This window comes from Stegostoma tigrinum, chromosome 27 (genome assembly GCF_030684315.1).
Source record: "Stegostoma tigrinum isolate sSteTig4 chromosome 27, sSteTig4.hap1, whole genome shotgun sequence".
Taxonomy (NCBI): domain Eukaryota; kingdom Metazoa; phylum Chordata; class Chondrichthyes; order Orectolobiformes; family Stegostomatidae; genus Stegostoma; species Stegostoma tigrinum.
The window spans coordinates 41697903-41986260 of NC_081380.1; the positions used below are offsets into that span (position 1 = coordinate 41697903).

A 288358-nucleotide genomic window follows, 5' to 3' on the forward strand; every position below is an offset into this window, starting at 1 on the left:
CTCATTCCCCTATAACCCCCATACCCCTGAACACTACGGGTAATTTAGCATGGCCAATCCACCTAGCCTGCACATCTTTGGACTGTGGGAGGAAACCAGAGCACCCAGAGGAAACCCACGCAGACACGGGGAGAACGTGCAAACTCCGCACAGACAGTTACCCAAGGCTGGAATCAAACCCGGGCCCCTGGCGCTGTGAGGCTGCAGTGCTAACCACTGAGCCACCGTGCCACCCTATTGATGTGACTCTGTGCTGTGGAGAGCCATTGAGTCATAATTGTTCCCTCTGCTGAGGTGGTAGATTGTTATTTGGGGAGGGAGGACATTATGTTCATCTGGTCTCAACAAGGACACCTCATTGAGGGATGACTGAGGCAAAACTGGGGGACACCCATCCAAGGACTCCTTGTTTAGGTGGGGGGGGCTCTGTGGGTTCAACTGAAGGGTGGTGTGAATGGAACAAGAGACTTTACATGTCTGTACTGGAATTTAAGACAGATTGGTAGATAATTTCATGACTTAAAAGGCCATCAAGGTAAATTTGGATCATTGGTTTCTGAACTCCATCCTGCCATCAATCAGTCATGATCTGTTTGAATGGCAGAGCATGATGGAGGAGCCTGCCTCTTTTCCTGTGTTATTGTTGTGAACTGCAGGTTGATGGGGTTATCTCAACCGTGGATCTCAATTTACACCAGCCATCTTGCTATTGGGTGTTTTTTCAGGTGAATTAACAGACCATCCCTCATGCTAGATCCCAAGTTGTGTAAGCCAGGCTACCTGCAGCCTCCAAGCTGGCACGTTGACTATTCCTTCCAAGCTGGAAAAGCATCCTGATTGCCTTTGGCTCCATCTATGATGGATTTATTTGGAAATGGAAGATGACAGGAAATAAGCAGGGACCTCCAGAGAGATGCTTGCTAACAACCTCACAGCAGATGGCTTGACGTATTGACAATAATTTGATATAAAATCAAATGATTCCTGTTAGAGTGACAGTCACTCAATGAGGTCATACTATCAATTCTGGCAGAAGCAGAAATTTGTTTGGTTTGTAAAACATGTACTTTCACAGTCATTTGACTTTGGTTTCTCCCCAATCTTAAGTCAGTTCAGAACAGTAACAGAAACATCTTCTCCCGACTACCCTATCAAATCCTTTAATCAGTTTAAAGGACCTCTATCAGGTCCATCTGTCAGTCTCCTTGTTTCCGAAGGAAAGCTGGAGTTGAGAAGCTCACTCCATAAATGCCCACTCTATATAAAACACACACAGTGGGTAGATTTCTTTTGAAGAGATTAGGGTCACAGCTCACTATCTCAACTGTTGTACTTCATAAAAAGATGTATTTTTGTCCCTATTTCTGATTTCAAACATCATTTAGCTGTGAACGGTTTGGGATGTTCTGAGGGGGTGAAAATCTTTATACCAATGAAAGTGTGTCTTTGATAAAGCATTTTTTAATATTATACAAACTCCCAGGATGCTTCACAGATCACCAGTGAAAAATGGGCACCAGAAGAATATATTTGACCAGAAGCCTGGCTGACGAGCTGCTTTATAAAGAGAGCCATAAGGGAGGCCACCGGGACACTGAGACCGAGCCATGAGGGAATCGAAGGGTCCAAATGGGACTTGGCCTTCTTGAGCTGCTTAAAGAATTGGTCTGATTACTTTGTGTTTCCATGATGTGGAGATGCCAGTGTTGGACTGGGGTGAACAAAGTCAGAAGTCACACGACATCAGGTTATAGTTCAATAGGTTTATTTGAAATCACAAGCTTTTGGGGTACTGCTCCTTTGTCAGGTGAGGTGAATCACCTGACAAAGGAGCAGCGCACTGAAAGCTTGTGGTTTCAAATAAACCTGTTGGACTATAACTTGGTGTCATGTGACTTCTGACTTTGTTTCTGCAGCTTTTGAGAAATCCTTGTACTCAAATGAAGTGAAGGACTGGGAGAGAGGAACGTTGTCCAGGACTAGTGAATTTCCCACATTATTGAAAAAACACGGGGTGATCCTGTTAGTACATTTGTTAGCCCAAAAGAGATGAGCACAAGTTATACCTATTGTTGTCAACTGTGGTGTAACCTGCAATAAATTTTAAAGTAGAGATAATGGGAACTGCAGATGCTGGAGAATCCAAGATAATAAAGTGTGAAGCTAGATGAACACAGCAGGCCAAGCAGCATCTCAGGAGCACAAAAGCTGACGTTTCGGACCTAGACCCTTCATCAGAGAGGGGGATGGGGTGAGGGTTCTGGAATAAATAGGGAGAGAGGGGGAAGCAGACCGAAGATGGAGAGAAAAGAAGATAGGTGGAGAGGAGAGTATAGGTGGGGAGGTAGGGAGGGGATAGGTCAGTCCAGGGAAGACGGACAGGTCAAGGAGGTGGGATGAGGTTAGTAGGCAGGAAATGGAGGTGCGGCTTGGGGTGGGAGGAAGGGATGGGTGAGAGGAAGAACAGGTTAGGGAGGCAGAGACAGGTTGGACTGGTTTTGGGATGCAGTGGAGGGGGAGGGGAAGAGCTGGGCTGGTTGTGTGATGCAGTGGGGGGAGGGGAGGAACTGGGCTGGTTTTGGGATGTGGTGGGGGGAGGTGACGAACTGGGCTGGTTTTGGGTGCAGTGGGGGAAGGGGAGATTTTGAAGCTGGTGAAATCCACATTGATACCAGAGATAATGGGAACTGCAGATGCTGGAGAATTCCAAGATAATAAAATGCGAGGCTGGATGAACACAGCAGGCCAAGCAGCATCTCAGGAGCACAAAAGCTGACGTTTCGGGCCTAGACCCTTCATCAGAGAGGGGGATGGGGTGAGGGTTCTGGAAAAAATAGGGAGAGAGGGGGAGGCGGACCGAAGATGGAGAGAAAAGAAAATAGGTGGAGAGAGTATAGGTGGGGAGGTAGGGAGGGGATAGGTCAGTCCAGGGAAGACGGACAGGTCAAGGAGGTGGGATGAGGTTAGTAGGTAGCTGGGGGTGCGGCTTGGGGTGGGAGGAAGGGATGGGTGAGAGGAAGAACCGGTTAGGGAGGCAGAGACAGGTTGGACTGGTTTTGGGATGCCGTGGGTGGGGGGGAAGAGCTGGGCTGGTTGTGTGGTGCAGTGGGGGGAGGGGATGAAATGGGCTGGTTTAGGGATGCAGTAGGGGAAGGGGAGATTTTGAAACTGGTGAAGTCCACATTGATACCATTAGGCTGCAGGGTTCCCAGGCGGAATATGAGTTGCTGTTCCTGCAACCTTCGGGTGGCATCATTGTGGCACTGCAGGAGGCCCATGATGGACATGTCATCTACAGAATGGGAGGGGGAGTGGAAATGGTTTGCGACTGGGAGGTGCAGTTGTTTGTTGCGAACTGAGCGGAGGTGTTCTGCAAAGCGGTCTCCAAGCCTCCACCACCCAAGACATTTTTCCATCCCCTCCCCTGTCTGCTTTCCGGAGAGACCACTCTCTCCGTGACTCCCTTGTTCGCTCCACACTGCCCTCCAACCCCACCACACCCGGCACCTTCCCCTGCAACCGCAGGAAATGCTACACTTGTCCCCACACCTCCTCCCTCACCCCCATCCCAGGCCCCAAGATGACATTCCACATTAAGCAGAGGTTCACCTGCACATCTGCCAATGTGGTATACTGCATCCACTGTACCCGGTGCGGCTTCCTCTACATTGGGGAAACCAAGCGGAGGCTTGGGGACCGCTTTGCAGAACACCTCCGCTCAGTTCGCAACAAACAACTGCACCTCCCAGTCGCAAACCATTTCCACTCCCCCTCCCATTCTCTTGATGACATGTCCATCATGGGCCTCCTGCACTGCCACAATGATGCCACCCGAAGGTTGCAGGAACAGCAACTCATATTCCGCCTGGGAACCCTGCAGCCATATGGTATCAATGTGGACTTCACCAGTTTCAAAATCTCCCCTTCCCCCACTGCATCCCTAAACCAGCCCAGTTCATCCCCTCCCCCCACTGCACCACACAACCAGCCCAGCTCTTCCCCCCCACCCACTGCATCCCAAAACCAGTCCAACCTGTCTCTGCCTCCCTAACCGGTTCTTCCTCTCACCCATCCCTTCCTCCCACCCCAAGCCGCACCCCCAGCTACCTACTAACCTCATCCCACCTCCTTGACCTGTCCGTCTTCCCTGGACTGACCTATCCCCTCCCTACCTCCCCACCTACACCCTCTCCACCTATCTTCTTTACTCTCCATCTTCGGTCCGCCTCCCCCTCTCTCCCTATTTATTCCAGTTCCCGCCCCCCATCCCCCTCTCTGATGAAGGGTCTAGGCCCGAAATGTCAGCTTTTGTGCTCCTGAGATGCTGCTTGGCCTGCTGTGTTCATCCAGCCTCACATTTTATTACCTCCAAGCCTCCGCTTGGTTTCCCCAATGTAGTGGTAGCCACACCGGGTACAGTGGATGCAGTATACCACATTGGCAGATGTGCAGGTGAATCTCTGCTTAATGTGGAATGTCATCTTGGGGCCTGGGATAGGGGTGAGGGACGAGGTGTGGGGGCAAGTGTAGCATTTCCTGCGGTTGCAGGGGAAGGTGCCGGGTGTGGTGGGGTTGGAGGGCAGTGTGGAGCGAACAAGGGAGTCACGGAGAGAGTGGTCTCTCCGGAAAGCAGACAGGGGTGGGGATGGAAAAATGTCTTGGGTGTTGGGGTCGGATTGTAAATGGCGGAAGTGTCGGAGGATGATGCGTTGTATCCGGAGGTTGTTAGGGTGGTGTGTGAGAACGAGGGGGATCCTCTTTGGGCGGTTGTGGGGGGGTGCGGGGTGTGAGGGATGTGTTGCGGAAAATACGGGAGTCGCAGTCAAGGGTGTTCTCGATCACTGTGGGGAGGAAGTTGCGGTCCTTGAAGAACTTGGACATCTGGGATGTGCGGGTGTGGAATGTCTTATCGTGGGAGTAGATGCGGCGGAGGAATTGGGAATAGGGGATGGAATTTTTGCAGGATGTTGGGTGGGAGGAGGTGTATTCTAGGTAGCTGTGGGAGTCGGTGGGCTTGAAATGGACATCAGTTACAAGCTGGTTGCCTGAGATGGAGACTGAGAGGTCCAGGAAGGTGAGGGATGTGCTGGAGATGGCCCAGGTGAACTGAAGGTTGGGGTGGAAGGTGTTGGTGAAGTGGATGAACTGTTCGAGCTCCTCTGGGGAGCAAGAGGCGGCGCCGATACAGTTATCAATGTACCGGAGGAAGAAGTGGGGTGTGGGGCCTGTGTAGGTGCGGAAGAGGGACTGTTCCACGTAACCTACAAAGAGGCAGGCATAGCTGGGGCCCATGCGGGTGCCCATGGCCACCCCCTTAGTCTGTAGCAAGTGGGAGGAGTCAAAAGAGAAGTCGTTGAGGGTGAGGACGAGTTCAGCTAGGCGGATGAGGGTGTCGGTGGAGGGGGACTGGTTGGGCCTGCGGGACAGGAAGAAGCGGAGGGCCTTGAGGCCATCTGCATGCGGAATACAGGTGTTTAGGGACTGGACGTCCATGGTGAAGATGAGGTGTTGGGGGCCAGGGAATTGGAAGTCCTGGAGGAGGTGGAGGGCGTGGGTGGTGTCACGGACGTGGGTGGGGAGTTCCTGGACCAAAGGGGAGAAATTGGAGTCCAGATAGGTGGAGATGAATTCGGTGGGGCAGGAGCAGGCTGAGACGATGGGTCGACCAGGGCAGGCAGGTTTGTGGATTTTGGGAAGGAGATAGAAACGGGCGGTGCGGGGTTGGGGAACAATGAGGTTGGAGGCTGTGGGTGGGAGGTCCCCTGAGGTGATGAGGTCATGAATGGTGTTGGAGATGATGGTTTGGTGCTCGGGTGTGGGGTCATGATCGAGGGGGCGGTAGGAGGTGGTGTCGGAGAGTTGGCGTCTGGCCTCGGCGATGTAGAGGTCAGTGCGCCATACTACCACTGCGCCACCCTTGTCTGCGGGTTTGATGGTGAGGTGGGGGTTGGAGCGGAGAGAGCGGAGGGCTGCCCGTACGGCGGGGGAGAGGTTGGAGTGGGTGAGAGGGGTGGAGAGGTTGAGGCGGTTAATGTCTCGACGGCAGTTGGAGATAAAGAGGTCGAGGGAGGGTAGGAGGCCTGGGGGTGGTGTCCAGGAGGAGGACTTGGGTTTGAAGCGGGTGAAGGGGTCAGTGGAGGGAGGGTTAGGTTCCCGGTTGAAGAAGTAGGCATGGAGGCGAAGACGGCGGAAAAACTGCTCTATGTCCAACCGGTTCTTCCTCTCACCCATCCCTTCCTCCCACCCCAAGCCGCACCCCCATCTACCTACTAACCTCATCCCACCTCCTTGACCTGTCCGTCTTCCCTGGACTGACCTATCCCCTCCCTACCTCCCCACCTATACTCTCTCCACCTATCTTCTTTTCTCTCCATCTTCGGTCCGCCTCCCCCTCTCTCCCTATTTATTCCAGTTCCCTCTCCCCATCCCCCTCTCTGATGAAGGGTCTAGGCCCGAAACGTCAGCTTTTGTGCTCCTGAGATGCTGCTTGGCCTGCTGTGTTCATCCAGCCTCACATTTTATTGTCCACATTGATACCATTGGGCTGCAGGGTTCCCAAGCGGAATATGAGTTGCTGTTCCTGCAACCTTCGGGTGGCATCATTGTGGCACTGCAGGAGACCCATGATGGACATGTCATCTAGAGAATGGGAGGGGGAGTGGAAATGGTTCGCGACTGGGAGGTGCAGTTGTTTATTGCGAACCGACTTATCTTCTTTTCTCTCCATCTTCGGTCCGCCTCCCCCTCTCTCCCTATTTATTCCAGAACCCTCACCCCATCCCCCTCCCTGGTCTAGGCCCGAAACGTCAGCTTTTGTGCTCCTGAGATGCTGCTTGGCCTGCTGTGTTCATCCAGCTCCACACTTTATTATCATAAATTTTGAAGTATATTTTCTCAAGTGTGGGTAGGATCGAACTGGTCACTTCTTCTGATACTGCTGGTACCTGTTGCACAGGCAAAACATGGTCAAATTGTTGTTTTATTGCAGTCACTTATTATCATAGAATCCCTAAGGTATGGAAGCAGGCCCTTCAGCCCAACAAGTCCACACCGAACCTTAGAGCATCCCTCCCAGACCCATTCCCCTCTGACCCACCTTATATACCCCCTCTACCTCCCTGAACACTAAGGGAATTTAGTATGGCCAATTCACCTAACCTGCAAATCTTTGGACTGAGAGAGGAAACTGGGGGACCCAGAGGAAACCCACACAAACAGCCGCCCGACGCTGGAATTGAACCCGGGTCCCTGGCGCTGTAAGGCAGCAGTACTAACCCCTGTGCCTCCGTGCAGTCTTTTTATTTCCCATTCAGCCTTCTGTCAAAACCTTCTAGAATACAAGAGGGGAAAATGGCCAACTTACTCCACACCTTCCGGTTTGACCCTGTTACCAATGCTAGGAGCTGTACACAGGAGTCCAGTATTATTTTGACGCCTCATTCTGTTCATCCATCCATCCTTCCATTCAATGCATTTTAGTTTGGAGCACTTGATACTTTGGCCAAGATTAGGACACTCCATGTTTTTGACTGGTTGCTGGAATAGTGCCTCCTACTTATTCCAGGACTGCCTCAAACCAGATGCAACATGAATCCAATGTTACAACATGGCTCAGTAGTTAGTGCTCTTGTTAATATTACTGTTCCTTCACTGTCACTGGGTCAAAATCCTGAATACCCTTTCAAACAGCACTACAGGTGTAACTACACCACATGGACTGCAGTGATTTAAGACGGTTCACAACCATGTTCTTGAGCTCAGTTAGATGTGTGCAAAACCTTTGGCCTTATCAATGAAACTCTCACCCTGTAAAATAAAAAAAATTAAAGAAACATCCAGTTGCAGGGCAGTACTTATTATTTATAACAGTGGGATCTCAATGATGAGGCCCTGTCTACCATTTCAGGTTTATCCCACAACTAACAGCATGAAGACAGGTTATGTGGATGCCTACCTCATTGCCATTTGTGAGGACTTGCTCTGGGCTGATTATCCATTTCCTGCCATTACAACAGTGACTACACTTGTAAACATAGTTTCCTGTGGGCACGAAAGGTTCCACACAGATGAAAGTTCATTCTTGTTGCGTATATTTTGGTGCATTGTCAAATACTGCAATGTTTCTTTCCTGAGGGGCAAACCTCAGTGGCCTGGTGAGGCACATGTGTCGAAGCCTTGGTGTTCCTTATCAAACTCTGCCTGAGTGACACTCCGGGCATAAACTCGCACAATGTGGAAGCAATGTTTCTGGTTTATCACTCCCCACATTGGGGAGATTCCCAACTGGGCAGGAGTGAACATTGCAGAGACATTTCAGTTTTAGGTGCCACACGTCAGACATTTGGCAGAGAGCCAGTAGGCTGATTTCGGAACTGGGTGGAAATTTGCATTTGTCTCTCATTGAACCCAGAGATGCTGCGCTGTAACGGATGGTAAATCCTCTGGAGTTACACGGGAAAAAACAACATGTTTTATTGCAATAGAAAACAATCCTCCTGTTAGTCATCTTCCTCCACCATCAGCACCTGTCATCTGCGGCTTGTGGCTGTAAAAGCAGCTGCTTTTTGTGTGAGATCAGCGACTGAACATTCGTCGCTGAATGTTAAAATAATCATCCTGTGAATCCGGTTGTAAAATAAATTGATGCAGAACCTGAACTGCTAACTTTGGCAGAATATGAGATGTAATTAATTCTAAATTAAATCCGGTCACAGAATGAGCATGTCACGCATGTTTGGGGATATTTTGCTCAGATGCAATTACGTGTTAAATTTTGCAAACATTACTTGGCAGAAGCCTGGAGGGGAGAATTGGATGCACTGATGCATAATCTACTCTTACAGTCCTTCTCCTGATAATTCAAAGTTGTTCTACCAATGGAAACCTGAACTAAATTTCCCCAAAAGTTCATTGGAGCTGCTAAAATAAAAGCAGTATATTAACTAGAAAACGTTTTAATTATCAGATAATACTAATTAAGCATCTACAAATTAGAGAGAGAGCAGGCTTTAAATAAATTCAACATGGTACGATGAAATGCTGACTGTCGTCTCCTCTTGCATCGCTAGTGTACTCATTGTCAGAGGATTGCTAATTTATGGCATTTGCCATGATTTCACTATGGGTAAGGCAAGGGGGAAGCTCCCAGAACTAGCACAGAACTAGTACAGGATATGAATGTGGTCTCCTGATGTTATTCTGTACTAAATTTTAATCAACCAAATTAATCAGCCCTGTAGCTGTCCCCCAGTACAAGGAGCAAAAAAAAAGTTTAAAAATAGAAATTGCCTAAAAGTTTTTTACTTCCCTTCTGCCTGTAAACCCTCCCTATCTCTCACTGTTTGGCCCCAACTCGATACTTGAACTACAGTTTTCCTGCTGTTTATACGATACATAGAACAAGTGATTAGTACTATTTCCTCTTCAGTCAGGAGATTTTGGACTTAAGTCGCACTTTAGTGCAAATTCTGGACTGATCGTTCAGCACTGATGTTGGACCTGCATTCGGGTGAAATGTTAAACCAATGCCTTGTTTTCCCCCTCAAGTGGATATTAAAGACCTTGTGTCACTATCTGAAGCTGAAGGGTATTTTGTCCAGCGTTCATCCTTCAATCAGTGTCACACAAAACAGATTAATTGGTCATTAGCAAATTCTGTTGGCAGGACCTTGCTGTGTGCAAATTGCATGCTACCTTTACTCTATTGCAATGATAATTGCATTTCCTTTGGCTGTCATTGGGATTGTCCAGAGGTCATTAGAAGTACATTGTCATGTGAATGCAAGCTTTTCTCTCCTTTACAGATCCATTGGATTCATACACAGACTGCTCTTATTCCAGCACAAAGTGCAATTCATTGCTGCAGCACTCGAACTTGTGCTGCCCTCCCGTTTGCCTCAGCACTGTGAGCTGCTGTGTAGCTTATCTTACCTAGAGAAGGGTGCAAACACCTGGCAATTGGTATGAAAATCCTTTGGGGTAACTGATTATGTGAGAGTTCTCCTCGTAATGTGAGTGTTTATATTAGTACGCCCTTAGTTCCTCTGTTGCTGGAAACTAAGTACTGTCTTTTGTCCAAAATCTCCAATTAGACTTTTGATGCTCTGCAGTGAGTTAGTAAATAATGATCTCCCAATCACAAATATAATGGTGTTTTAACATTGCAAAAGATCTCAGCTGTGAACAAGTTCTTGGAGCATGAGAGGAGCTGTCTGTACGTGTTCATTGTTACTCTGCTCCCATATTTCATTCATTAGTCACCTACTAACCGGGTAACAGATGTTCTGAATGGACTGTTCTCTCCAGTGATCAGGAATGGGCAGTATTTTGTCATCCAGGGGATGACATTAAAATGGAGTGCAGCCGCTGTCCTATCTATGGTACTGCTGGAGCATGACTTCAACCTGTTCCTTTTGACACACGCTGTTGCCAGGCAACTGCTTCAAAGCAGTTCAGCTGAAAGCACTTCTGTCACAAAAGCAATGCCCAAATATTTGACTTGCTGTCTGTTGAGGAGGGGATGAAAGTGTGTCCTTCACCCTTCCAGGGTTTTTACTGGGCAAGGGAGGGAGTTAAAAATCTTGCAATAAATGCACAATTCTATGATTTTTGTTTTTGTCCACCTTCATTAATCTACAAACCCCAAGTCCATAGCCAGACTTGCACCTAGTCTTGTTCACTCATCAGCCACTGTACTCAGTTGACGTGGATTGGCTCCTGTTTCAGGAATGCCTCAGTTTTAAAATTACTCAACCTGTGATTGAATGATGTTGCCCATTCCTTGTCTCTGTAATCTTCACCATCTCAATAACCCTCCAAAGATCTCTGGGCACTTCCAACACTTGCCTCATGCTTTCCCAAATTCATCTGTTTCAGCCTCAGCTCTGGAATTACTCCCTAAATCTCTGTACCTCTCCTTTAAGAAATTATTAAAAACCCAGCCTGTTTGTACTTACCACTTTGTGGATTGGCATCAAAGTTTGTTCCATAATTGCTTTTGGAAAACATCTTGAGATATGTTATATTAAGGGTGCTTTTTTAAAATTCAAATTATTGATGCTGCTTTGCCACATAATGAACTGATTGCGTTCCTTCTGAGTGGAATGAGTGATCTGGTGCTTGAAGCCTCTCTGTGTGTCATTGAATTGTTACTGTGCAGAATTAGGTCATTTGGCCCGTAATACATGCAATAGCTCTCCAGGGAGCAGTGTACCTTGTGCGGTTTCCCCCATCTTTTTCTCTGTAACCCAGCATAATTGTCCTTTACAGATATGAGTCTAATTTCCTTTCATTGAATCTGCCTCTTCCACGCAGTACGTTTCAGACCGTAACAACTGGCTGCATGGAAAAGGTTTTTTCATTAGTTCCGTTAACAGCTCCTTCTGATCTACTTTGAAAACTATCTCAACTTCCACCATCTTATGTACTTGCCCCTCCAAGGAAGAGTTTCTGCTCACTCTGTGAGGGAGGTGAGTACTGGGGAATGAAGCATTTTCTGCTTTAGACATCATATGGTAACGTAAACACACCGATTCATGTAGAGAACGCTCAAGTAAAGGCAAAATACTGTGAATACAGGTCCGAAGAAGAGTTTTATATTGGATTAAAAAACTTTAACTCTGTTTCTCTCTTTACTGATGCTGCGGACTTGCTGAATTTTCCTAGCAGTTTCTTTTTTTTATTTCAAGTAGATACGTTTGACACCGCATAAAGTTACTGAAATTCTGTGCTAACAGTGTGCATTGGGCCCAACTTCTGACTATGCAGTATTGGAGCAATGTAGTAATTATTACACTTTCTCACATCAATCATGCCATTCCGATCTGAGTGCTTCAAGTTAATGGCAGACTTGTAGCTGCAAACTCACCAGGAACCAGATTAACGAACACATTAAACACCGACATAAATGAGACTTCCATCCCAGCTTTTTGAACCCTGCCTGGAGCAGGAATGTGAATGTTCCGCTTACACTGGGAAAGGAAGTGAGTTTGGAAACACCTTTGAATGTGGGAAGAAAAGTGAGTTCAGTGGAAGAGTAGCTGAATGCTGCACCGTTACTACAATGGGTGGACTGATTGGAACTAAATTAGATGCTCAAGGAAACATGTTATTTACAATATTTACCAGTGACTTGGGTAAGGGAAGTGAATGTTCTGTAGCCAAGTTTATAGATGACACAAACGTATGTGGGTAGGCAAGTTATGAGGATGAAACTAAAAGTCTGCAGAGGGATATAAACAGGTTAAGTGAGTGGGTAAAATCTTGGCAGATGGAGTATAACATAGGAAAATGTGAAGTTATTAGGTTAGCAGGAAGAATAGAAGAGCTTATTGTCATTTAAGTGGAAAAATACTGTAGGAAGCTAGGGAGGGGAGAGAGAGATGTGGGAGTTCTTGTACATTAGTCACAGAAAGCCAGCATATAAATTCACCGGGTAATAGGGAAGGCAAATGGAATATGGACCTTTATTTTAAAGGAAATGGAATATAAAAATAGAGAAGTTTTGCTAAAATTACACAAGGCAGTAGTCAGAACATGGCTTGAATACTGTTAACAGTTCTGGTCTCCTTACCCAAGGAGAAATATACTGACTGGAAGCGGTCCAGACAAGGTTCACTTGATTGATCCCAGGCTGGAGAGGTTTTCTTATGAGAAGTTGCCTAGGTTAGCCCTGGACTCATTGTTGTTGAGAGGAAGGGATAGATGATTTTATTGAAACATAAGATTCTTGGGAGGCTTGACAGAGTTGATGCTGAAAGATAATTTTGCTTTCTGGGGGAATCTAGGACCAGAGGACATAATCTCAGTAAGGAGTTACCTGTTTAAGACAGAATATGGAAGAATTTCTTCACTTTGAGGCTAGTGAATCTGTGAAATTCTTTATTGGGTTGTTAAGGATAGTCAAAGCTGAGACAGGTTTTTAATTGGTTAGGGTTGTGTGGAAAAGGCAGGAAAGTGGAGTTGAGGATCATTGGATCAGTCATTGAACAACAGAGCAGACTTGGCCCAAAAAGCCTACTATTGCTCCTATGTCTCATGGTGTTATTGCTGGGTTGATGGGTGAAAGAACGTGTAAGGAAAAAGGTGGAACAAATGAAGAGATTTGAAAATCAGAAACCCAAAACTGTGGAATAAATGGGGAGAGTCGAGTAATGTAAGGGATTTTGATGAGACACAGGCCTTGAAGATCTGGATCAGTTATAGATTATGTGGATTTATTAGAACAAGTACTGGAAGGTTCAGGGTTAATGTGATGAACCCATCAATATTGTATTCCATGATGTGGGAATTGAGATTAGTGACTGAATCACTGGTGGATGGAGATTGTCTTGATGATGGGCATGTTATATTTGATTCCTACCTCAGAGTCCGAACGTTGTGGAGCTGAAATCCCACTTGAAACGTTTGAGCAGAAAATCCAAACTGATGCCTGTTCAGTTTTGAGACCGTGGTGCATTAATAGAGGCTTTCTTGTAGATGAGATATCAAAATGACATCCCACCTGCCTTCTGAGCTGAACACAAAACGTCCACTTTGAAGAAGAGCTGGGCTTTATCCCACAACCACTTTCACTAAATCAGATTATCTTATCAGATCAAGCCATCGTCAATTACTGTCAAACCGGAGAACAACCCTGGTTCAATGAAGAGTGCAGGAGGAAATGTTAGGAGCTGCACCTGCCATACCTAAAAAAAGGTGTCAGTCTGGCGAAGCTACCATATGGCCACTTGCATGTTAAACACCATAAACAGCAAGTGATCAATTCAGCAAAGCTATCCCATAAACAACAGATCCAATCCAAGCTCTGCAGTCCTGCCACATCCAGTAGCAAGTGGTGGTAGACAATTAAACAATTCACTGGGGGAGGGGAGGCTTCACAAATATCTCCATCCTCAATAATAGAAGAGCTGAGCACATCAGTGTAAAAGATAAAGCTGAAGCATTCGCAGCAGTCTTCAGCCAGAAGTGCCGAGTGGATGATCCATCTCCACCTCCTCCAGTGGTTCCCAGCATCACAGATACCGGTCTTCAGTGTATTCTGTCCACACCATGTGATATCAAGAAACAGTGGAAGTTCTGGATACTATCTATGGGTCCCTACAACATTCTGGCAATAGGACTGTGCCCCAGAACGTGTTGCGCCCCTAGCCAAGCTGTTCCAGTACAGCTGCAACACTGGCCTGTACCCAGCAATGTGATTCACCTCCTGATTCCCAAAGTCTGTCCACCATCTATAGGGCACTAGTCAGGAGTGTGTTGGAATACTCCCCAATTGTGTGGATGAGTGCAACTTCAAGAACACTCAAGAAGCTTGACACCATCCAGGTCAAAGCAGCTTGATTGACATCCTATCCACAAACATCCACTCTTGCCATCGCCAACGGTCAGGAGCAGTACTAGGTACTACCTACAAGATGCACTGCAGAAGTTCATCAAAGATCTTTAGCACCTTCCAAACCCACAACAACTTCCATCTAGAGGTCAAGGGCAGCAGATATTTGGGAACAGTGCCACCTGCCAGGTTCTCTCGAAGCCACTCTCCATCTTCACTTTGAAATATATCGCTATTCCTTCACTGTTTGCTGGGTCAAAATTCTGGAATTCCCTCCCTAACAACATTGTGGGTCTACCTGAAGCACATGAAATGCAGCGGTTCAAGAAGGCAGCTCGCCACCATCTTCTCAAGGTAACTGGGATAGGCGTAAATGCTGTCCCAGCTGGTGATGTCCATGTATCACAAGTGAAATTTTTAAAAATGTAGTTTGTGGGATCTTGCTGTAACAGCTCCCTGCATTATAAGTGACAACACTAAACATTTTCTATTGGTTGACAGGACTTTGGGATGTTGTGAAATTGTGAAAGGCACAACATAAACGTAAGTTTATCCTTTTCTTGTATGCATTCTGAAACTCCTCAACCAGTTCTGATGGTTTCAGTCCAAACAAGTAGCTGAAGAGGGAAATAGAATCAGCATCTAAGACATGATGTTTTACTGTAATTTTATTACCTTTCCATTAATATTTCCAAAGGCCGGACTGCTTTGTGTGATAATTTGCAATATTTTATACTAATTAACCTGAACATTGTATCTGAATTAATTAGAAAAAGCCTGTGTAAAAGTATAATTCAGATAATCTACTTTTATACATAAGTTGTCATGTATGTATACAAATGATTTGAAATAAATTAAGCTAATTAGACTCTATTAAAATTTTCCATATCCACTGCTTCTAAATTATTTGACTGATTGTCCAACATTAGATGAGCAGAATTTCTTCCAGCTCAATATTGTATTGGAAGGATCAAACCCATCTGTTCAGTTCCTTTTGCAAAATCTATGCTCGAGCCATATCATTCATCTTCCTGGCTGCTCTGTGAAACCGAACAAGAATGTTCACAATGATAATGGGAACTGCAGTTGCTGGAGAATCCAAGATAACAGTGTGGAGCTGGATGAACACAGCAGGCCAAGCAGCATCTCAATTTTCCTGTCCCCCAGGCCCGACCAATCCCCCTCCACCGACACCCTCATCCGTCTAGCTGAACTCGTCCTCACCCTCAACAACTTCTCTTTCGATTCCTCCCACTTCCTACAGACAAAGGGGGTGGCCACGGGTACCCGCATGGGCCCAAGCTATGCCTGCCTCTTTGTAGGTTACGTGGAACAGTCCCTCTTCCGCACCTACACAGGCCCCAAACACCACCTCTTCCTCCGTTACATTGATGAGTGTATCGGCACCGCCTCTTGCTCCCCAGAGGAGCTCGAACAGTTCACCCACTTTACCAACACCTTCCACCCCAACCTCAAGTTCACCTGGGCCATCTCCAACACATCCCTCACCTTCCTGGACCTCTCAGTCTCCATCTCAGGTAACCAGCTAGAAACTGATGTCCATTTCAAGCCCACTGACTCCCACAGCTACCTAGAATACACCTCCTCCCACGCACCCTCCTGCAAAAATTCCATCCCCTATCCCCAATTCCTCCACCTCCGCCGCATCTGCTCCCAGGATGAGGCATTCCACTCCCGCACGTTCCAGATGTCCACGTTCTTCGAGGACTGCAACTTTCCCCCTGCAGTGGTCGAGAACGCCCTTGACCGCATTTCCCACAACACATCCCTCACACCCCGCCCCTGCCACAACTGCCCCCAGAGGATCTCCCTCGTTCTCACATACCACCCCACCAACCTCTGGATACAACGTATCATCCTCCGACACTTCCGCCATCTGCAATCCGACCCCACCACCCAAGCTATTTTTCCATCCCCATCCTTGTCTGCCTTCCGGAGAGACCACTCTCTCTGTGACTCCCTTGTCCGCTCCACACTCCCCTCCAACCCCACCACACCCGGCACCTTCCCCTGCAACCGCAGGAAGTGCTACACTTGCCTCCACACCTCCTCCCTCACCCCCATCCCAGGCCCCAAGATGACTTTCCATGTCAAGCAGATGTTCACCTGCACATCTGCCAATGTGGTATATTGTATCCATTGTACCCGGTGTGGCTCCCTCTACATTGGGGAAACCAAGCGGAGGCTTGGGGACCGCTTTGCAGAACACCTCCGCTCGGTTCGCAACAAACAACTGCACCTCCCAGTCACGAACCATTTCAACTCCACCTCCCATTCCTCAGACGACATGTCGATCATGGGCCTCCTGCAGTGCCACAATGATGCCACCCGAAGGTTGCAGGAACAGCAACTCATATTCCGCTTGGGAACCCTGCAGCCCAATGGTATCAATGTGGACTTCACAAGCTTCAAAATCTCCCCTTCCCCCACTGCACCCAAAACCAGCCCAGTTCTTCCCGTCCCCCCACTGCATCCCAAAACCAGCCCAGCTCGTTCCCTCCCCCCACTGCATCCCGAAACCAGCCCAGCCTGACTCTGCTTCCCTAACCTGTTCTTCCTCTCACCCATCCCTTCCTCCCACCTCAAGCCCCACCTCCATTTCCTACCTACCACCTCATCCCACCTCCTTGACCTGCCCATCTTCCCTGGACTGACCTATCGCCTCCCTACCTCCTCACCTATACTCTCCTCTCTACCTATCTTGTTTCTCCATCTTTGGTCCGCCTCCCCCTTTCTCCCTATTTATTCCAGTTCCCTCTCCCCATCCCCCTCTCTGATGAAAGGTCTAGGCCCGAAATGTCAGCTTTTGTGCTCCTGAGATGCTGCTTGGCCTGCTGTGTTCATCCAGCTCCACACTTTGTTATCTCAGAATGTTCACAATCTTGGGTATCAGATTTGGTCTCCCGGGTAAGATTGCTATCGCATATCCTGCCATCACTGCGACGGTCATTTAAACTGCCTCCCACAGTTTCTAAATAGCTGAATTCCTCAGTTGTGCCTTTACTAGTAGACTTAACATAGAACATTACAGCACAGTACAGGCCCTTTGGCCCTCGATGTTGTGCCGACCTGTCATACCGATCTCAAGCCCATCTAACCTACACTATTCCAAGTATGTCCACATGCTTATCCAATGACGACTTAAATGTACCTGAAGTTGGCGAATCTACTACCGTTACAGGCAAAGTGTTCCATTCCCCTACTACTCTCTGAGTAAAGAAACCACCTCTGACATCTGTCCTATATCTTTCACCCCTCAATTTAAAGCTATGCCCCCTCGTGCTCGCCGTCACCATCCTAGGAAAAAGGCTCTCTCTATCCACCCTATCTAACCCTCTGATTATTTTATATGTTTCAATTAAGTCACCTCTCAACTTCCTCTCTAACAAACGTGACTGTTCCAACACACTCCTGGCTAGCCTCTCAACTTCCATAAACGTAAGGCTAATTGAAATTCTGCTGGCTGCATCCCATTTACCCATCACCCCAATGTTGATTTGTTGGTTCCCAGTTAAGCAACACCTCAATTTTAAATTTTCATTATGTGATCAAATCCTTCTGTGGCTTCTCCCTCCCTCGTACTTGCAGTTTTTGAAATATCTGTTCTCCAATTCTGCCCTCTTGTGTATCATGGAATGTTTTCTTCTTCGTTTAAGATGTACCTTAAAGTCTTTGTCTTTGTTCAAGCTTTTACTGATATGCCCTAATATCTCCTGAAGTGGCAGTTGTGAAGCTGTTTGAAAACACTCCTCTGTTGTGCTCTGCAGATGTTATACTATTTTAAAGAAGTGTATAAATGTAACTTGTTGTTTACTGCGCTTTTGACCTCATAAACAGGAGAAAGAATTTTACTCAAGCCCTGAAATCAGGAAATGCCAATGTCAGCAAATGCCACAGCCATTGTTGAACACGGAGTGATCCTGATTAACAACAGTGAAATTAATGATTGGCAAAGTAGTTTCTGCTACTATTTATTGAGGGATGCTTAAACAGAAAAGTTTGCCATCAAACTGCACTTTGTTTAGTGTATCTAATTGGTTAGATAGAGCCTTAATTTAATATCTCATCAAAACTATAATCTCTTACAATAATGAGACAGTGTTTCAGTTCACACTGTCATCTGTGGATCAGGTGAGAGGAGACCACGGTGATTTCACAGTACCAGTAATCCAGAGGTGCAATCTAATGCTCATTTAAATTCACTTAAGAAATACATCTGGGATAGTGAAATAGTTTCAGTGATGTTGACCATGATGACCATCAGTTGAGATAAAAACCGCTTTTGTTTCACTAACTTCCTTCTGTCTTTACCTGTTCTGGTCTACAAGTGACTTCAGAATCACAGCAATGTAGTTGACTCTTAAATCCCTTCTGAAATGGAACTGCAAGCCATTCAATTCAAAGACAGTTATGGATGAGGCAACAAAAACTGGCCATGTCAGTGACACTCACTTCCATCAAAGAATAGAGAAAAATTAAATTGGTACCACCCTCACCCATGTGGATTAATTTCCCTTTCTGGAGACCCTGAGCATAATTGACACTTCATTCCTGAGGGAATGTTGCATTGTCAGAGGTACTCCATTTTAGAGATGTTGGCAAACCCAGGGACTGCAGGCTCCCCTTAGATGCGAAACATCCCATGTTGTTTTTTGAAGAAAAAGTTATTTCTGTGCTCCTGAGCCAATAAGCATCTATGAACTGACATCACTGAAATGAATTCTCCAGCGGTGAGCCTGTTGCTGTTTATGGAGCTTGCTGCATTTCCTACATTATGAGTACATTTCAAAATTACTTAATTGGATGTGAAGAAATTTGGAATTCTGGAGATTGTAAAGAATGTTTCATCCTTTCTCAGAGTCAGAGATGTACAGCACAGAAACAGGCCCTTCGGCCCAACTTGTCCATGCCGACCAGATATCCTAGATAAATCTCGTCCCATTTGCCAGCTTTTGGCCAATATCCCTCTAAACCCTTCATATTCATATACCCATCCAGATGTCTTTCAAATGTTGTAATCATACTAGCCTCCACTACGTCCTCTGTCAGCACATTCTGTAGTAGAATGTCATGGTAGGCTATATGCTTGAGTCCTGGAATCTAATTTGAGATTAGAGCCAAGAGTTCTATCAATAAGAGTCCTAAGCTATGCTGAGACTAGGAAGAATCTAAGGAATTTAAAGAAAAAAAATCCTGAACTTGAACTAAAACTAAAACCAAAACGAAAATACCATTAATGTGAAAGTCTGAAATAAAATCAAACTGCAAAAGAAACTGAGCAGGTCTGGCAGCATCTGTGCAGAGAGAAACAGAATTGATGTTTCAAGTTGAACATGACCTCTCTCTTGAGCTCTTTGACCTTTGTGGAATGAAATCCTGTTTTTTTTAAAATGTGCTTGATCTATTTTGTCTTTTTCAAAGAATCTTGTAATGGGGAAGCGATGGCCGAGTGGTATTGTCACCGGACTTCAATCCAGAGACCCAGATAGTGTTCTGGCGACCTGGTTTTGAATCCTGCCGTGGCAGATGGTGGAATTGGAATTCCATAAACATCTGGAATTAAGAGTCTAATGATGACTGTGAGTCCATTGCCAATTGTCAGAAAAAACCCATCTGGTTCACTAATGTCCTTTAGGGAAGGAAACTGCCAACCTTACCTGGCCTGGCCTATATGTGACTCCAAACCCACAGCAATGTGGCTGACTCTTAACTGCCCTCTGGGCAATTAGGGATGGGCAATAAATGCTGCTCAGCCAGTGAGACCCTCATCCTGTGAATGAATAAAGAAAAAAAAGGGTGATTTATTTCTTCTAAACAATAGAATGGTAACCACAGCATGTTATATTTCTGAAATGAATGATAATGCAAAATTTGTTCCTAGAGTTAATGGTTATAGGGATGGGGCTAAAGAATGGACCTGGGGAGTTGAAGCCATAATTAGATCACTCATGATGTTATTGAATGGCAGAGCAGGGTTGAGAGGCTGACAGGCCTACTGCTGTTTCTTATTCAGATGTTCTAATAGAAAAGCAAGATACCATGATACTGGACATCTGAAATTTAAAGAAAAATTGTTAGAAATACTCATCAGATCTGGCAGCATTGTAGAGAGTTGGAAAAATCTGATGGAAGGTTAACCCTGAGATAATGGGAACTGCAGATGCTGGAGATTCCAAGATAATAAAATGTGAGGCTGGATGAACACAGCAGGCCAAGCAGCATCTCAGGAGCACTTTTTCCCTCCCCCCATCCCCCTCTCTGATGAAGGGTCTAGGCCCGAAACGTCAGCTTTTGTGCTCCTGAGATGCTGCTTGGCCTGCTGTGTTCATCCAGCCTCACATTTTATTATCTTGGAAGGTTAACCCTGTTTCCTTCTGCACAAAAACTGCCTGACCCATCCAGTATTTCCATGTTTTATTCCACATTGCCAAATGGCTGTGTTCGAGCTAAATGAGTAATTTTAGCTAATAATTCAAACAGATTAACTACATATAAGTAGAAGCACACAACAAGAAATTAGAAGTTCAACAGTAGATTTAATGCATAAATATTTTCAAAACAATAGAAGTCAGTTCCAATAACTTTGAAATCAAGTCTCTGATGGGAAGTGTTGTGGATGATTCACTCTGCAGAGGCTCTCGGGGAAACAGGCAGGTTAATAGGAAATTTAATGCTGAAACCCACTCCTCCTGCAATTTATTGGTATTACAAAATATGTACAATTCTTCTGGGCTGACAGAGGGCAGATTTCCACTGAAGTTCAGCTTTTATTTTTAAATGTCTTTTGAAGGTCAGGAAATTATAATATAAGTAATTTATGGCGCTTAACTAGGTAAAAGTGTGAACACCAATCTCTGGCTGCAACAGCAATCACTTTCATTCAACAAGTTCGCAAGTTCACCTTTGTTCACAGTTAAAACTTAAACAATAAACTTGATCGGAATAGTTTCTGATCAGGCCTTAACACCAAACCATTGTTAGAGTTAGATTTTATCAAGCACAGGAATATAGGAGTACAGTGGAAAGTTTACAAAGTTGCTATCTTAAAATACAAAAGCAGAATTTTTTTTAAAAAGCGAAAGAATAAAAGAAAAGGAAAACATCCAGATCTTAAAAGTGTTATCTTCCTGTACCTAGCCCTGGCCTGGCCTGGAGACTGTGTCAACCTCCTGTGGAGACATGGTAGACAAACTGGAAGAAAGAAGAACGCAGTAAGCCAGGCAGTATTTGGAGGAAAGCAGCAGTTGACGTTTCAGGTATTACTCTTGAGGTAAGGGTAATACCCGAAACATTGACTGTGCCTTTCCTGTAGATGCTGCCCTGCTTACTGTGTTCTTCCAGCCTCCTGTCTGTCTGCCTTGCATTCCAGCATCTGCAGTTTTTCTTGTCTCCTCCGGAAACATGCTCCACCGATCAGCTTTGTTGCAGCTGCTGCTGCCACCGATCACCAGGAGAAGCCACTGGCATATACGTGTCAAGATTTTTGACTAACTCTAGTTCAATGGACTTTTATGCCCTGCACACGTTTTATATCTCGGCCACCGCAACCTGAAGTAAATTTTGGATTGATCTGAATGATTTATAAACTACAATTTTTTTTGTCACATAAATGATTGAAGAAGCCTGCATTTACAAGGTACCTTCCATTCCCCAGATCATTCTGAATGTAATGAAACAATAGAATCATAAAATTACCTAGTGTGGAAACAGGCCCTGTGGCTCAACAAGTCCACACCAACCCGCAGAGCCTCCCATCCTGACCCACACCCCTATAACCCACCTAATCTACACATCCCTGAATTTTGCCTGGCCAGTCTAACTACTCTACACATCTTTGGACAGTGGAAGGAAACTGGAGCACCTAGAGGAAACCCATGCAGACACTGGGAGAATGTGCAAACTCCACACAGACAGTTACTCGAGGGTGGAGTTGAACCCTGGTCACTGGTGCTGTGAGGCAGCAGTGTTAACCACTGAGCCACCATGCCGCCCATAGTAGGCCTCAGAGATAGGGAGAAGTTGGCCAGGATAGGCCTTGGAACATCGGAGAATGACAGGTGATCTTATCAAGATATATAAAATCATGAGGGGCACAGATAGGATGAATGCATGTAGTCTCTTTCCCAGGGATGAGGAATTGAAAACTGGAGAGCATAGGTTTAAGGTGAGAGAGGAAAAGATTTGAGAAGGACCTGAGGGGCAGAGAGTGGTGTGTATATGGAATGGGCTGACAGAGAAAGTTGTTGAGGCAGGTCATTTAAAAGGTTGGTGTTTTCGGGAAAGTTTAAGTGAGGATTTTTCAGCTTTTAAAATCTTTCCATTGTCTGCCATTTGATTCATTCTTATCCTAAAGGCACTGATTCATGCACACAGGTACCTGCACACCTCTGGTATCTCACCTGACTGACAATTATGACACAAAAGAGAAATAGGCAATGATGATTGTAGAGCCTGTTTCCAGAACAGCTCATGCTCACAGGGCTTGAATTTGGCCTGCCCAGTCTATAGGACGCAGAAATACACGACAAGTACCGCCAAATGCCTTTGTCGCTTGGATTTGTGATCTGTTTTAACCTTCTGTCAGGAGATTTACTACAGTGATTGTGGTTCTAAGCGTATTCATCAACAGGCTCTGAAAAACTCAGGTGTGCCAAGGTATATGCAGCATCCTCGTCGTAATGTTCTGTAATGAATCTCCGCATTAATTGCTGTTGGCAACTGAACACTGGTTACAAGCAAAATACGGCGGATGCTGGCGATCTGAAATAAAAACGAAAAACGCCAATCTCAGCAGGTCTGAAAGTATTTGTGGTGAGAAAAAAAGGGAGGTAACGTTTCCAGCCCGATATTGACTACATCGGAACGCTTATTCTGAAACTACTTATTCATAGAATGAATTAAAACTATTTAAGATTTCCAGCATCCGCCAGTACCTTGTTTTTATTATAACGTAATGAAATGGATTTACAACCGGACATGAAAAAAATACTGGAGAAACTCAGCAGCATCTGTGGAAAAGGAGAGACAAAACATTTGGCTTTTAAGTATGACTCTCTGGGAGGAAAAAGGAAAACACATCACCCTCTTCGTAAGCTTAAGGAAATGTAAATCCTCCTTTTAAATTAAGTCTTTGTGAAATTTAGTTCCTGTAACAAAGCGGATTGAGTCTCAGTATCAGAGATAATGGGAACTGCAGATGCTGGAGAATTCCAAGATAATAAAATGTGAGGCTGGATGAACACAGCAGGCCAAGCAGCATCTCAGGAGCCCTCTCTGATGAAGGGTCCAGGCCCGAAACGTCAGCTTTTGTGCTCCTGAGATGCTGCTTGGCCTGCTGTGTTCATCCAGCCTCACATTTTATTATCTTGGAATTCTCCAGCATCTGCAGTTCCCATTATCTCTGGTATCAATGTGGATTTCACCAGTTTCAAAATCTCCCCTTCCCCCACTGCACCCAAAACCAGCCCAGTTCGTCACCTCCCCCCACTGCATCACACAACCAGCCCAGCTCTTCCCCTCTCCCTCCACTGCATCCCAAAACCAGTCCAACCTGTCTCTGCCTCCCTAACCTGTTCTTCCTCTCACCCATCCCTTCCTCCCACCCCAAGCCGCACCTCCATTTCCTGCCTACTAACCTCATCCCACCTCCTTGACCTGTCCGTCTTCCCTGGACTGACCTATCCCCTCCCTACCTCCCCACCTACACCCTCTCCACCTATCTTCTTTACTCTCCATCTTCGGTCCGCCTCCCCCTCTCTCCCTATTTATTCCAGTTCCCTCTCCCCATCCCCCTCTCTGATGAAGGGTCTAGGCCCGAAACGTCAGCTTTTGTGCTCCTGAGATGCTGCTTGGCCTGCTGTGTTCACCCAGCCTCACATTTTATTATCTTGAGTCTCAGTATAACTTTCACCAGCTGGGCTGCACGCGCTTCGTCGTTAGGGACTGTATTCCTTCCCGTCCGCTAGTAGCCTTGGACACATCAATTGTCGTAGCTATGGGAAACGGCCTAAAATTATCGCGATAGCTCCTCTGGCCTGGAAGGACGGGGAGAGGATGCGTTCTAAACAGCAACACGTTGTGATTGGTCAACTCGAAAAAGCGGGCCTGATGGCTGATTGGGCCGTGTCCCCCGCAGCGCCCCACACGTTGTAACCGGAAGTGGGCGTGACCACACTGTGGTGGGGGGGCGGGATTCGAGCTGCCCGCTTCCCGATTGGTTGCCTCGTCTCCCGGGTGACCAAACGGTCGCCTGCCGATTTGAAGAGGCGCGGAGTTGGGGGAGGGGGATGGAAAAAAAAACATGAGGCGCAAAAGAAACAAAACAGCGATCGGTGAATGAATAATCTAGTCTAGCGTGAAGAAGAAAATAATGTGACAGAGATGCAGAGGAAAAATAAACAGCAAAAAAATTGAAAAGTGGTGAGGGGCGACAGTCAGGAGCGACCGGATCTGCCGTCAGATGTACCGCAGCCGGTCAGTGGTTTCACTGTGCACCCACTGTAGGCCGCAGATCGACAAACACAGAGGCCTGCATACATCCCCCTACACTCATACACAGGCCTTACGGATAACATTACTCTTCGCAGGAGCAGGAAGAGCCGCAGTGACGCCGACCAGGGGCCAGCAGCATCGTTATTGCGTTTTACCCTGAATGGGACGACTGCCTGTGAGTTCAACTGTATGTTTAATTGTTTTCTATAATTGTCGAATAGCCGAGGAATGTGGAATTCCATTTCTTTTTATTTCCAGTGTAAACCGGTTTCAGTGTTAGTAATCAATTTTCATTGCATTGTTCTTTCCTGCTCAGGAAGGATTGTGTTGCCAAAACAGAAACAAGAGCATTCAGTTGTGCTTTGTACCTACCCAGCCCGTACTGTCTGCACTCAGCCTTGCATTAATTCGGGAATTAGTGATGAATCCACTAGTGCACCCAGTGTGCCTGGGAAATGGGTTGTCTGCAAATACGTGAGTAAGCATAGAAATGTACAGAGATAGTAGGAACTGCAGATGCTGGAGAATCTGAGATAACAAGTTGTAGAGCTGGATGAACACAGCAGGACAAGCAGCATCAGAGAAGCAGCAAGGCTGATGTTTTGGGCCTAGACCTTTCTTCAGAAATGGGGGAGGGGGTTCTGAAATAAATAGGGAGAGGCAGATAGAAGATGAATGGAGAGAAAACAGGTCAAAGAGGTGGGGATGGAGCCAGTAAAGGTGAGTGTAGGTGGCGAGTAGATGTGTCAGCCCAGGGAGAACAGCCAGGTCGAGGGGGTGGGATGAGGTTAATAGGTAGGAGATGGGGCTTGAGAGGCGGGGACAAGCTGGGCTGGTTTTTGGATGCGGTAGGGGGACCCATTGTCTCCACCTGCTCCTGCCCCACCGAACACATCTCCACCCATCTCGACTCCATTTTCTCCCCTTGGTCCAGGAACTCCCTACCTATGCCCGTGACACCACCCACGTCCTCCAGAACTTCCAATTCCCTGGCCCCCAACACCTCATCTTTAATATGGACGTCCAGACCCTTTACACCTGCATGCCCCATATAGATAGCCTAAAGGACCTCCGCTTCTTCCTGTCCCGTGGGCCCGACCAGTCGCCCTCCATTAACGCCCTCATCTGCTTCGCCGAACTTGTCCTCACCTTCAACGACTTCAATTCCTCCCACTTCCTACAGACAAAGGGTGTGGCCATGGTTACCCACTGGGCCCAAGCTATGCCTGCCTCTTGGTAGATTACGTGGAACAAACCCTCTTCCATATCTAAGATAACAAAGTGTGGATCTGGATGAACACAGCAGGCCAAGCAGCATCTTAGGAGCACAAAAGCTGATGTTTCAGGCCTAGACCCTTCATCGGACAGATCTACACTGGCGCTAAACCCCACCTCTTCCTCTGTTACATTGATGACTGTATTGGTGCCGCCTTGTGCTCCCACCAGAAGCTCAAACAGTTCATCCACTTTGCTGTCACCTGCCACCCCAACCTTAAATTCACCTGGGCAATCTCTAATACCTCTCTCCTTCCTGGACCTCTCTGTCTCCATCTCTGGCAACCACCGAGAAACTGATATCTGTTTCAAGCCCACTGACTCTCACAGCTGCCTAGAATACACCTCCTCCCACCCACCTTCCTGCAAAAATGCCATCCCTATTCCCAATTCCTTTGCCTCCACCGCATCTGCTCCCAGGGTGAGGCGTTCCACTCCCATACATCTCAGATGTCCTTGTTTTTCAAGGACTGCTATTTTTCCCCCCCTTCAGTGGTTGAGAACGCCCTTGACCATGCCTCCCGCATTTCCCGCAACTCATCTCTCACACCCCGTCGCTGCAATAACAACCAAACCAGAATCCCCCTTGTCCTCACGTACCACTCCACCAACCTCTGGATCCAACGCATCATCCTCTGACATTTCCGCTATCTGCAATCTGACCCCACCACCAGACATTTTTCCCTCCCCACCCTTTTCTACTTTTAGGAGGGACAATTCTCTCCATGACTCCCTTGTCTGCTCCACACTCCCCTCCAGCCCCATTACACCTGACACTTTTCCGTGCAACCGCAGGAAGTGCTATACCTTCCCCACCCCCACCCCAGGCCCCAAGAAGACCTTCCACATCAAGCAGATGTTCACCTGCACATCTGCTAATGTGCTATACTGCATCCGCTGTTCCCGTTGTGGCCTCCTCTACATCGGGGAAACCAAGCAGAGGCTTGGGGACCACTTTGCAGAACACCTATGCTCAGTTCGCAATAAAGAACTGCACCTCCCAGTCGTGAACCATTTCAACTCCCCCTCCCATTCCTCAGACGACATGTCTATCCTGGGCCTCCTGCAGTGCCACAACATTGCTACCCGAAGGTTGCAGGAACAGCACCTCATATTCTGCTTGGGAACCCTGCAGCCCAATGTTATCAATGTGGACTTCACAAGCTTCAAAATCTCCCCTCTCTCCACTGCATCCCAAAACCAGCCCAGCTCATCCCCACCTCCCTAACCTGTCCCTCCCCCCCCATCCCCTCCTCCCACATCAAGCCCCACCCCCATCTCCTACCTACTAACCTCATCCCGCCCCCTTGACCTGCCCGTCCTCCCTGGACTGACCTATCTCCTCCCTACCTCCCCACCTACACTCACCTTTACTGGCACCATCCCCGCCTCTTTGACCTGTCTGTGTCCTCTCCACCTATCTTCTCTTCTGTCCATCTTCTGTCCGCCTCCCCCTCTCTCCCTATTTATTTCAGAAACCCCTTCCCCTCTCCCATTTCTGAAGAAGGGTCTCGGTTCGAAATGTTAGCCTTCCTGCTCCTCTGATGCCGCTTGGCCTGCTGTGTTCATCCAGCTGTACACATAGAATTGTACAGTATGTTTTTGCCAGCTCTCTGAAAGTAGCTCCAGTTAGTCTCTGCCTGCTTTTTTATAACAGCTCTGTAATTCTCCTTTTTGAGTATATAAACCATTTCCTTTGGAAAGCTGTAATTGAATTTCCTGATACCATTCATTCCAGCATTGAATTTCATATTAGTTTAATGTGTCTCTTTTCATCTTCTTTGACCAGTTATCTTCAGCCTGACTTCCAGTACTGTAAATAAAGAGAAACTGTTAATGCTTCTTGAAGTTTTGAAAACTTCCATCAAATCTCCCCTTAACCTCGGTTCTAATATTGACAACAGCTTTTCCAGACTCTATGTAATTGAAGTCTTATTGTTGGTACTATTCTAATAAATCTTTGTATTTTATCCAAGACCTTGGCATCCTACCTGTGGGTGTGCAGTTCAGAATCAGAGAATTTTAGCTGAAATGTAACTTGTGAATTATAAAATTTTACTGTTTTTATCATTTTATAATCTTGTTGCCAAAGGTAGCATTTATTGCTCATCCTTAATTATCCTGGAGAAGATGGTAGTGATTTGCATTCTTGAAACACTGCAGTTCTTGGGATGGAGACACACCTACTGTGGAAAGGGAGTTTCAGGATATTGACTCCGAAACAACAGTTTAAAAAAAACCTATGTGCTTGCGGTTCAGGATAGTGTAGACTTGAAATGGTGGTTTTCCCATGCATCTGTTGCATTCGTCCTTGTTTTAGGCAGAACAGGTCATGGATTTGGAAGGTGCTGTCAGCAGAACCCTAGTGGGCTAATACTATGCATCTTGTTAAACACTGCTGTCACTGTATGTCTGTGACAGGGAGGACTGAATGTTTGAGGTGCTGGTTGGGGTGCCAGTCAAGTGGGTTGCTTTTTCCAGGATGGTGTCAAGGTTTTTGTGTTGTTGGAATTGTACCCCTCTAGGCAAGTAAAGAAGTATCCATCACACTTTTTTCGATTTGTGTGTTTTGAGGGTTTAGCTGAATTATTACTTGAATTCTTAACTTTTCTTTGCTGTCGTAGCCACTGTATTTATATGGCTGGTCCAGTGCAGTTTCAGGTCCAGGGCAGCACGCCAGGGTGTTGATACTTGTGGATTTTGAGATTGTAATGCCATTGAACCCGTAGGGGTGATGATTAGGTTCTCTTTTGCTGGATGTGACCATTGCTTGGTACTTATCATCCCAAACCTGGATGTTTTCACATCTTTTTGTACATGGACGTGGACTGCTTTAGTATTTGAGCAGTTGAAAATGGTGCTGACCGTTGTGCAGTTATCAATGAACATCCCCACCTTGTGGTGGAGGAAGGTCTTAGAAGAAGCAAAGGGTGGTTGTGCTTAGGACCCTACCCTGAAAACTTGTGTGGTGATAATCTAGGACTGAGATGATTGACTCCAACACCCATAGCCATCTTCCATTGTGCTAAGTATAACTCCAAGCAGTGAAGTGTTTTCCTCTTGATTCCCACTCACACCAGTCAAATGTTATCTTGATGTCCAGGGCAGTAGCTCTCACCCCATCATCTGTTTGTTTTCATTTCAGATTTCTATTCCTGTCAAGATATGTGTCCTGTGCACATTTTAACAGCCTTTGCCACTTCTTCACATCTTCAAAGCTCTGTGTGTGTGAGCCTGCAGGTTTCTCTGTTCTTGAACCTTTTTTAAAAAAAAGTATAATTTTGTTTATATTTCCTCCCTTCATTCATGCTTGTACAACACGAATCTTCACACTATGCTGCATTTATATTGCACCTGCTTTTTATTTTGCAGTTTCACCAGTCTACATCCTGCTATGGTTTGTACCCTCCTTTCTTTACTACATTTTCTTGTTGTTCCTACAAATTTTGAAATATTGCCACCATAAGAAATAGAAACAGAAACAGATCATTTGGCTCCTCGAGCCTGCTCTGTTATTGTGGAATTCATTGCCGCAGAGTGCAGTGGAGGCCAGGACGTTGGATGCCTTCAAGGCAGAGATCGACAAATTCTTGATCTCAGAAGGGATCAAGGGCTACGGGGAGAGTGCAGGGAAGTGGTGTTGAAATGCCCATCAGCCATGATTTAAATGGCGGAGTGGACTTGATGTCTTATGGTCTTATGGTTATTCACTAGGATCATAGCTAATCTGACACTCCTCGTCCACTTTTCTGTCTTTTCCCCATAATGCTTGATTTCCCTTGTAGATCAAGAATTCATCTACCTCAGCCATAAACATACACACACATACTGCCCTCTAGCTTTCTGTCACAAGGAGTTCCAAAGACACTCCACACTCTGAGAGAAGAAATTCCTGTACAAATCAGTCTTAAATTGGCACCTCTTTATTTTGACAGTATGTCTTCTTGTTCAAGATTCTGCCCTAAGTAAGAGGGCCAGAACTGTTTGAAGTACTTCAGACATGGTCTTGTCAGCACTTTGCATAGTTTCAGTAAGACTTCTTTCATCTTATACTTCAACCCCTTGAAATAAGTGTCAACATTCCATAAAGCTTTTTGAATACTTGCTGCACCTATGTGCTAGTTTTATGTTTTGTGAACAGGTGCCCTCAATATCCTAAAAACCCCAAAACAAAAGCAAATTTCTACAAATATTGGAAATTTTCAGTACATACCAAAAGTTGCTGGAAAATTTAACATGTCTGGCAGAATCTGTGGAGAGAGAAACAGGTAACATTGAGCACAGTAGGATTCTATATCAGATCCCCATCCTAAAATCCCATCTGATTTGACTTTTGCCCTTTAGGGAAGGAAGTCTGCTTTCCTTACTCAGTTGAGCATGGCACAAACAAGGTGATCCTAACAAGCCACTTTGTTGTATGAAACCAACTACAAAAAGTCTAATTACTGTGTGGATGTATTGGGTGTGTATACTGCAACAAGGGGTCTGGTGGCACACTCCAATGTCCCTACCTCTGAGCTGGAAGGTCTGGGTTCAAGTTCGATCCGTGGAAGCGTTGTCAAAACATTGCTGAACAGTTAGTTTTGAAAAGATACACACTGCAGTGACTGCAGTGGTTGAAGATGATATTCCCAGCATCACGTTATTGAGGAAAATTAGGAATGAGCAACAGGCAACCATGTGTGACGAATTAATACAAGGAAACTCGCTGCATTTAAAAATAAATCTCTGTTTGTATACTTTTGCCAGTTATCTTAAGCTTGTATTCTTTGATTATTGCCTTACTCATTAGGGGCTAGTTTAATTTATCTATAATGACTCCTTCTGAACATTTAAAACTTTCCTAAACATTTCTGCTAAGAAGAATCCCAACCCCTCTAGTCTCTCTATGTAACTGAAGTTTCCAGTTCCCTCATACTATTTTAGTCAGTATTAGTATCATCTTTTCTAAAGTGTAGTGCTCGTTGGCCAAAATCCTAAATTAAACTAATCCATTGCAGGTAATTGTGAACTTTGCAGTTTTGTTTCTTGAACAAACCAAAAACAAAAAAAGCCTTAACCAGGAGGGCACCACTTCTCCAATTTCAGCTGAAGGTGCTGAATGTAATTTAGGAATTTACACTATTTGCTTTTCAGTCAGTTCAGTAACATTTAATGTCTTGTACAGTTGATGAGCACCCAGAATCTAATACTGTCATATAAACTTCAGTTTGTTGCCATACACTTTTGCCAATTTTTATAAATGAAATTAATTTCCTTTTGTTCTACATTTTCCTGTAAAAGTTGCTCTGTTTCTTGCACCAAGGTTGAACTGAAAGGTGAATGCTTTTCATAGTGCTCTGTGAAGTGGCCACGGTGACCTGAGTTGACTGTATGTCTAGTATTGCCCATTCCATATGGGGTAGTACCTGGACTCTACTACGTGTGTATGCATGGCAAGATCAGCGGTTTCTGGTGTAGTGAAATCTGAGCCAACTCTTCTGTCCAGGAAGTATGGATCTCTTTGTCATCTGGCACAAACAATTTGTTTCCAGCAATCTGATTGGTCTGTGAGAGCTTTGTCTGTTGACATGTAGTTAATTATAGCGTTATCCCTGACCAAGACTTGTGCGAGTGTTCCTGCGACGATACTAGGTACTGATGAGACCACATCTTGAGTACTGTGAGTGATTCTGGTCCCCTTATTTAAGAAAAAAAATATAATTTCATTGGAAGCAGTTCAGAGAAGATTCACTTTGGATTGTCTTATACGCAAAGGCTAAACAGGTTGAAACTCTACTCCACTGGAATTTGGAAGGTGAGGTGATTTTGTTGAAACATGTAGGATTCTTAAAGGACATGACAGGGTAAATACTGAGAGGGTGTTTCCCCACATGAGAGAGTCTAAGATAAGAGGGCATTGTCTCAGAATAAAAGGGTACCAATTTAAGACTGACATGAGGAGGAATTTCTTCTTTGAGGTTTGTCTCTTTGGAACTTCTTGCCACAGAGGGTTATGGGCTTCTTGCCACAGAGGGTTATGGGAATCGATCTCTATATATTTGAAGCTGGGATTGATTTCAGAAGTTCGGAATCAAGGGTTACGGGGAAAGGGCAGAAAAATGGACATTAGGAATGTCGAATCAGTGTGATCCTGTTAAATGGCAGAGCAGGCTTAAAGGACCGAACAGCTTACTCTTGTTCCTATTTGTTTGGTGTTATGGTGTCCTACCCAGACTTACTTTGTGGTCTTTCCCAAGTCCTGAAATTTATTGCTCCCATTTCATAGTTATGCCATGCAGATTTACTTTGGATGCAAGCTAAACCACCAAACAGTATCATAATTTTGCATAGTTATGCTGCGCATTGTACAATTGACACTGTACACATTTTGTGAGAATGGCTCTCGTATCGTCTTAAAGTAACGTGGTCAGACAAATGTAAAAGTGTCAATTTGTGACCCTTTTGTACATGTCATTTAGAATAATGAAGATGTGCAAGTACCCCCCAGTCGACAGTGTGATTTCTCTTACAAATTTCTGGCAACTTTTTAAGAGTTGATGACCTGTAACTATTGGATGCAGGCAATCCTTTCTTCAGTTGCTAAGCAGATTCAGTTTAATTGCTTTCACTTTTATAGAGTAGGACTTCATTGTTATTTTGACTCTCAGTGAAACATAAGCCAATGGGAACAATTGGAACAAGAGCCTCAAAGAAAAAAAGTGTTAGCCAGGGAATTCTCCGTTTTAATGTTGCCACTAAACGTGAAACATGTGGATTTAGCTCTGTCATTCTTGCTGGAGAACTTCAGACTTCAATTTGAATATTACAGGATTTGCAACCAAATCCAGCACGTATGATTTTAGCAGCCTTCATATTCAGTAAATACAAGCATGCAGCCTAAGGACACAACATGTCAAATGACAAACCCATAGCGAATGTAGTTGATGTAAAGTTGTCCATACAACATGATTCAGTCTGAGGTTCATAATACCCTTTTGATACTCCTGATTTACCCCTGTACCTGGTACATTCTTAGTTAGGTACTGAGAGGGGTATTACACTGCCTGTCCCTGGTACACACCTGAGAGGCATTAGGAAGTGAGCTTTTTCCCCATTGTGTCTGTACAGTGGCTGCCCGAAACCTTCTTTCACCCCTTGGCACGTAGTCTGGAGTTTTGCAGTTGACACTCAGCCAAACACAACTCTGTGCTTTGGAATACCAGAAGTTTTGAGCAGACCAAAGAGCATCTTTCACTGAGTTGATGATCTTCCAGATGATGTTTGCCTGTGCATTCCAGGGAACGGGACATACAGCAGAAAACTGCATCATGGAGCTGCTCAGGATGAACCTCATCCAAAACTACTGCATCTCTCTCTAGATCTTCTTTGCAAAGGCATATTCCACATGGAGGTCGAGAACAGTCTGTTCCACACTACATTTACTTTGAGAGAGCCTTATTCCAGGTGCAAAGGGGCAGATACTTCAGTTTTGTGGAAGGACTTGACAGGAAGGGCCTTTCACATCTTCAATCAAGCTACATCTTGACACTTGTTTGAAAGCTCTGGCAATGAGGCGTTCTGCCAAGTTACTTTAATAGTCCATTCAGGGAAACATCCAACAGGACCTAACAAATCCTATTGTACTGCCAAGGCCTTGAGTATGTTGTATGATGACCACTGTCTGATGGACTTCTGGTCAGAGGTGATTTTCTGCATAGACCTATTCATGATGGATAGATAATATGGCGTGTTCCAAGTTCTTGGAGTGTGTTGCGGCAAAATGGCCAGTCCCATCTTTTGCAATACTGGGGAGCGGTAGAACCTCAGCATGTAGGGACATCAGATGTTTGCATGCTGATGTTCAATGCTCAACTAGGTGCAGCTGTATGAGAAAGTGACCATTAGGATCAGGGTGATGTTGGATACTTTTGTTTAAATCTTCCTGTTATCTAGAAGTTTGTACATTGTGTCTTTAAGCACGAGGCCCATTATTTACTTCCAGCTTGGGGTGAGGCAGTGACCTAGTGGTATTATCACTGGACTATTAATCCAGAGACCCAAATAATATTTTGGGAACCTGGGTTAAAATCCTGCCATAGCAGATGGTGGAATTTGAATTCAGCTTTAAAAAAACAATAATTCCTCCGCCTCCGCCGCATCTGCTCCCATGATGAGGCATTCCACTCCCGCACATCCCAGATGTCCAAGTTCTTCAAGGACCACAACTTTCCCCCCACAGTGGTCGAGAACGCCCTTGACTGTGTCTCCCGCATTTCCTGCAACACATCCCTCACACCCCGCCCCTGCCACAACCGCCCAAAGAGGATCCCCCTCGTTCTCACCCACCACCCCACCAACCTCCGGATACAACGCATCATCCTCCGACACTTCCGCCATCTACAATCCGACTCCACCACCCAAGACATTTTTCCATCCCCACCCTTGTCTGCTTTCCGGAGAGACCACTCTCTCCGTGACTCCCCTGTTCGCGCCACACTGCCCTCCAACCCCACCACACCCGGCAGCTTGCCCTACAACCGCAGGAAATGCTACACTTGCCCCCACACCTCCTCCCTCACCCCTATCCCAGGCCCCAAGATGACTTTCCATATTAAGCAGAGGCTCACCTGCATGTCTGCCAATGCGGTATACTGTATCCATTGTACCTGGTGTGGCCTCCTCACATTGGGGAAACCAAGCGGAGGCTTGGGGACCGCTTTGCAGAACACCTCTGCTCGGTTCGCAATAAACAACTGCACCTCCCAGTTGCGAATCATTTCAACTCCCCTCCCATTCTTTAGATGACATGTTCATCATGGGCCTCCTGCAGTGCCACAATGATGCCACTCGAAGGTTGCAGGAACAGCAACTCCTATTCCGCTTGGGAACCCTGCAGCCCAATGGTATCAATGTGGACTTCACCAGCTTCAAAATCTCCCCTTCCCCCACCACATCCCAAAACCAACCCAGTTCGTCCCCTCCCCCCACTGCACCACACAACCAGCCCAGCTCTTCCCCTCCACCCACTGCATCCCAAAACCAGTCCAACCTGTCTCTGCCTCCCTAACCTGTTCTTCCTCTCACCCATCCCTTCCTCCCACCCCAAGGCGCACCTCCCCCTTCCTACCTACTAACCTCACCCCACCTCCTTGACCTGTCCGTCTTCCCTGGACTGACCTATTCCCTCCGTACCTCCCCACCTATACTCTCTTCTCCACCTATCTTCTTTTCTCTCCATCTTCGGTCTGCCTCCCCCTCTCTCCCTATTTATTCCAGAACCCACACCCCATCCCCCTCTCTGAAGGGTCTAGGCCTGAAACGTCAGCTTTTGTGCTCCTGAGATGTTGCTGTGCCTGCTGTGTTCATCCAGCCTCACATTTTATTATCTTGGAATTAAGAGTCTACTGATGGCCATGAATCCACTGTCAATTGTCAGAAAAACCCATCTGATTCACTAATATCCTTCAAGGAAGAAAACTGCCATCCTTACCTGGTCTGGCCTACATGTAACACCAGGCCCACAGCAATGTGGTTGACTTTTAACTGCCCTCTGGGCAATTGGGGATGGGCAATAAATTCTTTCTAGCCAGTGATGCCCTCATCCTGGAAATGAATAAAGGAGATAAAAGGACACGTTTTGTACATTCTAAACAAAACGCCTTTTGAGCTGGTATCATTTTCTTTTTCCATCTGGCAACAACAGAATTGCTGTTTAAGTTACCACAATTTTAAAATGATGAGTACAAGGTAATGTAGGTCTCACAGGATGACAGCTCTACTTTTGACACTGTAGCCTTCTCACCTTGTAATACTGCAGTGAGTGGCACCACTGAGGAAGTGCCATACCTGCGCATAATTTGAGTAAAGGCCATTTTGTTGTTAAAAAGCTGATGTGTCTCTCAGCTTTTTACAGCTGTGCAGTACTGTCTTAATCAATGAGAGAAATTTAGTCCCTCCCTTCCCCACTCTGAGAATTCATGATAATTTCATTGTAAGCATTTTGCATTTCAAGCATTTCAATAACAAGTAGCCTTTGTTGAAATTCATGATGTGTCCTTTTATTATTCCAGATTCAATTATAGTTTTTTAAAAATAGTTAATGTTTTGGATTGTTCTTTGGAGCAAATGCTTTCTGTTGTCAAGAGGTTATAAGTTCACAGTACAGTATTTAGTATATAGCTCAAATGTAATCAAAGAGAGTATTGTGCTTGTGATAATTACTTAAAATGCAGAACTTAATGGTGGACCTTTGCAATAGCTATGTGATTGAGCACAAATTTGTAGGAGAATGCATTGCTCTAGCTACCCATGGCAGTATACTCTAAAGAGAATGTGGACTATTTTGACTTCCAGGTGTGGGAGGTTTACTAAAATGTAATCTTGCGATTAAAACTACAGAGGAGTTACTGCATAATTTTCTTCGAGTTTATTTTTAAGACAGTTTGTTTCCTTATTCCTTTGGCTCAATCTCTTTCTGTGCTGTCTAGAAATGGTTTCAGCCTATAGCTGATGAAGGATGTAGCTTGGTCCACTGTGAAGAAAACTGCTTTTCCAGCCAAGGACCAAGCATGTAACCTACATATAATTAAAACTGTTGCTTTTGACCAACAGGAAGTGGAATCGCGTTGTGTGATGACCACAAATCTCTGGAGAACTGATTTTTGTCCTTTTTCAGTTGTGCAGCACAAACAGATTGATTTTTCGTTGGTCCCGGGATATACCTACAAGGTCTTTCGAACTCTGCACAGAGTGAAAATGGATGAGCAAAGTGTTGAAGTAAGGAACATGTTTTGTAATTCCTATATGTGACTAAAGTGACTGGGTAATATGGCTACCAAACTGCTGCTTTAAACTGAGATCACTAAGGCTGCCTTTCTTTTTTCTGCCCCTCTGTAACATCAGCAATCTCTCCTCATCTGCTGAAGAAATCCTCATCCTTGCCTTTGTCACCTCTAAGCTTTTACTATTCTGACCTCCTGGCAGACCTCCAGTTGTATGTATTGTATAAACGTAAGGCCTTCCAAAACTTCTGTTTGTGCCTTTTACGTGCATTGCTCACTTCATTCATCAACCTTGTACATACTGAACTACACTAGTTTTCAGTTTGCTTTGAAAGTTCTCCATTTTTACTTTGAAAGTCCCTTCGTGGTCTCATCCCTCTCTATCTATTTAATCTCCTATTTCACCACAACCTTCTGAGGTATCTACTCTGTTTTCATTCTAGTCTTTGTACGTTGTTAATTTTAATCAGTTTACCATAGATGGTCATTCCCTTTTAATTGCCTAAACCCTCATCTCCATAGTACCATTCTTGAAACTATCTGTAACCCTTCTACTCTTCTCCTTCAAGACGTCCCTTTTCTACCTACCTTTTTTACCTGTCTTTTTTAACTAAACAGTTAGTCACCTTCTAGAATATTGCCATTTGTGGGTGTTTTTTTTTCTTTTTCGAGGTTCTGAAGCACTTTGGAAGTGCTAATTAAATATCACCAATTTTCTGTTTCTTTTGTGCCTTTGGCTCTTATCAATCATCTTTTCAATCAGCAGAATGAACTGTACTTTTTTTTTTGCAGTTACATTGCCAATTTGTGTTCAGCTAAATGCACTCATGTTGAAGAAAACTGATGTCTTGACCTCATCTGATTTCAGTTCTTTGACTACACGTTACTAAAAATTGAAAATATCTAGGCTGTGCCTGACAATGATACTCTTGGATGCTATATTTATTGATTGAAAGTCCATTGATTGGAAGCATTGCCCATAATTTAGCAACATGTGGTGTGGCAGTAAGTCACACAGGTTAGATCACAGATTCAAATTCTGATCAGTTCATAGTTAACTGAAACAAAATCAGAAATTGCTGAAAAAAACTCAATAGGTCTAGCAGCGTCTGTAGAGAGAAAGCAGAAGCATCACTGGACCCAAAACGTTAACTCTGCTTTCTCTCCACAGATGCTGCTAGACCTGCTGAGTTTCTCAGCAATTCAGATTTTGTTTCTAATTTGCAGCATCTGCAGGTCACTAGCTTTTATTTTGGGTTTCTTTTTCTTCTAATCAACCTGCCCAGAGATGCCTTTATAAAGTTTTTGTTTTAGGCCGTACACTACTACTGCACCCAAGAGGGTTCAGCAGTAATGCTTATACTTTTCCCCAAATTTTGTTCATAGTTAACTGACATCACTGGAAACAGCTATTGAACTATTCTAGTTGGTCCTAATGTATCAGAATTTAGACAACAAAGGAACAATCTGCTGTAACTCTTGTTTTTGATCACTGGTCCTTATACCTCCTTGAAATCACAGTTTTTCAGATGAAATGCAGACTCTGTATGAGATAAGACAGTCTGTATGTCAATGAACAGTAATATGTATGCTCTAAAAAACTTGGGAGTCGTAAAAAAGAATCAGAAAGTTTGAAGTTTTCTCAGGTACACAAGTTTTCTGTTTTATAATTGCAACAGCATGAATAGGGGAAAATCACATTATGAAGGGTAAGTTGAAGAGGTTTCTTCATATCTGATTACCTGAGCTGAACTCTGACCTGAAATTGATGTATCATAGTAACACAAACTGTTTCTGTTTAATACACAACAAGCGATGCTGCCAAAGTTCTGCATCTTGCAATTATCAGGACACAATTGCAAGAATACCAGATATCAAATGGAACAACCCTCTATACTGCGTGGAAAGACCATGCTGATATTTAGAGACATTGCTGTGGAAAGTGCACCAAGGGACATTTAACACTCAAGCTTATGTTTGAACTCACACAAGGCAGGACAGCTCTGGTCTTGACATTGCCATAAGGAATACACTAGGGAATAGCTCTCTTCCAAGCTTTTGACGACTTGAAAATGGCACAATGTGTGCCACATTCTGTTTATCAAGGGCATAGCCTGAGTATGACTATGCGGCTTCCAGCACACACAAATGAGCCGCACTGCAAGCCCAATTCTTCTCAACTTGGCTGTTAGTGGAATTCTTAGCACAACTGGCATTGTTAGGCAAGTATTGTCAAATCGTGGAATCACATCTAATGTTTTATAAGCTCGAAGTTTTGTTAGCTCAGGCTGGTTGGTATGGTCAATGCTGTATTTGTTGAGCCAAAGGGGCATGCTATTTGACCTGTTGTGATATATAACCTATATATCTAGCATTATTCTGGGACAGAAATCCCTTTGCCTCATTCCTCATTTTAAGTAGGCAGAGATTTTTTTTGGCTTGCATTTCCTGATCAACTAGATTTGCTTGCTTTAAATTTAAAGACTGCAAGTTAACTGTTTCTGAGAAACCTGTCCCACTCAGGGTCTGCTTGTGAACAGATCAACACCTCACCTTGTGTAGCACAAATTGTTGTTTGCTTTCAGATTTGATGTTCTTGCGACAGTGTCCTGATTAGTGCAAGGCAAAAACCTTTGACAGCATTTTTCTTAACAATACTCAAATCTTGTTGTAAGGAAAAATATATTTTATCAGAACTTTGCAAATCTGGATTCTGACTTGCATTGTCAAGTGTTAGTAAAGCTTACTAAAACCATAAAAGTCAGTTTGGGAAATAAAAAGTGACATTGAAATAATACAGTTTATGTTGTATCAGAATTGATTGATTGTTTAAAGAAAACTAAATATTCATATACTTTTGGTACTTGTCTGCTGATTGCAGCCATAGGTTGATATTTAAAGCTATTTGAATTGCGTTAGGTTGTTGACTTGTTTGGTGAGCAAGTCAACAACCTCACCCACAACCTGAGCTACAAATCTTTGTAAAAACTTTAAATTTGATTTGCATATTTGTTTTCTTCAAGTTTTTCATAATCCTTCATAGTGTCAACATGTAGTGAAGATAAAATGTGTCAGATTACATTGGCACTTTATCCTGGATGCCCTGTGCCAGGAAGAGTAGTTACATTTAAAAGGCCTGAATTAGACAAGCAGCTTAGAGTGTGGTGTAATGTGGATAATGCTGCTGAGTATGGCAATTTTGAACCGGGTAGGCAGAAGTTGTTCGTCATTCAGCCGTTTAAACTGTTCTGCTGTGTTTGCAGAAATTCGCTGTTGATTATTTGTTTAAATGACCTAATGCTAGTCCGTTGCCAGTGCAACAGGTTGAAGAAACTTTGAGCATTTCAGTGATGGGACACAACCTCTTACAATAAAAAAAATTTGTGTGATTGCATGGAGTTTGAAGAATCATGGAATAAGTCTGTGTTTTGAAGTTTAAATTGTCTAGTGAAAAGTTACAGTTTACAAATCTATTTAATTTCATTCCTTTAACTGTACACTAATAATTGACGACATCACTGTAGTCAGATGGACATCTAACAGCAATGAGTCAAAATACAGAGGGGAGATAGACGGCTTGGTGATGTGTGTCAACATTGGCAAAACTAAAGAACTGATCATTGATTTCAGAAAGAAAGGAGAAAATGCCTCCACCTACACCAACAGAACTGAGGTTGAGAAAATGAAGAGCAACAAGTTCCTCATGATGATAACACCCGACCCGTCCTGGACTTCTCGCAAAAATGCGACAGTCAGGAAAGCACACCGATACCTCTCTTTCCTTGGGTAGCTGAGCAAATTTGATATGCCCATAAGGTCCTTCACCTACAGATGCACCATTGAAAGCATTCTGTCTGGGCCCATAATGGCCTGTTTTGGCAACTGCTCTGCCCAGGTCCATAAGAAACTACACATGGTGGTGTGCACAGCCCACACCATCACAGAAGCCAACCTTCCATCCATGGACCCTATTTACATGGCTCGCTGCCACGATAGGCGGCCAGCGTCATCAAAGACCCATTTAACCCTGGTAATGACCTCCTACAACCTTTTCCGTCAGGCAAAAGATCCAAATTCCTGAACACCCATGAGCAAGTTAAAGAACAGCTTCTTTACTGCCGTTTTCAGACTGTTGAATGGATGCTGGCCTTGCAATGTAATCTGTATGCCTCTAAGTCTTTTTGATCTGCACGTCCTTTGCTCGCTGTGATCTCCCTGTACTGCTTATAAACAAAGCTTTTTCCCTGTATATTGGTACATGTGACAATAAATCAATCAATTTCTCCTGTCCAGCTCTGTTTTATTGCTGCAAAATTAACACACAGTTGCTGTGAACCTTCTTCCAACTATGCTGCTTTGATGCACCAAAAACTCTGACAAGGAACTTTAGAAAAGGTTACTGCAGGCAGAAGGTTTTGATCTGAGCAGTCACAAATGCATATTTTTTAGGCCACACAATATACAATTAAGTAATCCTTTTCTCATTATGTTTTCCCAGAGTATTGCAGAGGTGTTCAGGTGCTTTATTTGTATGGAGAAGTTGCGTGATGCCCGGCTGTGTCCACATTGTTCAAAGCTTTGTTGCTTCAGTTGCATAAGGGTAAGTTCCTATTGTATTTCGAATTTGGATATTGCTGTCAACTTCAAGCAATAAAGGAGGGAAATGACTAGCTGCTCCATTACACCTGGCCCAGCTGGATGCACTGATTTGATCTGCAAATACTTGATTTCACAGTGCACACCTTTTTTGAGCAGCCTATGTTTATATAATTTCCTGGGGAAAACGTCTTCCAGAGATTGAAAGCTTGAGAGGTGTTCTGTAGAACACTTTGACAATTCCAAGTGATCAGCCTGCATGCTTTTGTCAAATAAAACCATCTGCCTGACGTACTTGTCGGTTCCCTGTGTTGCAGGAGCCCAGATAGTCTGGAAGAAAACTTGAATTGAGAGCGAGAAAGGTGATTTGAAGAGGAAGCTTCATCTTGACCCCATTGGCTGCATGCAGTTGTAGTTTCTAGATCATTGCTTTTAATCCAGCCAGTTTCCGAATTTCATTGCCATGATGTGTGCAGCCAGTTGTTACTGTTTTAACCTGTTTTAACATACATTGGAGTTTTTGAGCCTTGACCTATGCAGTGAAAGGCTAGAGAGTTGTTATTAGGAAAAGAAGAATTTAATTTACTGAATGAAAAGCAGCTGCTGTTCTAAATGTTGCTGGGAATCTTCTTTTGTTACTGTGCTATTGATATTCTATGTGCATTTTCTGTAGTTCAACATGACAGTACCATAATGCGTTTTGGAACAATTGTGAAAATTCTAAGAGGATGGGAATGTGCTGGAAAGATCTGTATCTAATCTGAACAAACTCTTTCTTTTTAGGAGGACTGGCTGATGTGAAGACTTCAGCTGATTTTGTGTTTTTAAATAGTCTGTTTGTGCTGAGTTGTGATGCTATAATCTATGCTCAGCAGAACAGTTACATTTACCGTTGTGTATGGTAGTGCTTGCACTGCCTTTATTGTGGAGATGTATTTGCTTGCTTGCTGTTAAAAGCATTTTGAACATTGCATATGTAAAAGTGCAGTTTTTAAAAGAAAAAATTAATAATTACTTCAAACTGTACTAGGAAGCTTATTAGTCATCATTTTGATCCATCTTTTAAATTCATCAACCTGCCCAATCTTGGAGTCCCACGTCACAACATGTTGAGGTCCTGAATCATTGGATTCCAATTGTTTACTTTCACATTATCTGGGGGTATCTTGAAACGTAAAATGGAGACCTGGAAATGGTCAAATAATGTGCTTTCATGCTTTTAAGTGACAGAATGTCAGCACAATTTTTTTAAAAAGATCTTCTTGTCTCCACAGCGCTGGTTAACAGAGCAGAGAGCCCAGTGTCCACATTGCAGGTATGGGCACACCTATAGCAAGTCTTGATCAGGGTTTGTCCGAATCTGGAAATTATTTTGATTTTTCACCAAATTGCAATTTAAAAAATAGTTGCCTCATGTGAATCTGTCTAATTCCAGTCCTAATTAGTAGGTTTGAATAATGTAGAAAAGAAAATTTGCAGACATAAGGAACAATGGTTGATAACATTAATAGGTTAACATTGATCTGTGTTATTTGGAATTACAAATTTTGATTTTTCCTTTTACCTCTGCCATACACTGTAACAGCAATACTCCTAGTTTCAAGATTTACTTCAAATGTTTTTTTCTTTAAATTTAAAAATACCTGTTAAAACTGTTGTGCATTTAAAGCTGACGTTAACTGTTTTGAACAGTTTCAAGGCATGGATGTTTTAATTGTGGCACAGCCAGTCGGATATATATTTATTATTTACCTCTGTATTTCCTCCTTTATCTCTGTCTTTAATCAGCTTCACTTTCCCATTGCGTCCCAAATTAATTTGACACAATATTAGAATTAAAACTGAAAAAACTGCGAATGCTGGAAACAGAAACCGAAGTAGAAATTGCTGGAAAAAACTCAGCAGGTCTGGCAGCATCTGTGGAAAGAAAGCAAAGTTAATGTTTCGCATCCAGTGACCCTTCCACAGAAAGAGTTTTCCCAGAAATTTCTGTTTTTCTTTGTGACAATATTAGAATTATTTTTTTAGTTAGCAGAGAGTTTCTACAGAAAAATTATCAAGTCACTTAATACAGATATGAATGTTTTGTCTGATTTATTAAGTCACACTTTTTTTTCAAATGAGTGAGGTTGATCTGGAACCTTCAAAGTAGCACTTGATTTATTTTGGACAAAAACCTCAGAATACAGCATGAATATGCACTCATGTTTTTAATTAGTGAAGAAAAGGGAGTTTTAAGAAAAAACTTCATTATCAACAGAGTCACAATTTTAGTCCTAGACTAGTGAACCATTTATTATTATACATTGCTTGAGATGTGTGACCAATACTGGAAACGTTCTAGTTGTTATTTGCTTATTCTGTTATTGTTTGAACATCTTAGCATTTAAAGCCTGAAGTAAGTGCTAGCCTTCAAAAACAGGATCCTGTGTAGGTACAGGATACAAACAGTAGCTGAAGAAAATTTTCTTTAAACTTCATTATTTATTATTTCCAAGCAGGCTACAGATATTATATAGGTTTGTCTGGGCAAATGAAAATATTCGTGAGTTTTAACAGAATTAACATCTCTGGTGTGCAATGATAAACCATTTATTTTCATCTCTAATTAAATCTATCTCTTTTTCAAATCATTGCTTTTAATAATGACCTTTTAAATTTGAATCTTGCTTAGGCAAATTAAGTAAACCCATAACTGTTGAGATACCATATTAAATGATTCTGAATCTTTTGAACCTCAGTAGATGAGAGTTCCATCTAGTCATGCACAACCTGTTCTCTGAATATGTTGTGCTGACATGAAACGTAATAGCCTGACTCCTGTTTAAAAACGTCGTCCAAATGAAAAATATATCAAAATGTTTGTTACCTGGATGAGTATAAGATTCAAAATACTACAGATGCTGGAAATCTTTGTTTAAGTATTAGTGGAGCTGAAGTTTCAATGTCTGATTTGTTGTAGGGCACCTCTTCAGTTACGAGAGCTTGTGAACTGTCGCTGGGCAGAGGAAGTCACGCAACAACTGGACACACTTCAACTATGTAATCTCAGTAAGCATGAGGAGAATGACAAAGACAAGTCAGTATGTTATTACTACATAAAGATTTGTAATATTGGTGCAAGTACTAAACTGTTAAATATCCAGTTTTTTTAAAAATTCAAACTTTCAGCTATTCCTGGAACTTATTTTTGCTCTTGATATGAGCAGAAAAGTATTCACTTGCAGTTGCACTCTAGTTCATGACTGTTTGCCATGCAACCAATAATGATCATCCCCAATTTAAATAGTCATGGAGCTGCACAGCATGAAAACAGACCCTTTTGGTCCAACTTATCCATGCCAACCAGATATCCTAAATGAATCTATTCCAATTTGCCAGTATTTGGCCTGTATTCCTCTCAACCCTTCCTATTCTTATATCTAGCCAGATGCCTTTTAAATGTTGTAATTGTACCTGCTTCCACCACATCCTCTGGCAGCTCTTCCATTCATTCAATATCCTCTGCATGAAAAGGTTGCCCCTTAGATCCCTCTTAAATCTTTCCCCCCTTCACCTTAAACCGAGTTTTGCACTCCCCCAGCACGAGGAAAAGACAGTGTTTATTCACCCTATCCATGCCCCCATGATTTTATAAACCTCTATGAGATCACCCCTCCAGCCTCTAACGCTCCAGGGAAAGTCAAAACAACCTATTCAGCACCTCCCTATAGCTCAAACTCTCCAACCTTGGCAACATCCTTGTAGATCTTTTCCCAACCCTTTCAAGTTTCACAACATCCTTCCTATGACAGGGAGACCTGAATTGAATGCAGTATTCCAAAGTTGGCCTAACCAATGTCCTGTGCGGCTGCAACGTTACCTTCCCACCCTTATACTTAATGCACTGACCAATAAAGCAAGCACAACAAACATCATCTTCATTATCCGATCTACCTGTGACTTCAATTTCAAGGAGCTATGAACCTGCAGTCCAAGGTTCCTTTATTCAGCAACACTGCACAGAACCTTCCCATTGAGCATATAAACCCTGCCCTGATCTGCCTTTCCAAAATGCAGCACCTCACATTTATCTAAATTAAACTGCCATCCCTTGGTCTATTGGCTCATCCGATCAAGGCCCCTGTTGTTCTCTGAAGTAACCACCTTTAGTGTCCACTACACTTACAATTTTGATGTCATCTGCAAACTTACTAACCATACCTTCTATGTTCACATCCAAATCATGACAGAAAGCAGTGGACCCAGCTTGTGGCTCACCACTGGTCATAGGCCTCCAGTCTGAAAAGCAACCCTCCATCACCACCCTGTCTTTTACCTTAGAGCTAATTCTGTAACCAAAACGCTAGTTCTTCCGGTATTCTATGTGCTCTAACCTTGCTAACCAATCTACCCTGAGGTATCTTGTCCAATGCCTTACTGAAGTCCACATAGATGACATCCACCGCTGTGCTTTCATCAATCCTCTTTGTTACTTCTTCAAAAAACTCAATCAAGTTAGTGGGACATCTCATTTTTGAAGTTCTAATATTTGGCTTCTAGATGACTGAACAGCCTCTAAAGCTGTAGGCCCGAAATGTCAGCTTTCCTGCTCCTCTGATGCTGCTTGGCCAACTATGTTCACCTAGCTGTACACCTTGTTATCTCAGCCTTCAAAGTAAGATCCATTGATACAGCTGAAGACTAACTTGAGAAACTTCACCCTAGATGAACAACAAGGAGGCCTAACATAATGTTGAACTTGTTTGTTTAACTCTGGAATCCAATCAGGTCCTGTCAGAAGGTCTACAGCAATATTAGTAATGACCCTGTGGATATATGATTGGATTACAACTGTACTGTTAACTGTTTACCAATGATGTGAATTCAATGCGAGCAGAATTATTCTTGCAGCGCACCTGCAAGAAACTTACCCCGTTTCCCAACTTGCCAGGTGTTTGTGTTGATGATGAATGACTGTGATGACCCAATGCTTCTTTGTAGAAACTCCTGCAAACAGCGAGAGAGAACCTCAGTCCTATTAGTCTAGCTTTCATTAATATAAAAGCAAATTTTTAAAACTAGAATTCAACTTACAAGTTGATGGTGTTAGAGCGAGGTGGTTATTTTCAAATGTCATACAATAATGTATTTAAATTACTTCCAAATATTTATTTAAAAATTAAACAAAGATATATTTCAGGTGTGACAGTCACCATGAGAAGCTGAGTGTATTCTGTTGGACATGTAAGAAGTGCATCTGCCACCAATGTGCACTTTGGGGTGGAATGGTATGTAGAACAGAGACTCTTCATTGATACATTTGTTGGATCTGCATGTGTAAAGAATGGACAATGTACCTGTAACATGGTATGGAATAATAAAGAGCTGTGAGCTGCCCCAAAACACACTTTTTTTTTGTCTATGGGAAAACCTGCAAATATTGTTAAACTCCTTAGAATTGTCACTGTAATTTTCAATGGATTGTGTCAACTGCTACAAGACAGCTTTTTTAAAAATTATTGTGCATCATTAAAAATAAATTGCTAATTATAGAAATCTGATACCCTTTTAAAAACCTGCATTGAATGCCCATCATACATGCCCATATCTTCCTGTGGAAACATTTTTGAGGGAAGCTACAATGGCATGTTTATTGGACTGTCAACTATGAATGGTTAGATTCATACTTGTAATATGATTCTGCACTTTGGTAGTTGAATTATGAAACAATATGAATAGAATAGGTTTTCAAGCATATTAGTCCATTTTGACGTAATATAATAAGGGTACCAGCCACAATTTCTCAGTTGTTACTTACTTGCTGACGGAGCACAAACATATCAGTATATCAGTTTTTGCCCAGCGTGCAAGCCTAGTGACACTGAGACAGCATTTATAAGCCCCTCCTAAATTCCTATTTTCTCTACCTTTGGCTGATATGCAACCAAGATCATATATTCACTGAAATATAAGATTCATTGGTTTTGTCCTGAAGTGCTTTGCATTTTCATTGCAGCATGGGGGCCACACATTCAAACCTTTGGCTGAGATTTATGAACAGCACGTTACAAAAGTTAATGATGAGGTGGCAAAACTGCGTCGTCGATTGATGGAACTAATCAGTTTGGTGCAAGAAGTGGTAAGGTCATAGGGATGTAAACATTGGGACGTGATAGAGTTGATGGTATATCCTACAACAGTATATACTAGTCCCTTACTTTCTAGTTTCTATCTGGTTGATCTGGCTGTTTTCAGATGAGAGTACTTCAGTCCTTTTTCAAGATATTCAGTCTTGGGCTGACTTATAGATTGTATGTAGTTTTTAAGTTGTATGTTTTTAAGCTCATAAAAGTCATCCATGATTATATGGTAAAATGTTTATTTTTACTTCCTTTCTCTACATAATACTACTTGTGGAAATTGTGATTTGTAATGGAAAGTAACTTAAAATCTTTGTCTTTAATCTCGAATGTAGTGTAGCTCTATTCTTTCTCACTGCTGTACCTCTCCTGCCACACAGACCCCAGCCTCATTTTCACCCCACAGTTGGTAATTTGTTCCCAAACACTCAAATCTCACTCTCTGGCATTCCTTTTCTAAGCCCCTTTTTATATTCCTACTTATCCTTTAATGACTCTCTTTTTGACTAAACTTTTAATTGTCTCTTCTAAGCACCTTTTTCCTCTTGTCTTAATGCCTGTTTTCCTTGTTCATCTTTCAGTTACCTGGGGATTTTAAAGGTGGTGTATAAATGCAAGTTAATTATCATTCTTGTTCAGATCTCTTTGAAATCAGCTTGGTTAACTTCACTTGAAATGCAAGTATACAATTTACTTCGACGCAATTCCAGAATATGGTCTACAGGAATACAATCTGTATTTGACTGCGAATAATTCAATCGTGAGCTGCCTTTGTGACCCAATACATCATCAAGCCTTCAGTAGTTCTCTGGGCCAGAGATCTTCTAAAACCTTAGGGAAAAACCTCCAAATCATCAAACCAAAGAGGGAAGCATAGTATTAATTCTTGCAAGCAGTGCATTTTTCGTTTTGTATGAACAGGCAGGTGGGTGTTCTCTTGGTTTTTGAAGACTTTGTATCTTTGGTGAACAAGGATATGGATAAAGGACTAGGATTTGGTTTGAATATTTTTATATAATCATGCAGCATGCCACTTTAGACGCATGGAGTTGGGGTCTGAAAATAAAAGGCTGCAAAGAAAGGAAAAGCAACTTTATCTTTCATAGAACATATAGAACATTACAGCACAGTGCAGACCCTTTGGCCCTCAATGTTGCGCTGACCTGTGAAACCAATCTGAAGCCCATCTAACCTACACTATTCCATTATCATCCATATGTTTATACAATGACCATTTAAATGCCCTTAAAGTTGGCAGTACAGTTGCAGACAGGGCATTCCACACCCTTACTACTCTCTGAGTAAAGAAACTACACTGAGGAACTCCTGCAGAGATGTCTGAATGACTGACCTCCAACCATCACAACCGTTTTCTGAAATACCAGGTATGACTCCAAACAACGGAGTGTTTGCCCCCTGATAACCACTGATTTCAATTTTGCGAGGGCTTCTTGATGCCACCGTTGGCCAAATGCAGCCTTGATGACAAGGGCTGTCACTCTCACCTCACCTCTGGAATTCAGCTCTTTTGTCCATGCTTGAACCAAGGCTGTAATGAGGTGAGGAGCTGAGTGGCCCTGGTGGAACCCAAACTGGGTGACACTGAGCAGGTTATTGCTAAACAGGTGCTGCTTGAAAGCTCTGTTGATGTCACCTTCCATCACTTTACTGATGACTGAGAATAGACAATGAGTGGGAACTGGCCACGTTAGATTTGCCCAGCTTTTTGGAAACAGGACATCCTTGGGCAATATTGAGCATTGTTGGTAGATGCCAGGAACTGTACAGGAACAAGGTAACAAAATGTGGGCCTGGATGAACACAGCAGGCCAGGCAGCATCTTAGGAGCCCAAAAGCTGACGTTTTGGGATGCTGCTTGGCCTGCTGTGTTCATCCTGCCCCACACTTTGTTATCATGGATTCTCCAGCATCTGCAGTTCCCATTATCTCTGATCACAGTACTGGGACAGCTTGGTTAGGGGAGCAGCAGGTTCTGGAGCAGTTCTTCAATACTATTACTGGAAGGTTGTCAGGGCCTGTTGCCTTTGTGGCATCTAGTGTCTCCAACCGTTTCATGATATCACGAGGTGAGAATTGGATTGGCGGAATATGGACTGACCCAAAGAAATTCATAACCAAGGGTATACTTTGGACATGTAGAATAATACAGTAGCCAGTTTGTGCACAAAGTCTCTCAAACTGTTATCAGATGTGTAAGCAGTCAAATCGTGTTTGGTGTGTTGATTCAGAATTGCATATTTCCCATAACACGGTAAGAACTCTCAACTCTTCTTTGAAAAAAGTCCTGGAATCTTTTATGACTGAGGGGGGAAAACAGGGACCCTGTTTAAAGCTGCATTCTAGAACTGTGTCAAAATAAATTGACTCCTTAAATTTCAAGTGAAGCTGGACCTATAACCTTTGGTGAGGCTATTATCATGAAGCCAAGGTTAGATCGCTGCATGATGAGTTTGGCTGAGAATAGCCAAATTAATTTCACACAGAACCTTTTCTACAGACAAGTTTATTTCTGCCATCAGTGTCAGCTGGACTCAAACCCAAACAAACGTGGCTGTGTGTTTAATTTTGGCACTTTTGAGGTTTTAAATTTTTAATTTAAAAACGTGATAACAAGAGTTCTTATAGACCTGAGGTGTGCAACATTTGCTCATTTCTGAAGTCAGTGCTAAGTGGAAGTGTGGTGCTTTCCTGGTTTAGAACTAGAACCTCACCTATCCCTGCAAATGACGAGTTGCAGAGTAGTATTGGAAAATCTGGGAGCATATCCCTTAATTCTTGACTGTGTTACAAAATTAAGAAAGCTGAAGAGAAGAAAGTGGATAGGGCTTTTGTTTAATTCTGCTCTTTATATAAAGAGAAACACACTTTCATCTGTAAGGATATTGAGGTTGATTCCTCTTCTCTCACTTTTCTTTTAAGAATTAAACTACCACTTGTAGGACCACAGAAAAACGTATATACCAATTAATTTAGTTGCACACTGTTAAGACTGCTGTGCACTGTCAGATTAAAGTTGGTACAGAAACTGGTATCGTTGGTTGTTTCCAAAATGTAGCTTTTACTTAAAATTGATTTAAAGTTGAGCACATGATTACTAATTTCCTTAGTTTCACTTATTTTATGTTATTGAGAAGGACAAAATTAATCATTCAAGTTCATATACTTTCCGAAATGCTTGTAAAATGAGAAGTCAGGAGTTATACAGATACAGTGCAGAATGTAAGTGATAATTATTGAACGTTTTCGTAATTTGTTTTTAAATTAGCTTATGATTCTTCTGAATATTTTTTTGTAACCAGGAAAGAAATGTGGAAGCCGTACGCAGTGCAAAGGACGAACGTGTCAGAGAGATTAGGAATGCTGTGGAAATGATGATTGCGAGACTGGACACACATCTAAAAAATAAACTTATAACTTTAATGGGTACAGTATACATCTTTATAGATATGCTAATAATTCAAAACTTAATGTTTTTAAGATATGTTTTCTTGGTGCAGTGCAACACCTACAACTTCTTAACTGCATTCCAGAAGTGGGAGATCTGCTTGTTACAGCAACAAATGAGTTATGTACAAAACAGCCAGCATTCCCAGGAGGTGAATGGTGCCTTCCAATGGGCGAGCTTTGGACCCACCCATTACCCTACAAATAGACCAAGTGACTACCTGCCATCTAGGCACCCTACACACTATCTTTAGATATTTGAAATGTCTTGATGTTATTCCTTTTGCCAGATAGAGATGATTTATGCTGAGAGCAGAGCCCTCCTCACTCTACCAGATGAGTCAACCTCATTGCATTGTAGCTGTCTCTTAAGGAAATGTGCATTGCAGGATTAACTCTCTCAAAGTATGACTTGATAAAATCTGTAAATTTCTGTGTCTCTCTCTCTCTCTCTCTCTCTCTCTTTCTCTTTCTCTGTAGGTCAGAAAACATCGTTGACTCAGGAAACCGAGCTACTTGAGTCACTGCTACAGGAAGTAGAACATCAGGTAACCAAAGCAGCTGCAGAAAAAAGAATTATGTGGCTCTTGGGTTCATAATTACTGAACATGGCGTTTTTTCTAATACTTGCGATAGATTGACCTTTTGGTAATATAATGGGACTAAAACTAATTATTACAAAGCCAGCTGCTAAGTTTACCAAAGAACAAGGTATTGAATGGCATGGATTATGAATGTGATCCTGGCACGAGTTACCTGTGTTAGTATTGGTGGTGCTACAGCTGGCTATGGCAGCTATTAAACTTAAGAAATATATGAAGACAGAACTGTGTTCAGCTGTTATTGCCAGTGTGATAGTTTAACTTACTGGTACATGCTGGATTTCACCTCTAGAATGCTCACTTGAGTGAGGTACCAAAGGGACTGGTTGCACAAAGTGAACAGAGCTTCTGACACAAATGAGAAGGCAGAGACCACAGAGAGATCGCGGCTAAACCTCTTAAGTTTTCTTATTTTAAGTTGCTATTTAAAAATCTAATGTTAAAATGAAGTCTGGCAGATGTTTTTGTTTCCCTGCAGCTGCGATCCTGCAGTAAAAGTGAGTTAATTCTGAAAAGTCAAGAAATCCTGCTGATGTTCCAACAAGTCCATCGTAAACCCATGGCTTCATTTGTCACAACACCTGTCCCACCAGACTTCACCAGGTATTATAAGAGAAAAACGCGGAATCTAGAAATCTGATGCAAACAATACAAAATAAGTCACTGGGCAGCTTGAGCATAAAAAGACAGGGTGTAAAACCTTGAGTTTAGCAGTGCATTGTTCAACAATACACAGCAGATGTAATTTTGTTTCTGTCCCACAGTTAGCAGGTAATTTGATCTTCTCCCTCTGTATTTATGATTCATCATTTGACTTCTCTCTTTCCCCCACCCCCACCCAACTTTATTTAAATGCACACTTACTTTCATTGCTCAGTCCTTTTGCATATTAGAGTTGGCATGTTATGTTGAGGTTGTACTGTGCATTGGTGAGACCTCTTCTGCAATACTGTGTCCAGTTCTGGTTGCCCAGTTATAGGAAGGGTGTTATCAAGCTGGAGAGTGTTCAGAAGACACCAGGATGTTGCTGGATATGGAAGGTTTGAGTTATAAAGAAAGATTGGGACCTTTTTCACTGGAGCATAGGAGGTTGAGAGGTAACATGATAGAAGTTTGTAGAATAATGAGAGGAATAGATAGAGTTGATGGTAGTTACCTTTTCCCTCATGAGGAAATTCAAGATTAGGAGACACATTTTTAAGGTGAGAGGAAAGAGATTTAAAAAAGACAAGGCAAATCTTTTACACAGAGGGTGGTTTGCATGTGGAATGAACTTCCCAAGGAAGTTGTGGATGCAGCTACAATTTCAATGTTTAGAATTCATTTGGATGGATATATGAAAAGGAAACTTTGGAGGGATATGAGCCAGGAGCAGGCAGGTGGAACTAGTTTAGTTTGGATTTATGTTTGGCATGGACTGGTTGGACCGAAGGGTTTGTTTCCCTGCTTTATGATGCTGACTCAGCTATGATTCTGCCAGTTTTCAGTTCTGGTATAAGGTGGACAGGTTCTGACTAAAGTGTATTTTCAGCAGATTAGCTTTGAGTTTCGCAAAGGTTTGTGTTTAATCTTGGCTGATAGCATGGTTGGGTTCGGTATTTCTTGTTGATTTAGTGGGGAACTCGTAAGAATGATAAATTTATGAGCTTGAAGCACCATGATGGCAACAAATATTAAAAAATTGACCTTACTCTGTAACTTTAAGAGGTTGCTATTCCAATCTGCTCTGTATAATTTGTTTCTACCAGCCCTACTAATTGTGTGATTCTGTAGAATGACTCACTGGTGATGCACTGATTATGATGAGATGCTGAGCTCTTTTGATCTCTGTTGTCAGATGCAAAGTGGAGGGCAGCTACTATTCCTCAATGGCATTAGTAGATTTGGATGGACTAGTGCCCCATCTTGTTTAGTTCAAGAAACATAAGAATACAGGTAGCCACGTTTGGGATTATTCATTTGCAAATGCTTCTTCCCTGCTGTTATCAGACTTTTTGAACGGACCTCTTCAGTGTTAATATTGATCACTGTCTTCACCTTCTCGGCAGCTGTAACATTGTACTGTGCACTAAGTTCTGTTGCCCAATTTCACTTGTACAGTACGATCTGCCTCTTAAGCATGTAAGACAACACTTCTCACTGTACCTTGGTACACTTGACTGTAATTAATCATCCTGTTCGGAGATGTCATAACAAACCTTTGGAGCAGGTGGGTCTTGAATTCAGACCACCTGGCCTAGAAGTAGGGGCACAACTACTGCACCACAAAAAAAACCTTGCATTTCACTTCATAACATTTACAGTTTCCTTTGGATAATTAATAAATAAAATTGCTACTTTAAAAGGCAAGTGCTGTGTTTTAAAAAATAATTTAGGCCTATGATGCCCTTGATGCATTTTGCAATCTTTGGCTGACAAAGGCTCCTATATCTTTTGAGACTTTCTGAAGTCTGTCGCCGTACGTTATCTCACTTCTGCTGTTAGTGTGATCCCTGTCTAAATCCAAATCTGCATTTGGAGCTATGCTTATAAATCAATTTCATTTGATAGGATAGGGTACAGGAAAGAAAGTTAGCACACAAGCAACCCATTTTAATTTGAGATATAAGTGGATTTTATTCTCACCATTTAGGTCTAAATGATGCCAATATTGGAAAGAGTTTATTGTTTTGCTAGCCTTTTAGTCAGCAAATGTTTCAAACAAGTGAAAATGCATTTCTGCTTTATAAATAAGTTCTTTTATTTAATTATCATAGGACTTGCAAAAATTGTTTTTCAGCATGTTTACAGTGCAATGCTAATAATATTATTGCTTCATGTCAGAATGTCTGAGTCACAATTTTTTTTCAACCTCTATATTTATATTTATCTCTAATATCTGAGGCAAAAGGAAGCAATGGCCTGGTGGTATTTATTGCTAGACTATGATTATAGAGACCCAGGCAATGGCCTGGAAACATGGGTTAAAATCCTGCCATGGTAGATGGAATTTGAATGCAATAAAAGTCTGGAATTAAGAGCCTATATGGTGATCTTGACACTGTTGGAAAAACCTGTCTGATCCACTAGGGAAGGAAACTGTCATCCTTACCCAGTCTGCCATATATGTGAGAGCAGATATGGCAATTAGTCATGGGCAATAAATGCTGGCCTAGCCAGTCACACCTGCATTAATTAATTTAAAAATGTACGGTGAATAGATCATTGATGTACACATAAAGGACTGTTAGAATAGTGTAGGAGTTCTATTTTTAGTTACTTTCAATGCAACCAAGTGCAGGTGAAATTTTTAAATCCTACTGTCAACTCAGCAAACTGGCTAACAGCAATTTCACTTATAAACTGCATTTTTCTTTTCCTTCTAGTGAGCTGGTTCCTGCTTATGATTTCAGTACATTTGTCCTGTCAAATTTCAGGTAATTGTACATTTGTTATTTAAAAATAGTTTGCAGTGATTTGACACCATAGAACATTACAGCGCAGTACAGGCCCTTCAGCCCTCGATGTTGCGTCAACCTGTGAAACCAATCTGAAGCCCATCTAACTGCACTATACCATTATTATCCATATGTTTATCCATTGACCATTTAAATGCCCTTCAAGTTGGCGAGTCTACTGCTGTTGCAGGCAGGGCATTCCAAGCCCTTACAACTCTGAGTAAAGCACCTACCTCTGACATCTGTTCTGGATCTATCACCCCTCAATTTAAAGCTATGTCTCCTCGTGCTAGCCATCACCATCCGAGGAAAAAGGCTCTCACTGCCCACCCAATCTAATCTGCTGATCATCTTGTATGTCTCTATTAAGTCACCTCTTAACCTTCTACTTTCTAATGAAAACAGCCTCAAGTCCCTCAGCCTTTCCTCATAAGACCTTCCCTCCATATCAGGCAACATCCTGGTAAATCCCCTCTGCACCCTTTCCAATGCTTCCACATCCTTCCTACAATGTGGCGACCAGAACTGTACGCAATACTCCAAGTGCAGCCGCACCACAGTTTTGTACAGCTGCAACATGACCTCATGGCTCTGAAACTCAATCCCTCTACCAACAAAACCTAACACACCATACACCTTTCTGACTACCCTATCAACCTGGGTGGCAACTTTCAGGGATCTGTGTACATGGACACCAAAATCTCTCTGCTCATCCACACTACCAAGAATCTTACCATTAGCCCAGTACTTTGTATTCCTGTTACTCCTTCCAAAGTGAATCACCTCACACTTGTCTGCATTAAACTCCATTTGCCACCTCTCAGCCTAGCTCTGCAGCTTATCTGTGCCCCTCTGTAACCTGCAACATCCTTCCACACTATTCACAACTCCACCAACTTTAGTGTCATCCGCAAATTTACTCATGCCCTCACCCAGGTCATTTTTGAAAATGACAAACAGCAGTGGCCCCAAAACATATCCTTGCGGTACACCGCTAGTAACTGAACTCCAGGATGAACATTTCCCATCAACCACCACCCTCTGTCTTCTTACATCTAGCTAATTTCTGATCCAAACTGCTAAATCACCCTCAATCCCATGCCTCAGTATTTTCTGCTATAGCCTACTGTGGGGAGCCTTATCAAAAACGGAAATCCATATTTACTGCATCGACCGCTTTACCCTCATCCGCCTGTTTGGTCACCTTCTCAAAGAATTCAATAAGGTTTGTGAGGCACAACTTACCCTTCACAAAAACTATCCCTAATCAAATTATTCCTTTCTAGATGATTATAAATCCTTTCTCTTATAATTGTTTCCAACACTTTACCCACAACCGAAGTAAGACTCACTGGCCTGTAATTACCAGGATTGTCTCAACTCCCCTTCTTGAACAAGGGGTCAACATTTGCTATCCTCCAGTTTTCTGGCACTATTCCTGTAGACAATGATGACATAAAGATCAAAGCCAAATGCTCTGCAATCTCCTCCCTAGCTTCCCAGAGAATCCTAGGATACATCCCATCCGGCCCAGGGGATTTGTCTATTTTCACATTTTCCAGACCTCCTCCCTTATGAACCTCAATCCCGTCTAGTCTAATAGCCTGTATCTCAGTATTCTCCTCAACAACCTTGTCTTTTTCCTTTGTGAATACTAACAAAAAATTCCATTTAGCGCCTCTCCTATCTTTTCGGACTCCACGCACTGCTTCCCACTACTGTCCTTGACAGGCCCTAATCTTACTCTAGTCATTCTTTTATTCCTGACATACCTATAGAACGCTTTAGGGTTTTCCTTGATCCTACCTGCAAAAGACATCTCGTGACCCCTCCTGGCTCCTCTTAGCTCTCTCTTTAGGTCCTTCCTGGCTAACTTGTAACTCTCAAGCACCCTAACTGAGCCTTCACGCCTCATCTTTACATAAGCTGCCTCCTTCCTCTTGACAAGAGATTCACCTTCTTTAGTAAACCGCAGTTCCCTCGCTCGACCACTTCCTCGCTGCCTGACAGGTACATACATATCAAGGACACGCAGTAGCTGTTCCTTGAACAAACCCCACATTTTTGTTTTCTGAAAATCCAAACATGCAATATACACAACACTACCCTCATCCGCTGTTTGAGTCACCATGCAATAGAACACAGTTAAATTTGTCAGACATGACTCCCCTTGACAAAGCAATGTTGTCTGTCTAGTATTAGCTTTTATTTTCCTAAGTGCATAATTACCATATCCAGTATTATGACCACCATCAGTTTTCGCATTGTTGGTGTCAAGTTGACAGGTCTTAGTTTCCTACTTGTTCATGTGTAGTTGAACTATATTTAAACTTACTGTTGAAGTATATTTTGCATTTTAATTGGCAATTTTTCCTGTCCAGCATAGATCTTTATAATAAGCAATTTCTTTTCAATCTCCATTAAACTTCAGTATGCTGTCTGCAGTTACTGAGATGAGACACTGGATGGTGCTGAGAAATGTGGTGTGAAACTCTGAAAACAACATGTTGGTCCAAATTTTATGGAAATAAGCCCTGGTTAAATTTATGAAAAATAATTTTATCATAAGACGGTCATCAGTGTTTTAAGCTCCTTTGAAACCAGACTTCTCATATTGTTATATTTATTTCCATTTTGTAAAATAACAGTCACATTGGGCGTCATTTTAAGCTTTTGTTAATAGTGCACTTTGCCTATAATTGTGGCACCTGCATCCTATCTTTCTTACCGCATGATATGTGAGCATTAATGATTGAATTGGCTTAGTCCCTGATGCTAAATGCTGCTAAGAATTCATAGAATATGTTTAAAACTGAAAGACCTCGTCAACTATTTATTGAATTAAGCACCAAATAGGACAGAAAAACACAGCAAAGAATGATCCAGTCGCACAACATCTTTTTAAAGCAGCTGGATATTACTTTGCAGGATACTGCATATTGCAGTTTCTAGATCTGACAGCTGATTAGTACCTCAACTTGCAGGAAGTTGCATCTTTACGGACCCAGAGGAAAACTACACGTACCCATTGTCCCTCAGCTGTCTTGCTGGCTGTGCTTAAGGAAGTCAAATTAGAGGTAGAAAAATTAAAGAGCGAGCATTGGCAGATGGATATTAACCATCCTGCTTCACCATTCAATGAGATTATGCTGATCTATGCCCTATCTCCATATATCTGCCTTTAGCTCATATCCATTTAATATCTTGCTTAACATTAATTTTGCATAACAAAAAACTCATCTATCTTAGATTTAGTATTACAATTAATTGAGCATCCATGGGTGTTTGTGGGGAAAAATGTTCCAAACATTTCCCATGCTTTGTGTGTCCAAGTGCGTCCTAACAACTCCCCTGTATGGTTTAGCTCCAATTTTTAGGGTATAGCCCCCTACTTGTCGAATTCTCATCCAATGGAAATAGTTTGTCTTTGTCTTTACCATTTTCCCCTGTTAATATCTTGAAGTGATATTCTCATTGTTCTTAAATGTTTAGAATTGGAAATTATACAAACTGTGTAGCTATAAAAATTCAACGTATACTGTTGTGTTCCCCACTTAATATGGAGTACAAATATTCCTGTTTAAAACCTCTTCAAATTGCATGCTTTCATTTGGGTGTCGTGTATAAGTTAGGGAACTTGCTCAAAAAGTGTTGCCTTTTTTTTGTGTTAGTGTAATTAGTACACATCCATCCAGAATATTTTGTAACTGCACTTGCTGAGTCTGTTTTACTTTGAAATAATTCCTACCACTTTTGTCTTTCCCTTTCCTTGCTTCCTCATTACTTGCTCACTGTTTCTTGTTTGCCACCTCATTTTCTGCCCCTCTCCTGTAACCTCGCTGTGTGTGAGGGCTCAGGAAAGAGCTAAGAAGGTGGGAATGTGAGGGATGGCAAGCAGGAATGAGTATAGAAAGTTGAACAGAGCGTGGATTTGAGGAGTGGTTCGATTCAAGGCAGTTAATGTAATTCTTAACATTATTCAAAAATATAACCCAGCCTTATTGTGAAGTTTCTTATGCAAGTGATTTTTGTTGAACACGTTTTGATTTATGAAGTAAAAAGACAGCATAGATTATTAAGATGTTAAGTGAGGAATAGCTGTATTTAAAATGGTTTTAATCATGAATCAGTGTTGCAACTTTTATAATTTTAAGTTGTGTTGTTCATTCCGTTTAAAATTGATTTGAACTTTATTTAGCCTTTTGAAGGAAATTTTGAAGTTTTCTGAACTTTGTGTGTTTTACAACCTGGTTGCAAAATAATTACATTATAGGTTTTTTAAAATCTATTTCAATAGCACTTTGCGTCAGCGTGCAGACCCAGTGTACAGTCCGCCTCTGCAAGTATCTGGGCTTTGCTGGAGACTGAAGGTTTACCCGGTGAGTTGGAAGGCTGGGGTCTGTGTCTATATCAGGGATGGCAGGAGAAGGACCAGGAGATTTTGTTACAGTGACCTTTGAGCCAAAGCTTTAAGAATTTTTAAGGTACAAATTTACAGTAATGATAGCAGAGAACTCTCATGTATCACAAAGAAATGTACTTTGAATTGAATGTTAGGGAAGGGAAAGAACAGTGGTTGTGTTGAAGCCAAAATGATTTGAAAATTTAATCGGACTGAAAATAAACAGGATAAGGAAAATCCACATAATAGTGACAAATTTTCAAGTAGATACTGAAGTGGTACTTGTTGCCAAAACTAGAAAGTGGAACAGAGTATAGCTATTGGAATCCACTGTATTCCCTAACTGAGAATGTCTGTCATTCTTTGTGTGCATACCTGCAGATTTAATAAATCTTTCACTCCCACATCTGTTATCCCTCTCTGGCAGATCCAAAACAATACATGCTCAACCAGTGGGATTAGTAGTCTTAGAATTTTCTCCTTCCTGGCTGGAGGCATTGAGACCTCTTAGAATCACCTTATTCTGTACCTGCTGTGGGATTGTATCATGGATGTAGACCATATGGCTGCCTTGCTGTTAAAGAGCTGAGCTACTGAGTGAATAATAGTTCTTAAAATTATTGTTACATCTCTATAGGTTTGTTTATGAATAAATAAGCAACAAGGTAGTTAAATTTGGCATAAGGAAGGGTTTCTCCAACTTCATTTATAAGTTGTTTCTTTGAAATACTTGTGTTGTAACAAAATGGAGGTCAGCCCTAATATTTGGGTGGACTTGAAATGATTTTGTCTATTTATTTTAAAATATTAATGCAATTTAGAATGGAGTGATTTTAATCAGTGTGTCTTTCTTGAGTTTGTATCGTGAATGAGGATGAAAGAGATAATAATACCTGAATACATACATTGAAATCTGCAAACATTTAAATTTTGTATTCTGTCCTAGGATGGAAATGGAGTTGTGCGAGGAAATTACCTGTCAGTGTTTCTGGAACTCTCTGCAGGACTCCCTGAAACATCAAAGTATGCAGAATCAAAAATTATTTTTTGTGTGTGAAATTGATTTCCCTCTCTTTTTCATATTGTTCAACTCCAGCATTACTTCTGATTTTTTTTTTAAGTGAGTTATTCTTTAATTAAAGTTTTGGCAAAGATCTGTAGCTCGGTTTGTTGGTGAGGTTGTTGACTTGCTCGCTGAGCTGGCTAGTTTTTGTTCAGATATTTCGTCACGATGCTAGGTGACGTCATCAGTGCAGCCTCCGCTGAAGTGATGTTGTTCTACTCCACTTGGAATTTATACTGTCCAGTCTGCTAGGGGGAGTACTGTCATTTCCAGTTTTGATCTGTATGGCCTTGTATATGGGGTCTAATTCTATATCTTTGTTGATTTGATGTATGGGTGGAGAACCATGCCTCTAGGGATAATGGTGCGTGTCTATGTTTGGCTTGGGCTACTATGGTTACTTTGTCCAGTTAAATTGATGGCCTTCATTGTCTGAATATATCAATATTAAGGAGAGTTCGCCGTGCCTTTTTTTTTGCTGCTAGATGATGTTAACGTATTCTGATGGCTGGTTTCCTTCCTGTCTGTCCGATTGTAATTTGACCATTAAAGACAAACAACAAGAGGACACAGTACGACCTAAGACACGAGCCTCACTGCCCTACATCAAGAACTTATAGGAACTGACAAGACTCCTAAGACCACTAGGAATCATGGTGGCCCACAAGCCCTACGACAAACATTTACAAAAATTAACGACCCCATTCCCACTACATGCAGAATGAACGTGGTTTACAAAATACGATGCAATGACTGCCACAAACGTTACATCGGACAGAAAAGAAGGAATCTAGCCATCAGAATACACAAACATCAGCTAGCAGCAAAACAGCACGATGAATTCTCCTTAATATCTGTACATTCATACAATGAAGGCCATCGGTTTAACTGGGACAAAGTAACCACAGTAGCCCAAGTCAAACATAGACAAGCATGGGAATTCCTCAAGGCATGGTTCTCCGCCCATACTTCAATCAACAAACATATAGAATTGGGGCCCACATACAGACCCATACAGATCAAAACTGGGAATGAAAAACATTAGCCACAACAGACTGGACAGTATAAATTCCAAGTGGAGCAGAATAACACCACTTCATTGGAAGCCCCACTGACGATGTCCGCTGGTATGGTGACGAGACGTCTGAAAAAAACAAACCAGCTCAGCGAGCAAGTCAACAACACCAATCTTTATTTATTTTCTCTCATCTTCAACTGTAGTGTTTTAAAGCAAGTTGTTGGGTTTACTTGGAATTTGTATAGTTCTTCTCTTCCTTTTTCTCTTTCTCTGCCACCACATCTAATCCACCCACTTTGCTGGAAGTGGTGACTGCTGCTAGGGTTCAGTTCTACAGGTGATTGCGGCCTCTGTTCTTTCCAAAGTGGCTCCTTCTTCTGTGAACCTACTCAGCAGAGTCAGCCAACACTTGAACATTCAACTGTCCAAATCTGACGTCTCCAAGCACATGTACTAGCAAAGGGACCATTGGTTTGTGATTGTGAGCTTAATCCTGCCTGTGTTTTTCTCATTTCTGTTCTTGCAGTAAACCTCAGCTAATGTACCTTTCCCAGAGGGTTTTTGGAAGTTGTGGTAGGAATCAGATAAAAATTTAAAACATATACTGTTTATATGTGGATGAACCAGCAGAGTAGGATTTGTTTTGTGTTGCTCAAGCAGAGATGCATGATGAACATGATAGTGCCCACATGGTGGCATCCTGTGCTGTAACTTAATCATGGTGCTAACCAAAAATACAATATTCCGATCTGTTTGATTACAACATCATGCTGACCAAGTAACTGGAGCGTTACCATTGCATTTATAAGCAGTTTTCAGAAAATTGTCTACTGATCTCAACCTTTCTCATTCTCAAATTTGTAGCAAGGTGGAAGACTCTGCCCATGTGTGATTTATTTGAAATTTCACTGTCTCTGCAAGGAAGGTGGTTACAAGAGTCATAAATTGTATGTTACCCTCCACTAACTCCCTGAAGGCTGTCAAGGAAGACTGCCATCTGAGATAAATAGGAAAGACTAAATGCTGAAAATCTTGAAAGTAAAGTAGATCTTGGATACTGACTAACTTGCTGTAAGTTTTTGTTTTGATTTTATTTTGTGCTGTAACCAAAGTTGTCTGGGATCAGGCGTTCCATTAAATAAAATCACCTGAACTGTTCCTTTTTGCAATTTTGAGATTAAAAGTCATTTCTGATTCTTCTTATTCCCAAGATATGTCCAGTTTTGTTCATGCAGGCTGAATCTAGGTCTAGTTTATCAACTCTTTCAGCACTTGCTTTTCACTGTCTATTTGTAGGTTATGGTTACAGCTTTAAATTTTCTGGTTTTCACGCTGTCTTCCAAAGAATCAAATTTAAAAGAAGACCTGACTTTACATGTCACTTAGCTGGAGATTCCTCCTCAAATGCATTAGAAACCTCACAGTTCTTCTAACCACTGATGTGTGCCTTTGCATACTTGTGTCTCTCTCTATATGAAGTGACAAGTAGTGAAACTCTACTATAATCTAAACTGAATATAGGACTGTTAGTATTCTTCCATAGGAAGTGATAAAGCCAGTATTTGTTGTTGATCCCCAATTTCTCTTGAATTGAATAGTTTGCTAGACAATTTCACATATAGACCAGACCAGGTAAGGCTGACAGATTTCCTTGCTGGAAAGATATTTGTAACATTTAGATGGAATTTTACAACAATTAATCATAATTTCTTGGTCACTATTACTGAGACTAGCATACCATAATGCTCCGGCAGACCTTACACAAATAAGATTGAGTTTTGTCTTGATAGCCATCAGATAAGCCATATAGAAATCTATAATCTGACACATGGGATTTAAAATGTTAACATTTTTACCTTAAAATGGTGAACCTGAGATTAGCATTCTCATCCATGGCCTGTGTGCCTCACAACTTCGGGAACTGGAAGTCAATGAGTCAATGGCATGCAGAGATTTATTTAGTCTTGGAGGTAGGGCAAATGGCTGAATTATTAAGTGGATGCTTTGCATCTGTCTTCACCATTGAGGTCAGTGTTTCTTAGGCCATGGCAACAGGAGGAAACGGTTACTAGTAGGGTTCAAAATGAATAAGGAGATGGCATTGGATAGACTGCTGGTGTGTAAAGTTGACAAGGTAAAAATAATATTGGCTGAGTGATCAGAAACAGAGTAACAATAGTCCATAGGCATTTTTTCGGCTAGAGGCTGGTTTATTGTGGGCTTCTTCAGGGATTGGTGTTGGGGCATTTGCTTATTTTGATTGTATGTTAATTATTTCAGATTATGACGTACAGGAAGATATTCGTATTTGTGGATGATCTGAAACTTGGAACATTGTAAACTGTGAGGAGAATAGTGTAGAACTTCAAAGGGCAAATAGGTGTCAGATGATGCTCAACACAGAGATATGTGAGGTGATGTACTTTGCTAGGAAAAGCATAGTCAGACAATGTAAAATAGAAGGTACAGCTGTAAAATGAATTAAGCAGAGTGGTTTTTGTGTAAATTTGCACAGATTATTTGAAGATTGCATGACCGGTAGAGAGAGCAAATGGTATTCTGGGCTTTATTAATAGGAACGCAGAGAACACAAGCAAGGAGATGATCCTGACCTTATGTTGAAACTTTGTTAGACCTCAACTTGGCATGTTGCATACAGTTGTGGCCGCCACATTATAGGAAGGTTGTCAACACGTTGGACAGAGTGCAGAATAGTTTTTTTACAAGAATGGCTCTGTGCAAGAAATTTCAGACTTGAGGATTGATTAAAGAAGCTGGGACTATTTTCCTTGGAGGAGAAGACTAAGACAAGATTCGATAGCAGTTTTGAAAATCTCAGAGGAGTTGATGGAGTAGATGGGTAGAAGCTGTTCCTGCTCATAAGAGTCATAACTGTGATGGCAGAAATATGAAGGTGATCTTGAAAAAGAAGTAAATATTGCTGTGAGTTCAAAAACCTTTTTCATAAATGGTTTGGGTACAAAGTGTGTTGCCTGTTGTGGTGGAGGCAGGTTAAATTTATGCATTCAGGAGGGCAGAAGATAATTATTTAAACAAAAACAATGTGCACAGGTATGGGGGGGAAAATCAGAATGGCACTGAATTATGATGCATATTTGAAGAGCCAGTACGCAAACAATTGGCTAAATAGCCTGCTGTGCAACAGCTCATCTGTGTTTCTCAATTCTACCTGCTATAATTCAGAGGTAATATCAAATGCTGATAGTCCTGTCCTAACTTTGCCAATTGCCCATGTACTACTTCGGTTCCATTGTGATCTGGTTCAACAGTGCTTTAATTTTAACTTGTACTTTTTGAAATCCCAAAGGTCTCCACCTCACCTGCCACCACCACCATCTCCTGTAATCCCCAATAGCTGTACAACCCTCGAAATATCCTTGCTGGAATAAATGTGGCCTCTTGAGCACCCCTGATGTCAGTTTCTTCACATTTAGTTGTTTCTTCACTCGCCTGGGTCCTAAACTCTGGAATACGCTCCTGTAATGACTGTAACAAGGTCAGCCAGGTGGGCGTCATAGAATATGAGTTTCTTAATTGAGAATGTTAATCTGGCAAAATCAGGGAGTCCTCGCTGACAGATAACAGCAGAATATCAGACATCCTGTCCACTCGAGAGCTTGCACTGAGGAAGCTGGATCGGTGTCAGGGATTCTTCATGTATGAATCAAGGGTGTCTTGGCAGCCGGATACTGTCTGTGTGGAGTTAATTCAACGGCAAAGAGAGAAAAGCTCGCTCACGAAGAAATCCGCTCACAACAGTTGTCTTTGGGATGGAGTAAGCATTTGTGGCATCGTGCCATTATTTGGGAAGCTTGAATTGTTTGATCTTCCCAGCATGTGAGATGAAAGTGCCCATTAAATTGCAAAATTTTTGTGTTCCATGCAAACTTAAGTGCTCTTTGTGGTCTGTTCGCTCTCTTTGTAGGTATGAGTACCGCGTAGAGATGGTTCATCAAGCCTCTAATGATCCAACAAAAAACATTATTCGAGAGTTTGCTTCTGATTTTGAGGTTGGAGAATGCTGGGGTTACAATCGTTTCTTTCGATTGGACCTTCTTGCCAGTGAGGGCTACCTGAATATGCAGAGTGATACGTTGGTGCTCAGGTAATCAATGTCTTGTGTATTTTGTTTTCTTCACTTCCTCAATACTTTTCACCTTTATTACAAATTGAACTGATCAGCATATTGCATTCTTGAATAAATCCAACCTCTGGAGGAATTCATTTTTGATTTGTTTGCAATCCCTGATCAAAGCAAGAGCTGTCAACTAGTGGGCCAGACTTCTCATAACACTTGGATGTTTACAGCACAGATGGAAGTAATTTGTGGACCAGCACAAACACTATAAGCCAAAGACCTGATTTGTGCCAATCCTATTTTTTTTCCAGCTTTTGGGCTAGACCCCCAGAAACAATGGCAATACAAGTGAATATCTAAATTTTGCTTAACGTTACTCGAGCTTCTGAGTCGACAGCCCTTCCAGGCAGTGAGTACTAGACTTCCACCACACCCTGACTGAAAACATTTCTTCTCAATCTTTCCCTTAATTTTCTATCTTTTTTTCCCCTTTAAAACCATGGCCCCAATTGTTGTTCCTTCAACAAACGGGGGGATAAAAACAACCTTCCCATCCACCCTATCTGTGCCCATCATAATCTTGTATCCTTCTGAGGTCTCCACTCAACCTTCTCTGAGCTAAGGAAAACAACTCCAGCCTATCCAAACTTTTCTTATTGCTTAGACCCTCTAGGCCAGTCAGCATCCTGGTAAATCTCCTCTGCACCCCCTCTAGTGTACTGATGTCTTTGCTTTAATGTGGTAACCACAAAGTACTCGACATGTGATCTAACAAGCACTTTATGAAGTTTCAGCATAATTTCTTTGTTCTTGTTTTCTGTGCTTTGCCTGATAAAGGCAAGAATCCCAACTGCCCTCTTAACCACTGTGTACCTATTTGACTACCCTCAGTGGCCTGTGGATGTGCACACCAAGGTCCGTCTCCTCATCAGTATTTTCCAAGCTCCTACCATTTAGGGATGGAAATGGCCTTAACAATTGACTATTAATTCAGAAACCCAGCTAATATTGTGGGAATTGGGTTCTAATCCCACCATCATAGATGATGAAATTTGAATTTGATAAAAATCTGGAATCAAGAGTCTAACAACGACCTGAACTACTGTTGATTGTGAGAAAACCCATCAGGTTCACCCCTGTGCTTTAAAGAAGGAAACTGCTGTCCTCACCTGGTCTGGCCTACATGTGATTCCAAGCCCACAACAACGTAGTTGATGCTTGACTGCAGTCTCGGCAACTAGGGATCATAGCTAGCACAATCCACATCTGGTAAATTTTCTTCTTAAGTTTATAGTGTAATCCCTTGTCTTTTTAGCTCTCTCAAAACATGTTATGACTGTTACAGTCCTTCAATACAAAGCCTTTAGCTTTGTCTTTTTGTCCCCTTTTGTAATATTCAGTCTTGACTGTTGGTGTACTCTTGGGTTTATATCTCTGTTCCTTCTTGTCATTCACTGACCTTTTTTAATTCACATTACTAAATATGCTCATTTGTCTTGACTCTGCTCCTTGTTACTACTTAAACCCTAGCTTGCTTCATCCTCCTACACCACATCACAAATCTTTAGTTTAAACTGTCTGTGTTTTACTAGCTAGTGCTCAATAGAACACCAGACCCAGTGAAGGTCAGATGCAGATGATCCCAAAAATAAAGATCCCATTTTCAGAGCTAATGTACCTGTATTCCATGAACCAGAACCCACTTTTCCTACCTGTCTTTCGGTCATGTATTAATTTCTCCAGTCTTATTTGCCCTATGTCAATTTGGTTGTTACTCAGGTAGTAATGCAGAAATTGTTAACCTTTTGCAGTTATGCCTTCTAATTTAGTGCCTAGCTTCTCATACTCGGCAGTTCTTCCATAGTTCTACCTGACACACAATGTCAACATTGTCAAAGCTAGTCTGCTCGCAGTGCTGAAGGGAAACAACTAGTTTTTTTTTTCATATTTTCGATCATTTCCAGACTTTTCTTTGAGTCACTGCTTTTCTTTGTGTTCCACTGTTACCTGTATTCAACTGAAGATGGCAGTATTTACTTAGATTTGTCTCGTTCTGTCTTAAAACTGATTTTTAAGTAGTTGCTTTTCGTAATGCTGTTCTGACTTGAACCAAGTGACAAATCCTGTCTTTTTGTGAATAAACACATATTTCCTGGAACTTCAAATCCAACTGTTATTTTAGTGCAGAAACTAAGCTACAAAATCTGAAGTTGATGCCAGTATTTGGTGCAAAAGAACTAGACAGTTCCTCAGTAAAGGTCATTGCAATAAATTTGTTTAAAACCTCATCAAAAGTGCATTTCAAATGACACTTACCATTAGGATGAGAATGTAAGTATGATCCTGTGGTCTCCCTGATGCAGTTGAACTGCTGCATGAATTTGAGATATGGAGCTTGAAATTGTTGTTCAATTTCACTAGTAAAGTATGTTGTTACTTCCCTCCCTTATTGAAATCAACAATCATGGCTCTATTGGAGGAGTGAGAAATGGAGATTCGGAGACTCAGGACAGAACTGAATTGGTCCCTTAGCTCACTAGGGGTGGAGCTTAAAGTTACCTTAGTATCGTTCCGAATGCTCAATCCTGTCATGTTTACAACTTTGCAGAGTGCAGGTGAATCGCAGAGCTGCCCACCTGCCTTTATTCCTGCCCCAGTTGAGTGCCTTTACATGGCCAAATAAGGGTCATCCCCCTCCACCTTCAATTTTGAGCAATTAGGGCAAAGGCTGACAGGTTACCAACATGGGGTGTGAAAGATTAGGGGGAGCTGTGTCTGGTTGTGCCTTTTAAAAAAGCAGAGAGATGTGGGCTAGGCATTTCACACCTCTAGGTGCATGTCTGCATTATTCTGTGGACTGCATTAGTTACGTTTAGAATTCTTTGTTCATTCTGCATTCTATTGATTCTGTTAAAATCTCTAAGTACAAAACTTCACTAAAACTGAAGTGACCAGTTTCATATTTCTAAAGTGGAAATGAACACCTGTTAGGTATCTAATATAATTCCCCTATTGTGATTACCCAGTATCTCATTACTGAATGAGGTGTTGGACAATGCATCTTTCTGCCTGTTCAGCTGGATATGAAATATCCAGTGGTATGACTGAATGCAAAGAAAAAGTCTCGATTTCAGGCCTACATTTATCTCCGCTGAAGCTATCAAAATGGGATTATCTGGTTGTTAACCTCATTGTCACTTGTGGGATTTTGGTGTATGCAGATTGTTGTATTTACCTACATAACAAATGACTACACATGTGACTGTCACCTAAGTCACTCTAGAACATTCCAAGAATGTAAATGGTGACATACAAATGCAAGTTATTTACCTTTTTTTATGACAATGTGGCTCGTATTTCACAATCATTTACTCTAGAGAAATTGCTACAAGCATCACTGAATCTTTGAAATGATTCAAGTTCCTGCTGGTCTGGCATTATTACCTTGCTACTAATTTTTGCACTAAACCATGAATAATTGCCTCAATCTTAGTGAAACTATGAATATCGATTTGAATTATGATTTCATTTGATAGTCTGACGTCAGTTGTGGGTAAATTGTTGGAGATAATTATAAAAGGGAGGATTTGTAGACATTAGAGAGGCAAAAATAGCTTAGGGATAGCTGGCATGGTTTTGTGCGAGGAAACTCGTCTCACAAACTTGATTTGAGTTTTTTGAGGAAGTTAACAAAGTGCTTGTTGATGGCAGAGTAGTAGATGTTGTTTATTTAGATTTTAGTAAAGCTTTTGACAAGGTTCCACATGGTAGACTAGTTAGTAAAGTTAGGTCATATGGGATTCAGGGTGAGCTTGCCAATTGGATACATAATTGACTTAATGGCAGGAGACAGAGTCTAATGGTGGAGGGTTGCCTTTTCAGACTGGAGGCCCGTGACCAGCAGTGTTTCACCAGGATCGCTTCTGGGTTCGCGTTTGTTTGCCATTTATGTAAATGGATGCGAATATAGAAAGCATCTTTAGTAAGTTTGCAAATGACGCCAAATTTGGTGGCATAGTAGACAGCAAAGAAGATTTTCTCAGGTTACAAAGGAATCTTGATCAAATGGGTCAATGGGCGGAAAAAATGGCAGATGGGATTCAATCTGGATAAATATGAGGTATGCATTTTGGTACAACAAACAAGGGTAGGGCTCATACAGTTAATGTAGGGCCTTGAGTAGTGTTGCAGAATGGAGGGACCTAAGGGTGCAGGTACATAATTCTTTGAAGTTTGTGTCACACATAGATAGGGTGATTAAAAAGGCATTTGGAATGCTTGCCTTCATTGCTCAGATCTTTGGGTATAGGCGTTGGGAAGGACATTGGTGAGGCCTCTTCTGCAATACTGTATCCAGTTCTGATCACCCAGTTATAGGGAGGATATTATCAAACTGGGGAGGTTTCAGAAGATATTTACCAAGATGTTGATGGTTACGGAAGGTTTGAGTTATAAAGAAAGGCTGGAGAGGTTGGGAATTTTTTCATTGAAGAGTGGGAGTTTGAGAGGCAACCTGATAGAAGTTTTTAAAATAACAAGAGGTAAAGATACAGTTAATGATAGTTGTTATTTCCCCAGAATGGGGAATTTCACGACCAGAGGAACATTTTTAAGATGAGAGGGGAGAGATTTTAAAAAAAACATGAGGCTTTATTTTTTTGCACAGAGGGTTGTTTGCATGTGGAATGAATGTCCTGAGGAATAAGTGGATGCGGATACAATTTCAACCTTTGAAAGACATTTGGATAGGTACACAAATAGGAAAGTGTTGGATGGACATGGGACAGGAGCAGGCAAGTGGAACTAGTTAAGTTTGGGTTTATGTTCAGCTGGGCTGGTTGGACCAAAGGACCTGTTTCCATGATGTATGATTCTATTTAACATTTTGTATTGACCTCATATCTCTGATTTCTCCAGATGTCTGAAATCCATTCCTGTTGATCAATATTTTATCTGGGTAGCACACCAATTTTAGAAATGCTAGTCTCTATTAATCACTCTTGTCTGTCTCAACGTTGCAGGTACCAGGTACGTGCTCCTACATTCTTCCAGAAGTGTCGTGACCAAAATTGGTACATCAGCCAACTTGAGGTGGCTCAGACAGGGTACATTCAGCAAGTCAACAATCTTAAAGAGGTCAGTGCCTATAATCCATTTTTATACTTCAGTCAAATACTAATTTAAACAGCACAGATTTACATTTTGATTATATCAAACCTTGATGACTCACTTTTTAAAAATTCCTGTATATATTGTACACCTCCTGATTTAGCCACTTTCAAGGCCCTCAGAAGCGTTCAACTCGAGAGAGAGAGAGAGAGAGAGAGAGAGAGAGAGAGAGAGAGAGTAGGGCCTCTTAAAGATCAATGAGGCCATCTTTGTGTTGAACTTCAGGAGATGGGAGAAATATTAAATAAATATTAATGCATCAGCTTTTACTGTGGAGAAAGAAATGAAGGCTGGAGAACTCAGGAAATTAAATATCAATGTTTTGAAACAATTCACATTACAAAAGAGGAAGCGCTGGAAGTCTTAGAAAACATAAAGGTGGATAAATTTCCAGGACCTGATCAATTGTGACCCAGGGTACTTGAGAAGTTAGGGAGAAAATAGTGGGGGCTATAGCAGAAATATTTGAATCCTATATAACTATGGGTGAGGTGCTGTACGACTGGAGGGTGTCTGATGTTGTGCCTTTATTTAAGAAAGGCTGTAAGGACAACCCTGGGAGCTATACACCTGTGGTTCTCACATTAGCAGTGTGGGAAGTTGTTGGAGCTGATTCTGAAAGATAGAATTTACATGCATTTGGAGAGGCAAAGAATGATTAAGGTTAGTCACCATGGTTTTGTGCGAGGGGAAAACTAGTCTGACAAACTTGCTTGAGTTTTTTTGAGGAAGTAACCAAAATGATTGAGGACAGAGTTGTAGATGTTGTTTACTTGGACTTTATTAAAGCCTTTGATAAGGTTCCACATTGTCAACTAATTAGTAAAGTTAGATCACATGGGTTTCATGGTGAATTTGCCAGGTGGATACAAAATTAGCTTTAGGTAGCAAACAGAAGGTGGTGGAGAGTTGTTTTTCAGTCTGGAGGCCCATGAGCAGCAGTGTTCCACAGGGATTGGTACTGGCTTCACCTTTGTCATTTATATTAATGATCTGGATGAGAATATAGGAGGCTTTGTTAGTAAGTTCGGGGACGACAGCAAAATTGGTGATATAGTCAACAGTGAAGAAAGTTGTCTAAGATTACAAAGAGATCCTGATTAATTAGGTCAATGGGCTGAGGAGTAGCAGTGGAATTTAAATTGGATAAATGTAAGGTATTGCATTTTGGTAAAACAAAGAAAGGCAGCACTTAATTGTATTAATGCTAGGGCCCTGGGTAGTGTTGTAGAGCAGAGACATCAGGGTTCAGGTGCGTAAATTTTTGAAATTTGCATCACAGGTAAACAGGCAGAAGTGGTGGATGCAGATCCAATCTTTAAAAGACATTTGGACAAATACATGAATGGGAAATATTTGACTGGGAACACTATAGTTTGAGTACTATAGATGGGTCAGTTTTTATCCAGAGTGTGCTGGAGGGCTTCCTGACACAGTATGTAGATAGGCCAACAAGGGGCGAAGCCACATTAGAATTGGTACTGGGTAATGAGCCCGGCCAGGTGTTAGATTTGGAAGTAGGTGAGCACTTTGGTGATAGCGATCACAATTCTGTTATGTTTACTTTAGTGATGGAAAGGGATAGGTGTATACCACTGGGCAAGAGTTATAGCTGGGGGAAAGGCAATTACGATGAGATTAGGCAAGATTTAGGGAGCATAGAATGGGGAAGGAAACTGCAGGGGATGGGCACATTAAAAATGTGGAGCTTATTCAAGGAAAAGCTCCTGTGTGTCCTAGATAAATATGTACCTGTCAGGCAGGGAGGAAGCTGTAGAGTGCGGGAGCCGTGGTTTACGAAGGAGGTAGAATCTCTGGTCAAGAGGAAGAAGAAGGCTTATGTTAGGATGAGATGTGAAGGCTCAGTTAGGGCACTTGAGGGCTACGAGGTAGCCAGGAAAGACCTAAAGAGAAAGCTCAGAAGAGCCAGGAGGAGACATGAGAAGTTGTTGGCGGATAGGATCAGGGTAAACCCTAAGGCTTTCAATAGGTATTTAAGAAATAAAAGAATGACGGAAGTAAGATTAGGCCCAATCAAGGATAGTAGTGGTAAGTTGTGTGTGGAGTCAGATGAGATAGGGCAAGCGCTAAATGAATATTTTTCAACAGTATTCACTCTAGAAAACGACAATGTTGTCGAGGAGAATACTGAGATACAGGCTACTAGACTAGGTGGGATTGAGGTTCACAAGGAATAGGTATTAGAAATCCTTCAGAAGGTGAAGATAGATGAGTCCTCTGGGCCGGATGGGATTTATCCTCGGATCCTCTGGGAAGCCAGGGAGGAGATTGCCAAGCCTTCGGCATTGATCTTTAACTCATCATTGTCTACAGGAATAGTGCCAGATGACTGGAGGATAGCAAATGTGGTTCCCCTGTTCAAGAAGGGGAGTAGAGACAACCCTGGTAATTATAGACCAGTGAGCCTTACCTCAGTTGTTGGTAAATTGTTGGAAAAGGTTATAAGGGATAGGATTTATAATCATCTAGAAAAGAATAAATTGATTAGGGATAGTCAGCATGGTTTTGTGAAGGGAAGGTCGTGCCTCACAAACCTTATTGAGTTCTTTGAGAAGGTGACCAAACAGGTAGATGAGAGTAAACCGGTTGATGTGGTGTATATGGATTTCAGCAAGGCGTTTGATAAGGTTCCCCACAATAGGCTATTGTACAGAATGCGGAGGAATGGAACTGTGGGAGATATAGCAGTTTGGATTGGAAATTGGCTTGCTGAAAGAAGACAGAGGGTGGTAGTTGATGGAAAATGTTCATCCTGGAGACCAGTTACTAGTGGTGTACCGCAAGGGTCGGTATTGGGTCCACTGCTGTTTGTCATTTTTATAAATGACCTGGATGAGGGCGTAGAAGGATGGGTTAGTAAATTTGCAGACAACACTAAGGTCGGTGGAGTTGTGGACAGTGATGAAGGATGCTGTAGGTTGCAGAGAGACATGGATAAGCTGCAGAGCTGGGCTGAGAGGTAGCAAATGGAGTTTAATGCAGACAAGTGTGAGGTGATGCACTTTGGTAGGAGTAACCGGAAGGCAAAGTACAGGGCTAATGGTAAGATTCTTGGCAGTGTAGATGAGCAGAGAGATCTCGGTGTCCATGTACACAGATCCTTGAAAGTTGCCACCCAGGTTGACAGGGCTGTTAAGAAGGCATACAGTGTATTAGCTTTTATTAATAGAGGGATCGAGTTCCGGAACCAAGAGGTTATGGTGAAGCTGTACAAAACTCTGGTGTGGCCGCACTTGCAGAATTGCGTACAGTTCTGTTCACCGCATTATAAGAAGGATGTGGAAGCTTTGGAAAGGGTGCAGAGGAGACTTACTAGGACGTTGCCTGGTATGGAGGGAAGTTCTTATGAGGAAAGGCTGAGGGACTTGAGGCTGTTTTCATTTGAGAGAAGAAGGTTGAGAGGTGACTTAATTGAAACATATAAAATAATCAGTGGGTTAGATAGGGTGAATAGGGAGAGCCTTTTTCCTAGGTTGGTGATGGCGAGCACGAGGGGGCATAGCTTTAAATTGAGGGGTGAAAGATATAGGACAGATGTCAGAGGTAGTTTCTTTCTTCAGAGAGTAGTAAGGGAATGGAACGCTTTGCCTGCAATGGTAGTAGATTCGCCAACTTTAGGTACATTTAAGTCGTCATTGGACAAGCATACGGACGTACATGGAATAGTGTAGGTTAGATGGGCTTGAGATCGGTATGACAGGTCGGCACAACATCGAGCGCCAAAGGGCCTGTACTGTGCTGTAATGTTCTATGTTCTATGTTCTAATAGCCAGCTGCCTGAGTCAATGATGGTAGCACAGAATAACTATCATTATATTGGTAGCAGTGCTTTCTCATCTGTCCTTTTCTGTGCTTTGTTTCTTTTGACATTGTAGTAATTTTTTTTTGAAAAGTTACTGAAGATTTAATGTAATAGCCTTGTTTAAAAAAAATTGAGTTCAAAAGTGGTTTTATGAGGATTTTAAATGACACTTGTGTTATTCGTAGTGTGTTTTGCTTTATATTTCAATTTCTTTTGACATTTTGCACCAGCTGTGTTTTTTTTTCCAACCTGGAGGAAATAAAGCTGTTAGTTAATTTTTTTTCTGGATGGAAGTGATGGGCCATAATTTGCTGTAGGAGGCAATATATAATGGTATCTGCCATTAGTTAGATTTGGTCTTGCATTCTTGGATTTTAAAATAATTCAACCTGACATGTTGCTGGATAGCGAGTTTTGTGAAGATTTGTAGCTCAGGTTGAGGTTCTGGATGTGAGTTTGCTCGCTGAGCTGGAAGGTTAGTTTTCAGACGTTTCGTCACCATTCTAGGTAACACCATCAGTGAGCCTCCGGCGAAGCGCTGGTGTTATGTCCCGCTTTCTATTTATCTGGTTAGGTTTCCTAATAACCAGATAAATAGAAAGCGGGACATAACACCAGCGCTTCGTCGGAGGCTCACTGGTGATGTTACCTAGAATGGTGACGAAACGTCTGAAAACTAACCTTCCAGCTCAGTGAGCAAACTCACATCCATGTTGCTGGATGTATGAGCTAATAATGGTACAGTGAGACAAATAGTGACTCTGACACCAGAGTGAACAGGACAAGCAGCTGTACATCATAACCAATCTGATTTAAAGAAATATGGAATTAACAGTTGAGGAATGAGAAGGAACTATAACTCTGAGTTGGTAAAGTTGACATGAACTTGGGTACAGAAAGAGAAATGGAAAGAGGGAAAGAACAATTTGATAAGCTGGAAGAAAAGTAGAGGAAAAAAAATGCCAGCAGTTCCGTCTTAAAGGTGTGTCTGTATTCCTCAAAATCACAACTGTGACTCTATAGGAACACGTGTCATTTGATATTGACTCATGAGTTAAGTTCCATAGAACCTTCCTTATTGGGGAAAAAAAACTGAAACATTATGCCCTGTAAATTGAAGTACTTCCCATTGTTAAATTTCTACATTAGTCCATAAAATAATTTGTTTTTTGGTTTTTAGTTTGATTTTATTGTACAAGAAAAATGTTGTTTACCTCCTACCACCTGCACATTCCACTTTCCTTTCCTCGACCCTTTTCACCCCTTTCCTGAGCCTTAGAATGTAGCCTATGTCAATGCTACCAGAGTCTGCACCTTGAAGACTTTATTCCTCAGGTTCCAGACTACCTGTTTAAGCTGTGTTGTAGCTGCTGCCTGACAACATCTTTTTGAGGGGCTACAGCATCCTTTGCTGGCTGCCACTATCCAAAATGTTGCTTTGAATTATAAGGTAACTCCAAACAGCAAAGAATTTAACCCCTGATTTTGCACCACATTATACTGGTATAGTTAACAGACCATTTAGAAACTCCGGTCTCCATGATTTATAGTGGAAGCATGAAACCATTTTAAAGTCAACAAGCTAGTGCCTCAGCTGGTAGTGAGAAAATTTTAGGTGACTTGCATGTTTCTATCCTAATTTCTCAGATTACAATGTTAGGTTTTTAATAAATTTGACAGCGTAACCAGAAACCCTTTTTATCAGTGCAAGAGAGATATCAATTGATCCATCGAATAGTGAGAATTGAAGTTGTCCTCTTTCTACCCTCCATTCTCCCACCATTCCTGTCCTCATCTCCTTTCCGATCTTCACCAAATCCACTGATCTTTTCTGCCCTCTTATGTTTCGCTGCTGTTTAGTTTGGACAAAACGATCACTTATACAAGTGAACAGTTTGGACAGTACCATGCCAATCAAAATAACTAGTTTGTTTCACTTTTTCACTGGCTTCAATCTTTAATCCCTCTACTCTGTGTTGAGGGAGGTGGTGAGGTGTGGTGGAACCTGAAGCATCTAGCCTATGCTTAAGTTCCTTCTGTTGTTTTGTAACTGGTTGCAAGGAAATGAAGAATGGTTTGTCCATATTATGCTATGTTTTCCTACCTATCAATAAGTGCCTAATCTGCAGTTTCATATCTACTAGTTAGAATAATTGAGATCAGGAATGCTTCAAGGTATTTGTTGCTGTGAACTTATATTTGCCTTTCTGTGGTACTGCTTTGTGACCCATCAGACTTTGGGAATCTTTGAGCTACAGTATACCATTATTTCTGCAGCTTATTTTTGATAGTATCCTCTTACCATTGAATTTTATTTTCCCACTTTTTAGTCTTAGTTAATCTATTGTATCATTCAGTTTCTGAAGTGCTGTTGCTTCTTGCTGTATCTTAAAGCTTGTACCTCTAATGTACCCTGACTGGTTGCTTTGGTACATATAGGATTTTTACATTTTTTCATGGGATTAATATGTTGCTGGCCAGCATTATTTTTTTGCCTGTTCCAGGTTGTCTCTAAGAAGGTGGTGGCAAGCTGCCTTCTTGAATCACTGCACTCTCTATGCAGGTATAGCTATAATGCCATTATAGAAAACCTTACAGGATTTTGACCCAGGAACAGTAAAGGGGCAATAATGTTGTTCCAAGCAAGGATGATGTGTGATTTAGACGGGAACTTGCAGGCAGGCACTTTTTCTAGGTGTAGGTCCTGGGTTTGGAAGGTGCTATTAAAAGTTTGTGCTGCAGTAGAGCTTGTAGATGGTGTACACTGCATCAGTCTGGGAGGGATTGAAACTTGTAGCTATTAGATGAGCTGCTTTGTGCTCGTTGCTGTTGAGTGTCTTGAGTGTTGGGCTTCAGTGGTTAAGGCAAGTGGAGAAAATTCTATCACACTTCTGACTTGGGCATGATGGAGAATAGAGATTCAAGTGAATTAGTCACTGCAGGGTTCCTAACCCATGACCAGCTCTTATAGCCGAAGTATTTATGTGGCTAGTCTAATTTAATTTCTGATCAATGGGAAACCCCAAGATGTTAATAGTGGTGGAATCAATGATGACAATTAAAAGTCAAGAGGAGTGATTGTATTCTCTCTTACTGGCAATTATCATTGCCTGGCACTTGTGAGGTGTGATCAACCCCAGCCTGGATTTTGTCCTGGTCTTGCTGTATTTTGAATATGAATTGCTACAGTATCTAAGGAGCATCTAATGCTAAACATTTCATAATCATAAGCGGACATCCCCAATTGTGAGGTAGAGTAGGTCATTGAAGCAGCTGAAGATGGTTTGGTGTAAGATACTACGCTGAGGAACTCATGCGATGTCCTGTGGCTTTCACAGATATGAGCATCGCTGTCAAGACCGTGCCCATCATTCATTACTTTGAGAAGGTGGAGGTGAGCTGTTGTCTTTAACTGCCATCGTCCATTTGATGTAGGTATTCACACTGTACTGTCAGAGAGGACCTTCCAGGATTATGACCCAGCCACAGTGAAGGAATGGTAATACAGGTCCAATTTAGAATTGGTGTCTGAACACATCTGAATGATCTAATATGTCAGACCTTTTTAGGACTTCGCTATGCCACTGAAAATGGAGGAAAATTATGCAGGATATCTGAATACAGTTCTTATCGTATTTGAGTCTGCCCTGTTAACTGTGGAGGATACTGGCACTGGTCTGTAGGAGATTATCTAATCATGGAGGAAGGTATAGATGGTCTGATTAGCAAGTTTGCAGATGACACTAAGATTGGAGTGGCAGGTGGTGAAGGGGAGTGTCGGAGAATGCAGCAGAATACAGATAAATTGGAGAGTTGGGTGGAGAAATGGCAGGCGGAGTTCAATCCAGGCAAATGCAAAGTGATGCATTTTGGAAGATCCAATCCAAGAGCAATGGTATACGGTAAATGGAAAAGCCCTGGCGAAAATTGATGCACAGTTAGATCTGGGTGTTCAGGTCCATTGTACCCTGAGAGTGGCAACGCAGGTCGATAGAGTGGTCAAGAAGGCCTACGGGATGCTTTCATTCATCGGATGGGGTATTGAGTACAAGAGTTGGCAGGTCATATTACAGTTGTATCGGACTTTGGTTTGACCACATTTGGAATACTACATACAGTTCTGGTTGCCACGTTACCAAAAGGATGTGGATACTTTGGAGAGGGTGCAGAGGAGGTTCACCAGGTTGTTGCCTGGTATTGAGGGCACTAGCTATGAAGAGAGGTTGAGTAGATTAGGATTATTTACATTAGAAACAGCATCTGAAAATGGCAAGAAAGAAAGTGTTGCAGTTTTGGCAGTGTGTGAGCAACCCTTGCCTCTGGATTATGTTGAAAATTTTGGCATTGCCCATTTTACACTGCAAAAACAGGAAGTTATTGTGGCCTATCTTGTAGACTTGAAATGATTGATTAAACTCCAGCCGTTTTCTACATGAAGCTTTTCTCAGATTAAGTCATTTCTGCCGATCTATGCTGGATGAAGGGAGCCAACTCCACTACATGCCAGATTTAAGTACTTTCTTGCCCTGTTTTGGTTTAGTGTTCGGTGTGTTGTAAAGAAAATCTTACATAAGATGAAATTGCCCTTCTTAAAAAATCAAAATATGTTGTGTGTAAGTTTTTGAGTGTGTTTAAACACAGCAATACTTGATAATTTTGACCTCAATTATTGCTGGTATTCAAAAGAACATCAATGATAAAAAGACTTTATTGTTAAATGCTTGGTATTTTCTCCTGGGCTGCAGAGGACAGTTTCTTACTACAAACTTTGTACTAGCTTTGAGAGAACCCATTTTCCATCATGATATTTAATCGAATTTGATCATAGATTAGCATCCGTTAGGTAGGAGCCCCTTATTGATCTTCTTAATAAAAGTAATAAAACACTTGGATTGATAGAATCCAGGTGTGTTTGAATATCAAATCTGCTTTTTATGGAGATTAAAGTAATAACCTTTGTTTTATGATGGTGATATAAGTGACCTAGTTCCTCAACAGATATCGTTGAGGAGTGAATGACATGACTTCATTATCTTCATTAGAATTCAAGCTTTCTATACAAGTACGATAACAGAAGTTGCTGGAAAAACTCAGCAAGCCTGCAGCATCTGTCATCTCCAGAGTTCTGAAAAACGGTCACCGGACGTGAAACATTAACTGAGCTTTCTTTCCACAGATTTTGCCAGAACCAGCACAGGGATGGCATGGTGGCTCAGTGGTTAGCACTTCTGCTTCATAACTCCAGGGTTCAGTTCCACCCTCTGGTGACTGTGTGCAAACTCCACAAACACATTCCTTGCATGTCTGCGTGGGTTTCCTCTGGGTGTTCCAGTTTTCTCCCATGGTCCAAAGATGTGCAACTGGTGTGGACTAGCCTTGTTAAATTGCTCATAGTGTCCAGGGATGTGTGGGCTAGGTGGATAGACGTGGGAAATGCAGGGTGTTAGAATTGGGGTGGGGGGTTCCAGCAGTTTCTGTTTTGTTTGTTTTTCACCACCCACAGTTCTTTGTTTTTGTTTTCTAAGTATATGAATTGTCATGTTCCTTTTAATGTTCTTTTGGTATATCTATTTGTGAAATAAAAATGTTAATAAATAATATTTGAAAAAAACCATCCCCTAAATGAACACAGCAGGCCAAGCAGCATCTTCGGAGCAAAAAGCTGACGTTTTGGGCCTAGACCCTAAAGGCTAACCCTTGTTATCTCACATTCTCCAGCATCTGCAGTTCCTCTTATCCCTAGATGACATTTGTGTATTTAATTGAGAAAGGAAAGTGCCGGTTAATTTACTCTTTGCTTTGGAAAATTTTGGTCTTTAAAAACATGTCTTCTGTCTGTCTTTTTCCCCATCCATACCCTAAACTCTTTAGCGATTGGCCATTGAACTTTCACGTAACAGGACAGCACAAAGTTTGTCGCCACCTGATACACGCTTGAGTCCACAAACCAGTGATTGCTCAGACACAAGGACAAAAAAGCTTGTTCATAATGAAGATCTACCAGCAGAGGGAGCATGTTCAGTATTGGCTATCAACCAGGCGAAAGAGGAGGATGAAGAGGACAAGACAGTGCAGGATGATTCCAATGTAATTGGTTTTATTACAAGTACAGCCTTGTTCTACTTTTCTTTTATGTTTTAAAAACCCTTTTATGTATAATCTTTCAATCTTTTATGTTTTGTAAAACTTTGAACAGAACTTCAAAAAAGCGTATTGTGATCTCTTCAAAATCCTAAAAATCTCAAATATTACCTGCCATTAGCTTCCACATGAATAAGTGTGATTGGCTCAGTCATTTGTGCTGCATCTATTACATAACTTGCCAATTCTACATTTCTGCACATTTTTAGGACATTGGGATATGGCCCATATATTTTCCTACTGTTTTTTAAATTGTATGGCAAATAATCATTTATATTATTTTTAAATAGATGAAATGTGCACAGCTGAGGTAGCTCTTTTTAGGCAGAGCGTTGGTTGGATAGTGACATACTTCTACTCTGGTGCATTAAATTTGGAGATGATTGACTGAATCCATTTCATGACCTGCAGGCTCTGCCACATGTGGGGCAAATGTTGCTTGGATGGTTGGATCGGCAGGTCTTTTAGTGCTTCATTTTACCTTGCAGACACCTCAACTATGCCTGTGTGTTGTTCTTGAAATCTTTTCTTTGATACTTTCCTGAATTAACCCCCTAATTCAATAGCCCCAAACTTGTTGTTATTGATGGGGATGTTTGACCTCTTTTAGAGCTACTTTAAGGACATCACTGAATCATTTGCCCTGTGTTTTTGCCATGATAGAATTCACACTAGAACAGTTACTTTGGGGTTTTGGTCTTGGAAATGTGAACGTCATATCCCACCTGCATGTTGGTTTGGAGAGCATACTGCTGTTGGACTGCCTTTCTTGCCACTGGAATTTGGGAGGGGGAGGTTTGTGATGGTGCTGCTGGTGGTACTTCTGCAAAGCCTTGAGGGTCCCATTTGTAAGTTGTCCAAGTCTCAAGGCATGAAGGAACACGATGTCATTGCTGCCAGTAAACCAGGACCTTAGTCTTAGGTTTGAGATTGTGGTCTTCAAATATCCTATTTCTCATTTGGCTGAAGTGGACTTGCCAACTTGGAGGTGATGATGAATTTTGGTTCTGTGACTGTCTTCCAAGACATGGAAGGTGGTCCATGTTTCCCAGGACTTTGTCATAGATCCAGATTGACGGAAGGAGGGATTGTATGGGGGAATTGGCTGGAAGAAAACTGAGTGTTAACTGTTTTTAGTGAGAGGGGGCTTTTGGTATGTGATGGGATATTTGGTTAAAATGATTATAACAGAACATGAGTAGATTTACTTTCGAGGCGCTTTACCCTTCAAAATAATGAAAACCCCTTGAGTTTGAAGTGTCAAGTGGATCAAAACATTGTAGTAGTTCAGTTAATCATGTGTAACAGTCACGTCTGTTCTCAAATTCTTTAAGCTTTGCTTTTACTTCTGCTTAAAAAAACCCACTTAGTTCCACACCTTGTGATTGTGGGTGATCAGGGACTGACTACCAAAGGGGTTATTTTAGGAGAATGTCTTGCACAGACACCTCACCTCAATGGAATTCATCTATGTATACTGCATGCCGCAAGACACTTTTTCTGATGAAAGATTGTGAATATCCTTTTCATTACTGTGCACATTTAAAAATGTAAGTTGTGCCCCTACAGTTAGTGAAACATTTGGTAGTTGAAATGTTAATTTCTTTTCTGAGTGCTTTTATTTAATGTAATGTTTCTCTTTGTTTAGCATGATCTTTCCGATGGTGATTTGGACATAGAATGCCTCACTGTGGACGATGAATTGATCCAACTTGACGGCAGCAGCTCATCTGCTAGTTCCACAGCAACCAGTAATACAGAGGAAAATGACATTGATGAGGAGACTATGTTAGTATTGTAACACAATCTCTCACTGGTCTGTTTTCTATCTATCAACGCTATTTATGCTCAATGTACATTTTTTAAAAAAAAATCATAGTTTAAGTAAAGGACACTTTGATTCTACAGGTATCATTAGCTGTAACACACAGAAATTCTATTGGTTCCTTTCCACTGCGCTCTCCTTTGTATTCCTGCAATTTTTTTCTCCCTCGGAATTTATTCAATTCCTTTTCAAAGTTTGCTATTGAGCCAGTTTCCAACATCCTATTGGTGCATTCCAATTCCTAACCAGTCATTGCGTAAATGAAAGGTTTTTACCCCTCATTTCAAAATGTAAGTTGTGCCCCTACAGTTAGTGAAACATTTGGTAGTTGAAATGTTAATTTCTTTTCTCAGTGCTTTTATTTAATGTAACATTTCTCTTTTGTTTAGCATGATCTTTCTGATGGTGATTTGGACATAGAATGCCTCACTGTGGGCGATGAATTGATTCAACTTGATGGCAGCAGCTCATCTGCTAGTTCCTCATGTTGCCTTTGTGCTCTTTTACCCGATGGTTGTGGTTATTGACTCTTCAGCCATGGAAATATTTTCTCCTTATTTGCAATGTAAACCTGCACGATGTTTTTTTCAAATTTACTCACAGGATGTTGGCTTCGCTGTCTGTAGTGGCATCTATTGCCTATCCCTAGTTGCCCATGAGAAAGTGGTGGTGAACTGCTACAATGTTAATAGAGATGGAGCTTCTGGATTTTGACCCAGTAACTCCAAAGGAGCAGTGCACTATTTCCACGTCTGGGTTAGTGGCTCAGACGGGAACTTGCAAGTGGCATTGTTCCCATGTATTTGCTGTCCTTTGTCTTTTTAAATGATCGTGAGTTTAGAAGGTGATGCCTAAGGAGCTTTGGCATCTTGTTGATCGGACAAACCACTGCTACTGAGCATTGATGTTGGAGGGAGAGGATGTGGTGTCAAGCAAGTGGGCTGCTTTGTCCTGGATGGCATCAAAATTCTTGTGTGTTATCAGAGTTGCACTCATTCAGGTAACTGGAGAGTATTCCATCTCACTCCTAACTTATGCCTTGTAGATGGCAGACAGGTTTTGGGAGGCAGGAGATGGGCTTCTTGCTGCATGATTCCTAGACTCTGACCTACTTTTCTAGCCACAATGACTATATGATTTGTGTCATCAGTTAAATTCAGTTTCTGCTCAGTGGTAGTGCCTAGTATGGTAGTGGAGGAATCTGATTCTAATGCCATTGAATGTCATGAGATGATAGTTATATGCTTTCTTGTTAGAGATGGTCATTGCCTGCCACTTGTGTGATGCGAATGTTACTTGCCACTTGTCAGCCCAAGTCTAGATATTTTCCAGGTTTTGCTGCATGTAGACATGAATGCTTCAGTATCTGAGGAGTCGTGAATGGTGCAGAATATTGTGCCATCATTGGCACAATGATCTTTATAATGGAAGAAAGGTCCTTGATGAAGCAGCTGAAATTGGTTGGGCCTGGGACACTGCACTGAAGAACTCCTGCAGAGATGTCCTGAAGCTGTGATGACTGACTTCCAACTGCCACAGTCTTTGTGCCAAGAATGACTCCAACCAGCAGAGAGTTCTCCTGTTGATTCCCATAGATTGCAGTTTTGCTAGAGCCCCCGATTCCGTGCTCAGTCAAATGTGGCATAATCACTTATCAGACTTTCCCTTTGCTCTCATGAGAGCAGCTTTGGCAGCATCCACATATAAGTAGTTCTGCTATAACGTGTGCTTTGTTAACGTAAATTGGCTGTAATGCAATTGCTAAATAGTGGACGCTGTTTGGGTAACGCAAATTTTCTGCTGTACAAGTATGGTGTTTTTGTATAGCATGAGGTCCAACAAGAATGCAACTATTGTGTTATGGGAGAACAACCTGTAACTATAAATTCTTTCTTCCTGGAACCATTCTAGTAAATCTCCTTGTTATCCTCTTGAATTTGTTTCTGAGTGTAATACCTAGAATTAGGTACCGTGTTCTAACTGGGAATGAACTAATGTGTTGCACAAGTTCATTCTAACTTGCTTTTGACCAGAGTTTGTGCTCCTAATTTAAAATGCACTGGCACTAATGGAGAGATTTGGACCCTTCGATGCCATTTGTCCCCTACAAAGACACACCTTTTGTGGCACTTGGACAAAATGCTTGACGGCCACCATGGCTCACGAGTTTGCAGTCTGCTTGAAACAGTCTGTTTGAGCAGGCTTGAGAGAATTTTCCACTAGGACATCAAAGAGTGATTCCACGCTACATTCTTGATCTCTGATGTGCTACTGTTGAGTTACTTCAAAGGGAAATGAATGATGGGAAACTTTGCTCAAACACTCTATGCATTCTGGTGACCAGTTTATTGTAGCAGGAGGTGGCCAGATAAGTCTTCCTCCTTGGCAAGAATAAATTTTTCTAAAATCACTTTAGTTTTGTTTGATCTAAGAGCTAGGGAGAAGATTCCAAACATAGCCACTGTCAAAATGCTGACATTACATAAATAATTGGTTCACATGATGCTTACTAATGTAAACATTTCTTAAGAACGTGAACTTGAAATTTTGCAAAGATGACTTCTGAGGAAATTTTTACACACTTTGGCCCCAGCTGTGTCTTGGTCCCCTTCCAGTTTTTGAAGTGTAGGGAGTTGAGATTAGAATTAGGAGCCACTACATAAGACTAAGAGGTCTCACTTTTAAGATGGAGATGAAGAGAAATTTTCTTTCTGATGGTCATAGCTTGTGGAATTCTCTTGCCCCGTAAACAAAGAAGACTGAGTTATTGAATTTGTTCAAAGCTGGTTGGACAGATTTTTGGTAGACTGGCGAGACTAGGGTTTTGGACGTTGGGGCCAGACAAGAAAGTGGAGCTTACATTATAACCACATCACCTGTTTTTTTTTTATATTGAAGGGTGGAATGGGCATGATTGTTAAATGGCCTGTTCCCGTTTTTAAGTTCTGTGTTCCTGTCTTGAATTAAGCTCAAGTAAAAGCAAAAATGTTTCCAATATTTATCACAGCTGAATTAACTTTTTAAGCTGTACTTTTTCAGGTCTGGAGAGAACGATGTTGAATACAGCAACAATATGGACCTGGAGGAAGGAGAGTTGGACGATTCAGCTGGAGCTTCTGGTAAGACTATAATTGAGGATATGTGAAATATCTCGCATCTTGGTTGGAGATGGGGCGCAATTTTTTTCTTGCCATTTTTGATTCATTATCATTCCCCATGCTCATATTTTAAAGTTCTTGTCCAGATGAAAAATAATCAGTCAGGAATGAAACATCAATTATTTTTCATCAAGATTTATATTTGAGATGAATTAGTTGCACATTTCACAGGAACAGAGTGAACCATTCAGCTATTGAACTTGTTCAGCAATTTGGTTAAATCATGCCTGAAGTTATTTGTCTGCCTAGGTTCTTTTGGCCTTGATACCCTTCTTTGTGGAAAATGTTATCAATCTCCGGTACTGAACTTCTCTGTTGACCCCCTCTTAATCGTAACTGTTATTTTGCAGGGGAGAGCAAAATTACCCATTTGGGAGGAGAGGTGTTTCTTGACATCACCCTTGAATGGGCTAGCTCAAATTTTATGTTTATTCCCACTTTGTTCTGAAATTCCCTATCAAAAAAAAATTTCCAGTGACCCAGGAATTTTATCCTCCTCCTTCTCATCTTCCTCTATTGGGAAGAGTAAGCACAAAGTACTCATTTAACACACTGCAGTTGTCTTCTCTTGCAGTTGGGAAATTAGATCCCCATTCTGTATCTCTGTATGATTGATTCTCAAAACGGTTAAGCCTGGGTTAAATCTGTGTCGGATTGACAGCTCCTTCATTTTCTCCTTCTGTGGGAGCATCCAATTTGCTGAGTTTAAACGCTGTGACTTGGCCTCTTCCATACGCTTCAGTTGAATTCTGAAAGGATGAGAGCCAAAAAAGACAGAACTCCTGAATAAGAAGGAAGTCTTCTTGCTAAAAACCTCTTACTTGTGTCCATATTTATCATTTTGACCTTTTTAGCATTCCTACAAATTTTAGCTGGCTATGCAAATACGACTTGCCATGCAGTGATTCTTTTTTGTTTAATTTGGCTATCCGTGCCACTGTTGTAGTTATTGGTGATACTTTAGGCAGAGACTTGTACAATTTTCCGCAACATAGCGTTGGAGGTAACAGTCCATCATTGAATGTCTTGTCAGAGATAAATAAAAAATGATCCAAAGGAAATTTGTCTCTTCAAAAAAATGCTACTGGTAACCTTAGTCAGTCCACCAGTGGTATAATGACATCATCGTTGCTATTCTTGGAATAGAGACGAAAGATCTACGCAAGTTGAAAATGCTGAAATAAAAGGTAAAAATGGTGCAAATGCAAAGCAAGTTCATCAGCTTCGGTCAGAAGCTTGGACTTTGGGTGCTGGTCCTTTTCAGAAAAGGGGCTTGGAAATGACTGAGCTCTTTAGTACAGAAACGGGTAAGAAAGGAATACAAGTGGGAATGTCCAAATATGAATTTTGTCCCAACAACCATATTCCTGTTCTAAAGACTTTATCGTCAGTCTATTTACATGTAGCTATTCATTTTAATGTCGTGAAGCGTTATACATGTAACAAATTCTTGGTGTTGTGGATAAATTATCATATTGCTTGGATAGCTTTGACAGCTTGAATTTATCCTGTTTGCTGGAAGTTAGAAGCAGTAACTAATGCTATTATGGTTTCCTTTCAGAAGGTTACATTTGTTTTTTACCGAGCAGATCCTTTTGGACTATTTTTCTCAATAGATTCTCTTCATTTTGTTCCTTGCATATTTTTGTCATATTTATACTTCTTGATTTCCTTTGCCACAGGAGGGCTGAGCAACCGGAGTAGGTCCTCAAGACGGGGCATGGGCAGTCTGTCATCTGCAGCCAGCAGCAGTCTGCTTGACATTGACCCAGTCATTCTCATACAGCTGTTGGACCTGAAAGACCGGAGCTGCATGGAAAACTTGTGGGGCCTTCAACCACGCCCACCAGCTTCCCTCCTGCACTCTGCAGGTATCATGCACAGTCTATAATTGTAATGTAATGCAATCTATGCAATATTTAAGACATCTTGGCTAAAACTCCAAAATTAGGAGCCATAAATACAAGATAGTCAACAATAAATCCAGTTGGGAAATTTAGGAGGTCCTTCTTTCCGTCAGAATTTGGAGCAGCAATTCATATGGATAAATTCATACAGGAGAAAGAAATGGAACTTGTTGCTGATGGGATGGTGAGAAGTTGGGAGGGAGAAGGTTTGTATGTAGTATTAACATAGAATGCACTTGTTGAACCATCTGTGTCTGTGCTGTAAATTCAGAGTAATTTTTCGTAATTCCAAAACATGGTCCCACCTCAAGCCCATAACTGAGGAGATCAGCTACTTAAACTTCATGGAGAACTTCTCCTCAACACCCTCAGAAGGTTTATTTTAAAAAAAACTTGCTGCTGTGGTATTGGTTGACTGCTGCAGTATTTAGCACAAAGCCAAATCTTCCAAAGTTCTTGACATCTAACGTAGCAGTTGAGAAATGGAGTCTCAGTTATTGTATAAAAAATGCATCATTGATGCAATTTAAATTTCCTGAAGGTTTGGCAATGTTGGTAAAATCTGGTCGTTCTTACAGGGCCTTTGTCTTTGAAGTACATGTATTGCTTTGTACTTGGGAGATTACATGGCAACTTGGAACATGGAATTGTAAACTGTAGGTTAGTGCATGCTGTTCTTCCAGTAGCTCTTCTGTACCAACCGTTCCCTCTCTGATTTGAGCATAGTATTCCATCTGGCTGCATGGAGTCCATGGTGCTGATGGTACAATATTCTTTCATGAGTGTTAGCATCTCTTTGGATCTCCCTTCATCAATGGGGCCAGGCAAAGAGAATATTTTAGGACCAAAATCGGAAGTTGTTGGAAAATTTCAACAAATCTGGCAGCATCTATAATTTAAAATCACAGCTAACCTCAGAGTTCTGAGGAAGGGTCACTGGGCCCCAAAACATTAATTCTGATTTTTCTTCACAGATGCTGCCAGACCTGCTGAGCTTTTCCACCGACCACGTGTTTTTGTTCCTGATTTGCAACATCCACAGTTCTTTTGCTTTTTAAAGAGAATATTTCGCCCATGCTCCTGAAATAGGTTGGACTCTCTATGGTAAGAAGCATTACAGGTAGTCCCTTGGATACAAACGGGTTCTGTTCTGGAGTCCATTCGCAAGGCGATTTGTGCGCAAGTCAAAACATAATGCAGGACAATTTAAAGCGGCTGCTCGTAAATGCAGGAGATGTTTGTATGCCAGGTCTTTAAAATTACACCTCACTATGAATTTAAAATTCATAAATCGGATGTTCATAAATCAGGGACCTGTTGTTTGTGAAATGTTGCAGCACAGTAAGAGGCTGTTCAACATAACTGGTCACACCTCACAATGTTTATTCCTCTATTCCTTTCTTTCTCATGTACTTGCCTATCTTTCCCTAACATGCATCTTTGCTATTCATTTCAACTATTCTTTGAAGGAGTAAGTTTCACATTTCAGACTCTCCCAAATTCCCTATTGGCTAAATTAAGGATTATCTTATATTTATGAACTCTGTTTTACACCCCTTCCGTAAGTGAAAACGCTTCTACTATCAAATTCATTCAAAATCTCAAAGACATTCATTTGGTAAAACCTCTTCTAAAAGGACCCATTGCCTTGACAAGCATTCCTCACAGTTATGTATGCGTGGATTATAAACTCCATATCAGAGAGTTCTCCTTTGATACTTTGGATTCTAACTTTCTCTGAACCAACACTGGGACAATGAGCTGAAGATTGCCAATTAGAGTATTCAAACTGACCATTTTCTAATCTCCCTTCATCATTTCTAAAAACACTTTTATATTGTCATGAGTTGATCCAACAAGTTTCTGAACCATATTGCCCAGTAGTGTGACAGGAGGTGCACCTTTTAGATCAAGGATAGAAAAAAAAAGGTAACTTGAATGTCATCTTAGCTGAAAGGATTCTAATGGAAGTAGCATGCTTCAATACAGTGGGTCTCCATTTCTGCTTTAGTTGGAGGACTCTTTTTTGGAAATGAATTAATCACCACCAACTCCCAAATTAACTTCAGAACATTTTTCATTTTGTTTATTTATTTCAGGGAATGTCAATGATGTTGGCTAGGTTGAAGTTTTGTTGCCCATTCCTAATTGTCTTTGAGAGATGGCGCTGATGAGTGCCACTTTAATCTGCTGCAGTCCATGTAGTGTAGGCACAGTGCTGTATCGAAGTTCCAGGATTTTGAGAGCAGAAATAGAAACAGATGTAGGTTGTTCAGCTCCACAGGCCTGCTCCATCATTCAGTAGGATCATGACTGATCCGACTTCCTCGTGTCCACTTCCCTGCATTTTCCCCATAACCCTTGATTAGCCTACTGATCAAAAACCTAACTATCTTGGTCTTAAATGTACACAAGAACCCTGCTCCCATAGCTCTCTGTGACAAAGATTCTAAAGATGCTCAACCCTTTGAGAAGAAATTACTGCTCATCTCTGTCCTAAGTTGGCATCCCTTTTATTCTGAGACTATGTCCTCTAGTCCTAGACTTGCCCATGAGGGAAAACATCCTTTTAGCATTTACCCTGTTTAGCCCTGTAAAAATCCTACATGTTTCAATGAGATCACCTCTCATTCTTCTAAACTCTTGTGAGAAGAGTCCCTGTTTAACCTATGTTCATGAGACAATCCCTCCATACTGGCGACCATCCTAGTGAACCTTCTCTGAACTGCCTCCAATGAAATATCTTTGCCTTAGATAAAGGGACCAGAACTGCACTCAGTACTCCAGATGTGGTCTCACCAGCACCATGTACAGTTGCAGTAAAACTTCCCTATTTTTAATACTCCAAACCCCTTGAAATAAGGGCCAGCATTCCATTCTGATTTGATTTCATAGGATCCTTCGTGATTTCCAGCTGCATTGAAGAACATAGAACATAGAACATTACCGCACAGTACAGGCCCTGCGGCCTTTTGACGTTGTGCCAACCTGTCATACCAATCTGAAGCCCATCTAACCTAAACTATTCCATGTACGTCCATATGCTTGTCCAATGAAGACTTAAGTGTACTTAAAGTTGGCGAATCTACTACCGTTGCAGGCAAAGCGTTCCATTCCCTTACTACTCTCTGAGTAAAGAAACTACCTCTGACATCTGTCCTATATCTTTCACCCCTCAATTTAAAGCTATGCCCCCTCGTGCTCGCCATCACCATCCTAGGAAATAGGCTCTCCCTATCTAACCCTCTGAATATCTTATATGTCTCAATTAAGTCACCTCTCAACCTTCTAAGGAAAACAGCCTCAAGTCCCTCAGCCTTTCCTCGTAAGACCTTCCCTCCATACCAGGCAACATCCTAGTAAATCTCCTCTGCACCCTTTCCAAAGCTTCCACATCCTTCGCATAATGCGGTGACCAGAACTGTACACAATACTCCGAGTGCGGCCGCACCAGAGTTTTGCACAGCTGCAGCATAACCTCTTGGTTCCGGAACTCGATCCCTCTATTAATAAAAGTTAAAACACTGTATGCCTTCTTAACAGCCCTGTCAACCTGGGTGGCAACTTTCAGGGATCTGTGTACATGGACACCGAGATCTCTCTGCTCATCTACACTACCAAGAATCTTACCATTAGCCCAGTACTTTTCATTCTGGTTACTCCTACCAAAATGCATCACCTCACACTTGTCTGCATTAAACCCCATTTGCGACCTCTCAGCCCAGCTCTGCAGCTTATCTATGTCTCTCTGTAACCTACAACATCCTTCTTCACTGTCCACAACTCCACCGACCTTAGTGTCGTCTGCAAATTTACTAACCCATCCTTCTACGCCCTCATCCGGGTCATTTATAAAAATGACAAACAGCAGTGGACCCAACACCGACCCTTGCGGTACACCACCAGTAACTGGTCTCCAGGATGAACGTTTCCCATCAACCACCACCCTCTGTCTTCTTTCAGCAAGCCAATTTCTGATCCAAACTGCTATATCTCCCACAATCCCATTCCTCCGCATTTTGTACAATAGCCTACTGTGGGGAACCTTATCGAACGCCTTGCTGAAATCCATGTACGCCACATCAACCGGTTTACTCTCATCTACCTGTTTGGTCACCTCAAAGAACTCAATAAGGTTTGTGAGGCACGACCTACCCTTCACAAAACTGTGCTGACTATCCCTAATCAATTTATTCTTTTCTAGATGATTATAAATCCTATCTCTCATAATCTTTTTCAACACTTTACCAACAACTGCGTGTTAGTCTTTTGTGCTGCAGCTTTCTACAGATTTTCTCTATTTAAGCATACATTTTAAATAAAACAGTGAAGAAACGGCGATTATAGTTACAAGTAAACGTGAGTGTGACTTGGACAGGAACCCGCAAGTGATGGTGTTCCAAGGCACCTGCTTCCCTGGCCTTTCTGGTGGTAAATGTCACAGCTTTGGACCCCAAAACCAACTACTGTTTTATTCGCATACAGTTGAACAGTTACATTAATACATCCAAAAGATATTTACAAAACACCATTCCCCCCACCCACCTACCCAATTTATTTTAAAAAAAATTTCACTCCCTCTTTTACATACTAGCTCAATGTCGGAAAGATCGTGAGCAGCGGAGACAGCAGACTGTGCGCCGATCGCCTCCTAATTCCGGTGTTCTGAAGAGATTGAAGGCCCAAATGGCTGAGGTCAGGAGCAAAATGTCTGAAGTCAAAAGCCAGATGTCTGAGGCAAGAAGTAACACGGTATCGTGTGCTGATTTGGGGGTGAACTGCACCACTCATGCAGGAGACCAAGGGCCATCAGTGACATGTGGAATTGACAACATCCGTAGAAATGAATCTGGACTGGATCTCCTTTCCAATTACATAACATTTGGTGAGTTATAAACAGGGGATTGACATTTACATGTAATCAATATGAACAATTTAAAATACCTGGTTTTTGCACATGTTACTAAAATTAATTTTGCGTTTATTCAGGAAAATGGGTTTGAATCTGAAAACTGTATGTTTGCCAGAAATATCTTCAGTGGGTGATATTGAAGCAATTCTCAAAACCATTTTTAGTTTCAAGAGAAATCCTCATCAATGTTGATACCACTCGAAGGTTTGTGTACTGAAATAATGTAAAAAGTATAACCTCACCAGGTCAGAATTTAAGGGGAGGTTGTGACACAGCAGTAGTGACACTGCACAGATCCCTGCTTTAGAACTCTGGCCCATGTTTTTCAATCCCACCATGGTAGATGGCGAAACTTAAGTCTAATGGTGATCATGTAATCATTGAGAATTGTCATAAATATCCATCTGGTTCACTCATATCCTTTCAGGGAAGGAAATCTGTCATTCTTACCTGGTGACTTCAGACCCATTGCAATGTGTTTGACTCTTAACTGCCCTCTGAAATAGCCTCTCAAGCCACTTAGCTCAAGGGCAGATAGGGATAGGCAACAAATGCTGTCCTTTTCATCCCAAGAAGAAATAAAGGAAAAAAAGTGTGTAAGGTGTTGCCAGATGTGCTAACTAACATTAAGTCGCTGCCTCGTGAAGAGAAATCTTGGTGGAATTGTAGAAATTTCCGTTGCATATTTGCACTATGGCGTAGTGCAGCTACAATCAGCTGTGAACTTCAAGCAGTGGATGAAAAATGTCACCATCACAAATGGAAACAGTTACAATGAAGTCTAGAATTGCAGTTTAAAATTGAATTGTTATTGTTTAAAAAAATGTTAACCATTTCTGCAGGGTCTGTTTGTTGCCCTGTGCGGTGAACTGTGATTTGCTAAGGATTTAATAGGTGAAATTTGAGAATGACTGCGCGCACGTGCACACATTACTCTCCTGAGAGAGTACCAGAATCAGAAGATGCTTTGGTTTAGTTAAGTGCCTGTTCTGTTTTATTTTGTCCTACGACTGATGCTGGCCCATAAGCAAGTTACAACTGCTCATTAGACTGCCTTGCCAAGTTGACCACTTTTGACAGTCTGTCTCAGCTGGTTAACACTGTGTGTATGTTACACACTTGTTATGCATAACTGTTATCCTGTTGGGGTTTGAAGTGATAATCTGTGTCATGTCCAGTATGGTCTATGTAATCCTGTCCAGTGATATAGACATATCTTGGTATCATTTCTGTGGAGCCATCCTCAACTGGATTATACATTTCAACTTTGCTGGTTATAACAGCTTAAAAACTTAAATCTTGGTTAAATGCAAGATTGATGACTACCAGTTTGCAGTACAAATACTAGTCTTTCAGGGGTGTAACATGCTTCTATGCATATATACAGTTTAGATTTATTTCAAATGGGAATAATAATGTAACCATAGAAACCTTGCTGGATTTTTTGGCTAGCAGAAACCCAGTGATATCTGTTTCCTATTTGGGTCACTGCAATTCACGGTTCAGCTAAGTCTAGCATTAGTAAAGAACTCTGCCTTGTCTTTTTTCTTTACAAACTGCACTTGGAGGGACCCGGGCTCAGTTCCATTCGTGTGTGTGTGTTTGTGTGTGTGTGTTTGTGTGTGTGTGTGTTTGTGTGTGTGTGTTTGTTTGTGTGTGTGTGTGTGTGTGTGTGTGTGTGTGTGTGTGTGTGTGTGTGGAGTTTGCATATTCTTCATGTATCTGAATGGGTTTCCTCTCACTGTCAAAAGATGTACAGGTTAGGTGGATTAGCTATACTGAATTGCCTACAGTGTCCAGGGATGGGCAGGCTAGGTGGATTAGCATGAGAAATGCAGGGTTATGGGGATGAGGAGCATTGGTGTTGACTCGATGGGCCAAAATGACCTGTTTCTGTACTGTAGGGATTCACCATTCTATGATTTGAGTCATTGAGTATTACAAGAACATTGTGCATTTTTTCCCAGTACATAGTGTTCCTTTACCCTATAATCAGATAACAGGGATGCAAGCAATAAATGTTTGGATGCTGTGTTTCACTGAATCCAGTTCTGGACTAACTAATACCCAAGTAAAGATCACCTTAACAAAAACTGAAAATTGAAATCAATACGATGAATCTGCTGTCTGCTTACAGCAGTTTCCCTTTTCCTGCAATGGTAAAAATAGATTAATTGCTGAGGCGAAGACTTCACCTTCAACATTCTGACAACAGGTTTTCACCTGGAATAGTAGCTTATTTTTAATAGCCGCTGAATGACTGAAAAAACAAAGCCAGCAATCTTTTGTATTTACTAGTCATGGCCTGTTAGGGAGTAAGGTTATTAAGTACTGTCAAAAGTATGCCAATCATAGTTTTCACACTTTTGTTACTTCTCTCTTCAGCAAGCATTATGGTAACTGGACTCAATAGGGGTGGATACAATCTGGTAAACTAGTCAAACCCAACAGCAGCTGCTTGTTAACATTTGCTGGTCCTGAGAAGTGATTCATTTCAAGATCCATTTGAAAGGCTTGATTGAAATCTGTGCTTGTAAGGATTTGCTGAGCCATGTTTGGAATGTAGGGCAAACATGCCACCATCTATCCTTGAAATCTCTTCAAAATATTACAACCAAGTAATAGAAGTGGCACCATTCAACAACCTGATCCATTGCAAAGCTAATTTAGAAACCTACCAACAATCCTTATAGAAATTACTTAATGCTAAGGCTGGTAAACTGATACAGGTGTGAATTGGAAAATCCACTGCTATTTCCAGTTATCTCTATCTCAGTAGAATGAGGAGAAAATAAGATATAATACTTTTCTTTGATTTTTCTCCCATTCTTTCTTGTTTTGGCAGACTGGCTGTTGACACGTCATGAATGTCGTGTAAAGTGACTTTTCCAATTGTGTGTGTGAGTCATGAGGAGGCATCGTAGCTCAGCCCTCAAACAATAGCTGTATGTGCACTTCCAGCAGAGGGCACTGTGTTCCACTGAATCCAGTTCTAGGCTAACTAATACTTTAGTTAATGCATCAGTTTAACAAAATATGCTGAAAATCTATGTATTTAAAAAAAACTAATAGATCTGTTTTCCATTTCCAGCAGAAACTGTATTTATACCTTTGTTAACCCACAAACACTGGAGCTCCACAAGTGGCACCAGTCAGGCATCAAGCCTATGAACATTTGTTGCTCATTGTGACTAGTCCAATTTGGAATTGACTACACTTGTTTAAAAATTAAATTCAGACTGAACAGAATTTGTTGTACCTTTTTGTAGAACGATGTGTTAGTGAAGCGCTTTTCATCGAGTGCCCGACTGAAAATTTCCTCCTACCCTTCCTCAAAAAAAATCCGCTTTTATGTGCTGCAGGCAGTCAAAGATACTGAGAAAATAAAGCACTAAATACTTAGTGAAATGTTCCTAAATGCTGGAATTTATTGCTGAGCGATCAGATTGGAGTTGCCTTGGAAACAAGACTGATTCGCTTGAGAGTACATTTTGGTCACCCTGAGCCTGTGCCTAATGACGTAGCTGTAAATGCCCTGTGACCATGAATTCAATTTAAGCACATTGTGAAAAGGGTGTTTTTTAAAGGAAAAACAGAAAAAAGTACTCAAGTAAGCAGATTGTGTGTCTGTGGGAAGAATCACTAAAAAGTTTGAACAATGAGGTAAATTGATCTCAATAAAGAGATCTCTCTGCTTCTCTAAAGAAAAGAGGAATTGGAAACACTCCCACAATTTTTTGCCCTGTCTTTTACTCATGGACTTGTTTGTACGTGGACTTTGAATTCAGCAACTTTAATTTTTACTATCAAGAATTGATTATTTGTCAAGGAACAACTCTGCTTCTTCACTTCAATCTATCTTAATTTTTTTCCTTTTTAAAAAGCAGAAGCAGGATTGTCAAGTATTGCCCATTGGGTTTGTAGGGTACAGCAAAGCAAATGAGCTGTGAACTTGTAAATTCACTAACTTCAATTTTACTTTTCAGCATCTACAAAGAAGTGTGGATCTCCAAAGCATAGTCGCCCAGGTTCAGGGACCAGTTTCTCTCTCCGTAGAGCTCTGGAATGCGGGGATAAAGATCTCCACTGCCAAGAGAATTGTCAACCCAGCACAATAGGTAACTATCGTACTTTGTTTTGGTTGTTTTTGTTTATTTTAATGCTATATTACGTAAAGTTGAATATATTCATAAAGTGAAGCTTCACAATAATTGAAGCAGATGATTTTGCATAGCTATCATAAATTCCACTTTTAAAATGTAGAGCATGATTTGTTGTTTGAAAAACACAACTTTTGCAACAGATATTCTCTACGTCTGACTATCTGAGTAATGATAAATGATTTGACACAACAAAAAGCTTGTCCTACCCATGATCTGGCCATGCTGCTGCTGCTTCCAAGCCTTGTAGCTATGCTTGTTCAGATGTCTACAAGTATGATCCAACTTGACGTTATATATTCTCTGATGCATTCCACTTCTGGTTCCCATTGCTGTCCTTCTAATGTTGTCTGCTAAGTGTATGTGTACATAGAAACATAATATATTGTATTGAACTTTTTTTTGCATAAAAAAATTCAAGTATTTCACAGCAATTAATAAGATATAGTCAACAAAATCTACTCCTGAACTTGAATAAAAACCAAGAGAACTGCGGATGCTGTAAATCAGGAACAAAAACAAAGTTGCTGGAAAAGCTCAACAGGTCTGACAGCATCTGTGGAGGAGAAAACAGAGTTAATGTTTCGGGTCCGGTGACTCTTCCTCAGTCACCAGACCTGAAGCGTTAACTCTGTTTTCTCCTCCACAGATGCTGCCAGACCTGTTGAGCTTTTCCAGCAACTTGGTTTTTGTTCTTCTCCTGAACTTACCTGAAGGGTACAAACAAGAGAATAATATAGATCCTAGCAAATCATTTGGGATTTCCTTCTAAATTTCCAATGTTTTAATTTTTTTTAAATGTAGGACTATCAAAGCCAAGCAGTAGACAAGGATCACCACATTGTGTAAACAAGACAAATGACTCGGAAGTCCCGTCAACCTGTAAGGCTGAGGACAGAGCTTTTATCGTTACTGCATCTGACCAATTTTGTAACACTGCACTGAATGGATTGGCAGCACTTGAAATGACACGTAAAGTTGCCACTTTAGGGTGAGAATGCATCAAATGTGGATTTAAATATTTATCTTGTGTTGAATTGCAACCAGCCTCCTCTTTGTGCCACTGTTCAGCTATCTGTTTTATAATTCTTTCCAAACTGAGGGAAATAATTGGGCAACCTGTATTCTCAAGTTTAAAATGCTCCCAAATGGGATAAAATACCACAAGACCCTGGAGAACAAATGCCATACCTTATGAAAAGGCATAATTTGAATTTATGACTATTCATTATAATTCCAAATTACTTTTGAAATGTAGCTCCTGTTGTCACTTAAACAAACAACAGCCAATAAAAACCCAAAAATCCTGAAAGCAGCAAGTGAGACAAATAAAAGTGAAATGCTGGAATCTGAAAGACTCACAGATGATCTTGGATAAACTCAGCAAGTCTGTCAGCATCTGGAGAAAGAAACAGAAGTAACCTTTCAAGTCCAGTATATGACTGTTCAGGACAAATGAAACAAGTAGAGATTTTAGTTCCTTTTTCATGGTAATTTTAGAAAGAATTGCTGGTCAGGACATTAGAAGAACTTCCTGCTCTTTGAACTGTATCGTTTGGCTTTTAATATTCGTACAAACTACTTGTGTAGAACAGAGATACAAAGGGGTCTGGATGTTCTGGTGCATGAATCATTGTTAGTATGCAGTTACAGTAAGTGATTAGGAAAGCAAATGGTTTATTGTTCATTAAGAAGCACACAATATGTAAGTAGAGATGCTTTACTTGAGTTGTACAGTGTTGGTGAAACAATTCATGAAATGCTGTACAGTTTTGTACTCCTTATTTAAGAAAGGATATAAATGCATTCACAGTTCAGAGAAGATCTAATCATCTGATACCTGGGATGAAGGGGTTACTTTCTGAGGATAGGTTGGAACAGTTAGGCCTGTATCCATAGAAGTTCAGAAGAATGTGAGGTGATCTTCTTGAAATGTTAAAGATCCTGCGGTTACTTGACTATATGGATGCTGAAAGGATTTTCCTCCTCTTTGAAGTACTGGGATGGGGGGTGCACAGTTTAAAAATAAGGAGAGTCAAATTTATTTGAGATTTTTTTTGCCAGAAGGTTGAGGTTTTAAAACTTTCTTCGTCCAGAGAACAGTAGATTCAGGATCATTGAATACTTTTAAGGCATAGGTAGCTAGATTGTTGATTAACAAGGGAGTTATTGAGGTAAAAAACAGAAGTTGCTGGAAAAGCTCAGGTCTGGCAGCATCTGTGAAGAAAAAGTCCAGTGACCCTTCCTCAACTGATGCTGTCAGACGTGCTAAGCTTTTCCAGCAACTTCTGTTTTTGTTCCTGATTTACAGCATCCACAATTCTTTCAGTTTTTATTGAGTTATTGGGGTACGTGGGAATGTTGAGTTGTGGCCGCAACCAAATCAGCCATGATCCTACTGAATGGCAGATCAGGCTTGGTGAAATGAGTAGTTTACTCCTGTTCCTAATTTGTTTGTACAGTATTTCGCTTAATGATTCATTTTAAGTGCTACCTGCTGACAATGCAACACATCTCCAGAACTGTACGCCTCGATTACTTGCTCAGGTCCTACCGTAGAGTTTAAACTCTTACCTTTTTATACCAAGAGGCAAGAATGCTACTAACTGAGGCAGGCTGATAGTTTGGTTCCACTGTGTTTTGCTATTCTTTGACTTTTTTCCCCACTTACTAGTGCTGTTTATGGTTGCAGACAGATTTGGTTTATTGTCTGCAGTATGATAGTCGCATCTTGCCATCCGAAAAAAAAGTTCCTTTTGAAAGGAAGCATTAATGATGTAGTTTGATGTTCAGATTAAAATAAAAATTAAATGTACTCATGATATTGCTTTTAGAGTCAATGGAGTAGTTGAACTATCAGAGATTCAATTCCAAGTGTGCACCATCAAGCTGAAGAAGTACCTTTATTTAATAGGTTGGCAGTCAAATAATGGTTTTAGACAAATTGAGTTGACAAGAATAGCATCCGAGTGGAATTGTTTGTTTGTAATTTGAACCTCTCACATTCACTCTCCTATTCTCTTTGCTTTCAGGTCAGTACCCCAGTGCTGTTTAACAGATAACCAACGTTCTGATTCAGATAATGCAAGCACTGCAGGAACACGTGCGTCACCTCTTGAGGGTATGTCGGGTAGGCCAGAAGAAGGTAAAATCTCATCTCATGACACGTTTTAAATTTGTTGCATTGCTGGGAAGATGTCAAAGCAAATGCTTATGTATTGCCATGCCTCAATGAGCTTCTAATGCCAGATGCTGTGGAAATGAACGGTTTAGTTTTGCCAGAGAGCAATGAGCATTTTTTTAAAAGAAAATGGCAGGAGGTTTAGAGGGCACTCAAAGAAAAGTTTTAAAAAATAACCCAGGGGGCAGTGGAGTTCTGGAATGCTCTACTTGAGGCAAGAAATGTCATAACCTTTTTAAAAGAAAACATGGATGAGCACTTGAAGTGACATAACATTGAAGATTATATGGGCCCAGTGTGGGGGAAGTGGAACTAGTGTATTTTTGGTGGTACAGACTTGATAGGCTGAACATAGAACATAGAACAATACAGCGCAGTCCAGGCCCTTCGGCCCACGATGTTGTGCCGAACTTTTACCCTAAACCTAAGATCTATCAAACCTCCACCCCTAGCTTATGCTATCATCCATATGTCTATCTAGTAGCCACTTAAATGCCCCTAATGAGGCTGACTCCACTACCCTCTCCGGCAATGCATTTCACGCCCCAACCACTCTGAGTAAAGAACCCACCTGTGATGTCTCACCTATGTCTACCTCCACTCGCTTTAAAAATATGCCCCCTCGTAACAGCTACCTCCACCCAAGGAAAAAGCCTCTGGCTGTCCACTCTATCTACATCTCTGATCATTTTCTACACCTCTATCAAGTCACCTCTCACATGAAGGACCTCATTTTTGTATTGCACTATGAATGTAACTTCACTACACAACTTGATAAGAAATATGCACAAGCTTAGTGAGGTGCTAACCACTGTTCAAGTTCAGAGCATCTTTGTTTGTAGGTATGCCTTTCCCTAGGCCTGTTGTTGACTTCAAAACCTCTTGGCTCCATTTTGCTTGTGTATACTTGCCATTTAGTAAGTGTGATGGTAAAACATATTTTGATGTTGGTAAAACTCACTTGCTTTGGCATATTCCCAGCAATAGTCCAATGTAGAAGCACCAGCTTTAGCTATGCCAAATACATCGATCAGCTCCAATAAAAAGAGTTTTGGCAAAACGTAGCAGGCCAGACAGTGTCTGCAGAGAGACAGAGTTAATGTTTTGAGTCTGATTTGACTCTATTTCAAAATTGGGCAGAGCTCTGAAGAAGTCCAATTAGGCTTGATGTTACCTCTGTCTCTCTCTCTCCACAGATGCCTCCATCCCTGCTGAGTTTCTCCAGTGATTCCTGTTTTATTTTGGATTTTCAGCATTCGCTGTATTTTGCTTTTATTTGGGAAAGCTGCAAGTTGGATATCCAAAAATGAAGACATCAGCCATCATGTCTGCATTTCATGTGCACTGGTTTTTTTCTGCCCTTCATGCTAATGAATAGTAGATATAACATTCGTAGAGCTACACGTAGCCATGTTGTAATTTCTATGATGTTATTTGACCCCCTCTCAACATATCTAGTGTCTACCCCCCAAATGAGCAATGGCACTGACTTTCTTGTCCCAGTTCCCACATCCCTTGTTCTCCAATCACCAATTCTAAATTATTGATGTTGAAGTTGCTGATTTAAACATTTGTTTCACAACTTAACTGCTTGAAGAATGGTTTCTCCTGTCTTCTTGTCCTAAGTCTGTCATCTTTACACCTTTGGGACTCCTCAATTACTGGAAATAATCTGTTTTTTTTATCTTCCCATTTCTCCTCAATTTAAGATTCTGAAAAGGCTTGACAAGGAAGATACTGAAAAATTGTTTCCACTGGCTGAGGAAATGTCTTGGGGCACAGTCTGAGGATTTGTTTAAGACTGGGATGAGGTGAAATACCTTTGCTCAAAGGATTGTGAATCTTTGAATCCTGTACTCAAGAAGTAAAGGTCCTTTTCATTGAATGTATTTAAGACAGATATGGAGATGTTTGCAAATGAGGGATCAGCCTAGAAAGTGGAGTTGGAGCTCCAGCTCAGTTATAATCCTGTTGAATGGCTAAACAGGCTCAAAGGGCCGTAAGGTGTTCTGCTGTTCCAACAAATATAACCCTACTTTTATAAAGCTTGTCTTCATATTTGCAATTCTTCACATGAGGCAGTGCCATTGTGAATCCCTATTCTCTCTTTTTGGTTGCTTCAGCATAATACAACATGGAGCCCAGAGCTAATCATAGATTTCGTACAGTGGCCATGATATGGATTCATAAACATTTAATATTAAATTAGGACCCTCCATCTGAGTAATTACTTACTTTTAAGGTCTTGGAATTATGCACTCTGAATGCTTGTGTTCTCTTGCATCATCCACCTTGTTTTCTTTCTCCTTTCAAAATTCTCAACTTAATCTTGCTCTTTTTGCAGTTGCATTGCTTCAGAAAAAGGCCCTTCATTTGCTGCCCGGTATGAGCAGTGACAGTGAGAGTGAATGTGAAACTGAGATTGAGGAGCAAGAAGGGAACATGTCCACAGAGCTTGCGACTCATAACCTCACTATGCAGAGTTCTGGAGAAGGTACGATTCTACATATGCATTATTGAGTGCGTTCTAGCAATAAATTTTGTCTTCAAATTGTCTATGGTTGGTAAGCATGTTTTAAACTTTGACGTAATTGAAAACCATTTGGATGCTTTGCATAAAAATGCAAAGGAATTTGGATTAATTCTGATTTAAAAAGTACATTGAAAGTGTCCAATTTGTCAAATGGTTGAAAAGAGACAGCAAATTACGGCATTTTTTTGCGTGTATCATTTCATTATAATTAATTTTGATGTAGGATCCAAATTCAACAATTTGTAGTGGTGAACCTGACCCAGGGTCTTTATTTACATTTGCCTTTCCTGTCAGTAGGTTTGTCTGTTGTTTGAACTTTTTGTGACCCTGGAGGTTTGGAAAAGCCTTGCCTTCAATGGTATTTACATCATCAAGTAAATCCTAAAGTACAATTCAAACCTGGTGCAAATAAATTATTTGGACATTGCTTTGAAATGTGAAATTATGACGAAAAGGTTTGCAGTCTATAAAAATAGGTTTGAGTATCCTTGTTGCTAGAGAAGAATGGATTGACTTACATAAATTCTCACCACTTGTATGTTTCTATATGTTTAGTAATGTTGTTTCAATGGTCCACCACACTGTTGTAGACAACTTTTTTAAAATATATTTCCTTTGTTCCACTTTTTTTTATTCAAACTGTCATTCCTAATCACATCTCCTGAAAACATTAACCCCCAACTGCATAAATTACATCATGTTCTCAAATTTCAGTTATTTTTACGATATCTGAGCACCATTGGTTCTATTTAAATGCATCGTCAACAATATTTCTTGGTCACTTCATCCAGTGAAATTGCAGCGCAGAGATCATAGAGGTCAGCTATTTGATCTTGGCTCATACGGTTTGATCATTTCAGTTAGGAAGGAAAGGGGCCATCAATAACGGATTCTGCTAGGTGGCCTTGATACTCTAGACCTAGATTTAAGCTCCAGGGTATTCATCTACTAGTCTCTAGAAGTGTGAGTAAATACTGAGTAAGGACAGAATTTCGCTAATTTTATAATACATACCACACCTTGCACTCAAATAGCTTGTCAGTGTTCACTGTAAAGCTTCACAGTTGATTAACAGCCATTTGTTCAAGTTAAAAAGACACTTGATACCTGTAGAATCATGAACACTGAATGCTTTCATGGATTGAAAGAGGAAAATAAAACTTGAAAGGGTGATAATGAAAGGACGGTTTTTAAAATTTCTGCAGCAGTCTGCTGGGTGATCGTATCTGATGCATTTTACTCTGGAGAGCTAGAAGGGAGGAGGGAAAATCCAAGTTAACCCAGCCTACATTGGTGGGGGACAACTGCTGTGGAAAGCTTGTAGACACACTGGTAGTAGTAGAAGTATAGCTTACTTAAAACAAGAAGACTGAGAGAGGAAATTTCTCATTTTATCCTCACCTTTTTGCAAATTAAACATGTGCTCTTGTAAGGGCTAACAGTTCTTTTATTTTTATCAATTGAGTAACAAAGAGTTTTTGACAATGACCTTGGAATTCTACAGATCTCATACCAGTCAACTTAACAGTTTTGCAAGCTTTGGAAACCACAGGAGAGTTTATGACCCATTTCCCACACTGCCAGCCTGATCAATTTTCCTCCTTTGAACATGTTAAATTTACGAGATAACAAGGTGTGGAGCTGGATGAACACAGCGGGCCAAGCAGCACCAGAGGAGCAGGAAGGCTGACGTTTTGAGCCAGACCCCCCTCCAGAAATGGGAGAGGGGAAGGGGGTTCTGAAATAAATAGGGAGAGAGAGAAGGAGGTGGATAGAAGATGGATAAAGGAGAAGATAGGTGGAGAGGAGTCAGACAGGTCAAAGAGGCGGGGCTGGAGCCGGTAAAGGTGAGTGTAGGTGGGGAGGTAGGGTGGAGATAGGTCAGTCCAGGGAGGACGGACAAGTCAAGGGGGCAAGATTAGGTTAGTAGCTAGGAGATGGGGGTGGGGCTTGAGTGGAAGGAAGGGATAGGTGGGAGGAAGGACCAGTTAGGGAGGCGGGGACGAGCTTAGCTGGTTTTGGGATGCAGTAAGAGGAGGGGATATTTTGAAGTTTGTGAAGTTCACATTGATACCATTGGGCTGCAGGGTTTCCAAGTGGAATATGAGTTGCTGTTTTTGCAACCTTGGGGTAACATTGTTGCGGCACTGCAGGAGGCTCAGGATGGACATGTCAAATGAGGAATGGGAGGAGAGTTGAAATGGTTCACGACTGGGAGGTGCAGTTGTTCATTGCGAACCAAGCGTAGGTGTTCTGCAAAGCAGTCCCCAAGCCTCCGTTTGTTTTTCCCCTGTGTAGAGGAGGCCACAATGGGAACAGTGGATGCAGTATACCACATTAGCCGATGTGCAGGTGAACATCTGCTTGATGTGGAAAGTCTTCTTGGGGCCTGGGATGTGGGGGACGCTGGAGGTTAAGGGGCAGGTGTAGCACTTCTTGCGGTTGCAGGGTAAAGTGCCAGGTGTGGTAGGGCTGAAGGGGAGTGTGGAGCGGACAAGGGAGTCCTGGAGAGAGTGGTCCCTCTGGAAAGCAGATAAGGGTGGGGAGGGAAAAAAGTCTTTAGTGGTGGGGTCGGATTGCAGATGGCGGAAGTGTCGGAGGATAATGCTTTGGACCTGGAGGTTGGTGGGGTGGTACGTGAAGACGAAGGGAATTTTTTTTTATTGTTATTGTGGGGATGGGATGAGGGATGAGTTGCGGGAAATGCGGGAGACATGGTAAAGGGCGTTCTCGACCACCAAGCTGGGGGCAGGGGAGTTGCAGTCCTTGAAAAATGAAGACATCTGAGATGTGCGTGAGTTGAATGTCTCATCCTGTGAGCAGATGCGGCGGAGACAGAGGAATTGGGAATAGGGGATGGCATTTTTGCAGGAAGCTGGGTGGTATTCTAAGTAGCTGTGAGAGTCGGTGGGCTTGAAATGGATATCGGTTTCTAGGTGGTTGCCGGAGACAGAGGTCCAGGAAGGAGAGAGAGGTATTAGAGATGGTCCAGGTGAACTTAAGGTTGGGTTGGAAGGTGTTGGTGAAATGAATCAACTATTCTAGCTCCTTGTGGGAGCACGGGGCGGCGTCAATACAGTCATCAATATAACAGAGGAACAGGTGGGGTTTAGGGCCAGTGTAGGTGCGGAAGAGAGATTGTTCCACGTACCCTCCAAAGAGGCAGGCATAGCTTGGGCCCATGTGGGTACCCAAGCCACCCCATTTGTCTGTAGGAAGTGGGAGGAATTGAAAGAGAAGTTGTTGAGGGTGAGGACGAGTTTGACTAAGCAGATGAGGGTGTCAGTGGAGGGGGACTGGTTGGGCCTGCGGGACAGGAAAAAGTGGAGGACCTTTAGGCCATCTGTATGGGGAATGACTGGATGTCCATGGTAAAGATGAGGTGTTGGGGACTGGGGAATTGGAAGTTCTGGAGGATGTGGGTGGTGTCACGGGCGTAGCTCGGGAGTTCCTGGACCAAAGGGGAGAAAATGGAGTCGAGATAGGTGGAGGTAGGTTTGGTGGGGCAGGAGCAGGTGGAGACAGTGGGTCGACCAGGGCAGTCAGGTTTGTGGATTTTGGGAAGAAGATAGAAGCGGTTGGTGCGGGTTTGGGGAATGATGAGGAAGTGATTTTATGATTTGAGATCTATACAATGTGTATTTTCTTTTCAAGCAGGTGATTTGAGCAATTCTGGAAACACCAATTTTGTCAATGGAGATGCAAAAGAGTAGTAAGTGAACAGAAGCTTTTTGTGTTCATTTTGAGCTCAATGTATTGCATCTAGTAGAATTCAGTGCACTAGATCAAAAGACCAGCATTGGCATTGTTATGATGCTTTAATGTGAAAAACCCCACTCAGCTCCCCTGCCACCTACAGCAACATCCCTCAAACTCCCAGCTGTCTGGCCTGTACTCAGCACGAAATCTAGCCTTCGAGCACCATTCGCCAGAATATTTCTACTCAATCTCACCCACACCTCCACTTTTCATGCCTTGTCACTAGAAAACCTTTCATTTATCACCTGTGGTCATTTGAGTTGATGGGAGGGACACAAAATTGATATGCAGTTGTATCACAGCATAATTTGACTAGACCATCCAAACATTGTTGGGTTCTGCTTTACCAAAATTACCAAAGCTGCTAATTACTTGCTACACCTCGATCATCCTGGAATGTTAAAAAAATTAACCCTCACCCCCTTTCTCCCAATCAACAATCTCCCCTGTATTTGCATCTCCTGCAGAGCTCATGGATGCTTTGTCACTAATTTTGAGACTCTATAGCTCTTACACCCTTGCTGCTAAAACATTGACCACTCGTTATCTTCCTGCCCCACCATGCTAGCTGCTGCTGTAAACTCTGTTTCTGGTTCTGTACACAATCATCCTTTTTTTAACAAAAGCCTTTGAGCCTACTGTCCTTGTAAACTGCTGCCCATTTTGAACCTCCATTTCATCCAAAGGCCTTGTGTGCAATTACCCCCCAAATTGTCCCTGGTTTGAATCCCCCACCATGTGGATTCTGAAATGGTCCTATTTAAAGCAACAATGACCCCCTCCATGTTCTTCATTGTCAATTTGTCGAAAATCTTTACACTGTTGATGACACCATTTTCCACTACTTGGACCAGGCACTCATTCCGTCAGGACTTGGCATTGCTGTCCTGCTCATCTCTAATCGTTCACGTCCAAACTTCTGGTACTTGTATCTTAATTCGTATGAAGTTCTATTCTTGTCTGTTCAGTCAGTAAATCTGTAATGTCATCACTTCCCATCTCTACTGTTATGTCTGGAGTTCCTGAGGGTCTGCCCTTCGTCCCCCCTCGTTTCTCAACTATGCGCTATCCTACACCAATCTCATTCAGGAATACATCAAACTATAGATGTGCACTGATGACGTGTAACCTGTATGCCTCCTTAGTCTTTTTGATCTGTACATCCTTAGCTGTGATCTGCCTGTACTGCTCACAAACAAAGCTTTTCACTGTATTTTGGTACACATGACAATAAAATCAATCAATGAATCATTGCCTTTCTCAACTTGACTAACTTTGTATTGTCAGACTTGCCCAACATCCAGCCCTGGATGAGCTGAAATTTCTTCCAGTTAAACAATAGGAAAACAAAAGTCTGTGTCACAAATTTCCAGCACTAATCTCTGATTCCCCTGTCTCAGACTGAACCAGACTGTTCACAACCTTTGGTTTCCTATTTGACCACGAACAGAGCTTCCACTCCAGACCCCCTCCCTTACCAACCACAGACTTGACCTTCAGTCTTAACACTATCTTCTCTTGTGCCTTTATTCTATCTGAATCCTCATTAGCTGTTGGTCTTTTAGTTGGCCTCCCATCTTCCACAGTTTGAGCTCATTCAGAGTTTGTTGGCTGCATCCTTCTTTGCACTAAAGTATGTCCGCCCTTCGTACTGTGCTTGCTGACCATTTGCTCCTGGTCCAGCAGCATTCCCATTTTTAAAGTTTTTGTCATTGCTTTCAAATGTTTCGCCTTTCCCCAGCCCTGCAACCAGTAAACCCTGCGTTCCTTCAGTTCTGATCTATTGTGCACTCCACCCTGCCATTGGCAGTATAGTACTTGTACAGTGCATTGAAGTGTCATCCCACACTCTACTGTACGTTCGAGTGGGATGTAATCTACAACCTTCTGATTTGGGCTACTAGGAGAGCATTGACCCTTGAATACAAATTAGCACTGACACTTCAGAAAACAAGTTTAGTGGTTAGATAGAATAGATAGAACATTACAGCACAGTACAGGCCCTTCGGCCCTCGATGTTGTGCCGACCTGTCATACCGATCTCAAGCCCATCTAACCTACACTATTCCATGTACATCCATATGCTTATCCAATGACGACTTAAATGTATTTAAAGTTGGCGAATCTACAACCGTTGCAGGCAAAGCGTTCCATTCCCTTACTACTCTCTGAGTAAAGAAACTACCTCTGACATCTGTCCTGTATCTTTCACCCCTCAATTTAAAGCTATGCCCCCTCGTGCTCGCCGTCGCCAACCTAGGAAAAAGGCTCTCTCTATCCACCCTATCTAACCCTCTGATTATTTTATATGTTTCAATTAAGTCACCTCTCAAACTTCTTCTCTCGAACGAAAACAGCCTCAAGTCCCTCAGCCTTTCCTCGTTGTTTGTTGATTGAAGATTTTTTTTTCCACCACACTCCACCCAAACCTCTCCCTCAGAGGTCAACTGGAGCACCCCTATTCCTTTTCAAAATGATGTGGAGGTGCCGGTGTTGGACTGGGGGGGTTGGACAAGGTCGAAATCTTACAACACCCGGGACACAGTCGGACAGGTTTATTTGAAAACACAAGCTTTCATAGCCTCACTCCTTCAGGTGTTTGTGAGTGAGGTGGCATCAATCACAGAATTTATAAGTAAAAAGATCAAAAAGTCACACAACTGATGAGGATGTATTAAACGGGCCTAAGATGCTATTTCCTCATCAGTTGTGTAACCCTTTGATCTTTTTACTTATAAATTCTGTGCTGATACCACCTCTCTCTCTAACACCTGAAGGAGCAAGGCTCAGAAAGCTTGCGTTTTCAAGTAAACCTGTTGGACTATAACCTGGTGTCTTGTGATTTCTAACCGTTTCGAAATAGCTGTCTCTATGTTCATGAATGGTTGAAAGCAGAGGAGGTTACAGAGATAACGAAAGGTAAAATTATAGAATTTAAACTTTGACTTGTTGCCTGGCAAGAATGTATTTGCGTCACTGGGCTAGTAATCCAGACACCAAGGCCATTGATCAAGTGATATGGGTTCAAATCTCAACTTGGCTGTTATTAAGTCTAGAATTTGAAAAGCTGGACTTAGTAATGATGGCTGGGGAACCTGTTGTAAAAATCCAACAGGTTTATTAATGTCCTTTTAGGGAAGGAAATCTGCCATCCTTATTCACTATGGCCTACCAATGACTCCAGACAATGTGATTGACTCTTAAGACCATTAGACATAGGAGTGGAAGTAAGGCCATTCGGCCCATCAAGTCCACTCCGCCATTTAAATCATGGCAGATGGGCATTTCAACTACTCTTCCCTGCACTCTCCTCGTAGCCCTTGATTCCTTCTGAGATCAAGAATTTGTCGATCTTTGCCTTGAAGGCATCCAATGTCCTGGCCTCCACTGCACTCCGTGGCAATGAATTCCACAAGCCCACCACTCTCTGGCTGAAGAAATGTCGTCTCATTTCAGTTTTAAATTTACCCCCTCTAATTTTAAGGCTGTGCCCACGTGTCCTAGTCTCCCTGCCTAACGGAAACAACTTCCTAGCGTCCACCCCTTCTAAACCATGCATTATCTTGTAAGTTTCTATTAGATCTCCCCTCAACCTTCTAAACTCTAATGAGTACAATCCCAGGATCCTTAGCCGTTCATCATATGTTAAACCTACCATTCCAGGGATCATCCGTGTGAATCTCCGCTGGACACACTCCAGGGCTAGTATGTACTTCCTGAGGTGTGGGCCCCAAAATTGGACACAGTATTCTAAATGGGGCCTAACTAGAGCTTTATAAAGCCTCAGAAGCACATTGCTGCTTTTCTATGCCCTCTGAAATTAAACCATTCAATACATAAGAAATTAGCAATAGACAACTGATTGCACACATTTGGGGAGAATCTAAAATTATTTAGTACGTCCTTTGCAATGATGTGTGGGTATCTCCTGAGCATGGGATTGTGGCTCTGTAGCATGTCATAATTGGGGAGTCTAGTTAATTCTTTGCAGAAGTGTTGAGGAAATTGCAAGTTAAGTAGTAGCAGTTAGATGATAACTGTGTGGAACTACTTCAACTGAACAGAATAAGGAGAGGATTCTGAGCAACTAAACGTTTTGATTCTTTTTCTCCACAGATCACAAGGACCTTGTCCATGGAAGGCATTTTTATCCAAATTTCGATGAAAGTGTGAAAATGATTGCTAAAGGAATATGTCCATCTTTAATTAGGATAAAGGAAATAACCTGTAACATCCCATGTGAAGCTAACGCTTGCCTGTTACTCATGCACTACACCAGCTGCATGTTGCAGCAAGATCCCAGTAAACCTTTGCACTTATGGATTTGTCTTTTCTGTCTTACCATCAGTGAGTTGGAATTAGTTACACAACCATTCAGTAGGCATTCAAAATTCTTGTTGAATGGTGCCTTCAGAGCTGGTGCGGACTGTTCTAGACTGCACTTCTTATTCACAAGCCTGCATGTAACATTCTTTCCAGAATGTATTTCAGGATTTAGACTGCATCTTCGGGGGGTGGGGGGAAAAGTTGACTATTAAACAATGAGAGTGCGTTGGAATGATTTGCTTGTAAGTACAGTTGCCAAGTGAAGTGGGAGGTGGTGAGGTTCTTTTAACGGAAGCTATTTTACAAGCAGCAACCAGCTGCTGGTTAGGTGCGTCTTAAACTGAACTGTCATTTTTGGAGCAGCCCAGCAGGTGAATAGAGCTATTAATATCCTGTGCACTGGGTTATTGGTGTCTCACTGCCGTGGGCTCTCACCTAGCTGAGCTTGTGAGCAGCCCATTCTAAGTATTCATCTTAAGCAAGTCAGAACAACCTTTCTCAAGTGATCTGCTTAGTAACTTTCATAAAATTGATGTTTCTTCAACTCTTTCTAGATGAGAGGGTCGGTGTTTCTTGCCGAACAATTTCTTTCTGCCCCTAATTCCCATTATTTAGCCAGAACAACGGGCAGGCAACTGTCTGCTGGACCTTTTGTCTCATTATTGGCAGAAAATGAGCTCTACTCCCCGGGACACATCTGGCCTTTCCTCAGCAGAGTGCATGGCTGAAGGGGGAAGGTGCAGTGCTGAAACCCTCGGGTGCCTTTGGGGAGTGTCTCTTTTAAGTAGTCAGACCACAGTCTGTCAACTGATAGTTATAAGATTGTAAAATATCCCACTCAGACCAAAAATTAATAAACTAATTGAATAAAACAATAGGTAGGCATTACTGGCTGATATAAAGTGACTCTGTCTGCATGCTGTGATTCAAAGACCATATTAGATTCATTATGAGAGACGTTCACAGCGAAGTGTTGCATTTTCCCTGTCTCTGATGCAGTGAACACAGAATAGAATGATACATTACACAACAACTACTTTGCTCAACACTTGTAAATTTGATCCGTTCATGTCTTTATACTTGCTTTTACCGCAAAATTACCTGAATGTTGTGTCTTTGCTGTGATTAATTACTGTTAAGTGCCTGTGTTCTAACTGGCCATATTTAACTGCTAGCCCATTGCTCCTCTACATAATAACATCACATTGTAGCTCCGATTGCTGTAGGCTGCAGTTACTTGTTCCATTATCTTCATTGTTGACGCAGTTAGGATTGTAGATTTCTAACCCTGCTGCATGGTGTCCAACATATTTGTGATCAAAAGTTCTCCTCCAGTTTGGCAGCATTGTACCCTGGTTCGGATTGCTGAACACGTCCAAATTTTGTTGAAGGAAATTCTGGAGAATCGTTCAGTGGTCTGCTGGTTATAAGTGTTACATGACCAATGAACTCCAGATTTCTTCAGAACTAAAATTTAACAAACTGTATCAAAGTTGGGAATGCTTTAGTCACTTTGCAAGATTATTTGTGTCTGACTATTGATTATAATTTCTAGGTCAAGGATAAAACTAAGATTCCAACAATTGCTTTCAAATGAATTTATTTCCCAACTAAGCACCATGTTGTTTATTTATTTCTATCTCCTGCTTTGGCGCAGCAATTCTGTATGATTGCAATTTGCTTTTCTTATAGTAGGCCCAACAGGCAATCATTTTGTAGATTTCCTTTTTGTTATGTAGATGTACCTCAGTAGTGCAAATCACTGTCTTCCTCTGGGAATTCTCAAAGCTGCTGGTTAAAGAGCTGGTGCCTTTCTGTTGAGAGAACCCTTTACATAAATTCTGAGATGTTATATGTGTGTTAAATGTCTCCTCTACCGCCATCTTTTATTCATAATAGCAGCACTTAGGAATTGTATCATTGGTTTGTTCTGTCAGTGTGAGGAGCACCTGTTGTATATTTCCCCCAGTGTCACTGCCCTCCCCTTTAATTGTACCAAAATTAAACATTCCATGTTGCTGAAAATGAAATAATGGTTGCTGAATAAATAGGTATTTCTGGTATTTTTACTGGCTCCGTTGACATGTATGACTCCGCTTCCCTTTTCACTGACCTGCTGAAATGTGGAGAGATTTTATTTTTAAATTTGCTTCTGCTGCTTGGAGTTTTTCTCTTGGATGGCAATAAGTTGCATGTCTAATGACTGAGACAATGTGCTGTGAATCCAGGTCTCTCTCCTGTAATTCTGCTTACACCGCTGCAGCCAGTTGTCGCCGCCACCACTTCCAACCCCTCCCCCGCTCTCCAAAAGAAAAAACAGTTCCATTCTGCCAATAGTATATTTAACTCTGAACATTTCATTTTTTTTTAAAAGATGCATTTTGGGGCCTTAGTTTCTGTGCATTATTTTTGTGCTGTGTTTTTTGGGGAGGTTCCTACTGAGGGAACTCAGTTTGAGCAACAGCTCCTTTGTAAAGCATTGCTAGTGGCCTAACCTGTGTAGTAGGAAGCTGATTGCTGATGTACAGTCCTGAATACTGTTTCTGAGATGCATGGTGAAATCCAGAATGTGATGTGTCTTGTACTGTGAAATACTGTTTAGAAAATCCACGGTTTTTCTGTAATGTATATTGTGTTTGCTTTTTAAATACTGTCTCCATTGTGTTTACATGATCACATTTCAGCACTTTTTAGTTAATAAAACTGAAAGATATTAATTCTTTGTTGGGGTTTGCTTCCTGTGAACAGGGAGAGGTGGACGGTTTAGTGACGGTCACTTTCCAGCCAGGACCATCTTTCTTCAGGGATGCGAAAACAATAGGATTTTGACAGTTGACTTTACAGTCTGACAGAAATTGGGCAACTGGTATGAATCCTTTTTAGCAGAGGAATTTTTGCTATAATATAATGCCTTTTCTCTTGAGAACTTCTCAGCGTGCTTAATGTAATGCATTCTACATCTTGAGTACATTTGCAAATTAAATTGCTGAATTGCACAGGGAGATTCCACAATACCAATGAAGTGAGTGAGTAGTATTGGTCATGGAAGTGATATTGGCCCAGCCCATGACTCTTGGAGTGATGCTGTAGATTTTTAACATCCATCTGGACAGGCAGTCAGAGCTTTAATTAAATGTTTTAACTGGAAGATGCACTATGTGCTGTGAGCAGTTGAGTTATAAGCAGAATTCTAAATGAAATAAAGAATGGCAGATGCTGAAGATCTAAAACAAAAACAGAATTTGCTAGAGAAACTCAGCAGGTCTGGCAGCGTATGTGGAAAGAAAGAAAGCAGAGTTAAACCTTTCAAGTCCAATGACTCTTCGTCTGGTAGTTCTGAAGGAGGGTCACTGGATTTGAAAGGTTTAACTCTGCTTTCTCCCCACAGATGCTGCCAGACCTGAGTTTCTCTAGCAATTTCTGATTTTGTAATATACCCCATCTGGCCTCTCAGGTGGACTAAAAAGATTACTTGGTGTTATTTTAACAATAACCAAAATAATTCTCCCTGTTGTTCAGATCCACTATCGATCCCTTGCATCACTAAGATATAAATTTATCTGGTATTTACCTCATGCTGCTTGTGGATGTTTGCCACATACAGTTTGTTTGCCAGATTTTCCACATTATAACGGTATGCTTCAAAAAGACTTTGTTGAAAAGTGTTTTGAGACATGCTAAGTTGGTGAACAGTAAGTACCTGTTCTTTCCTTTAATATTGACTTTGTCTTTGAGCCATGATACTTTACAGAATACTTTCATAGTATTACAGATGTGAATCCATTTTTGACGATGTGAAATGTGGAGAATCATGTATTACAGACACCGTTGTTTATTGGGGAATCAAACTGCTACTCGTTTCTCTAAGCTGTCACATCAATGCTCCTGACGAGAGTTTTTTTTCCTGATAACCAAGAATTAATCGTTTGGCTATTGGCAGTTCTTTTTTATAAAGAAAATGGGACGTGGGAGAGGGAAACATGATACTTACACTCACATTACAGATTGAGCCTGTAGAATGTCCAAATCTCTGCAAGTAACCCAGTTTAGCTTCTCTCTCTTTTCCAGAATTTTTCTGGAGATACACAGACTCACACATATCACAGATACACAGAGGTTTACAGCATGGAAATAGGCCCTTTGGCCCAACTCATCCATGCCAAGCCTGAATTGAACTTGTCCAATTTGTTTGCATTTGACCTATATCCCTGGAAAGCTTTCCTATCCATGTACCTGTCCAAAGGTCTTTTAAGTGTAGTAATTGTACCCACTTCTTCTGGCAGCTCATTCCTCATACTCACCACCCACTGTGAAAACATTGTCCCTAAAGTCCCTTTTTAAATCTTTTCTCTCTCAACTCAGACCTATGCCCTCTCGTTTTGGAATCTCCTACCCTGGGGAAAAGACCTTGGCTATTCACTTTCAGTATGCCCCTCGTCATGTTTATAAACCTCAATAAAGTTAGCCCTCAGCCCCTTGCATTCTAGAGAAAAAATTCCAGCCTCCCCTTATAACATGGTGCAGAAGAAATAAATTTGTATTTTTTTTTTCATTCTTTGGATGAGGGTGTCACTGACTAACCAGCATCTATTGCCCATTCTTATTGGGCAGTTTAGTGTCATATGTTGGTTAAACAGTCAAAAGTCAGCAGATTTCCTTCCCTGAAAGACATTGCCAAACAACAACTAACACCACTAAGCAAACTTTATATTCCAGATTTATTTTAATATTGAATTCAAAATTCATTATCTGACATGCAATAACCTGGGTGTTCTAGATTACTGGTGACGTTACTACAACACCCCCTTCTTTCACACCATCTTAAAACTTTTTTGAACTGACTTCACCTGTTTTGCTTTTCTTTGGGCCATCGTTGTTGTTATCCAATATCTCAAACTGCTAATCTGAAACAATCAATTGTTGCTTGCTGGGAACTAATGAAATGTTCTTCTTTTTAAAACTTGTTTCTGTATAACTTTCTAGTGATGGGTTTTTTTTGCTACCTTTCTATGTCTCTTGGTCTCTAAGTCTGAGTTCTAGCTCTGTCTGCCTCTTGTTCACTGGTTTCTTTGACTCTGTCTCCATTTCTTTCTCCTGTCCTGCCTGTTTATTTCTAACTAACCAAGGCAGACCCTTCAGCTTTCTACACACACACACACACACACACACCTCTATTATTGTTAACTTTTGTTATTCATTCATTGGATGTGGGCATTGCTATCTTGGTCATCATTTATTCCCCAGAGGGTTGTTAAGAGTCAACCACATTGCTGTGGCCCTGGAGTCACCTAATCCAGACCAGGTAAATCAGATGAGGTTTTGACTATCTACACTAATTTTGTGGTCATCATTAGACTCTTAATTCCAGACTTTCTCTTAAAAAAATTGAATTCAAATTCCACCGTGTGTCAGGGTAGGTCCCCATAACGTTACCTGGATCTCTGGATTAATAAGTCCCGCGTTAATATCACTAGGCCATTACCTCCAGTATCATTCTTATCGCCCTCCTAGACATAAGGCACAATGATGCAAAAAGATTGAATATTACTAAATCTGTTTGATAAATAGTGGATAAAGACTGAAAAACCTCTCACTCTCCGATATCATTTCCACTATGTGAATGAATCATTAAACTCTGGGTTTCCACTGTGGGCTCTGAGCAGTGTGAACATATTTGTATGAAATTCCTTCATGACTCTTAAAATTCATGCCTTTGATAAAACAGATGAAAGCATTTCCCCGATGATAAATATGAATCCATATGAGTTCATTCAGACTGTGCCTGAAGAATGGGATTCATGGGATTCCTACTGCCTTTCTTTTGTTGTTTGCCCAGTGATCCTGATGGGAGGGTGACTGTCCTTTGCAGTGTTAGCAACTGCTGCCAATCTTCAACTCCTTTACTGAAAGAAATCATTCCAAGGAATGGGTACCAGCTGTACATTCTTTTAAAAAATATATCTAATGCTTCAGTCTAGAATCTGCCTGCAAAGCTTGGTGTGAGTCACCCAACTGCGATGACTCACAGATATTCAAAGCAGAAGTGCTATTGAATGTCATTATATATAATTTAATGGGGAGAAATTATATACCACAGATCTTGCTGTCTGACAGTTAAGATTGAAAGTAACCATGTACAGGACAGATAGATTCCATTAAAAAGTCATTGAAAGTTACCTGCAATCATTACCTTTCTGCTCTTCAAAGTTCTTTTTGTTCATGGATTTTCAATTGTTCGTGATCACATTGGGGAACAGATGGCCCAGCTGATTCAGTCTCAAACCTCCCTGACGTTTTAATTTTCACTGGGGGAGGTGAATTGTGCACAGTTCCAGAGAGAAGGGAGAAGCTAAACAACAGAAACGGTCTTCATCACATTTCCTGTGAGCTCCAGAAGCCAGTGGGTTTTTGCAAGTCTTTTCCAAACAGAAAATGTTTAATTTACGAAGAAAATGTGAGCATCAATGCGACAATCAATTAGAAACTGTACTGTAGCACTGAAATCATTCAAAGCGATTTTTTTTGGGTGGGGAGTGGGTGGTTTAGACTCAGATGAAGACCTGGACACCCTGATCAGACTGAAAATATTCCCCACAGATGCTGCTTGACCTGCTAAGTTTCTCCAGCAATTTTTTTAAATTCTAGATTTCCCGTGTTTATAGCTTTTTTTTTTAAAAAACAGCAAGCCACTATCTCTGAACAAGTTTTTTTTTTTAACTTGAACCCGTGCCGCTTGGCTCAGAGGTAGGGTTTGACCGCAAGAGCCTTTCACGTTGCTTTTATTTTTGGTTTTTGGTGATAAACATATTTCAGCTCTATTAATAACTGTATCCATTCATCACTCTCAAATGTATTATTTTGATGGAAAGCAGGGAAGTATTTAATTAACTGGGCCTTAGTTCAGATTCTTGAAGTGCTGTTAGCTCTCGTTGGGGTAGGCCTTTGGGGGCTTGGGTTGCAGATAGCTCAGACCTTTGAATACAAGAGTTGGGATGTCATGTTGAGGTTGTGCAAAACATTGAGGCATCTGCTGGAGGTACTGTGTGCAGTTCCAGTCACCCTGTTATTGGAAGGATATTATTAAACTGGAAAGGGTTCAGAAAAGATTTACCAGGAGGTTGCCCGGAATAGAGGATTTGAGATATAAAAATAGACTGGAAAAGCTGGGACTTCTTACAGTGGAGGGGTGACCTTTTACAGAGGTTTATAAAATCATGAAGGCATAGATAAGGTGAATGACAAGGGTCTTTTCCTCAGGGTAGGGAATTCAAAATTAGGGGGCATATTTTCAAGGAGAGTAGAGAAAGATTTTAACCAGTGTGGTTCCCGTGCGGCATGAGAGAAAAACAGTGGATGCAGGTACAGTTACAATGTTTAAAAGACATTTGAATAAGTACATGAATAAGAAAGGTTAGGGGCTGTTTCCTTGCTGTATGACTTGATGACTCGACAATTGGCCAAATTTCTTCTTTAATGACAGATTTACAACCAGGGAGTTTATTTTAGTGGAATCTGCCTGATCAGTGCAATTTCAATTTTGGGTAAAATTTCCCGATTCTAGCCCCAAGAGTTTTTAAACCCAACATCATACGTTAACTAATCAGACAATGCAGCATGTTGCAAATAGCCTTTTGTAAGAGGAAATCCCTAAAAATAATTTTAAGTCTATCAAAAGGCTGCAGTAAAACATTCTATGCTACACCTTGCTTTTTTCAAGGTTAAATGCTGGTCACATTTATAGATATTTTGTATAAAACTTGAACCAAGGTCTCCTGGCTCAGAGATACGAACATTAAAGAGCCCTAACCCTCTGTCACATCGCTATGCTGTGAGATTGATACAAACCCAAAGTTGGCCTCCCATGATGCCAAGGACAGTGTGATGCATCAGCCCCCACAGCATATTGGATTTCTGAGAATCTCTTGTGGTCAATAATCACTTTGCTCTCCAGAAAATGGTAGCTTCAGCACCCTGTCTGCACTGAAGCCAAGTGCTGCTTAAGATTCATTCTTGACAATGTGGTCTTTCACTGGCAGTTCCACTAGCGATAGCCCCTTGAGATGAGGCCCTGTCTGGAATTGCTGTCGTCACTTATGCAGCGAAGAGGCTCGCACATTGCTATCAGCACAGGAGTTACAGACCTAGCACCCACTGATTGAATGGGCTCTACATCTGTTACTGTACTGGCCTAACTTCGAATGAAATACACCTCAAGGGCATTTTAAAAAAAACCAACACTGGTAGGCAAGATTAAGGGGAAAGAACAACCAGAGAAAACGTAGGATCCATTGTCCCCTTGGTCTCTACTCTGTGTGAATCCAGAAGACACTGGCAGTATTAAATGGATACTTCATATCTGTCTTTGGTCAGTAGGAGGATGCAAGTAGAGAATTTGAGAAGGTGGGCTGTGAAATTCCTAATAGACTGATGTAGAGAGTGAGGAAATATCGGAGGGTTTGGCAAGCTTAAAAGTGGTCAAATCCCCAACTCCAGATGAATTGTTTCCTTACCTGCTGCTGTGGGAGATGAGGGAGGAGTTTTTAATCCTTCTCTGGCCACACGCAAGATGCCAGAGGACTGGAAAGCAGCTAATGTGGTTCCACTTTACAAGAGGTATGGTGGAGATAAACCAGTAACTTACAGACCGGTTGCTCTTATGGCAGTAGTAGGAAAACTATTGGAGAAAACTCTGAAGAAGTAATTTCCATTTGGAGATGCAAGGTTTGACTGGGGACAGTAAGTGTGGCTTTAACAGCCAGAGGTCATAGTGAAAGATTCTAGTGGAAGTATTTTTGAGAGGACCAGGTGTGTAGATGAGGGTAGTGCAGTCAATGTAGTTTATATGGATTTCAGCAAAGCTTTTGACAAGGTCTGGCATGGGAGACTTGTAAAGAAGGTAAAATGGAAACTTGGTTTACTGGCAGGAGACAAGAGGGTAGCGGTAGAAAGCTGTTGGTAGAAGCCAATGTGCAGTGGTGTAACACACAGATCAGTAGGGGACACAGATATTCTAAGTAAGCTTGCAGTTGACAAAGAGTGGCCGGGTAGTTAATGGTGAGGAAGGTCTTGGGCTCCAGGAGAATACAGGAAGATTGGTTGGATGGAAATTAACCATAATGTACGTGAGGTGATGCACTTTGGACGAAGTATTAAAGGAGTACTCAATGAATGGTAGGGCATGCTCAGAGGGATCTTTGGTTGCTTGTTACAGATTCCTGAAGGTGACAATACAGGTTAATGTGCTCCCTCCCCAAAACCAACACTCAGTAGTAGCAGTGTGTACTATTTACAAGATGCACTGCAGAAATTCACCGAAGATCTTGAATAGCACCTTCCAAACCCACAACCATGTCCCTGTAAGCCATGGTCAGCAAATTCATGGGAACACCACTACCTTCAAGCCACATATTATCCTGATTTGGAAATACATCACCAATCCTTCACTGTCACTGAGTTAAAATCCTGGAATTCCCTCCCTAATGGCTTTGTGGGTCAACCCACAGCACGTGGACTGTAGCAGTTCAAGAAGGCAACTCAGCACCATCACAAGGGCAGCTAGGGTCAGGCCATAAATGCTAACTAACCAGCAATGTCCACATCCTATAAATGGATTCTTAAAAAGAAGTTAAGATGGCACATTGAGGCAAGCTTCCTATCAGCCTTGGCATAGATTTAAGAGCAGAGGTCTGTACAGAATAATGATTAGGCCACAACTGAAGTACTGTGTACCATTCTGGTCACCATACTATAGGAAAGAAATGATTATACTGGAGGGGTGTGGAGGAGATTCACCAAGACTTTGTCTGGGATGAAGCAGTTTAGTGATGAGAGGTTGGATAAGGATTATTTTCTTTGGAGCAGAGACCGTTGAGCAGGATTGAGGGGCAGCGTGAAAAGTAAGCAGCTGAAGGGTCTATTAGAAGGGGGTGCACTTTTAAACTGAAAGGCAGCAGGTTTACAAAGGGTCAGAGGAAAATTTCTTTCACTCAGTGCACTCCAGATTCTACCACCCTCTAACTAGTTTAAAAAGTACTTCGATGAGCAAACAAAATGTAACAACATTCAAGACTATGGGTCTAGTGCAGGAAAATGGGACAAATGTAGATTTAGCATAAAATTGGTGGTACAGACTTAACGTGTTGAAGAGCATCTTCTGTCCTCTGATTCTATGAAGATGTCATGTCAGAGGAAATCTGCCTCCTCTGTCCAACAACCTACTAGTCCAGCAAGTAAATAAGGGCTCATCAAACTGGCGAAGTCCCTTTAATCATTAATTAAAGGCTTTGCTTTTAATAGTACAAAGTGCTCCACCATTTCCAATACGAGATATTACATTAGAACACAAAATGTACACAGACTAAACAGCATTAAAACAGATTATAATTACAATAGTTTTGTCACCATTTTGGTGTTCAAGTTTTTAAGACCATATATATATAATTTTTACATTATAATCACCAGAAATACCATCATTAGAAATTACAAGATACTGAACATGTAAATACAGGTACTGGTTGTGGGGGGAGGGGGGCAGGGAGTTTATTATTTAAACAAACAAGAAGCAAATAAGGGCACAGAAATTCAAACCAGGTTAAGGACTATTTGCTACCACCAGCTGCAATCAGTTAAATACTACGTGTCACAAAGCCAGGATTGTTTTAATGTGTGGAAGCAGTACAGTCAAACTGCTTCAACTGTAGACAGTACCTATACAATTACAGGCATTGGTACAAGTATACAGGCAAAGTGCTACAGTTGTAGTCAGCACCTAGAAAACTACAGGCACCAGTACATGTGTAGTTAAACTGCTTCAACTGTAGACAGTACCTACACAGGCACCAGTACAGGTGTATGGACAAATTGCTACAATTGCAGGTAGCACCTATACAACCACAGGCACCAGTATTCAAATTGCTTCAATTGCAGACAGTACCTGTACAACTACAGGTATCAGTACAAGTGTACAATCAAACTGCTCCAGTTGTAGTCAGTACCAATACAACTATAGGCACCAGTACAGGTGTACAGTCAGATGTTATTTTCAAACTGAAGATGTACAGTTGATATCTGCGCAGGCAGACTACTAGAGGTACCCACTTGGATGCACAGTCAGAACAGTAATGTCAGACCATCACAGGTACCTATACAGGTACCAATACAAAATGGGTTACACTAAAACCAGAACGCCAAAGAGACTACAATTAAAACTATGACTAGCATAGGTAATTGGCTGGATTGCTACCTGTACAGGTGAAGTGATACAGTCAGACCCACTATAAGCAGTGGTACAGGTTCTAGTGCAGCATACAGGAGACCAGCACAGTTTCATAGTCAGACTTTCACAGTTACCAGTGCAGATATATTATCAGACCAAAAACTACTAATGCATCATACATGTCTTACAGAATTACCTTGAGTTTCTTCAGAAGGAGATACTTTCTAAAGTTTAACTAGCTACCAGTAACTCATGACTGTTACTGTCTGTATTTGGTCAGGAGTGCCCTGATGAGTGTACTAATATATACGATTTTTTAAAATACAAGCCAGGACACCTGTTCAATGTATAATGATTATAAGAGCCTTTAGCTTATTTTAAAAAAGCCATTATAGGTGTTGGAATCATCAATTTGAGAGCCTTAGCCTCATAGGTTTGATTCGCTATGAGTAAATAACCACAGCCAGAGACAAACAAATACTTTTAACTATTAGTTATCAGAGAAATCACTATTACTGCAGTTTAATATGTTCTGTAAACTGAGATGTTCACTTTCACACACACACACATTCTTCCCACTTCCCCTATCCAATTGGAAATGAAACCCTTCTTTTGGATTAGGTTTCAGTCGAGCCCAGCTCTAAATTTTTCCACTTTCTGACTGAGGTAAATCCGAGACCAGGTCAGACATCTCCTCAGCAAGGGGGTTTTGCAAATCTTGCTGGGCTGCCAATATTTCTGTGCACCATTCAGTCCTGGGAAGGAGGAAGGTGGAGTGAGGCAGGGAGGTGCATGGACAGTGAAGGAAGTGGCTGTGACAATCATCCACCAGACTGGCTGGGGACAAACTGCAACACAAGACCCCAACCATGGAGAGGGCTGGAATGGAGTGTGGGTGGCAGGTTAGCCCGAGTATTGTCTAAAAGGTCTGCTGGTGTAACATTTATGTTTGAAGAGTTAGAACCCGAGATGAATACATTGAGAAAGTCTGTACAGTTAGAGAATTTGAGTTCGCTTCAGGAAATGAAAGGAGTAAATGTGCCCACAAGACTTTGGATTATCCTAAATGCAGAAGTGGTCCATAATGTCCTTCAGGGACAGAAATATGCCTCCACTATTGGTCTGGGCTTGTGACTCCAGTCCAACTCCAATGAAGTTGGCTCTCAGCTGTTCTCTGAAATGGCTGAGCAAAACATTCAGTTGCTTTCAACCAGTTCTCCTCTCCCCCTGACTGGCAATAAACAACTGGCACTGCCAGTGATGCTGTTGAAATTGGTTTTTAAAAAAATAGATGCACTCTTACTGGGTAAAAAGGAAGCTGCTTGAGTACAAAGGCAGGTCAGAAATTGCAGCACATGTCTATGTCACCTGTGGAACTTGGCGACTAAAGGAATCAAAAGGTATAGGGAAAAGTGGGAACAGCGCTGTATTATCAGCTTTGATCCGATGGAATGGCAGAGCAAGCTTGAAGGGGTGAATTGCTGACTCCTGCTCCTATCTTCTACGTGTCAGACAAGTAGATCGGCATATGACACAAATTCTTTCTCCCTCGCTCCTCTCCACCACCCATGCCCCACTCCTGGCAGCTGACTATCGGGTCACCAAAAGTTTTGGGAAGAGTGGGGGAGTGGCATCATTAGAGGTAAAATGCCACAGTGACGCTGCTCAGTCTACAGAAACCAGTTAAGATATAATCTTCCCTGGGCAGCATGGCTTATTGTTATGGGCTTCAGCTACTATGCCTGGGCCGGGAATACAAGATAACGTGAAGATTACGAGTTGATTTATAAGTTAGCTAGAGTGAGGTGAGGATTGTCTAGGAACAGAGAAGTAAACAACTCCAGTCTAGTGATGGGCAGGTAGGGAAGGAGGGGGTAGAGTGTGACAGCTTTACTGTTGAAGTAGACATGAGCTACTTGACCTGGCTGGCACCGCTCCATGCCAGCTGTCACGAGTCACTGCCCCGGAGCCGCGGTCTCTGCCCGGTTTTCCCCGCCGCGGTGCCCGGTGTACTGAGCCGTTGTGATTCCTCGCGGTTTTGCTGCTGGCCCGCCGACTGAGGCACAGCGCGGACCGCTCTCCTCGCTGCCCGGCCGCCAGGGCCCCGGGGAAGCAGGGAGCCGGCCTCTCCGCCCGGCGCTGCCTCCTCGAGCGCCCCGCGGGCCGGGTCTTCCGGTGTCGGACGGCGGCCGACGCAAAGTCCCTGCGTTTCCGCAAGCTTGGCCCCCTGCAGGGCTGCTCGGGCCTGGACCGCACCGCAGGCCTTTCCTTGGCACCGGTTTCCATCGGGAGGACGCTAATCGGGGGGCCTAGAGTCAGGCTAGTTCTGTCGGTCAGCGAGTCCTCCCTCGTGTCCTGCGTCAGTTCTGAGGCAGCGCCATATTGGTGGTGGGCTCGCGAACCCTGGTAGTCGCCGCGGTTCTCCTTATCATCACCGCCGTCTCCCTGCGCGCCGTCGAACGAGTTCCCGGTCCATTTGGAGTGACCGTTGGCCCCGCCCTCTTCATCCGCCGGCGCGCTCAGGTCGCGTAGGAACACCACGATGACCGTTATGTTGTCGCTCGAGCCCGCGTCCCGCGCTGACGCCACGAGCTTGTGAGCGACCATGCTGCTGTCGCCGTTGTTCTCCTTGAGGTGGTCGGACACCACCCTGACCGCCTCCTCGGGCTCCATGGTGTCGTAGAACCCATCGCAGGCGAGGATGAGGTAGTCTTCGGTGCCGTCCAGCACGGTGGAGTCGCTGTCCGCCTCGCCGCAGATGTACGGCTTGTGCTCGGCATCGCCTGGGGATGAGGAGGTGGGCGAAAGTTTAAAAAAATATATAGTTAGACACAAACCCAAGTTTAAAAAAAATATAGTTAGACACAAGCCCTGAGAGAGAGGGAGAGAAAGGCTTGTATTTGGGACGCCTCCCCCTCAGGTTGACAGAAAAATGGACAGAACATCAGAAATAGGACCAGAAAACCATCAGGGGATCTCCTCAGCCCTCCTGTCTGCACCGCTCAATCAGATCTTGGCTGATCATCCACCTGAATTCCAGATTTCCACAGTAGCCTTCACATCCAGCACCGGAGGAGCGGGAATTCAGTGTTGGGAAGACTGAAGCTATTGTTTCCAGCCCCTCTGCCCCAGCTTGTCCAAACTCAGTTCCCTAATTGCCAACTCCATTCCTCTTCCAGGCACCAGGCTCATTTGAAAGAGTACAAACTGTGAAGATGGATGAACACAGCAGGCCATGCAGCATCTCAGGAGCACAAAAGCTGACGTTTTGGGCCTAGACCCTTCATCATTTGAAAGAGTTCCTATTTTCTTCTCCCTCACCCACCCCACCCCCCAATCTCCAGTCATCTGCGGCTGAAACCTTCACTCATGTCTTGGTTGCCCCTCAACTTTCACTATGTAAATGTCCTCCTGACTGGTCTTCCATGCTCCACTCTTCATAGACGCCAAATCATCCAGAATTCGCAGCAAGACCTTAACCATATGCTTACTGATCAACATTGGCTCTTTGTCAAGCAGTTGCTTGTTTTAAAATTTTTATTCTGTTTTACGAATACTTCCAAGGCCTCTACCTTTCTCACCACTGTAATCCTCCAACCACCTCAACCATCTGAGGTATCTGCCTCTTGAGCATCCCCAAATTTAATTGCTGTTCCATTGGTGGCTGTGCCTTTTCGTTGTACTTGAGTTCTGGGATTCTTTCCCTCTACCTCTCTCCCTCTAGGCCTCGATGTTCTGCTTTGATGCCCTCTTACTTCTTTGCCCAAGTTTTGGGTCCTCTATGCTAAATCCCAGTGGAGGGATTGTCTTATGAGCCAAAGGTCAAAATGGTTGGGACTCTACTCATTGGAGTTTAGCAGAATGAGAGGTGATTTCATTGAAGCGTTTGGGATTCTTGAAGGTAAATGACAGAGTAAATGCTAAGAGGATGCTCTCACCTTGTGGGAGAGTCTAGGACCAGAGAGCATAGTCTCAGAATAAAGGAGCACCAATTTAAGACAAGCAAGAATTTCTTCTTTCAAGAGGGTTGTCAGTTTTGCCATGATCCTGTTGAATGTCAGAGCAGGCTTGAGGGGCTAAATGGCCCACCTTTTTCATGGATGTGAGTTTGCTCGCTGAGCAAATTTTTCATATTTCTTATGGTCTTAGACCTCCTGCTGAGGAACATTGTGTTTTATAATACTCCTGTGAAATGCCTTGGGAGACCTTCTGTTAAAACCACTTTTTAAATATGATTCTCTCAAACCAAAATTCAGATTTAAATTTACTCAGTGACTGAACATTACAACCCTCTATGGTAGAGCATTTCTCAGTTTCACAATCCTATAAGTGAGTGAATTTCTCCTCAGCCCAGTCCTAAATAACATAGCCCTTATTTTGCTGCCCAGTTCTTGACTGTCCTGCAGGTAGAATCAACTTTTCACCCTTTGACCTGTTGAGGCCTCCCAGAGCATTCTAGATTTTCGAAGAGTTCACTTCTCATTCTTCCAAACTGCAGAGGACATCATTCTGCTCAACAAGATGCAGCAGGAGTAGTGACCACAGTGTCTGAAGTGCAAAGGGTCCCATGTGTACACACAGACAGCTTTCATGACACTTGATGCCCTAAAGTGCCTCACAGCCAATGAAGCACTTCTTTGAAACTATTTGCAGTAAAGCAGTGCATAGCAAACTCCCACAAAGAGCACTGTGACTTCCTTAGGTGCAGTCTAATATTTTATCTTTGTTTAATGTCTTGTTTGGGAAAAATAGCACCTCCAACAATGCAGCAGTCTCTCAGCTTGGCACTGAGAATGTTGGCCTGAATATTGGACTCAAAACCACATACTTTCTGGCTCAGTGCTATGGCTGGCACCACGTTAATAGATCACAAACAGATTGAAAAGCAAACTGAGTTTAGGTTTCAGTTGCTGTCTTGTGATAATCCACAAGGTCTGGATACAAAACACTCACAATCATGTAACATGTGTGTTCACCCCTTGTCTATCTTATCTAGATCAGATTTGGGAACTTAAGACAGGCAGGCTGGCAAAGTTTCCTGCATTAAGTTAAAATCTAGGAATCCCAAGTGGACCATGTATACGAACTGAATATTCCTGACCACTACTGGACAGAGCCAGAGTGAATGACTGGATTACGGGAAGCACTGGAAGCACTTCTGATTTCTATATTTTTAAGAAGGATATAGAGGTACTGCAGGAAGAGACCAAAAGTTTTGAGGATGATCCAAAAGGTTATGCTATCAGGAAAGATTGAAAAGGCGCCTTCCTCTCGAATGATCTAAGAGAGGTATTTAAAATGTAAGGGGTTAAAGAGAATATTTGATACAAGAGACCTAGAGAAGATGCTTCCACTTCTGGGGGAGACTATCATTCAGGGATGGGAGAGAAACATGAATAAATTCAGTGGAGAATAATGGAGTGACTTCTTTAACAAGAGAGTGAAGAGAATATAGAACTTGCATCCACAGGGTTACGTATTAAGAGAAATTTGGAAAACTCACAAGTTTGAAGGGAGCGGAATGCTAAGCTGATGGATGAAAGCGATATGTGTGGAGCATATAGACTGAGATGGACTAGTCGGGTCGATTAGTCTGTATTCTCTAAGGAATAAGAGTCTAGCCACGGTGTCTCGGTGATGTGTCGAGACAGGCAACAGGGATGAGGCTGAAAATATAATCAGAGCCAGTTTCCTGATTTAAAAACCTCACCGATGGCTCTGGAGACAGAAAGGCTTCCATTAACTCGCCAAGCCCCGAACCACACCACACAGCCTCCGAGCGCTTCAATTCGCTGCTTTTCATCCTGAGGGAGCAAAAGGGAAGAACAAGTCGGAAAAAAATACACACATCAACTCAACTGAGATATTTGGTATAGCCTAATCTTGTGATAGACCATCCATCATTGGGTCCACACTCGGTTCTAAAATGCACGTTGAGACATGCACTCAGAAGGAAGGCACCTCATTGTATGTGTATGGAGGATGAAAATTCCACTTCACTAGAGCAAATAGACAAACTATTTTAAAACAAGATTTCTAATGTCCAATTTTTAACCTCAAAGAATTATTACAGTCAGTAGAAGGTCATTCAGCCTACTGTCTCTGTGCTGGCTGTACTTGGGATAGTTCACGTCATGCCATCTCCTGTACACTTTTCCTTTTCACATATTGGTCTTATTCCCTTTTGAATACATTAATTGACCCCACCTCTATCACACTATTGGACAGCATGTTCCAGACCCTAACCACCTCACTGTGTGCAAAAGTTTTTTTTCTTACCTTGTCTTTGCTTCTTTTGCAAACCACTTTAAATATGTGACATCTTGTATAACAAAGAACAGCACAGCACAGGAATAGGCCCTTCAGCCCTCCAAATCTGCGCCAACTCATTTTGCCCTTCCATATTAAAACTGTCTTCACTCACAGGATCCATATCCCTCTATTCCCATCCTATTCATGTATTCGTCCAACTGCTGCTTGATTGTTGCTATTGTGTCTGCTTCCACCACCTTCTCTGTCAGCACATCCAGGCATTCACTACCTTTTGTGTGAAAAATGTGCCTCGCACAGCTCTTTTAAACTCTTCCCCCCCCCCCACCAACTTTGCACCTTGAACCTGTGTCCCCGAGTAATTGACCCCTCCACTCTGGGCAAAAGCCTCATACATTCCTCTCTATCCATGCCATGCACAATCTTACAAACTTATATCAGGTTGCCTCTCATTCTCCTGTGTTCCAGCGAAAACAAACTCAGTCTGTCCAACCTTTCTTCATAGGTAAAATCCCCCATACCATGCAACATCCTGATAAACCCTTTCAGTACCCACTCCAAAGTAGTCATATCCTTGTTGCTATTGGTGTGGTGACCAGAACTGTTCATACTATTCCAAATGTGGCCTAACTGCAGTTCTGTAAAGCTACAGCATAATTTGTATATCTTTATACTTAGTGCCCCTTCCAATGAAAGCAAACATGCCATAGGCTTTTTTTACTACTTTATCTGCCTGCGCTGCCACCTTCAGAGATCTATGGACCTGGAAACCCAGATGCCTCTGCATATCAAATACTCCTAAGGGTTCTGCCATTCACTGTATAATTAACCCTGTACTTGTCTTTCCAAAGTACAACACAACAGTCCAGATTAAACTCCATCTGCCATTTTTCTGCCCATGCCTCCAACCAATCCATATCCTGATGTGTTCTCTGACAATCCTCTTCACTGTCCGCAAACCAACCAACAGTTGTATCATCTGCAAACTTAGTAATTAGACCAGCTGTGTTTTCTTCCATTTACTTAGATCATGAACAGCAGAATACCTTGCACTGGTCCCTTTGGAACAACACTCGTCACAGCCCTCCATTCCAAAAAGAATCCTTCCACCGCCAGCCTCTGTCTCCTGTGAATAAGCCAGTTCTGTATCCATCTTGAGCTCACTCCTGGTACCATGTTACTTCACTTTTTGTACCAGTCTGCCATAAGGGAACTCATCAAAAGCTTTACTGAAGTCCATGTAGACAATATCAACCATTTTCCCTCATCTGTCATCTTTGTCACCTCCTCAAAAAAACTTGCTTGACCAAGTTTGTGAGGCACACCCTCTCCCATACAAAACAATGCTATTATCATTGATCAGTCCATTTGTTTCTAAATGCTTATAGATCTTGTCCCTGAGAATATTTTCCAATAATTCCCTTCCCACTGAAGTGAGGCTGACAGGCCTGTATGTTCCTGAATTATCCCTGTTACCCCTTTTAAACAAGGGGACAACATTAGCTATTTTCCAGTCTGCTAGGACCTCACCTGTGGCCAAAGAGGATACAAAGATGTCTGTCAGTGCTCCAACAATTTGTTCTCTTGCCTCCCTCAATATTCTGGGAGTAGATCCCATCAGGACCTGGGGACTTATCTATCATAATACTTTTCAATTTGCACAACACTTCATCCTTTTAAATGGAACTTGGCTTAGAAATTCAACACCCCCTTGAAATCATCCTCTGCCAAGTCCTTCTCTTTGCTGAATACTGATACACAATACTTTTTTAAGACCTCACCTATCTCTCTGGTTCCACACGTACATTCTCTCCTTTATCCTTGAGTGGGTCAACCGCCTTCTCTGACTACCCTCTTGCTTTTTATGTATATATAAAAAAACCTTGGGATTCTCCTTAATCTTTTTTGCTAACGACTTTTCATAGTCCCTTTTAGCCCATCTAATTCCTCGCTTAAATTCTTTCCTACTTTCCTGATATACTTTAAGGGCTTTGTCAGTTCCCATCCTACTAGACTTAATGTTGATTAGGTTTTGGTCTTTTTATGAGTAGGAACAGTTTCTCCATATCTGTTCAGTCCAGTCCCTCGTGAAGTTGAAAACTTCTGTCAAGTTTCCTCTTAGCCTTCTCTTCTCCAAGGAAAATAATCCCAACTTCTCCAAACTATCCTCAGAATTGATGCTTCTTATCCCTGGAACCATTCTGATCAACCTGTTCTGCACTCTCTCCAATGCATTCATGTACTTCCTAAAGCTACTGCTGAACTTGTGTCTAATAAAAATCCCAAATACCTTCCTTGATCTTCTAATTTCTGCCCTGGGGTCTTGTATGATTTATGAACTGCACTTTCCACCTCTCCTGATACCGTCAATTACTTATTCATCCAGGTCTGTCTATTTTGCAATCCCTTTAGCCTTTACTTTGTCTCTCCATATTCTTTTAATCAAGACCTTTCCTTGATTCACAAGGCCTAAATAAATCTTCATGGACCATGTACATCCTAAACACAAACAATTCTTCATGCTGTAAATCCGTATCACCCATTATAATGGGAACTGTCAGACATTGCAGTACAACCACTGACAGGAGGATCTAATTAAGAAGGAATTAAGTACCATCACCGTCATTAAAGAAGTAGCATTAGACAAACTAATGTGGCTAAAGGCTAAACAGATAGGGACTCTATGGACTGGAATTTAGAAGAGTGAGAGGTGATCTCACTGAAACATACAGGATTTTTGATGGCCTTGACAGCATAAATGCTGAGAAGATGTTTACCCTCATGGGAGAGCCTCGGACCAGCGGGCATAGTTTCAGAATAAAGGTACACCAATTTAAGACTGAGATGAAGAGGAATTCCTTCTTCAGAGGGTTGCAAATCTTTGGAACTCCTTGCTACAGAGAACTGTGGGGGCGGAGTCTTTGTGTGTATTTAAAGCTGAGATAGATTCTTGGTCAATCAGGGAATCAAGAGTTATGGGGGAGGGGCAGAAAAGTGGACATGAGGAGTGTCAGATCAGCCATGATCCTATTGAATGGCAGAACCGGCTTAATGGACTGAATGGTCTACTCCTGTTCCTATTTCTTATGATCTAATTACAGTGTGATAAGTTTACACAGGGGATGACCATTTATAAATGGGCTAATCAGAATTTATAACAGATATAAAAACAAGATTTATGACATCAAATAAGGCATGAATTAAATATATGTCTTCTGACTGAATTCTCTTTCCATTAACCCACTCCAAACCAAGACTTCACTTGGTCTTGACACCCCTCGTTCTGGAAACATCTAGGGCTAAATCTGAACTGTGAATTTGGAAACCTGAACAACTCAAGTTGGTATCAATGGTTTAATTATAAACATGTTAGCATCTTCAGCCAGAGTAAAGTAAGTTAGATGTCTGTGGCAACTCTGCAGAGCCTTAATGGGACATCTGCTTTAGAAACAGTTCAGGTAAGGATTGAAAAACTCCTGGAATGAAGGAATTGTCTTATGAGGAAAGATTGAGTGGGTTGGCCCTATACTCAAGAGTTTAGAAGAGGATTTTAAAGGTGAAGTTTGACAAGGTGGATGCTGAAAGAATGCTTTTGTCTCCCTGGGGCATCTAGAACTAGAGGTTATTGCTTAATGATGAGGGATCTCCCATTTAAGAGTTGAGGAGGAATTTGGCTTTTCAAAGAGTTGGTAGTGTTTGGAATTCACTTCCCCAGACAATAGTGGAGACTGGGTCATTGAATGATTCAAGACCGAGTTGGATAGATTATTGATTATGAAGGGAGCTGAGGGTAATGGGAGACAGGCAAGAAAGTGGAGTTAGAGCCACAATCAGATCAAAAATGGCCTTATTGGATGGCAGAGTGGGCTCGACAGAACGAATGGCCTGCCCCAATTCATATGATCCGCTGTGGCAGATGTTCCTGCCAGTGCTGCCCTCCCTGTGTTTACTGTATAATTAGCAAGTCAGTATTTCTCAATAGAGCATCAACCCTAAGGGCATCGATACTGTTAGTCTTAGCTTGCTCAAGCAATAAAAATAACTGTAATATCAGCTGAACAGGACAGTGGTGATAATCCACTCCCATCTGAGAGGTCAAACAGGGTTAACATCTGGTCTGAGAAATGGCTACTGTATGTATTCCCTCAGTACTCTAGACTCTGAGGCAAATCGTAACCTCAACATCTCCTTCGTCAGGCACTGTCCAAGGAGAGCACGTAGCCCCTGTGCCCAAAACAAATGACAACACTTTGATATCACTAACCAATTACCTCTCTGTCAGGTTTGTGAGGTTTCATCAGTTCCACTGCCTGGCCCTTTCGCACCAACATCACCTGGGAGTCACCCAGCCAGGCTACATGCAGCATGTTCCCTCGCATAAAGGTCACCACACCAGTCGTTCCACATCGTAGGTTCTAAAAGCAATAGAATGAGAAGAACATATCTTTGTGTTTGTGCTTTATTTATACCCTGGACCAGATCCTCATGTGTTTGTGTTTCTCTCTCCATCTATGTGGTGGGATTGGGGGGAGCTTCCAGACAAAGAGCTTTCTTCAGGCAAACTTTCCCTTTACTGTCCTAAAAAATGTATCATCGTGTTCTGTATAGAATAATACAGCACGGAAGGAGCCCATTCTGTTGCTGTCACCTCTTTGGAAAGTAAAGTAGCCACAGACTTAGCCAGGCTTTTGGATTGCTGTCTCATTAGAGAGAGGGTGATGCTTTAATCTGAGGGTCACCGTGCCTCACACAAGGGAGGTGAGGTTGGGAAGGAGAATCCTTCATGGTAACAAGCCGATCCAGGAATTGAACCCACACTGCTGGTATTGACTCTATGTTACAATCTGGCTGGCTTGCCAACTGAGTTAAACATCCCTGTCTGGGAGAGCAGAATAGTTATTCTCCTACTCTTCCCTCCTTCAACCTGTTGCTTTGCCAGTGGCAATGAGCAGAAGTACTGCAGCTGAGGGAAAATTCAGACGAGCTCGGAGAGAAAGAGACGGTATGGAGGTGTTTGCTCCTTTATGAATGGAAACCAACAGTGAATGTAAACAGCTCCATTTCTTACCTGCATCTGCCTTTAAGTGAAATAGTGGTCAGTGCAAATTGTACGGGACTTAAGTTTTTTTTATAGTGGAGAGTTGGGGATAATTCTCCATTAAGAAGGACAAGGGCAGCAGATACATGGGAACCATCACCTGCAAGTTCCCCTCTAAGCCATTCATCATCCTGACTTGGAAATGTATCATTATTTCTTCACTCTTGCTGGGTCAAAATACTGGAACTCCCTTGTCACCTGCATCATAGGGGTCCCTACACCCCAAGGACTGCAGTGGTTTGAGAAGACAGCTCACTACCACCTTCTCAAGGAGCAATTAGGGAGACAGCCAATAATTGCAGGCCCAGCCAGTGGCACCCACATCCAGTAAATAAGTTTCAAAAAGAAGCAGAGAAGGTCATAGGGAAATCTAATAAGTCAGTCAAAATGATGAAGGGTTTCAATGAAGAACTAAGCAGTGGTTAAAGATTTAAAACAATCAGAGAAACGGCAAGGTTAGTGGATGGAGAATTTTCTTCACAGAATTGTTAAGATTCCAATTCTATCACCTGAAAAGATGACTGAATCAGATTCCACAGTAAATTTCAAGAGGCAATGTACGATGGAAGAGGATTCATTTGTCTGGTAATGGGTGGGAGAGAAGCTGGTGTTGTGGGATTAAATCTCTTCCAAAGAGCTAGTGGAAGTCTTGAGGGATAATGTACTTGTCTCTCAGCCAGATGTGCTGGATTCAAGTCTTAATCCAGGGATGAACAGGCAAGGAAGGTAACATGAAGAGGCTCAATAGGCAGGTGCTATTTTCCCTGGAGCATTGGAGGCTGAGGGGTGACCTAGTATAGGGGCATGGAGGCAAATAGAGAAGGTCCTTTCTTCAGAGTAGGGAAGCCCAAAACAAGAGAGCATAGGTTTAGGGTGAGAGGAGAAAGATTCAGAAGGGACCTAAGGGGCAGTGTTTTCACGCAGAGGGCCATGTGTATATGGAATGAACTGCCAGAACAAGTGGTACAACACGTCAAAGGTATCTGCATGTGTATATGAATCGTCCAAATGCAGGCAAATAGGACTAGATTAATTCAGGATATCTGGTCAGCATGAACGAGTTAGACTGAAGGGTCTGTTTTCCGAGCTGTACGTTTCTGTGAACAAGTAGGTTGAGCATCGACATTAAAATAATTCTGACAGGCTAATGGCAAGAAGTTCGAGCAAAATTGTCTCCTGGTTAGACATAGTTCAATGTAGAATTCTTGTACATCTTATGATGGGCTTACAGCCTTTCCCATAAATAACAGCTACAGAAACTGATGTAAATACATGTCTTGCCTGTTTCACAGTTCAGTAGGCATAGTGTTTCAAAGAGTCAGTATAGATAGGGCAGGGCAAGTGGCCTCATTTGGTGCTGCAAAATTTTCTTTAGCCCAGGGAGTGTTGTGTAGAATTTTCCAGTTGACCCCGAGTGGGTGGGAGATATCACTCACCTCCCGGGCAGCCTTTTGAACGAACCGCTCATCCGTGAGGCGAAAGGCTCGACACAGGGCCTCAGCTGGGTCATGCTGGAAGATCTCCTGTCTGACAAGGTTCACGTGGAGGTGGATGGAGGCATAGATTGCAGCATCCACCCCTCCATGTCCATCAAATACCGCGAAAAATGACTGCTCCTCCTGGTCCTGGTGAGAGAAGAAAAGGAAGTGCCAGAAAGGGGGAGAAGGAGCTGGCATTTCAGTAGCACTTAACCTGCTGCCAGGACCCTGCCAAACAATTGACAGCCAATAAAGCACTTTCTCTCTTTTGAATTCTGTCAAGTAGGAAACAATCTGAGCACTGCAAGATCCCATAAACAGCAATGTGATTGATAAGCCGAGGTCATAATGAAGACTTAAAGGAGCTGTTTATTCATTGAGACAGCAGTTTAGTTCTGAATGGGAGTAGAATCATGGACATCGAGGTCTACAGCCCTCAAGAAGACTCTTCGGCTCATCAAATCTTCACCAGTCCAAAACAACCACCTAACTATTTCAAGACAACAAAGTGTGGAGCTGGAGGAACACAGCAAGCCTGGCAGCATCACAGCAGCAAGAAAGCTGACATTTTCAGTCAGGACTTATTCAGAAATTATGAAGGGTCCCAACCTGAAACGTCAACTTTCCTGCTCCTCTGGTACTACCTGCGTTTCCGGCTTGCTGCGTTTCTCCAGCTCCACACTGTATTGTATCTGACTCCAGCATCTCTGTTTCTTGCTATCTCTGCCTAACTATTCTAATCCGATTTTCCCGCACTTGGCCTGTAGCCTTGGCATTTGCAAATATATACCAAATTCAAACAAATGGCAATTAACTATATGATCAAAGAAGAAAAATTTGCAATGTTAATCTCAACAACTAGATAGCTCAAATCAGTTTACATCAATGCTGTACCTTCCCAAAGGGAGCATGAGCCAATTAGAAATACAGATTAGCAATGAAAGATAGACATAGATTTGGACTAGAGGGAGAGGGTTGCAGAGTAATGGAGGCTGTGAGGTGTCTTGACAGAGGGTATACTGAGGGAGGAGTCAGTAGAGCTGATTCTCAGTCCCCGTCACCAAGACTGTGAGATTTTGAAGAAATGTCAGAAATGCAAGAGGTACCAGGTGTGACTGCCACTGCACACAGCCCAACATGATCTCTGACCAACAGACTGTTCCTCCTTCCTTCCCTCACTCCGCCCCACCTTTCTCTCAGCTTCCTTCTGTCCTATCTCCACCACATTTATCATTCTCCTCAACTCAGTTCTTCCCACTCCCTAACATTTCTTCTTTCCTTCAACTCATGTCTCTTCCTGCCTTCTGTCTTGTCATTCTGCCTCCTCCTCACCACCACCTGGGCCCATAGACAGCTTGGCTGGGGCCTACAGTGTTCATTCAGGCTCATAGCTGTGATTTACCTCTAGATTGAAGAGAGTATTGAAGTCTGGCAGACAGACATGTTTGTCCTCCATCTTTCTGCGCATGTTTTTGATGGCGTGAATGGACGTTTCAAAATAGGGATGAGTTCTTCGTGTCAATGGCAAGTCTTTCACCCAGCTGCAGCAGATCTCATGGAGTTTGGTGAACACCATTCGGGACAGCCTTGTTGAGTCAAACTCTGGAAATGTATAAGATCAATCCCTTCAACCCACAAGACAGCAGAGGAAAAATCAAATCAAAGGAAATTACTGCAGTGGCTAGAAATCTGAAAATAAAAACATTGCTGGAGAAACTCAACAAGTTTGACAGCATTTGTAGAGAGAGAAACAGAGTTTATGCTTCAAGTCAAAATAATTCTTCAAACTGCAAAAGCAAATGTTTGAATTGTGATGTCCCTGAACAAATCAATTGGAAGAACTAGACCACTTGGCCCTTTGAGCCTGTTCGACCTTTGGATAAGATCGTGGCTCATTTGATTATGGCTCAGGCATTGAGTACATTAGCTTTATGTATGTTAGAAAACTGAAGGGATGTGATCTGATTTATCACCACAAAAAACCCAGGGAGAAAAGGTGAAAAAAAAACAAAAATCTGCAACCCCTGGCAGGTGAAAAATCTAAGCATCATGTGTTTTGGATTTGAGATTGGAGTTTGAGGGAAATAGTTCCTCATTAATAATACACTGATGACTTCTTTAAAGATTGCAAAAATTGTACCAACCAGACGACAAGGTTGACATTGATGCTTTCTTTGGATATTTTAAAGATTTTTATGGGTTTTTAATTTTGTCTTATATCATTAATAAATTGTGTAGTTTTAAGACTGTTTTACTGCTAAGTTTTCTCTTAATATTTTTAGTCAATAAAGTCGTGGCTGATTGTGGCCTAAAATCCAGATTTCTGCCTCTTCCTACCTCTCCCTGATAACCTTTGTCTCCTTTGTTAGTCAAGACTTGGTAACAGTTGAACATTGAGGCAATTGCAGACTGCTTGAAGATATCACAAGAGTCAATTGGATGGAGAGGCCCATTCAGAGTTTCTTAATTCAAATATGTAGAGGGTCCTTACTATTACTTCCTAAACAATTCCATTAGTCTACCTAGACACCTGTTCCAAGTGTTGGTCATTCTGTGTGTGTAACAATCAAATTGACACAGTACAGGAGGAAGGCATTCAGCTCATTCGGCATATTCCAGCTCTTTCAGAGAGTTCCCACTCAACTGCTATTTCTGCATCATGATCTTGTCCAAGTATTTGTCCAGGGATAACAAGGTGTAGAGCTGAATGAACACAGCAGGCCAAGCAGCATCAGAGGAGCATGAAAGCTGACATTTTGGGTCCAGACCCTTCTACAGAATTGGGGGAGAGGAAGGGGATTCTTATTTCAGAATGCCCTTCCTGTCCCCCATTTCTGAAGAAGACCCTAGACCCAAAACGTCAGCTTTCATGGTCCTCTGATGCTGCTTGGCCTGCTGTGTTCATCCAGCTCTACACCTTGTTATCTCAGATTCTCCAGCACCAGCAGTTCCCACTATCTGTGTTACAAATATTTCTTCAGTTCCTTTTTCAAAGGTCATTATTGACTCTGAATTGGTAATGTTATATTTTGCTGGTTTGTATCTTTAAATGGTTTTCAGCCTTCATGAAAAGAGATGGCAGATTGTTGTGGTACAGAGGAGTCTGGGTATCCTCGTTCATGAAGACCGTAGGATATAGGAGCAGAATTAGGCTATTCGATCATGGCTAATATGTTTCTTGACCCCATTCTCCTTCTCTCTCCCCTTGATCTCCTAACTAATCAAGAACTTATTTATCTCTGTCTTAAAGACAACAAATGACTTGATCTCCTCGGCCTTCTGCAGCAATGAATTCGACAGATTCTCCATCCTCTGGCTGAAGAAATCCTACTTCATCTCAATCACGAAAGGTTGCGGCAGATGTAGCAAGTAATGAGGAAGGTGGTTACAGAGGGACATGGATAAGCTGCAGAGCTGGGCTGAGAGGTGGCAAATGGAGTTTAATGTTGAAAAGTGTGAGCTGATTCACTTTGGAAGGAGTAACAGGAATACAGGGTACTGGGCTGATGGTAAGATTCTAGGTAGTGTGGATAAGCAGAGGGATCTTGGTGTCCATGTGCATAGATCCCTGAAAGTTGCGACCCAGGTTGACAGGCTTGTCAGAAAGGCGTACAGTGTGTTAGGTTTTATCGGTAGAGGGATTGAGTTTCAGAGCCATGAGGTCATGTTGCAGCTGTACAGAACTCTGGTGTGGCTGCACTTGGGAGTATTGTGTACAGTTCTGGTTGCCACATTGTAGGAAGGATGTGGAAGCATTGGAAAGGGTGCAGAGGAGATTTACCAGGATATTGCCTGGTATGGAGGGAAAGTCTTATGAGGAAAGGTTGAGGGACTTGAGGCTGTTTTCGTTAGAAAGTAGAAGGTTAAGAGATGACCTAATAGAGACATACAAGATGATCAGCAGATTAGATAGGGTGGACAGTGAGAGCCTTTTTCCTCGGATGGTGATGGCTAGCATGAGGAGACATAGCTTTAAATTGAGGGGTGATAGATATAGGACAGATGTCAGAGGTAGGTTCTTTACTCAGAGTGTAGTAAGGGCATGGAACGCCCTGCCTGCAACTGTAGTAGACTCGCCAACCTGAAGGGCATTTAAATGGTCATTGGATAAACATATGGATGATAATGGAATAGTGTTGGTTAAATGGGCTTCAGATTGGTTTCACAGTTCGGTGCAACATCAAGGGCCGAAGGGCCTGTACTGTGCTGTAATGTTCTATGTTGACCTTTATTGAGAGAAAAAAACAGAAGCCTTGCTATGACTGTACAGGACATTGGTGAGACTGCATACAGAGTACTGTGCAATTAAACATGCATTATCCAGGAGAAAAATCACTAAGTCATTAAAGACTGTGTTTTAGCACGTTCTTTGAGCGCTTCATTATTGTATGTATAAGAGCATTGGACATGTAGATGTAAAGATCGTTTGAGTGACAGTCAAGGATCATCCAATCTGGTGATGATGAGTCTGTTTTACTTTCACATTGACCAGTTGTCATGCAGATGTAAACAATGGGCAGCCAATGGCAGGTGGGCAGGGGTTTGTGGCAGGAGGTCATCTGACAATATTCCTGAGAAAGGAAAGAAAACAGTAAATCACGCGAATGACACAAGCTGGCCTGGACCACCTTGTTATATATTCTCCAAAATGGAGCTCCAGTATGACACCTACATTCAGTGGCAATCGGACTGGAAAATGGGACTAGCTGAGTAGTTCTTTCAGGAGCCAGCATAGACATAATGGACCGATTCTACCTCTAAGTGTTATTGCTTTTTCACACTGGGCCTCCAGGAATTGTGCAACCAGATTTAGAATTGTGAGCAAAGTCAGAGTCAGGCTGAGCTGTAAGGACTGTCACAGTTGAACAGCTGTGAGTGAGCACTTTGGTTAGGTGCATGTTTGTCACGTAAATGAGTGAGTGAGTAATTGTGAATAAGTGATTGAGTAGTGAGTGAGTGAGAAAGAGGAGATGGGAGAGTGCACACTAGAATTGGCTGTGACTCTGAAAGAGGGAAATGGCTGGGAATGTTGACAGGAGATCATTAAAACCCCTTTGTCTGTAAACAGCTGTCAAACTTCTCAAAGCAGCATCACAGAGCTCACTTCTCTGAGTCAGCTGTCAATGATAATCAAAAGCTGCCCTTCGCAGGATTTCCCGACACACAGTTAAAAAACAGATACTTACACATTGTCACTGCAGTTACTGGGGACAGCATGAGGAAAGGGAAAGGGTGATGGAAGGTTGCTTTTCAGACTGGATGCCTGTGACTAACGATGTGCCACAAGGATCAATGCTGGGTTCACTGCTTTTTCTTATTTATAGAAATGATTTGGATGTGAACGTGGAAGGTATGGTTACTAAATTGGTAGGTGACACCAAAATTGGAGATGTAGTGGACAGCAAAGGTTACCTCAGAGTACAACAGGATCTTCGGCCAATGGGCCGAGGATTGGCAGACGGAGGTTAATTTAGATAAATGTGAGGTGCTGCATTTTGGAAAGGCAAATCAGGGCAGGACTTAAACACTTGATGGTAAGGTCCTGGGGCGTGTTGATGAACAAAGAAACCTAGGAGTGCATGTTCATACTTCCTTTAAAGTGGCGTCACAGGTAGAAAGGATAGTGAAGAGGGTGTGTGGTATGCTTGCCTTTATTGATCAGTGCATTGAGTATAGGAGTTGGAAGATCATATTGTGGTCATACAGGACATTGGTTAGGCCCCTTCTGGAATACTGCATGCAACTCTGGTGTCCCTGCTATAGGAAGAATGTTGTGAAACTTGAAAGGGTTCAGAAAGGGCTTACAAGGATATTGTCAGGGTAGGGTTTGAGCTAAAGGAACAGGCTGAATAGGCTGGGGCTATTTTCCCTGGAGCTGAGTGACCTTATAGAGGTTTATAAAATCGTGGGAGGCATGTGTAGGGTAAATAGACAAGGTCTTTTTGTCAAAGTGGGAAAATCCAAACCTAGAGGGCATAGGTTTGAAGTGAGAGGGGAAATATTTTAAAGGGACCTAAGGGGCAACCTTTTCATGCAGAGGGTGGTACATGTATGGAAGGAGCTGCCAGAGGAAGTGGTAGAGGCTGGTACAATTACAACATTTAAAAAGCGTCTGGATGGTTATATGAATAAGACTGGTTTTGAGAGATATGGGCCAAATGCTGGGAGTAGATTTATTTAAAATATCTTGTTGGACTAGAGGGTCTGTTACCATGCTGTATGTCTGTATGACTGGAGATCAACATGTACTCTCCAATAATTACCTCCTCCCCATGTTCCGTTTCTCTCACACAGCCTAGTATTTACTGAGGAATAGCTCACTTTCCAAAACCAATCAACAGAGAGTCACCAGGACATGAAACTTATCTGTGTGTACCTGTGCGTGTGTATGTACATGTGTGTTTGTATCTGTGTGTCTGTATGTGTCTGTGCAAGTATGTGTGTATGCCTGTCTTGAGTATATGTTTATGTGAGTATATCTGTGCAAGTATATGTTTACATGTGTATGTGTCTGTATATCTGTGTCTGTGTATGTTATATGTATGTCTGCCTGTACCTGTGTGAGACAGACGCCCGACTGATAGTATCCATTACTTGATACCAGATTAGAGGACAGGGCAGGGGACAGAAAATCAGTAAAATTGCAGTGAAAAGGGGATCAAGTAATCATTTATCTCTCCCATAGTTTTAGGGACAATTAGACAGGAACAGAAATCCTGAGCTGGAAATTCTCATCGTGCTGCTCAAAGTCTAAGTGTCAGTCATGGCTCAATGGGTAGTGCTCTCACCTCTGATTCAGGAGGGTAAGACACTGAGTCCCCATGCTCAGACCACAGCACAAGATCCAGGCTGAAGCTTCAATGTTTTACTGCAGGAGTGCTACACTGCCGAAGGAGACAATAAACTGAGGACCTGTCTGTTGAACCCGCTTGGGGTGGTAAAAGAAAAGACAGCATGATTTTAAAGAAGGACAGTTTTCAGCACCCTGGTCAATCTTAATCCCTCAATCAACAGTACAAATTATCTGGTCACAATCTCTTTACTGCTTATGGGATTTTGCTGTGCACAAACTGGTTGCCACACATCTATTATAAGAGTGATGGCTGTACTTCAGAAGGGCATTTCATTAGCTGTTAGCTGGTTTGGACCATCCTAAGCTTGTGAAAAGCTTTAAATAAAAGGCCAATCTCTTTTGTTTAACACTAGCGTACCGGATAGTGGCAATAAGGGTTACTGGGCTGGAACTTAAACTGGAGTACTGAGCATTTGCTACCCTCCCCCAACAGGTGCTCAGTAAAATTTCCACACAACATAAATAATTACTTGAGGGCCGTGTGGAAAACATCCCTCTGTCTCGGCCAGGCTGCAGTGCGCAGTATTACTCATCAATCATTCACAGTGGGGTAGGGGGCCTGAGAACACACAGCTGACTCAGCAAGCAGTAAGAAGCAATCATGCAGAAACCTATCCCTCCCTCTCAGCAGCAGGCTGCGAGATATCAGTGACTCAGTACAGTATGTATCATGTATCTCTCCTAGTGGCAAGTAAACTCAGTCCAAGTTCCCTTATTCTGTGCAGTCAACGTTAAACACTTCACTTCTCAGCTGATTGTCATGAACGTATTACTGTTTGCAAAGGGTTTTCAAGCCAATACCTGAAGTATCAGTTCAACTTTTCATTTTAAACTTGTTTTGTCAGCACATTGTCAAGCTCAAGGCACATGTCAGGAGTGTGATGGAATACTTCCCACTTGCTTAGATGGGTGTACCTCCAACAACACTCAAGAAACTTTACACCATCCAGGACAAAGCAGCCTGCTGGATTGGCACCAAATCCACAAGCATCCACTCCCTTCATCAGCAATGCTCAGTAGCAGCAGTGTGTACTATCTGCAAGATGCACTGCAGAAATTCATCAAAGATCCTGAGACAGCACCTTCCAAACCCACAACTACTTACGTCTAGAAGGACAAGACCAGCAGTTACACGGGAACACCACCACCTGCAAGTGCCCCTCCAAGCCATTCACCATCCTGAGCTGGAAATATCTCATTGTTCCTTAAGTGTCACGGGGTCAAAACCCTGGAACTTCCTCCTTAATAGCATTGAGGGTCCACTTATTGTATGTGGACAGCAGCAGTTCAATAAGGCAGTTTTGGACCAGCTTCTCAAGGATCAATCAGAGATGGTTACTAAATGTTGATCTGGCCAACAATGGTTACATCTCACAAACTAATATTTAAAACTTAATTCCAAGCTGACTGAGCTGAACAAACCTTAAGATACAGAGTTTTGCTGGTTGGGTGGAATGGTGGCTCATTCGTTAGTTCTGTAGCCTTATAGTGCCAGGGCTCAGGTTCAGTTCCACCCTTGGGCGACTGTTTGTGTGGAGTATGCATGTTCTCCCTATATCTGTGTGGGCTTCTGCCAGGTGCTCCAGTTTCCTCCCACATACCAAAGTTGTGCAAGTTAGGTGGATCGGCCATGCTAAATTGTCCCTAATGTTCAAGGATGTGTAAGGTTAGGTGCATTAGCCATGGGAAATGCAGGGTTATACGAATAGGGTAAGGGGTTGGGCCTGGGTAAGATGCAGTTCGGAGGGTCAGTGTGGATGTGTTGGGCTGAATGGCCTGTTTCCACACTGTAGGGATTCTATGGAGAGAAGAAACCTTCTGTTATAAGACACTGAGTCCAGTGGTGCTGAATGGATAGCTCTTCCTGAATTCTCTCTTGCTCTGCTCCGACTCTGTGAAAGCAAATTCTGAGTATTCTTGATCGTAAACTGACCTTTCTTCTATTCGGCCCACATTACCCAGTATTTCCAACTGAAGTGTTCTCAGAAGGTGAAACACCTATCAATCTGTGAGTATTTTTGAGTTTTGAGCATTTTACATCAGTCTGGATACAAGCCAGTCATTGAGACAGAAGTCAAGACACCTTAATTTGTGGACAGAGTTTATTGACTACTCAGTCTTACAGCTCTTTCCACCACACTGGTGCTACAACTGCTCCTTATATATGGTACTTTTTAAGTCACGAGTAAGCTTGTCGATAATATCTAATCATACTGTTCGAAGATGTTATTACACACCTCAGGAGCTGGTGGGATTTGAACTCAGGCCTCCTGGCTCAGAGATAGGGACACTAACACTGCTCCACAATAGCCTTCCCAGCTCCTACACAATATATTGGCAACACTTTTTTCATGTTAACCTTAAATAAAGACATTAACAATATTAACAATGTGACTAACTAGACATTGGCATCTTGCTGTTGGCGTGTTATACATCACTAAGATGGAGTGCAGTGATAGTGTCCCTACCTCTAATCCAGGAGGCCCAGGTTCAAGTCCCACCTGCTGTAGTGGTGTGCCAGTAATAGGTAGATCAGAAAATACCAGCATTACTCAGGAAGTTCCACTTTGTCTGGAAACCTGCTGTTTTCCTGAGTTGTGAATAGTGATGGTTGCAGCTCAAATTGTTTTTCCGTCACACAGTTGACCAGGAATTTCTCCCACTCTCACCATCTGCCATTGGCATGTATTTGAAGAGTTTACAGACAGCCAGGTTGGCCCTGTTACGAATACACTTTCCTTAGGCATTGAGGCAGGCGACAGACAGCACCACAAAACTTCCTCTGGATATTTTTCCTTCCCTTTAAATTGTTTGGACCAGGAAGTCAATTCTGGGCTCATTATTTCAACCTGTCCCTTCATTTCGTATGTTCTGTTGTGAAGGTTAAGAAAGCTCCGGCTTCAGATTTGTCAAAAGGCTGTAAATGAGACTGATTGCCATTTCATGTCTCCTCATGATAACCCAGCAGCACATGCACAGATGTATTATAAAATGTTCAGAGAGTGCAGCAAGGCTCATACAGGTGTGTAACATGATCTACCACATTTGTATAACATGGTGTGTACAGGCATGTAATGTGGTTTGAACATATGTATAACATGGTCTGCACAGGTGTGTAACATGACTTGTTCATGTGTGTAACACAATCTATATAGGTGTATAACACAATGTGTACAGTGTATAACATGGTCAGTACATGTGAGTAACATGGTCTCTGTAACATAGTTTGAGCTGTGACTCCACAAAATGCATACACACTATGTAGCAATGTTTGAATTTTTGACTTAACAAAAAGGGTTCTGTGGAAAGAAGGGGTTGTTATACTGCGGGGTTTGAGAAGGCATCTGCACACCTCCCTCTGTGAGAGACACTGCTGCCCTTGAAGGAGTGCAGTGAAGGCTCACTCAGCTGGTCCTGGGCAGAAAGGATTGCCCATTGGGGAGAGATTTGGATCAGCGCTGTCTGGAGTCTCCAGTAATGAGAGGACATCTCATCAAAGTTCTTCACAGGACGGATTGCCTCAATGGCTGGGGCATCTGGAAAATGGGATCACAGGTTCAGAATAGCAGGGTTAGCCATTGAGAAGAGAAATTTCTTCACTCAAAGAATTAGTCATCTTTGGAATTCTCTAGGGTATTCAGTGTACAGAGATGGATAAGTTTATCTGGAAATAAAGGAGTGAAATAATATGACACTAGTGAGGGAAGTGATGTTGAAATCAAAAATCAGCTACGATCTTGTTGAATGATAGCAGATGCAAGTGGCTGAATGGCCTACTCTAGCTCCTATTTGTTAAGCTGACATGAAGAAGATTTTCCTGCTGTACAGTGTAGGTGCAGAGTGAGGGGCTCTCCCCACCAGATGGGGGCTCCTTGGCCAACCCCATCACTTCAGAGCAGTCACCCCAGGATACCTCAGTATCCAACCAACTAACAGTGGATATCTAAGGCCATGAGAAATAGGAACAGGAGGAGGAAATGGAAGATCAGAGAATCAGCCCCTGAAGCCTGCTCTACCGTTCAATAGGGTCACGGTTGATCCGACAATCCTCACGTTCACTTTCCTGTATTTTCCTCGTAACCCTTGATCCCCAACTGATTTATTTATTTATTCATTTAATCTGTTTATCTCAGCCTTAAATATGCACAAGCACTGTGCCCCCACAACTCTTCATGGCAAGGAGTTCCAAAGACACTCAACCCTCTGAGAGAAGAAATTTTTTCTCATCTCAGTCTTAAATTGGCCCCTTTTATTTAAATCTATACCCTGTGGTCCTAGACTATCCCATGAAGGGAAACATCCTCTCAGCATTTACCCTGTCAAGCCCTGAAAGAATCCTATATGTTTCAATGAAGCCGACTCACATTCTTTTAAGCTCTAGTGAGTAGTGTCTCAACCAGTTTAACCCTTGTTCATAAGACAAGCCCTCCATACCAGAGGTCATCCTCGTAAAATTTTCTGAACTGCCTCAAATGAAGTGACATCTTTCCTTAAATAAGAGGTTCAAAACTGTGCCAGTACTCCAGATGTGGTCTCCCCAGCACCTTGTGCAGTTGAAATAAGATTTCCCTACTCTTATACTCCAACCCCCTTCAAATCAGAGCCAAAATTCCATCAACCTTCCTAATAACTTGCTGTACCTGTAAGTTTGCACATTCTCCCCGTGTCTGCGTGGGTTTCCTCCAGGTGCTCCAGTTTCCTCCCACAGTCCAAAGATGTGCAGGCTAGCTGGATTGGCCATGCTAAATTGCCCATAGTGTTCAGGGGTGTGCGGGTTATAGGGGGATGGGTCTGGGTGGGATGCTTCGAGGGGAGGTGTGGACTTGTTGGGCCGAAGGGCCTGTTTTCACACCGTAAGGAATCTAATTACCTTAATGTTAGCTTTCTGTATTTTCTGCATTAAGTACCTCTCAAGTACCTTCGTGTTGCAGCTTTCTGTAGTTTTTCTGCATTTAAATAATGCATCTTAAACAGTAAATGGAACTGCACAAAAAGAAGTTTTTAGAGCATCTCTACCCTGAAATGAGGACACACTGGTACGGCATTAGATTTGCAGTCACGGAGACTGACCTCAGTAGAAATAGTCATCTGTCACTGTCTTGCGCTCCAGTCGCCCCCAGACTCAAACTGTCTGTGATAAAGGACATCCTCTATACTGCAGCATTTCATTTCAATCTTGCCTCTTTTCAAATCTCTCTCTCTCTCCATTTTAACCTCATTTATAACAAGCACTGAGGAATTCACTGTGTTCATGCAATTCTCAAAGCATGGCTTTGCCCTTGAGAAGATCACACAATTGGCATTAACATCACAAGGAGCATTTCTCATCTCATCCCACACAATCAGCAAAAGCCAACTGATGAGCAGTTGCCAGGCAACGCAGCTTCAAACTGTTTGACCTGTCCTTGAGATTGTTCTCTGTGCTCTGTGACCCCCACCCCTCAGCTATGGGTTCAGTCACACCTTGCCCTTGGGCTGGGAGAGCTCAGTGTGTACTGTCCAGTACAGGGGACAGCAAGCACTGCATCTCATAACACTGAGAAAATATGGGTCTGACTAGTAGTAAATACAGGTACACATTTCCACAGCAGCGTATCTCCTCTTGTCATGTTTAAGGATGGTTAAGACAAAATTGCAGTCTACAATCACACAAATCCCTAGTTTACAGAATCACAGAAGTATCACGGAGCTGAAGGAAGCCATTCAGCCCCTCGTGCCTGCACCAGCTCCATTATCTAGAGCCACACTCTTGCCTTTTACATACATGCAGAATCCTGGATGGATATGGCACAGAAACACACCCTGGGAAGAGTTACTAGGGAAGGAAGAGGGGGACATAGAACATTACAATGCAGTACAGGCCCTTCGGCCCTCGATGTTGCGCCGACCTGTGGAACCAATCTGAAGCCCATCTAACCAACACTATTACATTATCATCCATATGTTTATCCAATGACCAAAAGGGCAACTGCAGGAAACGGAAGATCAGAGAATCAGCCACACGCTTTCCACAGTTCCTTGGAGACAGAAAGTGGAATGATAGTAATGTCACTGAACTAGGAATTCCTGCAAGTCCAGGCTAATGCTCTGCAGAGATGGGTTCAAATCCCACTACAGCAGCACCCAGTGGGATCTGAATTCAGCTTAATTAAATGTGGAATATGAAGCTACTCTGCAATGGTGACCATGACAACTGTCACTCAGTTGTTCCATCTGGTTTGCTAATGTGCTTTAAGGAAGAAAATCTGCCATCATCACCTGGTGAGGCCTATGTCTGACCCCATACTCACAGCAATGGGTGTTGGCTCTGAACTGCGTGGTTCACGGGCAAATAAGAAATGTACAAAATTCTTTGAGCTGCTAGTGTCACCCACATTCCATGTAAAGAATTGTTTAATGTAACATGAGTGATGACTCCCTGTTCCCCTCACCATCTTACACCTTCACCCAACGTCAATCTCCCCCCACTTCGCGCTCCACACCCACACCCCCAACCCCATTCCCCAGTAAAGGGGAAGGAAGCCAAAGAACACGAACCATGTCCGTCACTTACCATTGTGACAATTTGCAGGGGTCATGTAAAGGGCATGTATCACTGATGAACAGTTTACTGCTGTTGTTGGAGGTGATCAATGTTTAATTAAATAAATTGAGTGGGCAGATTGATAAAGGATCAGTGGAAGTGTGTTGTCCATTCGATACAGCATTACTGTGGGAGCTGTGGGCTGGCTGGGAGAACTGGGGCAGTGGGCTGCAGCGGGAGAATATTGAGGGGGCGTTGAGGGGATTAGGCATGCTGCTAATCTAACAGTAAAAATCCATCAGGATCCGATATGGCCCCCATTTCACCATAGGCAATCTGCCCAGTTTTAGCCTTTCTCATCATTCAGCAGTGATACACAGGGCCAGTGATAAATGAGTGGGTTTGTGCTTCCGATTCACTCTCTATTTAGATAAATGACAAACTGGTAGATAACTCCATGTACACGAGGTAAATAAATACCTCTACTCCAAGCTGAAAGAGACCTGGTATTGTAGCTCCTGGTGACTCATTTCTGCTATAAGTGTGCAGCTTCTTCCATAGCAGTGGGGGCTGATGGAGGGGGACTGTCAGAGTCAGACCCTTGTGAAGTCATTTCTGGTTGCACAAAATGCCGCTGGGCCCTCCCAGTACAGATCTGAGAGAGTACTGCACTGCCAGCAGTGCCGTCTCTTGGACCAGGTAAGAGGTCACACTGTCCTCTCAGTTGAGTGAAGGAGTTCTCTTGGCCACTACTTTGAAGAAACACAGGGGACATTCCTCCATCTCTCTCGCCCTCCCCTTCTAGTGGCCTGGCCAACATTTAACCGATGCCACTAGAGAAGAATACTTTATTTCTCATGGCTGGTTCCAGGATCTTGCACCAACTTTCTGAAATACCATATTACCCCCATCAAGCTTTTAACCTAAGACCTTCAGGTTTGATGATGATCAATTAATCACTCCCAAAACCGCCCAGGGAGTTCACTTGTCTTCGTTGCTGATTTTTTTCACAAACCGTGATTGACAGCTATTCCAGGAGAATCCCAAACTGAAGCTCACTAAACCCTACGAAGGACACGGGGGTAAATTCATTGCAAATCACCCCAGCTGTGGATCTGGCACTAAGTCAACAGCAATTGTACAGTGAATCACAGCTCACTCAGTCTCAGGGACAGAGAGAGATGGAGAGGGAGCAGAGTGATACTGGGTCGCTGCTATACTTGGTGATTGGAAACCATGGGCTGAATTTTAGCTTCAAGGCCCTGATCCCAACACAGGACTGTATTCCATGAGCAGCTCCTAAAAGGGACGTGTCGAGACATTTATAAAGATTAGGAGGAGGAGTAGGCCATTCGGCTCTGCTCTGCTTTTTGATAAGATCATGGCTGGCCCAACTATGAATTCAATGCCACTGCCCAACTACCCACAATTCCCCTGTCAGTGAAGAATCTTCCAAGCACTGCCTGAAGAATATTCATGACCTAGCCTCCATCACTCTCTTGGAGAATTCCAGAGTCTGATGAAGCCTGAAAAAGAAACTATTTCTCGTTATCTCCGCCTTAAACAGGAAACCCATTATTTATATAAATTGTGCTTCCTGGTTCCCGTTTCTCTCACAGGGACAGAAACTGCGCTATCAGGCTACTTCAGGATCATATCTGTTTCAAAGAGTTCACCTCTCATTCTTCTAAACTCCAACACCCAATCTTACCAACCATTGGACAAAAGGATGAAAGGACTTCAGAATGGAAGGAACTGAAGAAGGGTCACTGGACCCAAAGAGTTAACTCTTCTTTCTCTCCACAGATGCTGCCAGACCTGCTGAGATTTTGCATGAATTTCAGTTTCATTTCTGGATAATTGGCTTCCCTTCAAACACCTTCAAAATTCACTTCCTCCACCACCAAAACTCAGTACCAGGAGTATGTACCATCTACAACATGCACTGTAGAAGTTCAAGGTTCCTCAAACAGCTCCTTTCAAACATGACCACAATCTAGAAACACAAGGGCAGTAAACACATGGGAACACCATCACCTACAATTTCCTTCCAGCCGCTCACTCTCTTGGAAATTTATCACTGTTCCTTCATTGTCACTGGCTCAGAATCATGGAACTCCCTCCCCAACAGCATTCTGGGTGTCCCACAGCAGGTAGACTGCAGTGGTTCAAGAAGACAGATCTCCACCACCTTCTCAAGGGGCAACTAGGGATGGGCAATAAACACAGGCTCAGACAATGAAACCCATGTGCCAGTGGTGAATTAAGAAATACTCACGTGTGACCCCGTCAGTCCCATCCAGAAGTTTCGGCACATAATGGAGAGCAGAAAGGTCACTCTGAAGAATTTCATTTGTCGTTGCCCTTGCCAATGCAGCAGCCAATGAGAAAGGGGCATTACTGAAAAGGAAAAAGACAGATGATTGGATGAAAAATTGTCACTTTCCTCGAGGGGGGATCTCTTGCCTGTTCCATAATAGTCCTGGAGCCAAGATTGATCTGATGGGATGAGCTGGTGAATTGACTTAGTGAACAAACACAAACACTACTTAACAGAAGTTTTAAAATAAATTAAGTTCTGGAGGAACTCAGCAGGTCTGGCAGCATCTATGGAAACAGAGATACAAAGTTAGTGTTTCACTACCAATATGACTCATCTTTGGAATTCAAGACTCTCTCTCTCTCTCTCTCTCCCCCCCTCCAACCACCGCCGCTCCCCCCCACCCCACAACCCTGCATGGATGCCGTCAGATCTGCTGAGTTTCTCCAGCACTTTCTGATTTTATTTCAGATTTTCAGCATCAGCAGTAGTTTGCTCTAATCTTACAGAAGTAACCTTTGAAGGCCAAATGAATATATTCAATTTTGCAGTGAACATACCTCAAAGGGAATGTGATCATGCAGGCTTGGTTTTGAGTACCGAAGGTGATTGAAGAGAATTCACCCAGATCTTACCCCCTCGTTTTTGGTCCCTGGGTTTTTTTGTCCTGTGCTAGGAGATTACACAGTCTTTGGAGAGAGTCATAAGTGCCTAATCATGTCGCTCCAGACAATGTCAGGCAGGTTTGATGGAACAACCCGTCTTTTCCTGTCTTTCATTAGCTTATGTAACTGAGTAAAGTGGATTAGATACCAAGATAATCTTCAGGCTCACCACACTAAGAAGGATTTTGTTTGAGACTTTTCATTATCTGGTTCTGTTTGCATATAATCCACACACCAACCAGAATCCAGTATGGTTCTGAAGAAGGGTCACTGGACCTGAAACATTAACTGTTTCTCTCCATAGATGCTGCATTTCTGCAGCAATTTCTGATCCTGTTCCCTAATATTTCCTCTCAGTTGGGACTTCTGATCCTTTAAACTTGCATGGTCTTGGGACCTTTGACGCAGGAAACTACAAAGTCTTTCTATAGCCAATGAAATACTTTCTCGAGTGTGGTGACTTCTGTAAGTAGCAGCCAATTTGCACACAGCAAGCTATTAAAAGGCCAGGCTGTCTGGTTTTGGCAATGTTGCCCAAGGGATGAATATTACCCAGGTCTCCAGGGACAACCTGCCTAAGCATCTTCAGCTGAGAGGATGATTGATGTCTCAGTTTAGCATAGCCTAACAGGGCTGCACTCTCTCAGTACTTTCATTCTGTGAAGGTTTTATCCTGGGATTTACTGATGTTTAAGTGAATAAACATTTTATTTTCTTCCCATCTGGCATCCAACACCTTCCCAAAGATTCCCAAAAGAACTGCAGATGCTGTAAATCAGGAACAAGGTGTTCCTGTTTTGGGTGTTCGGAGGAAAGGTCACCGGACCCAAAACGTTAACTCAGTTTTCTCCTTCACAGATGCTGCCAGACCTGCTGAGCTTTTCCAACAACTTTGTTTTTGTTCCAAAGATTCCCAGATGCAATGAGACAATGGAGCTCCTGGCACAGGACAATGACTGGCACTGTACTAGTCTAACTGAGCCAATGTAATTGTAGAGAGAGTGGGACATCCCTGTATCATCTTGAACTGGCCTCCTCTGCATAACAGCAGAGCTGGGGAGTTGTAACTGACTGGTTTTGCTTTATACAGAACATGAGTAACAGCAATACATTCTTAACTTGCTGCAGTCTTCAAGGGCACAGGATAATTCAGGGATAGGAATAGGAATAACAAGTTAATCTAGGACAAACGGTTCAACAGATCAACTTCTCCTTTTATCTGCTCCTGGGGCTTTGTACTATTTTTAATCAACATTATAAACAGCAACATCCCAAATAGCAGATTAATGTACCACCGGCTCATTCCACAATGGACCATCCATCATTCCAGCGGTAACATTCCGATTCTCACCCCCCACCCCAAACCATCCCCTCATCCCAACTCCCCCCTTCACCCCAAATCTCCCCCTCACCCCAAATCTCACCTCACTCCAACTCTCCCTCTTACCCCAACTCTCCCACTCACCCCAACTCCCCACTCACCCCAACTCTCCTTCTCACCCCAACTCTCCCCTTCACCCCAACTCTTCCCCTCACCCTAAAACCTCGTCACCCCAATTCTCTCCATCACCCCAACTTCCCCCCCTTACCCCAACCCTCCCCCTCACCCTAACTCTCCTCTCACCCTAACTCTCCCCTCACCCCGAATCTCACCTCACTCCAACCCTCCCCTTCACCCAACTCTCCCACTCACTCCAACTCCCCACTCATCCAACTCACCCCTCACCCCAACTCTCCCTCTCACCCCAACTCTCCCCTTCACCCAACTCTTCCCCTCACCCCAAAACCCCGTCACCCCAATTCTCTCCATCACCCCAACTTCCCCCCTTACCCCAACCCTCACCCTCACCCGAACTCTCCTCTCACGCTAACTCTCCCCTCACCCCAAATCTCACCTCACTCCAACCCTCCCCTTCACCCAACTCTCCCTCTCACCCCAATTCCCCCCTCATCCAACTCGCCCCTTACCCCAATTCCCCCTTCCCCCAGTTGTCCCCCTCACTGTCACTCCCTGTTCACTCCAACTCTCCCCTTCACCCAACTCTCTCCCCCTTCCCAACTATCCCCTCACTCTAAAACCCCCTCACTTCAACTCTCCTCCTCACCCCAACTCTCCCCTCATCTCAACTACCCTGTCATGCCAACAGTCCCCTCACCCCAGCACCCCTTCTTCTTACCTCTTTCCCCACTGCAATTCTTCCCTCACCTCAACTCTCCCCCTTCACCCCAACTCTGCCCCTCATCCAATCTTCCCCTTCACTTTATCTCTTGCCTTCCTTCCCCAACTCTTCTCTTTCTCCCCCAGACTCTCCCCGTTCTCCCAACTCTCCCCCTTTCCAACTCTCCCATTTCCTCCAACTCTCCCCAATTCACCCCCTTCTGCCCCAACTCTTTCCTTTCTGCCCCAAGTCTCCCTCCACCCCAACACTCTCCCCCTCATTTTAGCTGTGTGCTCGATCTCTCTCACCCAACCATACAAATGCATAGACACCCACATTCCCTACTCACACACACCCACAAACAGATACACACAGACATATCAACTACTCAAGGGTCCAATATCAGGGCTGCCAGTACAACCGCAGCAGCACAAATAGTCCACTCTCTGCACAAAATGCCAATATGGAACTTCCATTCATCATCGGACCCCTGTTGCCATTTTAAAGAGTCTGCTCCAAGTGGCCAGCAACAGGCATGAGGTCACAGCATTGGGAGCAACGACAGTGTGACTATTGACACCATTTTAGAAAGTCAGCCATCTTGCCTTCTGTACATTCAGTCGAGGATGAAACAGGAAGTGAGATGTCCACCCGTGTTCATAGTTCCCAGTGAAAAGGGGCTCAGGATTTGAGATTGGTAAAAATCAAGCATTCCTGAACATCCTCACCCTCAGCTGTTCACACAATTATGGTTACATTCCACCCATCATTAATCACTGAGGATTGCGCTCAGCATTTTCTGTAATGGCCCAACCATTCACAGGTATCTGGGACCTCATTAGCACTTCATTAGTTAAATTACATTTCCCACTGCATTCTTACAGGTTTCCTCATTATATCTCCTCTCTCTCTCTGTCTCAGAACTTTCCCTCCTGGTCAGAAAACTCCAATCTCTCCTCAATATTTCCCTATGACTGCTGTTAGAAGCTCCATACAAACACTGTTCCTTGGCTGACACATTATATTGAATTTCTTGAGGCAGTAAAATCCCACTTTCCATACGCAAATTCATCACTTCCCTGTCAGATGTAGATTAAATCCCTACAGCACTGACCGTGAGCTGAGTCAGACATCAAATCTTCACCAGTCATTGAGACAATGACAGACTGAGAGACACTGCATTAAAAAGGGGAATCTCAATCGCTGTCTAAAGGTTCCTCTGTCAATGCCTTTTATTAATCTTCAAACAGAATTAGACTGGAGAGAAAGAATTGCATTACTGTCTTTGTACCTTGTCGTCAAAGTCTTTGAAGTAAGGGTTGGATGATGATTTGCACTGAGTCGATAAAATATAGTCAGTCAGCAGCAAAGCTTGAAACTTGGGTGAAAAACATCCCATTCATTTCCCCTGTTGGCTCATCACGATGTGAGATTGCTAAAGGTCGTTCAGTCTAGGGCTGGGTTAGGACCTAGCCAGTTTTCAGATGGGTCACATGAATGAGGCTATCTCCACTTTATTGCTTTCTGCCCAGTAACAAGGCACATCAGCAGTTTGGAGGCAGAAAGCAGGGTTGTCAATTGTCAAGGATACCTCTAATCAGGCTGGGTTGGAGGGAGTGGGGGGTATGTTTCTGGAAGAGGGAATGAGTAGGGGCTGTTGGAGTTGGAGGGATGGTAAGATAGAGGATTGGGGAATTGTGGTGGAGGAAGAGTGAAGTTGGGGCTGGAGTTTGAATTCTGGAAGGGAACAGGGTCGAGGAGGTGGGGGAAGATAGGATTCTGATGCCAACGATTTGGGGAGGAGGAAGGAAGTTTGGGTTTGGGGTTGAGGAAATAAAGAGTTTCCTTATTCATGTCGTGTTTCTATACTGTAGTGGTTATCACATTTGTCTCACACATGAAAGGTCCCCGATTTGAAGCCAAGCAGAAACAGAGGTGCTGCTTCATGGTGGTCCGATGGATAGCAATCCTACCTCACAGCACCAGGGACCCAGGATCAATCCCACCCTCAGGCAACTGTCTGTGCAGAGTTTGCATGTTATCCCTATGTCTGTGTGGGTTTCCTCTGCACATCAGTGAGACAGGATCAGCAGGATATGTTGATAGAGTGAGATGGTGCAGGAAAGAGGGGAGAGACGCTGAGCGGAGAATTGTATGAGATTTGACCAGAGGGGTCAAATGATCAGTTTTTCTGCTTTGAGTACTATTTTATTCCAAAGTAAAAGTTCCCACAATTATGTTCTCACTAATGTAAAGCATCAGTGTGATAATCCGTGCACCAGCTACCATAAACAGCTGTCTCTGGACCCCCAGCCACTTTGTGCACAGCAGGATCGCACAGCTAGGAACCGAAAGACCTTCCTACTGCTCTCCTTCCCACTTTGCCAGGGATGGGTCACCTCTACCACGGCAGAGTTTGGTTTAACAATACCCTTGTAAATTTCTGACAGAGACACAGTGAAGAAGCGGCCTCAGGCAAGCACTGAGCACCATAATGTCCTTTGAATTATATCCTCTTAGCTAGCACTGCTGGTGGGCATTGGGTGGATGTTAGAGTTCCTCCCTACTCAAACCCAAACCTTACTGATGCTTTCTTTATTTTTGTAGAGTAGGATGTGCACTTTACAATTTGAAGAGGATGGTGTCAACCCTAATAGACAAAGAATGCTGGTGAGAAATGAAAAGCTATCAATCTGAGGCACTTTCACTGCTACAGGAACTCCATGCTGTAAATACATAGGAGCTTCTGAAAGTACATTTGTATCTTAGGAGCATTGTTGTTGCCATGGTGCTGGAGATGTACAAAGACATGTCTCTCTCTCTCCTCTTCCTCCCACTCCATTCTCTGTCTGAATACTCATTACACATGGGCAGCTCCTGCAAGATTCCCATGGGAACCCTAATCTTAATCATTTTGGCTGGCACAAAGCTGAAGCCAGAATCTGGTCTGGTGATGGTGCCAGAGCTCAGTGCCAGTGTCTGTTACTGAGCTTGATTCATCATCTCGCACCATGCATTTGTGTAGCAACTTTCCCAACCCCAGGACATCTCAATACATTTTAGTCAATGTTGAGATAGGAAACATGGTGGCTAATTTTCACACAGCAAGATCCCACAAACAGAACAGCGATGAGTGACAGGTTTTGATAAGGGGATGAATGTTGGCCTGGGACACCGGGGCTAACTCCCCTCTTTGGTTCCCAGGCCAAAGGCAGATCTAACTCATAGCGCAAATCTCTAGAGCACAAGCCTTTAGTACTATTGCCAAGCTCCAAACTCCAGTCTGTGTGTGAGGGCACACATTCAGGAAAACACTGTACACAGTAAGAGGTGAAGTAGCAACTCCAACATCAGTGGCACAGGATTTTCAATACAGCTTTATTAAAAATGTGACTCTTTTTGGTACAGTAATTATTTAACTGTGACTAGGAACTCACCACTTGGGGAATTGAGAGGTGCAAACTCATTTCCTAACACTCTGCTCTTCAGCACAGTAATTACAAAGAGACCTGGCTCCACCACAGTGAAGTGTTTCATTAACCTCTCAGTAGCTCTGCTCCACCGTTCCAAAAAGTATTCTCAAAGCTGCAATGTTTATAAATCATCAAGTCTTTCCACACTTCCATTAACCACCTACATTCATTATCCGTAAGGAGTTGTGCAGCAGATTGGTGACCATCAGGAATTCTAGCCATGGGCCTACACAACAGGAGGAATCAAGCTTCACTTGCCAATGGGCAAAAGAACTTAAACTTCAGACCTGAGTGAGTGATTGAGTTGGGGCTTAGAGTTTAAAGGAACCAGCAAGGGTCAGGGAATGGACCAGGTTCACCAGCAAAAGAGAATGTTTAGCACAGAGGGGACAACAAGAGTCATCTCCATGTACAGGAAAACAAAGCTTCAGATGCAGAAGGTTACTAGAGGCTAGGAGATGCTACACAAACACAGTAGCTACAACATAAAGTCAAAAGCTAACAGTCGTACTATAGGTAATTCACTTCCTGGCTCACCATTGATGTACAAGTCAGGAGTGAGATGGAATACTCCCCACTCGCCTGGATGAGTGCAGCCCCAACAACACTCCAGAAGCTTAACACCATCCAGGACAAAGCAACCCACTTAATTGGCATCACATTCATAAGTGTCCAGACCCTACACCACCGACGTTCAGTAGCAGCAGTGTGTACCAGCTACAACATGCACTGCAATGACTCACCAACACTCCTTAGAAAGTACCTTCCGAAGCCAGGTGGCCTAGTGGTGTTATCTCTTGACAATTAATCCAGCAACCCAGGTATAGTTCTAGAGACATGGGTTCAAATGGCAGATGGTGAAATTTGAATTCTATAAAGATCTGGAATTAAGAGCCTAATGATGTCTAACTATGAAACCCTTGCTAATTTTTTGAAAGCCCATCTGGTTCACTAATGTCCTTTAAGGAAGGAAACTGCCATCCTTACCTGGTTTGGCTGATATGCAACTCTAGACACACAGCAGTGTGGTTGACTCTCAACTGCCCTCTGAATTTGCCTAGCAAAGTAGTCAGTTCAAAGGTCATTAGCAATAAACAACTGCACCTCCCAGTCGTGAACCATTTCAACTCCCCCTCCCATTCCTTAACGACATGTCCATCCTGGGCCTCCTGCAGTGCCACAACGATGCCACCCAAAATTTGCAGGAACAGCAACTCATATTCCGCTTGGGAACCCTGCAGCCCAATGGTACCAATGTGGATTTCACAAGCTTCAAAATCTCCCCGCCCCCCCCACTGCATCCCAAAACCAGCCCAGCTCGTCCCTGCCTCCCTAACCTGTCCTTCCTCTCACCAATCCCCTCCTCCGACCTCAAGCCGCACCTCCATTTCCTACCTACTAACCTCATCCCACCTCCTTGACCTGTCCATTCTCCCCGGACTGACCTACCCCTCCCTACCTCCCCACCTATACTCATCTTTACTCGCTCCATCCCCGCCCCTTTAACTTGTCTGTCTCCTCTCCACCTAACTTCTCCTCTATACATCTTCAATCCGCCTTCCCCTCTCTCCCTATTTATTTCAGAACCCTCTCCCCCTACCCCTTTTCTGATGAAGGGTCTTGGCTCGAAACGTCAGCTTTTGTGCTCCTAAGATGCTGCTGGGCCTGCTGTGTTCATCCAGCTCCACTCTTTGTTATCAAAGGTCATTAGGGATGTGCAGCAAATACTGGCCTTGCCAGTGAGGCCCACATCCCAGCATTAATGGAAGATAAATAACCAGTTCCATCTAGAAGAACAAGGGCAACAGATATATGGGAACATCAGCCCCTGAAAATTCTTCTCCAAACCACTCACCGTCCTGCCATTCCTTCATTGTTATTGGGTCAAAATCCTGGAATTCCTTCCCTGAGGGCACTGTGGGTCAACCTACAGCACATGGACTGCAGCAGTTCAAGAAGGCAGCTCACCCCCACCTGCAATGAAGGTCGGGTAAAATTGCTGGTGACATGCATGTCTCACTCACGAATTTTCAAAAAGGGGTCAGTTAAGGGTGGGCTTGACCTTGTGTATCGAACAGAGAGATCGGTGATTGGAGGGAAGCTCTCTCAATCTCTGGGAAATGAGTTGCTGCATTCTGAGAGTTGCCCGGTGTGCTCACTAATTGAAGAGTTAAGTATAAGGTTCACGTTGTGTGTCAGCGAGTGTGATGGTGACACATCAGGTTTGTCACAGAATGCCTCAATCAGAGGCTGTGCCACCCACACAGCGACCTTTGCAATATGCACTGTGTATGCTAATGAGCATCTGAGAACAGCCCAGAACAAAGCCTCTGGTCCCCTCCCCGATTGTAAGTAGCAAACAATCAACTGATGCCAAAAATTAATATCTCATAGTGGGTGGAGAGAAAGACAATATGTAACGTTGTTTCTGGAAGATGGAGAATGTGATCATTAAAGAAATACAGATTGCTAGAAGCAAGGGCATTTCATTTCTCAGAGACTATTCCTTCAGCACCTCTTATTTCACAGGACGGACTAATACTTTCATTCAGGCACAGTACCCAGACAAACAAGCTTTCTCACAAAGGGATAGAGTCGGGGGTTCAGCGTGGGTCTGAGGATAATGATTAAGTCTGTGATAAGTTGAGACGAGGGGCTTGAAGTGGGTTTGGGTTCGGAGTTAGGCTCAAGGTTGGGCTTTGAGTGTTTTATATTCATTAACAGCGTGAGTGTCACCAGCAATAGCAACTTTTATCAGCCACCCAGAATCACCCTGCAACCGGGCTGCACGTAAAGGCTGGTGGGGGGGCACAAATTGGGACAGGGGGACAGCATGGGGGGAAGAGGGATACAGACTGGGGGGAGGGGGGACAGGCTGGGGGAAGGAGGGATACAGCCTGGGGGAGGGGGGACAGGCTGAGACCAGGGTGTACAGGTTAGGGAAGGGGACAGGCTGGAGGAAGGAGGGATACAGACTGGGGGAGTGGGTACAGGCTGGGAGAGTGCAGTACAGGCTGGGGAAGGGGACAGGCTGGGGGAAGGAGGGATACAGACCGGGGGAGGGGGTACAGCCTGGGAGAGGAGCATATTAGCTGGGGAAGGAGGTACAGGCTGGGACAAGGGGGCAGATTGGGGAAGAGGGGGTACATACTGAGGGAGGAGGGACATATTGGTGAAGGGGGTACAGCTTGGGAGAGTGGGGGACAGAGGGGATGGGGGTACAGACTGGGTGAGGAAGACAGACTTGGGTAGGGAGAACAGGTTGGGGAAAGGGTTACAAGCTGGGGGAAGGGGGAATACAGACTGGGGGAGGGGGCAGGCTGGGGGAAGAGGGGACACAGACTTGAGGAGGGGTTACAAGCTGGGACAGGAGTGTACAGGCTGAGGAAGGGGACAGGCTAGGGGGGAAGGGGGTTACAGACTGGGGGAAGTGGGGGATATAGAATGGGAGGGGGGGAAACATGCTGAGTGAGGGTGTTACAGTCTGGGGAAGGAGGTATAGGCTGGGAGAGGGGATGCAGACTGGGGAATGGGGTACAGCCTGGGAGAGGGGGGACAGACTGGGGAAGGAGGTACAGACTGGGGGAGTGGGTGCAGACAGGGAGAGGGGGACAGACTGGGGAAGGAGATACAGAGTGGGGGAGGGGTACAGACTGGGGAAGTGGGGACAGATAGGGAGAGGAGGTACACACTTGGAAAGGGAGGTACAGGCTAGGAGAGGCAGACAAGCTGGGAGAAGAGGGTGCAGATTGGGGGATGGGGGGACAGGCTGGGCGGTAGAGAGGTACAGACTGGGGTGACAGGCTGGGGGTGAAAGGGGTAGTCTGGAGGAAGGAGTCAGTTTTTGGGAGGACAGCAGGGGTACAGCTTAGGGAGGGGGGACAGCCTGGGGGAGGGGGGACAGTTTGCGTGGTAGATGCTGGTTTCAGAGTAGGGTGGGGTCTCAGGGAAGTGGTGCAATTTGAGGGCCGGAGCTTAGGCTGAAGGACAGTGGGCAGGTTGGGAGATGAGGGTGGCAGTTCAGGTTGGAGTCAGGATTTGAAGGTAGTTTCTGTGCGATGGGGAGTTGGGTTTGGAGCTGGTACATGTGTGGCTTTCATCATTTTATAACCAAGGTCACATGAATTGTGATATTGTGGTATTGAGCATCAGCTTGTTTGGTTGTGTGTGAGGTTGGGGATACTCCCTGGAAGACAGGGACTTTTATACTAATCACATGCACTGCTCAAGGAAAGCTTTTGTCTAGTGAGCCGGACCCCATCACTGTTTCACATTCCAGCCAATATACCCCACTCATCAGCTCTGACACCCCCCTGTGCAGCACTGACCTCACCCAGCACACACGCACACACTTACTCACTCACACACACACACAGTCAATCTCACACACATTCATTCAATCACGCACACTCACACACTCAATCATACAAACATACATTCAATCACACACACACACACACACACACACACAGAGTCACACAAACATACATGCAATCATGCACAAGCACACACATACCCACACAGGCACACTCAATCACACACACAGTCTCTCTGTCTCACACACACACTCACACAGTCTCTCTGTCTCTCTCTCTTCCACACACAAACACACTCACACATTCAATCACACACTCACTTTCATACAGACATATTTACACACAAACAGGAAGTCTCTCTCACACACACTCTCACACAAGTCTCTCTGTCTCTCTCACACACACGCAGTCTCTCTCTCTCACACACAGTCTCTCACACACAGTCTCTCTCTCACACACAAACACACACACACATACACACTCTCACACAGTCTCTCTCCCTCTCACACACACACACTCTCTTTCACACAGCCTCTATCACACACACACACACACACACACACACACATTCTCTCTCACACAGCCTCTCTCTATCACACACACACACACACACACACACACTCTCACAGTCTCTCTCTCTCTCTCACGCTCACACACTCTCTCTTTCACACAGCCTCTCTCTATCACACACACACACTCATACACACACACACTCTCACGCAGTCTCTCTCTCTCACACTCACACACTCACTCTTTCACACAGCCTCTCTCTATCACACACACACACTCACACTCACACACACACATACACATGCATACAACACACACACACACTCTCACATAGTCTCTCTCTCTCTTTCTTGCACACTCACACACTCTCTCTTTCACACAGCCTCTCTCTATCACACACACACACATACACACGCATACACACACACACACACACACACACTCTCATATAGTCTCTCTCTCTCTCACACTCACACACTCTCTCTTTCACACAGCCTCTCTCTATCACACACACACACACACACACACACACACACACACACACACACAATAGTAGCAGAGCTACCTTGCCCCTTGCAACATCCTTCATAAGGCTTGACTATTTTCTTCCCACATCTAAAGCTGCCATCATTCAGCACCAGCCTCTGCTCAGTTGGTAACATTCTTGCCTCTCAATCAAGGTCATTGCTTCAAGTCCCAGCATAGAGGCTTGAAGGGCCCCACCAGTTTTCTTTTACACCCTCCTGAGAACGCAGGCTGGCCCTTAGTCTAACACCTCCCCTGAACGATGGCGTGGTCCACAGCCAGTGCCCTCTTGGAGCTGCAGTGAAAGTGCCAGGTTGAAATCTCTGGGAGTGGAGAGTTGTGAACTCACACCCTGCGTCTAAGAATCAAGAGTGTGACCCACTGAGCCACAGCTGATGCCCAGAGCTAGGAATTCACAAGGAAGTGAAGTTGGCTTGCGATTGATTTTCTCTTTCGACTTGTGCCCAAGTCAAGGAGTTACAGAGACAGTGCAGCACTGAAATATCAGCCTGGATTGTAAGCTCCCACCTTGGTACTGAGGTTCAAACCACTGCCTCATGAGAGAAAGCTACCTGAGTGTGGGAGAGGTCAGGGAATTGGGTTAAGAAAGGGTGTGTCAGTGTTTTGATATGGAGAATCTCTGCAGTACAGCAGAGTTTACTCTACATCTCTACATTGTTGCAAGAAATTCTCAATGCTGACATAGGATATAAACTGTAGGCATTCTGTCAGGGAAACGGAAATTCTTCACTGCGTAACAATGTTTTTTAAAGCCATGTCAGCATTTCTTAATTTATCTGAACTTAGCAGAACATGAGGTGAGGAGTTTTTTGTTTGTTTAATTCCAAAAGGCAGTTTCCACTGGCTGCAGATTTGAGAACAAGGGGAGACAGGCACTCAAACCATAGGAACGGGAGTGGCCCGTTCCTTTGCATCGCTCCACTTTACTGTCTGCCCAAACAAACCCCCTCACCCACCCCACCTGACTCCCTCTCTCATCAAAAATCTGTCTTAACTCAGCTGTGACTGAACTCAATCTCCTAGTCATCACTAGTTTCTGGGGATGGAGATTGCACAGATTAACAATTCTCTGAGGCGAATTGCTTTACTGATCTCCACCTTAAAATTGAGACCTATTATTCGTCCTCTACTTTTCGCCTCTCCTCCAAGAGGGAACATCCTCTCAGTATCCCACCCCCATCGGATCTTATATATTTCAGTAAGATCACTGCTCCTGCTACTAAACCCCAACCTCAATCTATTCAAGTTCTCCATAAGTTCTCCATTCCTTCATCCAAGGAATGAGTTGAACGAACCTCCTCTGAACTGTTTCGGACACAATTCTATCCTTTTTCAGATAAGGAGACCAAAACCTTTCAAAGCATGGTGTTACTGAGACCCTGCAGAGTTACTTTGTAACTGAGAAGGGAATAGGTTTCTTCTCTGAGAGAGTTGTGGATGTTTAGTCATTGATGCAATATTGTAAACTTCCAGACTTTTATAACTATTCATGGACTGAAAAAAGCAGCAATAACTTTGCCTGGAATAAACTGATAAGGACAAACTGGGATCAAAAACAATTAGCCATGCCTTAGAAAAGGAGTGACAGCTATAGAAAGAAAACTGTCTTGATATCTGCTCAATAATTGGCTTCCTTATGCCAAAAAGACAAATGAGTGCCCTACAAAAGAATTTAAGGAGTCAATCGCAGCAAAGTTGTGTCTTCAAACAGATAGGCAGTGCCAAATGTGACAAGGAACAGGTTCATAGCCAAGTTGAACTGTGAGGCTTTCCTTGCTTACTTGAGGGGTCTTATTTTGTTTGCTCCGATGCCTTAATGTTTAAATAATTGTTTCATGATTTGATTGTCTGTGAGAGCAGCAGAATTACAGGTAGTTTGTATTCATTAAGACACATCATTGAGTGTATTAAAGAGTGAAACAGATTTGTTGATGCTGGGAGAATCAGACATGGGAAAGGAAAATCTGAAGTAGAAGGTCAGCCATGATGGTCAGGAGCAGAGTTGAGGGACTGAGTGGCCAACTCATTCTTCAGTTATAATCAAGCTAGAAAATGAGAATCTGTTTCCAGTTGCAGGAGGATTAATAACCAGACTGGGGAGAAAAGTCAAAGAGGACATGGTGAGAACTGTTTGATGCAGCAGTCTGGATAGTGAAAGGGCTGTCGAGACAGATTCAACAGGAAGTTTCTGGAGATTGGATAAATCCGGATGGGAATAAAACTGTGAGTTCACTGGGAAAACAGTAGGAAGACAAACTGTAAATCTTCTTCAGCTTGCTTCCAGAAAACTGATGCTATATCTCCCTACCTTTCAACATGTATTAACTCGAGATTTGAAAGCTAGTCTCAGTCAGGCCTACATATGACTCCAGATCAACAGCAAAGTGGTTAACTCTGAAACAGGCAAGGAAAGTAACTCCATTCAAGGGCGATTAGGGACAGGCAATAAACATTGGCCTTGCCAATGAAGCCCACACCCATCAGAAAAAAACAGTGACTGTACTTCAAATGTTTTCTATCAGTCATTGTTTGTAAAGCACCTTGGGACATCCTGATAGGTACTGTATAAAGAGAGGCCTCTCCACTTTCAAAGAACTAGCACAAGCACCATGGGCCAAATGGACTCATTCAGTGTGATATAATTTTTAAATTTCTGTGTAACTTGTCCTTACAACTTTGCTATTCTTCCTGGCCCTGTGTTATGGACTCGCCTTCATCCCTATTTCCAAATAACAAGTACACCCAGGGGTCAAGAGCACCTGCAGGAATTATTTCTGATAGAATACTCTCCACTTGCCAAGATGGGTATAGCTCCAATAATGAGGAAAAGCTCAACACCACCCAGGACAATTCATCTGCGTACTGTCCACCCCATCAAAATCTACTTCCTCCAACACCATCACTCAGGAGCAGCAGCTTGTACCAACCACAAGACGCACCACAGAAGTTCACCAACAATCCTTACACAGCACCTTCCAAACTCATGACCCAGTTCCATCTGGAAGGGCAAGGACAGCAGTTACAAGGGACCACCACCACCTGCAGATTCCCCTTCGAGCCCAGTCACCATACTGACTTGGAAATATGTCACTGTTCCTTCACAGTTGCTGGGTCAAATTCCTGGCCATTTTGGGTCTACACGGACTGCAGAGGTTCAAGAAGACAGCTCACCACCTGCTGAAGGGCATCTAGGGATGGGCAATAAATGCTGACCCAGCCAGTAACACTCATACTCAGTGAAAAAACAAGTATGGAAATGATCCATAGAGCGAAACAGTGTCAGCTGACTGGGGAGTCTAAGATAAAGGGGCATAAAGTAAATCTTACAGAACAGAATCAGAGCCTGGGACAGACTGCAGCGTCCGAGCCCAATAACCTGGTTGAGGATTCTCAGGGGCTGCAGTGCCCTGGTTTGTGAGAGAGGGCCGCTGGACTTTGGTTGGTGGTGCAAGTGGAGTGCTCTCATTGGGTTGCTGTTTCATTTGGCTATTGTACCAAAGCAGATCGTTTGGCCCGTTGTCTCTGTGTTGACTTCTCTGCAAGAGCCTCACAGCTAGACCCCCTCTCCCGCCTTGTCCTCAGCATCCAGCAAACCTACTCGTGTCAGATCATCATCCAATTCATTTTCAAGGTATTGGCCAAATTGGCTCCGTTGTTGCATGTTCCAGATCCTGATGCAATACTTCCCAAACTCTGTGACCTCATTTCAAGGCTTGAAACTTGTGGTGACCACTTAGCGAGAACCGCGAAGATGTTTGGGGTGGCAGGGGGAGGAAATCTGGGACTTGAGAGTGGGGGCCTGTTAGAGCGGTGATGTAGAGCGAAGCCTGGAGCACCATAATGGCTATTCTGCCTCAGAGCCCATGACTCCACTTGGGGTTCTGACCACCTGCCCCCAATGCCCACCCCACCCCCAACAACCAGGAAATGCAGTCCTAACCACTCGTTGCAGTAAAAACAGGTTTTGCTCACATTATCCTCGGTGGATTTGCCGTTGGAACGAGACCCTTCTGGAAAGAATTCAGGAAATACCTCTACACGCCAGAATCTGAAACTCTCTTCCACAAACATCAATTGATACAAGATTGATTATTAATACTTTAAATCTTGAAATTTGAAATAAGTCTTTGTTATTAGTTATTAAGGGATGTAGAACTAAGTTGGGTAAATGGACGTCAACAGCAGGTTAGCCATGAAATCCCTGAATAGCAATAACAGCTAAATCGCCTCCTCCAAATAACAAGTACATCCAGGGGTCAAGACCACCTGCAGGAATTCCAACATTCCATGATAAATCACAGAAAGGGGGAAAAAGGTTGGATGACAATGGGCTAAAGGGAATGGGAAATGACATAGGTAAAAATAAAATAACCCACACAGCAAGGAGTGGCTAAAGATGGTGCCTGATGGTGGTTGACAAACATGCGAGAGGACCAAGTGCCAATGTCTGAGCTGAAAAGAACATGGAATCTTCTAGAAGGAGGAGGTGGGCAGAGATTGACTTCTAACAGAGCCAGCAATTTCATTTCCTTTTTTTAAAAGAAGAGAATCCTGATATCTAGCCATTAGTGTCAAAACCCCCACAAGCTGCGACTTGGTTTGGTTTCAAGAAGAATTTGACAAATAAATCTATTCTCCTTCTCATGAGCTTACGTTTCAGAGAGAGGAGCTAAAAAAACATAATGCGCCTGTGTAGCAATTATTAGCTCTTTGGGTTCAACTGACTAATACATGTAGTGACGCTCAGTGTTTGCGAAAACGTAATTAGCATTCCCTCCAACAGTCTTTTGTTTTCTTTCAAATGCTTTTAATTATTTAGTCCCATTCTGTGTGGTCTTTCGAAACACAGTGTGAGTAGTGGGTTGAATGTCTCAGTGACAGCTCCACATCGGCCCAGTTGCTGGAGGGAACCAAAGAGGGTGTCAGTGTTCACCATTTCAGCAGCTGGGGATCTGGCTCAGATCAACACACAGCAGGGTCGGTCCAGTGTCAGAGTTAACAGCACAGATCCCCTTAAAGCTCCCAACAGAACAGCTCCAGTGAGCTGACTGAGAGAAGGTGACGCTCACTGGACTTTTTATCCATGAGCAATGGGTCTACATTTAGTTCCCTCCTCCCCTCCTTACCTTTCCTTTTGAACATAGAACATAGAACATAGAACAGTACAGCACAGAACAGGCCCTTCAGCCCACAATGTTGTGCCGACCATTGATCCTCATTGATCTTTTGCTGATACATTGGCTGATGGACAGTGTTTGTAAATTTTTCCATTAATTAGAAACATGGTGAATTGCTGCTGGAGGGAAATGCATTCAGAGGCGTGTACAAGGTGCTGGGTTCACACAGTATATCATATCATAGAATCCCTACAGTGTGGAAACAGGCCCTTCGACCCAGCAAGTCCATTCCAACACTCAGAGCATCCCACCCAGACCCATCCTCCCATAAACCCACCTAATCTACACATCCCTGGGCACTATGCACAATTTAGCTCTCTGAGGGGGAGCACATGATATCCAACGGCCCCCTCAAAGCCTTTAGAGAGGGAGGTGGGCACCAGGGGAGTGGGGAGCATTATTTCCCCTTCTCCCTTCAACTCTATTTTCATTTAATTTTACCACTCTCTTCCCACCATGCTACAGCTGCTACAACACATCGGTGAAGCCACATTTGGAATGCCGCATACAATTCTGATTTCCCAGATATAAGGAAGGGTGTTATTAAACTGGAAAGAGTGCAATAAAGATTTACAAGCATGTTACTGAGATCGAAGCGTTTGAGTTACAAGGAGAGGCTGGATAGGCTGGGGTTATTCTTCCCAGAGCATAGGAGGCTTAGAGAGGTATGTAGAGGTGTATAAAATCTTGCGGGGCAGAGATAAGGTGAATAGACAAGGTCTTTTGCCTGAAATGGGGGTGTCCAAACCTAGATGTCATTGGTTTTAGGTGACAGGAGAAAGGTTTAAAAGGGACCTGAGGGGCAACTTTTCGCCACAGAGGGTAGTGCATGTATGGAACAAGCAGCCGGAGGAAGTGGTGGAGTTAGATACAATTACACATTTAAAAGATATTTACATGGATAGGAAAGGTTCAGGGGGATATGGGCTAAACGCAGGCAAATGGGACTAGATCAGTTTAGGAAACCTGGTTGGCGTGGATGGGTTGGGCTCAAGGGTTTGTTTCGATGATGTACGACTCTAACCTCCTCTGTACTTATTGTTGCAGAGCCCCAGTGGGCTTCTGTACAGGGGTAGGGTCCAGAAGAGCAAGGTGGAAACTGACGTTTGTGTGAAAGTATTCATCTACAATTAAAGCCCTTGTAAAACTCTGAAAGCCTTTGCTGTCCTATTCCAACACAGGGATATTGGTCTGTTAATCCTGAATGAGGCAGTAGTTTTCCAACACCACAACCTGGTCCCATTCCAGAGTATGGAAGCTCACAGAGTGCTCAATGGAATCCTGCTTTACATCTACATTTCCCTTTTCCCCAAACAAGAAATAGGATAGGAGCAGGCCATTTGGCCCCTCGAGCCTACTCCGCCATTCTTTAGGATTATGGCTGACACAGAGAAACCACTTTCCTCCTTCATGGGGTGTCCAATGATAGGACTTTCTCCTCAGAAGCTTGTGGGTTCAAGCCCTACTTGCTCCAGAGACTTCAGGAGGTGACGCAGGCTTGCATCCTTAGTGCAGGTACAGGGTGGCTGGCAATATTCTGAGGAGCCGTCTCTCCAGTGAATCATCAAACCAAGACTCCTACTTGGCCCCAGGGTTCTCTCAAGCCTGTGTGGGTATCTCAGGCATACCTATTGTCATGTCGCTGCATGAGCGCCCCCTTCCAGAAGCTGCTGCTGTGTACAGAGCTTAGACACTCTCTCAGGGAGAAGAGGGAACATTACTCTCGGGTGGATGTGACACTTGATCTAATACATTTGGGAAGTGGGGGAGGGGGAGGCATTAAGATTCTGGATTTGAACTTGAACCCATCACTTCCCTCAACTGTCAAACTGAGGCTCCACATAAGTATTTCAGAAGCACTTTGGGGGCCATTGTGAAAGGTGCTGTTTGAGTTAAGGTTTTCTTTTTCTTTTAGCTTAGGGATGATTTAGTTCAAGCTACGGATAAAATGTAACCAAGGATCTTCTATTTCCTCTCAAGGTGTGGGCAAGACAAGATTTTTCCTCATCCCTATCTCCCAGAGGGTGTTAAATCAACCATATTGGGTGGGACAGGAGTCACATGTAGGGCAGGGGATGGGGTCATTAAGGTTATTACGACAAATCATTGCCATACGATCTATCAAAATTAACTCCCAATTTACACACAGTGGGATCTGAACTCCCGACTGCTTGAAAATATGTTCAGTACCACTCGCTGAACTCTTCTTTAACATTACCATCACCTTGCAGATTAGTTCCGACACTCACTGACATCTGATGGGAGTGATCTTTCATTATTGAAGTGCCTTGGTCCTTTGATATTTTTAGTGAAAGTAACATTGGAAGTAATATTTAGAGTTTGCCTGGCATAAACTTTTATTATTGTATTTATTATCTTCCTCCTGCTCAACTGCCTTCTCCTCTGGCTGTAGAGATGGAATAAAAATAAAACCTTTGTAACTCATCTCGCTTAAATCTAGAATTAGTCTTATCTTGACCCATAAGATCATAAGAGATGGGAGCAGAAGCAGGCCATTCAGCCCATTGAGTCTACTCCGCCATCCATCTCTCTGTCTTTTCCTCACAACACTCAATTCCCTTACTGATTAAAAAACTCTCAGCCTGGAATATATTTACTAACTCTGCTGCGACAGCCCTCTGAGGCAAAGAATTCCATAGATTCACACCCTCATTCCTCCTCATTTGTCTTAAAAATGCAACCCTTTAATTTGAGATATGCCCTCTGATCCTAGACTTACCCACAAGAGAAAACAACTTTTGCACATCTACCCTGTCAAGTTGTCTAAAAATCCTGTACATTCTGAAAAGTTAACCTGTTATACTCCTTTATTCCAATGAGTGTAGTGAGTACAAGTATAGCAACTCTTGTGGACCAGGGCAAAACACATAATGTTAAGTGAGATCTCACCAGAATTTTGTGCAAGTTTTGGCTAACAGTCAAATGAAATGCTGCAAAATTCTAAAGATGTTGTAAATCTGAAAAGGAGACAGAGAATGCTGCAGAAGTTCAGCAGGTTTGTGAAGAGTGAAAGCAGAGCTGATGTCTCAAGTCCAAAGACTCTTCAATTCTTCTGAAGTAGAGTCATCCCAAACTTGAAATGTTAACTCTGTTTTCTCTCTCCATGGATACTGCTAGATCTGCTGAGTTTCTCCAGCACTCACTGTTTTTACTGTATCCAACCCTCTGCCTGTGCACCTTCCAGTGACCTCTACTTTAAATCACCACACTATCTATTATGACAAGTTCACTCAGATCCTCAGATCTTTTCTCTGAGTCACTCTGCCTTAATGTGATTCTATTCTCTTTGCACTTATGTGTGTCATTAGATTTTGTGAAAGAAGATTTCTATTAAACAGATGCGCGGACTGAAATTGCCTATGCCATTGTGTGTGATTTTCTAACTCCTCTCTGAGTCATCTCGAGTGGCATTTGGATTAAAAATATATATTCTTCTCTTTAAATAAACAGATTGTTAGTCAGAGAAAACAGATGACTTTTCAATGTTCTGGGAGATGATTTTTCCAGGGCACAAGATTGACAAGTTGAGAGTTTAGCAAGTAAGGAACATTAAAAGCTTCCAAGCTGATTTGTACAGTGACAGACTATATTGCCTTTGATTTCTTTCAGTGAGGTGTGGGCATCACTGGTGAAGGTCTCAGCAGAGGGCAGGAGTCACATAGAACTGTACAATGCAGGAACCGGCCATTCAGCCCATTATGCTGTACTGAACATGATGGCAAATTAAACTAATCCCTTTTGCCGGCCCTCGATTCCTATCCCTCCATTCCTTGCATATTCAGTGCTTATCTAAAAGTCCCTTAAACCGCCCCTAACCTATCTGCCTCCACTGACAGCATGTTTCAGACTCATCTATGTAAAAATCTTGCCCCCCACGCCCAACGTCTCCTTTGGACTTTCATCCTCTCATTTTAAATGCATGCCCCCTAGTATTAGACATTTCAACTCTGGGAAAAAAGATTCTGACTGTTGACACAATCTACACATCTCATAACTTTACAGTTTTCTATCAAATTTCTCCTCAGCCTCTGCCGCTCCAGAGAAAACAATCCGAGTTTTTCTAGCCTATCCTTATAACTCAAACCCTCCAACCCAGGAGCATCCTGACAAATTACTCCTGGACCATCTCTGAAGCCTCCACATCGTCCCTGTAATATGGCAACCAGAGCTGAATGCGGTGCTCTGGACCAAGTAAGGCCAGGAGGTTTCTCTCCCTCTAAAGGGCAGTAATTAAACGATTTGGGGTTTACAACAATCTGATGGCTTCATGATCACAAGCGCTCATGCCAACTTTTAATTTCTAGATTCTGTCCACATCAAATCCAAACTCTCAGACTTTGTTCTGGTTCCACTAGATTACTGACCCAGCAACATAACCGATACACTGTGTGACAAATAGCCAGATGGGAAATGTGATTTCAGCTTGTATCCAGTGATGGGCAGCTGGATTAAGATCGCCTGATCTATATTACAACCGTGAGTACATTTTCAAAGGGCTTCAGTGACTGCACTGATATAACTGGAAAGATCAGAGAGTTCCTCACTGGTAGAGGGAGTTATCGAATGCACTAACTGACTTCCCCCCTCCCTCGGGAGCATCTCTGTCACCATCAGCAGACAGAATGTCTTGCCACCTGAGACCAGACCAATGGATTGAGAGGTAAGGGTGCCTGGAGACGCATACATAAGGTCAGCAAGATCCTGAACCAGCCACAACCCTGACTAAGGCGCTCCAACACAGCTACAACACTGTATCTACCAATACTGCGTCCCCAGATTAAAACCCTTCAGGTTACCATTGACCCAAAACTTATTTGGACCACCCATAGACATAGTGGGGCTACAAGAGGCTGGGGCTCTGCAGTGAGTAAATCACCCTCTGAAAAACCCATGCCTGTCCCACCATCAGTGAGGTATGAGAGTGTGATGGAATACTCCCCACTTGTCTGCTTCAACAAAACTAACAATCTCCTTAAGCAATGCTCCCTCAGCCACTGATGCTTAGGAGCAGCAGTCTATGCCAAGGTTCCTCAGACAGCACTTTCCAAACACATGCCCTCTGCCATGCAGAAGGACAAAGGCAGTAGATACAACACCATCTCCTGCAAGCTCTCATCCAAACTACTCACCACCCTGACTCAGAACTGTACTGCTATCTCTTCACAGCTGCTGGGTCAAAATCCTTTTATGCCATTCCTAAAAGCCCTGTGAGCGTCCATCTACAGCACAGACAGCAGTGGCTCAGGAGCTGACTCACCGCCACCTTCTCAAGGAAAACTAAGGGTGGACAACAAATGGTGGCCAAGCAGAGAAGTTTATATCTCAAGGGCGGATGAGAAACATGACCTTCAAAATGCCATCAAAACTAGCTTTGCAATTATTCCACGGGATCTATACGCTGGGACAGCACATGGACAGAGCGCTGGGGCAGCACATGGACAGAGCGCTGGAGCAGCACATGGACAGAGCGCTGGAGCAGCACATGGACAGAGCCCTGAGGTAGCAAATGGACAGAGCTCTGGGGCAGCACATGGACAGAGCGCTGGGGCAGCACATGGACAGAGCGCTGGAGCAGCACATGGACAGAGCCCTGGGGCAGCACATGGACAGAGCCCCGGGGCAGCACATGGACAGAGCCCTGGGGTAGCACATGGACAGAGCCCTGGGGCAGCACATGGACAGAGCCCTGAAGTAGCACATGGACAGAGCCCTGGGGCAGCACATGGACAGAGCCCTGGGGCAGCACGCAGGCAGCAAGCGTGAGCTGTTGCTGCAAGTGGCAGCAGGCAGCTTGAGGTGGCGATGGAGGATCTGCATCCCCAGAGCGATGGAGAGGCTGAGTCCCTGCAGTGACGGGTGGTGTGGGGGGAGGTGTGGTGCTGAGTCCCTGGAGTGATGAAGGGGCTGAGGTATGAATCCCAGTACAGCATGACTTACCTTGTTGCTGCTGAGTGCCGGTGAGGAGTGGACTAGAGGCTGCAGCAATGCAGGACAATTGCTGGACTTGTACCCAGCACTATGTGCTGAGCTGCTGGTATCGAACTGAAATTTAAAGCCTTTTCACAATGTGGTAACTACCTCTGTAAGTCATGCGTACGCTTTTTAATCGTGTTTGCATAAGAGCACTATATTTATTTTACTCAGTAAGATTTGTACCAAGGTACTTGTATCTACGATGGTGCCATTGAAAGGCAGCCATTGTAAAATCTTTTCGCTTTACTCCTGCACTTCTGCACTGTAGTATAAGTGACCAAAAAGGATAATCCAGACAAGTGGAGGAACAGGTAGTACTAAGGACACAGGGAGGCTGCAAAAGCACATGGACAGGCAAGGAGAGTGAGCAATGAAGTGGCAGACAGAATACAATGTGGAAAACTGTCAGGTTACGCACTTTGGGAGGAAGAATACAGGTGTAGACTACTTTTGAAACGGGGAGCATCTTCAGAAATCTAAAGCACACAGAGACTTGGGAGTCCTAGTTGAGGATTCTCTTAAGGTTAAAATGCAGATTCAGTTGGCAGTCAGGAAGGCAAATGCAATGTTAACATTTGTTTCAAGAGGGCTGGAGTCCAAGAGACGAGATGAACTGCTGAGGCTGTATCAGGATATGGGCAGACCACATTTGAAATTTTGTGAGCAGTTTGGGCCCTGTATAGAACATACAACATAGAACAATACAGCGCAGAACAGGCCCTTCGGCCCTCGATGTTGTGCCGACCTGTGAACTAATCTAAGCCCATCCCCCTACAATATCCCATCATTATCCAAATGCTTATCCAAGGACTGTTTAAATGCCCCTAATGTGGCTGAGTTAACTACATTGGCAGGCAGGGCGTTCCACAGCCTCACTACTCTCTGAGTAAAGAAGCTGCCTCTGACATCTGTCTTCAATCTATCACCTGTCAATTTGTAGCTATGCCCCTTTGTATAAGCTGAAGTCATCAGCCTCGGAAAAAGACTCTCACTGTCCACCCTATCTAATCCTCTGATCATCTTGTATGTCTCTATTAAATCCCCTCTTAGCCTCCTTCTCTCCAATGAGAACAGGCCCAAGTCCCTCAGCCTTTCTTCATAGGGCCTGCGCTCCAGACCAGGCAATGTCCTGGTAAATCTCCTCTGCACCTTTTCCAATGCTTCCACGTCCTTCCAGTAATGGGGCGACCAGAACTACACGCAATATTCCAAATGAGGCTGCACTCGCGTTTTGTACAGTTGCAGCATGACATCATGGCTCCGGAACTCAATCCCTCTACCAATAAAACCTAACACACCGTAAGCCTTCTTAACAGCACTATCAACCTGGGTGGCAGCTTTCAGGGATCTATGTACATGGACACCAAGATCCCTCTGCACATCCACACTACCAAGAATCTTTCCACTGGCCCAGTATTCTGCCTTCCTATTATTCCTCCCAAAGTGAATCACCTCACATTTATCCACATTGAACTCCATTTGCCACCTTTCAGCCCAATTCTGCAGTTTATCCAAGTCTCCCTGCAACCAGCAACATTCTTCCACACTGTCCACTACTCCACCGACTTTAGTATCATCTGCAAACTTACTAACCCATCCACCTATGCCTGTGTCCAAGTCATTTATAAAAATGACAAACAGCAAAACAGATCCTTGAGGCACACAACTAGTAACTGGGCTCCAGGCTGAATATTTTCCATCAACCACCACTCATTGCCTTCTTGCAGAAAGCCAGTTTCTAATCCAAACTGCTAAATCTCCCTCAATTCCGTGCCTCTGTATTTTCTCCAATAGCCTACAATGTGGAACCTTATCAAAGGCTTTACTGAAGTCCATGTACACCGCATCAACTGCCCTTCCCTCATCCACATGCTTAGTCACCTTCTCAAAAAACCCAATGAGGTTTGTGAGACACGACCTGCCCTTGACGAATCCATGCTGACTATCTCCAACCAAACTGTTGTTTGCTAGATGACTATAAATCCTATCTCTTATAATACTTTCCAATACTTTTCCTATAAGGCTCACAGGTCTATAATTAACTGGGTCATCCCTACTGTCCTTCTTGAACAAGGGCACAACATCTGCAATCCTCCAGTCCTCTGGTACTATACTTGTAGACAATGAGGACTCAAAGATCAAGGCCAAAAGCTCCGCCACCTCCTCCCTAGCTTCCCAGAGAATCCTCGAAAAAATCCCATCCAGCCCAGGGGATTTATCTACCTTCACACCTTCTAGAATTGACAACATCTCCTCCTTATTAACGTCAATCCTTTCAATTCTAATAACGCGTAACTCAGTCTTCGCCTCTACAATATTCTCTTTTTCTAAGGAAAGTTGTGCTGGTCTTGTAGGGAGCCCAGAAGAGGTTTACAAGAATGATCCCAGGAATGAAGGACTTGTCAAATGAGGAGCAATTGAGGACTCTGGGTCTGAACAAAGCAATTTAGAGGGATGAGGAGGACATAAAGAAAGATGGTCTTGCTCTTAAGGGAGTGCAGCGAAGGTTTACCAGGCTGATTCTGGGGTTGGAGGGTCTGATGTATGAGAAGACGTTGACTAGGTTGGGATTGTATTTACTTGAGTTCAGACGAATGAAGGGGATCTCATAGAGACTTATAAAATTCTAACAGGACTGGACAGGATAGATGCAGGGAGGACATTCCCAATGGTGGATGTGTCCAGAACCAGGGGTCACAGTCTCAGGATTCAGGGTCGACCATTTAAGGCGGAGATGAGGAGACATTTCTTTACCCAAAAAGTGGTGAGCCTGTGGAACTCATTACCGTAGGAAGTAGTTGATGCCAAAACATGGAGGCATCTAGATACAGCACTTGGGGCAAATGGGATCAAAGGTCAGGGGAGAAAGCCTGATTAGGCTATTGAGTTGGACAATCAGCCATGATTGTGAAGAATGGTGGAGCAGGCTCAAAGGGGTGAATGGCCTCCTCCTGCCCCTGTCTTCTGTGTTTCTATCTGACTGAAACTCACAGATTATTGAGAGTGCTTGATAGAGTGGATGTGGAGAAGATGTTTCCACAGGTAGGAGAGACTAAGACCTGGGGGCACAGTCTCAGAGTGAAGGGACGACCCCTTAGAACTGAGATGAGGAGGAGTTTCTTCAGCCTGAGGGTGGGGAATCCGTGGAATGCATTGCTACAGAAGGCTTTGGAGGCCAAGCCATTTAAGACAGAGGTAGATAGGTTCTTGATTAGTAAGGGGGTCAAGGGTTACAGGGAGAAGGCAGAACGGAGTTGAGAAATATATCAGCCATGATCAAAGGGCAATTCAGGTGCAATGGGCCGAATGGGTTTTTAACGAGAATCGATGGTCACCATTAGCAAGACTAGCTTGAACTTTCGGACTTAATTAACTGAATTTAAACTCGAATAGGCTACTGTCAGATATCCCCGGGCCTTTGGCCCCAAAGTGATAGTCTGGGCCCCATGATGGCCAGTTGTGTGTGACACCACCACTCCACCACCATCAAGGACCTGTACTACCTTCCTGTTAATCAATAACCCCATGTGGTCCAGAGTGATGCCTGGCCATTCCTCCATCATTAAGGAACATCCCATAACAACCAGAGGGAATCTAAATCAGGAAAACTTTCCTTCCTTATCACAGGACACACTGACTGAAAGGGCGACAGAAAAACAATCAATTGGAATTGAATTGGACCAATATTTGGAAAGCACAACATTCTCAAGGGAAGAGTTGGGGGGGCAAGGGTTAAGTATTGAGGTGCTTTGGGGTGAGTACCTGGGACTTCGATGTGGTGGCCATTTCGGAGACATGGGTAGAGCAGGGACAGGAAGGGTTGTTGCAGGTTCCAGGATTTAGATGTTCCAGTAAGAACAGAGAAGATGGTAAAAGTGGGGGGGAGGTGTGGCATTGTTGGTCAAGGACAGTATTACAGTTGCAGAAAGGATGTTTGGGGACTCGTCAAACGAGGTAGTATGGGCTGAGGTTAGAAACAGGAAAGGAGAGGTCACCCTGTTGGGAGTTTTCTATAGGCCTCCAAGTAGTTCCAGAGATGTAGAGGAAAGGATAGCAAAGATGATTCTCGATAGGAGTGAGAGAGACAGGGTGGTTGTCATGGGGGACTTCAACTTTCCAAATATTGACTGGGAGCACTATAGTTCAAGTACTATAGATGGGTCAGTTTTTGTCCAGTGTATGCAGGAGGGCTTCCTGACACAATATGTAGATAGGCCAACAAGGGGCAAAGCCACATTAGATTTGGTACTGGGTAATGAGCCCAGCCAGGTGTTAGATTTGGAAGTAGGTGAGCACTTTGGTGATAGCGATCACAATTCTGATATGTTTACTTTAGTGATGGAAAGGGATAGGTGTATACCACTGGGCAAGAGTTATAGCTGGGGGAAAGGCAATTACGATGAGATTAGGTAAGATTTAGGGAGCATAGGATGGGGAAGGAAACTGCAAGGGATGGGCACATTAGAAATGTGGAGCTTATTCAAGGAAAAGCTCCTGTGTGCCCTGGATAAGTATGTACCTGTCAGGCAGGGAGGAAGCTGTAGAATGCGGGAGCTGTGGGTTACAAAGGAGGTGGAATCTCTGGTCAAGAGGAAGAGGATAGGATTCTTGGCAGCGTGGAGGAACAGAGGGATCTTGGTGTGCAGATACATAGATCCCTTAAAATGGCCACCCAAGTGGACAGGGTTGTTAAGAAAGCATATGGTGTTTTGGCTTTCATTAACAGGGGGATTGAGTTTAAGAGTCGTGAGATCTTGTTGCATCTCTATAAAACTTTGTTTAGACCGCACTTGGAATACTGCGTCCAGTTCTGGGCGCCCTATTATAGGAAAGATGTGGATGCTTTGGAGAGGGTTCAGAAGAGGTTTACCAGGATGCTGCCTGGACTGGAGGGCTTATCTTATGAAGAGAGGTTGACTGAGCTCGGTCTCTTTTCATTGGAGAAAAGGAGGAGGAGAGGGGACCTAATTGAGGTATACAAGATAATGAGAGGCATAGATAGAGTTGATAGCCAGAGACTATTTCCCAGGGCAGAAATGGCTAACACGAGGGGTCATAGTTTTAAGCTGGTTGGTGGAAAGTATAGAGGGGATGTCAGAGGCAGGTTCTTTACGCAGAGAGTTGTGAGAGCATGGAATGCGTTGCCAGCAGCAGTTGTGGAAGCAAGGTCATTGGGGTCATTTAAGAGACTGCTGGACATGTATATGGTCACAGAAATTTGAGGGTGCATACATGAGGATCAATGGTCGGCACAACATTGTGGGCTGAAGGGCCTGTTCTGTGCTGTACTGTTCTATGTTCTATGTTCTATGTTCTAAGGCAACTTATGTTAGGATGAGATGTGAAGGCTCAGTTAGGGCACTTGAGGGCTATGACGTAGCCAGGAAAGACCTAAAGAGAGAGCTCGGAAGAGCCAGGAGGAGACATGAGAAGTTGTTGGTGGATAGGATCAGGGTAAACCCTAAGGCTTTCTATAGGTATTTAAGGAATAAAAGAATGACGAAAGTAAGATTAGGCCCAATCAAGGATAGTAGTGGTAAGTTGTGTGTGGAGTCAGATGAGATAGGGGAAGCGCTAAATGAATACTTTTCAACAGTATTCACTCTAGAAAACGACAATGTTGTCGAGGAGAATACTGAGACACAGGCTATTAGACTAAGTGGGATTGAGGTTCACAAGGAAGAGGTATTAGAAATCCTACAGAGGGTGAAGATAGATAAGTCCCCTGGGCCAGATGGGATTTATCCTAGGATCCTCTGGGAAGCCAGGGAGGAGATTGCCGAGCCTTTGGCATTGATCTTTAACTCGTCATTGTCTACAGGAATAGTGCCAGATGACTGGAGGATAGCAAATGTGGATCCCCTGTTCAAGAAGGGGAGTAGAGACAACCCTGGTAATTATAGACCAGTGAGCCTTACCTCAGTTGTTGGTAAAGTGTTGGAAAAGGTTATAAGGGATAGGATTTATAATCATTTAGAAAAGAATAAATTGATTAGGGATAGTCAGCACGGTTTTGTGAAGGGAAGGTCGTGCCTCACAAACCTTATTGAGTTCTTTGAGAAGGTGAGTAGATGAGAGTAAACCGGTTGATGTGGTGTATATGGATTTCAGCAAGGCGTTCGATAAGGTTCCCCACAGTAGGCTATTGTACAAAATGCGGAGGAATGGAATTGTGGGAGATATAGCTGTTTGGATCAGAAATTGGCTTGCTGAAAGAAGACAGAGGGTGGTAGTTGATGGGAAATGTTCATCCTGGAGATCAGTTACTAGTGGTGTACCGCAAGGGTCGATGTTGGGTCCACTGCTGTTTATCATTTTTATAAATGACCTGGATGAGGGCGTAGAAGGATGGGTTAGTAAATTTTCAGACGACGCTAAGGTCGGTGGAGTTGTGGATAGTGATGAAAGATGCTGTAGGTTGCAGAGAGACATAGATAAACTGCGGAGCTGGGCTGAGAGGTGGCAAATGGAGTTTAAGGCAGGGCCGAAGGGCCTGTACTGTGCTGTAATGTTCTATGTTCTATGTTCTAAGTTCTAAGTGTGAGGTGATGCACTTTGGTAAGAGTAACCGGAATGCAAAGTACTGGGCTAATGGTAAGATTCTTAGTAGTGTAGATGAGCAGAGAGATCTCGGTGTCCATGTACACAGATCCCTGAAAGTTGCCACCCAGGTTGACAGGGCTGTTAAGAAGGCATACAGTGTTTTAGCTTTTATTAATAGAGGGATCGAGTTCCAGAACCAAGAGGTTATGGTGAAGCTGTACAAAACTCTGGTGCAGCCGCACTTGGAGTATTGTGTACAGTTCTGGTCACAGCATTATAAGAAGGATGTGGAAGCTTTGGAAAGGGTGCAGAGGAGATTTACTAGGATGTTGCCTGGTATGGAGGGAAGGTCTTACGAGGAAAGGCTGAGGGACTTGAGGCTGTTTTCATTAGAGAGAAGGTTGAGAGGTGACTTAATTGAAACATATAAAATAATCAGAGGGTTAGATAGGGTGGATAGGAAGAACCTTTTTCCTAGGATGGTGATGGTGAGCACAAGGGGGCATAGCTTTAAATTGAGGGGTGAAAGATATAGGACAGATGTCAGAGGTGGTTTCTTTACTCAGTGAGTAGTAAGGGAATGGAACGCTTTGCCTGCAACGGTAGTAGATTCGTCAACTTTAGGTACATTTCAGTCGTCATTGGATAAGCTTATGGATGTACATGGAATAGTGTAGGTTAGATGGGCTTGAGATCGGTATGACAGGTCGGCACAACATCGAGGGCCGCAGGGCCTGTAGTGTGTTGTAATGTTCTATGTTATGCTTGAAAGTGCTGGCACAGAGCCAATGGGCTGAAGGGCTTCCTGTCACACAACGGAATCCGTAAGGTTGATGTCAGAATCTCTCAGAAACCCCCCACTTGCTGCCGCCTCCCATCCACGATACAGAGCTGAGCTCGGGAAATGATGGGGTGGGAAGAGGTTCGAGATCCAGCTTACTTTCTGCTCCCCCCGACATCGAGCGGTACAATCAGGAACTGAATAATTCATCAGAAAACATTTGCAGCCATGGAAACCCAGGGAACAGCCGCTAAACAGCACAGTAATTGCAGAGCATCGAACTATCCATTAAGAGGTGACGTCTGTAGCATTTAATCACAGTGGTTAGAACCTCTCTATTCATTTTTTAAAAACTATATATAATAAAACATGTGTAAATATAGATCATTACCTCGTTCCCATCTGCAACACTCCATCTGTGAGTGGGCAGATATCATCAGAGCATGCATTTGTATAGCGCCTTTTCACAGCCATGGGACATCCCAAAGCACCTTAAGGAATTCTTTTGAACAGTAGCTGCGAAGTAGGATAGAGAGCAGCCAATGTGTGCACAGCAAGCTCCCAGAAAGAGTGCCAGATCATCTGTTTCAGTGAATATCGGTCAGACAGTCAGGATGGGGATGGGAGAGACCAGGGGATTAGGGAGGACTCACCCTGCTGTTCTCTGTGATAATGCACGAGGTCGTGTTATCCACCACGAAGGGCAAATGGAACTTCAAATTAACTCCTCAGTCCAAAGGCGGAACTCCCAGGGTACAGCAATCCCTCAGTACTAAAATGGAAATGTCAGCATCTCCCGGAGGATCCCACTATCCTGGTTCATGTCCACTAAGCTGATTCCAGGCTGACAGAGATATCGGCTCAGTGCTAGGTTTAGGACTGGTACCCCAGCCTCATCCTTTGGAGTTCATTTTCAACGCCTCCAACCAGGAGAAAGGGGACAGACCTCACTTCTGCAGGAGCACAGAAACAGGCCATTCAACCTTTGATAATACAGGGCAACTTTCATAACCTAACACCCCAAAGTGCTCTGTAGCCGTTTCAGCATCACCACAGCCATCACAAATACAGCAGTCAATTTGCACACAGCAAGGTCTCCCAGCCAGCAATGTGATCCTGATCAGATAATTGCATGCTGGTGACATTAATTGAGGGATAAGTATTGGCCCTAATATTAGGAAGAGTGCCTTGAGTTCTTTGTCGAAATTTTGCAGGAATCCAGGCACCCGAAACACGGCACCCACAACTGTGCAGCACCTCCTCAGAGCTGGATCACAGAAAGAGGCTATTTGGCCCGTTGTGTCAGATCTGGCTCTTTGAGGAAGTAATTTACTTAGAGTAGTTCCCAGCCTTCTCCACGTCACCCTACACACTCTTCAGCTGTAGCCGACTGTCTAACTCCTGTTGAAAGCCGTGGTGGGCTCTGCTGCCACCATCAGGCAGTGCGCTCCATGGAGACCATTACCACTTGGCAGCGGGAAGATGTTTCTCCTCCACTGGCTTGCAATGGGAGGTCAGGCTGGAGCCTGAGTTCAAGCCTGCAGCTTGGGGCTTCAAACCCAGAACCTCCTGGCTCAGAATTCACAGGGCGTTAGAGACTTTTAAGCAATTCTTGGACGGGCATGCACAGGATAGTAATATGCAGGGTAGACTGATTTTAGTAGGATAATAGGCCGGCACAACATGGTGGGCTGAAGGGTTTGTACTGTTCTATGTTCTATGATACACATCCTTGCTGGATAGGGTGTATGTTGAGAAGATGATTCCACTTGTTTGGAGAGATAAGGACACAAAGTAAGGTCTAATCACAGCTTTGCTTTACTCATCAGTCTTCCGTGGAATGAGGTATTTCTGGCAAAGCCAGCATTTTGAGGCCATCCTCAATTGCCCTTGAACTGAGTGCTTGTTCAGCCACTTCGGGGGCAGTTAGGAACCACATTGCTGTGACTCTAGACTCACATAGGGGCTTGACTGAGTCCAGTGGGCAGTGAGATGATGGTCTCGTAGAAATGTCACTAGGCTAGTAATCTAAAATCCAAAGGCTACCATGCTTATCTGGTCCGGCCTACACCTGACTCCAGGCTTCAGCAAAGGCCACGGGCCCTGACAACATTCCAGCAATACTGTTGAAGACTTGTGCTCCAGAGCTTGCTGCTGTCCTAGCCAAGCTCTTCCATTACAGTTACAACACTAGCATCTGCCCAACATTGTGGAAAATTGGCCAGGTGTGTCCTGTACACAACAAGCAGAACAAATTCAACCCAGTCCCTATCCAATTAGTCTGCTCTCAGCAGTGATCAGTAAGATGATAAAAGGTGTCATCAGCAGTGTTTTCAAGCAGCACCTGCTCAATGATGCCCACGTTGGGTTTCACCAGAACCACTCAGTTCAGGCTTGAGCTGGAAAGTGGCGAGTAAATTGTTGTGCCACACAAGTGCCAGGCAATTACCATCTCTGATAAGAAACAATCTACCATTGACATTCAATGCTGTTACCATCAGTGAATTCCCCCCACTATCAATATCTTGGGGGTTACCATCGATTAGAAGCTTAGTGATAACCGGAACTGCAGATGCTGGAGAATCCAAGATAATAAAGTGTGAAGCTGGATGAACACAGCAGGCCAAACAGCATCTCAGGAGCACAAAAGCTGACGTTTCGGGCCTAGACTCTTCATCAGAGAGGGGGATGGGGAGAGGGTTCTGAAATAAATATGGAGAGAGGGGGAGGCGGACCAAAGATGGAGAGAAAAGAAGATAGGTGGAGAGGAGAGTATAGGTGAGGAGTTGGGGAGGGGATAGGTCAGTCAGGGAAGACAGACAGGACAAGGAGGCGGGATGAGGTGGTAGGTAGGAATTGGAGGTGCGGCTTGAGGTAGGAGGAAGGGATAGGTGAGAGGAAGAACAGGTTAGGGAGGCAGAGACAGGCTGGGCTGGTTTTGGATGCAGTGGGGGAAGGGGAGATTTTGAAGCTTGTGAAGTCCACATTGATAGCATTGGGCTGCAGGGTTCCCAAGCAGAATATGAGTTGCTGTTCCTTCAACCTTCGGGTGGCATCATTGTGGCACTGCAGGAGGCCCATGGTGGACATGTCATCTGAGGAATGGGAGGGGGAGTTGAAATGGTTCGCGACTGGGAGGTGTAGTTGTTTGGTGCGAACCGAGTGGAGGTGTTCTGCAAAGCGGTCCCCAAGCCTCCGCTTGGTTTCCCCAATGTAGAGGAAGCCACACCGGGTACAATGGATACAATATACCACATTGGCAGATGTGCAGGTCAACATCTGCTTGATATGGAAGGTCATCTTGGGGCCTGGGATAGGGGTGAGGGAGGAGGTGTGGGGGCAAGTGTAGCACCTCCTGCGGTGGCAGGGGAAGGTGCCGGGTGTGGTGGGGTTGGAGGGGAGTGTGGAGCGGACAAGGAAGTCGCGGAGAGAGTGGTATCTCTGGAAGGCAGACAAGGGTGGGGATGGAAAAATAGCTTGGGTGGTGGGGTCGGATTGTAGATGGCGGAAGTGTCGGAGGATGATGCATTGTATCCGGAGGTTGGTGGGGTGGTATGTGAGAACGAGGGGGATCCTCTGGGGGCGGTTGTGGCGGGGACAGGGTGTGAGGGATGTGTTGCGGGAAATGCGGGAGACGTGGTCAAGGGCATTCTCGACCATTGCGGGGGGAAAGTTGCGGTCCTTGAAGAACGTGGACATCTGGGATGTGCGGGAGTGGAATGCCTCATCCTGGGAGCAGATGTGGCGGAGGCAGAGGAATTGGGAACAGGGGATGGAATTTTTGCAGGAGGGTGGGTGGGAGGAGGTGTATTCTAGGTAGCTGTGGGAGTCAGGGGCTTGAAATGGACATCAGTTTCTAGCTGGTTACCTGAGATGGAGACTGAGAGGTCTAGGAAGGTGAGGGATGTGTTGGAGATGGCCCAGGTGAGCTTGAGGTTGGGGTGGAAGGTGTTGGTGAAGTAGATGAACTGTTCGAGCTCCTCTGGGGAGCAAGAGGCGGCGCCGATACAGTCATCAATGTAACGGAGGAAGAGGTGGGGTTTGGGGCCTGTGTAGGTGCAGAAGAGGGAATGTCCACGTAACCTACAAAGAGGCAGGCATAGCTTGGGCCCATGCGGGTACCTATGGCCATCCCCTTTATCTGTAGGAAGTGGGAGGAATCGAAAGAGAAGTTGTTGAGGGTGAGGAGAAGCTAACTGGGTTAACCATATAAACATAGTGGCTGCTAAAGCAAGTAAAAGGCCAGGAATCCTGTTGTGTGTAACTTCCAAAGTTGACTCCTGACTCCCCAAAGCCTGTCTGCCATCCACAAGGCACAAGTCTGGAGTGTGATGGAATACTCCCAACTTTGCCAGATGCATGCAGCTCCAACAACACTCAAAAAGCTTAACACCATCCAGGACAAAGCAGCCCATTTGACTGGCACCTCATCCTCTCCCCAACACCATGGACACTCAATAGCAATAGTGTGTACTATCTACAACATGCGCTGCAGGAATTCATTGAGGCCCCCACAGACAGCAGCTTTCAAACCCATGACCAATCAAGAGATAACAAGGCGTAGAGCTGGATGAACACAGCAGGCCGAGCAGCATCGGAGGAGCAGGAAAGCTGAAATTTCGGGCCTAGACCCTTCTTCAGAAAAACCCTTTTCCTGAAGAAGGATCTCAACCTGAAACGTCAGCTTTCCTGCTCCTTCAATGCTGCTTGGCCTGCTGTGTTCATCACCTTGTTATCTCAGAATCTCCAGCACCGGCAGTTCCTACTGTCTCTGCACTAATAAAGAGAATATACTTTGTTATGGTTTTGAGTCTGATGACCAGCATCTGCAATTCTATGTTTTACCTTATATTGTTGATCTTGACCTTGGCATATTGAATAATGCTGAAAGAATCTGTATAATGTAGCCGAGTTGAATTAGATTATTGTTCAGAACTGTCAATGCAACGTGATAATGTGGTTTTGTGAACACTTTCAGGCAATATTGGCTTATTGGATTGCTGCAATTATTTACTCGCTTGTTCATATTCATGCACTCACTGCAGTGTCTTGACTGACACTTCACTCCACTGAGAGGTCAAAATGCCACTGTACCACACTCTGTTACTCACAACAACTCAAAGAATTTTCCAATCTTCACAAGTGACCTGCTGAACATTGTATGTTTGACTGTACTTTCCCAGAAGCTTTTCAATATCATGTATAATTGAGACTGCTTCCAAGCATCATCTATTCCAAGATCTTAAGTGAATAACACAGCACTGTGTTACTGACAGATTTCATTTTCAACACCACTACTATTCCATGTCCCTTTCCAAGCAAAGACGCTCTGAAAGATGTAAACATCACCGTCTTCTGTAAACCAAGGTTAAATTAGCACTAAAGGAGCTTGTGGAGACCCCGCTGCAAGCAGTCAGTTTCCAAGTTCCTGCAAGGATCACCTTGCAAACAAGTTCAGAATCTAGTTCAGAAACGGTAAGAACTGCCGATGCTGGAGTCAGAGATAACACAGTGTGGAGCTGGAGGAACACAGCAGGCCAGGCAGCATCAGAGGAGCAGGGAAGTTGACATTTTGGGTCGGAAGCCTTCTTCCAAAAAAAGGGCCAAATGCAGACAAGTGGGATAGTCTGGTTTGAGAACAAGGTCAACGTGGACTGGTTGGACCAAATGGTCTCTTTCCATGCCCTATGGCTAGTTGGAACTTGATGTACAAAATCAACATTTCTTTTATACTGAAACAACTCTACTTGTGTTTACCATCAATGGTTGATAATGTGATTCGTGCCATTCACCTGGCACTCTTTCTGTTTGACAAAGTTAATGCACTCCACAAACTTAAAAGTATAATTCTCGCAACAGCTCTCAGTAATTGCTGTACATTTTGCCACGTGATCGAAATGTCTTGCATGGAAAACATGAATGCATTCACGTTTACTTCAATCAGAGTTTTCACCAGATCAGGACTGGTCTTTTTTGTGCTTTGTACACTCCAGCCTTGTCTCATCATCTCCTGGTGTTTTAGTAAGCATTCATAACATTCCATTTTTGTTGTAGTTTCATTAATTAATAGCGGAATCTGTGTGGATTTTTTTGGTTCAAATGCCTCTTCATGTAGTCCACTCTTTTTGCAAGCCTGAGCTCACTTTTTGCTCTTGAAATAACAATGATAAGGCAATAAAATAAGGCGAAGAACTGCAGATGGTGGAGGTCAGGAACAGGGATAATGGTTGCTGGCAAAGTTCATTTGGACTGGCAGCATTTGTGTGAAGAAAGCAAAATTAATGCTTTGAGTCCAGCAACTCTTCATCAGAAATGTTAGTAGTGAGAAGCCAGTGGCATTTATGCAGAAACCAAAGTAGGGAAGGGGTTGGGGGGAAGTGAAAGGGGAGAGTTGGAGCCCAGAGAGAGGGGTTTGAAAGGGGACGGTGAACATTGGCTCTGCTTTCTTCCCACAGATGCTGCCAGAACTGCTGAGTTTTTCCAGTGATTCCTGTTTTTGTTTCAGATCTCCAGCATCAGCAGCTCTTCATTTTATTGCAGTGTCTAACTCATTGTCACACCTCTTCCAGCTACGCCCACTTTGAAGAACATAGAACATAGAACAATACAGTGCAGAACAGGTCCTTCGGCCCTCAATGTTGGTCCGACCTGTGAACTAATCTAAGCCCCTCCCCCATACTATCCCATCATTATCTGTATGCTTATAGAAGAAGTTCTGCTCCTCTCTCCAACAGGATTTCCAACCTAACCTTTCATCTTGTTCTCCATTGTTACTTCTGTCTTCTCTCCTAGTATTTGACCAAGTCTTTACCAAAACCCTCTTCCATGGTCACATTCCTCAGTGACTGCCTCTGGCTCAGACTTGCTCCACGTGGATTTCCACTGACGTTTCATGTTTCAAATCCACTTCGGAACACAGATTATCTCCATGGTGAGCAATGCTCCTCAGACGGCCATTCTCACTGCCTCCTGAGTTCCACGCTCAGTGCTATATTCCAACAAATGAACCTCTGACTCCTTTAGCATGACCGTAAACTGTCGCAGAACTATCCAGCCTCCCAGTTTCATTCTCCACTCATTTGATGTGGCAACAAGAAACTTTTTCCCTTCCTTTCAGGCATTAAGAGACACAAGCTGGAATAACTCAGAGTTATCCACACCCCTCTGGTACATTGCTCCCATCCCTTTCCCACCAACTCCATCCTTTCCCTTGATCCACTACTTGTTGGGTATTTACTGTCCTTTCTGACCTTCCACTCTCTGTTGCTGAATGTTCTGCACTCAGCATAGATCGGCATTTTATACCTCTGTGCCCCCACCTCAATGAATTTCAGGCATGGCATGACATTGAACTCCTCTTCCATTGCCTCCGTGCCCATTCCTTTGGGAGAGGACTTCTGTCCAACCTCCCAGACGCCTTCACTCATCTCCAACACTCTCCCTCCAACAGGACCCCTTCCTTTGGTATTTTACTTGCATCTGGCCTGTTGACATGACATTGGTCACCTCACTTTCTCTGTTTCTGAAGATTGGGTGGCCTTCGATACACACTGCAAACTAATCAATTCCCACTGTTCCCTCAACTACACATCCTCACATTGTGTTTCCTACAAAGATTCTTTTCCATTCTCCCAGCTTATCCATTGCAGTGAAGATTATCTAAGGTTACAAAGAAATCTTGATCAATTGAGTCAATGGGCTGAGGAGGGGCAGATGGAGTTTAATTTGGATAAATGTGAGGTTTACACTTTGGTAAAACAAACAAGAACAGGGCTTATACAATTAATGGTAGGGCCCTGAGTAGTGCTACAGAACAGAAAGGCCCAGGGGTTCAGGTAAAAAGTTATTTGAACTTTGTTTCATGTGTAGACAAGGTGGTTCAGAAGCATTTAGCCATCATTGCTCAGGCCTTCAAGTATAGGAGTTGGGACATCATGTTGAGGTTGTACAGGACATTAGTGAGGCCTCTTCTGGAATACTGTGTGTAGTTCTGGTCATTCTGCCAAAGGAAGGATATTATTAAACTGAGGAGGGTTCAGAACAGATTTATCAAGATGTTGCTGTGAATGGATAGTTTGAGTTATAAAGGTCGGCTGGGATGTTTTTCACTGGAGTGAGGTTGAGGTTGTAGAGGTTTATAAAATCATGAGGGGCGTAGTTTAGCTTAATAGCATGAGTGTGTGCCTAGGGTGGGGGAGTTCAAGATTATGGGCATTTTTTTTAAGGTGAGATGAGAAAGATTTAAAAAGGACATGAGGGGCAACTTGTTCTATACAGAAAGCAGTTTGTGTGTGGAATGAGCTGCCAGAAGGAGCAGGTACATTTACAACACTTAAAAAACATTTGGTTAAGTACATGAATAGGTAGGTTTTGGAGGGATATGGGACAAACGCAGGCAAGTGGAATAGTTTGGTTTGGGAACAAGGTCAGCGTGGGCTAGTTGGGCCGAAGGGTCTGTTTCTGTGCTCTATGACTCCGTGACTCTATGGCATCTAGAAGGGCAAGGGCAGCAGAAACATAAGATTCCTAACAGCTGGAAGTTCCCCTCCAAGCTTCCCACCATCCTGACTTGGAAATATATTGCCGTTCTTTCACTGTTGCTGGGTCAAATTCCCAGGACTCCCTCCCTCCGACAGCACTGTGGACGTGCAAACAGAACGAGGAGTGCATACACTCATGGGAGGCAGCTCACCACCGTCTTCTCAAAGGCAACTAGGGATGGGCCCAGCCAGCGATGGCCACATCCCAATAGCAATGTGATGAAACGGGCTCGAGAGGCAATCAGTTCAGAGGCAACAAAGGGAATGGGAAACAAATATTGGCTTTGCAAGTGATGGCCACGTCCCACTAAAGGGTAAAAATGAAGCAGATTTCCTTCTTGACAGGCTTGTACAATAATTGATGATAGCTTCACAGTCATCACTACTGTTTTCAATTCTAGATTGTAAAATTTGAACTTAAATTCCACCAGATGGGATCTGAGCCAGCAAATGTGAAGCGTCGGCAATGGGCAGCTGGTTTGTGTATCCAGTGACAGCACCAACTCACTACCATCTGTTCAATGCTGAGCATCCAAACATTGTAGGTCTCACAAGTTTGCAATTTTTCCTTCCCCTTGTTAATTAATTCCTGATTCCCTTCCCCCATTTCCCTGCGTTCCTGAGCATATTGATGCACACTGCTATAGTAACAACTTCTGTCCATGCTTCTCCACATAAGCTAATTCAGTCAGCTGAAATTTTCCAAACTGATAACGTTGGTGTTACAGAAAGAAGTCAAAATGGAGGAGCAGTACAAACCATCTTCTATCAGGGTGAATGGCGGAACAGGCTTTAAGGGCCTAGGGTACTGTGTCAGCCAGGCCTAGGTGGATAGCACACTCACCCGTGTTCGAAGGTCCTGGGTTCAACTCGCACTCCCGAGGCTCGAGCACAGAAATCCAGGCGGATACAGAGATAGGATACAGAGATTGAGGGAATACTGCAGCTTCGGAGGTGCTGTCCCTTGGGAGCATTAAACACGGATCCCATCTGCCCTCTCAGAGAGAGGCTCCTCCCAGCCCTGGCCAGTTTGAACCCCCAACTCACAGCAAGTGCTCTTTGTGGGATCTTGCTGTGCACAACTTGGCTGTTGTATTTTCCTATACACTGCGGCAGAGACTACACCTCAAACATATTGAGATTACCTGCAGTTGGCTGCATCTGCCCCATTCCATTCTAGACTGGGAGTCAAGTCAAGCAGGGCTTGACTTCAGGCCATGTAAAGGGCAAATTTTCGTTTGCTTTAATTTATTCGCTGTTAAAGATGCTGTCAATCCAGCACTGCCCCCCTTCCCCATTCTCCAAGGACATCTTTATTCAGTTACCCTGGAGATATCCAGCACTGCTCTGCGAATCGAGATTATCTGAAGGCGCTGGTAGGAAGGGAGCAGCCAACACTGGCATATTGCACATTTGCATAAAATATGAATGCTGGCGAGCTCCTTGATTATTCATGCATGTCATGTGAATATATTAGTACATCTGGAAGTGCTGAGCTACGTACAGGGAACATCCCTTGGGATTCTCCTGTAAAGTTGCCCGGTCCGTGGGGACTCTGCAGAAATTTGCGCTCTGCAAGGCCTTTCTTAAGTTACGAGGACAGACCCCATTCCAATCTTTGAAACTGCAGGTTCTTCCAGGCTTCGCTCAGGACAATGAGATGCCCGTCCTTTCTGGGACATTGAAGGGTCATCAGAACTAACTCAATGGTGAAGATAAAGGGAGGAGACCTCAGGTGCCAGTTCTCTTGACCATGCCCTGTCGTCTCTGGGAATCGACTGGTTTAATCTCCTGGGGCAAAAATCATAGGCACGTGGCCAAAATAATTCTGTTAGGAAGATCGGGAGAGGTGTTTGACTGAGTGGGTGTCAAACTCTCTGGGGAACTATCCCAGCACAGGTGGCAGGCCAGCAGCAACTGTGGGAGACAGCGAGAGATAGAGAAACAGTCGAGATTTCAGTGCCACTGCCTTTTCATCAGAACAGCGTGAGGGGTAAAGTGGGGACAGCAACTCTGTTTCTCTCTGTCACCTTCAAGTTCTGACCCAAAACCCTATTCTCTTTCACTCTACCTCCATCGTCAAAGAGGTGCACTGCATGTTTGCCTTCATAGGTCGATGCACTGAGTACAAAAACTAGCGAGTTATGGTTGCAGCTGTGTGAAACTTCAGTGAGGCCACATTTGGAGTACTGTGTGCAGCTCTAGCCACCACACCATAGGAAGGATGTGGAGACTGTGTAAAAGAGGTTTACCACCATGTTGATAACATGGCTTGGAGCTGGATGAACATAGCAGGCCACGCAGCAGCAGGTCCAGACCTGAAACGTCGGCTTTCCTGCTCCTCTGATGCTGCCTGGCCTGCTGTGTTTATCCAGCTTGTTTTCTCAGACTGCAGCATTGGCAGTTCCTACTGTCCCTGAGTGAGCTTTACCAGGGCGTTGCCTGGATTGGAGTGTATTAGCTATCAGGAGAGGTTGGACAAACTTGGATTGTTTCTGCTAGAGCTTCAGAGGCTGAGGGGCAGCCTGACAGAAGAGTATAAAATTATGAGAGGCATGGATAGGGTGGGTCGTTGGAGCCTGTTATCCCAGGGTAGAAATATCAAATACCAGGGGACATAGGTTTAAGATGAGAGGGGTAAAGTTTAAAGGAGATGAGCAAGTCAAGTTTTTTTTTAACACAGAGAGTGGTAGGTGCTTGGGACGTACTGTCAGGGAGGTGATATAAGCAGATACAAAACAATGTTTAACAGACATTTATACAGAAACATGAGTAGGCACAGAATAGAGGGAAATGGATCAAATGCCCTGCCTGCAACAGCAGTAGACTCACCAACTTTAAGGGCATTTAAGTGGTCACTGGATAAACATATGGATGATAGGGTTAGATGGGCTTCAGATTGGTTTCACAGGTCAGCGCAACATCAAGGGCCGAAGGGCCTGTACTATGCTGTAATGTTCTATGTTCTATATGCAGGCAGATGGGATTAGTTTAGAATACCATCGTGGTCAGCACAGATATGGTGGGCTGAAGGGCCTGTTCAATGTTCTATGACACTGTCAGATCTGGCTGAGGAGTTCCTGCATTTTCCACCAATGTTCCCATGGTCCAGGGTGCCCTGTTCACACCAAACCGTGACATCGCACTATCACATCTCTTGGGTCTGCATAGTGGGGGTTATAGAACATAGAACATAGAACAGTACAGCACAGAACAGGCCCTTCAGCCCACAATGTTGTGCCGACCATTGATCCTCATGTATGCACCCTCAAATTTCTGTGACCATATGCATGTCCAGCAGTCTCTTAAATGACCCCAATGACCTTGCTTTCACAACTGCTGCTGGCAATGCATTCCATGCTCTCACAGCTCTCTGTGTAAAGAACCCGCCTCTGACATCCCCTCTATACTTTCCACCAACCAGCTTAAAACTATGACCCCTCATGCTAGCCATTTCTGCCCTGGGAAATAGTCTCTGGCTATCAACTCTATCTATGCCTCTCATTATCTTGTATACCTCAATTAGGTCCCCTCTCCTCCTCCTTTTCTCCAATGAAAAGAGACCGAGCTCAGTCAACCTCTCTTCATAAGATAAGCCCTCCAGTCCAGGCAGCATCCTGGTAAACCTCCTCTGAACCCTCTCCAAAGCATCCACATCTTTCCTATAATAGGGCGCCCAGAACTGGACGCAGTATTCCAAGTGCGGTCTAACCAAAGTTTTATAGAGCTGCAACAAGATCTCACGACTCTTAAACTCAATCCCCCTGTTAATGAAAGCCAAAACACCATATGCTTTCTTAACAACCCTGTCCACTTGGGTGGCCATTTTAAGGGATCTATGTATCTGCACACCAAGATCCCTCTGTTCCTCCACACTGCCAAGAATCCTATCCTTAATCCTGTACTCAGCTTTCAAATTCGATCTTCCAAAATGCATCACCTCGCATTTATCCAGGTTGAACTCCATCTGCCACCTCTCAGCCCATCTCTGCATCCTGTCAATGTCCCGCTACAGCCTACAACAGCCCTCTATACTGTCAACGACACCTCCGACCTTTGTGTCGTCTGCAAACTTGCTGACCCATCCTTCAATCCCCTCATCCAAGTCATTAATAAAAATTACAAACAGTAGAGGCCCAAGGACAGAGCCCTGTGGAACCCCACTCACCACTGACTTCCAGGCAGAATATTTTCCTTCTACTACCACTCGCTGCCTTCTGTTGGCCAGCCAATTCTGTATCCAAGCAGCTAAGTTCCCCTGTATCCCATTCCTCCTGACCTTCTGAATGAGCCTACCATGGAGAACCTTATCAAATGCCTTACTGAAGTCCATATACACCACATCCACAGCTCAACCCTCATCAACTTTTCTCGTCACATCCTGAAAAAACTCGATAAGGTTTGTGAGGCATGACCTACCCCTCACAAAGCTGTGTTGACTGTATTTGATCAAGCCATGCTCTTCCAGATGGTCATAAATCCTATCCCTCAGAATCCTTTCTAACACCTTGCAGACGACAGACGTGAGACTTACTGGTCTGTAATTGCCGGGGATTTCCCTATTTCCTTTCTTGAAGAGAGGAATTACATTTGCCTCTCTCCAGTCCTCAGGTACGACTCCAGTGGAGAGCGAGGATGCAAATATTTTCGCAAGTGGCGAAGCAATTGCATTTCTCGCTTCCCAAAGCAGCCGAGGACAAATCTGGTCTGGGCCTGGCGACTTGTCAATCTTAATGTTTGACAAAATTTTCAGCACTTCAGCTTCCTCTATCTCTATCCATTCCAGCATGCACACCTGCTCTTCAAAGGTTTCATGGTGGAGAAAATACCCCTCCAGCTGTCAGGAAGGAGGGGGTAGCAGGAGGGGTTTGGCGGAGGGGCAATGAGGGCCAGTGAGGGAGGTGAGGACAATGGCTCCACTGTTTTAGGGCTGCCAGGGTGTGAGGTTACCCAGGACTGCACCTGTCTGTTCAGGGTCTTACAAAAGATCCATGACAACATTCTGAAGAAGAGCTTGAGGTTTCCTTTAGAATGTTTATCTCTCAATCAATACCACAAAATTGTGGCTGTGTTTATAACTACAAATTTTACTGTGATTATTCTATTGCTGTTTGTGGGATCTTGCTGTGCACAAATTAGCTGCCACATATTTTACATTGTCACTGTGAGAATGCTTCAAGAATAATTGGCATTAAAGAGCTGACACTGCCCAGTAATTGAGAAAAGCAACATCAACACTGTGAGTCTTTCTTTATTTAATCAAATCGCCTCTCAGCACTTCTGAGGAAGGGTCACTGGATCTGAAGAGTTAACTCTGCTTTCTCTCCCCACATATGCAGCCAGTCCTGCTGAGTTTCTCTAGTTTTCTTAATATTTTGTTGACTAAGGAGAGAAATAAAACTGTCGATAACGAGAGAAAGGGTTAAATTTTACAGGACTGAAGTCGTGAGTAATATACCCTTGGGAACAGTGAGCTGTCCTCCAGTTAGTAGACTGTCTCAGTGTGACTCCATCACAGGGGCTTCCTAATGTTGCTGAGTAGCATTTTAAGTCTAAATCAATAGGCTCTCTCTTTTGTTTGTTTCGCTACAATTTTCTAAATTGTGCTGCACATAGCGAAGAATTCACTCTGAAAGTGGCAGGGGAAAGCAGGTTTCTATCGGATGTGGGCAGACTGGTGCTTGATTTAGGCCTTTCCCCCCAGGACCTGACATCGACCATGAGCAGCTGCCTCACTGACGTCACTCCACTCAGTCTGGGATAAAATTAGCCTGAGCCATGGGTCTGTTCAGCCAGGACCTAATGCAGGATTTACAGGAAAGCAGGAACATTTAAGACCAACAGACAAACGCTGAAACCTGAGCAGAGATACACTGCAGTCTCACAGACAGACACATACACACAGACATGCACACATACAGACAAACACATACACATACACACACAAACATACAGACACACATATACAGACACACACACATACGCAGATGCATACACACACACATACATACAGACACAGGCACACACAGGCATGCACACACACATACAGGCACACACAGACACACGCACACGCATACACAAAGACACACACTCATACACGCATACGTGCACACACACACACACATACAGACACACACACACATATACAGACACACACGTATACAGACACACATATACAGACACATACACATACACAGATGCATACACACACATACATACAGACACAGGCACACACGGGCGTGCACACACACATACAGGTACACACAGAGACACGCACATGCATACACAAAGACACACACTCATACATACATACGCGCGCACACACACACACGCATATGCACACATACAGACACACACACATATACAGACACACACACGTATACAGACACACACAGACATACACACACACAAACACAGACACACAGACACATACACAAATGCATACACACACACAAACGTACAGGCACACACACACACACACACCAAGGTCCAAACTGAATCACATATAACCTCCATTAGAGAAATCAAAAACTGCAGTGTGGTAGGGGTGGAGGTGGAGGGACGGGGGGGTGGGGAGTGAATGGTGGAGAATGGGGACAGAGTGAGTGGCGGGGGTTGGTGGGGGCCTTGTAGGAGGAGAGAGATAAACCAGCTCCAATTGGCAAGGACACTTCAAACGTCTAAAAATAGGAAGTACGCCTCGGGTGGTTAATGCATCACTGTCAGAGCTTTCAAAACACTTACACACCCAGACATTCTCTGACCGATCACAACGATGTATTTTGCCGATGCGGTTTGATGGAAAGTTCAGGGGGGAATGTAGAATTGAAGATGACACCTCTTGGGTGTCACTGCGGTGGTGTCTCCCTCTTCAAACTGTCAGGTTGTGGAAAATCCTGCGACTTTCATCACAGGAAGGGCTGCTGTGCACGGCTGAGCTGTCTTTCTTTCCATCACCAGTATTTAGTTCCAATTAAAGAGTTGACTAAGAAGAAATACATGGTTTTAATTATTTTTAGACATTTGCTCAAGGGTGCTTCCAGCTCAGCTTAGCATTTATTGACCATTCCTTATTGGCCCTGGTGGAGGTGCCACCCGTGGGTGTAAGGGCAGCGTCAGTGTAGTGAGTCCCATCCCCTTGCCAGGATCCCAGCTAACACACCCGTCCCTGAATCATATCATAGAATCACAGAATCCCTACAGTGTGGAAAAAGGCCGTACGGCCCAACTAGTCAACACTCCCTTTCTGAAGAGCATCCCACCCCGACTCATTCCCCTCCCCATGTGTTTCACCATGTCAAACCCGCCAAACCTAACCATTCCTGGGCACTGCGGGCAATTTAGCATGGCCAATCCACCTAACCTGCACATCCTTGGACTGTGGGAGGAAACCAGAGCACCCGGAGGAAACCCACACAGACACGGGGAGAATGTGCAAACTCCGCACAGACAGTCAGCTGAGGCTGCGGGGCATAGTCTGTGGGGATCAGGTTTTGCTGATTCTAGCATTAAAACAATCCCGACTGCAGTACTGAGCTGCAGCGTCGGAGGTGCGACCGTCTGAGTGAACAGGCCTCCTAGATGCCTCTCCTCAATATTTAACTCCTCGGCAAACAACGCTTAAGTAAAGATTGGGTGGTCGAGATCACGTTGCTGGTTTTGGGGGTTGGCTGAGTACAAACCGATTGCTGCGTTTCCAGAATCACAATGATGACTGCAACTCAGAAGGCATTTCACTGGCTGTTCTGTGTCATCCTGAGGTTGCAAAAGGCACTATATAAATGCAAGTCTTCATTTGGTTTCTTTTTTCCTCAATGGCCTCTGCCTGTCCTCTTCAGGCACTGCAGAGCCTGAAAAAACGGCTCAGGGCTTAATTAGCACGAACCTCAATCACTCTCAGTGAAAATGGAAGTGGGCTGCAATGTTGCTGTTTCTTAAATAAATGGCCCAAATACAGAACACAGAACATTACAGCACAGGACAGGCCCTTCAGCCCTCGATGTTGTGCTGACCTGTGAAAACAATCTGAAGCCCATCTAACGGACACTATTCCATTATCATCCATATGTTTACCCAATGACCATTTAAATGCCCTTAAAGTTGGCGAGTCTACTACTGTTGCAGTCAGGGCATTCCACGCCCTTACTACACTCTGAGTAAAGAACCTACCTCTGACATCTGTCCTATATCTATCACCTCTCAATTTAAAGCTATGTCTCCTCGTGCTAGCCATCTCAATCTGAGGAAAAAGGCTCTCACTGTCCACCCTATCTGATCCTCTTGTGCATTAAATTTCTATCGTTCTCTGGCAGAGCCAATTAAGAATGTTAGGACAGCATCGCAATGATCTAGAATACATTGTCTGAAAGAGAGCACTGGGGAGTGTGTCTAATTGCATAGGGCAGAGAGATTGTTTCCCTTTCTGGGAGACTCTCACGCCAAAGAGCATAATCTCAGGGTAAGGGGGGTCACCTGGTTAGGACAGGGATGAGGAGGAATTTCTTGTCTCAGAGGGATGTGAATCTGTGGAATGATTTACCGCAGAGTTTGGGTCATTAAGAAAATTCAAAGCTGAGACAGACAGATTTTGGATCGGGGAATCGAATGGCAGAGCAGATTCTTTGGGGTGAATGATCTTCTTCTGTACTACATCATCCTCTGATAGTATCACCTTAAAGTTAGAGCCATGTCTTCCAGGAGTGAAACTGGGAGGAAGGTCTTTTCTCCTGAAGGCAATGGATCCTGAGGAACAAGCTTTCGAAACTAAGAACTCGGGATATTGGAGATGGATAAATAGGGGCAGGAAAATTATCCTTTGATCAAACTATATAATGGAACAGAATAAGTGCCTCATCTTATCTGTACGCTGCTCGTTGGAGGGCAGTCACATGTCGCACTGTCTTGGGTGAGAAAAATGGGCCTCTCATTAAGGATGAGAGTGAGGAGAATTTATTTTTCTCTCAGAGGGTCATGAGATGTTGGAACTATCTTCCCCAGGGTGCGAGGAAGTGTTTTTTTAGGCGGTGATACACGTGACTGACTATCGAGAGGGTCAAAAGATGTCGAGAGTGGACGGGAAAGTGGGTTTGAGACCAGAACCAGAGCAGTTTATTGAATGGTGCAACAGTTTTGAGGGGCTGAATGGCCTTTTTACTGTCTCCTGATTTGTATGTGTTCATGTGGACAGTGCTGCACATCACTGAAAGCTTTCTGGGGACTGTCACTACCCAGTGGAACAGGATTAGAGAACTAACCATCGCCATTCAGACACTGAGGGGGAGAAAACGGACGAATCCATGGAAGAAGAAATCTATGAGTGGACAAAGAGCAAGGAACAGAGTCTTGGGACAGACAGAGACACTGCAGAGTGATGACTGATGCTCTCCCACCATCAACTCTCACGTTGCCTGGGGCCTAGGCAAGATCTTTGCTTTAGCTCTGCTGTAAAAACCAGGCTTTATGAATATCAGGAAAATAGGTTAGAGGCCAAACCGGTGAACAGAAAGAGAGATAGAAATCTTCAATTTCTGGAGTCTCCTTAGACAATATTGCAACGCTGACCTTTTTTATATTCACTTGTGGGATGTGGAGATCGCTGGCTGGACGGCACTTATTGCCTGTTCCTAGCTGCCTTCTTGAACCGCTATAGGTGTACCTCCAATCCGTTAGGGAGAGAATTCCAGGATCTTGATCGGAGAACAGTGAAGGAATGGTGGTATGTTTCCAAGTCAGATGGTGAATAGCTTGGAAGATAGTGGTGTTCCCATGTATCTGCTGCCCTTGTCTTTCCAGATGGAAGTGGTCACAGCTTTGGAATGTGACCGGACCTCAGTTCCAATCAATAAACCCAAACAAGTTTGCGCTTTATGGCAGAGGCCTCCTGTGGTACAGTGGTAGTGTCCCTACCTCTGGGTCAGGAGGCCCAGGTTCAAATCCACCTGCTCCAGAGATATGGAATAACATCTCTGAACAGGTTGATTCAGCGATATCCCTTCCTTGAAGGCACACAGCCAACACTGGCTTTGTAATCCCAAGGCCTAGACTAATGATCCGAGAGATGTCAGTTCAAATCTCATCACTGCAACAGGGGAAATTATATTCAGTTAATTAAACAGATCTGGAATAAAAAGCTTGTGATGACAAAATTATCTGAAAGCCCCACTTGATTCACTAAACTCCCTTGGGGAAGGTAAGCTGCTATTTTGTACATTGCAACAACATACTTTATTCATAAAAAAAATATATATATATACATACATTGGGACTAAAGCTGTTCTGTACAGTCTGAATGACGCAGCCTCTCGTGTTCCTGCAGCAGGGTTTTTTTTTCCTATTCATTTTGTGGGATGTGGGCATCACTGGCTGAGCCCAGCATTTCTTGTCCATCCCCAGTTGCCCTTGAGAAGGTGGTAGTGAGCTGCCTTCTTGAACCGCTGCAGTCAATCTGCTGTGGGTTTTCCTACAATGCCCTTAGGGAGGAAATTCCAGGATTTTGACCCAGTGACAGTGAAGGAATGGTGACATATTTCCAGGTTAAGATGGTGAGTGACTTGGAGAGGAAGGTGTTCCCATGTATTTGCTGCCCTTGTAGATGGAAGTGGTTGTGGGTTTGGAAGGTGCTTTCTGAGGATCTTTGGTGAATTTCTGCAGTGCATCTTGTAGATAGTACACACTGCTGCTACTGAGCATTGGTCATGGATAGGGTAAATGGTTGTGGATGTAGTGCCAATCAAGCGGCTGCTTTGTGCTGGATGGTGTCAAGCTTCTTGGGTGTTGTTGGGGCTGTACCCATCCAGGCAAGTGGGGAGTATTCCATCACACTCCTGACTTGCGCCCTGTAGGTGGTGGACAGGCTTTAGGGTGTTAAGAGGTGAGTTACTCGCTGCAGTATTCCCAGCTTCTGGCCTGCTCTTGTAGCCACTGTGTTTATGTGGTGAGTCCAGTTGAGTTTCTGGTCAATGGTAATCCCCAGGATGTTGATAGTGGGGGATTCAGTGATGGTAACACCATTGAATGTCAAGGGATGGTGGTTAGACTGTCTCTTATGAGTGATGGTCATAGCCTGGCATTTGTATGGTGTGAGTATTACTTGCCACTTGTCAGCCCAAGCCTGAATATTGTCCAGATCTTTGAACATGCACTGCTTCAGTATCTGAGGAGACATGAATGGTACTGAACATTGTGCAATCATCAGCGAGCATCCCCACTTCTGACCTTATGATGAAGGGAAGGTCATTGATGAAGCAGCTAAAGATGGTTGGGTCAAGGACATTACCCTGAGGAACTCCTGCAGAAATGTCCTGGAGCTGAGATGATTGACCTTCAACAACCACGACCATCTTCCTATGTGTCAGGCATGACTTCAACCACTGGAGCATTTGCCCCCGAAACCCACTGATTCCAGTTTTGCTGAGGCTCGTTAATGTCACATTCAGTCAAATGCAGCCTTGATATCAAGGACTGTCACTCTCACCTCACCTCTGGAATTCAGCTTTTTTGTACATATTTGAACCAAGGCTGTAATGATGTCAGGAGCTGAGTGGCCCTGGTGGAACCCAAACTGGGCGTCACTGAGCAGGTTATTGCTGAGCAGGTGCTGTTTGATAGCTCTGTTACTGACACCTTCCATCACTTTACTGATGATCGAGTTGACTGGTGGGGCAGTCATTGGCTGTGTTGGATTTGTCATGCTTTTTGTGTACAGGACCTACTTGGGCAATTTTCCACATTTTCAGGTAGATACCAGTGTTGTAGCTGTGCTGGAACAGCTTGGCTAAGGGAGCAGATTCTGGAGCACAAGTCTTCAGTATCATTGCTGGAATGTTGTCAGGGTCAATAGTTTTTGCAGTTTTCAGTGTCTCCAACTGTTTCTTGATATCACATGGAGTGAATTGAATTGGCTGAAGACTGGTATGTATAATGCTAGGTAAACTGAAGGGTCCAGCCCCAAAACGTCAGCCTTCCTGCTCCTCTGATGCTGCTTGGCCTGCTGTGTTCATCCAGCTCTACACCTTGTTATCTCAGGTTCTCCAGCATCAGCTGTTCCTCCTATCTCTGCTTTTAATTTGTTAGTTACAGTAAAAGTCTTAAAACTTGATACCTTGTTGTTTCTCATTTGGAACGGAAGTATCTTTTTCAACAAAGTTACTGATCCCTAATAAACCAACAACCTCTGTGTCAGCCTGCCTGTAGGGATTTGAGTGAATCTTTCATTAACACACACCATTCGCAGTCAAACATAATTTGTGAAGAATTAGTGGAGGGTCATAGATAGAGACACACCTAACTGCACCACAAGATTTCCCAACGCAGTAACAAGGTGGGGCTGTATTAAAATCCAGCGAAGCAACATTATCTCCTGTGTGCATTTGATCTAAACAGTAATCATCCCTTGTGAAGTACATTTTCACTGCGGGCAGGCATTAGGAATAGGGCCAAGCTGCAGGGCAAGAATCCTTTCTGCTCCTCGTGCAAAGTAATGAATGAGGAGTCGAAGGGCACCGAAGGCTGTTCGACTCAACTGAGGCTAAGGTATCAACTGTGATGGTTTGTTGTACTCCCAGCTCCCCCAGCACCCAGCACCAGGGGGATGCTAACCAACAACATAACGAGCTGCTTTTAAGGGAAGCAGTCACACTGAAGAATGGTCATATTCATAAATTAATTTCAATAGGCTGGAGTTACACAGGAAGAATGAAGGGTTCAGGTTGCATCATTGAATCAGCAGGTAGCTATCTGGCCTGCTGAGTCTATGCTAGCCCTCTGCACACTCTTTTTAAAATAATGTGAAATTGGTTGGGGAAGCGAAGCAATCCCACAACCAACAGATCAGCTCTGAGCTCTGCAGTTCTGCCACATTCAGTTATGTTTGGTGGTGGGCAATTAAATCCGTAGCGGGCCCTGATAACCTTCCAGCAATAGTCCCCGAAATCTGTGCTCCAGAACTGACCATGCCCCTACCAAGCCGTTCCAGCACAACTACAAAACTGACATCCAACTGGCAATGTGCAAAAATGTCCAGGTATTTCCTGTCCCTAGAAAGCAAATTAAAACCAAACTGGTGAAATACTGCCATCAGTCTGTCAGCAGAAAAGGAATGGAAGGTCATTCACAGTGCGATTAAGTGACACTTGTAAATGATGAGCCTGCTCAGTGATGCCCAGGTTGGGTTCTGCCAGGGCCACTCAGCTCCCGACCTCATGGCAGCCTTGGTTCAAACATGGGCAGAAGAGCTTAACTGAAGAGGTAAGGACGTGGAGTCTGCCTTTGACATCAGGGCCAAACTTGATTGAGTGAGGCATGAAGTATCTCTAGCAAAATCAATGGGAATATAACCTGCTGGTTAGAGTAACACCTGGCACAGGGGCAGATGGTTGTGATTGTTAGAAGTCATTCCTCTCAGCTCCAGGGCATTTCTGCAGGAGTTCCTTGAACTGACTTCACTCGTGTCCTTTAGGGAAGGAAAATGCCATCCTTACCTGGTCTGGTTTACAAGTGACTCCGGACCCACAGCACTGTGGTTAACTCTTAACCGTCCTCTGGGTAATTAGTGATTGTGAAGACATGCTAACCGAGCCAGAGAGACCCTCATCCCGTAAACTAAATAAAAACTGAATGTTTTGCTAGGGCCATTTTTATTTGATTTGGTTTATTATTGTCACATGTACCTAGGTACAGTGAAAAGTTTTATTTTGCATGCAGTACACGCAGATCATCACATACAAAGATCATATGGTTACTGAACAGAACGAGGAATAGAAAGTTATGGCTACAGAGAACGTGTACAGTAAACAAGATCAACTTTAGATTTAAGAGCGACCCAAACTGCTCTGGGTTCGGAGTCACATGTAGGCCAGACCAGGTGAAGGTGACAAATTCGCTTCCCTGAAGGACATTAGTGAACCAGACGGGGTTTGATGACTGGCGATACTTGTTTCAGGGTCACTATTACTGATTTCAATTCCAGATTTTTATCTTTTTTAAAGAATCCCTAGAGCGTGGAAACAGGCCCTTCGGTCCAACAAGTCCACACTGACCTCAGAACATGATTCCACCAGTTGCTGTGGTGGGATTTGAACCCACCCCCCAACCCCCGGCCCTTGGGATAACCAGCCAGTGACCTAAACACTGTATCACTACTTCTCCCGCCCCAGGGAGCAGAGGGGTCAGCAAATGTGAAAGCACCTGGCCTCCCTTCCAGGGGCGAGATGGCATTATCCGATCCGGTCGTTTCATCGTCTGGGTTTGGGGAGGTTGGGGGGGTGGGTGGTGGTGAAGATTTTACTTCCTCGTGTTGCCAAGCGGGCCCTTGTTTGCTCCTTTTAGGGAAATAATGAGCACACTCTGCATTTCGGGTTGTGACTGAACTTACAGTTAGAGGAGATAACAAAGTGTGGAGCTGGATGAACACAGCAGGCCAAGCAGCATCTCAGGAGCACAAAAGCTGACGTTTCGGGCTGCGACCCTTCATCAGAAAACCTTCCCACTGATTCTACAGTGTCGCTGATAACTCAGAAATCCTCCCTCAAGGTAATTCAACACCACCTTCACTTGATTGACACTAACTACACAGTAGCACAGCAATGGATGGAGAGTGCACGGCACTCTCAGGGCTGCCCGCTTTCAACTGATAGCTCAGACCTGGGGACTTGCCTGCCTACCTACTTACACAGCTACCCCCAACCGAGACCACTGTTTCAAAAGAGGGGCGAGATCTCTTGCTGCCTGTGCATCCCTCACCCAGCAACAAGTGAAAACCATCTGCTTGTGGGATCTTGCTGAATGTCAATCAGGTTGCCATGTTTCTCTACGTTGCCAATAGCGTAAGGAAAGCCGATTGGCCACAAAGCCCTTTGGGATGTCGTGCAACTGTGGGATAAACACATGCGGGGTTTTGTCTCCAGGCCCCCAATGCCACCAGCACTTCCTCTGTGCAAACCGAGTCTCCTCCGTCCCTCCCCTAACGCATCTGATGTGAGCCATTGGCGATCAGTCTGATGTTTCAATGCAGTCTTGGCCCCTTCACACTGCCATCCCCCATACTCCCAGCTGAGGCTTCGAAAGACTCATACCAGTGAGGGCTAGCAGCTATTCACGGTCATATTGGGATCTGGACCGGTGGAGGTCGACCCTATGCTTTCCTGGAGGCCACCTGCACTTGCAGAAACGGTCACTGGGTGGCAGTCACGAGCTGGGCAGCCCAGGCGAGATTTCTCCATCCCTGACTCAAGGGTCACAGGAATTTGAGAACAGGACCTTGTGTCTGTGCAGCCAGGAGAATGGTGAAGGGGATCGCTGCTGACCGATTGGTGGGCTGGTTGCTGGGATGAGAGAAGGAGTCCATGTGACCTGTCAAGCCTGTTCCACCAAAGGGAGCCTTTGTCTTTTTACTCTGAGCACCCTCACAATCTGTTCCACTCACTCCTCCTCCGCCCTCCGTCCACACCATTAAAAACCACCACTTTCCAGCTCCTTTCAGATCCATTGAAGGGTCACTGGACTTGAAACGTTAACTCTGTTCTTCTCACCACAGATGCTGCCAGACCTGCTGAGTTTCTCCAGCACTTTCGGCTTTTACTTCATTTTCCAGCATCTGCAGGGTTTTGCTTAAAGTTGAGGGCCTAGCGTTTCTATGCTCTAACTGACCTGAAGGAGCTTAATGGAGTCGACGCTGGGAGAATGTTGCTCTTGGTGGGGTTTGGGGGTCCAGAATACTAGATCAGTGTCAGGCTAAGGGCGTGGCCATTTTGCACTGGGATGAGACGAGTTTTCAGTCATGGGTTGTGGACTTCTGGAATTCTTGACAGGGATTTTTTTAAGATAAGAACTAAGGGAGATGAGAATGGGATGGGAAAGTGAAATTGAAGATGAGCCTTGATCTTGTTAGCTGGCAGGGCTGACTCAAAGGCCTAAATGGCCTCGCCCTGCTCCTGGCCCTTGTGCTTTGTTCGAAACAGTCCTCAGGGCCCAAACTCTACGTTCAGGCCTACTTGCCGAAACTATTTCAATGTCTTTGTGGATTTGGTCAGGCACGAAAGATCTTTGGTTTGATCTTCTTCTGACAAGTCTACCCAATGTACGCTTTACCCCTGAAAACTAGAGGATGTCGCACATGTGATGAGTCCACAGTATGTGGCTGCTGTTGGAAGATTTTGTTTGAAGGTAGAAGCTGTTGTTGAAGACAGTCCACTCATGAGCCCTCACCATGATGGTTCACCATCCAATGTCCCTTCTTTAATTCTTTCATTGAGTGTAGGCGTCACTTAACGGGCCAGCATTTATTGCCCATTCCTAGTTGCCCCTCAGAAGGCAATGGTGAACTGCCTTCTTGAGCCATTGCACATCCTATTTGATGTAAGTAGACCCTTAGTGCCATTAGGGAGGGAATTCTAAGCTATTGAGTCAGCACCAGTGAAGGAACGGTGATATATTTCCAAGCATGCCTTGGAATGGGAACTTGCAGGTGGTGGCACTCCCTTGTCCTTGGCAGAGGTCATGGGCTTGGAAAGTGTGGCCAATCAGGGTATCGGAGAGTTGCCACATCTTGTAGGTAGCACACACTGCTGCGGCCGTGCGTCGGTGATAGGGGGGAGTGGACGTTTAAGGTGCAATTAGGTTGCCAGTCAGGGTGGATGCTTTGAAGACACTTAGTGACCATTGGAGCTCTCCCTGGTGTTCAGGTTAACATTTATCCACACCAAATGTCAGCGAAACAGATAATTTTGTCATTTATCTCACTGTTGTTTGTAGAAGCTTGCTGTGTGAAGGGGTGTTTCTTACTTTCCAACAGTTCCTAAGCTTCACAAAGTATTGCATTTATTACAAAGGACCCTGGGACGCCCTGACATCATAGAAAAGCTAAAAATGAACAACAGCTTCTAATTATGTTGCATCTTGAGTAAGCTGAAACACGGTGTTTCACGGGGGTACTACCATTTACTGATAACTGAGGCATTTTGTTAAAACATTTTGCCTTGAATTCACTGGCTGCCAATCAATCAGACTTTCTCTCTGTCTGGTAGCAATTGCTGTTCCCTTGGAAATGTGGCATTCTTGCAATTCTGTCCTGATTGGTGTAGAATGGAAAGTATGTCAATGTTGAAGAGAATTCCTCTTTCACACTGCAGGACTCACTAATGAGCAACTAAGTGTTGTCTAACAAAATCTGACACCGGGTCACTGGGGAAAAGCAAAAGAGCTTTATCAAAGAGCTCAGTTTTAAGGCAAGTCTGGAAGGATGAGGAGAGAGGAATTGCAAGGAAATTCCAAAGGCTTTGTGGGTCTTCCAATGTAGAGCCGACCTCAGCTGTGTGTTACAGACTGGCACATTCCAAGACTACATGCTGAAGGATGCACAGAAGTGTGGGGCAGCTGCTGCTGGAGTGCAGTATCTGTGGTATTCTGCCAAAGTGCAATGAGATCCCCTTGTTGTCTTAATTTAAATGTAAACAGTTTCTTGCACCATGAGAATATGGTTCTGTTTGCAAGTGGACGGACGCTCTGAGGAACGCCAAACCCCACTATTATTTTTCTGTTTGGAACTTTATACATTCTTATAGCTAATGTATAAATAAAGTATATATTTGCAATTTTAAAAAGTCAGGGAGTTCAGGAACGACTGTCAATGATGCAGCAAAAACTGAAGATGCACAACAGAATTGGGGGACAGCAGAGATCTCGGAGGGTTGGAGGAGGTTACAGCTGATAAGAGAGAATAGACTCTACTTCATTGTTCATAACAATTAATAAATAATGCTGGACAACCATTAAATTTACACGGCTTCTCAGCCATTCATCAAAAACCTTTGGGTCCAGGAGTGAAGCCATTTAAAGTGACACCGTGAACCTGGCATTCAAAAGCGACCTGCAGTGTGCTGAAACCTTTTAAATTGTTACCATTTCAGGAAAGGCTGATTCCAAGTTGGGTGAATCCAGGTCAGGTTTCCCAGGCAACTGGCTGCTGAACTCCTTCATCGTGAGGACAGGCATTTTTGATAACCACCCTCCCGCCTTTCCTCCAAAACCCCCTCCCTTCTTTGACTTCTTTGTCCTGCCCTTTTCAGATCTATTGCCATCTATTATTCATGGACCATTACCGAGGCTTGTCTGCTGCCCAAGTCCTCCCCTATTGAGCTGACTGGACAGTGGTGCCTGCGAGACCCAGAAAGCTCTCGGAGAAAGGTCATCGAGTACAAATAGCACAGCATGAGTGCCCACACCAAAATCAGGCCAAATAAAGACCGGAAAAAACAAACCTTGCACTTTATCATATGCTTTCCAAACACAAGACTACACCAATTTTTCTGAAGAAGGGTCTAGGCCCAAAACGTCAGCTCTTCTGCTCCACTGATGCTACTTGGCCTACTGTTCATCCAGCTCTACAACTTGTTATCACTAGACTATCAAACCCACTTTATTATCGATGAAGTGTTTTGAAGTAAAAAGAAACTTGGCTGTAGAAACTCAGCAGGTCTGGCAGTTGATGCGGAGAAAGAAACAGAATTAATGTTTCGAGTCCAGTAACTGTCTTTCAGAAGGGACATGACGGGCTGAATGGCCTCCTCCAGCAAGGGTCACTGGACTTGAAATGTTGACACAAGTTTTCTCGCCCCCACGCCTGCTGAGTTTCTCCACCAATTTCTGTTTTTCTTGTCTCAGATCTTCAGCACCTACAGTCGTATGCACTGTTTAAAACGGTGTTTTGAAGTGTGGCTGTGTAAGAAATGCAGCAGCGGGTTTGCACAGAGTGAGCTCCCACACCCAGTACTGTGGTAATGACCTACTTCGTGGGACAGAGAGGAGACAATTCCACTGCTCCGCACTCAGGAATAGTACTCAGGATCTTTCTCCTCCACCCAACAGAGCCTCTGTGTAATTCCTCATCCTAGAAACAGCACCTCCACCAGGGCAGCACTCCCTCATGCCTGTGCTGGGACATCAGCTGTGATTTTAGTGCTCAATTCTCTGAAGTGGGACTTTTGAGAACACAACTTCCTGATTCAGAAGTAAAAGTGCTACCCACTGAGACAGGGCTGACACATTAGAAACCTAAGCCATAAATACCAGCCTGTGCTGTTAGCTCACCACATTGACAGGTGACAAATCCCCTCTCCATCAGTTGCCTATCTCAGCAAGACTGTCAAACTTGTACCACTTGGACTCTTAACCTTCCTGTGCTGAGCGTACGATCAAAAGGACACTTTTAAAAATGCTTGTACAAAGATAACAAGTTGTTGCACTGATGATGCAATGCTTGTTTCCAAACCTCCTAATTCAGGGATGAGGAAACGACACTCCATTTAGAAAATACCAGCTCATCGGGATTACTTTTTAAACATGCTTTCATGGGACTTGGGCGTTGCTGGCTGAACCAGCGTTTGTCGGCCATCCCTAGTTGCCTTCTTAAATCGCTGCAGTCTATGTGCTGCCATTAGGGAGGGGGGTTCAAGGCTATTGACCCAGTGACAGTAGAGGAACAGTGATACATATCAAGTCATGATGGGGATTAGCTTTGGAAGGGAACTGGCAGGCAATGGTGTCCCAATGCATCTATTGCCCCTGTCCTTCCAAATGGTAGTGGTTGTGGGTTTGGAAGGTACCGTCTAAGGGTCTTTGGTGAATTTCTGCAGTGCATTTTGTAGATAGTACACACTGCGACTACTGAGTGCCAGTGGTGGAGGGAGTGGATGTGGTGCTGTTTAAGCTTTGTCCTGGATGGTGTCAAGCTTCTTGGTGTCAAGATGAGCTGCACCCATCCAGGGCAAGTGGGGAGTATTCTGTCACACTCCTGACTTGTGCCCTGTAGATGGTGGACCAGCAACCAATCTGCGTTTAAGTGCTGAAACACTGGAGTGCGGAATCAAAGGTGCAGGGGATGGGGTTGTCATGGCTACTGATGGTCTTGTTATTCAGGACCATCCTGCATCTGTGCCCTGATCCATCTGTTTCTTCTCCCCTTTTAAAGGAGTTTCAGTGTTAGGGAGACAGTTGTATTGCATGGATGCTGTGTCGACTCTAAAAGGGATAAGTCTCACCCACTTTGGATTGGGATATCATCAAAACTATTCTACTCCACCTTCATTTCCCATCAAGATGCACGAGTTGAGTGAACCTTAAACACAGAGTAAGGCCACTCAGCCCCCCGTGCTGGTTCTGGGGCTCCATTAGATCACAGTTCAATGAACGAAAGCCCATCAACTCAATCAATTGTCCCAGCTTATGGGGGTGAGTTGGAGATGGCCACTCTCCCTGGTGGGAACAGTTGCTTACTTGTTTCGCTACTGGATGTGCCAATTTTAAGGTTATGCCCCACCTCCCACATTGTTCTGGGCTCCTGCACCACAGGAAGCAGCGAGGCAGCGCATCCTCTCATTATTTGAACCATCTCGATTAGAGAGAAGCCAGCATGGGCTTTGTTCAAAGGAAGAATGATTGCTCCTTTCTGTCCTCTGACCATCCAGTATGACTTCATTAAATGTTTAGATCTGCACTACAAAACCTGCCGGTAAAAATATTTCCTGCACTTATATCTCCTCAAATAAAAACCAAGCGTGTTATCCCAGTGTTCTTAATTTTCACTTCTCAACCCAGCAGCACAAAAGCAAAATGATCCAGTTATTAATTGCATTGCTGTTTTGGGAACCTACTGTGTACAAATTGGCTTCTGTGACCCTACAATGCAACAGTGACCTATATATATAGTCCTCTGACCTAAGGAAAGATATACTGGCATTACAGACTGCTCAGGCAAAGTTCACTTGGCTGATCCTGGACAGACTTTCTAATGAGGAGAGGTTCAGTAAGTTGGCCCTCTCATCTTTGGAGCTTAAGAGAATGAGAGGTGACCTCGTTGAAATATATAAGATTCTTAGAGCATTTGGCAGGTTAAATAGAGAAAGGCTGTTAATTTTGTTTCTCCCTTGTGGGAGCGTCTTGGACCAAAGGGCGAACTCTCAGAATAAGGGGTCACAGGTTTTAGACAGAAACAAGGAGAGATTTCTTCTTTCGGAAGGTAGCGAATCTGCGGAATTCTTTACTGCACAGGGCAGTCAGGGCCAGTCATTAAAGGCACAGCTTGACAATTTTATAATCTGTCAGGGAAACAAGGCTATGGGGATAACCTGTCAGGGAGCAAGGGCTATGGGGATAACCTGTCAGGGAACAAGGGCTATGAGGAAAAGGCAGGAAAGGCAGTTGAGGATTATCAGTTTGGCCATGATCTCATTGAATGGGGAAGCAGGCCCAACAGGCTGAATAGCCTAATTCTGCTCTTACATCTTACTTCAATAGTGGTTAAAAAAAACTCTGGAATTTCCCTGGCAGAGGTACACCCACATCTCCCTGGAACTTTAAACCGCAGAGTTAATGCCTTCATGGGTAGAGGAGGAGGAGGAGGAATGGAGGGGCAGAAAAATGGGGACTGAATCAGTTTGTAACCCCGCGGGCTGAATGATGAAAGCTCTTCTGCCACATGGTTGCCAGGGAGCTGAGATGGGCAAGAAGTTTTGCAATCTCCCCCCCAAATAAAATGCCTTGTTACTTTATCCAGAAGCACCAAAAGCTGCCTCTGACAATGTAGGAAAAAATGGGACTTAGATTCGACCTTTCAAAGGAACACAAGCAGAAAGTCTGACATTGAAGAGACACTCATTCCTTGATCCAGATGCTGTCTCCAGTCCCAGACCAGGCAATATATAAAGCCTTAATTATGTTAAATGTACCTTCCACCTCCTCGTTTTCAGAAGCATGTCATTCCTCACAGTCGCTTTGCTTTATTCTTCTCCCTGAATCACTGGCCTGGTAATTATTAACATCCCACACAGACAAATAATTACTCTAACACTTTCAGCGCTGGATCTCTCACAGGCAAGTCACCCACCCACAGACCAGGACAGTGACAAACCAGTAACACCACAGCACAATATCTCTACCAGCTTCACCCGCAGATCCCCTCCCCAACCCCACTCCTCCCACCTCTCCCCTCCCCACTCCCCTCCTCCCAGCCCACCACCCATCCTCCCTCCCCTCCCCACACTAACCCCACCTTCCCACACCTCACCTCCCCATCCTCATCCTCCTGCCCTCCCCTTCCCAGCCCTCCCCACTCCTCTCCTCCCAGCCCACCCTCCATCCTCCCTCCCCTCCCCACACTACCCCCATCCTCCCGACCCTCTCCTCCCCTCCCCACCCTACCCCCCTCCTCCCACCTTTCGCTTCCCCACTCCCCTCCTCCCCAGCCCATCCCCCACTTGCCCCACCACCCCCTCCTCCCACTCCCCACAGCCCTCCTCCCCAGCCAATCCTGTCCCTCACTCCCCACCACCTCCTCCACCACCCGACTCTGCTTCCCCACCCCCTCCCATCTCTCCCCTCCCCAGCCCACCAAACCCCCCACTCCCCCTCCCAACCCCACTCCCTCCCATCTCTCCCCTCCCCAGCCTGCCAAACCCCCCACTCCCCCTCCCAACCCCACACCCTCCCATCTCTCCCCTCCCCAGCCCTCAAACCCCCCACTCCCCCTCCCAACCCCACTCCCTCCCATCTCTCCCCTCCCCAGCCTGCCAACCCCCTACTCCCCCTCCCAACCCCACGCCCTCCCATCTCTCCCCTCCCCAGCCCGCCAATTCCCCCTCTCCCCCACCCCACCTCCTCCCACCTCTCCCCTCCCCAGCCCACCACCCCCACACTCTCCCTCCCCACGCCACCCCACCACCCCACCTCCTCCCACCTCTCCCCTCCCCAGCCCACCACCCCCACACTCCCCCTCCTCCCACCTCTCCCCTCCCTCCCCAGTCCACCACCCCCACACTCCCCCTCCTCCCACCTCTCCCCTCCCCTCCTCAGCCCACCCCCCCATCCTCCCTCCCCTCCCCACACTACCCCCACCCTCCCCTCCCTATCCTCCTCACCTCTCCATCCCAGCCTTCCCCACTCCTCTCCTCCCAGCCCAACCTCCATCCTCCTTCCCCTCCCCACACTACCCCCATCCTCCCACCTTTCGCCTCGCCACTCCCCTCCTCCCCAGCCCATCCCCCACTTGCCCCACCACCCCCTCCTCCCACTCCCCACCACCCCCTCCTCCCACTCCCCACCCCCTTCTCCCCAGCCCACCTCCTCCCATTTCTCCCCTCCCCAGCCTGCTCCACAGCCCACCACCCCCCGACTCTGCTTCCCCACCCCACCTCCTCCCATCTCTCCCCTCCCCAGCCCACCAAACCGCCCACTCCCCCTCTCCACCCCACCTCCTCCCATCTCTCCCCTCCCCAGCCCACCAAACCCCCCACTCCCTCTCCCCACCCCACCTCCTCCCATGTCTCCCCTCCCCAGCCTGCCAAACCCCCACTCCCCCTCCCAACCCCACTCCCTCCCATCTCTCCCCTCCCCAGCCCGCCAAACCCCCCACTCCCCCTCCCAACCCCACCTTCTCCCATCTCTCCCCTCCCCAGCCCACCAAACCCCCCATCCCCCTGTCCACCCCACCTCCTCCCATCTCTCCCCTCCCCAGCCCACCAAACCCCCCACTCCCTCTCCCCACCCCACCTCCTCCCATCTCTCTCCTCCCCAGCCCCCAAACTCCCCACTCCCCCTCCCAACCCCACACCCTCCCATCTCTCCCCTCCCCAGCCTGCCAACCCCCTACTCCCCCTCCCAACCCCACGCCCTCCCATCTCTCCCCTCCCCAGCCCGCCAATCCCCCCTCTCCTCCTCCCCACCTCCTCCCACCTCTCCCCTCCCCAGCCCCCTCCCCCGCCCACCACCCATCCTCCCTCCCCTCCCCACACTACCCCCACCCTCCCACCCCTCCCCATCCTCCTCCCCTCTCCTTCCCAGCCCTCCCCACTCCTCTCCTCCCAGCCCAACCTCCATCCTCCTTCCCCTCCCCACACTACCCCCATCCTCCCACCCCTCTCCTCCCCTCCCCACCCTACCCCCCTCCTCCCACCTTTCGCCTCCGCACTCCCCTCCTCCCCAGCCCATCCCCCACTTGCCCCACCACCCCCTCCTCCCACTCCCCACAGCCCTCCTCCCCAGCCCATCCTGTCCCCCACTCCCCATCACCCCCTCCTCCCACTCCCCACCCCCTTCTCCCCAGCCCACCTCCTCCCATCTCTCCCCTCCCCAGCCTGCTCCACAGCCCACCACCCCCCGACTCTGCTTCCCCACCCCACCTCCTCCCATCTCTCCCCTCCCCAGCCCACCAAACCCCCCACTCCCCCTCCCCACCCCACTTCCTCCCATCTCTCCCCTTCCCAGCCCACCAAACCCCCCACTCCCCCTCCCAACCCCACACCCTCCCATCTCTCCCCTCCCCAGCCCACCAAACCCCCCACTCCCCCTTCCAACCCCACACCCTCCCATCTCTCCCCTCCCCAGCCTGCCAACCCCCCACTCCCCCTCCCCTTCTCCCACCTATCCCCTCCCCAGCCCACCACCCCCTCCTCCCACCTCTCCCCTCCCCAGCCCCCTCCCCAGCCCACCACCCCCACACTCCCCCTCCTCCCACCTCTCCCCTCCCCTCCCCAGCCCACCACCCCCACACTCCCCCTCCTCCCACCTCTCCCCTCCCCAGCCCACCACCCCCCCATTCCCCCTCCTCCCACCTCTCCCCTCCCTTCCCCAGCCAACCACCCCCCCACTCCCACCTCTCCCCAGCCCCCCTCCCCAGCCCACCACACCCCCACCTCCCACCTCTCCGTAGCCCCCGCCCCAGTCCACCACCCCCCCACTCCCACCTCTCCCCAGCCCCCCTCCCCAGCCCACCACAGCCCCACTCCCCCTCCTCCCACCTCTCCGCAGCCCCCTCCCCAGTCCACCACCCCCCCACTCCCCCTCCTCCCACCTCTCCCCAGCCCTCCACCCCCACACTCCCCCTCCTCCCACCTCTCCCCTCCCCAGCTCCCTCCCCAGCCCGCTGGAGAGGTGATGACAAGGTGAAGTGCTGCTGTTTGCAAAGGTCAGGCGTGGGTGGGGAAGACATTCTCCAGGAAGAACTGCCCTGACCAAGGGCTCTTCCTCATATTGCAAATCTGTTATAGTCCCTGAGCAGGCAAATGGGGTGATAATGGGAACTGCAGATGCTGGAGAATCCAAGATAACAAAGTGTGAAGCTGGATGAACACAGCAGGCCCAGCAGCATCTCAGGAGCACAAAAGCTGACGTTTCGGGCCTAGACCCTTCATCAGAAAAGGGGGATGGGGAGATGGAACTGGAATAAATAGGGAGAGAGGGGGAGGCAAACGGGGTATCAAGTTAGCATCTCATCTCCCAAACATAAATATGTATAAAAAATATACCCATATGTGTATTTGCAAATATGCATGTACAACAAATACAAATGTACAATGTGTATATACATATTGTAAATACATACGTATGGTATAAGTGTGTATGTTGGATGAGCATATATGTTCAGTAAATATATATGTAAAGTGAGTCCATATATGCAAAGAGACTGTGCAATTCTGCTGATACATGAATCCTGAAATCTAATGAGGAGGGATTGATCTGAGTGAGTCTTATATCCAGAAAACACATCCACAAAATTCATCATGAAGCCATTTCATTCCTGTACGAGGTGTAAAACCTGGAACCTGATGTTTGGCCTCTAGCTGTGATTTAACCTTTTGAACAATTGACATTCACCTGCTTTATTATATTTAGAATGAAACCGATTCTTCAGCTTGTATACAGTACCTCTCTAGCTCAGATTTTTCACAGTGTGGCTGTGCACTGTTTATTGAGAGAACAATGAGAGATAACATGCCTTTAGCTTTCACAACCTCACTGTGTCCAAAGGAGATTTGGTCTTCAGTTTTCTGCCTAGAGGTAGCTCTGACCCACATGCAGTGATCTCTACCATGGGAGGTCAAGGAAGTAGATCCCAAGTCCACTGGCAGCTGGATTGGGAATGGAGAACCCCTCCCCACTGGGGCAGCATTCACTTTTACCTGCAGCTTGTGGACTGCGAGCCACGGTTAGTGATGGCAGACACATACATGACCAAGAATTTTGGTTACCTGGAAGGATTTACAAGTCAATCCTTTACCTGCTTAACTGCTTTGAGAACCACCCACCCCACCTCATCGAGGCCCGGAATGGGACTCTCACCTGGAGCCTCCGAGATATGGACACGAACCACCGATCCTCTAACCCAACATGCTTTATTGATAATCGAGCGGTTTGAAAACATTGTTGCGGTGGCAACATAGGAAAGCTAATAGCCACCTTGCACAAAGCAAGCTCCCACATCTTTTCTTTAAAAGGTCCATTCATTGAGAGGTCAATATTGGCTGTAAAGATGGAGTCCTGACAAGAAACTGCCCGTTCGATGGCTGGCACCAAACGGTCAGCATGTGGCCTAAGGAACAGCTACCCATCTCCCCAACCCCTTTTGGTCAGAAACTATGGGAAGACCATGGGCTAGTGGTTTCATCACTGGACTGTTAATCCAGAGACCCAGGTAACGTTCTGGGAGTCTGGGTTCGAATCCTGCCACGGCAGACGGTGGAAATTTAATTTAATAAATACCTGGAGTCTAATGATGACTGGAAAAGTCAGGAAAAACCCATCTGGTTCACTAATGAGCTTCACGGAAGGAAATCTGTCATCCTTACCTGGTTTGGCCTACATGTGACTCCAGACCCACAACAACGTGGTTGACTCTAAACTGCCCTCATCCCATGAAAGAATGAAGGAAATACTCTGTGCAGTTAGCCCAGGCAACTGAGCTAAGGTTAGGGCACTGGACAGGTTCTCATAGAAGTAGAGAAGCAGTGGGCCACTCAAGCCTGTTATAATGACTGCTGACTATTGAGCTCGATACCTAATCCCATCCTCCCCCATATCCATAGATTCCTTCAGCCACAAGATTGCAATCTAATTCCTCAAAAACATTCAGTGTTTCGGCCTCAACCTCTTTCTGTGCTACTAAATTCCACATGCGTCACCACTCTCTGGGTGAAGACGTTTACTCCGCATCTTAGTCCTAAATGGTTTACTCCTTCTCCTTAAGCTCTGACCCCCAGGCTCCAACTCCCCTGTCATCAGGAACATCCTTCCTGCATCAAAGCCTGTCTCATCTCGAAGGACTCAACCTTTCAAAACCAATGTAGTGTGAGTTATGAAGTCAAACAGTTTTCCAATTCCTCTACTTTAAAATTCACACCGTTTCTTTTCAAATCCTTCCATGGCCTCAACCCCCTTTATCTCTGTTACCCACCCCCTTTTTCTCTGTTACCCCCCTTTATCTCTGTTACCCCCCTCATTCTCTGCTACCCACCCCCCTTATCTCTGTTACCCACCCCCCTTTATCTCTGTTACCCCTTGGAGGTCTCTGCTTTCCTCTAAATCTCTCACATTTTGACATGAACTGTCCCAGCACAGGTGGCCTCAGTTGCCAAGTCTCTACCCCAAGACCTGGAACCACCTCACTGATTCACTCGACTTTGCTTCCCTTGCACCCCCACCTCGCTGATTCTCTCGACTTTGCTTCCCCCCCCACTTAGATGATTTACGGCGAGAGTGAAGAATGAAGGAAACATTTCAATCAGCTGGCTTTGACAAGTTATGAAGCACATCTGGAGCAGGTGGGGCTTGAACCAAGCCCTTGCAGGTCCCTACCACAGGGCTACAAGCTTCCTGCATTTGTAAGGCATTTGTGGTATTGTGCTGATGTCACTAAATTCTTTGCTACAAATCAATTATTAAGATTGCAGAGTACTTGGAAGTGCACAGCAAGGTAGGGTAGAGTCAGCATTGCTTCATCAAGGGGAAGTCAGAGTTATAGAACGCAAAAACTGACCCTTCGGTCCAACCAGTCCATGCTGGACATAATCTCAAACTAAACTAGCCCCACCTGCCTGGTCCTAAATCCAACCAGTCCATGCTGGACATAATTTCAAACTAAACTAGCCCCACCTGCCTGGTCCTAAATCTCTCCAAACCTTTCCTATTCATGAACTTATCCAAATTTTTTTTAAATGTTGTAATTGTACCCACATCCACCACTTCCTCAGGAAGCTCACTCCATGTGATAACCACCCTTTGTGTAAAAAAAATTGCCTCCATGTCGATATAAAATCCCCTAGTCTTGAAATCCCCCATCCGAGGGAAAAGGCAAACTACCATTAACTCTATTGATATCCCTCATTATTTTATGAACCTCTGTCAGGTTGCCTCTTAACCTCCTATGCTCCAGTGAAAACAGTCCCAGACTATTCAGGATGAACACAGCAGGCCAAGCAGCATCTCAGGAGCACAAAAAGCTGACGTTTTGGGCCTAGACCCTTCATCAGAGGCGAAGGGTCTAGGCCCGAAACGTCAGCTTTTGTGCTCCTGAGATGCTGCTCGGCCTGCTGTGTTCCTCCAGCTCCACACTTTGTTATCTTGGATTCTCCAGCATCTGCAGTTCACATTATCCCAGACTATCCAGCCTTTTTTTGAGACTCAGATCTCATGTCTGACAAATCTGTTAGAGTGCTTTGAGGAAGTAACGAGCAAGTCAGTGCAATGTGATTTATTTGGATTACCAGAAATCCTCTGATAATGTGCCACACAGGAGGCAGCTAATTAAGACCAGAGGACCTGGTGTTAGGGGCATGGTACTGGCATGGATAGAGGATTGGCTGACTGGCAGAGGCAGAGAGTAGGGATTATTAGATTAGATTCCCTACAGTCTGGGAACAGGCCCTTCGGCCCAACGAGTCCACACTGCCCCTTGAAGCATCCCACCCAGACCCATCCCCCTATAACCCACACACCCCTGAACACTTCGGCAATTTAGCATAGCCGATCCACCTAGCCTGCACATCTTTGGACTGTGGGAGGAAACCGGAGCACCTGGGAGAAAACCCACACAGACACGGGGAGAATGTGCAAACTCCGCACAGACAGTCGCCTGAGGCTGGAATTGAACCTGGGTCCCTGGCGCTGTGAGGCTGCAGTGCTAATCACTGAGCCACCGTGCTGCCCTAAACGAGACTTCCCGAGGCTCAGCACTAACTGGGCCAGGAAATAGGCTGCCTCCAGATGGGAACTCGGATAAAGGGGTCTTTTTCAAGAATATAATGTGTAAGGTCATACACTTTGGTGGGAAGAATAGAAACGTAGACTATTTTCTAAATGGGAAAGGCTTCAGAAATCTGAAGTGCATAGGGACTTGGGAGTCCTGGTTCAGGATTCTCCTCCAGCTACCATGCAGATCCAGTTGTCAATTAGGAAGGCAAATGCAATGATAGCATTCATTTCAAGGGGACTAGGATACAAGAGCAGGGATGTATTGCTAAGGCTGTACAAGGCTGGGCTCAGGTTGCATTTGATTTATTGTGAGCAGTTTTGGGCCCCTTCTCTAAGGAAAGATGCACTGGTGTTAGAGGGGGTCCAGAGGAGGTTTACAACAATGATCTTAGAGATGAAGAGCTTGTCATACAAGGAGCAGTTGAGGACTCTGGTTTGTACTCATTGGAGTTTGGAAGGATGAGGGAGATCTGACTGAAACTTACGGAATCTGGAGAGGCCTGGGTAGATGGGCATGGAGAAGATGCTTCCATGCGTAGGAGAGACGAGAACCTGAGGGCACAGCCTCAGGGTGAAGGGACAACTTCTTAGAACTGAGATGAGGAGGAATTTCTTCAGCCAGAGGGTGGTGAATCTGAGGAACTCATTGCTGCAGACAGTTGTGAAGACCAAGTCATTGAGTGTATTTAAGACAGAGATAGATAGGCTTTTGATTAGTAAGGGGGTGATCAAAGGTTTTGGAGAGAAGGCAGAACAATGGGATTAAATGATGATTGAATGATGGAGCAGATTTGATGGGCCAAATGGCCCAATTCTGCTCATATATCATATGGTCTAAACTTGCTATACCCTTGTATGCCTCACTACAGTCTTGGCCAACAGTCATCCCTGGACCAATATTATCACAAGATATCAGCAGGTCATTTATCGCAGTGCTGTTTGTGGGAGGCTGCTGTGCCCAAAGTGTCTCCTTCCTTTCCCGCATTAAAGCAGCAGCTAACTTCAAGACATATCTCCTCAACTCAGGACATTGGTGGTTTTAAGAGACGCTACACAAATGCAGGCCCTCCTTTCTTTCTGTCATTTCACTCCGGCACTAAACCAGCAAAAAACAATAAACTCCCTCAGAGCGGTGATGGAGAAACCGCGGTGTAAATGCATCAAATGCTGGGCATTTCTCTAATCTTAGGACAGTCTTAAGGAAAGGGGGAAATGTACATTTATATAGCACCTTTCCTGCCCTCGGATTGCCCAAAGCATTCCCCAGCCAGTGGAAGTATGTTTGTGAAGAGTTGCTACGGTTGTAAATATGCGGAATGTAGCAGTCAAAGATCCTCTGGCTGTATCAAACATAAAACAGGAAGATGAAATCCCTTGTTACTCATGCTCATTTTCTTCAGCAGCATTGAATTAGCTTAAGAAAGAATCACTAAATTAACTTGAACGGTTAATTAAAATTGAAATAATTTCTTTAACAAAGCTACATCTGTAATCGCTGCCCTCTCCAGCCCATTACGAAGTGGCCAACAGAATAGTTTTCTGATAAGACAGCTCAGTAGGATTTTCAGGATAGCAATAGCACACCTCGACAAAGCTGCTCTAACCTCAGCATCGAGTGCTCCCAACTCAGGAACAGTCAGCTTCCCCGCCCAGGTCCATTCTCCGACACAGTCCCTTAGTCTTTCCCATTTTCTGTATTAAGTGTTCCTCACTCTCCTGGAGTGACACCAGTGCTGAAATGCAGGCAGTCTCACACGAGGTAGGTTCATCTCTCTAGGAAACCAGACCGAGACGTGCCAAACAAGTCACTTCCCTCGAAACAATTAAAGATGTCAGCAGGGAAATGAAAACAAAGGGAGTGAAAGAGAGATAAAGAGGCAGCCACAGAACTAGATATGGGGCAACAGAGATAAAGAGAGAGAGGCAAAGAAAGATGTGAACAAGAGACGATCTGACAGGAAGTCAGAAACATTAACAGGGAAAGAGACATGGTTAGAGAGAAATACAGACAGAAGAAAGAGATGGGCAGGGAGAGAGCGACACACACACATGCAGAGAGACGGGCAGGGACAGAGGGACACACACACATGCAGAGAGACGGGCAGGGAGAGAGGGACACACACACATGCTGAGACGGACAGGGAGAGAGGGACACACACACATGCAGAGAGACGGGCAGGGAGAGAGGGACACACACACATGCAGAGAGACGTGCAAAGGCCAAGAAAGTGTAAGTGAGGGACCATGGCCGGTGGGGTGTGGGGCAAGTGAAGATAAGTAGAGTGGGGCAATAAACATTAAATGGGGGAGGCTGAGAAAGCGAGTGTGTGTGAGGGTGTGACAGAGACAGACAGAGAGAGACAGATGAGATAACAGTGAGAGAGATAGTGGTGAGACAGACAGAGAGGGGAGAGAGAAAGAGAGCGAGAGAGACAGAGTGGGGGAGAGAAATGCGGGCAGGGAAAGAGGGGGTGAGCGAGAAGGGGCGAGGGGGTGAGGGGGTGAGTGAGGGGGGAGAGAGGGGGGGAAAGAAGAGGGAGAGAGATTGTGAGATAGGGGAGATAGAGGAAGGGACAAAGAGAGAGTGGGGAGAGGGAAATAGAGAGAGAGAGAGAGAGAGAGAGAGAGAGAGAGAGAGATGGAGACAGACGGGGGGAACAGAGACACAGAGAGAGACAGGCAGAGAGAGAGACAGCAGGAGAGAGCGAGAGAAGGGGTTAGGAGAGAGAGGTAGAGTGAGAGAGGAGTGGGAGAGAGCGGAATATTGGGAAAAAGAAGGAGAGAACGAGAGAAAGAGGGGTGCAGACAGAGAGTGGGGAAGCAATGAGACAGAAAGGTGGAGGTGAAGATCAGAAAGGAACACAGACAGAAGGGGCAGAATGAGAGAAGACACAGATAGAGAAGTGGGAAATGAGAGACAGGTGGTCAACAGACAGACAGAGAGGCAGAGCAAAGACAGAGAGAGAGAGAAAACAGCTTGGGTTAAGAAAGGCGAGGAGGTGACAGAAAGTGTGGAGCAGAGAGAGATAGAAGAGAGTAAGGAGAGAGGGGGCGATAGAGACAAAGAGGGATAGAGAGGGAGAGCAGTGTGTGAGGGGAGATAGTGAGAGGGGGAGCAGGGAGAGTCCAGACAGCTCTCAAATTCAATAATATGAGATCTCCCCCCCACCCTGTTCCCAGGATCAGGTCTCGGCCGTGCTGACAGGCCTGGCTCAGTTAGTTTAATATCTCCCTCGCTGTGTGGCCATGAAATGCTGTGGTTTTCAGTGTTGGCTGCCTGCTCATTAACTGCTCCAAATGGTATTGCCTGAAACCCAGTCCAAATACAGGAGGGGCAGCCTGGAACCCCTGCCCAAAAAACACAGCCCCTCCATCTGGCTCAGCCATCTGCTGGACCTGGGCTGCTGGGTTGGCACAATTAGGGAAGGAGCAGGGAAAATGGGGTGGGGGGGGGGAACCAAATGGTTTGGCAGAAATGCCTGTGCCAGGCACTGGGGCACATTTGCTCAGTTGGCATTTTGTGCGGGAACCACCAGGCTCAGGCTGTTTGACAAATTGGGGTCAGACCCAACAGTCGGAAGCAGACAGCCTCCCCGCTGTATATAAAAGGTGTCAGCGCACAACGTCTGAGCTGATCCTGGTCCCATTCCAACACCTGCCGCTATCACACTTCCACCAGCTTGACACTGTGCAAAGGCACAGTCTCTAGCCACAGAAAGTTCTGCCTCTCGACTGATTCCAGTAACTGCGCCCCCCCCTCACCCCAAACCCCCCACACGCTGCCTTCAGTGGTCTCCCCTCTACCCCAGACTGAGGCTCTGAAGTCCATACCCTCACCGACAGCAGCGAACTACCTGGGCAGGCTGCAGCCTACCTATATTTAATCTGACTGACATGTACATCTCAGCCACAACAGCTCTCGCAGAATACACTGATCTGATCCTTTAACACACTGCTGTCTGTGGGATCTTGCTGTGCGCAAACTGGCTAACACAATGCCTTTGATGACATCAAGAACCAAGTCTTAAAAGAGAAGTCCTTCACTGAATGTAAACTGTGTGTCCTTCTTTATAAAATTTATTTACCGAATGAGGGCGTCTCTGGCAAGACCAGCATTTATTGCCCACCCCTAATTGCCCAGAGGGCATTTCAGAGTCAACCACCTTGCTGTGGGTCTGGAGGGGGCGTTATCTCGCCTCTTTCGACAAAGTGTGCCCCTCAACAAGGAATCACTAAAATGAGCCAGACACTTCATTGGTAGCTGTTTATGGGGTCTTGCTGTGCACATCAGTCCCTGGAGGTCACTGCAGCAACTTCACCCCAACAGCACTGTGCCTGGTTGTGCCGCACTCCGAGACATCCTGGGAGCGTGATCCATGTTCTGTAAACTCCTGGGTTATCAGCCGCACAAAACACTGCTCAGATCAAAACAAAAATGAACGTCGGCTCATTTCTAGCAGAGAGACAGTGGAATCTGCAGATGCGGGAGAATGGGAGATAACAAGATGCAGAGCTGGAGGAACACAGAAGAAGGGACCCGACCCAAAACGTCAACTTCCCTGCCCCTCTGATGCCGCCTGGCCTGCTGTGTACCTCCAGCTCCATGCTGTGTTAGGTTGGCTCATTTCTAACCACTCCTCGCAATTCTACATGGCTTTTGCTGAAGATCTTCTGCTGTGAAAGATCCTGGAACAGAGGAATCCAAACAAACTTTGTTGCATTTAATCACTGGACACGCCACTGGCCCCCAAAGACTGTCCAGCTTGGACAGGATGGACAGAGTGACCACCTGGAATCAGACTGAATGATCACTTGAGCCAGATCCAGGGCATAACGGAGGTCAGCTCCAGCTAGTTACTGCACAACTCGAAGGCTGGAGCTATGGGCATCTCAGTTAAAATGCCACGATTATCCAGGACAGAGGCCGAGGTTGGGACTGACTGTCTCTTCACCTGTTGCCTAAGCATCCAGGCAACTGTCCGTCTTCTGAGAAACAAGTCAGTGGCTTACGCTTGCGGTCACCAGCGAAAAGAAAATCACATAGACAGAGGCAATGGCGCAATCACTCTGTGTCAAGGCCCATGGGGAATCACTAATTAATTTTCTTGGGGAGTGCGCTGCAGTGTGAGATTACACAGGGCAGAGCTGGAGGAACACAGCAGGCCAGGCAGCATCAGAGGAGCAGGAAAGCTGACGTTTGGGGTCGAGACCCTTCTTCAGAAATTCAGGTCCTGAGAATTCAAGCAGTACCAGGGATGGCTACACAGAACTGTCAGGACCAAGTGGGACTAACCTGCATACTCCACAAGTAGTGGCTGTTCTGGTGCTCAACAAAAAAGGATGCCCCACACCAGAGGGGCTTCCTAAGTAATCTCACAAACATACACCAGGAATATCACACACACACAAACACACATACACACACACACACACACACAGTGTCTGACACACACACACACACACACACACACACACACACACACACGCGCGCACACAGTATCTTTGGTGCAGGAAAGCTGACGTTTCGCCCTAGACTCTTCCGAAACATCAACCTTCCTACTCGTCTGACGCTGCTTGGCCTGCTGTGTTCATCCAGCTCCACACCGTGTTATCTCGGATTCTCCAACATCTGCAGTTCCTATTACCACTGCTGAGCATCTGACTGACAGTAACATTGAGCTTGGGTCTCTTTGCGAGGTGGTTAAGTGCAGACGGGGGTGGGGAATGACAGGTTTAATCAGCCCGGGGGAAGGGTCAAAGGGGAGGGGTATATCAGCTCAAAGGGTGATCTGTCTCCTGGGGATCCAGGAGACCCACAAAGGTCTCCATGTGGAAGCTGAGCGCCCCCCCCCCCCCCCCCCCCCCCCCCCCCATGACCTCTCTCTGTCCTGTGTGAAATACTGGTTGTAGAGTGGAAATCAAACATTAAACTCCATTTAAGTGGGTATGGGGGGGTGCAGGGTGTGGGACCGATTTGGTGAGGGGGGGCAGTGGGTGAGGGTGGGTGTAGGTTGGGAGTTTGGTGGCAGTATGTGTTGGGGGGAATTGATGTGGGAGAAGGAGCGTGAGGATCATGTGGGGGGAGTGGATATGGGAAGGGGAGAGGGTGTGTGGGGGTTGTGGGTATGGGGCAAGTGGGTACTGGGGGCAAAGTGAAGGTGGGTGTTGGTATAGCGGGGGGTCCGGGACATGGGCGTCTATTGGCACGCGTGGGTCTCCGAATTGAGACCTTGAGCTGATGTAGAAATAACTGAAGTGATTTTTATCCAACATGCCAAAGTGGGGAGGGGGATGCAATGGGATCCACCAGCTCCCTCCAGTGGAACCTTTCCCACTTTCTCACATCAGGTGGCAGCATTGAGCTATGATTCACACATCAAATCCAGAGAGGGACGGCTTGCATTTATGTAGCGCCATCACAACCTCAGGGCGTCTCAAGTGCTTTATAGCCAATTAAACATATCAGAACAATGAAAACTCTTGATAAATGCAAAAAATGTGGCAGTTAACAAGCACCCACTAATTGAAAGGAGATAATGATGGCACATTTGGGGGATAAATCTTGGCCAGGGACCCTGGACCCTTGCCCTTCCAGTGCTGTGGGATCTTTTACATTCCTTGTGGGAGAGGGTAAAAGGAGACAGGACCTTAGTCTAGGGCTGCGTTCAAAAGTGTGGTACTGCCTCAGTACTGCACTGCAATATCAGCATAGGTTTTGTTGTCCCAAGAGTCTGTGGTCAGGCTTGACCCCTTAACCTGTTAGCACAACGAGACGAACGCAGCCTGCTGAGGGATCAGGAGTTAGACAGTGCACACAGAGGGCCATCCCCTCCAATGGGGGTGGCAAAGACAGATAGGAGCTGGCTCTCTCCAATGGCTGAGGGCCCTAAAACAGGACAGATTTACCTTTAAGATTTAATGTTACGACAGCCGAGGGTTACAGTGCTCAGAAATGACACAGTGCTTATGATGCAGGAACAGGCCATTCGTCCCAACGGGAGGATGCTAGATCAAAGAGGGCGGCATTGATGAGGTGGTTAGATCACCAGGTCAGTAATCTCGGAGGACACGAGTTTGAATCCCACAGTAGCTGGTCGAAGTTGAACTGAATGAACAAATGCGGAATACAAGGCAAGCGGTAACCATGACAACGATCATTGCTGGCTGTTTGGAAAAAAAACCATCACCTGGTTCACTAAAGCCCTTTGGGGAAGGAAAGCTGGTGCCTGGCCTACACGTGACTCCAGGCCTGCAGCAACATGGCTGTGCAAGTCAATCAGTTCGAAGGCAATTAGAGACAGGCATCAAATGCTGGTCCAACATCCAAGAAAGAACAGACAGGAAAAGAAAACGGCGATACTGCTTTCCATTCCCGTTTTCAATTAACCTAATCAACATATCCTTCTGTTCCTGCCTCACTCCTGTGTTTATCTTGAAGGCATCAGTGCTATCAACCTCAGCCATTCCCCATGATGGTGGTGTAAACATACAGCTCACTCTCAGGATGAAAACAAAGGTTCTCCTGAATTCCCAACAGCATTGAACCTCAACTGAGTTCCATAATCCCTGTTTCTGCCTAAAGCTGGGATGGAGGTAGCTTCATCGGGAAGCATACGTTTACTTGGAGAGGGATGGTGTGTAGGGTTAGAGACAGAACATAAGAACGTAAGAACTAGGAGCAGGACTAGGCTGTCTGGCCCATCGAGCCTGCTCTGCTGACCTCCTCGTGGACTCAGCTCCACTTACACCCGCCTGCTCACCATTACCTTTCATTTCTTTACAGTTGAAAAATCTGTCTTTGGCCTAAAAACACTCAATGAGGAAGCTTTAAATGCTTCACTGGGAAGGGAATTGCACAGATTCACAAAGTTCTGGGTGAAGAAGCTTCTTCTCAAGAAAAGGGTGTAACTCCAGTGGAGAGCTAGTGCAAACACGATGGGCTGAAAGGCCTCAGACTGCTCTGTGACCGTTCTGACATTCTGCGGGGCTTCCCAATACTGTAGGCCGCTTCTCCCCCAGTGCTGGGTCGAGTTGGGGGGGGGGGGGTGCTGCTGCTAGACAGCATTATTTGCTGTATAACTTTAACCAATTGCTGATAGCTACAACGGTCCCTTCAGTCTTGGCTCTTAACTCCGAGGGTGTCGTCTGTCAGAGAGATTATTGAGGGCCCGAGGGCTGCTGAAAAAAAAATTCCTGCAGGAAGGTAGGCGTATTTCTTTGTTAAAAAATAATCCTGTGGTTTGAACGCTTCCTACAACTCGCAACCCCAACTCACCCCAGCCAATAACTCCCAGAATTACCCCACACCCCCAGCATTTCACTCTGGGCTTGTTGCAAAGTCTGGCGCTTTAAAATGAGAAGTTTGGGTTGCAGTGTCCTGTTGGATTTATCAGTAATTATCCTGGCTCATACCCATGGTAACAGATTCTTCACATCGACCCCAGCAATTTTTAAGACTTCTACTCTGCCAGTCCTCAGCCATGTCTCTCCCTTCTACCCCATCTCAACGCCAACATGTGTGCTATACAAAGCAGATGTCCACACCTAGTCCACCCACGAGATTGTGTCTCACTTCAGGTTATACTGAAGCTCCTTTAAGCAAATTACAGCCTGTTGCTGAGCAACACACACAAATGCAAAATATGTTGCATGAATGTAACCAAAAAGAAATGCAAAATCTGATTACAAGGCAGAGAGACACTATGACACAGACAGACACAGGAAATCTCAAACACACACAGACACACACACATGCGCGCACACAGCCCCCCTCCCCACCAACCCAACCCACCCCCAGAGTCACACTGACCAGAGTATCAGCCCCAGCTCTGTGCCAGTGTCCCTCAGGTGGACCTTGAACCCCCAACCATCTACTTCATGGGTGAAGGTGTTGCTCATCCTGCCATTTGCCTGGTCGTAGCTAATCGGTCTAAAGTTGAGAGCCTTGTTTGGACGACGATCTAAATCCTACGCAAATGAAGCACTTTCTCATCCCTGGAACTGAAGTGGGTGGGAGGCAGACTGACCCCACTCCACCGCATTCAGCCAGTCTGAGATCCCAAACTGAGCGATAGGTGGTCACAACGGGGACTCCATCTGGTCCAGTTACCACGGCTTTCACAGCCGAATAGCTTCTCTGTGAGGAATGGAAGGGGGGCGGGGTGCAAGATCATGGAGGAGCTGTTCTCAATCCCACTTCCTCAGCACGCTGTAACTCAGTAAGTTCTCAGCTGAGACAGCAGAGACCAGCAATGAGAGGAGGGGCAAAGACGGGGTGTGGGGAGTTGTACCTGGGGGGTGAGGGGTGGTTACTACCAGCTGGTCTCACATTACCCAGCACCGGGTTTATCCCAAGCCGCCACGAGGGAACCGCATCTGAGAAAATGATGATAGTAATGAATGTGCGGGGAGACAAGTGAAAATTGGTTGTGCCTCTTATCTCGCTACACACGGGCAAAGAAGGACATGGGTTCAGCCGGGACAACACCTCCATAATGGCACGAGCCAACAGAGACACACCAGGGGAATTCCTGGAGGCCTGGTATTCCAACCAGAACGCCATCAACAAACACATCGAGTTAGACCCTGTGTACAAACCACTGGCAAACAGAACTACAAGTGGGACCAAACACCCCAACGAACTGAGGCATATAAATAACAAGTGGGACAGAACACCAGTACTTCTCTGGACAATATTATCTACCAGGGTGAGGAAACATTTGCAAACAAACACACTGGCTTGGTGAGCATATCTACAATCTCATCCACAACCCGAGCTACAAAATCTTCTTGAAAACCCTCCCAGAAGTAACCTTCAGGTGAATTCAGTGCACCGAGTGTGGAGACTACATAAAAACACAGGAAAACTAGAGTGGGAGGCCATTCAGCCCCTCAATTCGGCTCCCCCTGTCATTCCACAGCATCGTGGCTGACCTTCTACCTCAATCCCATCTTCCCACACTATCCTCAAATCTCAAAAATCTTACCAATCTCAGCCTTAGAGACTCAATAGCTGAGTGTCCACAGCTGTCTAGAGAATTCCGAAGATTTAGAATTCTTTGTGTGAAGACATTTCTCTTTATCTCAGTTTTAAATGGCCAACCCTTTACTCAGAGACCATGCCCCATGTTCTGGAATCCCTAGCCACTGGGGTGGGGAAAACTTCTCAACATCCACCTTTAAGAATTCTAGACGTTTCAATGAGATTCTTCCTCACATTCTTTCAGATTCCAGGGAATAAAGTCCTGGTCTACCCAATCTCTCACCATGGGACCTTCCCCAGCTCCTCCCAGGAGTGTGTGAACCTCTGCTGCGCTTCCTTCACAGCAGCTATGTCCTTCCACAGGTCTCAGGCTCAACACTGCAGGAAGGGCCTCAGCAATGCCCTGTATAACTGCAGTAGGAGCTTGTTACTCAGACTGTGATCACTTTGTGAGAAAAGCTAGCAAAGGTTTCCCTTCCCAAATGTTTGCTGTGAACCACACGTTGTGAGCAAACACAGTAACTGGCAAGAAATCGTGATCAGTTAATTGGTTTTCGAGTGGCATTGGGAGAAGTATTGATCTGGTCTTCACCACGGGGCAGGAGGGAGCTCACTGTAGGAGAAGCTATTTCTTGCTCTCTCCCATCGCCTCGTTTTTTTCCATTTGCCCTCAACTCTCATTTTTGTCCTTTTATGACTGCATCGCCATCTGCTCCTTTCACACTTCCTGATGCTAAGCTGTCTCTCTCTCTGGCTCCTTTTCATTTCCAACGGACTCTGCCTTGGCTCTGTGTCACTCGCTCGTTCTCGATCGAGCGCCAGCTCTCTTATCATCTCATCACTTCCAAAGAACAAAGGACACAGAAACCCTATACTAAATTACAGAATCCTACATTACAGGATGTGACCACTCACCCCCATCGAGTCCGTGTCAGCTCTTTCAAAGGAGAATCAATCAAGTCCTCCCCCACTCCCTCGAACACGGAGTTAAAAACTACAGTCAAATCAAGATTGGTCAAATCACTGCCCACAAAGAAGTATCAAGCAAAGCTTCAAGAGAGCTAAGGAAGATCCTCTGTTTTGTACAAATACATGCTATGACAAAGGAAATAACAGTGACATTAAATATGTGAAAAAATGTCTTTATTTTTGAACTTGTTCACACCCTTACATTGGCCTTACTCGTGTAGTAAGAGCCATTGAGAAAAATTGGGAATTAATTCTGGATAACCTCAGGTCATTTTCTTTTGTGTCCAAGGGACTGTAGTACAAGTTATACTGCGGCTACACAAAAGCCTGGTTAGACCCCACTTGGGAGGACTGTGAGCAGATCCGGGCACCACACCAAGGAAAGAGAGATTGGCCCTTGGAGGATACAGAGCGTAGGTTTACAGAGTGAAACCAGGACATCAGGGGTTAATTCATGAGGGGAGATTATACAAATTAGACCGATTTTCTCTAGAATTTAGCAGGTTAAGGGGTGAGCCTATCGAAGTCTTCAAGATATTAATAGGAAAAGACAGGGTAGGCAAAGTTAAAATATTTCCACCGGCTGAAGATTCCAGAACTAGGGTATAGTTTGAGAAGCAGGGCCAGACTGTTCAGGACTGATGTTAGGAAACAGTTCTACACACAAAGGGTGTTTGGAATTCTCTTCCACAAATGTCAGTGCGTGCTGGATCAATTGAATTTGAGATTTTCATTAAATAGAAGTTTTAAGGGATATGAGCCAAAAGGCAGGTTTATGGAGTTAGGCCATGGATCAGCCATGATTTCGTCGAATGGTAGAACAGGCTCAAGGGGTCGAATGGCCTTTATCAAATCATGCACCTTTACCAAATTGTCATATTGTACCATGGAGTCCTTTGTGGAAACAGCGGGCGTGCGGTCATGGGTCTCCTCAGAGTTAGCCCCTCCTCAGCCAAGTTCGCAGCGCATCGCAGAGAGATCTCGACATTGAATGAAGGGTTGCCTGTGGTTCCACACTGTGGCACGCTCTAACTTCATCCCAGCTGGTTGGCGCACTCACATGACAGAATGGCACGTGCTAATCACTTCTCAGGACTTGTCATCGACATCTCTCGGCTGCACTCCCTAATCTGCCACCTGCAACTCCTCTGACACAAACAGCGGTTCCACTTATCTGATTTCGACCCAGTGTAATTTCACTCTCGTCCCATTACTAAGATGGTCCAAAACTGCAGCAAATTTCCGTCTGCTTCACTAATGTCTTTGAGGGAAGAAAATCTGCCGTCTTTACCTGGTCTGACCTACATGAGTCTCCTGACCCACAGCAATGTGGCTGACTCTTCACTGTCCTCTCCAGCGGCCCAGCTGGCCACTCAGCTCAAGGACAACGAGGGATGGACGGGGAACACTGGGCATGGCCAGTGATTCCCACATCTCTCAGAATAATTTTAAATAAAGCAAGAGTTCCCACACTTGACTGCTCCCTAGTGATTCCCGAGTGAAGGCGCAAGGCTGGGGTCAGTTCTGGAACACTCCATGGTCAAGCAGCCTGCACAAAACATCTTCAGCTCAAATGAAGGACAGGCTTGATTCTACGTCGAGACTGTCATGTGGAAATGCTTTGTACTCTTTCTCAAGCTGTCTTTGAAGCTTTGAAATAGTGACTAAGAATTGGCAGCATCTGTCGAGAGTTAAGAACTTGGGCCAACAGCAATGAAACAGATAATTGTGAAGCGAAGTGTGCACATAACGTGTAGATAACACCTGTGATGACAAAATGTGCTCAAGGGAATGAATGGCTTGTTTCTCTAGAAGACAATGATCGTGACCTTCAGACTTTGAACTCTCCAATGATCCAAAGCAGGGGAATGTGCTCTTGCACAAGAAATGAGTACCATCCAGAGGAGCCCATCCTGAGGAATGTCAGAAAAGAAATTTCCAGGCAAGAAGAATTTTAGCTTCAAGGAAGAGTTGGAGGAGCTGGGGGTTGTTTCTCTTGGAGTAACAGGAAGTTACTGGAAGGTATACACGATGTGTACAAGGTTTGAATAGGATGAATAAAGTAAAGCAGCTCACGAGCGGGTTTAAGATTTTGGGTGTGAGCTGCGTGAGGAAGAATGTTTTTATACAGCAAGTGATAGCGAACAGAACTTGGGTTTGGCAATGAAGCAAAGGGTTGGGTAGAGGGATGTGTAAGGAGCTGTAAGGAACTAGTCAGTTCTGTATAGCTAGATGGTAACCTCGCTAAGGCAGGGCATAAGGTGAATGGCGGGGACATTATGGCCAACTCCTGTTTTTATTCCTTATGCCATTAAACAGCCATTCAGGTCAGCGTCAGCTTTCCAAAGATTCAACTCCAATTCCTTCAGATACCAAGTTGAGACGATCTGCACCTTCAGCCACCTTTAGTCTCCTATCACAGCTTCTCAGTGACAGACAAAACAAACCTTGAGAGGCTTTTCTGGTTTTTAGCCATGGGGTGGGGGTTGAGGGGGAGCGAGGGGGGAAAGGGGGTAGAGACAGAGAGACAGAGAGAGAGACACACAGAGGGAGACAGCAAGAGGCAGACAGAGAGAGGGAGGGAGACAGAGAGGGAGGGAAAGAGACAGAGATAAAGAGAGAGAGACAGAGACAAAGAGAAAGAGACAGAGAGAGAGAGACAGAGACAGAGACGGAGACGGAGACGGAGACGGAGACGGAGATGGAGGGGGTACACTGGGTGTCCATGGTCGGTAGATCATACATGTAGCACACCACATCTGCCACATTGTGTTTGAACATATGAGGGGAGTTTCCACATGTGTCTCCTAGTCCTGTAGAACAAAGATAATGCTTGCTCACAGTAAGAGCTGGCACAAGGAGTCCCTCACCATGGGGAGGTTACAGCACTCTGTGCTTATGGCTGAGCAGGACACTATTCCATGGTTAGCACCCATCACAGGCCTATCCCCGAAGGATTTACAACTTGTTTATCAACTGCTTTGACAACAATAAAATGCATCTTCTGAAAATAGACTTAACCTTGAAGCTTCTAGCTCAGAGATAGCGACACTACCCACTACGCCATCAGACCTCCTAATAGTTTCCTCACACAGGTTTGTTCATTGGGTCACTGAAGCATCAGAGAGGGGGGAGAAGATTTGATTGAGGGGTTTGAAATCATGAAAGGGATAGAAGGAGGCCACCTTCCGGCAAAAATTCCATCCCCTATTCCCAATTCCTTCGCCTCTGCCGCATCTGATCCCAGGATGAGACATTCCATTCCCATACATCTCAGATATCCTCGTATTTCAAGGACCGCAACATCCTCCCGCAGTGGTCGAGAACACCCGTGGCTGTGTCTCCTGCATTTCCTGCAATTCATCCCTCACACCCCATCTCCACAATAACAACCAAAAAGAATCCTCCTCGTCCTCACACACCACCCCATCAACCTCCGGATCCAACGCATCATCGTCCGACACTTCCACCAATACAATCCAACCCCATCACTAAAGGCATTTTTCCCTTCCCACCCTTGTCTGTTTTCCAGAGGGAACACTCTCTCCGTGACTTCCTTGTCCGCTCCACACTCTCCTCCAGCTCCACCACACCTGGCACTTCACCCTGCAGGAAGTGCTACACCTGCCCCCACACCTCCTCCCTCATCCCCATCCCAGGCCCCAAGAAGACTTCCCACATCAAACAGATGTTCACCTGCACATCGGCCAATGTGGAATACTACATCCGCTGTACATGGTGTGGCTTCCTCTACATTGGGAAAACCAAGTGGAGGCTTGGGGACTGCTTTGCAGAACACCTCCGCTCGGTTCGCAATAAACAACTGCACCTCCCAGTCGTGAACCATTTCCACTCCCCCTCTCATTCCTCAGACGACATGTCCATCATGGGCCTCCTGCAGTGCCACAATGATGCTACCCGAAGGTTGCAGGAACAGCAACTCATATTCCGCTTGGGAACCCTGCAGCCCAATGGTATCAATGTACACTTTACAAGCTTCAAACTCTCCCCCTCCCCCTACCGCATCCCAAAAGTAGCCGAGCTCATCCCCACCTCCCTAACCTGTTCTTCCTCCCACCTCAAGCCCCACCCCCATTTCCTACCTACTAACCTCATCCTGCCCCCTTGACCTGTCTGTCCTCCCTGGACTGACCTATCTCCTCTATACCTCCCCACCTACATTCACCTTTACTGGCTCCATCCCCGCCCCTTTAACTTGTCTGTCTCCTCTCCACCTAACTTCTCCTCCATCCGTCTTTGATCCGCCTTCCCCTCTCTCCCTTTTTATTTCAGAACCCCCTTCCCCTCTCCCATTTCTGAAGAAGAGTCTTGGCCCGAAACGTCAGCTTTTGTGATCCTCTAATGCTGCTTGGCCTGCTGTGTTCATCCAGCTCCACACCTTGTTATCTCGGATTCTCTAGTAACTGCAGTTCCTACTATCTCTGATGCAGTGGTTGATATCTCCACTGTTTGTGGAAGCTTCCTGCATATAAACCGGTTGTTTCGTTTCCTACAACAGTGACTACATTCTAACCTCTCAGGGTGGGGAGTTTGCAGGTTATTGCTCAGATCGTTTTAAATGTGTGTAGTATGCCTAAGAACAGAAACTCCCTCTGCCTTCAACCATGTAATGGTTGCAGATTTGCGAACTCACCCACGTGAATGTCACTAATTGCTGAAGTTTGGAATGTGTTCCCAATTAATTTGTATCCAGTCACCAAACCTCTCAGTGTTGGAATGGAGGAGTTTTACCATTGACCAGAAATCTGATCGGCACAGCCAGTTAAATACACAGTTGATGCAAGAGGAAGTTAGAGACTAGGAACACTCAGTGAGAACTCAGCACCTGGTTCCTCAAAACCTGTTCACCATCTACAAGGCACAAGTCAGAGTGTGATGGTATACTCCCCTGGATGGGTGCAGCTTCAAGCACGTTCAAGAAGCTTGACACCATCCAGGACAAAGCAGCCGCTTGACTGAAACTGTATTCACTCTCTTCACCGCTGACATCCAGGCAGCAGCATGTACTGTCTACAGGGCTCACCGCATAACTTCACCAAGACTTCTTAAACAACACCTTCCATCCTGTTCTGGAAGGACATGGGCAGCAGACACACCACCGCCTACAAGTTTGGCTCCAAGCCACTCACCATCCGGACTAGTTATCATTCGGCCAAAAACCCGGAACTCCCTCCCAAACTCCGGCTTCGGCCTCCCCACTATTAAACTCCAGAAACTTCTGTTCCTTCAGTAATGGATGAAACATGAGCAGAATTGTTTAAGGTGCAAACGGAGGAGGCCAAGAGAGGTGAGGTTGGGCCTTCGCGTGGCGGCAAACGGGTTTGCTGGAATAATCCCAGCACTGACATTCTCCTCACACACCCAAGTTATTCGAGCCTTTGCATAGAGTTCAGCCCCAGGACGAGCAACTCTGATGCAGTGACAGCCACCCAGACAGGTTAAGCTCGAAGGGATCCACCCCAGTTAGACGGCCGGTCACAAACCCTAACAGCAGGGTCAAAGCCCCCCCTGTACCTGCTCTTTCCAGGCAGCGGAGGATCAGCCAACAGTCAGGAGCCCTGGTCAGGGAGGAGTGGACACCTCGCTCAGGATCATTCTGCTGTCCCTGTTTCAAAGGCTTGATGCTGAGGTTTCCAGTTCCAAACTCCGCCAGCGCTGAGGGAGTGCAGCACTGCCTGTAATGTAGCTTTTTAATCAAGAAATACTTTTCAGCCCCTCAGGTGGATGTAACCTCCTACATGTTACAACAGCGATGACATCCTACTGTAACACCTCCCTGACTGGAAACTGCTCTGGGATGTTGTAAGGGTGTAAAAGGTGCTGTAGAAATGTGAAACTATCTTGTCTTGAAAAATGACTGGAGTGGGACCCCTTGGCACATTTTGCCGACAAAGCGCAGTTATTAGACAATTAGACAGATTTGTTACAAGATCACAAGCAGATACCGATTCTGGTGAGAATTCTGGTGATATCTACTCAGTGTGGAGCTGGAGGAACACAGCAGGTCAGGCAGCATCAGAGGAGCAGGAAGGTTGATGTTTTGGATTGGGACCCTTCCACAGCCTGGCCTGCTGTGTTCCTCAAGCTCCACAGTGTGTTATCTCAGACTCCAGCATCTGCAGTTCTCACTATCTCTTCTGGTAGCGTTGCCCAGTCACAGGGGAACCAACTCCCTGTTCTCCTTCGAACGAGCACCACAGAATCTATTCTGTTTACATGATGGAGGAAGACAGAGCCTCAATTTACCTTCTCAATGGTTAATGCTGCTGTCACCGTGACAGTCCCTCGGTATTGCACTGGGTGTGTCAGGCTAAATTACTGGGACTCAAAATCAGAGAGAAAAATGCTACCATTGATCCAAGGCCCATTCCTGTAACTGCCACTTAACACTCAGGGCTAAAATGTGCTAATACTTAGGGGCGTGCATTTAAGATGAGATTGATTTATTGTCACATGTACCAAAGTACAGTTAAAAGCAGTACAGGCAGATCACAGTAAGCAACTATGTATAGATCAAAAAGACTTAAGACAGAAGCAGAGATAATAAAGTGTGGAGCTGGATGAACACAGCAGGCCAAGCAGCAGCTCAGGAGCAGGAAAGCTGACGTTTCGGGCCTAGACCCTTCATCAGAGAGGGGGATGGGGTGAGGGTTCTGGAATAAATAGGGAGAGAGGGGGAGTCGGACTGAAGATGGATAGAGGAGAAGATAGGTGGAGAGGAGAGTATAGGTGGGGATGTAGGGAGGGGATAGGTCAGTCCGGGGAGGATGGACAGGTCAAGGAGGCGGGATGAGGTTAGTAGGTAGGAAATGGAGGTGCGGCTTGAGGTGGGAGGAGGGGATAGGTGAGAGGAAGAACAGGTTAGGGAGGCGGGGATAAGTTGGGCTGGTTTTGGGATGCAGTGGGGGGAGGGGGGATTTTGAAGCTGGTGAAATCCACATTGATACCATTGGGCTGCAGGGTTCCCAAGCGGAATATGAGTTGCTGTTCCTGCAACCTTCAGGTGGCAGAAGCATACAGGTTAAATTGCACAGGACGTGCTCTAGGCAAGATCAACATTAACAAGGGAGGGACAGTTCAAAGGAAATGTGAGGGGCAAGTTTTTTTTTCCACAGAATGGTAGGATTCTGAAATGCGCTGCCAGGCGTGGTGAGTATGTAAGGAATGGAGGGATACGGACAAAGGACAGGCTGAAGGGGTTAGTTTAAGTTGGCATCATGTTCAGCACAACTTTGTGGGCCGAAAGGCCCGTTCCTGTGCTGTCCTGTCCTATGTATAGCACACAACGGCCAGTCGTGTGAGCAAAATGTTCAAAGTCAACATTTCAGCTTCCCCTCTAGAAACAGAATCCCAACCCACAAGCTGGAAAATCTCATACAGCTAGATTGTTGAGGGACGGCACAATGGGAAATGTTGAAACTGAGATGCAACAGGTCTTTATAAAAACCAATGGGGCAGTCCTTCCCACAGACACTGCCTCCTATTGGACAATCACCAAACCACACCGCCAGCCAGTGCTCCTCATCAGGCTCAGCACCACACTGCCCTCTAGCACAAAGAGAGGGAGGTACGAGGGACAGAGTGGTGAGTTCCTCAATGAAGGTAGACACTGAAATAAGATGAAATCTCCTTAATTAATAATAAAAAAACATGCTGACCAATAGCTGTACCAGTGTATTTGAAAGAATACCACTGTCTGATAAATGCACAGAATCCCATCTGACACTAACAAGCAAAGATTAATCATTGCATGAACAATATATCCTTGAAGGTGGTTTGCATGATCACACTGAATTTATTGGATTGAAACTGGCCATTCAGCACATGCTAGTGTTTATATTCCATATGAACCTTCTTTTCCCCCCATTAGAAACGGCATCCTTTGCTACCTCCAGTGTTTATCTAATTTCCCCTTAGATTTATCTACAACATTCCCCTGACTCTTGGGAAGACCGTCGAATCTAGAGAAGAGGTGTCTGCAAAGCATCTCTGACAGGCCCTGCTAGAGGCCAAACAGCACAAGAGGTGAGCATCCCTCGCACACAGCACCACCCCCCACAAAAAATCCATGAGACATTAACCTGCAGCAGGGTGTAAGAATCCAGCACTTGCCTTTATAGGCATTATGGCTCTTGCCACCTTCTAATGTCTCTCAGGACAAAGACGTTCCTCCTGATACACTGCTATACTCACTGTTGACTTGCTTGTATTTTGTGGTGGCTCATCTTGGTCTCTACTCACAAGCCCATATACAGTTTTAAAGCTCTCAATTTGGACTCATCTCAGACTTCTTGTTCCTTGGAAACGAGCCCCAGCCTGTTTCTTCTTTTCTGAAAAGAATCTCTATGTTGGGTTACCGTCCACTGCCTGTTTGCAACATGAACAGCAAAGCTGGAGAGGTGATGGCCGAGTGGTATTATCACTGGACTGTTAATCCAGAGACCCAGGTTCAAACCCTGCCAGAGCAGATGATTAGAAGTTGAATTCAATAATATCTGGGATTAAGAGTTTAAGGATGACTGCAAATTTGTTGGGGGAAAGTCCCATCTGGTTCACTAATGTCTGTTAGGGAAGGGAGTTGCCATCCTTATCTGATCTGTCCGACATGTGATTTCAGACCCACAGCAAAGTGGTTGACTCTTAACAATGCTCTGGGCAATAAATGCTTCATCCCATAAATGAATTTTTAAGAAGTATTCATTGAGAAACCCCAGTGCGGTGTTGCACTAGGAAAAATTTGGAACAGATGGAATCTGACTGAGAATCACCTTCTCTTTCCCCGTTTCAGTTTTACTTTTGCTTTTCCTCTTGTTTTTTTGCTTACATAGGGAAGCATTTGTTTATTCTTTTGCCATTCGCACCTCGTCTAATCACATCTTTTATTTCTTGACCCATTCCCACACCTTTTGGCTTTGCCCTGCCACTTCTGTAGTCATTATTCCCTCCGATTTTTCATCTGAAAAGCAGGCTTTTCTTCTTGCTCTTAGAATCATAGAAATATTATGGCACTTCTGTCTGCACTGACTGAGAAATAAGCCTCCCTACCTAATCAATCCCACTTACCAGCATTGGCCCAGGTAATGCTCTCAGGACCTAGGTTCAAATCCTGCCACAGCAGTGGCGTTTCAAATCGTTAATTAATGATGACCTTGAAATTATTGTCGGGAAAACCCTTATCTGGTTTTCTAATGTCCTTTAAGGAGGTAATCTACATGTGACTCCAGACCCACAGCAATGTGGCTTGACTGATGGATAACAAATGCTGTCCAGGTCAGTAACCCCCACATCCTATGAATGAACTTTTAAAAATGCTCTGGGTTACAGCACATATACTGACACATGTTAAATGATCTGGTTTTTATTAAGAGATAACACGGTGTGAAGCTGGATGAACACAGCAGGCCAAGCAGCAACAGAGGAGCAGGAAAGTTTGACGTTTCGGGTCGGGGCCCTTCTTCAGACCTGCTCCTCTGATGCTGCTTGGCCCGCTGTGTTCATCCAGCTTCACGCCGTGTTATCTCAGATTCTCCAGCGTCGGCAGTTCCTGCTGTCTCTGTAATGGTTTTTATTAAGCCTCTGTTATCTTTTCAGGCAAGGGGTTCCAAATCCTAACCTCCCATTGGGTGAAAAATTGTCTCCTCATTTCTACCCTAATGTTTCAACTGATCACTTTAAATCCATGCCTCTTAGTCACTGGTCTCCAGGCCAAGGTCAACATGCCCTTCCCATCCACTTTATGCAGGACTGTTACAAATTTGTGCATCTCTTTCTTTCACCCTCCGTCCTTCCCTCCCCTCATTGTGCCTGCTACTTTTCGGACCTTTCCCTGTTTCGATGGATCTGAAACATTAACTCTTGCTTCTCTCTCCATGTTTGCAATATCTTCTGTCTTTCCCAACCCAGTAATGAGCAGCTTGTCAGATTGTTGCTCAGTGTGAACTGGGCGTTCCTCCCCTTAACAGTGCGCCCTGCTGACGTTTAATTCCAGCATTACACCACGCAGGCTCCTCACAGCAGGGTGTTCATCCCGAGGTCAGTCTCAGAGATATCAGAACACAAAATACTATAGACTGAAAGGGTATCAAAAAATACTGGGAATACTCGGCAAGTGTGGCAGCATCTGTGAGTTAACGTTTCATCCAAACTAACAAAAGCTCTGATTCTCTCCATCGGCAGATGCTGCCCAGACCAGTTGAGCACTTTCTGCTTCAATATCATGTGTGTTACCATTTTTTTTGGACAGTTGTCAACTAATGCAGGGAGGCAGCAAAATGGAGTTGAGGCCACAATGGGATGGGGCCCCTTCCAATTGTGATGGATTTTATTGAATGCTGGAATAGGTTTGATGGGCTGATTGGTGTAATCCTGCTCCCATTTCTTGTGATCCGTTACATGCTCAGTGGGCAACATGGACACCCCACACTCCCACAGCTTCTATTATTGCAATACTTGGTGACTAAACCCACATCTCTGCTGTGGAGGTGATAGTAACACAGTGGCAGTGTCTCTCCAGAGACCCAGGTTAATGCTCTGGATAGAGATAATGGGAACTGCAGATGCTGGAGAATCCGAGGCAATAAAGTGTGGGGCTGGATGAACACAGCAGGCCAAGCAGCATCTTAGGAGCATCTTAGATCCTAAGATGCTGCTTGGCCTGCTGTGTTCATCCAGCTCCACACTAATGCTCTGGGTACACGGGTTCAAATCTAACCATGGCAGCTGCATGAAATCTTAAATCCAGTTCCTAAATCGGGGAATTGAAACCAGTAACAGTAACAGTTGGCACATCAATTGTCATATTTTTTCAAAAAAGAACCAGTTTGCTTTAGGTTAATCTGCTGGCTTTACCCAGTCTAGCCTACATGTGACTCTGGACCTACAGCAATGAGAGTGACTGCCCTCTGGAGTGGCTGAACAATCCACTCAGTTTCAGGGCAATTAGGGATGGGCAACGACTATATCTCACAAAACTATACAAAAAAAAGACTCTTGACTGGGAAGCAAAAGAACCCACACTGACAATTCCAGAAACTGGATTTGCATATCAGACTGCAAAATCCTGGCTAAGTCTGCAGCTGTTTAGAGGTATACCTGGCGTGCTGGGATAGAAACAGGAGGGGGGGGGGGGGCGCTAATATCCAAGAATAAATATCAGACCAGACTGTGCCTTACACACAGATGAGTCAAACACAGCTGTAACTCTCCAGTGATGTTACTAATCAGTGGGTAAACTCCCACTTCCTCACTAGCTCTGTTGTCAAGGTGCAAATAGCAAGCCTTAAACGTGCTGTCACCTTCGCAACTATTTCCACTCCTGACATTTCAAAGTTGCTTTTTTGTAGTGTGCATTCAAAAATATTCTCCGCCGATTTGAATTTAAGAAAATAGGAACTCGCCAAAGCGGGTTTAAAATTCGAGTGAGGCGATCATTGAAATGAAGCAGATGGGACGAGGCGAGGGCTGGAAGGGATCGTTTTAAATGAAATTGCAGGAAAAAAGGTTTACTTTTTAAAAAGCAGCAAAAGATAAAATGTAATTTTTTAAAAAAAGAGATGGGGGACTGAGTTCACCAGCGGCCAGGAGAAGTGGATGGGGAGGGCTAAGTCTGAGATGAACGTGTGTAAGGGGGGTCTCAGGGACGCGCAGAGTGCGCGGGAGCGCGCCTGGCAGTCCCTTAGGAGGAGCGGGGAAGCAACATTATCTGCTCCCTGTCTTTTTGGGAGACAGGTTTGGGTTTCTGGGAGTTAGCTGCTCCTTCGCTTTTGGGAGGCTACAGGACCTCTCAGCCCCTATGCCTGGCCGGGTCCACGGCCCTGGGTAAACCATTAAAACCACATTTTCACAACCGAACCCAGGTGCTTCAGCATAAAGCGAGCGAGTTGATGCTAGCATTGCTTCTTCATCCCGTTCCGTGAGCTTTGACATGAAAAGCAGTCCCCTACCACCCGAAACTCCCTCAAAAAAAATCGCACCAGGTTCAGATCTCAGGCAACCCGATAAACGGAAAAAAATATTAAATTTAATTGCAATTTCCACAAACAATTAAGGAATGCCACAGCAAACAAGGGACGAACAAATCCAACTCTCTCTCCGCCCCAACACCGGTTATAAAAAATTCCACAAAACATTATTAAAAAATTATTTCACAAATGAAAAACATTGCCCCTTCCCCCAAATCCCGAACCGCCCCCCCCCACCCCAAGCAAAGACCAGAAAAGCAGCTGTAATATTTAGCAGATCGCCCGGAGGAGGTGTCTCACAATGTACAATGACAAAACGAAACAACCGCCTTGTTGAACAAAAAATCTAAAACAAAGAAACAATTTCTGCGTTGCAACTTTAAGTGTCTGGTAACTTCAGCTCCGTTTTCAACCCCTCGGTTCGCCGGCTGGATGTTCAGAAATAGCCCTGGGCTTTCCTGTTTAACAGCTAAAAGCAGATTAATCGGTCACTTCCCCAGCCCGGGTCAGACCTGATCCCATCCGATTTAATGAATAATCTTCGGTAAATACAGAGAATGCAATGTGCCTTTTGTTTATGTATCTTGCTGCTACGTCCCCTTGTCTTTCTTTTTGCAAATTATTACATTTTTACAGTTACCCCTCTGTCCAATTCCCTCTCATCTCTTGATCCCCACTTTTCCAGGGTTACTTCGAGCAGCTTTTCAATGTCAAACTCCCGCTTGCCCGAATGACAATTTACTCGTCAGACCAGCCTCGTCCCTTGTGCACGCTGCCTGTTGAGACACCTGGATTGATTCTCTCCGAATTACAATCGACAGGACTGTTCTCAGGGTCAATTTAATGCTCTCATCCTCTGTCTCCAAGCAACACCAAACCCTCCCCCACAAAAAAACCTAGTTTGTTAAGAGAAATAAAAGCTTCACATTCAGCCCAATTTCGCTTCTGGTGTCTCAGATGACCAAGTACTTTTGCTCGTCTCTCTCCCACTTTATAGGGTGTCTGGTATTTGATGCACTCACAGGGTGTTGAGGTGAGATGGGGAACGGGGTTGGGGGGGGGGGCACAGACTGGGTTAAGTCTGAATAAAAATCGGTACTTAACTATCTGCAGAGATGCTGGAGGCAGAGGTCCAAGCACTCGCCCTCCAGCTCCTCCTCGGTGATGTGGTTGGAGACCGGCCGGAGGGGCACAGGGTCCTCCTCGCCGAAGGGGCCCCGGAATTGGCGCAGCAGCAGCTCCAGGAACCGACGGAAGGCGCTCTCCTCGTTGGCCGACGCTGCCATCGCTTCGCATTCCCGGAGCCCCCGAGCGGATCTGCAGCAGCCGGCTCACCCGGGCAGAGCGGAGCACAGGCAGACACAGGGACCTGAGTGCGGGGGGCGTGCGCGCTCCCGACTGCCGGCGTGCGCACCACACCACCTTCTCCCTTCCACCCCCGCGCGCGCAAGTGCATCAATCAGCGCGCGCTTCGCGTCTCCCTCTCACCAAGCGCGTGCACGATCTAACCTTTACGACCATTGTACGACCCCTTTATATCTATATGCGTGTGCATCGCCCTTAGGCAGGCGTGTGCACATATACAATCTTGCACAGAGACACTCGTGCATGTGTGTACAACCTTGGCCCTTGGACAAACATGTGCACATGTAGTCTCCCCCACAGACCCTCACAGGCACATGTACAGCTGCATATGGGAGGTATGGTTAGAAAGTTGGCAGATGACACCAAAATTGGAGGCGTACCACACAGTCATGAGGATTACCTCAGAGTACAACGGGATCTTGATCAGATGGGCAATTCAGCCAAGGAGTTAAATTTAAATGAATGTGAGGTGCTGCATTTTGAAACGGTAAATCAGGGCAGGGTTTCTACACTTAATGGTGAGGTCCCGCGGAGTGTTGCTGAACAAAGCGACCTTGGAGTGCAGGTTCATTGTTCCTTGAAAGTGGAGTTACAGGTAGACAGGGTAGCGAAGAAGTTGTTTGGTGTGCTCGCCTTTATTGGTCAGTGTATAGAGTATAGGAGTTGGCAGGTTATGTTAGGCCACTTTTGGAATGCAGCATGCAATTTGGTCTCATTGCTACTTGAAACTTGAAAGGGTTCAGCAAAGATTTACGAGGATGTTGCCACGTTGGAGAGTTTAAGCTACAGGGAGAGGCTGAAATGGCTGGGTTTATTTTCCCTGGAGCGTCGGAGGCTACGGGGTGACCTTATAGAGGTTTATAAAATCATAAGGGGTATCGATAGGATGAATAGACAAGGTGTTTTTTTCTTGGAGTGGGGGGGTCTGAAACTGGAGGGCATAAATTTAAGCTGAGATGGAAAATTTATAAAACGGAGCAACTTTTTCACACAGAGGGTGGTTTATATATGGAATGAGCTGCCTGCGGAAGTGATGGAGCCTGGAACAATTACAACATTTAAAAGGCATCTGGACGTGTATATGAATAGGAAGGGTTTAGAGGGTTACGGTCCAAATGCTGGCAAATGGGACTAGCTTAATCTAGGATATCTGGTCAGCATGAGCGAGTTGGACTGAACAGTGTAATTCCATGCTCTACGGCTTTATGACTCTATGTGCACGTGTAGTGTCATCCTTGACACTGCAAATGTACAATCTATACTGACTCACCCCCAGACACACATTCACGCATGCTCAGTCTTGCCCATAGACACTCATGAGCTCATGTATAGCCTCACCCATAGACACATATTGCAGATGTATAGTCTGCTACTTAGGCATTCGCAGTGAATGTCTGTATACTCTTCTGTGGAAATGTGCATACACGTGGTGTATACATACTCATAGTAGCACTTTCATTTCTGAGTCAGAAGGCAGTGGCTTAAAGACCTCCTCCATTGCCTCTAATCTCGGCTGACACCTACGTATACACACATGCAGTCTCCTCTGGGGACAGAAGTGTGCACGTGCATCACCTCCTCCTTAGACTCGTGCACACAGCACTAACTCCACAATGGGCACACATCTCCACCTCACACATGCTCGCTTCCCAGTCACTGTATCTTGTAAAACCATATCCTTGACTTTGAAAACTGAAATTAAAAATCAACCAGTTGGTGTGCAAGTACAGATTTTGGATAACAAAGTGTGAAGCTGGATGAACACAGCAGGCCAAGCCACATCTCAGGAGCACAAAAGCTGACATTTCGGGCCAAGACCCTTCATCAGCAGAACAAGAATTGGTCTTATTGAAATAAGTAGGATTCTGAGGCAAATAACCTCTCTGATGAAGGGTCTAGGCCCAAAACGTCAGCTTTTGTGCTCCTGAGTTGCTGCTTGGCCTGCTGTGTTCATCCAGCTTCACACTTTGTTATCTTGGATTCTCCAGTATCTGCAGTTCTCATTATTTCTGATACAGATTTTGGATGTCTGGAGTAGAGAAAAACATGTTCTGCAGGTACCACTAGTGATGTGGAAGGCAAATTAATATTTGCTACATACTGCAAGTGGAACAGAATATAAAAGTCACAATATTTTTCTACAATTGAGCAGAGCGTAGGTGAGACCACATTTACAGTACTGTGTACAGTCTCATGCTGCCCATTTACGAACAGACATAACTGCGTAAGAAGCAATTCAGAGAAGGTTCACTTGACTGCTTGCTGAGAGCAGGTAGATTCCTTATGAAGAAAGGGTGGACAGTTTAGGCCTGTCTCCATTAGACTTTAGCAGAACAAGAATTGGTCTTATTGAAATAAGGAGGATTCTGAGGCATATAAACTCTTGTGATACATTCTTGGCGAGAGTGGGAGGTCTGCTGGTCAGAATCATGCTTCCTGTGGAGTAACACTCTTTCAAGCTACTGGCTGGAGACCTGTTCCACCAGGGGCAAAAAAAACAGCCATGGAAACAGAGAACAGCACGTGCTCTATCTGTCTCATGCACAGCTTGATGTAGGAGATGACAAGGAAGTGTCGACAATTCCTCCCTCCCTCAATGACATGCTAGGCTTCCCCATAAATATAATAATGCTCACGAAAAGGTGAATGGAGAAGAATTAGAGAAGTAATTCCAGAAATGGGCAGCTAACAGATTAAAATGATAGGATGACATGGAATATCCTATGAGGGAATAAGAGTGACGGCACCTTAATGAAGTGTTTGGTCACAGCTTTAGGACGTCCCAATCAATGGATTACTCTTCACTAAACATTGCTTTCAGCCTTGACTCCATTAGTAGCACTTTCATTTCTGAGTCAGAAGGCTGTAGGTTAAAGACCTCCTCCACTGCCTCTAATCTCACCTGACATTCCAGTCCAGCACTGAAGGAAGTACTGTCATTCCGTCAAATATTCCTGCAGTGCTTTTCACAACCTTACAATGTGCTAAAGCACATTACATCCAATTTATCCTTTTTAGTCATTGTTTCCTGTTGTATTGCACTGAATGCAACAATCAACTTGTGTGCAGCAAATGCCCACAGACTGCCATAAACTTATAAATTCTTTTCCTAATGTTGGTGGAGGGATAGATGTCCATCAGAACACCAACATGCCACCTGCTCTTCTTTCCAGAGAAATTGGGCCATTTTACATACAGTCACAGTGCATGAAAACAGGCCCTTTGGCCCACGTCATCCATGCTGACCAGGTTTCCTAAACTGAACTAGTCCCATTTTCCCGCGTTTGGCCATAGCCCTCTAAATTTTTCTTATTCATGTATCTTTTAAATATTCATTTAATTGTCTTTTAAAATGTTGCAATTGTCCCTGCTTCTACATCTGCCTGACGGGGCCAATATTCTAAGTAACAACCTCAGATTTACAACTACAAGCTAACAAGTGTGAGATAGCTCATTCAAACATTGGCAACTTTGTCTTTATATTTTGGGCAAATGGATCAGGTTACATTTTGACTCAGATATGGTATACAGTTGTATAAACATATATCCCAGACATTCTCTGGTTCATTCCTCAGGGCAATAGCTTGATCAATTAGAGTCAACCTATCGAGTTTAAATTCAAGCAATGCTTAGCAGTTAACTGTCAGTGATCGTCCAACAGGGGCATCTCCACAACAAGCCAAGCAGCATCAATAGGAGCACGCAAACTGACGTTTTGGGTCTAGACCCTTTTTCTGAAGAAGGATCTAGGCCCGAAACGTCAGCTTTCCTGCTCCTACGATGCTGCTTGGCCTGCTGTGTTCATCCAGCTCCACACCTTGTTACCTCAGGTTCTCCAGCATCTGCAGTTCCTACTATCTCAGAAACATCTCCACAACAACACCTGGACCAATCAGATTCCAACCAATCAGCAATCTCTTCATAGAACCCCGACAGTGTGGAAGCAGGCTATTCTGCCCAGCATAAAATGTTGTGCCCCTCTACACTGGTAATCTTGGGAATGTCTTGATGCATGCAAAATTAATGTTTCAAGTCCAGTACGACACCTTTTCATAAGTACTATACTCCAGTAGTATGCAAAATGAAGATTAGATATTAAACCAAGGTACTCCTGAGATGCTGCTTGGCCTGCTGTGTTCATCCAGCTTCACACTTTGTTATCTCGGATTCTCCAGCATCTGCAGTTCCCGTTATCTCTGATACAATTTTACTCCTTTACCATTCTGGTGCTGTTCAAGATTGTTGGTCTTATTTCAACAAGAACACAAAATTCTCCTGGTCAACATTCTTTCCTCAACCAAAAATCGAGATCAGTCAGAGACAGTAAGAACTGCTGATGCTGAAGTCAGGGATAACACAGTGTGGGGGTGGAGGAGCACAGCAGGCCAGGAGGCATCAGAGGAGCAGGAACGTTGATGTTTTGGGTCGGGACCCTTCCTCTACTAGAGTAGATTCACTGTGTCTTTCATACACAGGATGTTGGCAGCTCAGAATAGCTGCCTCATTTACCTGTACAGCAACAATAGCCTCTGCATTTGTAAGGTAACATGATGCCTTGAGGCATTCCCTCATTGAGATGAGACACGGTTGAAAAGCACCAATCATTGAAATGGCAGATGGAGTCACGGGTTTTGGACTTGATCCAACTGTATCTCAATGAGATCAAGAGGAATGCACCTCCAGCTGGGAAGTGAGAATTGAACATATATGTATTTTGTTGAACCTATTGTGACATTTTTATTTAAGTGTTTGCACACTATTGTTTGGCCACAGCCAGACATGAATTCAAATAATGGTAATTTGATCACAGTGAAATAGATTGTGATGTTCAGATGACAGCCTGGAGTTGTTGACTGTTGACTCCAGGATTTCTCCCTCATTCAACTAGACAGATTTAAATGCAGCCTTTAACTAAACAAAAACAAATATCCTACATGACAACAGTCACTAAATCAGACAAAGACTCAAATTTGTTGTGAGACTTAGTAGGAACTGCAGATGCTGGAGAATCTGAGAGAACAAGGTGTAGAGCTGGATGAACACAGCAGGCCAAGCAGCATCAGAGGAGCAGGAAAGGTGACTTTTCAGGCCATTTCTGAAGAAGGGTCTAGGCCCAAAACATCAGCCTTCCTGCTCCTCTGATGCTGCTTGGCCTGCTATGTTCATCCAGCTCAACACCTTGTTATCTCAATTTGTTGTGAAATGCCTTGGGACATCATGAAAGGTGCCATGCAAATGCTGTATAGTTTGCAATAAAAAAACAAAATGCTTAAAACACTCTGCAGGTCAAACAGTATGTTTTGAGAGAGAAACAGGTTTCTGCTTACTAAGGGTCTCCAGGGCTTTGGTGATACAGTGGGTAAAGTGTTTGCTCAGCTATGATCGGCTTGAATGATAGGGTAGCTCAATGGGCTGAATGGCCTACTCCTGTTCCAATGTCACGAACACTTCAGATTCATGATCATTCACCAGATCACTTTTATGGGCCCTTGACCACATTGATAGTTACTGAATACTGAAACCATGAAACCATTGTTGATTGTCGGGAAACGCAATCTGACTCACTAATATCCTTCAGGGAAGGAAATCTGCCATCCTCACTTGGTCTGGCCTACATGTGATTCCAAATTCATAGCAACATGCTTGACTCTTAATTGCTCTCTGAAATGTCCCAGCAAGTCACTGAGTTCAAGGGCAATTAGGGATCAGCAACTATGGCTAGCCTCGCCAACAACAACCACATCCCATTAAAGAAAGAAAATTACACATTCTGTATGTGGGCTTTCCAAAGACATCCTGTACAGTGACAGATGACAGATTGGTTGGACATCAGTTGGAGAGCAGTGTTCAATTTTGGAATGGGGTGTGTATTCTCAATGCCAAGATAAAGTGCCACCATTCGAAACAGACATTGTGATTCATCTGTGCAGATGACCCCATAACACTGTTGCAACAGACACAGAGGTTTGACAGGCAGTTTGGATTCAAGACAGCCGTTAAATCTCACTGAATCACATTAGTGAATGAATACGTTGCTTTTCACTTCTGAAATCTGACGGGGCTGCATTTTGGTGGCAGCGTGTTTGATAACTGGTAGAAGCCCATCAGTAAATCGGCACCACAGCTGCTACAGAATGGAGTTTTTTTTCTTTACAAATCTGGTCAAGAATGAGCAATCATTCCTGCTGACTGAATTCCCTAATCTTGTGGCAGGTTATTTGCATATCACACCTGAAAAGGCATGATGGTGTTTGGTATGAGGGAGAGTTGCCACACCTACTGGTGGCTGTAAACACAATGACTTTGGACACAGCGCTTCAGGGAAGACATCTAGGCTTCAGACAGAGTGCACAGGAAGCTTCCCGAGATGACACCGGGGACTTCACTTTGCAGAAGAGATCGGAGAAGCTTGGGTTTGTTCTCCAAAAGACTGGGGCAAAGGTAAAACTTAACACAGATGTTCAAAATAACGAGAAGGATTGGTAAGGGTCAATGCGGAGAAACCGTTTCCACTGGCTGTAAGATCACTAACTGGAGGACACTGATCTAAGGTAACTGAAGACAGTAAGTGGAAAGAATATAAGAATGTATTTTCTGTAGTGAGTGCTCTGGGACGTGCTGTGTGAATAAGTCATGGAAGCAGAATCAGAATAATTTTCCAAAGGGAATCAGATAACTTGTTGAGTCAGAAATTTATTGTTTTAGTGGGGAAAGGGCAGGGAGTGGGGAACCAATTGGGTAAGTCACTTTGAGGTAGCAGGAGAATGGTGGGCCAAATGGCCTCTATCTGTGCTGTTGAATTCTACTACACAGCAGCCTGTGCTGCATTCTTCAAGTCTATTAATTTCAAATCGCCTTAGGTTTATGACACAGCACTGATGACTAAGAGAAAGTGTTGTGTTAGCTATGATTTATCTTTCGCATGGATTCTAAAATACAATTTGTTCAGAGCTGCACAACAGGCGAAATTTCATCAAGCAACAACAGACTGCACTCCAGCACTTGTTTTTCTGCCTCAAGTCTCATTTCCTGAAGCAAAGTTCAGGCTTTTTCCATCCCCCATCCCCCATCCCCAACACCCCAACACCCCCCCACCACTTCCCTTGCCCTCTCAGCCCGCAAGAAATAAAGCAAGCGCAGATTGTCATCAGGTCTTCGTACAGCAGCCCCCAGGTTCGCATCCAATCATTTAACTCCTCGCAACCTTTCACTGCCAACCCAGAGGAAGAGGAGCTTCTGTGGCCAGCACTCTCAGCTCTGGGTTTGTGAAGGTCATGGTATCAAATCCAGTCTTAAGCATAGACCCTGGTGTGGCTTTGAGGAGTCGGAGGTGTTCATTCAAAGCCCTGCCTGCTCTTTCAGGCAGTAGCAGAGTTAGAGAGAGAGGTATTTTGCATCCACGTCTTTGAGCAATGAGCGTGGGTTTTCTATGACAAACAATGATGGGGCTCGTGCAGACATGGATGACACAGGCTGTGAGAAGTGTACTGGGAACAGCAGGGGAAAAAATACAAAGTGGGAGAGTCTTAGTTACAAAATACATTTACTTAAAAGGAAGCCCAACAGGAAAGAAAAAGGAACATTTAGCACTGAGCAGTACGACAACTTGAATCAGAGAGGTGGCAAAAGGGTTTCAACAAGTGACTCCTGACTACCATGTGGCTGAGATAGGGAGTTCAGCATCGAGGAGGTTCAGCCAGTGCGGGTTGGTGGCTCCTAACTCTTTGAGAAGTCACTTTCAATATTCCAAATCTAACTGGATTCATATAACCCAACAGCAGGTTATTAGCAGAGTTCACACAGTCAGACCCGGAGGTAGCCCACATTGAGCTACTTGACTGGGTATTTTGGGCAGGGGGAAGGGGAGGGGCAAGAAATGATCCAGTCAACCGCCACATTGGGTTTCCACGGCGGTGTCTCTGAAAACCACTAGGTGAAGTGGGCAGATCTCCAGACTCTCCTGGGTCACTGTCCATCGTCATCGTCATTGTTCCTTGGACGTTTACGTGGGTTATCCCCATTGTTGAGTGACGTTGAAACTGGCTGTGATGATTGGACATCCCGAAAGCCAAGTGACTGAAAATGAAACAATGGAGAGGAGAGACAGCAACGAAGTAAACCCAGCTCCAAGATTGCAAACCTTTGAACAAAGAATGCCGTTTATTTGTGAAGAAGGTCAGAAGTCACACAACACCAGGTTATAGTCCATCAGGTTTATTTGAAGTCGCAAGCTTTCGGAGCGCTGATCCTCCATCAGATGAAGTCACTTCACCCAACAAAGGAGCAGTACTCCATTAGCTTCTGATTTCAAGTAAACCCATCGGACTATAAGCTGGTGTCGTGTGACTTCTGACTTTGTCAAACCCAGTCTAATGCTGGCATCTCCACATTATTTCTGAAGAATCATCAGACTGGACTTGAAATGTTAACTCTTTTTCTCTCTGCACAGATGCTGCCAGACCTGCTGAGTTCCTCCAGTGATTTGTTTTTTTTAATTCCGGATTTCCAGTATCAGCAGTATTTTGATTGTATTATAAATTGGCTGTTTGAAAGGCACCATCTCAAATCCTCAAATCTCACTCTCTCTTCCCGGTTGACTTTGTAATGATCCCTCCAAACGCTGACATGTCCCACTCCTGCTACTCTCATCTTCACCCACTTCACAAACTCTCACTCCTTCCCCACTTACTGCAACCCATCTCATCTCTCTCATTTCCTCAGTGCCCAATACTATTCCAGAACTGGGAGTACTCAATGCAGTCATAGGATCATACAGCACAGAAACAGACCCTTCGGTCCAGTCTGTCCACGGTGACCATGATCCTAAACTAAACTAGTCCCACCTGCCTGTGCTTGGCCTATATCCCTCCAAACATTTCTTATATTTGACAACTGCACTGTCACTCCTAGCATCGACACCACTCACCTACATTTGTCTGAAACAAAAAGTTAGCACCTAATGTGCGCACAATATTTAAATCACAATCATGATACTCACAGTAATCTGGTACGGTACAGTTGCTTCCTTCTGACTTGGGGATTTGTAGAGGGAGGCAAACCTACAGAGAGAGGGGAGACCATAGAATCTGGGAGAAAAGTCTTTGAAAATGCAGCTGGTCACTTAATTGACAGGCTCTGGTCACTGCTGGAAGAGTAATGCTCTCAGTGACAAATATGTGAAGGAGAAGCACAACACTGCAACACCCCTCGTTTTGCTCAGTAAGCTGCTGCAGAAGCTAAAGCACTGACTTTCAACTTTTATTGTTTGAAGTCAGTATTGACACCACAGTTTCAGCCAATGAGCGGCACAGCATGACGGTTAGCACTGCTGCCTCACAGCATCAGGGATCCGGGTTCGATTCCACCCTCGGGCGACTGTCTGTGTGCAGTTTGCACATTGTCCCCATGTCTGCGTAGGTTTTCTCCGGGTGCTCCGGTTTCCTCCACAGTCCAAAGATGCGCAGGCTGGGTGGATTGACCGTGCTAAATGTGAGGTTATGGGTGGCATGCTCTTTCGGAGGGTTGGCACAGACTCGATATGCCAAATGGCCTTTACCTGCACTGTAGGGATTCTATGAGCTGAAGGCAGGGTGTGACTTATAGGGCACACAGAGTCACCGAGAACTGGTGCAAATGTAGCTCACCACAAGAACTACAGCAATGTATCTTCGCAAGAGCAGGCTGATTTCCCAAGCAATATGCAGCAGAGTTACATAGTTTGAATTCAGTCCATGAAATCAAAGCCAGTCCCTAACAACAGAGTTTGGTGGGTGACTTGATTCAAGAGCAAACTATACAGTAAATGGAAAGTCCCAGGGAAAATTGATGCACAGAGTGATCTGGGTGTTCGGGTCCATTGTTCCCTGAAGGTGGCAACGCAGGTCAATGGAGTGGTCAAGAAGGCATATGGCATGCTTTCATTCATTGGGTGGGGTATCGAGTACAAGAGTTGGCAGGTCATGTTACAGTTGTATAAGACTTTGGTTCGGCCACATTTGGAGTACTGCGTACAGTTCTGGTTGCCACATTACCAAAAGGATGTGGACGCTTTGGAGAGGGTGCAGAGGAGGTTCACCAGGATGTTGCCTGGTATGGAGGGTGCTAGCTATGAAGAGAGGTTGAGTAGATTAGGATTATTTTCATTAGAAAGACAGAGATTGAGGGGGGACCTGATTGAGGTCATGAGGGGTATGGACAGGGTGGATAGCAAGAAGCTTTTGCCCAGTGGGGTCTCAATTACTAGGGGTCATGGGTTCAAAGTGAGAGGAGGAAAGTTTAAGGGAGATATGCGTGGAAAGTTCTTTACACAGAGGGTGGTGGGTGCCTGGAACACGTTGCCAGCGGAGGTGGTAGACGCAGACACATTAGTGTCTTTTAAGATGTATCTGGTACATGTACATGGATGGGCAGGGAGCAAAGGGACACAGCCCCTTAGAAAATAGATGACAGGTTTAGACAGAGGATCTGGATCAGTGCAGGCTTGGACGGCTTAACGGCCTGTTCCTGTGCTGTAATTTCCTTTGTTCTTTATTGTTTGACTTAGCCAGTTATTATCACCTTGACTGGTAAAAGGTGGTGTCACTATACCTAGACCCTTTACTTTTAGCTGGAATTAATGGAGATTTCAAGACAGGGGCTGTTAGATTTTCTTTCCAAACCATAGCTTAAGGATTTCAAGGGAATTAGAGCAAATGGAAATCTGCAAATCTGTAAGACTGAATGTTGAAAATGCCTTGAGTGACCTGTTCTTGTAGCTAAGTAATTACTCCAGGCAAAGTTAATACATTTCACTGTGAAGTGGGACCATCAACCTTTACTGAATAGTGCCTGCTCAAAACAACATTTAACACTGGTACCAGTAATGTTTCAGGCTCACGGGCAGCACAAGTTAGGAACGGACAAATTCTGGATCTCCCAGCTGAGCAGTGAAAACATCAAATCACAAGGGCAGGCTGCATGGACATTCATATGGTATCTCCTTTGATAGGATCAGGAAGCACTTCTTCACTTAAAGACCAGGTGGAACAAACTTCTTAATGGGGCGGGGGTCAAGGGAAAATTAGAGAACTAAGATTGACAGATTGTCATTGGGCAAAGTGGTGAAGAATTAAGCGGAAAGGCATCAAGAGTTCAAGAGTCAAGGCAGGCTCATGGGGTTTGGATACAGATTGAATTCAATATCACAGAATCTGTACAGTGCAAAAATATGCCATTCAGTCCATCAACTCCACACCAACCATCCGAAGGGCATCCCATCCAGATCCAGGCACAGACCCAACCCTATCCCCGTAACCCTGCATTTTCTATGGCCAATCCACCTAGCCTGCACAGCTTTGGATTGTGGGATGAAACCAGAGCACCCGGAGGAAACCCACGCAGGCACAGGGAGAATGTGCAAACTCCACACAGACAGTCGCCTGAAGGTGGAATCAAACCAGGATCCCTGGCGCTGTGCTAACCACTGGGCCACCGTGTTGCCCCAAATACCAATACAATACAAGCTCAAGGAATTGAATGGCCAACTCCTGTTCCCATAATAATTTCAACAATAAAAGGACTGTTTCAAATGTAATTCTCTGGTAAGTTTTTGATGAATGACCACTTTCTTGAAGTGCAACTGTAGATGTGTTCTAGTCACTAATGTCCTTTACAGAAGGAAATCCGTCACTCGTGTGACTCCAGACCCACAACATCCAGCTGATACCTCCAAGGGAGCCAGGTACAGGTATTAAGTATCAACTTTGACAATGTAAATCACATCCAGAGAATGCATTAAAACAAAATATTCTTTCCTTTTCACCAGTTGTGGGCATTAGTGGTAAGACCAGCATTTGTTGCCCATTCTACCAGCCCTTTGACCTGAGTAGCTTGTTTGGCCATTTCAGAAGACATTAAAAATTAATCTCATTGCTGTGGGGCTGGAGTCACATGTAGGCCAGACTAGGCAAGAACGGCAAATTTCCTTCCCTACAGGACATTAATCAGGTGTATTTCTACAACAGTCGATCATACATCCAGGGTCACTGTTCCTGAGACCGGTTTCATCTTCCGGGCTTTTACCTATTCCCTTTTTCATATATCTGTAATAATTATAACGAGGTCAGCTAGGTGTACATCATAGAATAGGAGTTTCCTGATTGGAGCAATTAGTCTGGTCTAATCAGGGAGCCCTGGCTAACAGATACAAACAGACGTGTCAGAGGTTCTGTTCACTGCAACAGCTGGATCAGTGTCAGGGGCTCTCCATGTGTGTGTAAAGGGTGATTTGGTGATGGGATACCAGCCTCCCTAAGGCTATTTCAACACCCTGCAGTATTCTTACACATAACTGAATAGTCTTTTCCACGCGCCCCACCCACTAACTAAACCACCATGGTATTTTTTCATCAATTAACATCCATATACGGCAGACTTATTGATGTAATTTTAATTCCACCACGGAACTGAATCCATGCCCCACCCAGCATTAGGCTAGGCCTCTCACTGCCTAGGCCACTGAGGTTTTCTCATCCTCATTTTATTTCTCTGTAAGGCTTACTGCTTTCAGACCTGAGCCGTCTACACCCATTATTGAAACTAAATGCAGAGATCTGAAATGCAGATATCATGCGGTCCTCTTGAGAGTTTACAGAATTATAGTCCCTCATTAAAATGTCAATTGTAGAACGTGGGTTCAAGGGCTCAAACACCGCACCTCAGAGTGGGGAGGGAATGCACTCAGGGGTTAATCAGCTGCCCCATGTATAATTCAGACCTTTGACCTCTGAGCTTCACTTCACCTCTTACCTCAGCTTTCCGTCCCAGCGTAGAATTAAGCGGATGGTGGCTGCATGGCCCCAGCTTTCACCTGAACAAAACAAACAAACAAACAAACAAACAAACAATCACATTAAGTAGCAGAGGCAGCTGGAAGCCCGAAGAGCTATGGGGAGAATCTCCATCTGCTGAGAGGCCAAACACGACTGTACGTGTCCACAAGCTTCCGGTACTTGTCACTTCAACTCCCTGCATCACTCCCACACTGTGTTTAGCCACCTTACACCATTTAAGCTCAACATAAGTTGGAAAAACCACCTCGTTTTTGACTTTTTGTCATCTTCCAAAATTAATATTGGGCTGCATGCTTTTAGATCATCATCCAATGCTTCCCAAACCATTTCCCTCTGGTGACCCCACCTCGAAGTCTCAAAATTGTTGCGATCTGATCTGCTGGCTCCATTTCTGCATGTGACCCCACCAACCTTTTTTAACTGAGCACCTGTCTGCCGCTGGATTCGAAATATTCAGTGACTCTGCTTCCACCACCTTTGCAGCATGAGCATCCCAAAGAAATTCTCATCGTCCCCGTCTTAAATTGACGGTCCCACACTTTGAAAAGGGGGGCGTTGTTTAGCTCAGAGATGTGGAGGAATTTCTTCAATTGGAGGGTGATGAATCTTTTGGAGTTCTGTCCTAGAGGGCACGGGAGGTTCAATCATTGAATAAGTTCAAGACATAGGTAAATAGAGGGCTACAGGGATAGGATAGGAAATGGTTCTGATGTTGAAGATGCAGCTGTGATCTGGTTGAAAGGCACAGCAGGTCCAAGGGGCTGAATGGCTCACTCCTGCCCTCATTTCCTTCAGGAACAGTCGAAGGTGAAGAAGAAATACACCTTGCAAAATGGAAATGGGAGAAGTGAAAGTAAGCGCATATTTAACGTGCTAGATTTCATTAATAATACTGGAAGCTGGCAAGTTCTGTATAACGTGTGACCCTTTTTAAACATATCTACCCAAATTAAACGTGGACCAGTTCTGTGCACAGATGACCTCTCAGCAGGCTGAAAAGAAAAAGTATGGCAAATTTAGATAGAAACAAGGTTAGGAAGGTGAAGGATGGTGACTTAAGTAGGTTTTTTTTAACTCATCTGACTGCATGTAGATGTTGTGAACAGTAGTCTTTGAATTCTCATCTATTGATTGTTGAGCACGTAACATGAACTACTCAAACAAATTCAGTCACCAAGAACTAATTTTTAGTAACATCAGCCATTAAAAGGTATTTGGAGATAGTAGGAAATGCAGATGCTGGAGAATCTGAGATAACAAGGTGTAGAGCTGGATGAACACAGCAGGCCAAGCAGCAGAGGAGCAGAAAGGCTGACGTTTCGGGCCTGAACCTTCTTCATTTCTGAAGGATCTAGGCCCGAAACATCAGCCTTCCTGCTCCTCTGATGCTGCTTGACCTGCTGTGTTCATCCAGCTCTACACCTTGTTATCTCAGCAATTAAAGGTAAACAGGATTTGGACTGTGTATTACCAACACCTGACTACACCAGAGTTTAACAGTTTTAGTACAAAACACATTATTTTATAAATGCAATCATTTCCCAACTTGTAAATACAAGTAGCTTTTATTTTTAACATGCTATAGTCAGCTATTGCTGTAATTTTTGAATTGGGACCTGCTAATAGTAATAAAAAAATCTAAGATTTTCATTTATGTTATTCATAAGCACCAAGTGTGTCAAAGTACTTGGAAGTTAATGAAGTATTTTTGAATGTGTAGTCGCTGCTGTAATGTAGAAGGAAAGCAGCCAATTTCCACACAACAAACTCCAAACAACAACTGCTCATGACTAGATTCTCTGTTCCATGATGGACCATCTTCGGTCTGCCTCCCCCTCTCTCCCTATTTATTCCAGTTCCCTCTCCCCATCCCCCTCTCTGATGAAGGGTCTAGGCCCGAAACGTCAGCTTTTGTGCTCCTGAGATGCTGCTTGGCCTGCTGTGTTCATCCAGCCTCACATTTTATTATCTTCCAGGTGAAGTTTACTTGAACTTCTTTCAATCAGTCTATCATACACACTGTTCACAATGGGTTTTCCTTTACATTGGTAAGGCCAAATGCAGACTGGGTGACCACCTTACACAACATTTCCACTCGGTCTGCAGGAATGACTACGGTCTTCTAGTTGTTTGCCACTTCAATACTGCACTTTTCACTGATGCTTACAATTCCATTCCGCTGTAGTGTTGCAACAAAGATCTACAGAAGCTGGAACAACAATATCTCAGGTTCCAGTTGGGTACTTCACAGTGTCCAGGACTCAATAGCAAATTCCACAGAGCATGAACTATGCCCTCTGTTTTATAACATCCAACCCTCGGATGACCTTGTCTTGTTGACTTTACTCTCTACAGATTGGAGCCGTTTGCTTCCTTTCCCCTTAATTTTAATCTCTCTATCACCACTACTTCTCACCGCCTTTTGTCTTTTGCTCCGGGCACCTTCACAATCTGTTCCGCTTGCTCCTCCTTGCCTTCTACCTACAGCACAAATAACCAGCAATTTTCTAATCCCTTATGGAACTGTCACATCTGAATCAAAACATTGGCTCGACAAACAATGAACTTGAGTGGGCTATTCGGCCCTTCAAGCCTGCACAGTCATTCAACGAGATCATGGCTGATCTGATTTTAACCTCAGTTCCACATTACTGCATTTCTGCTGATAGTCCTTCAGTCCCTCAGCAATTAAGAAATTATCTACCTCTGCCTTGAAAGTATTTAAGGATTCTGCATCCACTGCCCTTAGAATTCTAAGGACTCACAACCCTCTGAGATAAGACAAGTTTCCTCATCCTGTCTTAAATGGGTTTCCCCTTATTTTTAAAGCTATGACCCTAATTCTAGAGTCTCCCACAAAATGAAACTTTTTTCAGCATCCACCTGGTCAAGTTCCCTCAGGATCAATTCTGTTTCTCTTTCCTTAGACGCTACCAGACTTGCTGAGTTTCTCCAGCACTTTATGTTTCTAATTTAAGAAGGAAAAGACCCTTTTTCAATAGAACCGCCCCAAGTCTCAGTATTGTGGCCAGCCGTATGAAGGAAACAGTGGGTCTCACCGAGAGCAGGGACCAACGAGGAATGGACTTGTCCAAACCGTGTGGTCATCTGGTTTGTCAACACCACCTGAAAGAAAAGGAGAGAGGGTTCACAGTTAATGCTGAGCTGCGAGGTTGTCATAGGGACAAACTAAAAAACTCAGCAGCAGAAAGAAGCAGCACAATGCTCCTCAAATGAACTGTAAAGCAGCTTTAGTCATTGGAATTACCAGGCATTAGAACCTGATTTGATTTTAGGAGCCATTCCGGCACAAGGCCGAAATAAATTATTAGAGAACATGCTGATTCTGTACAAGGGTAGAGGCCAATCCTGTTCCAGAGCACAGTCCAGCCTGGCCCATCCCATCCCAGTTCCAGAGCACAGTCCAGCCTGGCCCATCCCATCCCAGTTCCAGAGCATAGTCCAGCCTGGCCCATCCCATCCCAGTTCCAAAGCACAGTCCAGCCTGGCCCATCGCATCCCAATTCCAGAGCACAGTCCAGCCTGGCCCATCCCACCCCAGTTCCAGAGCACAGTCCAGCCTGGCCCATCCCATCCCAGTTCCAGAGCACAGTCCAGCCTGGCCCATCCCATCCCAGTTCCAGAGCACAGTCCAGCCTGGCCCATCCCATCCCAGTTCCAAAGCACAGTCCAGCCTGGCCCATCCCATCCCAGTTCCAGAGCACAGTCCAGCCTGGCCCATCCCATCCCAGTTCCAGAGCACAGTCCAGCCTGGCCCATCCCATCCCAGTTCCAGAGCACAGTCCAGCCTGGCCCATCCCATCCCAATTCCAAAGCACAGTCCAGCCTAGCCCATCCCAGTTCCAAAGCAATACAAGTTCAGGTGAAACAAGGTCTAGTCTGTGACGATCTGTCTTGACACGAAAGCAAGTGTCAACGCCAGTCTGTCTAGGCACAGGGTTGTATCCAGTTGCTTGTCAAAATTCAGTCTTGTCTTAGGGAAGGATGGAATTGGAGTCCAATCCAAACACAAAGTGACACTGAGCTCTGGTTAGCATGGTCGAGCTAGTCGCTCCCATTCCACTTACAGGGTAAAGCTGTGCCAGGTTTTACTCACCGCCACACTGTGGTCATTGGCCATGCTGATGAGCTGTTGCGCCAATCCATTCAGGAGCCGTGTCCTTAGCGACAGGTCATCCAGGTTGTGGCGGAATGGGAACGCAATGCTGTCTATCACCACGATGCGCACCTGGTAAAACAGGGTTTAGGTCAACAATATCAATCCACAAGATAACACGGTGTAGGAGCTGGATGGACGCAGCAGGACAAGCAGCATCAGAGGAGCAGCAAGGCTGACGTTTCGGGCCTGGACCTTTCATCAGCAAATCATTTTCTGAAGAATTTCTCGAATTCTCCAGCTTCTGCAGTTCCCATTATCTCTAAACCCACAAGATCACAGGATCGGAATAGGCCATTCAACCTTTTGAACCTGCTCGACCATTTCAATAAGATCATGGCTAATCTGAGGTGGCTTGATGCCTGTCCTCCATAACCCTCGACTCCCTTGTTGATCACTCCGTTGCTCTGTGTGAGGGGGCAGGCAATTCCAAACACTGAAGAAATTGCCACACTAATGCACTTGGAGCCTAACTAGTGTTAAAGGTTTGCATTTATAGCTATTTGGCCATGCTGATGCTCTTTTCACAACCAGCAAACACCTCAAAAGCACCTTGCACCCAAGGTAAGTATCTTCTGAAACATGGGCATTGTCTTTACACTGGAAACACGGTTGACAAGTTTGACACAGCCAGTGGTGTGAAACTGATCAAGTAATTTGCTTTGTTTTTTGTGTGGTATTGATTGAAGATTAAATGTTAACCGTGACATTGGAGGCAGTTATCGAGCTCTTTTCTGTTTACCCAGGCACAGGGTTAACATCTCACCTGACAGACATAGAAAAAGGGAGGTGATAGCCTAGTGGTATTATTGCTGGACTGTTAATCCAGAGACCCAGATAATGTTCTGGGGGCCCAGGTTCGAATCCCGCCAGGGCAGATGGTGGAATTTGAATTCAATAAATATCAGCAATTTAGAATTTAATGTTGACTATGTGTCAATTGTCAGGAAAAACCCATCTGGTTCACTAACGTCCTTTAGGGAAGGAAACTTCCATCCTTACCTAGTTTGGCCAACATGTGACTCCAGATCCACAGCAATGTGGTTAACTCGTAACTGCCCTCTGGGCAATTAGGGATGAGCAATAAATGCTGCTTGGCCAGTGACAGCCTCATTCCATGAATGAACAAAAAAAAGTGCAGCACTCCCTCAATGTTGCACTGCGAATTTCAGCAGAGATTTATAACTGTGTTTTAACAAATGCTCCTTGTTATTTCACTCCAAGCTTCAATTAATAAAATCAACGCTGTCATTTCAAAACAGCCTGTATTTATAACTGTAAAGTACAAAGGACCTAGCCCATTGCAACCACACCTGGCAAATACTTCATGTACAGACCAGCCAACGTCTGGCAGATTGATACACGACTGCTGTGTCAATTCAAGTCAGCGTTTGTCAACACTGTTAGGCATAAATTGATGAAATTGTCACAAGAAAAATTCAATCATATCCGGCTCTCCAACTCCAATCTCATCTCAGCTGTAGTGCACTGCTCCACCTAGTGGGCTCACTGAGAAATTCAATCCTGGAGCATGAACTTGTGTACTCCAGCCAACTGAAAACTTAACGCTGAATTCAGGGGGGTCAATTAGCTGAGTTGGCTGGAGGGCTGGTTTGCGATGGGTTCAATTCCTGCACCAGCTGACAATTATCATGAAGGCCCTGTCTCCTCACCTGAGGCGTGGTGATCCTCAGGTTAAACCACCATCAGTTGTCTCTCTGTGATATGGAGCAACCCTACTGTCCTCTGGGACTGTGGCAACTTGATTTACTCATTTACCTTGCATTTCCAAATTTGGCAAGTGATTTATAATTTAAGGGCTCAGAGCCAGTAGGCCCAGGCTCAAGCCCCACCTGCTCCAGAGGTGTGTAATAACATCTTTGAATAGGGTGCTTCAAAAAAATCTATATTTACATTGAAAGCACCTCAGAGAATATTCACTTGGCTGATCGAGAGTGAGGAGGTTGTATAATGAGGAATGGTTGAGCAGGATGGGCCTCACCACAATTTAGACAAGTGATTGGCGATCTTATTGAAACATGTAAAATTCCAGTGAGTTTAATAGGGTAGATGTTGAGATGATGTTTCCCCTCTGGGGGTATCAAGGATGAGGGGAACTGGTTTCAGAATAAGGCATCTTCTAAGGACAGAAATGAGGCAGGATTTCTTTTCTCAGGGGTCATTAAACTGTGGAATTCTGCAGCCCGGAGAGTAGCAGAGATTGGGTCAATGAATATATCACTGACATCAATAATTCAACAATCATCGACGACAATGAGTGCTCACTGTAGATATTTCCTGGCTTCAAACAAACACACAAAAGAGCAATATTAAGCTGATTTTTAAAATTAAAACCCTGCTTTGTTTAGCGATTCACTTTATTATGAGATATATACCTTCATTTAGTTTTCTTTTATAAGCTTTTGCGCTCCTGAGATGCTGCTGGGCCTGCTGTGTTCATCCGGCCGCACAATTTGTTATCTTGGATTCTCCAGCATCTGCAGTTCCCGTTATCATAGATTTTTAATTGATGTGGGGGTAAAGAGGTAGAGGGAGGGCAGACAGGAAAGTGTCATTGGGGCTGCAATCAGAGCAACCATGAATATTGTAAATGGTGCAGCAGGCATGAGGGGCTAAGTAGCCTGCTCCAGCTCTTGAATCTTATATTCATCATCCAGTGCTCCATCTGAGATCTGGTATGTTAACCCACTTTCTCCGTGTTTGGACCCAGACAGATTTGATATGCACTCTCAGCACCTTTTGGGTTTGGAGTTCATGATTTTGACTTGCATTGCCCCATAGAGGGGTATCTAAACGGTGAGAGATTGGGGGCTGCCAGGGAGAGGAAATATTTAGGACTCCCAATTCCACAAACCATTTGAAATCAGTAACCTGTTACGGAAGGGCTAATGGAAGATTGGTCTGTATCTCAGGTCATCTGGATGACAAAGGAGAGGAGGAGCAGACTCCATCTTAGAATTACAGCACAGAAAGAGACCAATCAGCCTTTCTATTCGGCGCTGGCTAAAAGATCCATCCAGCCTAAATTTCACCTACCACCACTTGCTCCACAGCTGAACCTCACTCTCTCACCCTTTTCCAGACAACTGTTTGCTCTTCAGATAGTTATCCATTTCCCTTCTGAAAGGCACGATTGAATCTGCTCTCACCACGTTCTCAAGCAAAACATAACAGGAATCCAACCATTCCATGCATGAAAATATTTTTTCCTTATGTTGCTGTAAAAAGCTTTTTTTTGTCAGTCACCTCAAATCGATTCCCACGGATTCTCAAAAACAAATTCTCCTGTCTATTCTTCATCAAACCCTTCAGCACTTTGATCAACTTTTTAAAATCTCCACTTAACCTCCTCCTCTCTCAGGAGAGCTGTTCTGATTTCACCAACGTACCTATATAACACATAAAATAAGGGCGGGAACAGGCCACTTGACCATTCCAGATGCTCCTCCCACTCAAAAAGATCATGGCTGACCCAACTGTGGCCTGAATTGCACTTCCATCACACCCACCCCCCCAAAACTTTTTGACTCCCTTGTCTGTTAAGAATCTGCAAACCCCTGCTTTAAAAGTATTTAATGATCCCCACCTCCACACGCTCTGGGACAGAATGTTTCCAAAGACAGATAAACCTCCAGGAGAAAGTACTTCTATCCTGCTCCATCTCTTCTCTTTACGCGCTTCAAGGTAACTTTTCACTCTTCTAAACTCCTGAGCGAGTCCAACCTTTCTTCATAACAAACTCCTTCATCCCAGCGTGAAGCTTCTCTGAACTGCTTCAGACACATTTACGTGCTTAATTTAATAAAAAGACCAAAACTGTTCACAATATACCAGAGGTAGACCCACCAAAACTTTGTACAAATCTAACAAAACATCCCGTTTTTTTATTCCATTCCCCTTGCAATAAGCATCGCTTGCTGTACCTGCCTAACTTCTTGTGACTTATCTACCCAGACACCCAAATTCCTCCATACCTCAGTTTTGCAATCTCTCTCTATTTAAATCATGAATTGCTTTGAGTTTTTCCTGCCAATGTGAACATGTTCACATTTTCCCACATTATACTCCACTGGCCAAATTTTTGCTCATTCACCTAAACTATATACAGATATAACTGAAGACCCTTATCCCTGGAGCCATGAACATGAACCTTTTCTGCATCTTTGTCAATGCCTTTGTATCCTTCCTAAATGGGGTGCCCAGAACTGGACACTATACTCCAATCGATGCCAACCAGGGCTTTATACAGGCTTCTCATAAGACCATTGAATTCAGTACAGGGAAAGGCCATTCAGCCCCTTGAGGCTGCTCCAGCATTTAATAGGATCATGGTTGATCCAGCACTCCTCACGTTCGCTGTCCCCCTCCCCTACTGATCAAGAATCTATCTCTGTCTCAAATACACAGAAGGAATCTGCCCCCAAAGAGTTCCAAAGACTCTCAACAAAATGAGTACAAAATGCGGAGGAATGGAATTGTGGGAGATATAGCAGTTTGGATCGGAAATTGGCTTGCTGAAAGAAGACAGAGGGTGGTAGTTAATGGGAAATGTTCATCCTGGAGACCAGTTACTAGTGGTGTACCGCAAGGGTCGGTGTTGGGTCCACTGCTGTTTGTCATTTTTATAAATGACCTGAATGAGGGCGTAGAAGGATGGGTTAGTAAATTTGCAGACGACACTAAGGTCGGTGGAGTTGTGGATAGTGACGAAGGATGCTGTAGCTTGCAGAGAGACATAGATAAGCTGCAGAGCTGGGCTGAGAGGTGGCAAATGGAGTTTAATGCAGACAAGTGTGAGGTGATGCACTTTGGTAGGAGTAACCGGAAGGCAAAGTACTGGGCTAATGGTAAGATTCTTAGTAGTGTAGATGAGCAGAGAGATCTCGGTGTCCACGTACAAAGATCATTGAAAGTTGCCACCCAGGTTGACAGGGCTGTTAAGAAGGCATACAGTGTTTTAGCTTTTATTAATAGAGGGATCAAGTTCCGGAACCAAGAGGTTATGCTGCAGCTGTACAAAAATCTGGTGCGGCCACACTTGGAGTATTGTATACAGTTCTGGTCACCGCATTATAAGAAGGATGTGGAAGCTTTGGAAAGGGTGCAGAGGAGATTTACTAGGATGTTGCCTGGTATGGATGGAAGGTCTTACGAGGAAAGGCTGAGGGACTTGAGGCTGTTTTCATTAGAGAGAAGAAGGTCGAGAGGTGACTTAATCGAAACATATAAAATAATCAGAGTGTTAGATAGTGTGGATAAGGAGAGCCTTTTTCCTAGGATGGTGAGCACGAGGGGGCATAGCTTTAAATTGAGGGGTGAAAGATATCGGACAGATGTCAGACGTAGTTTCTTTACTCAGAGAGTAGTAAGGGAATGGAACGCTTTGCCTGCAACGGTTGTAGATTCGCCAACTTTAGGCACATTTAAGTCATCATTGGATGAGCATATGACATACATGGAATAGTGTAGGTTAGATGGGCTTGAGATTGGTATGACAGGTTGGCACAACATTGAGGGCTGAAGGGCCTGTACTGTGCTGTAATGTTCTATGTTCAACAGTCTGAGAGAAGGAATTCTTCCTTAACTCCATCTTAAAACGACTCTCCTTGATTCTGAGGCTATGCTATCTGGTACTAGACTCTCCCATGAGGGGAAACATCCTCTCAGCATTTACTCTAAGATTCCTGTACGTTTCAATGGGATCACCCCTCATTCTTCTAAATTCCAATGAGATTCCCAAACAGTTTAGCCTTTGCTCATAAGACAATCCCTCCATACCTGGGATCATCCTACAGAACCATGTGCTGGGGAAAAATAAAATGAAATACAATCCAGATTATAGAAGAGGTGGACTATCCTAAAAGCACCGTGACAAGGTTTTTGATGTTAGCCTGTTTGACACATATCACAGAGGGTTGGGTTTTTTTTTTAATTGAGTCGGATGTCTAGAAGATATTAACAACTAACTAGGTACATTAACATGACCATATACAGTATAGGTTACATCCTAAGATTATTATTATGTTTTCTACATAGTTGACTGATTGACCAAACAGTTGGCTGATCATCTTCTAACTGCCTGCTACCTCTATACAGTAAGATGTAGAGCTCTTGTGCTAGAGTGTCACATGTCATTTTGCTGTCTGAAACTTACAATGTCTTTCTGACATCTGAGCAATAATACAACAAGAAGTAATTAATTCTTCTTTCACCACTTTTCTGAAATGCTCTTTGGTCACTGATCAACATCTTGGACTTTCACTTGCAAACTTAAAGCTGCTGTGTAATATACCTTCTACATCCTTAAGAAGGGCCAGCTAGCTCACAACTTTGAGTCTTCCTTCCAAAGATGGCTCCTCCCTTAGAACATAGAACAATACAGCGCAGAACAGGCCCTTCGGCCCTCAATGTTGCACCGACCTGTGAACTAATCTAAGCCCATGCCCCTACACTATCCCATCATCATCCATCTGCTTAAAAGATGCCTTAAAGATCAAACTGAAATTAAAGTTTTGTCAAATCTGTGACCCTCTACCTCAGAGACGAACAAGGGAAGCAGATATTTGGGAACACCACCTCCTGCAAGTTCTCCTCCAATGCGCACACCATCCCAAACTGAGACCATATCACCATTTCTTCGCTATCGCTGTGTCAAAGCTCACTCTTTCCACCTCTGTAACATAGATTGTCTCGGTTCAAGAAGGTGATTTGCCACCATGTTCTCCAGGGCAATTAGGGAAGGGCAACAAATCCCGGTCATGCCAGTGAAGCCTACATCCTGAGAATCATTGCAACGCGTGGTAAAATGAGGGGCTTCAACCAACATACCTCACCCCCTAACCCAGTCTGAACTGAACACTCTGAACAGATGGAAAGGAGAGGGTTCAACCACCAGCTTCCCCCAACAGGTAATGCCTGAGACAGAACATACCTTTGGATGTGCTGCTAGGAAGTCAGCGAGTAGGTGAGCCTGGGCCAGCAGCTCCACATAATCATGGCAACGGAAGTAGTAGATGCGAGAGAGGATTCCAGAGGCAGAGAAGGCCCGTGCTGCTTCTTGTTGCACTGTAAAACAGGGGGACACTTTTATCCACAGACAGAAAAGGGAGGGGGGGCCGAGAGAGATGGAGATGGAGGTGGAGACGGAGACGCACAAAAAGAGGAACACACAAAAAGAGGAACACACAAAAAGAGGAACACACAAAAAGAGGAACACACAAAAAGAGGAACACACAAAAAGAGGAACACACAAAAAGAGGAACACACAAAAAGAGGAACACACAAAAAGAGGAACACACAAAAAGAGGAACACACAAAAAGAGGAACACACAAAAAGAGGAACACACAAAAAGAGGAACACACAAAAAGAGGAACACACAAAAAGAGGAACACACAAAAAGAGGAACACACAAAAAGAGGAACACACAAAAAGAGGAACACACAAAAAGAGGAACACACAAAAAGAGGAACACACAAAAAGAGGAACACTCTCAGTCACACAGGCACACACTTCAGACATACAGAGTTAGATAGAGATAGAAATAGTGTCCCAGTTTCAATCTAGAGAATCAGAAAACTACACACAGGAACAGCTGGAGGCCAGTCAGCCCCTCAAACCTGTCTTAACACCATTTACTACCATGCATCAGGTGCCAGCCACAGACAGTGCAACTGGATGATCTTTAGTTGGGTCTTAAACATCCTAATCCAGTTGCAACAGATAGTTGGGCAAAGAGTTCCAGAATTCCAACTTGCTTTGAGAAAACACTTTCTGAAAAATCAGGCTGGAATTTTAAGGTTCAGTCCCTTCGTTCGGGCCTCCCATTTCCCTATGTTAACAAAGCTACTTTTCTCTATAAATAACATCATCACCTCCCTTTAATCTTTTTAAACTTCTCAATTAGGTCGCGCTTCAGTGTATCTAAATGGAGAAAGACTGCAGAAAGCTGCAACAAAGAGGGATTCGGGGATTCTTGTCCATGAACCACAACAAGCTAATTTCCAAATTCAGTGGGTAATACAGAAGGCAATTGGAATGTTGGCCTTTATTTCAAAGGGAATACAGTATAAAATTAATGAGGTTTTGCTAAGTCATTAGTCAGACCACTGCTGGAATACTGTGAAGTTTTGGTCCACTTATCTAAGGAATGATATACTGGCATTGGAGGCAGTCCAGGGAAAGTGCAATACGCTGTTACCAGATGTGGAAGGACTGTCTTCTCTAAAAAAGTGGAGTAGGCAGGTTCTCTACTCACTGGAATTTAGAAGAATGGGGGTGACCTTATTGAAACGTACAAGATTCCTAGGAGACCCAACAGGATGGTTGTGGAGAGGTCCTATACCTTTCCCTCACGGGGAAGCAGACTTTGGGACTCAGCCATTTGGTTGGTGCGTGTCCAATGTGTCTGTGGCTGGCACCTGATGCATATCTGACTGACGTTGCAGGGGACCACACATCAATCTGTCTACCCCTTTGAATTCAGACTGCAGGAAGCCACGTCAAACTGTCTGGCCTTGTGTTTGTGCCAAAAGGCAAGCTTGGGTCAAACTGCTACATGTCTTTAAGCCCCGGCAGGTGGGGACAGGCCGGGGGCAGAGGGAATGAGGTGCCAAAAGACAAAGCAAAGCAAAACATCAAAGTGTGTATCAAGCGAATGAGTACTAGGAAGTAAGCAAGGAGCACTAAGTACAAAATGTGAGTGGGGTGCTTGTCCATGCACATGAATTGTCCATGGCAGCAGCAGTGCAATGAAAAGTTGCTGGTGTGCTCTAAAGGGCAGCACTGAAGGACAGTAAAAGTACTGTAAGTGGATTGGAGATGTCCCATGATGATGGGGTGAGGCTGGTATATATCAATGCCAATGGTGTGTGCCCTGAGATGGGTGATGGCGGGGTAAGCAGCAACCTGGAGTCCGCAGGAAACTGCTCTGAATTTCATGTCGGGAATTCTCGGCATTTAGTTTCTGTCCAGCAGGTGACAGAACGGGGAACTGCACAGTAATGAGGTAAGATTAGGTGGTAATGAGGGTGAAGTTGTGCACTAATCTGTGCCAATAGGCCTCTTGTCACTGACTCGTGAGAATCAGTGTGTCACCATCCAGCACTCGGTGACAACTTTCTAATCTCAATGTTGGAAAGGTCCTCACTTGACATCACTCAGTTTTCCCAAATTTCTCACCATGGCCCAGGATATTCAGGGCAGGGAAGGTTCTGCCCAACATCTCTGCTACCTCTACTTATCTTCCATTGTCTTGCTTACATCTCCTCTTAATCTTAACTGTCACACAGCTTTGACATTCCCTCCATTTTCATCACAAAATCAGATGAACTTGCATTTATCTCGAGTCTTTCACATCCTCAAAGCACTAAATAAAGTTCTTTGTAATTAACAAAGAAATGAAACTTTGCATTCTGCTTGTGCAGAGCAAGGCCCCGTTGAGATAAATAACCAGACAGTCTGCTTTGAATGACGTTGGTTGGAAATATAAATTGGCCCAGAACTCCATCACTCCTCTTTTGTTTAGTGCTGAAGGATGTTTTCAACAGGAGCCCTCAGTTGGGCATTTCAACTGACAGATAATGCAGCACTTCGGCCTAAATTTCATACTCTGATTTCTGGTGACAGAAGTGAGCCCTGAGATGACGGTGATGGTTGACTAAGGCTAACGCTGGTATCCCACAGAGTGAGGAGTAAGATCCCAAGCCCTCACTCTCTGTTTGCCTGTTGAACAGCTGCAGCCAGCTGAACAGCATACCTTCATCCTGGCCAGACTGGGCAATCAGGTGACAATGGTGCACAGCAGCAGCAGCGACATCCATCACTCGATCCACGATAAAACTGCCCTCTGTATCGATGTACACGGACTCACCATCCAAGCCCCCGAAGCATTCAGGGATTTGTGCGTCCACAACCAGCTGGATGCTACACAACATGGAGAAAACAAAACAGTGATCTCGGTCAACTGAGTGACTGTAAATGCACAGGTCACTCACTTTTTTCCTTAATTTCAAAAATACACTTTATTCATTAAAAGTCTCTTTGCATATATGCATTGTCACAAATGTAGTTCTCTTCTGTACAGGTGCATATCAAATAAACAAACAAAACTTTGGACTTTGACTCTACCCAAAAAAAAAATCTCCTATAAATATACTAATATTTACATATAGTTAAGACACTGCGAGGGTCCAATAACTTATCAGACCCCCACTTACCTTCAATAGGAAGACCTCAGCATGTAGTCCTAGACCTGGGAGGGTGTCAGTCTGCAACACTCAGCAAGGGTCAACTCCTTGTTCTGGAAAAACAACAAGGTTTGGGCAGACCAAAGAGAGTCTTTCACCAAGTTGATGCTCTACCAGGTGCAGCTGATGTTTGTCTTGGTGGGTGTCCCAGGGAACAGACTGCTCACGTCACATTATGTGTATGAAATAACCGCGCAGAGGCCTGTATCCCATCACCACCACCCTTTATTTACATATGCACAGTACACTGGCTGTGGCCAGCCAGCTTGGAGGCAGTCCCTGAAGATAGGTGACTCTTGGAGTCACCTGCTTATTTATTTTTCCTTTCTCCTCCCCTCCTCCAGAGAGGAGACTCTGAATGTCCTGTTCATATCTGTTAACCGGGGCTCCCCGATGGTCTTGGGTTAATAACTCCAATCAAGGATCCCATAGTTGATAAGATCTACTGGGTTCCAATTACTACAGAGTGTACAATGCCATTTTCACTTTCTTCCCCTCCAAACCACTCAATAACCCTACTGTTTCTTACACAGAAGGGTTTCACGCATGCTATGCATGCTGGGATGTACAACCACCATTCCTTTGGGGCTAGGCGTAGCTTAGTGCAAAAAGAAATTTACATTTGGCTCAGAAGACCACGTTCTGTGTGGGGGCATACCAACGGATTGCTGAGGTCCCACAGTAGCTGTCACTGTTAGAAAACTCTCCAATTTTTTTGTGATCCAGACAGAACAGTAAAAGGTGAAAAGCTATTTGACAGTATCTGGGGCAAGGTTGATTAAGCAAGTTTTTTTCAGGATAAGTAACACAGTGAAGACATGGGATCAAGCATGCACTCTTCCAACTAGGCTCTCAAAGGTCAATGAAGCAGTTATCCTCTGATTGCAGGAAAATAACTAAATGATAAACTATCAAGCTTCTAAAATTTGCATTGCAATGTGTACCTTGTTGGTTCTAAGTTTGGGACATGGCTACAATATTAGATAGGGACTCACATGCGTGCAATGTGGTGTCCTACCTTAGCTGAGTCTTCCCAATACCAGGAGCGCCACAGACCTCTACGATTTTGCCAATGGGCACACCTCCTCCGAGGATTTCATCTAGAGCAGAGCAGAAGGTGATGATGGAGCCTTGAGCATGTTCCTGCTGTAGGAGTTCCAGAGCTGTGTACGTCCGAGCAGATGGTGACTTCACACTCAGTTGGGATTCCTCTCCAGAGCCCTCTTGTCTCACAATCTGTAGGACTTCCAATGCTTCCTCCTTGGAGATGCCCAACTCTAAACAGCAGTGTAAAGGATACACATTCAGGATAGCAAGAAACAAACAGTCTGTAGGAGTCAAACATGCAATAATTGGGATGGTGCAGTGGGAGATGTTAAAACGTTTCTGAATGGATGAATCAGGTGGACACATCTTGCAATATTGGGAGTTGGTGGAGATTATTGCACGCTTCTAGATTTTCCATCTTTCTAGGTAGTGTCAGTATTTGCTGCCTATACCCATGTTACCACAATACAATATGGAACTGGAGCAACTGGGAAGCCAGTCCAGATTCGAGGCAGCTCTGCTCCCTCATCTCTACAAATGCTATGTTTCATTTTTACCATTAAAGGAAGCCTTCCTATTTCAGTCAGGGCACAGGAAGAAAATCCCCTCTTCTCTGGAGGCTGCAGATCCTTGGGTACATGCCACTATCCAGGGCTTTATCCAGATGCACATTCTTTATTTTTAATCCAATGAGTTCTACAACCTGGAAGGGCATCACAGCAAACAAGCCCCATGTTCGCACATAGTGACTAGAACCTCTAATTGGGCTGATGGCCTTTCCACAGGCCAAAGACTTCAGCTGCTCCCTGTCCTCACTGTAGAAGGTAATAGTCAACTGCCTCTGTTGTACTCACAGCTTATACTTTCCAAGGTCCTTCATAGGAGCATTTTCAAACAAAATAAGAAACCAAGTTGAAGTAACTCCACCGAGGCTGGTATCCCATCACCAAGTCACCCTTTCAATACTGGTCACCAAAAATGTGGTCAAAACAGAGAAAAAAATAAAGTGAACAATGAAGGTGTGCTGGGATATACCAGAGCTCCACTTTAAAGTGTACAAGATGAGTTGGACCAAAATGTAATATTCACCAATTTTACAGCTTTTTTCCCTTATGGTAGCTTTTAGTAAGTGTCTTAAAGAAGGAAAGCAAGGTAAATAGGCAGGGGGTGGTATTCAGGGGCCCAGGGTGTTGGCAACCGAAGGCATGGAGACCAAGGCTGGAGAGATTAAAATTGGGGATGCATCCGTGGGAATGTAGAGAGTTTTGGCACTGGAGGAGATTACGGAGATAGGCAGGCATAAGGCCATCGAAGTCCATAGACTAATTAAAGCCAGAATTCTAAACATGAAGCTAAGCTTTGTACAGCCTTGTCTTACTTGTGTTAATTGCTCAGTCCATTGAGGAGAGGAGGTGGGAAGTCATGCTGACGTTGTGCAGGACATCAGATCTGGACACAGCATTCCAGAAGGTCACCACGTTTTAGGGGAGGATGTTATTAAGCTGAAGAAAATTCAGAAGAGAGTTACCAGAATGTTGCCTGGTATTAAAGGTTTGAGTTATAAAGAAAGGCTGGATTGGCTGGGACTATTTTCACTGGAGCGTAGGAGTTGAGCGGTGACCTTATAGAGGTTTATGAAATCATGGGGGGAATAGATAGGGTTAATGGTAGGTATCTTTTCCTTAGGATGGAGGAGATCCAGACTTGGGGACATATTTTTAAGGCGAGTGGAGATGGATTTTGAAAAGATATGAAGGGAATTTTTTATTTTAAAAACAGGGGGTGGCTCACATGTGGAAACAATTCCCGAGGAAGTGGTGGATGTGGGCACAATTAAAATGTTTAAAAGGCATTTGGATAAGTACATGAACAAGAAATGTTTGGAGGGATGTGGGCCAGGAACAGGCCGGTAGGATTAGGATTAGTTTAGTTTGGGATTATATTTGGCATGGACTGGTTGGACCAAAGGATATGACTCCATGACTGCAAATCCCACAACATGATCATTCTGGCAAAAGAATACAGTAGAAACCACGATAATAAAATGTGGGGCTGGATGAACACAGCAGGCCAAGCAGCATCTCAGGAGCACAAAAGCTGACGTTTCGGGCCTAGACCCTTCATCAGAGAGGGGGATGGGGGGAGGGAACTGGAATAAATAGGGAGAGAGGGGGAGGCGGACCGAAGATGGTCCATCATGGAACAGAGAATCTAGTCATGAGCAGTTGTTGTTTGGATGCATCCCAAAACCAGTCCAACCTGTCTCTGCCTCCCTAACCGGTTCTTCCTCTCACCCATCCCTTCCTCCCACCCCAAGCCGCACCCCCAGCTACCTACTAACCTCATCCCACCTCCTTGACCTGTCCGTCTTCCCTGGACTGACCTATCCCCTCCCTACCTCCCCACCTACACCCTCTCCACCTATCTTCTTTACTCTCCATCTTCGGTCCGCCTCCCCCTCTCTCCCAGCCCCACATTTTATTATCTTGGAATCTCCAGCATCTGCAGTTCCCATTATCTCTGACAGTAGAAACCACCATGTTTTAAGCAGCTCCCATTAGAAATGAATCACATTAGTGACAACAACTTGCCCTTTGGCCAAAAAACCATGGGTTGCATGGGCACAGTTCCCTATTATCCAATGTTGGCAGTCTGCTTTCTATTTAAAGTGAAAAGATACGTTGTCCTGTAACTATTCTGGTCCCATGCCCTTTAATTTCCGGCCAACACATAGGATTACATCCTTCTACTCACACATGCCTGGAAAATCTGATCATCTAGAAACATCAACTTAAAAGGATGTATTCATTTGAGATTCAACTAATTACTAGCTCAAGTATAATACCATGGAGGAACAAATGAGATTCAATCAGTAGTCTTTACTAAGTCAATTAATCCATCAATCTCAATTGGCAAAAAGGTGCATAAAATATATTGCCCTGAGCGAACCTAGCTGGAGCCTTTGAGGAAATAAAATCAAAATTTGAGAAAAACATTCAATGAAAATATAAAGAAATTGCAGGGAAAACTAAATAAAATAGATAATTCTAAATAGCCTGCAGTTTCATAAAAAGACTACATTACCTGTAAGTGACATTATTTAAACATTTACTCTCTCAATTCTCAAATTACTGAAATGTTTTGTCAAATGTTTGAAACATAGTATTTTTCACAGCTGGCCAAGCTCAGTCCAGTAGTTCCAATTTGCAAAGTAACTGGTTTGATGATGATGGCACAGAGTCTGTTGTATAAGACCCTGCCACAGGCCAGTGCCCTTGCTTTGGCTAGATTAGTTTCAAATGTAAAAAAAAACAGAAGAACTGCGGATGCTGTAAATCAGGAACAAAAGCAAACTTGCTGGAAAAGCCCAGCAGGTCTGACAACATCTGTGAAGGAGAAAACAGAGTTAACGTTTCGGGTCCGTTGAGCCTTCCCCAGTTCTCAGAACAGTAACAGTGTATCCTCAGTGTAGCGAGTCACGGTAGTCTCCTGCCTTTGGTTTGTTACGGTAGTACATGCGCCTGATTCAGAAGGGTTACGGTAGCTGTATGTATATTACGGTAATTTACTGTATCTTTTTCACCTTTGCTGAGTTCAGTAGCTCTCACTCCGCTCAGATCCTCAGCGCTCTGGAAGCCGGAGCTGATCAGTTTGACTCTGATCCCGGGTGGAAGCGGAAAGCTGCCCAGGTCTCTCTGCATCTTCCCTCACCGCAGGAGCCGGAAAACCCGGGGCCTCACTTCAAACAGACTACTCGCAGTCCTCGAACAGAGAGTCTTGAGTCTGAATATCACTTCCTGCATGATACATGGGAGAGTAATCCCACCAAAACAAAACCCTTCGGGGCGACCTTCAACCACTTCACTCCTGCAACATCCCCCGCCAAAATCAGGCTTGTTCAGCAGCTCTCAGAGCCTCCTGCTGGCTTCTTGGAGACACTTCAGGGCGTTAAAGGGACTGCATCCCCCTGGTAACGGGGAGGTACTTCAGATCAGATGTCGATCAATCAACATCTTCAAGGTATTGTGTGGCTAGCGGTGACAAAGACCCTCCCAGTCTGATGCTTCCTTCGTACGCAGAGTGCCACCCTCCACTATATGTTGCCCTTGAGGTGGCTGCAAAGAGGAAGAGAAGACTGCCAGTGGTTTCCCAGGGATGGAAAGTGGTGACAGAATCAGTCCGAGAAAGCATGGATTCACTCAAAGGGAAATCATGCTTGACAAGTAGTCATAGAGATGTACAGCAGAAACAGACCCTTTGGTCCAAATTGTCTGCGCTGACCAGATGTTCTAAATTAATCTAGTTCCATTTGTCAGCATTTGGCCCATATCCCTCTAAACACTTTCTATTCAAATATCCATCCAGGTAAGGGTCTAGGCCCGAAACGTCAGCTTTTGTGCTCCTGAGATGCTGCTTGGCCTGCTGTGTTCATCCAGCTTCACACTTTATTACCAAATAAATGTTGTAATTGTACCAACCTCCACCACTTCCTCAGGCAGCTCGTTCCGTACACGCACCACCCTCTGCATGAAAATGTTGCCCCTTAGGTCCCTGTTATTATCTTTCCCCTCTCACTTTAAACCTATGCCCTCTAGTTTTGGACTCCCCTACCCTAGGGAAAAGACTTTGTCAATTTGCATACAATGTTCTGAGGAAGAGTCACCTGATCTGAAACATTAACTCTGATTTGTGCCTCACAGATGCTGTCAAACTTGCTGAGCTTTTCCAGCAACTTCTGTTTTTGTTCCCCATATACAGCATTTGCTGTTCTTTTAGTTTTTACCGTGTCTCTTTACCCTGTCCATGCAACTCATGACCTTGTAAACCTCTATAAGGTCACCAGTCAGCCTCCGATGCTCCAGGGAAAATAGCCCCAGCTTATTCAGCTCTTCCCATAGCTCAAACCCTCCGAACCTGGTAACATCCTTGTAAATCTTTTCTGAACCCTTTCAAGTTTAACAACATCTTTTCTGTAGCAAGGAGACCAGAATTGACCACAGTATTTCAAAAGTGGCCTAATGAATGTCCTGTACAGCTGCAGCATCTTTTTAATTTCAGAATATATTTGCAGACTAAGAGCATGACCATGGGAACTCCAAGCTATGCCTGCCTCTTCCGCATCTACACTGACACTATCTCCCAACTCTTCCTCCACTATACCAATGACTATATTGGTGCCACCTCATGCTCCCACGTGGAGCTTGAACAGTTCATCAACTTTACCAACACCTTTCACCCCAACCTCAAGTTCACCTGGACTATCTCTGATATCTCTCTCTGCTTCCTGGAGCTCTCTGATTCCATCTCTGGCGACCACCTCGAAACTGACATCTATTTCAAGCTCACCGACTCCCACAGTTACCTAGATTACACCTCCTCTCACCCACCCTCCTGCAAGAATGCTATCCCCTACACCCAATTCCTCCGCCTCCGCCGCATCTGCTTCCAAGATGAGGTGTTCCACTCCCGAACATCCCAGTTGTGCTCGTATTTCAAGGATGGCAACTTCCCTCCTTCAGTGGTCGAACACGCTCTCGACTGCATCTCTTGTGTTTCCCACACCTCTGCCCTCACACCTCCTCCCCGCCACAAAAACAAAGACAGAATCCCCCTTGTCCTCACGTATCACCCCACTAACCTTCATATTCAACATATCATTTTCCGCCATTTCTGCCACCTGCAATCTGATCCTACAACCAATGATATATTTCCCTGCCCACCCCATCTGTTTTCTATAGGGACTGCTCCCTCTGTGACTCCTGTGTCCGCTCCTCACGATGCCACCCTGAAACTTGAGGAGCAGCACCTCATATTCTGCATTGACAGCCTACAACCCAATGGTCTCAATGTGGGCTTTATAATGTGGGTTTCAAAAACTCCCCACCTCCAGCCTCTTCCCATGATGAACCCCCCCTCTCATCCCCGCCACCATGACCTGTCGTCTTCTTTTCACCTTTGGCTCTACCCACCTCACTGACCAATCCTCACCACTGCCTACCTGCACTCACCTACTGCCATCCCACCTACCTTCTCCAGCCCCTCTCATCCCCAGCTCCTTGACCTGTCCATCTTCTCTCCCACCTATCTGCTCCTCCCACCTCACTGACTAATCCCCATTACTGCCTGCCTGCACTCACCTATCACTATCCCATCTACCTTCCCCAGCCCCACCCTTCCTCTATCTATTTATTTTAGAAATCCCTTCCCCCTCCCCATTTCTGAAGAAGGGTCCCAACTGGAAATGGAAGCTTCCCTGCTCCTCTGATGCTGCTTGGCCTGCTGTGTTCATCCAGCTCCACACTGTGTTATCTTAGCGTACATATGCTGTCACACATGTAGTTCGGTTCTGTACAGTTGCATACCAAATAAACAAACAGAACAATGGACTTTTATTCTATCCAAAAAGTACAAACACCTCTTTTAAGCACACAATACTAACATTTAGATATATTTCCAGCAATAAGAGGGTCCAACAACTGAAAGGAGCAGGAAGACACGGTGGTCTTTCCCACTACACCTTGACAGTAGCCATCCTGAGCTTTAGTGCATCCCTCAGCACGTGGTCCTGGACCTTGGAATATGCCAATCTGTAAGATGTGGTCAGGATCAACTCTTTACTTGAAGACTAACACGTTTTGAGTAGACCAAAGAGTGCCTTTCACCGAATTGATGGCCCTCCAGCCACAATTGATGTTTGTCTCAGTATGGCCCCAGGAGACAGACTGTAGACCACAGAGCACAGCATCACGGAGCTGCTGGGGATGAACCTCCAACAAAAGACCGCATCTTTTTCCAGGCTTCTTTTGCAAAGACACATTTCAGAAGGAGATGTGTAACAGCCACAACATGACATCCCAACTCCTGTACTCATTGCACAGACCAATAAAGGCAAGTGAACCAAACACCTTCTTCACTACCCTGTCTCTCTTTTGATCAGGTCAGAAGTCACCAGGTTATAGTCCAACAGGTTTATTTTAAATCACAAGCTTTTGGAGCACTGCTCCTTTGTCAGGTGAAGTGAAGAGAAACACATAGGCACAGAATTTAAAGGTAGAGAGATCAAAAGATTATACAAATGGTGTGAATGGAGTGTCAACAGTCTAAATAATAAGAATCTGCAGGTGATCAAATGGCACGAGTAAACTGTCAACAGCTGTATGGCAAGTGAAGGGAAGGCCTGTAATCTGATTAATTGAGGCAGAGAGATAATACAAAAAATTAAAATTAAGGTGGTGCTGGAGACAAACCAAGTGGCTGGAATAACATGATGTGTATAAGAGTCACATGCTGAGAATCTAACCAAAGTAACAAATAATCCAAAGCTGTACAAACAAATTAAGGTAGAGAGATCATAACAAGCTATCAAGGTGATGGTGTCAAAACAGTACTATAAGGGAGATTTTACAAGCACAGAACAGAATAGTGGAATTAAATGTAACGCACATGAACCCAAGGTCACAGCTGAGGCCATCTTTGTGGGTACAGAACTTGGCTACTAGTTTCTGTTTGGTAATTCTGTGTTGTTGTATATCTTGAAAGCTGCATTTGAGGACACTTACCTGAAGATCAGAGGCAGAATGGCTCTGACTGCTAAACTGTTCCTCAACTGTGGATGAATGGACACCATGCAACAATCACCAGACAGGAATGTTCCGTCCCATTCAGGCAAATTTTCAATCACAGTCAATGACGAGGAAATCAGACATTATTAACACTTACACAAATGTAAAAGTGCGTGGTCCACAATTAAATGTTAATTAGGTACATTTAGTGTGCAAGAAGCCAAATTCAATTTTCTAATCAAGATCGAACAGACTCTTCAGAAATGAGAAGACTCACATGTTAACCCTGATTGCGATTGATCCACGATTACGTATGAATTAGACAAGGTAGATGTGTAGAGAAAAAAACCCAAAACCACTGGGGATGCTGTAAGTCAGGAACAAAAACAGAAGTTACTAGAAAAGCAACTGCTCTGATGAAGGGTCAATGGACCTGAAATGTTAACTCTGATTCTTTTCTTCACAGATGCTGCCAGACCTGCTGGGCTTTTCCATATGTGCAGAGAATATGTTTCCACTTCTGCATCCCATGAAATAGAGAGACAAAGAAAGAAACAAGTTAATTTTAGGAAGGCACTGTGTGCAGTTTCGGTCAGAGTTCATAGCTCCTGTTAATTTATCAATTTTTAAAATGTCAGGGTTGGAAAGAATTCTTAAGTAGCTTAAGAGTGAAACAGAGTGGTGGAACAGGCTCAAGGGGCCAAATAGCCTACTCCTGTTCCTATTTCTTACGGTCTTCAAATGATTTAGGAGAAATTGAAATTTCTGGTAAGTGAAGATATGAAAATCCTGTATGTTTGCTCTAAAATTGTTTAGAAGTCAGTAAGAAGAAAGGTCTGCAACCAATAACCCCAGGGGCTAGCTGAACAAGGAACAGTAAAATGCAGCTAGGGTGACTCTTCACTAGAGTTTGTAGTTGAATGTAAATACTTTGAAATTTTATTTATGATATTTGTAATGAAACTATTTCAACTAGCTCTGGTATGGTGTAAATGAGTTAGTGTTTTTATTTCCGTTTGCATGCATAAACTTTTTTAAAAAGTACTTTGGTAGCCTCTTGTCAAAAATGTTCAATGACTGACCACCACACTAAACAATAGCAACATTAAAACTTATGCTGTATCACGACACAGTGGGTGGCATGGTGGCTCACAGCACCATAGACCCAGGCTCATTTGCATTTGAATCACATTTATGAGCTCTCTATTCTGGTTATAGTAGCCTGTTAAATGCTTATTTGATAGCTACCTCATTTATACAAATATCTTCCTGAGTAATGTAAGTGCTGTCTGTTTTTTTTAATGTATTTTTTATTAAAAGATGGATATAATGATCAATATTCATCGTGTCAGCTTGGCTTATTGTTTGCACTCTTGATCCTAATTCAGAATACCAAGGGGTCAATCTCCATTTCACATGCACAATCTATATTGACATTTCAGTGCAATACTGAAGGAACTGTTAGAGTGAACATAAGAATGTAAGAAATAGGAGCATGATTTAACTATTTGGGCTCCCCAGCCTGATCAACCATTCAATATGACTGTGGCTTATGTTCTGCTTTAACTCCATATTCCCACCTACACCCCATATTACTTGATTCCCTGAGAGATCAAATATATGACCATCCTGGTCCAAAATATATTTGGTAATGGAATATCGACAACTCTCTGGTGCAGAAAATTGTAAAGATTCATAACCTTCTGAGTGAAGAAATTTGTCCTCAACTCAATCCTAAATGATCAAATTACCAGTTCTTTACTTGTGCCTCTTTCTAGATTCCTCAGCTATGTGTGTGTGTGTGTGTGTGTAATGAGTATGTCTGCTTAGTCAAGCTCCTTCAGAATTTTGTATATTTCAGTAGATCCCCTTTCATTCCTCTAAACTCCAGACAGTGTAGGCTCAATAAATTCGATCTTTCATCATAGGACAACCCTCTCACATCTGAAACCAATCTATTGTGTTCAAGAGATGATAAATAGAGGGTCTATCTGTCTTTCCAATATACTGTTGATACTGTGATACTATTTGAAGGAAAACAAGTAGCTTCTGGAGGACATTTATCTTTCATCCACCGTGAGACAAAATAATGTTCTTCTGAATCATCTGTAGTGTTTATTGGTGTCTACCTTCTTTTGATGGTCTCTGATTACTATGTTCCCTACAAGAGGGAATGTGGTCAGTGTATCCACACTATCAAACACAGCATCTGTTTAAATACTTATATTATGTTACCCCCTCAGTCTTCTTTCTTATCAAGATGAAAGAGACCCAATCTGCCTATCCTCTCCTGGTATCCATTTCTGGCATTGGAAAGCAAGTTGAAGATCATGTGCAAAAGGAGTTGCAGGGTTTTTTTTATTTATTCATGGAATGTGGGCATTGCTAGTTAGGCCAGCATTTATTGCCTATTCCTAACTGTCCTTGAGAGCACAGTAGTGAGCCACATTCTTGAACTGCTGCAGTCTATTTGCTATAAGTTGACCGACAAGGGAGTTCCAGGATTTGGAGCCAACAACAATGAAGTAACCGCAATATATTTCCACTTCAGCATAGTGATTGGCTTGACAGAAAACTTGCAAGAGATGGGTGTTTTCATGCAGCTGACCCTCCCAAACCCCCTCCCCCCACTCCCTCACTGACCCCTTGTTCTTTGAGATATTTGCGGTCGTGGATTTTGAATTAACTGTCCAAGAAGCCTTGGTGAATTACTGCAGTAGATCTTGTAAGCAGTACACACTGCTGCTACTGAGCATTGGCACTGGTGGAAATGGATGTTTGTGGATGCAGTGCCAATCAAGTTGGCTGCTCTGTCCTGGACGCTATCAAGGATATTGTTGGAGCTGTACTCATTCAGGACAAGTGGGGAGTATTCCATCACACTGCTGCCCTGCGCCTTGTAGATGCTTTGGGTAACCAGGAAGTGAGTTGTCTTCCAGATAAAACTGGCACCTGAAAAACGACTAGGGACGAGAGAAGGGAGAGGGAACATCCTTCCGCCCCACCCTCCAGGGTGATTCAGCAGCTCTGGCTTGGGGAGGGGGCAGCCTCAGGACGGAGATCGCGTTTCGAGCCCGCGCTGACCCCTCGCCGCCGCCGTACTGGCGGGAGCCTCGTGCCGCCTGCGAGCGGCGTCGACGACGAGATTTCCACGGGGGAAAAAATAGAAGTCCAGAGAGTTTTACAGAACAAAATAAAACATACTGAGGCGGTCAGTGGAGTGTAAGAGCGGGGTATAAGAGGTAAAGATCAATCAATCCATATCTGACCGAGATTCTGTAAAACAAAAAGTCCATGAACCGCGAATACTCAAACTGGCCGTTACAGAGAATCAAAACCGTGCCCGGGACCTTAGCGGGGGGAGGGGGGAACTGCAGGGGGGCAGACCGTAGCGGGGGAGATGGTCGGGAGGGGGGAGATGGTCGGGAGGGGGGAGATGGTCGGGTGTGGAGATTGTCGGGGGGAGGGGGTAGAATGTGGGGGAGGGGGTAGAATGTGGGGGGGGAGAGACTGTCGGAGGGGAGACTGTCGTGGGGGGAGACTTTTGGTGGGGTAGACTATCGGGGGGGAAGGGGGAGACTGTTGGGGGTGGCGGAGACTTTTGGAGGGGGGGAGACTGTCGGAAGGGGAGACAGTCGCGGGAGGGGGGTGAGACTGTCGGGGTGGAGGTTGTCGGGGGAGGGGGAGATTGTCGGTGGGGTGAGACTGTCGCGCGGAGGGGGACTGTCGGGGAAGGGGGCGACTGTCGGGAGGGTGAGATTGTGGGGGGTGTTAGACTGTTGGGGGTGGCGGAGACTGTCGGGGGGAGTGGGGAGACTGTCGCACGTGGGGAGTCTTTTGGAGGGGAGAGACTGCCGAGGGGGAGCCTGTCGGGGGTTAGGGGGAGAATGTCGGAGGAGGAGACTGGCGGGGGAGGGGGAAACTCAGGGGAGGAGAAGACTGTTGGGAGGATGAGAATGTCGGGGTGGGAGAGACTGTTGGGAGGGACTGTCGGGGGAGGGGGAGAATGTCAGGGGAGGGTGGACTGTCGGTGGGAGGAGGGAGACTGTCATGGTGGGGGAGGACTGGTTTGGAATGGGGTGCTCCAGGCGGGAGGGGAGACTTGGGGCAGGGGGAGACTTTCGGGGGGAGGGGAGACTGTCGGGGAAGGGGGAATGTCAGGGGGAGGGGAAGACTGTCGGGAGGTTGAGACTGTCGGGGGAGGGGGGACTGTCGTGGGGAAAGAGACTGTCGAGGGGGACTATCGGGGGAGGGGGGAGACTCAAGGGTGGGGAGACTGTAGTGGGGTACTGTGGAGGAAGCACCTGGGAAGGAGAATGGGGAGACTGTTGGGGGGGAGACTTCGTCGGTGGGGGGTACTGTCGGTGGGGAAGAGACTGTTGGGGGGGGGGACAATTGGGGGGAGAGGGGTGACTGTCAGGGAGGAGACTGCCGGGGGAGGGGAGAATGTCGGGAGAGGGTGGACTGTCGTGGGGAGGAGGGAGTGTCTTTGGCGGAGGACTGGATGGAAATGGTGAGTTACCGGGTGGGAGGAGAGACTGTCGGGGGCGGGGAGGGTACTGTTGTGGAGGTACCGGGGAAGGGGGGGAGGGGAGTGGGGAGACTGTTGAGGGAGGGGTGACTGTCAGGGGAGAGGGGACTGTCGGGGGGCAGGAGGTCTGGTTGGGAATGGGGTGTAACCGGGTGGGAGGGTTAGACTGCTGGGGGGGTTTGGGAAGCTGTCGGGGTTGGGGGGGAAGGGGGGAGACTGTTGGGGGGGAGGTGAGCTGTCAGTGGGTAGGGGGAGACTGTTGGGATGGCTAATGTGTGGGAGATGCTAGGGTTGGGGGGAGACTGACGGGTGGGTGAGCTGTCAGGGGAGAGGGGAGACTGTCAGGGTGGGGGTACTGAGGGGGTGGACCCAGGGGAGTAGGAGATTGTCTGGTGGGGGTACTGTGGGGGAGGTGCCAGGGGAGGGGCAAACCCTGAGTGGGGGAGTGGAGACATGCTGGGGGGGCTCTGAGGCAGATTAGTGGGGTTGACCTGGAGGTACTGCTGAGGGGAGGAAGTTATCCTGGGGATGCTGTTGCTTTGGATGGGGATAGGGGTGTGGGGCGATAAGACTTTCTTATGGTGGTCCCAGGTAGATGGGGAGAACTCGGGAGTTGTCCTGGGTGTAGGAATTTGGGGCTATGGGATAGAAACCAGGGGAGGTGAGGTGGGAGAAACCCTAGGGGTAGTTCAGGGCAATAGAGAAACCTGCGGGGTTGGGATCCACAAGGCAGTTAGGATGGGTGAGGAGGAACACAAGGGGTGGCACATGTTGTGAGACCCAAATGGGAGGCTGCTGAGGGGTGGGGTGGAGTGGGATGTGCGGATTTGTGAGATTTGGGGTATAGTCCTGGCCTTGTTTCAAGATGAGAGAACTGGTGGTGGCCACCGAAGGGAAAAGAGTTGGGGTGGTTGGGAGGGGGGGCTGCTGATGGTGGTGGGATGTGGATGAGCTCTGACCATGTAGGTAGGGGCAAGGAGATTCCTGGGAGAGAGAGAGGAGACAGAGAGACTGGAGAGGGCAATCCCAGGCACAGAGAGATTTATGGATGTGGTGGGTGGAATGAAGGGAATGGTCTCATGGTAGGTACTGAGACATGGGTGATGGGGGCAGAGACAGGGATAGATCGATTGGGCAACTTGAGGGAGTAATGGATGCAGGAATGGGGAGAGAGATCTCTATGAGGTGAGAGGCACACAATGGGTTAGATAGAAAATGCCCCATGGGGCTTACAAGAAAGACATTGGGGTTGGAGGGCTTATCATATGAAGAGAAGTTGAGAACTCTGGCTGTGAACTCAATGGAGTTTGGGATGAGGGCTATCTTGTTGAAACTTACAGAATACTGAGAAGCCTGGATAGACTGAATGTGGAGAAGATGATTTCACTAGGAAGAGAAAATAGGACGCAAGAGCACTGCCTCAGAGTGAAGAGATGACCCTTTAGAACTGAGATGAGGAGGAATTTATTCAGCTAGAAGGTGGTTAATCTGTGGAATTGCTTGCTGTAGAAGGCTTTGGAGACCAGGTTTTTGAGTGTATTTATGACAGTGATACATAGGTTCTTGATTAATTAGGGGATCAAGGGTTGTGGGGAGAAAGCAACAGAATGGTGTTGAGAAATATATCAGCAAAGATTGAATGGTGGAGCAGACTTAATGGGCTGACTGGCCTAATTCTGCTCCCATATCTTATGGCCTTGAGGGTGAGATCCCGGGATGGGGAAGAGAGTGTAGGGGTGGAAATTCTCTGTGCAGTAGGATATGCAGAGGATCTCAGTGGTTGGAGGCAATCCTAAGAGTGACAGAATAAGGGAGAGTGGCAGGAATCTCCAGGTGGTGGTATCATAAAAAAGTCAATGCTATTTATTATTTTCCAGGGCCCCAGAAATTTTAGCGTGCTGCCAGTTTGCAGCTGTCATATTTTATTTACACTAAACTAGATTGGAAATTTAGGTGATTTGAAATTATTTTACCAATAAGAAAAATAACCTAAGGGTCACAGTGCATTCACTCAGCTGATTCCCAGGATGTGGGTTGTTGGACAGGTTGGATCTCTATCCTTTGGAAGTTAGAAAAATGAGAGGTGTACCAATGGGGTCTGAAGTGATTTGAAGTTATTTTACCAATAACAGAAATAACCTAAGGGTCCCAGAACAGTCACTCAGCTGATTCCTGGGATGCAAGTTGGATCTCTATCCATTGGAGTTTTGAAGAATGAAAGGTGAACATATTGAAACATGTAAGATCCTGAGGGGAAATAACAGGGTGAATGCTGTGGAGATGTTTCCCTTTGTGAGACAGGCTAGAACTAGGGGACAGAATTTAAAAATTAGGGGTCTCCCACTTATGACAGAGAGGAGAATTTGTTTTCTCCGAGGTTCAACAGATAATGGAATTCAGGTCCCCAGATAATAGTGATAATGGGAACTGCAGATGCTGGAGAATCCAAGATAATAAAATGTGAGGCTGGATGAACACAGCAGGCCCAGCAGCATCTCGGGAGCACAAAGGAGCTCAGGAGCCTCTCTGCTGAAGGGTCTAGGCCCGAAATGTCAGCTTTTGTGCTCCTGAGATGCTGCTGGGCCTGCTGTGTTCATCCAGCCTCACATTTTATTACCCCAGATAATAGTGTTGGGTCATTGAATGTTTTTAGGACAAGAGTTAAATTCTTGATAAACAAATGGATCAAGAGGTGGGTGCAGTGAAGTAGCAAGATGGGAATGTCAAGTTGAGGTCACGATCTGATCAGCCATGATCTTATTAAATGGTGGAACAGGCACAATGAATTTAATGGCTTCTTCCTGTGCCTAATTTGATTGTTTGTATGTATGTATGTTCATATTTAGTGATATGAAATTCCAAATTATTTGGGCTGTGAGCTGGAACTGTTGCTGTTGTAAAGAGGATGATAATACCTTTAAAATCCTCAATACAGAGTTAAAATATACTTAAAGCGCAGAGGCATTCAACCTGTCATGCCTATACCTCTTTGCAGTGTCCACTCAGATGTTCTGAGTCACTTACCCTTTTCCCTGTATGATCTTTTCACATAATTATCCAATTTCTTCTTTAAAGACACAATTGCACCTGTCTGCACCATGCGCTCAGGCTGTGTTTTCCCGATCTTAGAAACTTGCTGCATGAAAATGCTTTCCTCACATTACCCTTTGTTTTGCACATCACTTTAACTAAATGTCCTCTGGTTCTCAACACTTCCAAACTCTATTTATAGTCCATTCACATCTGTTGTGACTTGGAACATTTCTACTAAATCTTTTCTGAACCTTTTCTCTCAGGAGAACAACCCCATCTTCTATTTATTCTTATAGTAGAAATCCCTCATTCCTAAAGCTATTCTCGTAGATCGTTTCTACACATTTTTACAATGCCTTTATATCCTTCCTGAAGTGTGATGCTCAGTATTGGACATGGTAGCTGATGCTGAAATAGTGTTTTTGTACTCTTTTTCTATTTATAAATTCTAGAATGTAATTACTTTTTAATACCTCATCAATGATGTTCTTAGCTGCCGTGCTACTTTCAATCATTTGTGCACATATACCGTCAGGGCCCTATGTTTCTGTGCATTTTTAGAATTGCATCCTCCATTTTATATCACTTATACTTGCTCTTTTATCAAAATGCATAACTTAGCACTTTGCTGCATTGACTTTCAACTGTTGCCTGTCTGCCCATTCCACTAATATGTCAATGTCCTCTTGATGTCTGTCACTCTCCTCCCTACAGATCACAATACTTCACATTTTCGTATCATTAACAGATTTGAGATTGTGCTCTGCACACCCAAGTCAAGTTCATTAATTGGATCAAGAGAAGCAGCAGTCCCAATATTTACACCTAGGGAAACCTGCTTTTCTGATATATAACCTTTATGAGACATTTTTTGGAAGTTTGTTACACCACTCAATTGTATTATCCTCGCCACCACTCTGTGTTACCTCATCAAAAAACTCAATCTTACAGACAGCTAAATTCAATTTTGCCATAAAAAATTCTCACTGGCTTTCCTTAATTATTTTACACTTGTTCAAGTGACTGTTGATTTTTGTCCCAGATTATCATTTTTAAATGCTTTCCCACCACCAAGGTTAAACATATTGCTCTGAATTTGGTTGAATTTACCTTACACCATTAATGTCAAAGAAAGAACCTAAATGAAGAAGTAAAAGGATGAGCTAATAGAAACTGGAGATGCTGGAGAATCTGAGATAACAAGGTGTAGAGCTGGATGAACACAGCAGGCCAACTGTATCAGAGCAGCAGGAAGGCTGATGTTTCGGGCCTAGACCCTTCTTCCGAAGACCCTTCGCCAGCTCTACACCCTGTTATCTCAAGTAAACGGAAGAACAAACTTTAATTTCTACAGTGTCTTTCACACCAGCAGGATGTTTTAAAGCATTTTATAGCCATTTGAGTACTTTTGGAGGGACGTCACTATTATAAATGTAGGGAATATGACCATCAATTTGTGCATAGGTCTCTTCGTTCAGCAACACTCCCCAGGACCTTACTGTTAAGTGTGTAAGTCCTGGCATTGTTTGCCTTTCCAAAATGTAGCATCTCACATTTATCTAAATTAAACTCCATCTACCACTCATCGGCCTATTGGCCCGTCTAATCAAAATCCCCTGTACTCTGTGGTAACCTTCTTCGCTGTCCATGCACCTTCAATTATGGTGTCACCTCCAATGTGAAAAACAACCCTCCACCACCACCCTCTGCCTTCTACCTTCGAACAAGTTCTGTATCCAGATGGCTAGTTCTCTCTGTATTCCATGTGATCTAACCTTGCTAACATAAGGAACCTTGTCGAATGTCTCACTGAAATCCACATAGATCATGTCCACCGCTCTACCCTCATCACTCCTGTGTGTTACTTCTTCAGAAAACTCAACTAAATTAGTAAGACATGATTTCCTAAGCACAAAGCCATGTTGACCATCTCCTAATCAGATTTGGTCTCTCCAAATATGTATAAATTCCATCCATCAGGATTCTCTCCAATGACTTACCCACCAGCGATGTCAGGCTCACGGGTCTGTAGTTCCCTGGCTTTTCCTTACCACCTTTCTTAAATAGTGGCACCACATTAGACAACCTCCAATGTTCTGGACCTCACCCCTGGCTACTAATGACATTTTTCAAGATGTGGCTGTTTATTTCCCTGCGTTCTATATCTTCCATATCCTTCTCCACAGGAAACATAATGCAAAATACTTGTTTAGTACCTCCCCCTTTCTCCTGTGATTCCACACATGGGTGTACTTGCTGATCTTTAAAGGGTCCTGTTCTCTCCCTAGTTACCCTTTTATCCTTAAAGCATTCATAGAATCCCTTTGGATTCTCCTCAACCATATTTGCCAAAACTATTCCATGTCTCCTTTTTGTCCCCCTGATTTCCCTCTTAAGTATACTCCTGCTGCCTCAGTACTTTTCTAGGGATTCACTCGATGGGCTTCTTTCTTTTACTTGACCAAAACCTCAATTTCTGTAGTCATCCAGCGTTCCATGCACATACCACTTTAGATCCAGTCTATGCTTTTCCATCGCTGTTTTAAAACTTTTAAAAACTG

General features: G+C 44.5%; 3 protein-coding genes across 12 annotated transcripts; 1 reads left to right on the forward strand and 2 right to left on the reverse strand.

The window, feature by feature from the left end:
- Positions 1 to 24573: 24573 nt before the first annotated feature.
- trim37 (tripartite motif containing 37) lies at positions 24574 to 113297 on the forward strand. Of its 9 annotated transcripts, none has more exons than XM_059655388.1 (26): positions 24574 to 25031; positions 36777 to 36877; positions 41381 to 41482; positions 42753 to 42793; positions 44441 to 44557; positions 46661 to 46748; positions 47477 to 47599; positions 50921 to 51044; positions 51546 to 51613; positions 52146 to 52270; positions 55033 to 55083; positions 59402 to 59483; positions 60453 to 60529; positions 65534 to 65713; positions 70708 to 70822; positions 80550 to 80765; positions 82468 to 82607; positions 85684 to 85763; positions 87485 to 87673; positions 92304 to 92594; positions 96608 to 96739; positions 97586 to 97772; positions 99814 to 99926; positions 102307 to 102456; positions 106150 to 106207; positions 110371 to 113297. In XM_059655388.1, coding segments are annotated over exons 2-26 (2871 nt in total). In that variant the 5' UTR covers positions 24574 to 25031; positions 36777 to 36856; the 3' UTR covers positions 110372 to 113297. The 9 variants fall into 9 exon arrangements, 7 of the variants coding, with proteins under 7 accessions (XP_059511371.1, XP_059511370.1, XP_059511369.1 ...); XM_059655387.1 differs by having other exon boundaries at positions 24574 to 25019; XM_059655386.1 differs by lacking the exon at positions 24574 to 25031 and adding an exon at positions 25219 to 25318 and having other exon boundaries at positions 99814 to 99902.
- Positions 113298 to 120824: 7527 nt separating this feature from the next.
- ppm1e (protein phosphatase, Mg2+/Mn2+ dependent, 1E) lies at positions 120825 to 242400 on the reverse strand. The gene is made up of 7 exons (XM_048557079.2): positions 242091 to 242400; positions 150296 to 150417; positions 136044 to 136243; positions 134600 to 134788; positions 132337 to 132480; positions 127506 to 127599; positions 120825 to 124578 (listed from the first exon to the last, which is right to left on the reverse strand). Exons 1-7 carry the CDS (start codon positions 242270 to 242272, stop codon positions 123686 to 123688), a joined length of 1824 nt encoding a protein of 607 aa, XP_048413036.1. The 5' UTR covers positions 242273 to 242400; the 3' UTR covers positions 120825 to 123685.
- Positions 242401 to 249877: 7477 nt separating this feature from the next.
- rad51c (RAD51 paralog C) lies at positions 249878 to 274634 on the reverse strand. 2 transcript variants are annotated; one of them, XM_048557219.2, is made up of 9 exons: positions 274255 to 274634; positions 270643 to 270901; positions 269135 to 269301; positions 266311 to 266444; positions 259299 to 259430; positions 258241 to 258307; positions 255138 to 255198; positions 251350 to 251410; positions 249878 to 250427 (listed from the first exon to the last, which is right to left on the reverse strand). In XM_048557219.2, the coding sequence occupies exons 1-9, from the start codon at positions 274370 to 274372 to the stop codon at positions 250317 to 250319; spliced, it is 1110 nt and encodes a 369-aa protein (XP_048413176.1). In that variant the 5' UTR covers positions 274373 to 274634; the 3' UTR covers positions 249878 to 250316. The 2 variants fall into 2 exon arrangements, with proteins under 2 accessions (XP_048413176.1, XP_048413178.1); XM_048557221.1 differs by lacking the exon at positions 274255 to 274634 and adding an exon at positions 273756 to 273883.
- Positions 274635 to 288358: the final 13724 nt, after the last annotated feature.

Excerpts from the sequence above, each read along its gene's own strand:
- trim37 (XM_059655383.1), top strand. Across the intron at positions 59,484-60,452 it reads GGAGACTGAAGGTTTACCCG|GATGGAAATGGAGTTGTGCG; the intron begins GTGAGTTGGAAG and ends ATTCTGTCCTAG. Across the intron at positions 87,674-92,303 it reads TTCCCTCCTGCACTCTGCAG|CTCAATGTCGGAAAGATCGT; the intron begins GTATCATGCACA and ends TTTACATACTAG.
- ppm1e (XM_048557079.2), bottom strand. The coding sequence starts at position 242,272 with ATGGCAGCGTCGGCCAACGAGGAGAGCGCCTTCCGTCGGTTCCTGGAG. Across the intron at positions 150,418-242,090 it reads CTCCAGCATCTCTGCAGATA|TAATGCCCCTTTCTCATTGG; the intron begins GTTAAGTACCGA and ends TTTCCTTTTCAG. Across the intron at positions 132,481-134,599 it reads TTCAAAAGGCTGCCCGGGAG|AACCTACGATGTGGAACGAC; the intron begins GTGAGTGATATC and ends TATTGCTTTTAG.
- rad51c (XM_048557219.2), bottom strand. The coding sequence starts at position 274,372 with ATGCAGAGAGACCTGGGCAGCTTTCCGCTTCCACCCGGGATCAGAGTC. Across the intron at positions 258,308-259,298 it reads CCAATGACCACAGTGTGGCG|GTGGTGTTGACAAACCAGAT; the intron begins GTGAGTAAAACC and ends CTTTTCTTTCAG. Across the intron at positions 251,411-255,137 it reads CGCTGGGACGGAAAGCTGAG|GTTTGCCTCCCTCTACAAAT; the intron begins GTAAGAGGTGAA and ends CTCTCTCTGTAG.